Source organism: Canis lupus, chromosome X (assembly GCF_011100685.1).
Source record: "Canis lupus familiaris isolate Mischka breed German Shepherd chromosome X, alternate assembly UU_Cfam_GSD_1.0, whole genome shotgun sequence".
Classification (NCBI taxonomy): domain Eukaryota; kingdom Metazoa; phylum Chordata; class Mammalia; order Carnivora; family Canidae; genus Canis; species Canis lupus.
In genome coordinates this window covers 58,131,207-58,390,488 of record NC_049260.1, presented here as the reverse complement: position 1 = coordinate 58,390,488, position 259,282 = coordinate 58,131,207, and the positions used below count along the sequence as shown (strand labels likewise).

General features: G+C 38.1%; 1 protein-coding gene across 3 annotated transcripts; it reads left to right on the top strand.

The window, feature by feature from the left end:
• Positions 1–125,267: 125,267 nt before the first annotated feature.
• On the top strand, positions 125,268–258,833 carry NEXMIF (neurite extension and migration factor). Of its 3 annotated transcripts, none has more exons than XM_038587740.1 (4): positions 125,268–125,371; positions 247,369–247,494; positions 248,174–252,545; positions 253,148–258,833. In XM_038587740.1, exons 2-4 carry the CDS (start codon positions 247,416–247,418, stop codon positions 253,239–253,241), a joined length of 4,545 nt encoding a protein of 1,514 aa, XP_038443668.1. In that variant the 5' UTR covers positions 125,268–125,371; positions 247,369–247,415; the 3' UTR covers positions 253,242–258,833. The 3 variants fall into 3 exon arrangements, with proteins under 3 accessions (XP_038443668.1, XP_038443669.1, XP_038443667.1); XM_038587741.1 differs by lacking the exon at positions 125,268–125,371 and adding an exon at positions 232,237–232,368 and having other exon boundaries at positions 248,174–252,067; XM_038587739.1 differs by lacking the exon at positions 125,268–125,371 and adding an exon at positions 232,237–232,368.
• The last annotated feature ends 449 nt before the right edge of the window (positions 258,834–259,282 follow it).

The following is a 259,282-nucleotide window of genomic DNA, read 5'->3' as shown; positions in this document are numbered from 1 at the left end:
CGCTCAACTGCTGAGCCACCCAGGCGTTCTGGTTCTTGTTTTTTATTTTTTTAAATCCTTTCTGATATCCTATGTCTTTTGATTGAACCACATAGTCCATGTACACTGAGGGTAATTATTAGATTTTTTTTACTGAGGGTAATTATTGATAGGTATGTATTTAATGCCATTTTAGAACTTGTTTTGTCATTGTTTCTGAAGATTTTCTCTCTTCCTTTCTCGTATTTGTAATTTTTTGTCTTTCCTTTCCACTCAAAGAGTCCTATTTACTAATTCTTGCAGGGCTGGTTTAATGGTCATGAACTCTTTTGGTTTTTATCTGGGAAACTATATGTCTCCTTCTATTCTGAATAATAGCTTTTCTGTATATAGTATTCTAGGCTCGATTTTTCCCATTCAGCACTTCGAATATATTGTGCCACTCCCTTTTGACTTGCCATGTTTCTGTTGAGAAATCTGCAGCTGGTCTCATGAATCTTTCCTTGTAAGTTAGGGACTTCTTTTGCCTGACTTTTTTTTATAGATGAAAAAATATAGGCCCAGGAAAATAGATAATTTACCTGTAATCATACAGTGTTGTTCACCATTGTATCTGTAATATCTAGCACAGTGTAGACACGCAATCTGTATTTTCTGTATGCATATCTGAATAAAGGAATAAATGAGTGCTAGAGCTTGGAGAAACAAGGATTCCTTATTATGAGTTCTGCTTTTTCTCACTTTTGTATAACCTCCTCATATTTTGCAGAACAGGAGTAAATGTACTTCTATTACAGCAGGAAATATTTAGATTACTCATAGTAACAAACTTTTTGGTGACTTAAAGCTCATCCTCTTCTGTTATCTGAATAAAGATACAGAGTATACCCTACTATTTTAAAAAATATGTATTTATTTATTTTAGAGAGAAAGAGGATGCAAGTGAATGAGGGGAGAGGCAGAGAGAGAGGGAGATACTCCTGAAGTGGACTCCCTGCTGAGCAAGGAGCCTTAGGCAGGGTTCAATCTGAGGACCCTGAGATATGACTTGAGCTGATATCAAGAGTCAAATATTCAACTGCCTGAGCTACGTAAGTGCCCCAGCCCCACGACTTTTTTTTTTAGTATAGTTGGAAAACAATGTTACATCAGTTTCAAGTGTAGCACATATTGATTCAAAAACCTTATATGTCATGCTATCTTCATCACCAGTGTGGTTACAATTGTAACCCCATCACAACTGTCATCAAACAGAGCTATTATAATACTAGTGACTATATTCCCTATGCTGTATCTTTCATTCCTGTGACTCATGTATTCCATAACTGGAAGCCTTATTTCCCTTTCTTCTTTACCCATAAGGTCTATCTCCTTACCTGCCTACTCCCCAGCAATTTTCAGTTTGTTTTCTGTAGTTTAAGTCTGATTTTGATTTTTATTTATGTGATCATTTATTTTGCTTTGAGGTTCTACATATAGATCAAACCATATGGTATTTGTTTTATCTGACTTATTTTACTTACACAATACCATCTATATATATGAATGTTGTCACAAAAGGCCAGATCTTATTTTTCTGTAGCTGAGTGATGTTCCTGTGTGTGTGTGTGTGTGTGCGTGTGTGTGTGCCACATCTTTTTTTATCTATTCCTCTATGGATGGATACTTGGGTTACTTTCATATCTTAGTTATGCTGCAATGAAAATAGGGGTACATATATTATTTCAAATTAGCATTTTTGTTTTCTTTGGGTAACACACAGTAGTAGAACCACTGGATTACATGGTACTTCCATTTTTCTGCGTGTGTATTTTTCTGAAGTATCTTCATTCTGTTTTCCACAGTGGCCATACTAACTTACATTCCTATCAACAGTACACAAGAGTTTGTTTTTCTCCACACTTTCAACAACACTTGCTATTTCTTGTCTTTTTGATTCTAGTCATTCTGACAAGTGCAAAAAGTTACCTCATTCTAATTTTCATTGGCATTAACCTGATGATTAGTGGTATTGAGAATGTTTTCAAGTGCCTGTTTGCTATCTGTATGTCTTCCTTAGAAAAAATATCTACTCAAGTTCTTTGCCCATTTGTAAATCACTATTTGTATTTTTTGGTGCTGAGTTATGTAAGTTCTTTATATTTTTGGATATTAGCCCCTTATCAGATATATCATTTGCAAACATCTTCTTCCATTAAATAGGCTGTCTTTTGGTTTTGTGCATGGTTTCCTTCACTGTAAAAAAAAAAAAGCCCTTTATTTTGGTATAGTCCCAGTAGTTTATTGTTGCTTTTGTTTCCCTTACCTGAGGAGACATATCTAGGAAAATGTTCCTACAATGTCAGAGAAATAACTGCCATGTTATCTTCTAGGATTTTTATGGTTTCAGGTCTCACATTTCTGGCTTTCATCCATTTTGAGTTTATTTTAGTGTGTGGTGTAAGAATGTGGTCTAAATTCATTATTCTGTAGTTGCTGTCCAGTTTCCCCACCATTTACTGAAGAGAATATTTTTCCCTACTGTATATTCTTGCATCCCATGTCATAGATTAATAGACTATATAAGCATTGGTTTATCTCTGGACCCTCTATTCTGTTTTATTGATCTATGTGTCTGTTTTAGTGCCAGTATCATACTGTTTCGAATACTACACCTTTGTTGTATATCTTTTTAAAAAAGATTTTACTTATTTATTCATAATAGACACAGAGAGAGGCAGAGACACAGGCAGAGGGAGAAGCAGGCTCTTTATAGGGAAACTGATGTGAGACTCGATTCCAGGACCCCAGGATCATGCCCTGAGCCAAAGTCAGGAGCTCAACCACTGAGCCATCTGGGCATCCCTGTTGTATATCTTGAAACCTGGATTGTGATACTTCCAGCTTTGTTCTTCCTGAAGACTGTTTTGCCTATTCAGCGTCTTTTGTGGTTTCATACAAATTTTAGGATTGTTTGTTCTAGATATGTGAAAATGCTATTGATATTTTGACAGGGATTGCATTGAGTCTATAAATTGCTTTGGGTAGTATGGACATTTTAACAGTGTTCTTCCAATATATGAGTGTGAAATATCTTTCCATTTGTTTGTACCATCCTTACTTTCTTTCATCAATATTTTATAGTTTTTAGAGTATGGATCTTCCACTCATTGGTTAAGTTTATTACTAGATATCTTATCATTTTGGTGTAGTTGCAAATGAAATTGTTTTCCCAGTTTATCTTTCTACTGCTTTGTTGTAGTGAATTAAAATGAAGCCAATTTCTAGGTATTAATTTTGTATCCTGCACCTTTACTGAATTCATTTATCACTTCTAATGGTTTTTTGGTGGACTTTAGAGTTTTCTAAGTAGGGTATCATATAATTTGAAAATAATGACAGTTTAAATTATTCCTTGCCAATATAGATTCCTTTTCTCTCTTCATATATCTTTTTGAGATTTTTTTTTAATATTTAAATTCAACTGCATTAACATATGCTGTATTATTAGTTGCAGAGGTAGAATTTGGTGATTCATCAATTGCATATAACACCCAATGTTCATTCTATCAACTGCCCTCTTTTATGCCCTGCTCCCAGTTACCACACACCCCCAATCCTCTAGCAAACCACAGTTTGTTTCCTATAGTTAAGAGTCTCTTATGGTTTGTTTCCTTCTCTGTTTTCAACGGAATTGTCCTTCCCTTCTCCTATGTTCATCTGTTTTGTTTCTTAAATTCCACATATGAGTGAAATCATATGACATTGGTCTTTCTCTGACTTATTTCACTTATCATAATACCCTATAGTTCTAACCACAGCATTGCAAATGGCAAAATTTCATTCATTTTGATGGCTGAGTAATAATCTATTGATATATATACCAACTCTTCTTTATACATTCATCTGTCAATGGACATCTGGGCTCCTTCCATAGTTTGATTATCGTAGACATTGTTGCTATAAACATTAAGGCTCATGTGCCTGTTCAAATCACTATGTTTGTTTCCTTGGATAAATACCTATAGTTCAATTGCTGGGATGTAAAGTAGCTTAATTTTTAACTTTTTGAGGAACGTACATAGTGTTTTGGAGAGTGGCTGTACCCGTTTGCATTCCCATCAAAAACATAAGATGTTCTACTTTCTCCACATTCACAACAACATTTTTGTTTCCTGTCTTATTGATTTTAGCCCTTCTCACTGGAGTAAAGTGATATCTCATGGTGATTTTGATTTGTATTTCCCTGATGACAAGTGATGTGCAGCATTTTTTCAAGTGCTTGCTGACCATGTGTAGATCTTCGTTGAAGAAATGTCTGTTGATGTCTCTGCCCATTTCTTCATTGGATTGTTTACTTTTAGGGGGTTGAGTTTGGTAAGTTCTTTATAAATTTTGGATACTAGCCCTTTATCTGATAGGTCATTTGCAAATATCTTCTGCCATTCCGTAGGTTGCCTTGAGTTTTGTTGACTGTTTCCTTTGCTGTGCAAAAGATTTTTTTCTTGATGAAGTCCCAATAGTTCATTATTGCTTTTATTTCCCTTGTGTCCAGAGACATGTCTAGCAAGAAATTGCTGTGGCCAAGGTCAAAAAATGCTGCCTATGTCCTCCTCTAGGATTTTGAGGAATTCCTGTCTCACATTTAGATCTTTCATCCACTTTGAGATTATTTTCATGTATCGGCATAAGAAAACGGTCCAATTTCATCCTCCTGCATGTGACTGTTCAATTTTCCCAACACCATTTGTTGAAGAGACAGTCTTTTTTCCATTGTATATTCTTTCCTACCTTGTCAAAGATTAGTTGACCATAGAGTTGGAGGTCCATTTCTGGGCTCTCTTTTCTGTTCTATTGATCTATGTGCCCGTTTTTGTGCCAGTACCATACTTTCTTGATGATTATAACTTTGTAGTACAGCTTACAGTCTGGAATTGTGATGTCTCCAGCTTTGGTTTTCATTTTCAACATTCCTTTGGCTGCTTGGGGCCTTTTATGCTTCCATAAAAATTGTGGGGTTATTTGTTCCAGCTCTGTGAAAAATGTTGATGATATTTTGATAGGGATTGCTTTGAATGTGTAGATTGTGGTGGGTAGCATAGACATTTTAACAATATTTGTTCTTCCAATTGATAAGCATGGCAGGTTTTTCCATTTGTGTCTTCTTCCATTTCTTTCATAAGTGTACTGTAGCTTTCAGAGTACAGATTCTTTACCCCTTTGCTTAGGTTTATTCCTAGGTATCTTATGGTTCTTGGTACAATTGTACATGGGATCCATTCCTTGATTTCTTTTACTCTGGCCTCATTGTTAATGTATAGAAATGCAACTGAATTCTGTGCCTTGACTTTCTGTCCTGCAACTTTACTGAATTCCTGCATCAGTTCTAACAATTTTTTGGCGGAGTATTTTGGGTTTTCTACATAGAGCATCACGTCATCTGCAATGAGTGAAGTTTTACTTCTTCTTTGCTGATTTGGATGCCTTTTATTTCTTTTTGTTGTCTGATTGCTGAGGCCAGGATTTCCAGTACTGTGTTGAACAACAGTGGTGAGAGTGGACATCCCTGTCATGTTTCTGACCTTAGGGGAAAAGCTCTCAGTTTTTCCCCATTAACAACGATACTTGCTGTGCGTCTTTCATATATGTTTTTTTTTAAAGATTTCATTTATTTATTCATGAGAGACACACACAGAGAGGGGCAGAGACATAGGCAGAGAGAGAAGCAGGCTCTATGCAGGGAGCCCGATGGGGAACTCAATCCCGGGACCCTGGGATCACACCCTGAGTGGAAGGCAGATACTCAACCACTGAGCCACTCAGGCGTCCCTCATATATGGTTTTTATGACATCGAGGTATGTTTCCTCTATCCCTACATTGCAGAGGGTTTTTATCAAGAAAGGGTGTTGTATTTTGTCCAATGGTTTTCCTGTGTCCATTGAGAGGATTACATGGTTCCTGTCCTTTTTTTTTAATTAATGTGGTGTATCACATTGATTGGTTTGTAGATGTTGAACTACCCATGCTGCCCAGGAGTAAATCCCACTTGATCCTGGTGAATAATCCTTTTAATGTTCTGTTGGATTCTATAAGCTTGTATTATGGTGAGGATTTTTGCATTTATGTTCATCGGGGATATTAGTCAGTAAATCTCCTTTTTAGTGGGGTCTTTTTCTGGTTTTAAGATCAGGGTAAAGCTGGCCTCATAGAATGAGTTTGGGAGTATTCCTTCATTTCTATTTTTCGGGACAGTTTCAGAAAAATAGGTATTAATTCTTCTTCAAATGTTTGATAGAATTCCACTGGGAAACCACTCTGCCCTGGACTTTTGTTTGTTGAAAGATTTTTTTTTTTTTTTAATTTTTACTTATTTATGATAGTCACACACAGAGAGAGAGAGAGAGAGGCGCAGAGACATAGGCAGAGGGAGAAGCAGGCTCCATGCACCAGGAGCCCGATATGGGATTCGATCCCGGGTCTCCAGGATCGCGCCCTGGGCCAAAAGCAGGCGCTAGACCACTGCGCCACCCAGGGATCCCTGTTTGTTGAAAGATTTTTGATGACTGATTCAATTTCTTTGCTGTTTGTGGGTCTGTTCAGGTTTTCCTTTTTTTTCTCTTGTTTCAGTGTTGGTAGTTTATATGTTTCTAGGAATGTATCCATTTCTTCCAGATTGTCTAATTTGTTGGCCTATAATTGTTCATAATATTCTCTTATAATTGTTTGTATTTCTGTGGTGTTGGTTGTGATCTCTCCTCTTTCATTCATGATTTTATTTATTTGGGTCCTTTCTCTTTTTGTTAAGTCTGAATAGAGGTTTATCAATCTTATTAATTCTTTCAAAGAACCGGCTCCTAGTTTTGTTGATCTGTTTTGCTGTAGTTGTTGTTTGTAATTTCTATGTCATTGTTTTGCTCTGGTCTTTATTATCTCTTCTCCTACTGGATTTAAGCCTTAATAACTGATCTTTTTCCAGGTCCTTTAGGTGTAAGGTTAGGTTGTGTATTTGAGACTTTTCTTATTTCTTGAGAAAGGCCTGTATTGCAATATGCTTCCCTCTTACTACTGCCTTTTTGCATCCCAAAGTTTCTGAACTGTCGTGTTTTCATATTCATTTGCGTTAATGTATTTTTAAAATTCTTCTTAAAAAATAGAAAGAAGTCTTTTTTTTTTCGTTGACTCATTCATTCTTTAGTAGGATGTTCTTAACCTCTATGTATTTGTGTTTCTTCTGAATTTTTTCCTGTGATTGATTTCAAGTTTGAAAGAGATGTGGTCTGAAAATATGCATGGTATGATCTCAATGTTGTTTTACCAGTTGAGACCTGATTTGTGACCCAGTATATGATCTATTCTGGAGAATGTGCCATGTGCACTTGAAAACAATGTATTCTGTTGCTTTAGGATGAAATGCTCTGAATATATCTGTGAAGTCCATCTGGTCCAGTGAGTCATTCAAAGCCTTGTTTCCTTGTTGATCTGTCCATTGTTGTGAGTGGGATGTTAAAGTCCCCTCCTTTTATTTTATTTTTATCACTAAGTTTCTTTAATTTTTTTATTAATTGGTTTGTATAATTGGATCCTCCCATGTTAGAGGTGTAAATATTTACAATTGTTATATCTTCCTGTTGGATAAACCATTTTTGTTATGATAATACTGCTGTTCTTCATCTCTTATTACAATCTTTGTTTTAAAACCTAGTTTGGGGTCACCTGGGTGGCTCAGTGTTTGAGCATAGGCCTTCAGCTCGGGTCATGATCCCAGGGTCCTCCGATGGAGTCCTGCATCAGGCTTCCCACAGGAAGCCTGCTTCTCCTTCTGCTGATGTTTCTGCCTCTGTTTCCATGTCTCTCATGAATAAATATATAGATTTTTAAAAGCATATTTTGTTTGACATAAAGATTGGTGGTGCAAGTTTCTTTTTAATTCCATGGCATGATAAATGACATGATAAATTCCATATTTTCAATCTGGGGATGTCATTGGGCCTAAGATGAGTCTCTTGAAGACAGCATATAGATAGACCTTGTTTTTTATCCAACTTGATACCCTATGTCTTTTGATTGGAGTATTTTGTCCATTTACCTTCAGAGTAATTATTGAGAGATATTAATTTAGTGACATTGTGTTAGCTGTAAAGTCACTGTTCCTGTAGATTGTCTCTGTTCCTTTCTGGTCTTTGTTACTTTTGGGCTCTCTTACTGCTCAAAAGATCCCCTGTAATATTTCTTGCAGGGCTGTTTACTGTTCATGAATTCCTGTAGTTTTTGTAGTTCTGGAAACTATCTCTCCTTCTATTCTGAATGACAGCCTTACTGGATAGAGTATTCTTGGCTGCATATTTTTCCCATTAACACATTGAATATATCATGCCAGTCCTATTTGGCCTGCTAGTTCTCTGTGGACAAGTCTTCTGCCAGACTTTATACTCTTGTAGATTAGAGATCTCTTATCCCCAAGATTCTTTCAGCATTTTCTCTTTATCTCTGAAATTTTCAAGCTTCACTATTAATTGCTAGGATGTTGGCCTATTTTTATTGATTTTGAGGGGGGTTCTCTCTGCCTCCTGGACTTGAATGCCTATTTCCTTCCTCATATTAGGGAAGTTCTCAGCTATAAATTTTTCAAATAAACCTTCTGTCCCCCCTCCTCTGAGACCCCTATTTGAATATTATTGCACTTTATGGTATTGCTGATTTTTCAAAGTCCTCTGTAGTGATCCAGTGGTTGTCTTTCTCTCTTTTTCTCAGCTTCCTTACTTCATTTTGTTTTCTATATCCATGACTCTCTATTCTGCTTCATTTATACCAGCTGTTAGAGCCTCCGTTAAAAAAATATTTTATTTAAATTAAATTATCCAACATACAGTATTACACCCAGTGCTCATCCCATCATGTGCCCTCCTTAATGCCCATCACCCAGCTACCCCATCCCCTCCACCTCCTCCCCCTCTGCAACCCTTTGTTTATTTCCCAGAGTTAGGAGTCTCTTATGGTTTGTCTTCCTCTCTATTTTTCCCCACTCAGTTTCCCTCCTTTCCTTTATAGTCCCTTTCACCATTTCTTATATTCCACTCATGAGTGAAACCACATAATAATTGTCTTTCTCTGATTTATTTCACTCAGCATAATATCCTCAAGTTCCATCCATGTTGAAGCAAATGGTGCATATTTTTTACTGCATAGCCTCCATTTTTTACTGCATATTAGTAATAGTATATTTAATTTTGGCCCAATTAGAGTTTAGTTATTTTATTTCTACAGTAAGGGATTCTCTAGTGTCTTCTATGCTTTTTCAAGCCCAGTTGATATCTTTATAATTTTTGTTTGAATTCTACTTCTGACATCTTATATGCATATTGATTAAATTCTTGGCTGAGAGCACTAACTCCTGTTCTTTCTTTTGTGGTGAATTTTTCCTTTTAGTTATTGTGTCCAGAAAAAAAGGAAGAAAGAAAAAAAGATGAGAATAAAACAGCAACAACAACAACAACAACAACAAAAATTTCAGGAAGTCTTTCTTGTGTATGCTGTGTACACTTGCTGTTTTTTTGGCTGCTCTTTCCCACTGGTTCTTCCTCTGCAGAGTTCTTCCTTGCTTATGGTGGGATAGTGTTTGATCTTTAAGTAGGTCAAACACTTGTTTGTAAAGTTAAGCCTCACTTCTGCTTCATTCTCATGCTCCAAGTGTGCAGATTGTTTCCTTAATCCTCTGATTCTCTTCCTAGTTGTTCAAAATAGTTCAATGTTGATCTAGCTGTATTCAAAGGATGAGGCATATTCAAAGTCCCTCTACTACTCTGCCATCTTAACTCTTCCCCCTATTTAAAAATATCTGGTCGTTTTATAACCCTAAACTACACCTCAGACTTTTAAGATTCCCTTTTAATGATGAGAATTATTGGGAATTCAGTCTGTAGATCCTGCCAAGTCTGCCTAAACTTAAGATGCCATCTCCAATAAATTCCAATGCTATGTCTTTAAAATATTTCCAAGGACTAAGGTTTGAAATAGACAATAAATGAATCATAGTTGAACATTTTACTTAACATTTTCTATATATCATCTTGGAAAGGAGCAGAGTTTAAACTTGATTAGAGTGGGAATTAGAAAAACCACCTTCCAGTCCTGGTTCTGCTATTTATTGTTGAGGGCTTTGGAAATATGACTTCATTTCATACTCTGGATAATGTCTGTCTCCTTGTACCTCACAGGAATGACATAAGAAAGTGAAATTTATGTGAAAATATATTGAACTCCTTAATATAAAAAGTTGAATGTCACAGCTAGACTTAAGACTAAAACTGTCTTTTATATTCTAATCCAACATACCCCACTTCCAGTCTTTCACACATGTTGAGAACTATTAAAATAAACGAAGTGTACACCTGAAGCTAATACTACACTGTATGTAAAGTAACTGGAATTTAAATAAAAACTTAACAGAAATAATAAATTAATTAAATAAATAAATAAATAAATAAATAAATAAATAAATAAAATGTATCATTTAAGGCATGTTATGATCCCTGGACTCTGACCAAAAAAAATCAGGTGGTCCCATAAAAAATAAGCAGGTTTTGTCTTACCTCTACTTAGGCACCAGTTACCCTTCCAGTTAGTTACTCAACCTTGTATTCACTGTGATTTTATGCTTGTCTATTTCATAGTAGTCTGCAAGCTCCTGAAGAGCAATAACCAAATTGTCCACCTTTGCAAGTCCCACAGCATCTAGTAAGGCCTTTGCATATGGTTTAGTAAATGTGTGTTAAATGAAAAGAGACTCTTAGTCTAAAATTGTAGAGCTTCTCACCTTTTAATTCTTATAATAGCCTTTTGAGTAGCCTCCTACTTCCAGTGAATGAATAAGGTTCTGAGCAAACAACTTTTTCTATTCCAACCATTCTCTCTTCAGCTTCTTTTTTTTTATTTTTTTAAGACTTTTTTTAAATTTTTTATTTATTTATGATAGTCACAGAAAGAGAGAGAGAGAGGCAGAGACATAGGCAGAGGGAGAAGCAGGCTCCATGCACCGGGAGCCCGATGTGGGATTCGATCCCGGGTCTCCAGGATCGCGCCCTGGGACAAAGGCAGGTGCCAAACTGCTACGCCACCCAGGGATCCCCTCTTCAGCTTCTTCTCTCTATTACTCCTCATGTTTAAGATATCATCAAACATTTATTATCATAAATTTAACTAAGAATGTGTTTTAAGATTATATTTGGCCTTCTTAGGAAAATTATTATTAATAAGTAAGCCCAGGTTAGACATGTATTTTAGGATTGGAGGATGGGGCTAAAACGGACTAGTGGGGAGATGAAAGAAGAGGTATAGACCACTTAAGATGTTACAACTTCCATTTGAAAATAATGAAGAGAATGGATATTTGATGTAATAAGAGCTGAAATATCCATGGGAATAGGGAAATGATAAAGAAGAAAGACAAAATGGAGATAATATAGGAGTAAAAATTGTGGAGGTTCTTGAATATCAGGTTGAGGAATTAGGATTTTATTAAGGCAGTTCTTCAGGCAACCAATGGAGGAACAGCAGATCCTAGAGCTTAAAATAACATAAGCTTCACATTAATGTAAGTTGGGCACTTAGGTTTCCTGGAACATTTTATCTTACATTTGCAAACAGTGAGACCACTTTAGAGGCTAACATGGTACTTTAGGGGGAAATTATGGGGGAACTAAACTAGGGAAGTGATAATGAGGTGGGGGGAAGTGGGAAAACTCAAGAGATTCAAGAACTAGAATAACCAGGACTTAGTGGCATTTTGGATGTGGAACGTGAAGGAGAGAAAAGAGCACCAAGGATCCTGACCTTGAGCAGGTGGATGGACCAGTCATTCTCTGAGGTGAATAACCCAGGAGGAGAAGCCAGTTTAGGATGGTGAGGGAAAAAAGATGAATTCCCTTTCAAACATGTCGTAACTGCTTATGAAAGACATCCAAGGAGATAATCCCATTTACCTGCTTGTACAAAGTACTCATTTTAAACTATTGCAAGTGTATGATTATCTAATATTTAGCCGAAAAATGTTGTAAACTTTCTAAGCTTTCTTGTGTCTTCCAGTGTCTTACTGTCCATAGAATCAGGAAGCTGCTTTTCATAGTTACCCCAAATTACTCTGATGTATTTTAAAACTATTCCCTACCTACTGTTGCTAGAATCCAAGAACAGATGCTCTGTCATCCTCCTTATAGTCTCTTTTCATATTTTCAAAGAACTCCAAATACATGCACACATGAAATCCTGTCCATCCCTCTGTAAAGCTTCCATTTTAATTCTGTTAGGAAATTATTTCTTCATTTCTGAACCTTTGTAGTCATGTGTACCACTAACATGGCACTAAACCACTGTTAATTTCATATTTTTTGTATATGTCGTATCTCCTCTACTAAACTGTAGGCTTTTTGGAAGCAGAAGTATGTATCCCCCACAGCATCTGCCACACTTGTGAAAGTTCATGGATCTATACAAACATTAGAGTATAGCACAATTCTTTACACATAGTAGGTATCCAAGAAATAATTGTCTAGTAAATGACACCCCATTTTAACCTTCATTTGGTAAAATCAGCCTCATATAACCTATTTCCTAAATGATATGTTCTCACTGCTCTCCTTGTTGTCATTAAGTGCATTGTGTCATGGTCTTATAAGAACAAGATACTAAATTTTAGTCCTTTATAAGCACACATCTAAACCCTCTTGTTTATATTTTTTAAATTCAAGAATAGTGTGTAAATGTATGCATAATTGAAATTTCTAAGACAGTAGAACTTAAATTTGTCACACACACGCACAAAACCCACTCGTACAAATATGCAGGATGATGGATGTTATAACTGACAGGGGTGGGGGGAGTCAATTCACAATGTGTGTGTGTAATCACAATGTACATTTTAAATATATTAGAATTTTATTTATCAATTATACCTCATTAAATCTGACAAATCAGGTATTTAAGATAATTACATCAAGCATTATGCCTTTTCCTAATCAGAACACTTTTCTGGCCTCCCCTTTCATCACTCAAGCAGAACTCAGAAACATTTACAAAGTCCTGAGCATTGTGAACTGGCTGCCTAACAAAGTACTACAGTGGGGAGAGTTCATCCTCCAAATTCATCCTTCTTATTTTTTGCAACACCCATTAGCTAACAATTCAAAGCTACAAGCTCCAGCACTCAATTCCCCTATTTCCTGTGTTGGTTGAGGAATGATAGTTTAGGTTGGTCTTCCATATCATTGTTTGTTTTTTGGTGCTGCTCAGAAGTCCCTGTTGATACCTACTAAAATATTTGGTCTAGATCTTCAAATAAAGAGGAAGAGAAGGGAGTGGTGAAGGAGGGATGTATGCACCTTGCCCATGGCCTTTTCCCACTGAGAAAAAGCAACCTAGATTTCCATAGAATCCTCACAAATATGTACATCAAACCAAAAAAACTAACCAGTTTTGTTTCCTTTACAATGACCAGCCTTATCTAAACCAGCAGAGCTCTCTAATGAGAGGATCAAAGATGGAGATCTTTGCATAGTTTTAGTTCTTTTGTTAAAGTAAAATGGTCACTTGTCATAAGAATTTTAAAAGTCATATTCTAGCCTTAGTCTTGAGACCTTTGTCAAGTAGTTTCTTCTGACTGTACCTAAATTTATTCATATGTAAAATGAAGTAAATTGAACTAGACCATTTCTCAGGTTCCTTATGTCTCTGACATCCCGAAATAATAATAATAGCAATAACAGCAACAACACAATAATAATAGAATTGAGCCTTTATCAAGAATTTATGTGCTACTGAGGGGGGCACTTGATGGGATGAGCACTGGGTGTTATTCTGTATGTTGGTAAATTGAACACCAATAAAAAATAAATTTATTATTAAAAAAATAAAATAAAATAAAAGATAAAAAAATTTATGTGCTAGCTGAGGGGGGCACTTGATGGGATGAGCACTGGGTGTTATTCTATATGTTGGCAAATTGAACACCAATAAAAACTAAATTAAAAAAATAAAAAATAAATAAAATTAAATTAAAAAAAGAATTTATGTGCTAGGAATATACCAATAAGTTTACATGAGTCTGAAACAGTACAGGAAAAGCATATGTTCAATATAGACAATAATCTGCTATCCTTTGGAAAGCAAGACTTCAAAAGCTCTTTTAAAATTATTATAGCCCTATTTTTATGATTTATTAAAGGGTAATTCATATACCATAAAGTTCATCTATTGTTCATGCACAATCCAGTGATTTTTAATAAATGTATAGAGTTCTACAATCTAGAGTTCTGCAATACAATCTAGCATTAAAATATTTCCATCAACACAAAAAGTTCCCTTAGGATATGTGCAATCTCCACCTCTACCTCCAAATCTAGGCAACCAGTGATCTGCTTGCTCTCTATAAATTTGTGGAGATTTAGTATTACTGGAATTATATAATCTCTAATCTTTCACTTCTGATTTCTTTTACTTAGCATATTGTTTTGAGGGTCATCTGTGTTGTAGCATGTATCAATTGTATATTCATTTATATTACTGACTAGTACTCTATCATATAAATGTATCCACATTTTCTTTATCCATGTACAACTTGGTAAGACATATTGATTGTTTGCAGCTTTTGCTATTATGAATAATGTTGCTCTGAATATTTTCTGGTATAATCCTTACTTAAACTTGATACACAATCCTCTGAATATGCTTCTGGATTCAGTTTTCTAGTATTTTGTTAAGACTTTTTGCATTCACAAGGAAATTGGTATATAGTTTTATCTTGTGATGTCTTTATCTGGCTTTGGTACAGAGGTGATTTGGCCTTATAGAATGAGTTAGGAAGTATTCTTTCCTGTTCTACTTTTTTGGAAGAGATACATGCACCCTGATGTTTATAGCAGCATTATCAGCAATAGCCAAATAATGGAAAGAGCTGAAATGTCCATCAACTGATGAATAGATAAACAGGAAATTTTACATATATACACAACATATATAGATACACAACAGAATGTTACTCAGCCATACAAAAGAAGAGATTGAAAAAAAATTGATATTAACCCTTCTTTAAATGTTTGGAAGAATTCACTGGTGAAAACATCTGGTCCTGAGCTTTTCTTTGTTTGGGAAGTTTTGATTACTAATTCAGTCTCTTCACTTGTATCTATGTCTGTTTAGATTTTCTGTTTTCTTGAGTCTATTCAGGTTGTTTGAATATTTCTAGGAATTTTTTCCTTTTCATCTAGGTTATAGTAATTTGCTGTCATACAATTCTTCATAGTATTCTCATTTTTTTCATTTTGGTAAGTTCAATATCAATACTCCTTTTTTATTCCTGATTATAGCAGTTTGAGTCCTCTCAGCTTTTTTCTGGGTTATCTAAAGTTTTTTCTATGTTTTGGACCTTTTTAAATAACCAACTTTTGGTTTTGTTTGTATTATTGATTTTCTATTTTCTATTTCAATTATTTCTACCTACTGTAATCTGTATTATTGCCTTCCTCCTGCTAGTTTTGGGTTTAGTATGCTTTTCTTTTTTTAGTTTATAGATGTAAAGTTATTGCTTTAGGATCTTCCTTATTTTAAGCTTTTCTTAAATTCCAGTTAATTAACATACAGTGTTATATTACTTTTAGGTGTACAATGCAATGATTCAACAATTCCATATCTCACCCTGTGCTCATCATAAGTGTGTTCCTTAAACCCAATCACCTATTTAACCCATCCTCACACTTACTTCTTCTCTCATAAAAGTTTGTTCTCCATAACTGAGACTCTGTTTCTTGGTTTATGCTTATCTTTCTTTTCCCATTTGTTCATTTGTTTTCTTTCCTACATTCCATGTATGTCTGAAATCATACACTATTTGTCTTTATCTGACTGATTTATTTCACTTAGCATAATACTCTCTGCTCTATCCATATCATTGCAAATGGCAAGGTTTCATTCTTTATGGATCAAAAGTATTGCATTGTATACATATATACATTCATCAATTGTTGGACTTTTGAGCTGCTTGCGTGATTTGGTATTGTAATAATGTTGCTAAAAACACAGGGGTGCATGTATCCCTTTGAATTAACATTATTGTATTTTTTGGGTAAATACCTGGCAGTGCAATTGCTGTAATTTTTTGAGAAATGTCCATACTGTTTTACAGAGTGGCTACAACCAGTTTGCATTCCCAACAACAGAGCAAGAGGTTTCCCCTTTCTCCACATCCTCACCAACACCTGTTGTTTCTTGTGTTGTTAATTTTAGCGATTCTGAGAGGTGTGATGTGATATCTGATTGGAGTTTTGATTTGTATTTCCCTGATGATCACTGATGTTCCATTATTATATATAATACAGATTATATATAATATTCCATTATATATAATCTTCTTTATCCATTCAATGTCAATGGACATTGGGCTCTTTCCATAATTTGACTATTGTTGATAATGAACAATCAGAGTGCATGTATTTCTTTGAATTAGTATTTTTGTATTCTTTGGGCAAAAAACTAGTAATGCAATTGCTGAGTCATAGTGTAGTACTCTTTAAATATTTGAGGAGCTTCCATATTGTTTTCCAGAGTGGCTGTACCAGTTTTCATTCCAGTCAACAGTGTCAGAGGTTTCCTCTTTCTCCACATCTTTGCAAACAGCTGTTATTTCTTGTGTTGTTTATTTTAGCTATTCTGACAGGTGTGGCATGATAGCTCACTGGAGTTTTGATTTGCATTTCCCTGATGATGAGTGATATTCAGCATCTTTTCTTTTTTTAATTAATTATTTTTTAAATTTAGATCCAATTAGCCAATCTATACTATAGTTTCACGTGTAGAGTTCAATAATTCATCAGTTGCATATAACACCCAGTGCTCATCACATCATGTGCCCATCAACCAATTACTCCATCCCCCCATTCACCTCCCCTCCAGCAACCCTCAGTTTGTTTCCTATAGTTAAGAGTCTCTTATGGTTTTTCTCCCTTCTGATGACTTCCCATTGAGTTTTCCCTCCATTCCCCTGTGATCCTCTGTGCTGTTTCTTATGATCTACATGAATAAAATCATATAATTGTCCTTACCTGAGTTATTTCACTCAGCACAATACCCTCCAATTGTATCCATGTCAGTGTAAATGATAAGTATTCATCTTTTCTGATGGCTAAGTAATATTCCATTGTATATATATATATATATATACACACACACACACACACACACACACACACACATCTCCTTTATCCATTCATCTGTCAATGGACATCTCAGCTCTTTCCACAGTTTGGCTATTGTGGACATTGCTGCCATAAACATTGGGGTGCAGGTAACCTTAAGATCACTACCTTTAGGGGGGGGAGGAGCAAGATGGCGGAAGAGTAGGGTCTCCAAATCACCTGTCTCCACCAAACTACCTAGAAAACCTTCAAATTATCCTGAAAATCTATGAATTCGGCCTGAGATTTAAAGAGAGACCAGCTGGAATGCAACAGTGAGAAGAGTTCGCGCTTCTATCAAGGTAGGAAGACGGGAAAAAGAAGTAAAGAAACAAAGGCCTCCAAGGGGGAGGGGCCCCGCGAGGAGCCGGGCTGAGGCCGGGGCGAGTGTCCCCAGGACAGGAGAGCCCCGTCCCGGAGGAGCAGGAGCTGCACCGACCTTCCCGGGCGGAAAGGGGCTCGCGGGGAGTTGGAGCAGGACCCAGGAGGGCGGGGATGCCCTCGGGCTCCCGGGGACAGTAACAGAGCAACTGCGCGCCCAGGAGAGTGCGCCGAGCTCCCCAAAGGCTGCAGCGCGCACGGCGGGACCCGGAGCAGCTCGGAGGGGCTCGGGCGGCGGCTCCGCGGAGGGGGCTGCGCGGCCCCGGGAGCAGCTCGGAGGGGCTCGGGCAGAGGAAGAGGCTCCGTGCAGAGGGGGCTGCGCGGTTCCAGGAGCAGCTCGGAGGGGCTCGGGCGGCGGCTCCGCGGAGGGGGCTGCGCGGCCCGGGAGCGCGAATCCAACAGCGCAGGCTCCGGAGCACAGGGCGCCGGGACACAGCCCAGGATCCCGCCTCCCCCGGGACAGGCAGAGGCCGGGAGGGCCCAGGACACCAAGGACGCTCCTGCCCCAGCTGAGCAGATCAGCGGCCCCGCCCCGGAGCCTCCAGGCCCTGCAGACGGAGTTCCTGCCGGAGCTGAATCCAGGGCTCCAGAGCTGCCCCGCCACTGGGGCTGTTCCTCCTGCGGCCTCACGGGGTAAACAACCCCCACCGAGCCCTGCACCAGGCAGGGGCACAGCAGCTCCCCCAACTGCTAACACCTGAAAATCAGCACAACAGGCCCCTCCCCCAGAACACCAGCTAGACGGACAACTTCCAGGAGAAGCCAAGGGACTTAAAGTACACAGAATAAGAAGATACTCCCCGGTGGTTCTTTTTTTGTTTGTTTGTTTTTGTTTTTGTTTTTGTTTTTATTTTGTTTTGCTTTTTGATTTGTTTCCTTCCCCCACCCCCTTTTTTTTCTCCTTTCTTTTTCTTTCTCTTTTTCTTCTTCTTTTTTTTTTCCTTTTTCTTCCCTTTTTTTTCTCTTTCTCTTTTCTTTCCTTCTTTCTCTCCTCTCTTTTTCTCTTTTTCCCAATACAACTTGCTTTTGGCCACTCTGCACTGAGCAAAATGACTAGAAGGAAAACCTCACCTCAAAAGAAAGAATCAGAAACAGTCCTCTCTCCCACAGAGTTACAAAATCTGGATTACAATTCAATGTCAGAAAGCCAATTCAGAAGCACTATTATACAGCTACTGGTGGCTCTAGAAAAAAGTATAAAGGACTCAAGAGACTTCATGACTGCAGAATTTAGAGCTAATCAGGCAGAAATTAAAAATCAATTGAATGAGATGCAATCCAAACTAGAAGTCCTAACGACGAGGGTTAACGAGGTGGAAGAACGAGTGAGTGACCTAGAAGACAAGTTGATAGCAAAGAGGGAAACTGAGGAAAAAAGAGACAAACAATTAAAAGACCATGAAGATAGATTAAGGGAAATAAACGACAGCCTGAGGAAGAAAAACCTACGTTTAATTGGGGTTCCCGAGGGCGCCGAAAGGGACAGAGGGCCAGAATATGTATTTGAACAAATTCTAGCTGAAAACTTTCCTAATCTGGGAAGGGAAACAGGCATTCAGATCCAGGAAATAGAGAGATCCCCCCCTAAAATCAATAAAAACCGTTCAACACCTCGACATTTAATAGTGAAGCTTGCAAATTCCAAAGATAAAGAGAAGATCCTTAAAGCAGCAAGAGACAAGAAATCCCTGACTTTTATGGGGAGGAGTATTAGGGTAACAGCAGACCTCTCCACAGAGACCTGGCAGGCCAGAAAGGGCTGGCAGGATATATTCAGGGTCCTAAATGAGAAGAACATGCAACCAAGAATACTTTATCCAGCAAGGCTCTCATTCAAAATGGAAGGAGAGATAAAGAGCTTCCAAGACAGGCAGCAACTAAAAGAATATGTGACCTCCAAACCAGCTCTGCAAGAAATTTTAAGGGGGCCTCTTAAAATTCCCCTTTAAGAAGAAGTTCAGTGGAACAGTCCACAAAAACAAAAACTGAATAGATATCATGATGACACTAAACTCATATCTCTCAATAGTAACTGTGAATGTGAACGGGCTTAATGACGCCATCAAAAGGCGCAGGGTTTCAGACTGGATAAAAAAGCAGGACCCATCTATTTGCTGTCTACAAGAGACTCATTTTAGACAGAAGGACACCTACAGCCTGAAAATAAAAGGTTGGAGAACCATTTACCATTCGAATGGTCCTCAAAAGAAAGCAGGGGTAGCCATCCTTATATCAGATAAACTAAAATTTACCCCGAAGACTGTAGTGAGAGATGAAGAGGGACACTATATCATACTTAAAGGATCTATTCAACAAGAGGACTTAACAATCCTCAATATATATGCTCCGAATGTGGGAGCTGCCAAATATATAAATCAATTATTAACCAAACTGAAGAAATACTTAGATAATAATACACTTATACTTGGTGACTTCAATCTAGCTCTTTCTATACTCGATAGGTCTTCTAAGCACAACATCTCCAAAGAAACGAGAGCTTTAAATGATACACTGGACCAGATGGATTTCACCGATATCTACAGAACTTTACATCCAAACTCAACTGAATACACATTCTTCTCAAGCGCACATGGAACTTTCTCCAGAATAGACCACATATTGGGTCACAAATCGGGTCTGAACCGATACCAAAAGATTGGGATTGTCCCCTGCATATTCTCGGACCATAATGCCTTGAAATTAGAACTAAATCACAACAAGAAGTTTGGAAGGACCTCAAACACATGGAAGTTAAGGACCATCCTGCTAAAAGATAAAAGGGTCAACCAGGAAATTAAGGAAGAATTAAAAAGATTCATGGAAACTAATGAGAATGAAGATACAACCGTTCAAAATATTTGGGATGCAGCAAAAGCAGTCCTAAGGGGGAAATACATCGCAATACAAGCATCCATTCAAAAACTGGAAAGAACTCAAATACAAAAGCTAACCTTACACATAAAGGAGCTAGAGAAAAAACAGCAAATAGATCCTACACCCAAGAGAAGAAGGGAGCTAATAAAGATTCGAGCAGAACTCAACGAAATCGAGACCAGAAGAACTGTGGAACAGATCAACAGAACCAGGAGTTGGTTCTTTGAAAGAATTAATAAGATAGATAAACCATTAGCCAGCCTTATTAAAAAGAAGAGAGAGAAGACTCAAATTAATAAAATCATGAATGAGAAAGGAGAGATCACTACCAACACCAAGGAAATACAAACGATTTTAAAAACATATTATGAACAGCTATACGCCAATAAATTAGGCAATCTAGAAGAAATGGACGCATTCCTGGAAAGCCACAAACTACCAAAACTGGAACAGGAAGAAATAGAAAACCTGAACAGGCCAATAACCAGGGAGGAAATTGAAGCAGTCATCAAAAACCTCCCAAGACACAAGAGTCCAGGGCCAGATGGCTTCCCAGGAGAATTTTATCAAACGTTTAAAGAAGAAATCATACCTATTCTCCTAAAGCTGTTTGGAAAGATAGAAAGAGATGGAGTACTTCCAAATTCGTTCTATGAAGCCAGCATCACCTTAATTCCAAAGCCAGACAAAGACCCCGCCAAAAAGGAGAATTACAGACCAATATCCTTGATGAACATGGATGCAAAAATTCTCAACAAGATACTGGCCAATAGGATCCAACAGTACATTAAGAAAATTATTCACCATGACCAAGTAGGATTTATCCCTAGGACACAAGGCTGGTTCAACACCCGTAAAACAATCAATGTGATTCATCATATCAGCAAGAGAAAAACCAAGAACCATATGATCCTCTCATTGGATGCAGAGAAAGCATTTGACAAAAGACAGCATCCATTCCTGATTAAAACTCTTCAGAGTGTAGGGATAGAGGGAACATTCCTCGACATCTTAAAAGCCATCTACGAAAAGCCCACAGCAAATATCATTCTCAATGGGGAAGCACTGGGAGCCTTTCCCCTAAGATCAGGAACAAGACAGGGATGTCCACTCTCACCACTGCTATTCAACATAGTACTAGAAGTCCTAGCCTCAGCAATCAGACAACAAAAAGACATTAAAGGCATTCAAATTGGCAAAGAAGAAGTCAAACTCTCTCTCTTCGCCGATGACATGATACTCTACATAGAAAACCCAAAAGTCTCCACCCCAAGATTGCTAGAACTCATACAGCAATTCGGTAGCGTGGCAGGATACAAAATCAATGCCCAGAAGTCAGTGGCATTTCTATACACTAACAATGAGACTGAAGAAAGAGAAATTAAGGAGTCAATCCCATTTACAATTGCACCCAAAAGCATAAGATACCTAGGAATAAACCTCACCAAAGATGTAAAGGATCTATCAAATGCATGTTGGCCATGTCTATGTCTTCCTCAGTGAGATTTCTCTTCATGTCTTTTGCCCATTTCATGATTGGATTGTTTGTTTCTTTGGTGTTGAGTTTAATAAGTTCTTTATATATCTTGGAAACTAGCCCTTTATCTGATATGTCATTTGCAAATATCTTCTCCCATTCTGTAGGTTGTCTTTGAGTTTTGTTGACTGTATCCTTTGCTGTGCAAAAGCTTCTTATCTTGATGAAGTCCCAAATGTTCATTTTTGCTTTTGTTTCTTTTGCCTTCGTGGATGTATCTTGCAAGAAGTTACTATGGCCGAGTTCAAAAAGGGTGTTGCCTGTGTTCTTCTCTAGGATTTTGATGGAATCTTGTCTCACATTTAGATCTTTCATCCATTTTGAGTTTATCTTTGTGTATGGTGAGAGAGAGTGGTCTAGTTTCATTCTTCTGCATGTGGATATCCAATTTTCCCAGCACCATTTATTGAAGAGACTGTCTTTCTTCCAATGGATAGTCTTTCCTCCTTTATCGAATATTAGTTGCCCATAAAGTTCAGGGTCCACTTCTGGATTCTCTATTCTGTTCCACTGATCTATGTGTCTGTTTTTGTGCCAGTACCACACTGTCTTGATGACCACAGCTTTGTAGTACAACCTGAAATCTGGCATTGTGATGCCCCCAGATATGGTTTTCTTTTTTAAAATTCCCCTGGCTATTCGGGGTCTTTTCTGATTCCACACAAATCTTTTTTTTTTTTTTTAAGTTTTTTTTTTTTTTTTTTTTTTTTTTTTTTACTTATGATAGTCACAGAGAGAGAGAGAGGCAGAGACACAGGCAGAGGGAGAAGCAGGCTCCATGCACCGGGAGCCTGATATGGGATTCGATCCCGGGTCTCCAGGATCGCGCCCTGGGCCAAAGGCAGGCGCCAAACCGCTGCGCCACCCAGGGATCAACATGATTCCACACAAATCTTAAAATAATTTGTTCTAACTCTCTGAAGAAAGTCCATGGTATTTTGATAGGGATTGCATTAAACGTGTATATTGCCCTGGGTAACATTGACATTTTCACAATATTAATTCTGCCAATCCATGAGCATGGAATATTTTTCCATCTCTTTGTGTCTTCCTCAATTTCTTTCAGAAGTGTTCTATAGTTTTGAGGGTATAGATACTTTACATCTTTGGTTAGGTTTATTCCTAGGTATCTTAGGCTTTTGGGTGCAATTGTAAATGGGATTGACTCCTTAATTTCTCTTTCTTCAGTCTCATTGTTAGTGTATAGAAATGCCATTGATTTCTGGGCATTGATTTTGTATCCTGCCACGCTACCGAATTGCTGTATGAGTTCTAGCAATCTTGGGGTGGAGACTTTTGGGTTTTCTATGTAGAGTATCATGTCATCGGCGAAGAGGTAGAGTTTGACTTCTTCTTTGCCAATTTGAATGCCTTTAATGTCTTTTTGTTGTCTGATTGCTGAGGCTAGGACTTCCAGTACTATGTTGAACAGCAGTGGTGAGAGTGGACATCCCTGTCTTGTTCCCGATCTTAGGGGAAAGGCTCCCAGTGCTTCCCCATTGAGAATGATATTTGCTGTGGGCTTTTCGTAGATGGCTTTTAAGATGTCGAGGAATGTTCCCTCTATCCCTACACTCTGAAGAGTTTTGATCAGGAATGGATGCTGTCTTTTGTCAAATGCTTTCTCTGCATCCAATGAGAGGATCATATGGTTCTTGGTTTTTCTCTTGCTGATATGATGAATCACATTGATTGTTTTACGGGTGTTGAACCAGCCTTGTGTCCCAGGGATAAATCCTACTTGATCATGGTGAATAATTTTCTTAATGTACTGTTGGATCCTATTGGCCAGTATCTTGTTGAGAATTTTTGCATCCATGTTCATCAGGGATATTGGTCTGTAATTCTCCTTTTTGGTGGGGTCTTTGTCTGGTTTTGGAATTAAGGTGATGCTGGCTTCATAGAACGAATTTGGAAGTACTCCATCTCTTTCTATCTTTCCAAACAGCTTTAGGAGAATAGGTATGGTTTCTTCTTTAAACGTTTGATAAAATTCCCCTGGGAAGCCATCTGGCCCTGGACTCTTGTGTCTTGGGAGTTTTCTGATGACTGCTTCAATTTCCTCCCTGGTTATTGGCCTGTTCAGGTTTTCTATTTCTTCCTGTTCCAGTTTTGGTAGTTTGTGGCTTTCCAGGAATGCGTCCATTTCTTCTAGATTGCCTAATTTATTGGCGTATAGCTGTTCATAATATGTTTTTAAAATTGTTTGTATTTCCTTGGTGTTGGTAGTGACCTCTCCTTTCTCATTCATGATTTTATTAATTTGAGTCTTCTCTCTCTTCTTTTTAATAAGGCTGGCTAATGGTTTATCTATCTTATTAATTCTTTCAAAGAACCAACTCCTGGTTCTGTTGATCTGTTCCACAGTTCTTCTGGTCTCGATTTCGTTGAGTTCTGCTCGAATCGTTATTAACTCCCTTCTTCTCTTGGGTGTAGGATCTATTTGCTGTTTTTTCTCTAGCTCCTTTATGTGTAAAGGTTAGCTTTTGTATTTGAGTTCTTTCCTGTTTTTGAATGGATGCTTGTATTGCGATGTATTTCCCCCTTAGGACTGCTTTTGCTGCATCCCAAATATTTTGAACGGTTGTATCTTCATTCTCATTAGTTTCCATGAGTCTTTTTAATTCTTCCTTAATTTCCTGGTTGACCCTTTTATCTTTTAGCAGGATGGTCCTTAACCTCCACGTGTTTGAGGTCCTTCCAAACTTCTTGTTGTGATTTAGTTCTAATTTCAAGGCATTATGGTCTGAGAATATGCAGGGGACAATCCCAATCTTTTGGTATCGGTTCAGACCCGATTTGTGACCCAATATGTGGTCTATTCTGGAGAAAGTTACATGTGCGCTTGAGAAGAATGTGTATTCAGTTGAGTTTGGATGTAAAGTTCTGTAGATATCGGTGAAATCCATCTGGTCCAATGTATCATTTAAAGCTCTCGTTTCTTTGGAGATGTTGTGCTTAGAAGACCTATCGAGTATAGAAAGAGCTAGATTGAAGTCACCAAGTATAAGTGTATTATTATCTAAGTATTTCTTCACTTTGGTTAATAATTGATTGATATATTTGGCAGCTCCCACATTCGGGGCATATATATTGAGGATTGTTAAGTCCTCTTGTTGAATAGATCCTTTAAGTATGATATAGTGTCCCTCTTCATCTCTCACTACAGTCTTTGGGGTAAATTTTAGTTTATCTGATATAAGGATGGCTACCCCTGCTTTCTTTTGAGGACCATTCGAATGGTAAATGGTTCTCCAACCTTTTATTTTCAGGCTGTAGGTGTCCTTCTGTCTAAAATGAGTCTCTTGTAGACAGCAAATAGATGGGTCCTGCTTTTTTATCCAGTCTGAAACCCTGCGCCTTTTGATGGCGTCATTAAGCCCGTTCACATTCAGAGTTACTATTGAGAGATATGAGTTTAGTGTCATCATGATATCTATTCAGTCCTTGTTTTTGTGGACTGTTCCATTGAACTTCTTCTTAAAGGGGAATTTTAAGAGTCCCCCTTAAAATTTCTTGCAGAGCTGGTTTGGAGGTCACATATTCTTTTAGTTGCTGCCTGTCTTGGAAGCTCTTTATCTCTCCTTCCATTTTGAATGAGAGCCTTGCTGGATAAAGTATTCTTGGTTGCATGTTCTTCTCATTTAGGACCCTGAATATATCCTGCCAGCCCTTTCTGGCCTGCCAGGTCTCTGTGGAGAGGTCTGCTGTTACCCTAATACTCCTCCCCATAAAAGTCAGGGATTTCTTGTCTCTTGCTGCTTTAAGGATCTTCTCTTTATCTTTGGAATTTGCAAGCTTCACTATTAAATGTCGAGGTGTTGAACGGTTTTTATTGATTTTAGGGGGGGGGATCTCTCTATTTCCTGGATCTGAATGCCTGTTTCCCTTCCCAGATTAGGAAAGTTTTCAGCTAGAATTTGTTCAAATACATATTCTGGCCCTCTGTCCCTTTCGGCGCCCTCGGGAACCCCAATTAAACGTAGGTTTTTCTTTCTCAGGCTGTCGTTTATTTCCCTTAATCTATCTTCATGGTCTTTTAATTGTTTGTCTCTTTTTTCCTCAGTTTCCCTCTTTGCTATCAACTTGTCTTCTAGGTCACTCACTCGTTCTTCCACCTCGTTAACCCTCGTCGTTAGACTTCTAGTTTGGATTGCATCTCATTCAATTGATTTTTAATTTCTGCCTGATTAGCTCTAAATTCTGCAGTCATGAAGTCTCTTGAGTCCTTTATACTTTTTTCTAGAGCCACCAGTAGCTGTATAATAGTGCTTCAGAATTGGCTTTCTGACATTGAATTGTAATCCAGATTTTGTAACTCTGTGGGAGAGAGGACTGTTTCTGATTCTTTCTTTTGAGGTGAGGTTTTCCTTCTAGTCATTTTGCTCAGTGCAGAGTGGCCAAAAACAAGTTGTATTGGGAAAAAGAGAAAAAGAGAGGAGAGAAAGAAGGAAAGAAAAGAGTAAGAGAAAAAAAAGGGAAGAAAAAAACGAAAAAAAAAAAGAAGAAAAAGAGAAACAAAAAGAAAGGAGAAAAAAGGGGGTGGGGGAAGGAAACAAATCAAAAAGCAAAACAAAACAAAACAAAACAAAACAAAAAAAGAACCACGGGGTGTATCTTCTGATTCTGTGTACTTTAAGTCCCTTGGCTTCTCCTGGAAGTTGTCTGTCTAGCTGGTGTTCTGGGGGAGGGGCCTGTTGTGCTGATTTTCAGGTGTTAGCAGCTGGGGGAGGTGCTGTGCCCCTGCCTGGTGCAGGGCTCAGTGGGGGTTGTTTACCCCGTGAGGCTGCAGGAGGAACAGCCCCAGTGGCGGGGCCAGCTCTGGAAACCTGGATTCAGCTCCGGCAGGAACTCCGTCTGCAGGGCCTGGAGGTCCGGGGCGGGGCCGCTGATCTGCTCAGCTGGGGCAGGAGCGTCCTCGCTGTCCTGGGCCCTCCCGGCCTCTGCCTGTCCCGGGGGAGGCGGGATCCTAGGCTGTGTCCCGGCGCCCTGTGCTCCGGAGCCTGCGCTGTTGGATTCGTGCTCCCGGGGCCGCGCAACCCTCTCCGCGGAGCTGCCGCCCAAGCCCCTCCGAGCTGCTCCTGGAACCGCGCAGGCCTCTCTGCACGGAGCCTCTTCCTCTGCCCGAGCCCCTCCGAGCTGCTACCGCCGCGCAGCCCCCTCCGCGGAGCTGCCCCCGAGCCCCTCCGAGCTGGTCCGGGTCCCGCCAGGTCCCGCCGTGCGCGCTGCAGCCCTTAGGGAGCTCGGCGCACTCTCCTGGGCGCGCAGTTGCTCTGTTACTGTCTCAGGGAACCCGAGGGCATCCCTGCCCTCCTGGGTCCTGCTCCAACTCCCTGCGAGCCCCTTACCGCCCGGGAAGGTCGGTGCAGCTCCTGCGTCTCCGGGACGGGGCTCTCTTGTCCTGGGGACCCTCGCCCCGGCCTCAGCCCGGCTCCTCGCGGGGCCCCTCCCCCTTGGAGGCCTTTGTTTCTTTATTTCTTTTTCCCCGTCTTCCTACCTTGATAGATGCGCGAACTCTTCTCACTGTAGCATTCCAGCTGGTCTCTCTTTAATTCTCAGGGCGAATTCATAGATTTTCAGGATAATTTGAAGGTTTTCTAGGTAATTTGGTGGAGACAGGTGATTTGAAGACCCTACTCTTCCGCCATCTTGCTCCTCCCCCTTATTTCAATTTTTTATATATGTTGAGGCCTGCTTTGTGACCTAATATGTGATCTATTCTGGAGAATATTTCATGTGCACTTGAAAGGAAAGTGTATTCTGATGCTTTAGGATGGAATGTTCTGAATATGTCTGTGAAGTACATCTGGTCAAGTGTGTCATTCAAAGTCATTTTTTCCTTATTTATTTTCTGTTAAGATGATCTGTTCATTGATGTAAGAGGGCTGTTAAAGTCCCTTATTATTATTGTATAATTATCAATTAATAACCAAAGTAAAGGCATACTTAAATAATAATACACTTTTACTGGGAGACTTCAACACGACGCTCTCTGCAAAAGACAGAACTTCTAAGCACAACATCTCCAAAGAAACAAGAGCTTTATTTTTATTTTTATTTTTTTGAAACAAGAGCTTTAAATGACACACTGGACCAGATGGATTTCACAGATATTTACAGAACTTTCAATCCAAATGCAACTGAATACAGATTCTTCTCAAGTGCACATAGAACTTTCTCCAAAATAGACAACATACTGGGTCACAAATCAGGTCTTAACCGATACCAAAAAATTGGGATTGTCCCCTGCATATTTTCAGACCATAATGCTTTGAAACTTGAACTCAATCACCATTAGAAATTTGGAAGAAATTCAAACACGTGGAGGTTAAAGACCACCCTACTAAAAGATGAATGGTTCAACCAGGAAATTAGAGAAGAATTAAAAAGATTCATGGAAACTAATGAAAATGAATATACAACCATTAAAAATCTTTGGAATACAGCAAAAGCAGTCCTAAGAGGGAAATACATCACAATACAAGTATCCCTCAAAAAAATGGAAAAAACTCATATACATAAGCTAACCTCACACCTAAAGGAACTGGAGTAAGAACAGCAAATAAAACATACACCCAGCAGAAGAGAGTTAATACATATTTGAGCAGAACTCAATGAAATAGAGACCAGAAGAACTGTAGAACAGATCAACAAAACCAGGAGCTGGTTCTTTGAAAATTTTAATAACATAGATAAACCATTAGCCAGCTTTATTAAAAATAAAAAAACTCGATAAAATCACGAATGAAAGAGGAGAGATCACAACCAATACCAAGGAAATACAAAAGATTTTAAAAACGTATTATGTGCAGCTATATACTAATAAATTAGGCAATATAGAAGAAATGGACACATTTCTGGAAAACCACAAACTACCAAAACCAGAAAAGGAAGAAATAGAAAACCTGAACAGACCAATAAGCAGCAAGCAAATCAAAGCAGTCATCAAAAACCTACCAAGACAATACTTACCTGGCAGGGGAAACACCATGATCACAAAAACCTACCAAGACAGAAAAGTCCAGGGCCACATGGCTTCCCAGGGGAATTCTATCAAACATGTAAAGAAGAAACAATACCTTTTCTACTAAAGCTGTTCTGAAAGAAAGAAAGGGATGGAATACTTCCCAACTCGTTCTATGAGGCCAGCATCACCTTAATTCCAAAACCAAAGACCCCACCAAATGGAAAACTATAGACCAATATCCCTGATGAACACAGATGCAAAAATTCTCAACAAGATATTAGCCAATAGGATCCAACAGTACATTAACAAGATTATTCACCATGACCAAGTGAGATTTATCCCCAGATGCAAGGCTCGATCAACGCTCATAAAGCAATCAATGTGATATAGATCATATCAATGAGAGAAAAAACAAAAACCATATGATCCTCTCAGTAGATAGAGAGAAAGCATTTGACAAAATACAGCATCCATTCCTGATCAGAACTCTTCAGAGTGTAGGGATAGAGGGAACATTCCTCAGCATCTTAAATGCCATCTACAGAAAGCCCACAGCAAATATCATTCTCAATGAGGAAACAGTGGGAGCCTTTCCCCTAAGATCAGGAACAAGACAGGGATGCCCATTCTCACCACTACTTTTCAACATAGTACTAGAAGTCCTAGCCTCAGCAATCAGGCAACAAAAAGACATAAAAGACATTCACATTGGCAAAGAAGAAGTCAAACTCTCCCTCTTCACAGATGACATGATACTGTACATAGGAAACCCAAAAGACTCCACCCCAAGATTGCTAGAACTCATACCGCAATTCAGCAATGTGGCAGGACACAAAATCAATGCCCAGAAATCAGTGGCATTTCTATACACTAACAATGAGACTGAAGAAAGTGAAATTAAGGAGTCAATCCCATTTACAATTGCACCCATAATCATAAGATACCTAGGAATAAACCTAACCAAAGTATACCCTAAAAACTTCAGAACACTTCTGAAAGAAATTGAGGAAGACACAAAGAGATGGAAAAATATTCCATGCTCATGGATTGGCAGAATTAATATTGTGAGAATTTCAAAGTTACCCAGGGCAATTTACACATTTAATGCAATCCCTATACCATGGAATAGTAATGCATCTCTGAATACCATGGAATTTCTTCAGAGAGTTGGAACAAAGCATCTTAAGATTTGTGTGGGCTCAGAAAAGACCCCGAATAGCCAGCGCAATATTGGAAAAGAAAACCAGAGCCGAGGGCATAACAATGCCGGATTTCAAGTAGTACTACAAAGCTGTGATCATGAAGACAGTGTGGTCCTGGCAGAAAAACAGACACGTAGATCAATGGAACAGAATAGAGAACCCAGAAATGGGCCCTCAACTCTATGGTGAACTAATATTCGAGAATTAAGAAAGAGTATCCACTGGAAAAAGGACAGTCTCTTCAATAAATGGTGCTGGGTAAATTGGAGAGACACATGCAGAAGAATGAAACTAGACCATTTCCTTACACCATACACAAAGATAAACTCAAAATGGATGAAATATCTAAATGTGAGACAAGATTCCATCAAAATCCTAGAGGAGAACACAGGCAACACCCTGTTTTAACTTGGCCACAGCACCTTCTTTAAAGATACATCCATGAAGGCAAAAGAGACAAAAGCAAAAATGAATTATTGGGACTTCATCAAGATAAGAAGCTTTTGCACAGCAAAAGAAACAGTCAACAAAACTAAAATACAACCTACATAATGGTAGATGATATTTGCAAATAGCCTATCAGATAAAGGGCTAGTATCCAAGATCTATAAAGAACTTATTAAACTCCACAGCAAAGAAACAAACAATCCAATCATGAAATGGGTAAAAGACATGAACTGAAATTTCACAGAGGAAGACATACACATGGCCAACACACACATGAGAAAATGCTCCACATCACTGGCCATCAGGGAAATACAAATCAAAACCACAATGAGATACCACCTCACACCAGTGAGAATAGGGAAAATTAAGAAGGTAGGAAACCACAAATGTTGGAGAGGATGTGGAGAAAGCGGAGCCCTCTTGCACTTTTGGTGGGAATGTGAACTGGTATAGCCACTGTGGAAAGCTGTGTGGAGGTTCCTCAAAGAGTAAAAGTAGATCTGCCCTACGACTCAGCAATTGCACTGCTGGGGATTTACCCCAAAGTTACAGATGCTATGAAACAGTGGAACACCTGCATCCTGATGTTTATAGCAGCAATGTCCACAATAGCCAAACTGTGGCAGATGCCTCGGTGTCCATCAAAAGATGAATGGATAACGAAGATATATATATATATATATATATATATATATATATATATATATATATATATATACACACACACATACATACACACACACACAATGGAATACTAGCCATTAGAAACGACAAATACCCACCATTTGCTTCAACATGGATGGAACTGGAGGGTATTAATCTGAGTGAAGTAAGTCAATTGGAGAAGGACAAACATTATATTGTCTCATTTATTTGGGGAATATAAAAATATTGAAAGGGAAAAAGGGGCAAGGAGATAAAATGAGTGGGAAATATCAGTGAGGGTGACAGAACATGAGAGACACCTAACTCTGTTAAATGAACAAAGGGTGGTGGAAAGGGAGGTGGGCGGGGGTTGGGGTGACTGGGTGACGGGCACTGAGGGGGCCACTTGATGGGATGAGCACTGGGTGTAATGCTATATGTTGGCAAATCGAACTCCAATATATTTATAACATGGAGTCAGAAATGGGGCCTCATCCCATTACTATGAGATCATGAGATGAAACAAAACCGACAGTCAGATGCTCAACAGATTGAGCCACCCAGGTGCCCCTATTTATTACCATTTCATTGCTTGTTTTATGGTTGTTTATGGGGATTTTCTCTGATAATTTCTTGTCTTTCTCTCTTACATATTTTGCTTTCTTCACTGATGTACTTGGATTTATATTTCTTTATTCTTCTATTTTTATTGTTTTTGATAATTGGTTACCATTAGGTTTGTATAAAAACTCTTCTGCAAATAGTGTATATTGATGATAGTCATTCAACCTTAAACCCATTGTTTTCCACTCTCCTCTCCTCATTGTAGGTATATGTTGTTATATTTTATATACTTTATGTGTGTGAGTGTGTGAGTTCTTTGCTGATTTTTACAGAAATATTCATTTGTACTGCTTTTCTGTTCCCTGTCACTTTTGGTCTCTTCATTCCACAGAAAGTATCCCTTTAATATTTTTAGAACTGATTCAAAAATTGTATTTATCTGATCAAAGTTTTTAATTTAAATTCAGTTTACTTAAGATATACTGTTTTATTAGTTTCAGGAGTAAAATTTAGTGGTACATCAGTTGCCTATAACACCCAGCACTCATTACATCAAGCACTTTCCTTAATGCCCATCACCCAATTACCCCATGCCCCCCTTCACTTCCCCTCCAGCAATCTTCAGTTTGTTTCCTATAGTTAATAGTCTCTTATGGTTTGTCTCTGTCTCTGTTTTCATCTTATTATATTTTTCATTCCCTTCCCATATGTGTTCATCTCTTTTGTTTCTTAAATTCCATATATGATTGAAAATGTATTTATCTTTCTCTGATCACTTTATTTAAGTTAGCATAATACCCTCTAATTCTATCCAATTATAGATGGTAAGATTTCATCCTTTCTGATGGCTGAATAAAATTCCATTGTATATATATCACATATTCTTTATCCATTCATCTATTAATGGATATTTGGGCTCTTCACATAGATTCGATACTGTGGACATTGCTGTGATAAATAAATATTGGGGTGTATGTGCCCATCAAATCACTGTGTTTGCATCCTGTGGGTAATTGCCTAGTAGTACAATTGGTGCGCCATAGGGTAGCTCTATTTTTAACTTTTTGAGGACCCTCCATACTGTTTACCAGAGTAGCTATACCAATTTGCATTCCCACCAACAATGTAAGAGGGTTCCCCCTTTTCCATATCCTTGCCAACATCTGATGCTGCCTGAGTTGTTGATTTTAGCCATTCTCACTGGAGTAAAGTGATATCTCATGGTGATTTTGATTTGTATTTCCCTGATGACAAGTGATGTGCAGCATTTTTTCAAGTGCTTGTTGACCATGTGTAGATCTTCGTTGAAGAAATGTCTGTTGATGTCTCTGCCCATTTCTTCATTGGATTGTTTACTTTTAGGGGGTTGAGTTTGGTAAGTTCTTTATAAATTTTGGATACTAGCCCTTTATCTGATAGGTCATTTGCAAATATCTTCTGCCATTCCGTAGGTTGCCTTGAGTTTTGTTGACTGTTTCCTTTGCTGTGCAAAAGATTTTTTTTCTTGATCAAGTCCCAATAGTTCATTATTGCTTTTATTTCCCTTGTGTCCAGAGACATGTCTAGCAAGAAATTGCTGTGGCCAAGGTCAAAAAATGCTGCCTATGTCCTCCTCTAGGATTTTGAGGAATTCCTGTCTCACATTTAGATCTTTCTTTTTTTTTTCTTTTTTTTTTAATTTTTATTTATTTATGATAGGCACACAGTGAGAGAGAGAGAGAGGCAGAGACACAGGCAGAGGGAGAAGCAGGCTCCATGCACCGGGAGCCCGACGTGGGATTCGATCCCGGGTCTCCAGGACCGCGCCCTGGGCCAAAGGCAGGCGCCAAACCGCTGCACCACCCAGGGATCCCACATTTAGATCTTTCATCCACTTTGAGATTATTTTCATGTATCGGCATAAGAAAACGGTCCAATTTCATCCTCCTGCATGTGACTGTTCAATTTTCCCAACACCATTTGTTGAAGAGACAGTCTTTTTTCCATTGTATATTCTTTCCTACCTTGTCAAAGATTAGTTGACCATAGAGTTGGAGGTCCATTTCTGGGCTCTCTTTTCTGTTCTATTGATCTATGTGCCCGTTTTTGTGCCAGTACCATACTTTCTTGATGATTATAACTTTGTAGTACAGCTTACAGTCTGGAATTGTGATGTCTCCAGCTTTGGTTTTCATTTTCAACATTCCTTTGGCTGCTTGGGGCCTTTTATGCTTCCATAAAAATTGTGGGGTTATTTGTTCCAGCTCTGTGAAAAATGTTGATGATATTTTGATAGGGATTGCTTTGAATGTGTAGATTGTGGTGGGTAGCATAGACATTTTAACAATATTTGTTCTTCCAATTGATAAGCATGGCAGGTTTTTCCATTTGTGTCTTCTTCCATTTCTTTCATAAGTGTACTGTAGCTTTCAGAGTACAGATTCTTTACCCCTTTGCTTAGGTTTATTCCTAGGTATCTTATGGTTCTTGGTACAATTGTACATGGGATCCATTCCTTGATTTCTTTTACTCTGGCCTCATTGTTAATGTATAGAAATGCAACTGAATTCTGTGCCTTGACTTTCTGTCCTGCAACTTTACTGAATTCCTGCATCAGTTCTAACAATTTTTTGGCGGAGTATTTTGGGTTTTCTACATAGAGCATCACGTCATCTGCAATGAGTGAAGTTTTACTTCTTCTTTGCTGATTTGGATGCCTTTTATTTCTTTTTGTTGTCTGATTGCTGAGGCCAGGATTTCCAGTACTGTGTTGAACAACAGTGGTGAGAGTGGACATCCCTGTCATGTTTCTGACCTTAGGGGAAAAGCTCTCAGTTTTTCCCCATTAACAACGATACTTGCTGTGCGTCTTTCATATATGTTTTTTTTTTAAAGATTTCATTTATTTATTCATGAGAGACACACACAGAGAGGGGCAGAGACATAGGCAGAGAGAGAAGCAGGCTCTATGCAGGGAGCCCGATGGGGAACTCAATCCCGGGACCCTGGGATCACACCCTGAGTGGAAGGCAGATACTCAACCACTGAGCCACCCAGGCGTCCCTCATATATGGTTTTTATGACATCGAGGTATGTTTCCTCTATCCCTACATTGCAGAGGGTTTTTATCAAGAAAGGGTGTTGTATTTTGTCCAATGGTTTTCCTGTGTCCATTGAGAGGATTACATGGTTCCTGTCCTTTTTTTTTTATTAATGTGGTGTATCACATTGATTGGTTTGTAGATGTTGAACCACCCATGCTGCCCAGGAGTAAATCCCACTTGATCCTGGTGAATAATCCTTTTAATGTTCTGTTGGATTCTATAAGCTTGTATTATGGTGAGGATTTTTGCATTTATGTTCATCGGGGATATTAGTCAGTAAATCTCCTTTTTAGTGGGGTCTTTTTCTGGTTTTGAGATCAGGGTAAAGCTGGCCTCATAGAATGAGTTTGGGAGTATTCCTTCATTTCTATTTTTCGGGACAGTTTCAGAAAAATAGGTATTAATTCTTCTTCAAAAGTTTGATAGAATTCCACTGGGAAACCACCCTGCCCCGGACTTTTGTTTGTTGAAAAATTTTTGATGACTGATTCAATTTCTTTGCTGTTTGTGGGTCTGTTCAGGTTTTCCTTTTTTTTCTCTTGTTTCAGTGTTGGTAGTTTATATGTTTCTAGGAATGTATCCATTTCTTCCAGATTGTCTAATTTGTTGGCCTATAATTGTTCATAATATTCTCTTATAATTGTTTGTATTTCTGTGGTGTTGGTTGTGATCTCTCCTCTTTCATTCATGATTTTATTTATTTGGGTCCTTTCTCTTTTTGTTAAGTCTGAATAGAGGTTTATCAATCTTATTAATTCTTTCAAAGAACCGGCTCCTAGTTTTGTTGATCTGTTTTGCTGTAGTTGTTGTTTGTAATTTCTATGTCATTGAGTTTTGCTCTGGTCTTTATTATCTCTTCTCCTACTGGATTTAAGCCTTAATAACTGATCTTTTTCCAGGTCCTTTAGGTGTAAGGTTAGGTTGTGTATTTGAGACTTTTCTTATTTCTTGAGAAAGGCCTGTATTGCAATATGCTTCCCTCTTACTACTGCCTTTTTGCATCCCAAAGTTTCTGAACTGTCGTGTTTTCATATTCATTTGCGTTAATGTATTTTTAAAATTCTTCTAAAAAAATAGAAAGAAGTCTTTTTTTTTCGTTGACTCATTCATTCTTTAGTAGGATGCTCTTAACTTCTATGTATTTGTGTTTCTTCTGAATTTTTTCCTGTGATTGATTTCAAGTTTGAAAGAGATGTGGTCTGAAAATATGCATGGTATGATCTCAATGTTGTTTTACCAGTTGAGACCTGATTTGTGACCCAGTATGTGATCTATTCTGGAGAATGTGCCATGTGCACTTGAAAACAATGTATTCTGTTGCTTTAGGATGAAATGCTCTGAGTATATCTGTGAAGTCCATCTGGTCCAGTGAGTCGTTCAAAGCCTTTGTTTCTTTGTTGTTTTTCTGCTTAGGTGATCTATCCATTGCTGTGATTTGGATGTTAAAGGTCCTATTATTATTGTAATCAATGAGTTTCTTTCATTTTGTTATTCATTGGTTTATATAATTGGCTGTTCCTAGGTTAGGGGCATAAATAAGTACAATCATTAAATCTTCTTGTTGGATAGACCCTTTTATTATGGTAAAGTGTCTTTTTTCATATCTTATTACAGTCTTTGGTTTAAAATTTCATTTGTCTAATATGAATATGGCTACTCCAGCCTTCTTTTGATCGTCATTAGCATAATAAATTATTCTCCACCCGCTCACTTTCAATCTGGTTGTGTCTTTGGGTATAAAATGATCCTCTTGTAAGCAGCATATCAATGGGTCTCTTTTTATCCTTTCTGATGCACTGTCTTTTAACTGGAGCATTTATTTCACTTAAATTCAGATTAATAACTGAAAGATAACAATTTAGTGCTGTTGCATTACCTGTAATGTCACTGTTCCTGTAAATTGTCTCTCTTCCTTTCTGGTCTTTGTTACTTTTGGTCTCTCCCTCTTCACTTAAGGGGTCCCTTTTAATATTCTGGCAGGAGTTGTTTACTGTTTACAAATTCCTTTAGTTTTGTTTGTCCTGGAAACTATCTCTCCTTTTATTCTGAAAGACATACTTCCTGGATGAAGTATTCTTGGTAGCATAATTTTTCATTTAGCACATTGAATATATCATGCCAGTCCTTTCTGGCCTGCCAGGTCTATGTGAGCAGGTCTACTGCCAGCTTTATGCATCTACCCTTGTAGTTTAGGGACCTATTGTTTGCAAGCTGTTTTTATGATTTTCTCTTTATCTTTGTAATTGGAAACCTTTAGTATGATATTTTGAGGTTTTGACTGGTCTTTGATTTTGAAGGGCATTTTCTCTGCCTTTTGGACGTGAATACCTGTTTCCTTCCCTAGATTAGGGAAGTTCTGAACCATAATTTGTTCAAATAAATCTTCTGTCCTTTACATACACTCTTCTTCTGGAACTCCTATAATTTGGATAGTATTTTGCTTTATGGAATTGCTGCTTTTCCTAAGTCTACCTTTGTTTTGCTTCCTTTTTTCTTGCTGTTTTAAAGATTTTTTTACTTATTCACTATATTTTGCCTATTTAATTGCAATATGTGCTGGTGTTCACCTACTTTTGTTGGTTTTGATGGGAGTTCTCTGTGCCTCCTGAATCTGGATATCTGTTTCCTTCTCCAGATTAGGGAAGTTTTCAGCTATTATTTTTGTCAATGAATTTTATACCCCTCTTTCCTTCTCTTCTTCTTCTGGTACTCCTATAATACAAATGTTTTATATTTTATGCAGTCACTGAATTCCTAAAGCCTGTTCTACTTTTGCATAATTCTTTCTTCTTTCATTCAGTTTCATTGCTTTCCATTACTTTGTCTTCTAGGTCATTAATTCATTCCATTGCTTCTTCCAGCCTGCCGTTCTTTGCATTCAGCATGTTTCTAATCTCATTTACTGAATTATTATCTCTGATTGATTCCTTTTTAACTCTTTTATCTCTGTGGTAAGGGTCTCACTGATGTCTTCTGTTTTCTTTTTCTGAAGGCCAGTGAGTATCCTTATGATTATTACTTTAAATTCTCCATCAGGCATGATATTTGTATCTCTTTTGCTTAGATCTCTGGACTTGGCTTTATTTTGTTCTTTCATTTGAGATAAATTCCTGTGTCTTTGCATTTTGTCTGAGCCTCGCCCTTGTTCTCTATGTTAGAAAAGCCAGTTATGTCCACTGATTCTGAAAATAATGGCTTTATGAAGAAGTTATGTAGTGCCCAGGCCCTAGTACTTCAGGGAGTATCTCTGGTGTGCACTGCCTGTGCTCTGCTGTTTTGTTCTCTTTGCTCTATCATTCATTCCAGTCATCTGTAGAGGCTCTCCTTGCCTGCAATGGGTCATTTGCTTCTTGAAATAAATGTGGTGAGTTTTAATGAGGTGTGCTCTTGTCCACTTGTGAAATTAAACGTGTAACTACCTCCATAAGAACAGAGGCCCTGCAAAATTCTCTGGTTGGGAGATGTGTTGTGGGCAGGGGTTTGTGCTGACCTTCTGAGTGAGGGTCCTATGATGCTGGGAGTTAGATAAGCATGCCTGAGAAGGACAGGTCCACCAGTTCCAGAGCATAGAGGTGAGTTGGGGCTTGCTGTAAGCATGTTAGGCAACCAGTGTCCACACTGCCCTCTTTCCAGAGGTGGCTCTGTGTTTATGCTAGGGATAGGGGAGGGAAATTGTGCCAGCCAGCTCCTTTGCTCTCTGAGAGGTGTCTCTATGAACACTTCTTCTCAGGTGTGTGCTCTGAGAAGAGTGAATAATCTCGCAGCGTGCCTTATCTGCTCTTCAGATTGCCATTTCCACACTATCTGCTGCTGTGTTGTTTGCCTGCCTTTTCACCAGCAAAGTACAGTATCCTCTGTGCTTTATCCCAATGAAGCCCATTGGCCTTTAAAACTCCTGGCTATAAGCCCTGCTGGTTGCAAAAGAACGCACAAAATTCTGCCCCTCTCATTTCCCTGTGGCTTTCAGGAAACATTCTCCTTGTGCATTTCCCTGTATGTTCCTTTCTGTCACCCTTCTCTGCTACTATGGCTCCGTCTCATCCACAATATTTGTAATCTATTTCTCTCCTAAACCTCATCTCTGAACTTTCTACCTTCTTTCATGTGTCTTCTTTTCTCCCTTTAGTTGTGAAGTTTGTTCTGTAAGTCTTTAGGTAAATTTCAGGGGTATTTAGGATGATTTGGTAGTTTTCAAGTTATGCTCATGGGATGAGGTAAGCCTAGCATCCTCCTACTCTGTGGCCATCTTTCTGTCTCAGATATTATCTTTTTAATATAGTCATTAACAGCAACAAATTTCCCTCTTAGTACTACTTTTGCTGCATCTCATGAATTTGGGTATGTTTTTGTTTTCATTCATTGAAAAATATTGTCCAAGTTCTCTTGTAATTTCTACTTTAATCCATTTACTAACAATGTGCTGTTTAATTTCCACACATCTGTGAATTTTCCATTTTTTTTCTTTCTCTCTTTCTTTCTTTCTTTCTTTCTTTCTTTCTTTCTTTCTTTTTTTTAATTTATTTTTTATTGGTGTTCAATTTACTAACATACAGAATAACCCCCAGTGCCCGTCACCCATTCACTCCCACCCCCCGCCCTCCTCCCCTTCCACCACCCCTAGTTCGTTTCCCAGAGTTAGCAGTCTTTACGTTCTGTCTCCCTTTCTGATATTTCCCACACATTTCTTCCCCCTTCCCTTATATTCCCTTTCACTATTATTTATATTCCCCAAATGAATGAGAACATATAATGTTTGTCCTTCTCCGACTGGCTTACTTCACTCAGCATAATACCCTCCAGTTCCATCCACGTTGAAGCAAATGGTGGGTATTTGTCATTTCTAATAGCTGAGTAATATTCCATTGTATACATAAACCACATCTTCTTTATCCATTCATCTTTCGTTGGACACCGAGGCTCCTTCCACAGTTTGGCTATCATGGCCATTGCTGCTATAAACATCGGGGTGCAGGTGTCCCGGTGTTTCATTGCATTTGTATCTTTGGGGTAAATCCCCAACAGTGCAATTGCTGGGTCGTAGGGCAGGTCTATTTTTAACTGTTTGAGGAACCTCCACACAGTTTTCCAGAGTGGCTGCACCAGTTCACATTCCCACCAACAGTGTATGAGGGTTCCCTTTTCTCCGCATCCTCTCCAACATTTGTTGTTTCCTGCCTTGTTAATTTTCCCCATTCTCACTGGTGTGAGGTGGTATCTCATTGTGGTTTTGATTTGTATTTCCCTGATGGCAAGTGATGCAGAGCATTTTCTCATATGCATGTTGGCCATGTCTATGTCTTCCTCTGTGAGATTTCTGTTCATGTCTTTTGCCCATTTCACGATTGGATTGTTTGTTTCTTTGGTGTTGAGTTTGATAAGTTCTTTATAGATCTTGGAAACTAGCCCTTTATCTGATATGTCATTTGCAAATATCTTCTCCCATTCTGTAGGTTGTCTTTGAGTTTTGTTGACTGTATCCTTTGCTGTGCAAAAGCTTCTTATCTTGATGAAGTCTCAATAGTTCATTTTTGCTTTTGTTTCTTTTGCCTTCGTGGATGTATCTTGCAAGAAGTTACTATGGCCGAGTTCAAAAAGGGTGTTGCCTGTGTTCTCCTCTAGGATTTTGATGGAATCTTGTCTCACATTTAGATCTTTCATCCATTTTGAGTTTATCTTTGTGCATGGTGAAAGAGAGTGTCTAGTTTCATTCTTCTGCATGTGGATGTCCAATTTTCCCAGCACCATTTATTGAAGAGACTGTCTTTCTTCCAATGGATAGTCTTTCCTCCTTTATCGAATATTAGTTGCCCATAAAGTTCAGGGTCCACTTCTGGATTCTCTATTCTGTTCCATTGATCTATGTGTCTGTTTTTGTGCCAGTACCACACTGTCTGGATGACCACAGCTTTGTAGTACAACCTGAAATCTGGCATTGTGATGCCCCCAGATATGGTTTTCTTTTTTAAAATTCCCCTGGCTATTCGGGGTCTTTTCTGATTCCACACAAATCTTAAAATAATTTGTTCTAACTCTCTGAAGAAAGTCCATGGTATTTTGATAGGGATTGCATTAAACGTGTATATTGCCATGGGTAACATTGACATTTTCACAATATTAATTCTGCCAATCCATGAGCATGGAATATTTTTCCATCTCTTTGTGTCTTCCTCAATTTCTTTCAGAAGTGTTCTATAGTTTTGAGGGTATAGATACTTTACATCTTTGGTTAGGTTTATTCCTAGGTATCTTAGGCTTTTGGGTGCAATTGTAAATGGGATTGACTCCTTAATTTCTCTTTCTTCAGTCTCATTGTTAGTGTATAGAAATGCCATTGATTTCTGGGCATTGATTTTGTATCCTGCCACGCTACCGAATTGCTGTATGAGTTCTAGCAATCTTGCGGTGGAGACTTTTGGGTTTTCTATGTAGAGTATCATGTCATCGGCGAAGAGGGAGAGTTTGACTTCTTCTTTGCCAATTTGAATGCCTTTAATGTCTTTTTGTTGTCTGATTGCTGAGGCTAGGACTTCCAGTACTATGTTGAACAGCAGTGGTGAGAGTGGACATCCCTGTCTTGTTCCTGATCTTAGGGGAAAGGCTCCCAGTACTTCCCCATTGAGAAAGATATTTGCTGTGGGCTTTTTATAGATGGCTTTTAAGATGTCGAGGAATGTTCCCTCTATCCCTAAACTCTGAAGAGTTTTGATCAGGAATGGATGCTGTCTTTTGTCAAATGCCGCCCAAGCCCCTCCGAGCTGCTCCTGGAACCGCGCAGCCCCCTCCGCACGGAGCCTCTTCCTCTGCCCGAGCCCCTCCGAGCTGCTCCCGGGGCCGCGCAGCCCCCTCTGCGGAGCCGCCCCCGAGCCCCTCGAGCTGCTCCGGGTCCCGCCGTGCGCGCTGCAGCCCTTAGGGAGCTCGGCGCACTCTCCTGGGCGCGCAGTTGCTCTGTTACTGTCTCAAGGAACCCGAGGGCATCCTCGCCCTCCTGGGTCCTGCTCCAACTCCCCACGAGCCCCTTTCCGCCCGGGAAGGTCGGTGCAGCTCCTGCTCCTCCGGGACTGGGCTCTCCTGTCCTGGGGACCCTCGCCCCGGCCTCAGCCCGGCTCCTCGCGGGGCCCCTCCCCCTTGGAGGCCTTTGTTTCTTTATTTCTTTTTCCCTGTCTTCCTACCTTGATAGAAGCGCAAACTCTTCTCACTGTTGCATTCCAGGTGTTCTCTCTTTAATTCTCAGGCCGAATTCATAGATTTTCAGGATGATTGGAAGGTTTTCTAGGTAATTTGGTGGAGACAGGTGATTTGGAGACCCTACTCTTCCGCCATCTTGCTCCTCCTATCGAATTTTCCATTTTTCTTTCTCTTATTTCTTTTTAGTTTTATTCCATTGTTGGGGAACGTACTTTGTATGGTTTCACTCTTTTAAAATTTATGCACATGCTGTAGGCTGCACAAATCCCACACATTGTGTCCTTGGCCACCACTGCACTTTGGGGCAGCTGGACCTGGACTACCAGCCCAATTCAAATTTTGATAACACCTTGCATGTGCACTGCCCATCAACCACCCACAGAGACCCTGCATGCCACTGGACACCACACATATGCCCCTGCACCAAGCACTGGAAAGCCACCCAGCTTTGGGGGATCCAGTCTAAGACTAGAGGCTCAGTGCAAATTTTACTGATACCACCCACCCACCACTGAGCCCTTCTGTAGTCATGCCCATTCAGAGCTGACCTGCTTTGATCTCAGTAACATTACAGAGAGCAAGCTTAGCCCACAACAGGCAGAGTCATTGCATATGTCTGGACTGAAAGGAAAAATGACTCAGACAGAATAGCAGGACACAAGTAACACACATAGGAGACTCCCTGAAGTACCAGTTTCTGGTAAAAAGGGAATAGTGCATTGCAAAGTAATATAGGATGTCTTCTTCATAGAACCCTGCTTTTGAGGGCAGAAGACATAGCTGACTTTCCTAAGATGCAAAAACAGACACAGAGAGATAGACAAAATGAGGAGACAGAAATAAGTATTAAAAGAAACAACACAAAAATCACAGCAGATCTAAGCAGAACAGAAATAAGTAGTATGCTTCATAAAGAATTTAATCTAATGGTCGTAAAGATACTGGACTACAGAATAAGAGTGGAGAGCATCAGTAAAACACATGAAAAAAGACAAAAATAACATATCAGAGATGAAGAACTCAATAAATGAAATTGAAAATACAATAGATATGAAAACAGTATGTTGCAAGAAGCAGAAGAATTTATCAGTAACCTGGAGGATAGAGTAATGGGAAGCAATCAAGCTGAACAGATGAGAGACAAATACTTCATGGTGACAATAGACATAGAGAACACAGTGACTCCTTCAAGTGTAATAACAATCCTATTACAGGGTTCCCAGAAGAGAGAGAAAGGGGCCAGGATATATATTTGAAGAAGTGATAGTGGAAAACTTCCTGATTATGGGTAGGGAAACAAATACAGATTCAGGAAATTCCCCAACAAACCAAACCTAAACAGGTTCACACCAAGACATATAATAATTAAAATGGCAACAAAAATAGTGATAAAAAACTAAAAGTTGCAAGAGAAGAGAGCTACATACAGAGGAATCCTCACAAGGTTGTCATCAAACTTTTCAGGAGAAACTTTGCAGGCCAGAAGAGAGTGGTATGATGTATTCAAAGCACTGAAAGGGAAACATCTGAAGCCAGGAATACTTTACCCTGAAAGGCTATTATTCAGAATAGAAAGATATATAGAGTTTTCCAGACAAACAGAAGTTAAAAGAATTAATCATCAATTAACCAGTCCTACAAGAAATATGAAGGGAGATGTGAGTAGAAAATGAAACCTGTAAATAAGAGTAAGAAAAATAGGAACACAATATAAAAGGATGTGAAAGATGATGCCAAATACCCGAAATGTGGATGGGAGTGTAGTAAAGATTGAGTTCAAAAATATCAACCATCTATAGTCAGGAACAAGACAGGGATGTCTACTTTCATCATTGTTATTTAACATAGCACTGGAAGTCCTAGCCTCAGCAATCAGAGAACAGAAAGAAATAAAAAGCATCCAAAATGGAAAGGAATAAGTGAAACTTCCACTATTTGCAGATGACATCATACTGTATGTAGAAAACCTGGAAGACTCCATTAAAACATTGCTAGAACTGATACATGAATTCAGCAAAGTCACAGGATACAAAATGAATGTACAAATGTCTGTTGCATTTCAGGGTACGTGGATGGATCAGTCAGTTAAGTGTCTGCCTTTGGCTCAGGTCATAATCTTGAGGTCCTGAGATCGAGCCCCACCTCAGGCTCTCTGCTCAGTGAGGAATCTGCTTCTCCCTCTCCCTCTACTCATCCCTCCTGCTCATGTACTCTCTATATTTCTCTTTCAAATAAATAAATAATCTTTAATAAAAACCTGTTCACTTCTATCCACTATGTTTCTATAATTTTGACATATAATGGAGCAGCAGGAGAAATCAAGAAATCCATCCTGTTTACAATTGCACCAAAAATCATAAAGTGCCTAGGAATAAACTTCACAAAGTGGTAAAAGATTTTTACTCTGGAAACTATAGAAAACTTAAGAAAGAAATTGAAGATGACACAAAGAAATGGAAAGACATGCCATGCTCATGGATTGGAAGAATAAATGTTGTCAAAATGTCTATGCTGCCCAAAGCAATCTACTCACTTAATGCAAACCTTATCAAAATATCATTTACATTTTTCACAGAGCTGGAAAAAAAGTCCTAAAATTTGTATGGAACCACAAAAGACCCTGAATAGCTAAAACAATCCTGAAAAAGAAAAGCAAAACTGTGCATATCACAATTACAGACTTCAAGCTATATTACAAAAGAAGTAGTCATCAAGACAGTACAGTACTGATGCAAAAATAGGCACATAGATCAATGGAACAGAATAGAAAACCTGGAAATGGAGCAACAGCTATATGGAGAAGTATCTTCAACAAAGCAGGAAAGAACATCCCATGGAAAAAAGAGGATCTCTTCAACAAATGGTGTTGGGGAAACTGGACAGCAACATGCAGAAGAATGAAGCAGGGCCACTTTCTTAGCCTATACACAAAAATAAATTCAAAATGGATAAAATACCTAAATATGAGGCATGAAATCATCAAAATCCTAGAGGAGAACACAGGCAGAAACCTCTTTGACTTTGGCCAACGTCAAACTTCTTACCAGACACATCTCCAGACACAAGGAAAACAAAAGCAAAACTGAACCATAGGGATTTCATCAATATAAAAAGCTTCTACATAGTGAAAGAAGCAATCAACAAAATTAAAAGGCAACCTGTAGAATGGGAGATATTCACAAATGATATATCTAATGAAGGGCTAGTATCCAAAATCTATAAAGAACTTACCAAACTTGACACCTAAAACACAAATAATCCAGTTAAGAAATGGACAGAAGACATGAATAAGCATTTTTCCAAACAAGACATTCACATGGCTAACAGACAAATGAAAAGATGCACAATATTAGTCATCATCAGGGAGATACAAATCAAAATAATAATGAGATATCACCTCATGTCTGTCAGGATGGCTAAAATGAACAATACAGGAAAGAACAGATGGTGGTGAGAATGTGCAGAATGTGCCTCTTATGCTGTTGATTGAAATGTAAACTGGTGCAGTCACTCAAAAACAGTATGGAGGTTCCTCAAAGAGTTGCAAATAGAACTACCCTATGACCTAGCATTTGCACTGTGAGGTACTTACCCAAAGGATACAAAAAGACTGATTCAAAGGGACATGAGCACCATAATACTTAGAGGACCATTATCACAGTAGCCAAATTATGGAAAAAGTCCCAATGTCCATCAACTGATAAATGAATTTAAATAAAAACTTGAAACAAAAGAAGAAATAGGATACTATAAGTAAACTATATCTTATTAAAAAAATAAATGATCATCAGCTTAACATAGACTGCTGTACACAGAAGGAATTATATATAAACTCAGTTGTAACCACAAATAAAAAAACAATAATAGTAGATATGAAAAAATAAAGAATAAGGGATCCCTGGGTGGCGCCGCGGTTTGGCGCCTGCCTTTGGCCCAGGGCGTGATCCTGGAGACCCAGGATCGAATCCCACGTCGGGCTCCCAGTGCATGGAGCCTGCTTCTCTCTCTGCCTCTCTCTCTGTGTGTGACTATCATAAATAAATAAAATTTAAAAAAAACTATTTGAAAAAATAAAGAATAAGGAACCCAAGTATATCACTGAGAAAGCCAGCAAACTGTGAAAGTAAGAAAGAGAAGAAATAATCTGGCAAAAAGCTAGAAAAACAACCACAAAAGAGGTCCAAAATGGCAATAAGTATTTATCTATCAATAATTACTTTGAATGTAAATTGTCTAAATGCTCTATTCAAAAGAGAATGATAGAGTGTATAAAAAACAACGCTTATCTATTTTTTTGAGAGAGACACAGAGAGAGAGAGAGAATACCAGTGAGGTGTAGGGGGAGAGAGATAATGTTAAGCAGGCTCCATGATCACTGCAGAGACCAATGTGGGCCTCAATCTCATGACCCTGAGACTAGGACCTGAGCTGAAATCAAGTCAGATGCTTAACTAACTAAGCCACCTAGGTAATTCAATAAAAGACCTATCTATATGCTGCATGAAGAGACTCACTTCAAACCAAAAGATACCTGCAGAATGAAAGTGAGAGGATGGAGAAACATCTTTCATGCAAATGAATGTCAAAAGAGAGCTAGATAGCAATACTTAATATAGGACAAAATAGACTGAAACAAAGCCTGTAAAAAGAGACAAAGAAGGACACTATATAATAATTAAGGAGGCAATCTAACAGGAAGAATAGTAAATATAACAATAAGAATTGAAAATATATATGCCCCCAACCTGGGAGCACCTGAATACATGAAACCATTAATAATAAATATAAAGGAACAAGTCAATACTAATAAAATAATAGTAGGGGATTTTAACACCACATTTACAGCAATGAACAGTTTATCCAAACAGAAAATCAGCAGAGAAAAAGAAAAGTGGCTTTGAATGACACATTGGACCAGATGGTTTTAAAAGATATGTTCATCCTGAAAAAGTACAATACACACTCTTTTCAAGTGCACTTGGAACTTTCTCCAGAATAGATAAGACATTATGTCACAAAACAAGCCCCAACAAATTCAAAAGGATTAAAGTCATGCCATGCATCTTTTCTGATCACAACACTGTGAATTAGAAATCAACCACAAGAAACAATCTGGAAAGAGCACAAATTCATGAAGGTTAAGTAATATGCTACTAAAGAATGAATAGGTCAACCAGGAAATCAATGAAGAAATGAAAAAGTACAAGGAAACAAATATAAATGAAAACACAATGATCCAAAACCTTTGGAATGGAGCAAAAAAAAAAATGTTTCTAAGAGGGAAGTTTATAGCTGTATAGGCCTACCTCAAGAAGAAAGACAAATCTGAAATAACAATTGAAAATTAGACCTAAAAGAACTAGAAAAATAACAACAAACAAAACCAAAAAGCAGGAGAAGGAAGGAAATAATAAAGATTAGAGCAGAAGTAAATGAAGTGGAAACTAGAAAAACAATGGAACAGTTCAATATAAACAGGAGCTGATTCTTTGATAAGGTCAACAAAATTAATAAAAACTCTGGCCAGACTCATCAACATAAAAGAAAGTACTCAAATGAAATCACCTGTGAGAGAGGGGAAATAGCAATCAACAATAGTACCACAATAGTACAAACAGTTGTCAGAGAATATTATAAAAACTAGGGGCATATGGATGGCTTAGAAAAAGCATGTGACTCTTGATCTTGCAGTCATGAGCAGAGATTACTTTAAAAAAAGAATAGACTTTAATAAAAGAAAATTTTATTGCCATCAAATCACACAACCTAGAAGAAGTGGGTAAATTCCTAGAAACATATAACCTACCACAATTGAAGTAGGAAGAAATTAAAAATTTGAACAGACTGATAATCAGCAAAGAAATCAAATCAGTAATCAAAAAGCTCCCAACAAAGCAAAGTCCAGGACCAGGTGGCTTCATAGGAGAATTCTACCAAACATTTAAAGAAGAGTTAATGCATATTCTTCTCAAACTATTTCAAAAAATAGAAGAGGAAGATCAGAGTTAAGATGGTGGAGAAGTAGGAGGACCCTAAGTTTGTCTCATCCCTTGAATACAACTATATAGTTATTAAATCATTCTGAATACCTGAGAAATCAGAGACCTGAGAAAACAAATACTGCAAGTCTACATGGAGAAAAATGACCTAACGGTGCTCAGGTGGTGAAGTGGGGTAGAATCTCAGGTGTGACAGTGTGGTCTAAGGGAGCCTCTGGATCTCAAGGAGAATGGATGGTGCCTAAGCGCAGCACTGTTCCCAGGCATTGAAGCACAGAAGCCAGCTGAGGACAGGGTCTCTGTGCTGGCTTTCTGCTCTGTGTTGCCATAAACTGCAAATCGCTTATCTATCAAACAACCAATTTCCTGGCAGGGGTCCAGCAAAAGGCAGAAGTGTGGAGAAACCCTCCTCAGGAGGAACAGCAGAGGTCTGCACCACAGTAATCTCAACAATGTGGAGTTTTGAAACAGTCCCATTTCTGAGATTTTAAAAAAAGCTTGGACACAGGCAACGTGAACACAGAGCACAGAATTCTAACAGAACCCAAGGAGACAAGAGTGATTGCTTCTCAGTGAGGGTTCACTGAAGACTGAGGAGTGCAAATTTTCAACTCCAGGGCTAGAGAGCCAGCATCACAGTATTGATTTTGCCCATCATTGCTGAAAGCCTTCAGGGAGCAAAACAGTGCCACCTAGTGGAGTCTGGAGCCCTGTACACCAAGCCTTGCCTCCTAGTGAACTGAAAGGGCATTTGCACTGCAACAAGTCCATCTGAGAGTTAGAGCAACAGGCCCCTCCCCCAGAAGACCAGCACAGATAACTTGCTTATACCAAGTTTACTTGAAACACAGGGCTGCAAAGCTTCAGCTCTAGGGGAATATAGCACCTAGCAGCCTTTGTACTTTTATTCTTAATTTTTTATTATTATTTTATCAGGTATTGTCTTTTCAATTCTTAAATTTTATTTTTATATATACTTTGTTTTTGTTTCATTTTATTGTATTTAATTTAATTTTATTTTTATGCATTCGTTTTTTTCTTTCTTTCTTTCTCATTTTGGGATCTAGTTTCTTTTAACAAGCAGACCAAATAACACCCAGGATCTAGGCAGTTTTTATTGCTGTTGTTTGTTTTCTTTCTTCTTTTCTTTTCTGGACAAAATGTTAAGATGGATAAATCCACACCAAAAGAAAGAATAGACTATCCACTGGAAAAAATACAGTCTCTTCAATAAATGGTGATGGGAAAATTAGGCAGCCACATGCAGAAGAATGAAACTAGATCATTCTCTTACACCATACACAAAGATAAACTCAAAATGGATGAAAGATCTAAATGTGAGACAAGAGTCCATCAAAATCCTAGAGAAGAACACAGGCAACACCCTTTTTGAACTTGGCCACAGCAACTTCTTGCAAGATACATCCATGAAAGCAAGGGAAACAAAAGCAAAAATGAATTATTGGGACTTCATCAAGATAAAAAGCTTCTGCACAGCAAAAGAAACAGTCCACAAAACTAAAAGACAACCTACAGGATGTAAGAAGATATTTGCAAATGACCTATCAGATAAAGGGCTAGTTTCCAAGATCTATAAAGAACTTATTAAACTCCACAGCAAAGAAACAAACAATCCAATCATGAAATGGGCAAAAGACACGAACAGAAATTTCACAGAGGAAGACCTACACATGGCCAACAAGCACATGAGAAAATGCTCCGCATCACTGGCCATCAGGGAAATACATATGAAATCCGCAATGAGATACTACCTCACACCAGTGAGAATGGGGAGCATTAACAAGACAGGAAATAATAAATGTTGGAGAGGATGTGGAGAAAGGGGAACCCTCTTGAACTGTTGGTGGCAATGTGAACTGGTACACTCTGGAAAACTGTGTGGAGGTTCCTCAAAGATTTAAAAATAGAACTGCCCTACCACCCAGCAGTTGCACTGCTGGGGATTTACCCCAAAGATACAGATACAGTCAAATGGCGGGACACCTGCACCCCGATGTTTCTAGCAGCAATGTCCACAATAGCCAAACTGTGGAAGGAGCCTCGGTGTCCATCAAAAGATGAATGAATAAAGAAGTTGTGGTATATGTATACAATGGAATATTACTCAGCCATTTGAAACCACACATGTCCACCATTTGCTTCGACGTGGATGGACCTGGAGGGTATTATGCTGAGTGAAATAAGTCAATTGGAGAAGGACAAACATTATATGGTCTCATTCATTTGGGAAATATAAAAATAGTGAAAGGGAATAAAGGGGAAAGGGGAGAAAATGAGTGGGAAATATCAGAGGGGCAACCCCGGTGGCTCAGTGGTTTAGAGCCGCCTTCAGCCCATGGCATGATCCTGGAGACCCGGGATGGAGTCCCACATCAGGCTCCCTGCATGGAGCCTGCTTCTCCCTCTGCCTGTGTCTCTGCCTCTCTCTCTCTCTCTCTCTCGAATAAATAAATAAAATCTTTAAAAAAATATCAGTGAGGATGACAGAACATGAGAGACTCCTAACTCTGGGAAACTCCTAACTACAAGGGGTAGTGGAAAGGGAGGTAGACGAGGTTTGGGGTGACTGGGTGACGGGCACTGAGGGGTCACTTGATGGGATGAGCACTGGGTGATATGGTATATGTTGACAAAATAAATAAATAAATAACAATAAAAAGAAAGAGAGGAGGTAATACAGCCAGGGATTTAATCAATACAAATATAAGATATCTGAACTAGAGTTTAAAACAACAATTATAAGGAAACTAAGTGAGTTTGAAAATGCATAGGGAACACTAGAGAATCCATTACTATAGAGATAAAAGAACTAAAACCTACTCAGGCCAAAATTATAAATGCTATAACCTATATGCAGTCCCAAGTGGAGGCCATAAAAAATGAGCTTGAACAAAGCAAAAGAGTGAATCAGTGATATAGAAGATAAAACTATGGAAAATAATGCACTTGAAAAAAAGAGAAAAATAAAACTATTAGCTCATGAAGGTAGACTTAGGGAATGCAGCAATTCCATAAAGCAAAATAATACCCGTATTATAGGAGTCTCAGAGGAAGAAGAGTGGGAAAAGGTGGCAGAAGATTTCTTTGAACAAATTATAGCTGAGAGCTTCACTAATTTAAGGAAGGAAACAGGCATGTAGGTCCAAGAGACACAGAGAACTCCCCTCAAAATAAACAAAAATAGGTCAACATCATGACATAGTGAACCTTGCAAATTATGAAGATAAAGAGAAAATTCTGAAAGTTGTTTGGGACAAGAGGTCCTTAACTTACAAGGGTAGACATATAAGGTTAGCGGCAGACCTGTCCACAGAAATCTGGCAGGCAGAAAATAACTGGCATGACATATTCACCATGCTAAATGGGAAAAATGTGCAGCCAAGAATACTTTATCCAGTAAGTCCATCATTCAGAATACAAGGAGAAATAAAGAGTTTCCCAGAGAAACAAAAACTAAAGGAATTCATGAATACTAAACCAGTCTTTGTCTTTCAAGAATTACCAAAAAGGACCCTTTGAGCAGAAAGATAAAAAGTAACAAAGACCAGCAAGGAACAGAGACAATCTACAGGAACAGTGACATTACAGGTAATACAATGGCATTAAATTCATATCCTTAAATTATTAATCTAAATGTTAATGGAATAAATGCTCCAATCAAAAGATAAAAGGTGTTAGAATGGATAAAAAATAAACAGACCCACTGATATGCTGCTTACAACAGATTCTTTTGAGACCCAAAAACACACCCAGACTGAAAGTGAGGGAGTGGAGAACCATTTATCATGCTAATGAACATCAAAAGAAAGCTGGAGTAGCCATTCCTATATCAGACAAACTAAATTTTAAAACAAAGACTGTTGTAAGCAATTAAGAAAGACACTATATCATAATAAAGAGGTCTATCCAACAAGAAGATCTAACAATTCTAAATATTTATGTCCCTAACATGGGAGCAGCCAAATATTATCAATTAATAACAACCTTAAATAAAATCATTGATAATAATACAATAATAGTAGGAGACTTTAGCACTCCACTTACAGCAATGGACAGATAATGTAGGCAGAAGATCAACAAGGAAACAAAGGCTTAAATGACACATTGGACCAGATGGACTTCACAGATATATTCAGGGCATTTCATGCTAAAGCAGCAGAATACACTTTATTTTCTAGTGCACATGGTACATTCTCCAGAATAGATCATATACTGGGTCACAAATCCGGTCTCAATTGGTTAAAAAAAAAAAAAGACTGATATCATACCATGCATATTTTCAGACCACATCTCTTTCAAACTTGAAGTCAACCACAAGAAGAAATTTGGAAGGACCACAATTACAAGCAAGCTAAAGAACATCCTAATAAAGAATGAATGAGTCAACCAAGAAATTAAAGACAAATTAAAATAATGCCAGGAAGCAAATGAAAATGAAAACATGACAGTCCAAAGCCTTTGGGATGCATTGACAGCAGTCCTAATTGGAAAGTATATAACAATATAGGCCTTCCTCAAGAATCAAGAAAAATCTCAAAGCACCTGGAAAAAGAATAGTAAATAAAGTCTAAATTTAGCAGAAGAGGAGAAATATTAGTGGTTAGAGCAGAAATCAACGATATAGAAATTTAAAAAAACCAGAACAGATCAATGAAATAAGGAGTTGGTTCTTTGAAAGAATTAACAAGATTGATAAACCCCTAGCTTGACTTTTCAAAGAGAAAAGTGCTAGGAGCCAAATATATAAAATCATGAATGAAAGGGGAGAGATTACAACTAACACCACAAAAATGTAAACAATTATAAGAAAACATTATGAGCAATTATAGGCCAACAAATTAGGCAATCGGGAAGAAATGGATACATTACTAGAAACATATAAGCCACCAAAACTGAAAGAGGAAGAAATAAAAAATATGAATAGACCCATTTTAACAGCAACGAAATTGAATCAATCATCAAAAATCTTCCAACAAACCAGAGTCCTGGGCTAGATGCTTTCCCAGAATAATTCAACAAAAGACTTAAAGAATAATTAATACCCATTCTTCTGAAAGTGTTCCAAAAAGTAGAAATGGGGGTAAACTTCAAAACTCATTCTATAAGGTCAGCATTACTTTGATCCCAAAACCAGACAAAGACCCCACTAAAATGGAGAATTACAGATCAATATCCCTGATGAACATGGGTGCAAAAATTCTCAACAAGATACTAACAAATTGAATCCAACAGTACATTAAAAGCATTATTCCCCAGATCAAGTGGATTTATTCCAGGGCTGCATGGGTAGTTCAATACCCACAAAGCAGTCAACATGTTATGCCTCATTAATAAAAGAAAGGATAAGAAACATATGATTCTCCCAATACATGTAGAAAAACACTTGACAAAATACATTCTTTCTTGATAAAAACCCTCAAGAAAGTAGGGATAGAAGGAACACACCTCAACATTATTAAAGCCATATGTGAAAGACCCACATAATATCATCCTCAATGGAGAAATACTGAGAGCATTTCTCTTAAGGTAAGGAACATGACAGAAATGTCCACTCTCACCACTGTTATTCTACTTAATACTGGAAGTCCTAGCTTCAGCAATCAAAAATTAAAAAAATGGCATCTAAATCATCAGGAAGAAGTCACTTTCAACTCTTTGCAGATGACATGATGTTGTATATGTAAAACTGGAAGGAGTCTACCAAGAAATTTCTGGAACTGATATATGAATTCAGCATGGTCACAGAATATAAAATAAACATACAGAAATCTGTTCCATTTCTATACACCAATAATGAAGCAGTAGAAAGAGAAATCAAGGAATTGATCCCAATTACAATTGCAACAAAACCCATAAAATACCTATGGAAGAAAACCTAACCAAAGAGGTAAAATATCTATATGAAAACTATAGAACACTTATGAAAGCAACTTAGGAAAACACCAAGAAATGTAAAAACATTCCATGCTCATGGATTCAAATAACAAATATTGTTAAATGCCTTTACTACATTAGGCACCTGAGTAGTTCAGTCAGTTAAACATCTGACTCTTGATTTCAGTTCAGGTCATGGTCTCAGGGTCCTGAGATTGAGCATGGGCTCTGTGCTTAGTGGGCAGTCTGCTTGAGATTCTTTCCCTCTAATCCTCCCCATGCTCATTCTCATTCATTCTCTCTCTCTCTCTCTCTCTCTCTCCCTCTCTCTTTCTCTCTCTCCCCTAAATAAATAAATAAATAAATAAATAAATAAATAAATAAATAAATATTTTTGGAAAGATCTATACTACCCAAAGCAATCTACACATTCAATGAAATCCCTATCAAATAACACCAGCATTTTTCACAGAACCAGAACAAACAATCCCAAAATTCGTATGGAACCTGAAAAGACCACAAAATAGTGAAAGTGATGATGAAAAAGTAAAGGAAAGTGGGAGGCATCACAATCTCAGACTTCAAGCTGTCTTACAAAACTTTATTTATTTATTTTTTGTCTTACAAAACTTTAATCATCAAGGCAGTATGGCACTGGCACAGAAGCAGACATAGATCAATGGAAAAGAATGGAGAACCCAGAAATGGACTCACAAATATATGATCAACCAAACATCAACAAATCAGGAAAAAATAGCCAATGGATAAAAGTTAGTCTCTTCAAAAATTGGTGCTGGGAAAATTGGACAGCCATATGCAAAAGAATGAAAGGGGGCCATTTTCTTTTCTCACACCATATACAGAAATAAATTCAAAATGGATGAAAGACCTAAATGTGAGACAGGAATCCATCATAATCCTAGAGAATAATACAGGCAGTAACCTCTTTGACCTAGGCCACAGCAACTTCTTGCTAGATATCTCCTGAGGCAAGGGAAATAAAACTAAAAACAAACCATTGGGACCTCATCAAGGCAAAAGCTTTTGCACAGCAAAGGAAACAATTAACAAAACTAAAAGGCAACCTATATAATGGGGGAAGATATTTGTAAATGGCATATATAATAAAGAGCTGCTATCCAGAATCTATAAAAAATTCATCAAAATCAACAACCAAAAAATAAATAATCCAGTAGAGAAATGGAAAAAAGACATGAACAGACATTTCTCCAAAGAATACATTCAAATGATTAAAAGACACATGAAAAAGTGTTCAACATCACTCAGCATCAGGGAAATACAAATCAAAACCACAATGAGATACCACATCACACCAGTCAGAATGGCTGAACTTAACAATTCAGGGAACAACAGATATTGGCAAGGATGCACTTTGGTGGGAATGAAAACTTGTGCAGCTGTTGTGGAAATAGTATGGCGGTCCCTCAGAAAACTAAAAATAGAATTACCGTATGACCCAGTAAATTCATTACTGAATATTTATGCAAAGTATACAAAATGCTGATTCAAAGGGGCACATGCACCCCAATATTTATAGCAGGAATGTCCACAATAGCCAAAACATGGAAAGAGCTTAGATGTCCATTTGCAGATGAACGGATAAAGAAGATTTGGTATATATACAATGTAATATTACTCAGCCATCAAAAAGAATGAAATCTTGCCATTTGCAACACTATGGTTGGAACTTGAGGGAATTATGATAAGTAAGTTTGAGAAAGAAAAACATCATATAATTTCACTCATGTGTGGAATTTAAGTAACAAAACAAATAGGGGAAGGGAAGGAAAAATAAAATAAGATAAAAAGAGAGGGAGGCAAACTCTGACTCTTAGCTATGGAGAATGAACTGAAGGTTGTTGGATTTAAGTAACAAAACAAATGAACATAGGGGAAGGGAAGGAAAAATAAAATAAGATAAAAAGAGAGGGAGGCAAACTCTAAGTGACTCTTAGCTATGGAGAATAAACTGAAGGTTGTTGGATGGGAAATGGGTGGTGGGATGAGGTAACTGGATGATGGGCCTTAGGGAGGGTACTTGTGATGAGCGCTAGGTGTTATATGTAAGTGATGAATCACTAAATTAGACTCCCAAAACCAATACTACACTATATGTTAACTAATTTGAATTTACATTTTATAAACTACAAGAAGATATTACCTTACACCAGAGTAGCTAAAATCAAGAGCACAAGAAGCAACATGTTTGGGTGAGGTTATGGAAATAAAAGAATCTTCTTGCATTGTTGATGGTAATGTACACTAGTGCAGACAATCTGGAAAACAGTATGGAGCTTCCTCAAAAAGTTAATAACAGAACTACCCACATAATCCAATAATCACCATACTGAGTATTGAATCAAAAAATACAAAAGCACTAATTCAAAGTGCTTTTCAAAGGGATACATGCTCCTCAATGTTTATGGCAGCATTATATAATAGCTAAATTATTATTTTTTAATAATAAATTTCTATTGGTGTTCAATTTGCCAACATACACAATAACACCCAGTGCTCATCCCGTCAAGTGCCCCTCTCAGTGCCCGTCACCCATTCACCCCCACCCTCCACCCTCCTCCCCTTCCATCCCCCCGCCCCAGTTCGTTGCCCAGAGTCAGGAGTCTTTATGTTCTGTCCCCCTTTCTGATATTTCCTACCCATTTCTTCTCCCTTCCCTTCTATTCCCTTTCACTATTATTTATATTCCCCAAATGAATGAGAACATATAATGTATGCCCTTCACCAATTGACTTATTTCACTCAGCATAATACCCTCCAGTTCCAGCCACATTGAAGCAAATGGTGGGTATTTGTCATTTCTAATGGCTGAGTAATATTCCATTGTATACATAAACCACATCTTCTTTATCCATTCATCTATCGTTGGACACCGAGGCTCCTTCCACAGTTTGGCTATCGTGGCCATTGCTGCTAGAAACATCGGGGTGCAGGTGTCCCCGCATTTCATTGCATCTGTATCTTTGGGGTAAATCCCCAACAGTGCAATTGCTGGGTCGTAGGACAGGTCTATTTTTAACTGTTTGAGGAACCTCCACACAGTTTTCCAGAGTGGCTGCACCAGTTCACATTCCCACCAACAGTGTAAGAGGGTTCCCTTTTCTCCGAATCCTCTCCAACATTTGTGGTTTCCTGTCTTGTTAATTTTCCCCATTCTCACTGGTGTGAGGTGGTATCTCATTGTGGTTTTGATTTGTATTTCCCTGATGGCAAGTGAGGTGGAGCATTTTCTCATGTGCATGTTGGCCATGTCTATGTCTTCTTCTGTGAGGTTTCTGTTCATGTCTTTTGCCCATTTGATGATTGGATTGTTTGTTTCTTTGGTGTTGCGTTTAATAAGTTCTTTATAGATCTTGGAAACTAGCCCTTTATCTGATAGGTCATTTGCAAATATCTTCTCCCATTCTGTAGGTTGTCTTTGAGTTTTGTTGACTGTATCCTTTGCTGTGCAAAAGCTTCTTTCCTTGATGAAGTCCCAATAGTTCATTTTTGCTTTTGTTTCTTTTGCCTTCGTGCATGTATCTTGCAGGAAGCTACTGTGGCCGAGTTCAAAAAGGGTGTTGCCTGTGTTCTCCTCTATGATTTTGATGGAATCTTGTCTCACATTTAGATCGTTCATCCATTTTGAGTTTATCTTTGTGAATGGTGAAAGAGAGTGGTTTAGTTTCATTCTTCTGCAGGTGGATATCCAATTTTCCCAGCACCATTTATTGAAGAGACTGTCTTTCTTCCAGTGGATAGTCTTTCCTCCTTTGTCAAATATTAGTTGACCATAAAGTTGAGGGTCCACTTATGGATTCTCTATTCTGTTCCATTGATGTATGTGTCTGTTTTTGTGCCAGTACCACACTGTCTCGATGACCACAGTTTTGTAGTACAACCTGAAATATGGCATTGTGATGCCCCCAGCTATGGTTTTCTTTTTAAAAATTCCCCTGGCTATTCAGGGTCTTTTCTGATTCCACACAAATCTTAAAATAATTTGTTCTAACTCTCTGAAGAAAGTCCATGGTATTTTGATAGGGATTGCATTAAACATGTAAATTTCCCTGGGTAACATGGACATTTTCACAATATTAATTCTGCCAATCCATGAGCATGGAATACTTTTCCATCTCTTTGGGTCTTCCTCAATTTCTTTCAGAAGTGTTCTGTAGTTCTTAGGGTGTAGATCCTTTACCTCTTTGGTTAGGTTTATTCCTAGGTATCTTATGCTTTTGGGTGCAATTGTAAATGGGATTGACTCCTTAATTTCTCTTTCTTCAGTCTCATTGTTAGTGTATAGAAATGCCACTGATTTCTGGGGATTGATTTTGTATCCTGCCACGCTGCCAAATTGCTGTATGAGTTCTAGCAATCTTGGGGTGGAGGCTTTTGGGTTTTCTATGTAGAGTATCATGTCATTGGCGAAGAGGGAGAGTTTGACTTCTTTGCCAATTTGAATGCCTTTAATTTCTTTTTGTTTTCTGATTGCTGAGGCTAGGACTTCCAGTACTATGTTGAATAGCAGTGGTGAGAGTAGACATCCCTTTCTTGTTCCTGATCTTACGGGAAAGGCTCCCAGTGCTTCCCCATTCAGAATTATATTGGCTGTGGGCTTTTCGTAGATGGCTTTTAAGATGTCGAGGAATGTTCCCTCTATCCCAACACTCTGAAGAGTTTTGATGAGGAATGGATGCTGTACTTTGTCAAATGCTTTCTCTGCATCTATTGAGAGGATCATATGGTTCTTGGTTCTTCTCTTGATGATATGATGAATCACAATGATTGTTTTACGAGTGTTGAACCATCCTTGTGTCCGGGGGATAAATCCTACTGGTCATGATGAATAATTTTCTTACTGTGCTGTTGGATCCATTGGCTAGTATCTTGTTGAGAATTTTTTGCATCCATGTTCATCAGGGATATTGGTCACCAATTCTCCTTTTTGGTGGGGTCTTTGTCTGGTTTTGGAATTAAGGTGATGCTGACCTCATAGAACGAATTCAGAAGTACTCCACCTCTATCTATCTTTCCAAACAACTTTAGTATAATAGGTATGGTTTCTTCTTTAAACGTTTGATAGAATTCCCCAGGGAAGCCATCTGGCCCTGGACTTTTGTGTCTTGGGAGGTTTTTCATGACTGCTTCAATTTCCTCCCTGGTTATTGGCCTGTTCAGGTTTTCTATTTCTTCCTGTTCCAGTTTTCGTAGTTTGTGGCTTTCCAGAAATGCATCCATTTCTTCTAGATTGTGTAATTTATTGGCGTATAGCTGTTCATAATATGTTTTTAAAATCGTTTGTATTTCCTTGGTGTTGGTAGTGATCTCTCCTTTCTCATTCATGATTTTATTAATTTGAGTCTTCTCTCCCTTCTTTTTAATAAGGCTGGCTAATGGTTTATCTCTCTTACTAATTCTTTCAAAGAACCAACTCCTGATTTTGTTTATCTATTCCAAAATTCTTCTGTTCTCAATTTCGTTGAGTTCTGCTCGAATCTTTATTAACTCTCTTCTTCTGCTGGGTGTAGGATCTATTGGCTGCTTTTTCTCTAGCTCCTTTAGGTGCAAGGTTAGCTTTTGTATTTGAGTCCTTTCCAGTTTTTGGATGGATGCTTGTATTGCGATGTGTTTCCCCCTCAGGACTGCTTTTGCTGCATCCCAAAGATTTCGAACCGTTGTATCTTCATTCTCATTAATTTCCATGAATCTTTTTAATTCTTCCCTAATTTCCTGATTGACCCTTTCATCTTTGAGCAGGATGGTCCTTAACCTCCACATGTTTGAGGTCCTTCCAAACTTCTTGTTGTGATTTAGTTCTAATTTCAAGGCATTATAGTCTGAGAATATGCAGGGGACGATCCCAATCTTTTGGTATCAGTTCAGACCCAATTTGTGACCCAGTATGTGGTCTATTCTGGAGAAAGTTCCATGTGCACTTGAGAAGAATGTGTATTCAGTTGAGTTTGGATGTAAAGTTCTATAGATATCTGTGAAATCCATCTGGTCCAGTGTATCATTTAAAGCTCTCCTTTCTTTGGAGATGTTGTGCTTAGAAGACCTATCGAGTGTAGAAAGCGCTAGATTGAACTCACGAAGTATAAGTATATTATTATCTAAGTATGTCTTAACTTTGGTTATTACCTGATTCATATATTTGGCAGCTCCCACATTTGGGTCATATATATTGATGATTGTTAAGTCCTCTTGTTTGATAGATCCTTTAAGTATGATATAGTGTCCCTCTTCATCTCTCACTACAGTCTTCGGGGTAAATTTTAGTTTATCTTATATAAGGATGGCTACTCCTGCTTTCTTTTGAGGACCATTTGAATGCTAAATGGTTCTCCAACCTTTTATTTTCAGGCTGCAGGTGTCCTTCTGTCTAAAATGAGTCTCTTGTAGACAGCAGATAGATGGGTCCTGCTTTTTTATCCAGTCTGAAACCCTGCGCCTTTTGATGGGGTCATTAAGCCCGTTCACGTTCAGAGTTACTATTGAAAGATATGAGTTTAGTGTCATCATGATATCTATTCAGTCCTTGTTTTGTGGATTGTTCCACTGGAATTCTTCTTAAAGGGGAATTTTAAGAGTTCCCCTTAAAATTTCTTGCAGAGCTGGTGTGGAGGTCACATTCTTTCAGTTCCTGCCTGTCTTGGAAGCTCTTTATCTCTCCTTCCATTCTGAATGAGAGCCTTGCTGGATAAAGTATTCATGGTTGCATGTTTTTCTCATTTAGGACCCTGAATATATCCTGCCAGTCCTTTCTGGCCTGCCAGGTCTCTGTGGAGAGGTCTGATGTTACCCTAATACTTCTCCCCATAAAAGTCAGGGATTTCTTGTCTCTTGCTGCTTTAAGGATCTTCTCTTTATCTTTGTAATTGCAAGCTTCACTATTAAATGTCGAGGTGTTGAACAGTTTTTATTGATTTTAGGGGGGGATCTCTCTATTTCCTGGATCTGAATGCCTGTTTACCTTCCCAGACTAGGAAAGTTTACAGCTATGATTTGTTCACATACATACTCCGGCCCTCTGTCCCTTTCGGCGCCCTCGGGAACCCCAATTAAACGTGGGTTTTTCTTCCTCAGGCTGTCGTTTATTTCCATTTATCTATCTTCATGGTCTTTTAATTGTTTGTCTCTTTTTTCCTCAGTTTCCCTCTTTGCCATCAACTTGTCTTCTATGTCACTCACTCGTTCTTCCACCTCGTTCACCCTCGTCGTTAGGACTTCTAGTTTGGATTGCATCTCATTCAATTGATTTTTAATTTCTGCCTGATTAGATCTAAATTCTGCAGTCATGAAGTCTCTTGAGTCCTTTATGCTTTTTTCTAGAGCCTTTATGCTTTTTTCTTGAGTCCTTTATGCTTTTTTCAGTAGCTGTATAATAGTGCTTCTGGTGTGAGGTGGTATCTCATTGTGGTTTTGATTTGTATTTCCCTGATGGCAAGTGATGCAGAGCATTTTCTCATATGCATGTTGGCCATGTCTATGTCTTCCTCTGTGAGATTTCTGTTCATGTCTTTTGCCCATTTCATGATTGGATTGTTTGTTTCTTTGGTGTTGAGTTTAATAAGTTCTTTATAGATCTTGGAAACTAGCCCTTTATCTGATATGTCATTTGCAAATATCTTCTCCCATTCTGTAGGTTGTCTTTGAGTTTTGTTGACTGTATCCTTTGCTGTGCAAAAGCTTCTTATCTTGATGAAGTCCCAATAGTTCATTTTTGCTTTTGTTTCTTTTGCCTTCGTGGATGTATCTTGCAAGAAGTTACTATGGCCGAGTTCAAAAAGGGTGTTGCCTGTGTTCTTCTCTAGGATTTTGATGGAATCTTGTCTCACATTTAGATCTTTCATCCATTTGGAGTTTATCTTTGTGTATGGTGAAAGAGAGTGGTCTAGTTTCATTCTTCTGCATGTGGATGTCCAATTTTCCCAGCACCATTTATTGAAGAGACTGTCTTTCTTCCAATGGATAGTCTTTCCTCCTTTATCGAATATTAGTTGCCCATAAAGTTCAGGGTCCACTTCTGGATTCTCTATTCTGTTCCATTGATCTATGTGTCTGTTTTTGTGCCAGTACCACACTGTCTTGATGACCACAGCTTTGTAGTACAACCTGAAATATGGCATTGTGATGCCCCCGGATATGGTTGGGGAAAATTAACAAGGCAGGAAACAACAAATGTTGGAGAGGATGCGGAGAAAAGGGAACCCTCATACACTGTTGGTGGGAATGTGAACTGGTGCAGCCACTCTGGAAAACTGTGTGGAGGTACCTCAAACAGTTAAAAATAGACCTGCCCTACGACCCAGCAATTGCACTGTTGGGGATTTACCCCAAAGATACAAATGCAATGAAACGCCGGGACACCTGCACCCCGATGTTTATAGCAGCAATGGCCATGATAGCCAAACTGTGGAAGGAGCCTCGGTGTCCAACGAAAGATGAATGGATAAAGAAGATGTGGTTTATGTATACAATGGAATATTACTCAGCTATTAGAAATGACAAATACCCACCATTTACTTCAACGTGGATGGAACTGGAGGGTATTATGCTGAGTGAAGTAAGCCAGTCGGAGAAGGACAAACATTATATGTTCTCATTCATTTGGGGAATATAAATAATAGTGAAAGGGAATATAAGGGAAGGGGGAAGAAATGTGTGGGCAATATCAAAAAGGGAGACAGAACGTAAAGACTGCTAACTCTGGGAAACGAACTAGGGGTGGTAGAAGGGGAGGAGGGCGGGGGGTGGGAGTGAATGGGTGACGGGCACTGGGGGTTATTCTGTATGTTAGTCAATTGAACACCAATAAAAAATAAATTTAAAATAAATAAATAAATATAAAAAAAATAGTGCTTCTGAATTGGCTTTCTGACATTGAATTTTAATCCAGATTTTGTAACTCTGTGGGAGAGAAGACTGTTCCAGATTCTTTCTTTTGAGGTGAGGTTTTCCTTCTAGTCATTTTGCTCAGTGCAGAGTGGCCAAAAACAAGTTGTATTGGGAAAAGGAGAAAAAGAGAAGAGAGGAAGAAGGAAAGAAAAGAGAAAAAGAAAAACGAAAAAAGGAAGAAAAAAAGAAAAGAAAGAGAAGAAAAAGAGAAACTAAAAAAGGGTGGGGGAACCAAAGAGAAATCCAAAAGCAAAAAAAAAAAAAAAAAAAAAACAAAAAAAAAAAACACGGGGGAGTATCTTCTTTTCTTTTTCTTTTTTTTTTCTTTTTTTTCTTTTTTTTTTTTTGTATCTTCTGATTCTGTATACTTTAAGTCCCTTGACTTCCCCTGGAACTTGTCTGTCTAGCTGGTCTTCTGGGGGAGGGGCCTGTTGTGCTGATTTTCAGGTTTAGCGCATGGGGGAGCTGCTCTGCCCCCTGCCTGGTGCAGGGCTCAGTGGGGGTTGTTTACCCGGTGAGGCCCCAGGAGGAACAACCACAGTGGCAGCGGCCAGCTCTGGAGCCCTGGTGTCAGCTTCTGCAGTAACTACGGAGCTCTTCGTCTGCAGGGACCTGGAGGCTCCAGGGGCAGGGCCGCTGATCTGCTCAGCTCGGGGCAGGAGCCTCCTTGCTGTCCTGGGCCCTCCTGGCTTCTGCCTGTCCCGGGGGGATGCCGGATCCTGGGCTGTGTCCCCGGCGCACTGTGCTCCCGGGCCTGCGCTGTTGGATTCGCCCTCCCGGCTGGGCAGCCCCCTCTCCACGGAGCCGCCACCCAGCCCCTCCGAGCTGCTCCCGGGGCGCACTGCCCCCTCCACGCAGAGCGCCTGCCCGAGCCCCTCTGAGCTGCTCCCAGGTCCAGCAGTGTGCACGCTGCTGCCCTTTAGGGAGCTCGGCGCACTCTCCCTGGGGCGCATGTGTCTGTTAGTGTCCCAGGGAGCCTGAGGGAATCCCCGCCCTCCTGGAGTCCTGCCCTAACTCCCTGTGGGCGCCCTTCTGCCCGGGAAGATTGGTGAAGCTCCTGCTTCTCCTGGACGGTGCTTTTCTGTTCTGGGGGCAGTTGCCCCGGCCTTAGCCCGGCTCCTCGCGGGGCCCCTCCCCCTTGGAGGCCTTTTGTTTCTTTATTTCTTTTTCCCCGTCTTCCTACCTTGATAGAAGCGTGAACTCTTCTCACTGTAGCATTCCAGCTGTTCTCTCTTTAAATCTCAGGCCGAAATCGTAGATTTTCAGGATGATTTGAAGGTTATCTAGGTAATTTGGTGGGGACAGGTAACTTGGGGACCCTAATCTTCTGCCATCTTGCCACTCCCTCGACAGAGACCCTCCTATAATAGCTAAATTATTGAAGCAGCCCTAGTGTCCAACCATCAATGATTGTATAAAGAAGATGTCCATTGACAGAAGAAAAGATAAAGATTTGGTATATATACAATGGAATATTATTCAGTCATAAAAAAGAATGAAATCTTGCCATTTGCCATGACCCGGATGGAAATAGTATAGCACTACATGAAACAAGTCAGTTAAAGACAATTACTATATGAGTTCACTCCTATGTGGATTCAATAATGAAACAAGCAAGCAAACAAACAAAAACATGCAAAAGAAAAAAGAGAGTCCAAGAGAAAATAAGAAATGAACTTTTAGCTGTGGAGAACAAACTGATGGTTATCAGAGGGAAGGTGGGAGGGGGAATGTATAAAATAGGTGATGAGGATTAAAGAGTACACTTGTGATGATCTCTCAGTGATGTAGGGGATTGTTGAATCCTGAAACAAAGTTTCCAGGTCAGTACCCTGAAACTAATATAACACTCTATGTTAACTGCATTAGAATTTTAAATAAAATAAAATTAATTATTCAGATTTCTTTTGTAAATACAGGATTCCATGTGTACTTTCGGTGAATATATACAGCAGTCCTTCCTTATGTGCAGTTTCACTTTTGGTGGTTTCAGTTACCCTCAGGCAGTTGTGGCCTGAAAGCAGATAATCCTACTTCTGACATACCTTCAGAAAGTTGCTAGTAGTTTTTGGGCTTTATTGTTGTTTGTTTGTTTTGTTTGTTTGTTTCTTTAGAAAGAGGGAGAGAAGGTGGAAGAGGCATAGGTAGAATGAAAGAGGGAATCTTTAGCAGTCTCCTCACCCAGTGTAGAATGTACCATAGAGCTCAGTCTCAAATCCAGAAAGTCAGTAATAGTCTAATTCACTTAGTCACAATGCCTATGTCATTCACTTCACTTCATCTTACCACATAGATATTTTATCATCCCATATCATCACAAGAAGAAAGAAGAGTATAAGGACACATGGGTGGCTCAGTCTATTGAGCTGGGTCATGATTTTGGGGTCCTTGGGATCAAGCCCCACATGGAGTTTGCTTCTCTCTCTCTCTCTGTGCATGCTCTCTCTCAAGTAAATAAATAAAATATGTTTTTTTTAAAAAAGAAGGGTGACCGTTGCCTTCATAGATATATCTTGCAAGAAGTTGCTGTGGCCAAGTTCAAAAAGGGTGTTGCCTGTGTTCTCCTCTAGGATTTTGATGGACACTTGTCTCACATTTAGATATTTCATCCATTTTGAGTTTATCTTTATGTATGATGTAAGAGAACGGTCTAGTTTCATTATTCGGCACATGGCTGTTCCATTTTCCCAGCACCTTTTATTGAAGAGGCTGTCCTTTTTCTAGTAGATAGTCTTTCCTGCTTTGTCAAATATTAGTTGACCATAGAGTTCAGGGCCCATTTCTGGATTCTCTATTCTGTTCCATTGATCTATGTGTCTGTTTTTCTAGTAAGGACCACACTGTCTCCATGATCACAGCTTTGTAGCACAACTTGAAATCTGGCCTTGTGATGCCCCTGGCTCTGTTTTTTTTTTTCAATATTCCCCTGGCTATTTGGGGTCTTTTCTGATTCCACACAAATCTTAAGATGATTTGTTCCAACTCTCTGAAAAAAGTCTATGGTATTTTGATAGGGATTGCACTGAACGTGTAAATTGCCCTGGGTAGCATAGACATTTTCACAATATTAATTTTTCCACTCCATGAGCATGGAATATTTTTCCATGTCTTTGTGTCTTCCTGCATTTCTGTCAGAACTGTTCTGTAGTTTTTAGGGTATAGATCCTTTACCTCTTTGGTTAGGTTTATTCCTAGGTATCTTATGCTTTTGGGTGCAATTTTAAATGGGATTAACTTGCTTCATTTCTCTTTCTTCAGTATCATTGTTAGTGTATAGAAGTGCCACTGATTTCTGGGCATTGATTTTGTATCCTGCCACATTGCCAAGTTGTGGTATGAGTCCTAACAATCCTGGGGTGGAGTCTTTTGGATTTTCTATGTACAGTATCATGTCATCTGTGAAGAGGGAGAGCTTGACTTCTTTGCCAATTTTAATGCCTTTTATTTCTTTTTGTTGCCTGATTGCTGCTTATAGGACTTCTAGTACTATGTTGAATAACAATGGTGAGAGTGGACATCCCTGGCATGTTCCTGATCTTAGGGGAAAAGCTCTCAGTTTTTCCCCATTGAGAATGATATTTGCTGTGGGTTTTTCATATATGGCTTTTAAGGTGCTGAGGAATATTCCCTCTATCCCTACACTCTGAAGACTTTTGAACAGGAATGGATGCTGTATTTTGTCAAATGCTTTCTCTGCATCTATTGAGAAGATCATATAGTTCGTTTTTTTCTCTTGTTGATGTGATCTATCACGTTGATTGTTTTACGAGTGTTGAACCTATTGGGATTTACTCAAGATAAAAAGCTTCTGCACAGCAAAAGAAACAGTCAACAAAACTAAAAGACAACCTACAGAATGGGAGAAGATATTTGCAAATGACATGTCAGATAAAGGGTTAGTATCCAAGATTTATAAAGAACTTATTAAACTCATCAGTAAAGAAACAATCCAATCATGAAATAGGCAAAAGACATGAACAGAAATTTCACCAAAGAAGAGATAGACATGGACAACAAGCACATGAGAAAATGCTATGCATCACTTGCCATCAGGGAAATACAAATCAAAACCACCATGAGATACCACCTCACACCAGTGAGAATGGGGAAAATTAACAAGGCAGGAAACAACAAATGTTGGAGAGGATGTGGAGAAAGGGGAACCTTCTTGCACTGTTGGTGGGAGTGTGAACTGGTGCAGCCACTCTGGAAAACTGTGTGGAGTTTCCTCAAAGAGTTACAAATAGAGCTACCCTATGACCCAGCAATTGTGCTGCTGGGGATTTACCCTAAAGATACAGATGCAGTGAAAAGCCAAGGCACCTGCACCCCAATGTTTATAGCAGCAATGTTCACAATAGCCAAACTGTGGAAGGAGCCTCAGTGTCCATCAAAAGATGAATGGAGAAAGAAGATGTGGTCTATATATGCAATGGAATATCACTCAGCCATTAGAAACCACGAATACCCACCATTTGCTTTGATGTGGATGGAACTGGAGGATATTATGCTGAGTGAAGTAAGTCAATGGGAGAAGGACAATCATTATATGGTTTCAATGATGTGGGGAATATAAAAAAATAGTGAAAGGGATTATAGAGGAAAGGAGAGAAAATGAGTGGGAAAAATCGGGGAGAGTGACAAAAGATGAGAGACTCCTAACTCTGGGAAATGAACAAGAGGTAGTGGAAGGGGAGGCGGGCAGGGGGATGGGGTGACTGTGAGATGGGCATTGAGGGGGGCATTTGATGGGATAAGCACTGGGTGTTATACTATATGTTGGGAAATCGAATTCCAATAAAAGTATATATACAAAAAAAAAAAACCCAAGCAGATTGGATACTACAAGGGCAGAAAATAAAACCTGTCAATGTTCAAAGAAAAAGATATTTTGAAAATGAGACTACATTCATGTAACATTTTTATAGCATATTACTATAATTGTCCCATTTTAGTATTATTTAGTATAATATTTTAGTTATTATTGATAATCTCAGTGTGTCTAATTTATAACATACTTTATCATAGGTACATATGTATAGGAATAATATAGTATGTATAGGGTTCAGTACTATCTTCTCTTTCAGGCATCCACTGGGGTTTTAGCACATACCTCTGGTGGATAGGGGCACACTACTGTATTTTGCTCTTTTATAAAGTGTTCCGTATGTGTCTATGTCTGTTAGTTAGGTCTAGTTGATTTATAGTGTTGCTTAAGTCCTATACAGGCTTACCTTGCTTTATTGTACTTTGTTTTATTGTACTTGACATTTAGTGAATTTTTTTACAAATTGAAAGTTTGTGGCAACCCTGAATCATGCAAGTCTCTCAGCAACATTTTTTCTAATAACATTTGCTCACTTTGTGTCTCTGTGTCACATTTTGGTAATTCTCAAAATATTTCAAAATTTTTCATTATTATCATGTTTGTTATGGTGATGTGTGATTAGTGATTGAATCACTGCTATCTCAAATGGTGACTAGCATTTTTTAGCAATAAAGAATTTTTTCATTAAGATATGTACATTTTTTAAAAAATAATGCTATCACACAGTTAATAGACCACAGGATAGTGTAAATATAAATTTTATATGCACTGAGAAACCAAAAAAAATAATTTGACTCACTTTATTCTGATATTCATTTTATTGTGGTGGTCTAGAACCAGACTCACAGAATTTCCAAGGTATGCCTGTACTTACTTTATCCTATGTCTAGTTGTTTTATCCATTATTGAAAGTGGAGGTTTGAAGTTTCCAACAATTGTTATAGAAATGTCTATTTTCCCTTCAATTTTGTCAATTTTTGATTCATATATTTAATCTCTATTGTTAGATGTATGTATGTTTATAAGTGTAGTATCTTATTGATTTATTGATTGATATTTTCAGCAACATATAACATCCTTCGTCTCCTGTAACAATTTTTCACTTAAAGCATATTTTATCTGACATCACTATAGGCACTACGGATCTCTCTCTCTCTCTCTCTCTCTCTCTCTCTCTCTTTTAATATTTATTTATTTATAAGATAGAGAGAGAGAATCTCAAGCAGACTCCTTGCTGTGCACAGAACCCAACTGTGAGGCTCGATCTCACAACCCTGAAATCATGACCTGAGCCAAAATAAAGAATTGGATGCTTACCCAACTGAGTCACCTAGGCACCCTACTTCAGCTCTCTTTTGGTTACTATTTGCCTAAGATATGTTTATTTCTGTTTTTTTTTCATTTTAAATATATTTGTATCTTTAGATATGACGTGGGCTTCTTGTAGGCAGCATATATTTGGCTCATGTTTCTTCAATTATTCTGTCAATCTCTGCCTTTTAACCAGAAAGTTTAATTTATTTATATTTAAAGTAGCTACTGATAAAAGACTTACTTCAGCCATATTTCTTTTTTTCTGCGTGTCTAGTACCTTTTTATATTTCCTAATTTCAACATTACTGCCTTATTTTGTATTCAATTGATCTTTGTGTTGTAATAATTTGATTCCCTTGTCTTTTCCTTTTCTGTATTTTTAGTTGTTTTCTTAATGGTTACCATGAGGATTATAATTAATATCTTAAATTTATAGCAATCTGCTTTGAATTAATGCCAACTTTTCTTCAGTTTTACACAAAACTCTCCTTTCATGCAGTTATTTTCTGTTTCCATTTATGTTGTTATTTTCATAAATTACATTTTTATATATTGCATCATCCTCACTAACATTGGCTTATAATTATTGTTTTAAACATTTCTTTTAAATCATACAGATAAAAAATTAGTTTTAACTGAATTATAATGCCCATCCCACACTCAAATCTTGGATATCACATCTATATTCTAAATAGCACCTTACACATTCAAAGCACTATTAAATATCATAGTGTCCTTATGTAGAATAGAGTGTTGTCAGATCTAAGTTCTTAGCACATTTCATATTGGTCTGCATAACTTGTTTAGGTTTTCTGAATGTACTAAAGTTTGTGTTCCTGATCTTTTCATGTCAAGTTCACATAGGAAATTATATTCGCATAGCTTCTAGGGATATGTAGCCAAGGTAGTTCACAGTTTGAGTCCAATGAATGTAGGGGCTCATGTCTTTCCAGACTCTGACTCATCTTCCCATAGGCCAAAGAAATCAATATCTGGTCTTACTTGTTACCTGTTCATGGCACATCAATTGAGAAGGCTATGGTTCATTTAGCCTTAATTCTGGATGGAGAATCAACCATTCAAGATAGATTAAAAAGAAAAATCAGTGTGTCCAGTTGTAGGCAAGATTATAAAATGTCCCCCAATATTTCTTTCTCAGGTGTGAATGCCCTGCATAATCCCCAGGACTGTGAAGATGGTGTATTTTATGCCTATAATTAGGTTATGTCCTATGGCGCAGTTGATCTTAAGATATGGAGGTTATGTATGGCTTTGTCCTAATTATATGAATACTTTAAAAATAGAGTTTTCTCCAAAGAAGTCAGAAAGATGAGCTACCGCTGGCCTTGAATAAAGCAAAGACCTGAATTGTGAGCTGCCAATTGAGAGCGACAGCCTCTAGTAGCAGAGCATTCTCCAGCCAACAGCTAAAAGGAAAATATGGACTTCTGTCCTACAACTGCAAAGAAAAGAATTTTCCAACAGCCTGAACGAGCTTGGAAGCAGATTCTTCACTAGAGTCTCCCAAAAGGAATGAAGCCTAGCCAACACCAAAATTTCAGCCTTATGGAACTATGAGCAGAGAACATTGCTACACCATTTCTGAACTTCAATAGAGCTATGAGGTGATATATAGATTTTTTTTTTCAGTAGCCAAGTTTGGGGCAATTTGTTACAAAGCCAGAGAAAACTCATACAGCCCTTTACACTGATGAATGCGGATCTATAGAGAAGACCCTCTTAGAGTCAAATGTGTGAGATCATGCCCTATAATTGAGTGCTGCTGTGGTTACTTTCTGGGAGCTTTTAATGAGATAATTTAACAAGACTTTATGCTACGACAAGAATACTGCTATCAGGGTCTCATCTGAAGGATAAGAATATTATTGAATTGGTTACCAATCAATTGTGGATAAAATGTTAGATGGGAAACTGTAGCTGAGTAGATGACCATATGGTGTTGGGAGTGTGGATACTTGGTGGAAGAAAAGAAAGGAAGGAATAGGCATCTTGTAAGTAACAGGAAATACATTGATACCTACTACATGTATACTTGGAGGGTGAGTCAAGGGGTCTAGGAATTTGTATTAGCCAATATCTCAAGGATGAAGCATAAATGTCTCAGAAACAGGATAAGGCATGGAATATGGCTTAAGAGTTTTGTAAGCAAATTAGCTAGTATGGAATTAGAAACAAGTTCTTCAAAATCTCAATGTGTGTGTGTGTGTGCTGTACTTTATTTTCCTTATGTTTTTCCTTCACACGTTTCAAGTTTTTTTTAAATTTCAGACTTTTGCAACTGTGCTATGAGAAACCAATCATGAGGAAGAGGTTCACACTTGTGCCAGACATTTAACAAGCAAATAATGTTCCTCTGGAGGTCAAGCATGGTGTTTTCAGCTGGAAGAAAGACTTCAGGAGAGTATTTCCTGACAGAAGCTACTTGAGAGAGATTAAAATTTAGTTAAGTGCAGCCACTCTGGAAAACAGTATGGAGGTTCCTCAAAAAGTAAAGAGAGAGAGAGAGAGAGAGCGCGCGCTACCCTACAACCCAGCAATTGCACAACTAAGTATTAATTCAAAGGATACAAATATAGTGATTTGAAGGGGCATGTGCACTCCCAATGTTTATAGTCAAAATATAGAAAGAACCCAGATGTCCATTGACAGATGAATGGATAAAGAAGAGGTGAGATATATAGAGATATAATGGAATATACCCATCCATCCAAAAAAAAAATAAGAAATCTTGCCATTTGCAATGATTTGGATGGAACTAGTGGGTACTATGCTAAGTGAAATAAATCAATCAGAGAAAGACAAATGCCATATGGTTTCACTCGTGTGGAATTTAAGAAACAAAACAGATGAACATAGGGGAATGGAAGGAAAAATAAAATAACATGAAAACAGAGGAGGCAAACCATAAGAGATACTGAACTGTATGAAACAAACAGGGTTGCTGTAGGGGATGTGGGTCAGGAGAAGGGATAATTGAGTAATGGGCATTAAGGAGGGAACTTGATGTAATGAGCACTGGATGTTATATGCAACTGATGAATCACTAAATTCTACCTCTGAAATTAATTAATTAATTAATTAATTAAAATTTTGAACACTCCTGGTATGACTGACTGTAAAAGGGTAGGAGAAAGGATCTTCTATCTGAGGATACTGGAGTTTTGTATTCTGATAGTTGTAGTAGTTACAGATGATAAAATTTCATCAAAAAATACTCAAATGAATGGATGAATGCATGTAAAATTTGATGAAATCTGTAGGATGTCTATGGTTTACTTAATAGTATTGTACCAATGTCAACGTCCCGTTTTTGATAATGTACTATAGTTATATAAGATTTTATCATTGGAGAAATCTAAGTAGAGAGTACACAGGAACTCTACTATTTTTGCAATTTCTCCTGAGTCTTCACTTATTTCAAAATGAAAATTGTTTAATTGAAAAAAAAAAGAACTGAACACCCTTAGATTTCTGGCAGTGTCCCAGAAATTGATTCCTGAAGTTGCTAACCTGATCCAGACTATGGATCAAGTGAAAAGTGTTTTTACAAAGTGTTAACCATGAGATACCTGCTAAACCTCGGCCCTACAACAGAACTACAAAGTACCTGGAAATGAGAGGCTGTATCTCAGGCTGCTCTGTCAATACCAGGGATGTGAATGCATTCTGAAAAAATATTAACCATGTCTCTCAATCCCCTAACTCACTCTTCACCTTCCATCCCTAAACCAGCCAACTCTCTTAATGGGAATTACCATCAAGAATTGAGGAGCAGAGGGTTTTATGGAAAGGTCAACAACATTGTTACTGAGCTGATTGCAAGCAAAATCCTCAGGCCTCTGATTTACATGTCATACACCACATGACTTTGCTTATTGTCATCTCTCTTCAAATCATCTATGTGACTTGATAACGTGATACACTGTCCCAAAGGCTAGTGCTTGACATAGAAATAATGAGAGACTTATGGAGCAAAAGGTTCTGTCTGCACTAAGCAGCTGTTAAGCAGGGCTATGTCTCTCTTGAGAGAATTTAGGCTCCTAACATGTCAGCTTCCTGATTTACCATACCAACGCACCAGTTTTTGCAGATCTCTTCATTTTCTTCCTTCCTCTCTCCCTTTATCACTTAAAAAAATCCATCCTTGTTCTTCTTCAAAATCCAGACTCAGAGAGTCCCAATGACCACATCATTCACCCCTGGCTTAAAATCAAGAAAAATGACAGTTTTTTAAAGGAGGATAGGAGTCATATAATATATAAAAACCTTTTGCCTAGACTAGTAGTGGTGTAAGGTAGTTTAAAAAAAAACAGCTTGAGTTCTAAACTTAACCAGATGGAAATGTGCCTGCTGAGAGTTGGACCTAGTTCAGAAAATATTGTTAGCCAATAGACAAACTAATTTAGACCAGCATATGCCAAAAATGGTCAATCAAGTTGTCCCAAGTGTGACTCCCCCATAGCAGATGTCACTGTCTCTCTGAAGGCTTTTGAGTGTCATTTTTCAAAATGGAGGTTGGTTTTTATGTGTACACAAGCACATAAATAAAACCTTGTAGCTACCCTTCATTTTATTGCACTATGGCCCTATCACTCTATCAGCAAAGAGCATAAGCTCTCTCTTAGGAATTTTAAATGAACACAGATCATTTGTTCTCTTGCAAATCAAACAGAAGCTATGAGCATACACAATTAATCCAAGCAAAATGTCTTCACTTTTCCTATCTTTTCATGTTCCTCTATTGTAAAAACAACAGATATCTGTAACTGTACTCATTCATACTGTCATCACCTAATAAAAGTCCATATATTTATTTGTCCATGTTACCTTTCACTCCTTGACATTTTGTTTATCCAATTTTGACATTTTCAGTTTTCTTTAATATAAACAAAAAACAAAAATGTTCCCTCCTAAACATAGGCATACACTGGAAGGGCTCTGTTTTTCCAAACCTGGAAAATAAAGGGATACCCAAAATGCAATAACCTTTACAGTACTTATTGGTTTAAGAGGCCCATTCAAATCCATAGCCTCAAAAAAAATCCATAGCCTCATCACATCCTTATGACAAGCTTGCAAGGCAGGCAGAACTCTAGAAACTGACAAAAGGTAGAGGTTCTCTTGTCAGTCTTTCTCCCTAACTAAACCGGAAAATAAACCCTTCCCAGGCAGGCTGGTGCAATGAGCTTCAGAAGCACAGAGGAGATTGAGGTCATTTCTAAGTGAACCAAATGACATTTCAATAGAGTATTAAAAGGTAAGTAACACTTGGACCTGGGGAGAGGCCTAGGGAGAGAATAGAAGGTAACATAGCTAAAGCAACAAGTTAGGAAAGCATGTGACATAGGCAGCAAGCTATTTGCTGGAGTGCAACATACATGAAGGCAAATCTAGCAGACAAAGCTAGAGAGATAGGCTGCAGTCAGATCACAGAGGGTCTTAAATGCCACATTTAAGTTTCAACTGGGGGGCCGGCTCATGATGGCAGAGGAGTAGGGTCCCCAAGTCACCTGTCCCCACCAACTTACCAAGATAACTTTCAAATTATGCTCAAAACCTACAAATTCAACCTGAGATTTAAAGAGAGAACAGCTGGAATGCTATAGAGAGAAGAGTTTGTGCTTCTAACAAGTACAACTCGTTTTTAGACACTCTGCACTGGGAAAAATGACTAGAAAGAAGAACTCACCACAAAAGAAAGAATCAGAAACAGTACTCTCTCCCACAGAGTTACAGAATTTGGATTACAATTTGACATCAGAAAGCCAATACAGAACAATTATAAAGCTACTGGTGGCTCTGGAAAAAAGCATAAAGGATTCAAGAGACTTCATGACTGCAGAATTTACATCTAATCAGGCCAAAATTAAAAATCAATTAAACGAGATGCAATCCAAACTGGAGGTCCTAACGACGAGGGTTAAGGAGGTAGAAGAAAGAGTAAGTGACATAGAAGACAAATTGATGGCAAAGAAGGAAGCTGAGCTAAAAAGAGAAAAACAATTAAAGACCATGAGGAAAGGTTAAGGAAAATAAATGACAGTCTCAGAAGGAAAAAATCTATGTTTAATTGGAGTTCCATGGAGAGAGGCACAAAACACCAGAAAGTATATTTGAACAAATCATAGCTGAGAACTTCCCTAATTTGGGGAGTGAAACAGGAATTCAGATCCAGGAGATAGAGCGTTCCCCCCCTAAAATCAATAAAAACCGTTCAACACCTCAACATTTAATAGTGAAACTTGCAAATTCCAAAGATAAAGAGAAAATCCTCAAAAGCAGCAAGAGACGAGAGATCCCTAACTTATATGGGGAGAAATATTAGATTAACAGCAGACCTCTCCAAAGAGACCTGGCGGGCCAGAAAAGGCTGGAAGGATATATTCAGGGTCCTAAATGAGAAGAACCTGCAGCCAAGAATACTGTATCCAACAAGGCTCTCATTCAGAATAGGAGAGATACAGAGCTTCCAAGATAGGCAGAAACTGAAAGAATATGTGACCACCACACCAGCTCTGCAAGAAATATTAATGGGGACTCTGTAAAAGAAAGATGATGCCCAAAGAAATAATCCACAAAATAGGGACAGAATAGGTATGACAATGACACTAAATTCATATCTTTCAATAGTAACTCTGAACATGAATGGACTTAATGATCCCATCAAAATATGCAGGGTTTCAGACTGGATAAAAAAGCAATACCCATCTATTTGATGTCTACAAGATACACATTGTAGACCTAAGGACACCTCCAGCCTGAAATGAAACGTTGGAGAACTATTTACCATTCAAATAATCTTCAAAAGAAAACAGGGATAGCAATCCTCATAGCAGATAAATTAAAGTTTATCCCAAAGATTATAGTAAGAGAAGAAGAGGGACACTCTATCATACTTAAAGGATCTATCCAACAAGGGGACCTAACAAACATGAATATTTAAGCTCCTTGATGACCCCATCAAAAGGTGCAGGGTTTCAGACTGGATAAAAAAGCAAGACAAGCTAACCTTGCACCTAAAGGAACTGGAGAAAGAACAACAAATAAAGCCTACACCCAACAGAAGAAGGGAGTAAATACATATTCGAGCAGAACACAATGATATAGACACCAGAAGAACTGTAGAACAGATCAACAAAACCAGGATTTGGTTCTTTGAAAGAATTAAAAAGATAGATAAACTATAAGCCAGCCTTATTAATACAAAAAAAAGACTCAAATTAATAAAATCACGAATGAAAGAGGGAGATCACAACCAATACCAAGGGAATACAAACGATTTTAAAAACATATTATGAGCAGCCTTACTCCAATAAATTAGGCAATCTAGAAGAAATGGACGCATTTCTGGAAAACCACAAACTACCAAACTGGAACAGGAAGACACGAAAAACCTGAACAGCCCAATAACCATGGAGGAAATTGAAGCAGTCATCAAAAACCTACCAAGACACATAAGTACAGGGCCAGATGCTTCCCAGGGGAATTCTATCAAAAGTGTAAAGAAGAAACTATACCTATTCTACTAAAGCTGTTCTGAAAGATAGAAAGGGATGGAATACTTCCCAACTCGTTTTTAAGAGGCCAGCATCACCTTAATTCCAAAACCAGACAAAGACCCCACCGAAAAGGAGAATTATACACCAATATCCCTGATGAACACAGATGCAAAAATTCTCAACAAGACATTAGCCAATAGGATCCAACAATACATTATGAAGATTATTCACCACAACCAAGTGGGATTTATCCCCGGGATGCAAGGCTGGTTCAACAGTCATAAAACAATCAATGGGATAGATCATATCAACAAGAGGAAAAATGGGAATCATATGATCCTCTCAATAGATGCAGAGAAAGCATTTGACAAAAGACAGCATCCATTCCTGATCAAAACTGCTCAGAGTATAGGGATAGAGGGAACATTCCTCAGCATCTTAAAAGCCATCTACGAAAAGCCCACAGCAAATATCATTCTCAATGGGGAAACAGTGGGAGCTTTTCCCCTAAGATCAGGAACATGCCAGGGATGTCCACTCTCACCACTATTATTCAACATAGTACTAGAAGTCCTAGCCTCAGCAATCAGATAACAAAAAGAAATAAAATGCATTCAAATAGGCAAATAAGAAGTCAAACTCTCCCTCTTCACCGATGACATGATACTCTACATAGAAAACCCAAAAGACTCTACCCCAAGATTGTTAGAACTCATACAGTCATTCAGCAGTGTGTCAGGATACAAAATCAATGCCCAGAAGTCAGTGGCATTTCTATACACTAACAATGAGACTGAAGAAAGAGAAATGAAGGAGTCAATCCCATTTACAATTGCACCCAAAAGCATAAGATACCTAGGAATAAACCTAACCAAAGAGATAAAGGATCTATACCCTAAAAACTACAGAACACTTCTGAAAGAAATGGAGGAAGACACAAAGAGATGGAAAAATATTCCATGCTCATGGATTGGAAGAATTAATATTGTGAAAATGTCAATGCTACCCAGGGCAATTTACACATTTAATGCAATCCCTATCAAAATACCATGGACTCTTATCAGAGAGTTGGAACAAATCATCTTAAGATTTGTGTGGAATCAGAAAAGACCCCAAATAGCCAGGGGACTATTGAAAAAGAAAACTGGAGCCGGGGGCATCACAAGGCCGGATTTCAAGTGGTACTACAAAGCTGTGATCATGGAGACAGTGTGGTACTGGCACAAAAACAGACACATAGATCAGTGGAACAGAATAGAGAACCCAGAAATGGGCCCTCAACTTTATGGTCAACTAATATTCGATAAAGCAGGAAAGACTATCTACTGGAAAAAGGACAGCCTCTTCAATAAAGGGTGCTGGGAAAATTGGACAGCCACGTGCAGAAGAATGAAACTAGACCATTTTCTTACATCATACACAAAGATAAACTCAAAATGGATGAAAGATCTAAATGTGAGACAAGATTCCATCAAAATCCTAGAGGAGAACACAGGCAAAACCCTTTCTGAACTTCAGCACAGCAACTTCTTGCAAGATACATTTATGAAGGCAAGGGGAAAAAAAGCAAAAATGAATTATTGGGACTTCATCAAGATAAAAAGCTTCTGCACAGCAAAAGAAACAGTCAACAAAACTAAAAGACAACCTACAGAAAGGGAGAAGATATCTGCAAATGACCTATCAGATAAAGGGCTGGTATCCAAGATCTATAAAGAACTTATTAAACTCATCAGCAAAGAAACAAACAATCCAATCATGAAATGGGCAAAAGACATGAACAGAAATTTCACCAAAGAAGAGATAGACATGGCCAACAAACACATGAGAAAGTGCTCTGCATCACTTGCCATCAGGGAAATACGAATCAAAACCACAATGAAATACCACCTCACACCAGTGAGAATGGGGAAAATTTACAAGACAGGAAAGAACAAAATTTGGAGAGGATTTGGAGAAAGGGAAACCCTCTTGCCCTGTTGGTGGGAATATGAATTGGTGCAGCCACTCTGGAAAACTGTGTGGAGGTTCCTCAAAGAGTTAAAAATAGAACTACCTTATGACCCAGCAATTGCACTGCTGAGGATTTACCCCCATGATACAGATGCAGTAAAATGGCGGGACACCTACACTCCAATGTCTATAGCAGCAATGTCCACAATAGCCAAACTGTGGAAGGAGCCTCAGTGTCCATCGAAAGATGAATGGATAAAGAAGATGTGGTTTATGTATACAGTGGAATATTACTCAGCCATTAGAAATGACAAATACCCACCATTTGCTTCAACGTGGATGGAACTGGGGGATATCATGCTGAGTGAAGTAAGTCAATCAGAGAAGGATAAACATCATATGGTCTCATTCATTTGAGGAATATAAAAAATAGTTAAAGGGATTATAGGGGAAAGGAGAGAAAATGAGTGGGAAATATCAGAGAGGGTGACAGAACATGAGAGACACCTAACTCTGGGAAACGAACAAGGGGTCGTGAAAAGGGAGGTCAGTGGGGGTTGGGGTGACTGGGTGACAGGCACTTAGGGGGGCCCTTATGGGATGACCACTGGGTGTTATGCTAATATTGGCAAATTGAACTCCAATAAAAAATATACATAAAAGTTTCAATTGTTTTCAGTAGACAGAATGTTATTTTAAAGGTTTTATTTATTTATTCATGAGAGGCAGATAGAGGCAGAGACATAGGCTGAGGGAGAACCAGGCTCCTTGCAAGGATCCCAATGTGGGACTTGATCCCACACCCCAGGATCACACCCTGAGCCGAAGGCAGATAATCAACTGCTGAGCCACCCAGGCAACCCCAGAATGATTTTTTGAAGAAAAAATATGCCAAAGTTTCCTTGTATCATTTGGATTCTATTACTCTGTAATCATGTGACCTTGGGTAATTAATCTGTCTGTGCTTCAGTTTCCTCATTTGTAAATTGGTGTGATAACAATTCCTACTCTAGAGAATAAGTCTAAGAATTAAGTGTAATAATGCAGGTAAAGCATTTAGGGCAGTTCCTGCTGGTAAAACCGAAGCATTCTGTAAATGCTAGATGTTACTATTATCTAGCAGTTCATCTTCATAATCAGGCTCTGTTTTCTTAACTGTAAAATGAGATAATTGGACTATTTAATTTCTAAAATCCCTTGACATCTTTTTTTTAAAGATTTTATTTATTCATTCATGAGAGACACAGACAGAGAGAAGCAGAGATAGAGGCAGAGAGAGAAGCAGGCTCCATGCAGGCAGCCCAATGCAGGACCCAATTTTGAGACTATGGTATCATGCCCTTATCCAAAGGCAGAGGTTCAACCACTGAGCCACCCAGGTGTCCCAACCCCTTGACATCTTAAACACTATTATCATCATTTTCTTGCTCCTTCGTATACATGCTATCCAAAAGCCCCACCTCTGAGATGGTGGGAATTTTAGCTTTTTATAAAGAGAGAGAGGATAGAATGATCACAAGGCCCTTAAATATTTCATCCAAATGGTAAACTACAAGTGGTTAACTAAGAACCTGCAAACTTCTTTTAGGATAATCTCAAGCCCTCTGTGGTAAAGAATATAATCCATTCAGATGAGAAGTCCCAATAATTGTTAGATGCCCTGGGTTAAGAAGACCAGCTTCCTCTAAAAAACAGCAACAATAACAACAATTGCCCAACCCACAGGTATACAATTGTGTAGATTATGAAGCAGTTTCACATTTGAGGCCCACATCAACCCTGTGAAGTTAATATTACTATCCTTATTTTTAGAATACGAGGAAATGAAGGTATAGAAATAGGAATGACTCTCCCAAGGTCACACAGCTGGCTAATGGTAGTCAGCACTCAAAGCAAGGTCTTTAATATTGTGATTGTTCTTACCACCACAGATCATCATTTCCACTACATCAATTAGAAATCTAGCAACCTGTTAACTTGCCCAATTTAATTCAAAGAGGCAGACTGAGCCTGTCAGAGAAATGGCAGCCCATTTGGCTCTGTGTGGAAATACCAATAATAAAATGTAACAACAGAACTTTGTGGGAAAGCAGTTGAGATAATTACCAAAAAAATGAGATCTTTGATTTATGTGAAAAATTTCTGCCCTTCCTCATTTGTGTGGAGAACTGAAGGTGGACTTAAGCTCTGTTTCCACTGAGAACAAATAGATAGTTACAAGATTCTGGATCTTTAGTTAAGATGCATGGATAAATGATTTAAATGAATAAAAAATCTGCTATGGTAACAGATAATATTTCAAGACATTAGGAAAGTTAACCACACTTTGCATTAATCTATTTTCACTTACTAAATTGGGCCTTGCATTAAAGTTGTATTTTCTATGAACAAAGTTTATTTATTTATTTTATTTATAAAAAAATTATTTGTTGCTTGTTTGAAAGAGAAAGCACAAGAAGAGGGAGTGGCAGAGAGAGAGGGAGAAGCAAACTCCCTGCTCAGTGGGGATCCCAATACAGTGCTTGATCCCAGGACCCTGAGATCACTACCTGACCAGAAACAGATGCTTAACTGACTGAGCCACACAGGGAGCCCTAAGGTTGTATTTTCTAATCTCATCCACTGAACAGTAAACTCCTCATGAGCAAACACTACATCTTTCTTATCTGGGTCCCTGTGGTGGAATTTGACTTGGACTTCACATATTATAGACACTAGATAAGTAAGTACTTGTGCAGTGCATCGATAAGCTCTTTCATTGTTTATAACTTAAGCCAATGATTCTCATCCTGTTATCTACTTTTGTGAAGTGATATGAAAAGGCTATCTTGTCTCCTTCCATAATGATCAATCATAGAGTGAAATTCAGTTTGTAAAATTAAGTAAACAGCTAAAATCACTAGCAGCCTTCATTAGCCAACAGTTATGATCTTTAGAAGTTACAATAGCTATAGAGAAAGATGGCAGAGTAGGAGGACCCGAAGATCATCCTGTTCCATTTTTACAACTAGTTATCACTCGTGTCCTAGTCAATAAACCGAAGAGCAATCTGAAGACTGGCAGAATAAACTCCACAACTAAATGTAGAGAAGAAGCCATATCAGATAGTTTAGGTAGGGCAGAAACTGGTGGGGAGCTGCCAGCAAGAGAGTGAGAGCTGTGGTCATAGAGAGGAGAAAACACTGGGGAGCTCACAGAGGGAAATAAATTCCCATTACATCTCACCTTGAAAACCAGAGGGGCTGAATTCCATGAGTTTGGATAACCAGCAGGACTTGGATCCTGGGAGCTTTAAAAGTCAGCTGAATTAGCTTTAGGTGAGTGATAGCCATGTCACTTGCCCTTAAAAAGACAACAACCCATAGAGAGGAAATAGAATTGACAGCGCAATGCCTGGGGCAGACATGAGGGAGATCTGTTAATAAGGATTTTAGAGCATGTTGGAGGACTTCACCAAGAATAAGGAGCTGGCAGACACCATTTTCCTCCCCTGCACCCCAGCATAAACACAGAGTCACCTGCAGGAGGTGACACTGCACATACACTTATTACCTAACCTGCCAGCAGTGTGCCCAGCCCATGAGTTCTCTTAAGGACTCACTTACTCTAAGCCTGCTGGTCTAGGCCAGGAGCTCAGCACAAATTTAACCCTGAGCAGGCTTCTCCCAGCTGCCACCTCTGCACTGCACCCCAGGGCCTTCACACTTCAGGGGATCTGACCTATGACTCAGCTTAAATTTTGCTAATGCCTTGTGCAACTCACACACCCAACTTGCACAGACATTGCATAACCCCAGCTGCCATTGTGCTTCATATCCAGCTATCACAAACAGAGACAACCTGCAATACTGGCTACTGCCACAGGCCTTGTCCCTGTTCACTGCTGCTAAGCCATTCCATGCCACACGCCACTGCCACACTTCAGGGGATCTGACTTAAGACTAACAGCTCAATGCAAATTTTGCTAATGTTGCAACCACAACAAGCCCCTAGTTGCCACCTCACTCTGTCCAGCTTCTGCATAAATAGATGCTATTTGCCATGCCTAGGTACTGCATGCCCCTGGCTGCCATGGCAGCCCCCAACCTTGCCCTCAACCACTGCCACTAATGTGCACTGTACCCCAGGCCACTGCTTTGGGGGATCCAGCCTAGGGGATCCAGCCTAGGACTTGCAGCTCAGTGCAAGTTTTGCTAACACTGTCTCCCTACTCCTGAGTCCTCCTACTGTCATGCCCCTCAGGCTGGTCTGCCTTGGTCTCACTAACACCACAAGGAGAAAGCATAGCCCACAAGAGAAAGTCAGTGCAGACATCTGAAATGAAAGGAAAAGTGACTCAGACATAATAGCAGGACACAAGCATCACACAAAGGAGACTCCCCTGAAGTGCCAGTTTCTGGTGAATATGGGACACTGCACTGCAGGGTACTAGAGGACCTCTTCTTCATAGTGTCACTACTTTCAAGAGCAGAAGACATAGCTGACATTCCTAACACAAAAACAGTCAGAGAGAAGTAGACAAAAGGAGGAGACAGAGAAATTTATCTCAAATGAAATAACTTAACAAAATCACAGCAGGAGATTTAAGTGAAACAGAAATAAGTAGTATGCTTGAAAGAGAATTTAAAATAATGATCATAAAAGTACTCACTAGATTTCAGAAAATGGTGAAGGATATCAGGAAGACACTTGACAAAAAGATGAAAAATAACATCAGAAATGAAGAACTCAATAAATGAAATTAAAAATACAATAGATGGAATAAATAGTAGGCTACAGGAAGCAGAAGAATGTATCAGAGACCAGGAAGATAGAGTAATGGAAAGCAATCAAGCTGAAGAGGTGAGAGGCAAATAAATACTGCATAATAAGAATAGACTTAGAGATGCAGTGACTCCATCAAGCATGATAACATTACAGTGTTCCCATATAGAAAGAGAGAGAAAGGGGTGCAGAAAATGTATCTGAAGAAATAATAGCTGAAAAATTCCCTTGGAGAGATCCACACTCAGGAGGCCTAAAGATCCCCCAAAAAAACCAATTCAAAAAGGTCTACACCAAAACACATAATAATTAAAAAGGCAAAAAATAGTGATAAAAAGTTTAAATGTTGCAAAAGAAAAGACAGTTACATACAAAGGAAATGTCATAAAGCTATCAGGATTTTTCAGCAGAAATGTTGTAGGCTAGGAGGGAGTGGCATAAAATATTTAAAGTGCTGAAGGCAAAAATCTGCTGCCAACAATATTGTATCCAAGCAAGGCTAACATTCAGAATAGAAAGAGAGATAAAGAGTTTCTCAGACAAACTAAAGAGATCCTTGGCCACTTAATCAGCTCTACAAGAAATATTAAAGGGGACTCTTTGAGTAGAAAGGAAAGACCACATGTGAGAGTATAAAATATAAAATCACAAAAACATAAAAATAAGTATTTCTGTAAAAATAAGTCCAGGGATTCAAATAATAAAAAGATATAAATTAAGATACCAGATATCTCAAACATGGAGGGGAGAGGAGTAAAGAACAAGTTCAACATTAAGTAACCATCATCCTAATATAGACTGATATGCAGAAAATGGAATTTAAGAAACAAAACAGATGAATATAGGGGAGAAAAAAGAGGCAAATCATAAAACAGATTCTTAACTATATAGAACAAATTGAGGGTTGCTGGAGAGCAAGAAGATGGGGAGGGACTAAATGGATGATGGGTGTTGAGGAGGGCATTTGTAGTGATAAGCACTGGGTGTTATATGTAAGTGAATCACTAAATTCAACTCCTGAAATTAATATTACATTATATGTTAACTAAGTGGAATTTGAATAAAAACTTGAAACAGACAAAAGAAGTAAACTCAATGGTAATGATAAATCAAAAAACAGTAATAGATATACAAAAATAAAGAATAAGAAACCCAAGTATATCATTAAAGAAAAACAACAAACCATGAAAGAGTGGAAAAAATGAGAGAAAAGCTACAAAAACAACTAAAAAATAAGCAATAAATACATACATATTAATAATTACTTTTATTGTAAACTAAATGCTCCAAACAAAAGACATAGGGTGTCAGAGTGAACAAAACAATAACGCCTATCAAGAGGAACCTGAATGGCTCAGTTGGTTCAGTGCCTGACTCTTGATTTTGGTTCAGGTCATGATCTCAGGTTTGTGGGATCAGGCCCTGTGTTGGGCTCTGTGCTTAGCAGGGAGTCTGTTTGAGATTCTCTTTCTTTTCCTCTGCCCCTTCCCCTGCTCATGCTATCTCTGTAAAATAAATTTTAAAATCTTAAAAAAAAAGACCTATCCATATGCTTCCAACAAGAGATTCATTTCAGACCTAAAAACATGGGCAGATTGAAAGTCAGGGGATGGAGAAATATTTACCATAAAAACTGATGTCAAAAGAAAGTCAGAGTAGCAATATTTACATTAGAAAGACTAGACTTTAAAACAAACACTGTAGCAAGAGACAAAGAAAGACAATATATAAAAATAAAGAGATAATCCAACAAGAAGATCTAACAATTGTAAATATATATACATCCAACATGGGAGCACCCAAATATATAAAATAGACAATAATAAACATAAAGGAACTCATTGATAATAATACAATAATAGGGGGCGCCTGGCTGGTTCAGTCAGTTAAGCATTTGTCTTTGGCTCAAGGTCATGACCCCAGAGTCCTGGGATCAAGACCCGCATAGGGCTTCCTGCTCAGTGGTGAGTCTGCTTCTCCCTCTTCCATTCCCTCTATGATCTCTGTCATTCTTGCTCTCCCTCAAATAAATTTATTTATTTATTTATTTATTTATTTATTTATTTATTTATTTATAAAATAATACAAAAAAATAATAAATAAAAAATAATACAATAATACTAAGGAACTTTAACACCCCACTTACATATATGGACAGATCATCTAAACAGAATATCAATAAGGAAAGAGTTCCTTTGAATGACACACTGGACCAGATGGTTTTAACAGATATATTCAGAACATTTCATCCTAAAACAGCAGAATACATGTTCTTTTCGAGTGCACACAGAATTTTCTCCAGAATAGATCACATATAAGGCCACAAAACAAACCGCAACAAATTAAAAAAGATCAAAGTTATATCATGAATCTTTTCTGACTGCAATGTTATGAAACTAGAAGTCAACCATAAGAAAAAATCTGGAAAGACTACAAACACCAGGGGCTAAAGAACATGCTACTAAACAATGAATCGATCAACCAAGAAACCAAAGAGGAGATGAAAAAATACATGGAAACAAATGAAAATGAAAACACAATACAAACCTTTGGATACAGCAAAAGTGGTTCTAAGAAGGAAGTTTATGGCATTACAGGCCTACCTAAAAAGGCAAGAAAAATCTCAAATAAACAATGTAACATTATACCTAAAGGAGATAGAAAAAGAACAACAAACAAAACATAAAACCATCAGGGAGCAGAAGGAAGGAGATAATAAAGATAAGAACAGAAATAAATGATAAAGAAACTGAAAAAAAACCCAAAAGGATAGATTAATAAAAAGAGACTCTCATTTTTTTAAGGAGTTTACTTATTTATTAGAGAGAGACTAGAAAGACAGAGAGCACATGATTGGGGGGAGGAGGGCCAGAGGGAGAGAGAGAAGAAGACTCTCCAATGAGCAGGGATCTGACATGGCGGGGGTGGGGGCTTGATCCCAGAACCCTAGGATCATGACCTGAGCCGAAGGCACTGAGCCACTCAGGTGCCTAAACAGGTGTTCATTCTTTGAAAAAACTCAAAAAAATTGATAAACATCTAGCCAAACTTATTAAGAAAAAAGAGAAAGAGCACAAATAAATACAATAACAAATGAGAGAGGGGAAATACCAACCAACACCACAGAAATACAATTATAAGAGAATACTATGAGAAACTATATGCCAACAAACTGGACAAACAGGAAGAAATGGATAAATTCCTAGAAACATATAAACAACCAAGATGAAATAGGAAGAAATAGAAAATTTGAAAGGACTGATAACCAGCAAAGAAATTGAATCTGTAATAAAAATTCATCCCAGAAAACAAAAGTCTAGGGCCAGAAGTCTTCACAGGCAAATTCTATCAAACATTTGAAGGAGAGCTCAATATAATAATACCCATTATTCTCAAACTATTGCAAGAAACAGAAAAAGGAGGAAATTTTCCAGATTCATTCTATGAAGCCAGCATTATCCTGATACCAAAACCAGATAAAGGAACCACTAAAATAGAGAACTACAGACCAATATCCTTGATGAACAGAGATGCAAAAATCCTCAAAAAAATACTAACCAAATTGAACAATATGTTTAAAAAGCTACTCACCTTGATCAAGTGGGATTTATTTCTGGCTTGCAAGGGTAGTTCAGTATTCCCTAATAAATCAATGTGATACACCACATTAATAAAATAAAGGACAGGAACCATATGATTCTCTCAATAGATGCAGGAAAATAATTTGACAAAATATAGCATCCATTTCTGATTAAAACTCTTCAGAGTGTAGGGATAGAGGGAACTTTCCTCAGCATATTAAAAGCCATATATGACAAACCCACAGCAAATATCATTCTCAATGGGGAAGTACTGGGAGCCTTTCCCCTAAGATCAGGAACAAGACAGGGATGTCCACTCTCACCACTGCAATTCAGCATAGTACTAGAAGTCCTCCCCTCAGCAATCAGACAACAAAAAGAAACAAAATCCATTCAAATTGGCAAAGAAGAAGTCAAACTCTCCCTTTTTGCAGATGACATGATACTATATATAGAAAACCCAGAAGACTCCACCCCAAGATTGCTAGAACTCGCACCGCAATTCAGCAAGGTGGCAGGATACAAAATCAATGCCCAGAAATCAATGGCATTTCCATACACTAAGAATGAGACTGAAGAAAGAGAAATTAAGGAGTCAATCCCATTTACAATTGCACCCAAAAGCCTAAGATACCTAGGAATAAACCTAACCAAAGAGGTAAAGGATCTATACCCTAAAAACTATAGAACACTTCTGAAAGAAATTGAGGAAGACACAAAGAGATGGAAAAATATTCCGTGCTCCAGGATTGGAAGAATTAATATTGTGAAAATGTCTATGCCGCCCAGGACAATTTACATGTTCAATGCAAGCCCCATCAAAATACCATGGACTTCATTCACAGAATTGGAACAAATCATCTTAAGATTTGTGTGGAATCAGAAAAGACCCCGAATAGCCAGAGGAATATTGAAAAAGGAAACCAATGTCGAGGGCATCACAATGCTGGATTTCAAGCTGTATTACACAGCTGTGATCATCAAGACAGTGTGGTACTTCAAGGTGGATGGAACTGGAGGGTATTATGCTGAGAGAAATAAGTCAATCGGAGAAGGACAAACGTTATATGTTCTCATTCATTTGGGGAATATAAATAATAGTGAAATGGAATCGAAGGGAAGGGAGAAGAAATGGGTAGGAAATATCAGAAAGGGAGACAGAATATGAAGACTCCTAACTCTGGGAAATAACTAGGGGTGGTGGAAGGGGAGGAGGACGGGGGGTGGGGGTGAATGGGTGATGGGCACTGAGGGGAGCACTTGACGGGATGAGCACTGGGTGTTATTCTGTATGTTACCAAATTGAACACCAATAAAAAATAAATTTATTATTTAAAAAAAAGACAGTGTGGTACTAGCACAAAAACAGACACATAGATCAATGGAACAGAATAGGAAACCAGAAATGGGCCACAACTCTATGGTCAAATAATATTCAAAAAAGCAGAAAAGACTATCCACTGGAAAAAGGACAGTCTCCTCAATAAGTGGTGTTGGGAAAATTGGACAGCCATGTGCAGAAGAATCAAACAGGACCATTCTCTTACACCATACACAAAGATAAACTCAAAATGGTTGAAAGCTCTAAATGCGAGGCAAGAATCAATCAAAATCCTAGGGGAGAATATAGGCAACATCCTTTTTGAACTTGGCCACAGCAACTTCTTGCAAGGTACATCTATGAAGGCAAAGGAAACAAAAGTAAAAATGAACTCTTGGGACTTAATCAGGATAAAAATCTTCTGCACAGCAAAAGAAACAGTCCACAAAACTAAAAGACAACCTGCAGAATGGGAGAAGATATTTGCAATTGACCTATCAGTTAAAGGGCTAGTATCCAAGATCTATAAAGAACTTATGAAACTCAACACCCAAGAAACAAACAATCCAGCATGAAATGGGCAGAATACATGAACAGAAATTTCACCAAAGAGGAGATAGACATGGCCAACAAACACATGAGAAAATGCTCCGCATCACTGGCCATCAGGGAAATACAAATCAAAACCACAATGAGATACCACCTCACACCAGTGAGAATGGTGAACATTAACAAGACAGGAAACAACAAATGTTGGAGAGGATGTGGAGAAAGGGGAACCCTCTTGCACTGTTGGTGGGAATGTGAACTGGTGCAGCCACTCTGGAAAACTGTGTGGAGGTTCCTCGAAGAGTTAAAAATAGAGCTACCCTATGGCCCAGCAATTGCACTACTAGGTATTTACTCCAAAGATTGAAATGTAGTGAAATGCTGAGACACCTGCACCCCAATGTTTATAGCAGCAATGCCCGCAATAGCCAAACTGTGGAAGGAATCACGATGTTCTTAGTCAGATGAATGAATAAAGAAAATGTAGTACACACACACACACACACACACACACACACATACACACACAATGGAATATTACTCAGGCATTAGAAACAACAAATACCACCATTTGCTTCGATGTGGATGGAACTGGAGGATATTATGTTGAGCAAAATAAGTCAATCGGAGAAGGACAATCATCATATGGCTTCACTCATATGTGGAATATAAGAAATAGTGAAAGGGATTATAAGGGAAAGGAGGGGAACTGAGCTGGAAAAATTATAGAGGGAGACAAACCATGAGAGTCTCCTAACTCTGGGAAACAAACCATGGGCTACAAAGGGGAGGTGGGTGGGGGGATAGGATAACTGATGTCAGGCACTGAGGAGGGCACTTGATAGAATGAGCACTGGGTGTTATACTATATGTTGGCAAATTGAATTTAAATAAAAAAGTGTAAAAAATTAAGAGTTCTTGCATTCTTGAATGTATGTTTTTTAATTTACCACTTGGTCCCAATTCTTCCTATTATGGAAGGCCATCTCTGGTTTTGTGATGAAAGGCCTTGGAGACGTGATTTGATAGGAATTATATTAAATCTGTAGATTTCTTTGCGTAGTGTGGGCATTTTAACAAGATTAGTTCTTCCAATCCATGATAATGAAACATGTTTCCATTTCTTTGAGTCATCTTCAAAATATCTCTGATTTTTTTTTGGAGAAGTGTTTTCTTGCTGTTTGCTGTTGCTTTAATGCAGATTCTTCAACTCAGCAGTAGATGTAGGTTTCATTTTAGAAGGTACACACTAATACACTTTAAAGCAATGTATCTTTTTTCAATCTTTTCAGATTAATTTTGCACCTACATAAAGTAACTAAATAAAGTTTTTTTAATTTGCTAAATCTAATTGAAGTCAATGTTTGTGAGGTCATTAGAAGGCAAATTATTTACTGTACAGCAGACTAATCATGGATATTGTTAAGTTGTTTTTGGCAAGACTATATTGGAAAAATGAATTAAGGTGTTTTGTTTTAAAAAAAAAACAACCCTTTCTGGAATATTTTCCTTGCTAAAACATAGGTGTTCATTTTAACAAGAAATGGACATGAACTCTCAAATTGTTTACTTAGTGATTGTGCATGTATATTTAACTATGATTTTAAATAAAAATCAAGTGCTTTTTGATCCATAAGACTTAAAATATTTTGTGTAAAAAACTTGGTTTTCATCTTCAACTTTCTATTTGTACACTTGAAAGACTAGTATTCTTTTATATATTTTCAAAATTCTCAAAGATGAAATGTCTAATGGGGGAAAATAATCCTTTATCTATATAAGAAGCATTCTGGGATTAAAACCCAGATCCATCACTGCAAGCATCTGAATTCAGATATGTATAGACTTTCTTCATTTGCCAGCATGACTTTGATGAAAGTCTCAACAGCAAGACTAGGTCATTGAAGGATTGATCATTGATGAATATTTTCTGAGTGCCTGCTTTATACCCAGTGCTGTGCTAGAGGCTGGGGATATAAAGGTAATTCCAACCTAGATCCAATCCTTACCATTGAGTTCAACAAGGGAGTCAGAGATACCAAAAACGCAATTATAATGCAATATTCTGTAACAGGACTGTATACAGCATAGAGAACAAATTGACTACCTCTGCCTTAGGAAGTCAGGGAAGTCTTCACAAAGGAACTGACTTATGAGTTGAACTGATAAATAAATAGGAATTCACCAAACAGAGATAGTGGGAAGGGCATTTCAAGCAAAGGCAATAAGATGTACAAAACCATGGAAGTATAAATAAGCGTGTCATATTAGGAAACTTTTTACAAGGTTAGTATGACTGGAGGGTACACATGTGGTAATTAAGTAGTAGGATATGAGACTAAAAGGATGGATCGGCTATAGCTTGTGAGGAACCCTGTATGCTAAAGATGTAAGGATGTGTTTCCTGTCAGCATTGAAATGTTATTAATGGTTTTCAACAAGGAAATGATAGGATGAGTTTTATAGCTTTTACAAAGATCACACCAAAAAAAAAATCACACCAGCTGTGATATGAAATATTAAATAGGGTCAACAAGACTTAAAGTATCAAAACTGCTGAGGTTGCTATAGTAGTCCAGAATGAAAGTTTGTCCTAGAACAGTGGCAGGAGAAAAAGGGAAGGGAGCATATCCAAAAGAGATCTCTGAGGTAAAATGGATTTGGATAAAGGAGAGAAGGAAAACAAGGATGACTCAGATCTCCAGGGTACAAAGTGGAATTATATGGAGGGTAACAAGTTCAGTTTGAAAGCCCTGAAGGATAGCTATGTAGAGAGGGCATGTTCTATACTTATTTAGTTCAGAAATATATGCCAGATAATGTCATGGCAGGATGTTTGCTAGACATTTATGTCAGATTCTGTGTTTTAGTTTTGGCAAGGCCCAGTTATTGACAATTTCCAGAGATAGAGAACCACATGTTCTAGTGTGAAGGTACTTTATAAAACTTTAAGACTTGTTGATTTGCTAAGAACACTTTCCTAAGCTGTTTTACTATCATTTCTATTTCACAGGAGTCTCAGAATGCACATAGATTGGTTCTCCAATTCCTATTGAATAAGTGCCTAATTTCTAGGACAGGCCCTGTGCTAGATGCTGGGGATACCAGGATGAATGAGATTTATTTTTAGCCCTTCCAATTCTCAGGGCCTAGTGAGAAGTATGTAGAAGTCTTTCTGGTATTTCTTCAAATATTGAAGTCAACTCCCTGTCCTTCTGGAATTTAACCCAGATTTGGAGAAAATGTTGGTAAGCTTTGAAAAGAAGAGCCCATTGTCTTTCTAACTTAAGGTCATATTAAGGTGAAATTCTCACAGAGACTTCAACTTCATCAACCATTGTTTTACAATTTTATAGCAAGAAATGGATTTGTACTTAGAAATGTTTGTGTTGGGCAGCCCGGCTGGCTCAGCGGTTTAGAGCCGCCTTCAGCCCAGGGCCTGATCCTGGAGACCTGGGATAGAGTCCCATGTCAGGCTCCCTGCATGAAGCCTGCTTCTCCCTCTGCCTGTGTCTCTGCCTCTCTCTCTCTCTCTCTCTCTCTCTGTCTCTCATGAATAAATAAATAAAATTTTAAAAAAATGTTTGTGTTATATAGATATTTGTCTTTATTTTGGGAGAACAGGATTCTAATTATAATGGCTAAAAAACCAAGGTCATTAAAGCACTTAATTATCACCAAACTGATTATATTTTTTTCTCACATGTGTACTTTATTTTTTTTTCTGTGCAAGTAATGGAAAGCCTCAAAGCAAAGAACCCTTCAAGAATATGCCTGCTGGAGGCACCAAGGTTACACAGTAATTTAAGTGTATGACTTTTGGTTTTGGCTGAAGTCATGATCTCAGGGTAATGAGATTGAGCCCCATGTTGAGCTCCACAGTGTGCAGTCTGCTCGAGATTATCTCCTTCTCCCTCTGCTCTCTCTCTTAAATGAATTAATGAATAATTAAACAAATAAATAAATTCTTTTTAAAAAAGATTTTATTTATCCATTCACGAGAGAAACGAGAGAGAGAGAGAGAGAGAGAGAGGCAGAAACACAGGCAGAGGGAGAAGCAGGCTCCATGCAAGGAGCCCGATGCAGAACTCGATCCTGGGTCTCCAGGATCACGCCCGGGCTGAAGGCAGCGCTAAACCGCTGAGCCACCAGGGCTGCCCTAGGATACAAAATTAATGCAAAAAAAAAAATCACTAGTACTTCTATACAGTAGCAATGAGCAATCCAAAAATGAAGTTAGGAAAATAATTCCATTTATAATAGCATCAAAAATAATAAAATACTTAGGAATAAATCTAAAAATAAAAGAACAAAACTTATACCCTAAAAACTATAAAACATTGTTATAAGAAATTTAAATGAGTGGGAAAAATTAGAGAGTGAGACAAACGATGAGAGACTCCTAACTCTTGGAAATGAACAAAGGGTGGTGGAAGGGGATGTGGGCAGGGGGATGGGGTAACTGGGTGATGGGCACTGAGGAGGGCACTTGATGAGATGAGCACTGGGTGTTATATGTTGGCAAATCAAACTCCAATAAAAATAAATAAATAAATAACATAAAATAGAAATTTAAAAAGACATAATAATAAAATATCTCATGTTTATGGATTGAGAGGTTTAATATTCCTAAAATGACAATACTCCCACTTTGATCTACAGGTCCCTGCAAAAATCCCAGCTGAATTGCTTCTTTTTCCTTTCTTCCCCCAAATTTTTACTTAAATTCCAGTTAGTTAACATACACTGTAATATTAGCCTCAGATGTAGAACTTGGTAATTCATCCCTTATATACAACACCCAATTGCTCATCACAACTGCCCTCCTTTTTTTTTTTTTTTTTTTTTTTTTTTTTTTTTTTTTAATTTTTATTTATTCATGATAGGCACACAGTGAGAGAGCGAGAGAGGCAGAGACACAAGCAGAGGGAGAAGCAGGCTCCATGCACCGGGAGCCTGACGTGGGATTCGATCCCGGATCTCCAGGATCGCGCCCTGGGCCAAAGGCAGGCGCCAAACCGCTGCGCCACCCAGGGATCCCACAACTGCCCTCCTTAATACCCATCACATATTTAACCCATCTCCCTGCCCAACTCCCCTCTGTTAACTCTCAGTTTGTTCTCATACTTTAAGAGTCTATTTATTGGTTTGCCTCTTCCCCCTGCCCCATATTCATTTGTTTGTTTCTTAAATTCCACATATGAGTGAAATCATATGGTATTTATCTTTCCCTGACTGGCTTATTTCACTTAGCATAATACTTTCTAGCTTCATCCACATCACTGCAAATGGCAAGATTTCATTCTTTTTGATGGCTGAGTGATATTCCATTGTATATATTTATACAACATCTTCTTTTTTGTTAAGATTTTATTTATTTATTCATTAGAGACACAGAGAGAGCTAGAGGCAGAGACACAGGCAAAGGGAGAAGCAGGGTCCATGCAGGTAGCCTGATGTGGGACTCGATCCCTGGACTCCAGAATCACACCCTGGGCTGAAGGCAGGCACTAAACCGCTGAGCCACCCAGGGATCCCCTATAACATCTTCTTTATCCATTCATCAGCCAATGGACATTTGGGCTCTTTCCATTACTTGGCTATTGTTGATAATGCTGCTATAAACATCAGGGTGCATGTATTCCTTTGAAGTAGTATTTTTACACCCTTTGGGTAAATACATAGTAGTGCAATTGCTGGGTCATAGGGTAGTTCTATTTTTAATTTTTTGAGGAACCTCCCAAACTGTTCTCCAGTGTGGCTGCACCAGTTTGCATACCAACAGCGCAAGAGTGTTCCCGTTTCTCTGCAACCTTGCCAACATCTGTTGTTTCTTGTGTTGTTAATTTTACCCCTTCTGACAGGTGTGAGGTGATGTCTCATCATAGCTTTGATTTGTGTTTCCCCGATGAAGAGTGATGAGCATCTTTTCATGTGTCTGTTAGCCATCAGGATATCTTCTTTGGAAAAATGTCTATTCATGTCTTCTGCCAATTTTTTAACTGGATTTTTTGGGGGGTGTTGAGTTTGATAAATTCTTTGTGGATTTTGGATACTAACCCCTTTATCAGATATGTCATTGGCAATTATCTTCTCCCATTCCATAGGCTCCCTTTTAGTTTTGCTGGTTGTTTCTTTTGCTGTGTGGAAGGTTTTTGTCTTGATGAAGTCCCAATAGTTCATTTTGCTTTGGCTTCCCTTGCCTCCAGTGACATGTCTAATACAAAATTGCTACAAGCTGAGGTCCAAGAAGTATCTGCCTGTTTTCTCCTCTAAGATTTTGATGGTTTCTTGTCTCACATTTAGGTCTTTCACCCATTTTGAATTTATTTTTGTGTTTTATCTAAGTGGTCCAGTTTCATTCATCCAGCATGTGGCTGTCCAATTTTCCCAATACCATTTGTTGAAGAGACTGTCTTTTTTTTTCCATAAGATGTTCTTTCCTGCTTTGTTGAAGATTAGTTGACCATATAGCTCTAGATCCCTTTCTAGGTTTTCTATTCTGTTGCATTGATCTATGTGCCTGTTTTTGTGCCGGTACCATCCTGTCTTGATCACTACAGCTTTGTAATATAGCTTGAAATCTGGAATCATGATGCCTCCAGTTTTGTTTTTCTTTTTCAGAATTGCTTTGGCTATTTGGGATATTTTGTTGTTCCATACAAATTTTAGGATTGTTTGTTCTAGCTCTGTGAAAAATGCTGGTAGTATTTTGATAAAGATTGCATTAAATGTGCAGATTGCTTTGGGTAGTATAGACATTTTAATAAAATTTGTTCTTCCAAACCATGAACATGGAATGCTTTTCCATTTCTTTTTGTCCTCTTCAATTTCTTTCATAAGTGTTCTATAGTTTTCAGAGCATAGATTTTTTACTTCTTTGGTTAGGTTTATTCCTAGGTATCTTATTTTTGACACAATTGCAAATGAGATTGATTCCCTGATTTCTTTTTCTGCTGCTTCATTTTTGGTGTATAAAAATGCAACAGATTTCTGCACATTGATTTTATACCCTGTGATTTTTGTTTATTTCCTATATCAAATGTAGGAATTTTTTGATGGAGCCTTTTGGGTTTTCTACATAGGATAGCCTGTTCTGCAAATAGTGAAAGTTTGACTTCTTCCTTGCCAATTTGCATACCTTTTATTTCTTTTTGTTGTCTGACTGCTGAGGTTAAGACTTCCAGTGCCTCAGTCTATTAAGCATCTGCCTTCGGCTCAGGTCATGATCCTAGGGTCCTGGAATGGAGCCCCATTTTGGGCTCCCTGCTCAGCCTGTAGTCTGCTTCTCTTCTGCCCCTCCCCCTACTCATGTTTGTGCTCTCTCCCTCTCTCTCTCTGAAATAAATAAATAATTTTAAAAATGACTTCAGGTATTATGTTAAAGTGATGGTGAGAGTGGATCTCTTGTCTTGTTCCTAACTGTATCAGAAAGGCTTTCAGTTTTTCCCCATTGAGGATGATATTAGCTGTGGGACTTTCATATATGACCGTTATGATGTTGAAGTATGTTTCATCTACCCCTACTTTGTTGACGGTTATTATCAAGAAAGGATGATGTATTTTGTCAAATGCTTTTTCTGCATCTATTGACAGGATCATATAGTTCTTATCTTTTCTTTTACTAACATGGTGTATCATGTGGATAGATTTGTGAGTGTTGAACCATCTCTGAAACCCAGGAATAAATTCCATTTGGTAGTGTTGAATAATTCTTTATATATATATATATATATATATATATATATATATATAATTGGTGAATAATTCTTATAATGTACTATTGAATTCAATTTGCTAGTATTTTTTAATGAAACTGAAACCGCCATCTATTTTATTTTATTTATTTAATTTAATTTAATTTATTTTATTTTATTCAGAGAGAGAGAGAGAAAGAGAATGAGTGTGAGCATGGATGGGGGCCAAAGGATATGGAGAGAGACAATCTTAAGCAAGCTCTACAACTAGCATGGAGCCTGATGCAGAGCTCGATCTCAAGACCCTGAGATCATGACCTGAGCTAAAATCGAGTCAGTCATTTAACCAACTGAGATACCCAGGCATCCCTTGATTTGCTAATATTTTAATAAGAATTTTTGCATTCATGTTCAACAGGGATATTGACCTGTATTTCTCCTTTTTAGTGGGGTTTTTGATTTTGGAATCAAGGCAATACTGGCTTCTTAGAATGAGTTTGGTAGTTTTCCTTCCATTTCTATTTTTTGGAACAGTTTGAGGACAACAGGCATTAATTTTTCTTTAAATGTCTGGTAGGGGTGCTAGCCTGGGTGGCATGGTTGGTTAAGCTTCTGACTCTTGATTTTGGCTCAGACCATGATCTCAGGATCATAAGATCTAGCCCTGCCTTCAACTCTGTGCTGGGCATGGAGCATGCTAAAATTCTCTCCCTCTTCCTCTGCCCCTTCCCCCTCACCCACTCTCACTCTATCTTTATCTCTAAAAAGAGAGTCTGATAGAATTCCCTTGGAAATCCATCCATATCTGAACTTTTGTTTGTTGGGAAATTTTTTATTACTGCTTCAATTTCTTTACTAATTATGGGTCTGTTCAAATTTTCTATTTCTTCACCGCCTTTGGCCCGGGGCATGACCCTGGAGACCCAGAATCGAGTCCCACATCAGGCTCCCTATGAGGAGCCTGCTTCTCCCTCTGCCTGTGTCTCTGCCTTTCTGTCTCTCTGTGTATCTCATGAATAAATAAATAAAATCTTTTTTAAAAAATTTCTATTTCTTCCTGTTTCAGTTTTGGTAGTTTATAGGTTTCTAGGAATTTGTCCATTTCTTCCAGGTTTCCCAATTTGTTGGCATATACTTTTTCATAATATTCTCTTATAATTGTTTTTATTTCTGCAGCTTTGGTTGTGATCTCTTCTCCTTCATTCATAATTTTATCTATTTGGATCCTTTTACTTTTCCTTTTGATAAATCTGGCTAAGGGTTTATTAATTTTTTAAATTATTTCAAAGAACCAGCTCTTAGTTTCATTAATCCATTCCACTTTTTATGTTGTTTCTATATCATTTGTTTTGGCTCTAATCATTATTTCTCTTCTTCTACTGGCCTTACATTTTATTTGCTGTTCCTTTTCTATCTCCTTTAGGTATAAGGTTAACTTGTATATTTGAGACTTCTTTGTTTCTTAAAGTAGGCCTGTTTTACAATATAGTTACCTCTTAGGACTGCCTTTGCTGCATCCCACAGATTTTGGACTGTCTTGTTTTTATTTTCATGTGTTTCTATGTATTTTTTAAATTTCTTCCTTAATTTTCCAGTTAACTCATTCATTCTTTTTTTTTGTATATATTTTTTATTGGAGTTCGATTTGCCAACATCTAGCATAACACCCAGTGCTCATCCCACCAAGTGCCCCCCTCATTGTTCATCACCCAGTCACCCCAACCCCGCCCACTTCCCTTCCCCTACCCCTTGTTAATTTCCCAGAGTTAGATGTCTCTCATGTTTTGTCACCCTCACTGATATTTTCACTCATTTTCTCTCCTTTCCCTTCTTTCCCTTTCACTAATTTTTTTTTAATTTTTTTTTATTTATGATAGTCACACACAGAGAGAGAGAGAGAGAGAGAGGCAGAGACACAGGCAGAGGGAGAAGCAGGCTCCATGCACTGGGAGCCCGACGTGGGTCTCCAGGATCGCGCCCTGGGCCAAAGGCAGGCGCCAAACCGTTGCGCCACCCAGGGATCCCTAATTTTTATATTTCCCAAATGAATGAAACCATATAATGTTTGTCCTTTTCTGACTGACTTATTTCACTCAGCATACTGCTCCAGGTATGGACCCTCCAGGTCCCTCCACGTCGAAGCAAATAGTGAGTAGTTGTTGTTTCTAATGGCTGAGTAATATTCCATTGTATATATATCCCACATCTTCTTTATCCATTCATCTTTTGATGGACACTGAGGCTCCTTCCACAGTTTGGCTATTGTGAACATTGCTGCTATAAACATTGGAGGGTAGGTGTTCCACTGTTTCACTACATCTGTATCTTTGGGGCAAATCCTCAGTAGTGTAATTGCTAGGTCGTAGGGTAGTTCTATTTTTAATTCTTTGAGGAACCTCCACACAGTTTTCCAGTAACTCATTCATTCTTTATAGGATATGCTTTAACTTCCATATATTTGAGGTGTTTCCAATTTTTTTCTTGTGATTGACCTTAAGTTTCATAACATTGTGGTCTGAAAATATGCATGATATGATATGCATCTTTTTGTACTTATTGAGGCCTAATTTGTGACCCAGTATGAGATCTATTCTGGACAATGTGCCATGTGCACTTGAAAAGAATGTGTATTCTGTTGCTTTAGCATGAAATGCTCTGAATTTGATTCTGAAATCCATCTGGTCCAGTGTGTCATTCAAAGCCCTTATTTCCTTGATCTTCTGCTTAGATAATCTGTCCATTGCTGTGAGTGAGGTGTTAAAGTCTCCTACTATTATTTTATTATCAATGAGTTTATTTATGTCTGTTATTAATTTTTGTATATATTTGGCTAGTCCCAAGTAGAGGGTATAAATATTTATAATTGTTAGATCTTCTTGATGGGTCCACCCCTTAATTATGATATAATTCCCTTCTTCATCTCTTGTTACCATCTGTGGCTTAAATTCTTATTTGTCTGGGATGCCTCAGTGGCTCAGTGGTTGAGCATCTGCCTTTGGCTCAGGTCATGGTCTCGGGGTCCTAGGATTGAGTCCTGCATCAGGCTCCCCACAGGGAGCCTGCTTCTCCCTCTGCCTATATCTCTGCCTCTCTGTGTCTCTCATGAATAAATAAAAAAAATCTTTTAAAAAATAAAAAAAGAATAAAATCTAGTTTGTCCGATATAAGTATTGCTGCTCCAGCTTTCTTTTAACATCCATTAACACGATAGATGGTTCTCTATCCTCTCAATCTTTAGGTATCTTTAGGTCTAAAATGAGTTTTTGTAGGCAGCATATAGATAGATCTTATTTTTTTAACCATTCTGATACCCTATGTCTTTTGATTGGAGCATTTAGTCCATTTCCATTCAGAGTGATTAATGAAAGATATAAATTTAGTTACTTGTAGATTTCATGTTTCTAGTGATGTCCTCTGCTATTTCTAGCCTTTGGTACTATTGGTCTTTTTTCTCTACTCAAGAAGTCCCCATTAAAATTCCTTGTAGGGCTACTTCAGTGTTCATGAACTATTTTATTTTATTTTATTTTATTTTATTTTATTTTATTTTATTTTATATTTTTGTCCAGGAACCTCTTTATTTCTCCTTCTATTTGGAATGACCACCGTGCTGGATAAAGAATCCTTGGATATATATTTTTCCAATTTATCATGTTGAATATCTCCTGCCACTTGCTTCTGGCCTGCCATGTTTCTGTGGACAGATCTATTGCAAATCTGATCTGCCTTCCTTTGTAATTTAAGGACTTCTTTTTCCCTGGCTGATTTCAAAATTCTTTCCTTGTCTCTGTATTTTGTGGATTTGTCTCTGATATGACTTGTCAAAGGTTAGTTTTTGTTGAATTTAATGGGAGTTCTCTGTGCTTCTTGGATTTTGATAACTGTGTAGTTCCCCAGATTAGTTTTATAGTTTTCAGCTATAATTTGCTCAAATAAACCTCCTGCCCCTTTTTCTCTCTCTTCATTTTCTGGGATTCCTATGATGTGAATGTTATTATGTCCTAATAAGTCTCTGAGTTCCCTAAGTCTACTTTCATTATCTATTACTTTTATTTCTCTCTCCTTTTCAACTTCATTATTTTCTATAATTTTATCTTCCATATCACTGATTTGCTCCTCTGCTTCATCCATCCTCATTTTCATGGCTTTCATTTGGGCTTGCATCTTATTTCTAGCATTTTTTATTTCAGACTGACTAGATTTTAATTCTTTCATCTCTCCAGTAAGAGATCCTCTGATATCTTCTGTTTTTTTTTTCAAGCCCAATTAGTATCCTTATAATCATTGTTTTAATTTCTAGCTCAGTGATTTTACTTATATCTGTATTGATTACATCTCTGGTCATGAGTTCTACCTCCTATTTTTTCTTTTGGGGTGAGTTTCTCTATTTCATCATTTTGTCCAGAAAAGAAGAAAGAGAAAAAACAAAAACAAAAACAAAAAACAAAGACAAAAAAGAAAAAACAACAACAACCAAAAAAACCCCCAAAAATGCTGGATCTTAGGTGTGTCCTCATCTGCTTGTTAAAAGAACCCAGATCCCAAAATACTATATATATATATATATATATATTATATATATGGTGAAAATAAACTATATATAATATAATCAACTATATATAATACTATATGTGGTGAAAATAAAAAGTAAAAAATATATAATATATATGAAAAATGCAAAATTAATAAGAAAATAAAAATAAGGAGTTGAAAAAATAAGAAAATAAATGAAAAAATGATATAAAAAGAATAAAAGTAGAAAGGAAGCTATATCTTGTTTTCCCCTAGAGCTGATTCTTTGTAGTACTCGTTCAGTAGACATGGTATGAGCAAGTTGTTTGACTAGTCTTCTGGGGAGGGGCTTGCTGTGCTGATTCTCACCTGACTCCTGTAGAAATGTGCCTCTAGAGCACAGGGGAGTGGCCTTGCTGTAAGCAGCTCCAGCCTCCACTAGATGGTGCTCTTCTGCTCCCTTAAGTCTCACAATGCTGATGCATGGGAATAAATGTGCCCCCACCCCCATCCCCCACTCTTTACCACTGGAGCTGAAAATTTGAACCCCTCACTCTTCAGTAAGCCCTCACAGAAGAACAATCAATCACCTCTGTTGTGTCCCTTGTTTCTGTCTGAATCCTGCATGTGTCCAAGCTTTTTTATAAATCTCAGGCAGGTGACTAAGCTTCAAAACTCTTAATTTTAGGGACTCTCACAGTGTGGACTCACACTGTTCCTTCAGGGGTGGGTCTGGCCACACTTTTGCCATTTGCTGGATTGTCCCAGGAAAGCATTCACACAACTGCACAGTGGTTCGAGGTTTATGGCAACTCAGAACAGAAAACCAGCTCCAAACCCCATTCATCCCAGCTGGTATTTCCTGCTCCTATGCCTGGGAACAGTGCAACATGTTGGCAACACCCAATCTTGTGACCCAGGGGATCCTCAAACAATGTTCACTCCTAGGATGCTGCCCTGCTATGCCACCTGAGAATCTTTAAGCCAGGCAGGTCCCGCTCAGTAGCAGATTTCTAAAAGTTCAGATTTTGCACTCTGCTGCTTATTATACTTTGCAGTAGCCTCCTTAAGCAGGCTTCCTCCCCACCTCTATATACTCCACTATATCAGACCATATTCAAGTCTCCACACTACCTAGCTTCTGAAAAGTGCTTGCTTTTCTACTTGTAGACTTGCAGTATTTCTCAGGTCTCTGATTGATTTCTCAGGCATTCAGAATAATTTGATATCTAGCTGTGTTTGAGGGATGATACAAGCTTAGGGCCTCCCTACACTTCCACCACCTTAACTCCACATCCTTAAATCCTGGAATTTTAAAAATCAGTGAGCCTGGCTCTTGAGCCAAGAGAGCATTAGGAAGTTGAATGCCTGCCCTTAACAAGACAGCTTGCCAAACAGCCTGTGTAAATGCAGCATGGATACAGCGGTCTGAAAACGGCCCAGGGCACAAGGGAGGGAGAGTTACTTACTCATCACAGAGCATGGCCCAGAAAGGCAGAGATACTAGGAAGAACTCTCTAGGAACAAAAGATGTGATAGACACCATCTTCCTACCTTGCTCCCCAGCATAAACAGAAGGTCACTTTCAGGAACCAGTGCAGGGCCTATACTTTCTACCTAACTTGCTTATACCATGCCCTGTAGCCAGTGGATTCAGTGGATCCACCCTTTCTAGTCACCCTTCACTCAGTGTTGGTGCTGTAGGTCCTCTCCCCCAGAAGACCAGCTCTAGCCTGACCAACACTGCTTCTTCCCAACTGGGGCCTCTGTTTTACTTGTGGCAGAAGCGGGTCTCATTATGTAGGCAGACCAGCACACACCTTGTTAAAATGTACCACACCCAGCTAGGAACCAAACACTGCCCACTACAGGCAAAGACAATCCCTGCAGATGACTGAACTGAAGGAAATGTCAGCCAGGACACAACAGCAGGGCATATATAACGCACATATATACACTTTCTGATGTACATGGTCCTGGAGAATAGGGGCCACTGCACTGCTGAGCACTACCGGACCTATTCCTCATAAAGCCATTACCTTCGAGAGAAGGAGACATAGCTGGATTTCTTAACACAGAGAAATAGACACAGAGTTAAACAAAATGAGGAGACAAAGGAATATGTCCTAAATGAAAGAACAGAACAAAATCACAGTAAGAGTCCTAAGCAAAATGGATATAAGTAATATGCCTGATAAAGAATTTAAAGGAATGATCATAAGGATACTCACAGGACTTGAGAAAAGAGTGGAAGGCATCAGCAAAACCCTTAACAAAAAGATATAAAAGAGCCAAATCAGTGATAAAACACAATAAATGAAATTTAAAATACACTTGATGTAATAAATAGCAGGCTAGAGGAAGCAGAGGAATGAATTAATGGCTTGGAAGATAGATTAATGGAAAGTAATCAAGTTGAATAAATGATAGGAAAACATTAAGCAAAATGAGAATAGATTTAGGGAACTCAATGACTCATCAGTGTAAACATTCACATTATAGGGATCCCAGAGAAGAAGAGAGAGAAAGGGGGGCAGAAGATTTATTTGAAGAAATAATGGCTGAAAACTGTCTTAATCTAGGGAAGGAAACGGATATCCAGATCCAAGAGGCACAGAGATATCCCAGCAAAATCAACCCAAGGAGGTCTATACCAAGATACACAGTAATTAAAATGGCAAAAAGTAGTGATAAGGAAAAAAATTAAAGCAACAAGAAAAAAGAAGATGGTTACATACAAGAGAAAGTCCATAATCCTATCAGTGGATTTTTTTTTTTGTCAGAAACTTTGCAGGCCAAAAGAGAATGGCATGATATGTTCAAAGTGCTGAAAGAAAAAAATCTGCATCCAAGAATACCCTACCCAGCAAAGCTATTACTCACAATAGAAGGAGAGATAAAGAGATTTTCAGACAAACAAATACTAAAGGAGCTCATGACCAATAAACTAACTCTAAAATAAATATTAAAGGGGACTTTTTTAGTAGAAAAGAGAGACCATAATTGAAAGTATGAAAAGTAAGAAACACAAAAGGAATAAAAATAAGTAATCTGTAAAAATCAGTAAGGGATTAAAAAAATAAATAAAAGGATGTAAAATATGACAATATTTACCTAAAACATGGGGATGAGAGGAGTAAAGAATGGATTAAAACTTAAGCAACCATCAACTTACTATAGACTGCTATATGCAGAAGATATTATGTACAAACCTAATGGTAATCACAAGTCAGAAACCAGCAATAGATATGCAAAGAATACAAAAGAAAGAAATCCAATAATATAAATAAAGAAAACCAACAAACCATGAAAGAAAGCAAGACAAGAAGAATCAGAGAAAAACTACAAAAAAAAAACTACAAAAACAATCACAAAACAAGTAACAAAATGGCAATAAATACACATCTATTAATAAATACTGTGAAGTAAATGGACTAAATGCTCCAGTCAAAAGACACAGGGTGACATAAAGGAAAAAAACAAGACCAAAAAAAAAAAAAAAAAACAAGACCTACCCATGTATTGCCTACAAGAGACTCATTTCAAATAATCTTTATGCCCAATGTGGGGCTCAAACTTATGACCCTGAGATCAAGAGTCACATGCTCTACCAACTGAGCCAGTCAGATGCTCCTAGAAACTCATTTCAGACCTGAAGCCATGTACAGATTGAAAGCGAGGGGATGGAGAAATACTTATCATGCAAATGCATGTCAAAAGAAAGCTACGGTAGCAATACTTATTATTTGACAAAATAGACATTATAACAAAAGCTTATAACAAGAGACAAAGAAGAACATTACATAATAATAAATGGGACGACTCAACAAGAAGATATAGCAATTGTAAATATTTATTCACCCAATGAGGGAGCACCCAAATACATAAAACAGCTAATACTGAATGTAACGGTGATAGTAATACAAAAATAGTAGGAGACTTTATTTACATCAAAGGACAAATCATCCAAATAGGAAATGAACAAGGAGAGTGGCTTTGAATGACATACTGGAGCAGATGGAGTTAATATCAGAGCATTACATCCTAAAACAGCAGAATGCACATTCTTTTCAAAAGCACATGGAATATTCTCCAGGATAGATCACATATTCAGACACAAAGTCAACCTCAATAAATTCAAAAAAGATCAAAGTCATACCATTAGTCATTTATGATCACAGCACTATGAAACTAGAAATCAAACACAAGAAAAAAAATGTAGTTTGGAAAGGCCACAAATACATGGAGGTTAAATAACATGAGACTAAACAATGAATGGATTAACAAAGAAATAAAAAATTACATGGAAACAAACAAAAATGAAAACATAGTTGTCCAAAATCCTTGGAATGCAGCAAAGTGATTTAAAAGGGATATATATAGAAATAAAGGTCTACCTCCAGAAATAAGAAAAAGCTCAAATAACCTAACCTTACACTTAAAGGAGCTAGAAAGAGAACAATAAACAAAATCCAAAACCAGAAGAAAGAAGAAAATCATAATGATTAGAGCAGAAATCAATGACATAGATACTAAAAAAAAAACCCCAATAGAACAGATTAATGGAACCAGGAGCTAGTTCTTTGAAAAGTTCAACAAAATTGACAGATCTCTAGACAGACTCATCAAAGAGAAAGAGAGACTCAAAGAAAATCACAAATGAGAAAGGAGAAATAACAACCAGCCCCACAGAAATACAAAAAACTGTAATAGAATATTATGAAAAATTATATGCCAACAAATTGGACAACCTAAAAGAAGTGGAAACATAAAACCTACCAAAACAAAAGTAGGAAGAAATAGAAAATTTGAATAGACTTATTACCAGCAATGAAATTGAATCAATAATAAAAAATCTCCCAAAAAACAAAAGTCCGGGACCAGATTGCTTCATAGGTCATTCTACCAAACATTTAAAGAAAAGTTAATACCTATTCTTCTCAAACTACTCCAAAAAATAGAAATGAAAGGAAAAGTTCTAAATTCATTCTGTGAAGCCAGCATTACCCTGATGCCAAAACCAGATAAAGACATCACAAATCTCTGATGAACATAGATGTAAAAATCCTCCACAAAATACTAGCAAACCAAATCCAACAATATGTTAAAGAAACCATTCACCATGGTCAAATGGGATTTATTCCTGGGTTGCAAGAGCAGTTCAATATTCACAAATCAGTGTGATACATCACATCAAAAAGAGAAAAGATAAAAACCATATAATCATATAAATAGATGCAGAAAATTTTTTGACAAAATACAGCATCCGGTCATAATAAAAAAAAAATCCCTCAATATGGTAGGTCTAGAGGGAACAAACCTCAACATAATAAAGGCCTTATATGAAAAACACATAGCGAGCATCATCCTTCATGGGGAAAAACTGATAGCTTTTCCTCTAAGGTCAAGAACAAGACAAAGATGTCCACTCTCACCACTTTTATTCAACATGGTGCTAGAAGTCCTAGCCACAGCAATGAGACAACAAAAAGAAATAAAAGGCATTTAAATTGATAAGAAAAAGTAAAACTTTCATTATTTGCAGATGATATGGTACTACATATACAAAACCCTAAAGATACCACCAAAAAACTACTAGAACTGATAAATAGATTCAATAACTTGCAGGATACAAATTCAATGTACAGAAATAGGTTGCATTTTTATACACTAATAACAAAGGAGCTGAAGGAAAAATTAAGAAAACAATCTCTTTACAATTGCACCAAAATAATAAAATAACTAAGAATAAACTTAACCAAAGAGGTGAAAGAACTGTATTCTGAAAAACTGTAAAACATTGATGAAAGAAATTGAAGATAATGCAAAGAAATGGAAAGCTATTCCATGCTTATAGATTGGAAGACTAAATATTCTTAAACTGTCTATACCACCCAAAGCAATGTACATATTTAATGCAATCCCTATCAAAATACAACAGCATTTTTCACAGTACTGGAACAATTTTAGAGTTTGTGTGGAAACACAAAAGACTCTAAATAGCCAAAGTAATCTCGAAAAAGAAAAAAACCTGAAAGTATCATAATTCCAGACTTCAATTTATATTACAAAGTTGTAGTGATCAAAACAATACAGTACTGTCACAGACACATAGATCAATGGAACAGAATAGAAAATACAGAAATACATCCACAGCTATATGGTCAATTAATCTTCAACAAAGGAGGAAAGAATATACAATGTGAAAAAAGTCTCTTCAACAAATAGTGTTAGGAAAACCTGACAGATACATGCAAAAGAATGAAAACTGGATCACTTTATTATACCATACACAAAATTAACCTTAGAATGGGTTGAAGACCTACATATGATACATAAAATCATAAAAATCCTAGAAAAGAGCACAGACAGTAATGTCTCTGACATCAACTGTAACAAAATTTTTCTAGATATGTCTCGTAGGCAAGGGAAATAAAAGCAGATGTAAACTATTGGGATTTCATCAAAATAAAAAGCTTCTGCACAGTGAAGGAAACAGTCAACAAAGCTGAAAAGCAAGCTACTAAATGGAAGAAGATATTCACAAATGACTTATCTGATAAAGGGTTAGTATCCAAAATACATAAAGAACTAATACAACTCAACACCCAAAAACAAGTGATCCAATTATGAAATGGGCAGAATACATGAATAGACATTTCTCCAAAGAAGACATACAGATGGCCGGCCACCTGCTATGTGAAATAGATGTTCAACATTGCTCATCATCAGGTAAATGCAAATCAAAAGTACAGTGAGAGTGTTAGAGTGGTTAAGATTTAAAAAAAAACACAAGAAACAACAGGTGTTGTTGAGGATGTGGAGAGAAAGGAACATTTGTGCATTGTAAAACATAGTATGGAGGTTCTTTAAAATGTTAAAAATAGGGACAGTCAGTTAAGCATCAGACTTTTGATTTCGGCTCAAGTCATAATCTCAGTGTCATGGGATTGAGCCTTGTCTTGGGCTCTACCTTGGGTGTAGAACCTGTTTAAGATTCCTTCTCTCCCTCTCTCTCTCTGTCCCCTTCCCCAGCTCATTGCTCTCTCTCTCTAAAGAAAAGTCACAAAAAGAACAAACCTATGACCCAGTTCATTCAAAGGGATACATGCACCTCTATGTATTGTTGCAGCATTGTTTACAATAGCCAAATTATGGAAGCAGCCCAAGTTTCCATCCATAGATGAACGAATAAAGATAAAGTGCCATATACATACTATGAAATATTACTTAGCCATAAAACAGAATGAAATCTTGGCATTTGCAACAACATGGATGGAACTAGAGAGTGTAACACTAAGCAAAGTAAGTCAGTCAGAGAAAGACAAACATCATATGACTTCACTCATATGAGGAATTTAAGAGAAAAAAATGAACAAATGAAGAAAAGAAGAGTGAGGCAAACCCAGAAACAGACTGTTAATTATAGAGAACAAACTGATAGTTACCAGATAGAAAGGGGATAGAAGAAATAGATTAAATAGGTGATGGGGATTCAGAAGTGCATTTCTCATGATGAACACTGTGTGATGTATGGAATTGTTGAATCACTATATTGTATATCTGATACTAATATACACTGTGTGTTAACTATACTGGAATTAAAATAAAAAAACCTAAAAAGTAAAAAAAATAAAACCATTGAATTGTACACTTTAAAATAATGAAATGTTTGGTATGTGTGTTATGTCTCAATAAAGCTGTTATTTTTAATAAAAAATAAACCATAACTAGTTGAAAACCTGAAAGGAGAGAGAGATCTAAATGATGCTGAAAATTGCTGGAGTGACTGGAGCAGCTAAAACTAGATGATTACAGGACAGAGAACATCCTAGAGTTGGCAAAGTAAATTCTATAAAGTGAATTTCTGGGCAGGGACTAGAATATTGTAACCTAATTATGTTCACATGTTACCAAGAAATGTGCTTGCAAGCACAGTCCTTTCAGTTTGTTTTCCACCATTTTCTTTTTCCTGTGGTACTTAGCTGAAGGCCTCTGCTATTCCAGAGGCCACTTCTGCTACTGTCGACACCACTGCCACTATACATCAACAATGGTGCTACCACCAGGAGTTAATGTTAAGGGCCTTATTTTCTGCACCATGTGCCTTCTTTGAGTTAGTATATGCCTCCATTTTTGGGCTGCATTTAACAAGAAAGCACCCAAAGCAAGGCTGCCTTATGTTTCTTATATCTGCTCTGTTTTTGGCAAAAGAGTTGTCACTGTTTTTCCTCCTGTCACACACTTTAAAAATCAGATCTTGAGTGTCCCAAGATCTGGGCCAAAGAACAAGCTAAGTGGTAGACACTGCAACCAGAGCTCTAGTCAGTTTTATCTTTCTCTCTCATGTTATTGATCCAATCTTGTGGGCCTCTATTCTTCTTTTTCCTTAGACTTAATTCTTTTCCAGAAGACTTCTCAATCTCTGATCTACCTAGATATCTAAAGAGACTACCCCATCAGTCTGCTAGACATGTCTGAATCCTATGCTAAAAGGTATGTGCTTAAGTTAAGACCCTCTCATAAATGGCACAATTTTTATTCAGTTCTATTCTAGGTTCTATTCTAGACACTGAGGATGTTGTGGTGAACACAGTGAAACCCCTGCTTTTATGAAGCTTTTGTCTGGAAGGGGATGGAAACCAAACAAAAACTTATATAATTTGTTATTTAATTACAATTGTGCTCTATAGGAAAATTTTAGGCTGGTGTAACAAGATTCAGTAGGAGGATCAAAACAACACAAAAGTAGCAGGAAGGCATCTTTGAGGAAGTGATATTTCTTGCATTCTGAAGCCTGTGGAGGAGATAATCAGGTGAAAGAGGTTGAGGAAGAGAGATGAACTTTGCAGACAAAGGAAACAACATTCATCATTCATTCATCTGTTCATTCCTTCCTTCCTTCATTCATTCACCAAGTATTTAGTGAACGCCTACCAATGTAACAGGCATGGTTCCAGGTGCTGAGGATACAATAGTATAGGAAAAAAATGTGTATGTATTATTGTGTTGCTTACATTCTAGTATAATAGGGGCCAAAAACTAAACAACACAAATATGTAAAATAGTTTGTATGTTAGATGATAAGTGCCATGAAGATCAAAAAGCAATGAAGCATTGGGACGCCTGGCTCTTGATCTCAGGGTCATGAGTTCAAGCCCCATTCTGGGCGGAGAGCTTGATTTAAAAAAATTTTTTTAAAGCAATGAAGCATGGGGGTGCCTGGGTGGCGGAATCGGTTAAAGCATCTGACTCATGGTTTCAGCTCGGGTATGATATGAGTCATGAGATTGTACCTCTTGTTGGGCTCCATGTTCAGTGTGGAGTCTGCTTGAATTTCTCTCTCCCTCTGGCCCTCATCCTCCCCCTTGCTCAGACACTATCTCTCTCTCAAATACATAAATAAATCTTTTTAAAAAAGCAATGAAGCATGATTGGGAGTGCTGATGATAGGTACTGGGGAAAGGGGTGAGTGTAGATCTAAGATAGGGAGGCTCCTACTGCTTTCCAGGGCTGAAAGTGGGCAAACATAGCTGTGAGACCAAGAGTGGATGTTTAAACTGCTGTTACTATGAGTACTATATTCTATCTTTATGGCACTTTGTTTTCAGGTACATTTCATGCACTGCCCAGTCTTGCCCAGTCCTTTTGCCAACACAACATAGTTGGCCCTTCTTTACCAAAAGCTTTTGACTCAGTGTATTGGGGGGGGAGGCAGTTTCCATAGGAACACACTTTCAACTTTATAATGGAAGTCAATAGAGAATTAGGATTCTTTTTACCAGAATGAGTTTTTAGCCAACTTTCCTGGGTTGTAAACATGTTTGTGGAAATTAATATTTGAGAGTTTTAAATTCTAACTAATTAGGCCAAATTGAAAGCATATGAGCAGAATGGCCAAATGTGTAAGGAAGATAATTTTGATTTCTGGAAGAAGACAATGTTCAATGACTTCTGCAAAGCAGGGAAGTGGTAGATCTGGCTTTCATTGGAGGTCATACGTGGCTGAATATTCAGAAGTCATGTTTCCTCTAATAAATAAGCAAGCCAAAGTCCATCAGCATGTTTATAGAGGATGAGTCTATACTGCATTTATAGAATGAGCTCCTGACATATTTGACACATTGCATGGCATTAAAAAAAAGCCCTGAGAAATAATGTAGTATTGCGTTTTAAGTGGAGAGAAGGGAGAACTTATAACTGGTAAGCAAACAGACTTTTAGTTTGGGCTCTGTCATTGACTACCTATATAAGTTTGAACAAGTCTGAACCTCAGTTTCCTCCCCTGTAAAATGAGAATGGCAATACATCTTTCACTGGATGTTGTGAGTAATAAATGATATAATGAATGTGGGAAGTATTTCTGAAGAGCCATAGCTAATTTTTTTGAGGTCTTAGTTTCTCCCAGGGATAGTTTTAAGTATTTGACATAAATTAACTCCTTTGATCCTCACGGCAACCCTAGGAAATAGGTACTATTATTATTTCTCCCACTTTACAGATGGGGAACCTAGGGTTCAAAAATGTTAATTTATTTACTCAACGTCACACAGTAAACCAGGATTAAAACTCCAGAGGCCACGTTCCTAACTTTCATATTACACTGTCTAGATAGCAATTCAAAGGGTGATGGAGTTAATTTCTCAGAAGGGTATGAAACCTGGCTCTAAATAGCATAAATAGCGTTCAAACTTCGGTCATTCTCCAAAGTCTGTGCTTTTTTTTTCACTATGCAACCTTCTGACAATGCATAATAATAGTAGCTCTCTTTTGTTTACTGCCTATTTACCAAGCGCTTTATGTATAGTACCACTAATCTTCATAAAATAAACAGCCCTACAATGTAGGTATTATCTTCATCTGACACATAAGGAAAATGAGCCTCAGAGAGTCATCCCATGCCCAAAGTCCCACAGCTCCAAGGTTTTTTGTTGTTGTTTTTTTTGTTTTTTTGTTTTTGTTTTTGTTCAAGTGGAGCTTGAATTCATGACCCTGAGATCAAGACCTGAACTCATGGCTCAAAGTTTTAAGCCACATCTGCCTCAAACCAGAAACTATGTGAATTGTACCTTACTATTATTCTTGCAAAGTATAAAGGGCACAGGTGTTCATTGTCAGATTGATGACAAGAAGTCTCAGCTACATGCTTTTGGGAACTCAGCTGATGTTATTTTATGTGAGGATAGTCCAAGTTAAGCTAAGTCCTACAACATCCATCATCTGATTCAATGAGGCACATCTGCTTTTTTCTGATATCCCCTCTCTTCTAGCTCTTTCTCTCCCTTTCATCATTCCCTCCTTGTCTTCTTTCTCTTTCCTTCCCTCCTCTCCTTTTTTCACTTTCTGCTTCCTCCCCCAACCCTCTCCCCATCTTTAGGGCCATCTGAGCTCAGTCAGGGAGGCATGAGGCCATCTTCTGTGGTATAAGTTGTCTTCAGGGTTATACCTATCCTGGAACTGAACCTCTTTTGGAACAGTGGTCCTGATCAGAGTGACTTCAAGTTGAATGAGGAGCCTGGAAATTGCCCCAGCCTCATCAGATTTTTGATAAACATGTTGACTAAACAAGACTCAAAAAGAATCAATCATTCTCTGGAGACATCCATTAGGAAAATCCATCTGTGAGGCCATGCATGGCTGGCTTAAAAGTATGCATGAAAACTTCAGCTCATTCACTTATTTAGACATTTTATCCTTCAAGTATAAGTGCTTAGCACTGACTGAAGATTACAGGAGTAAAGAGAAGGAAGTAAGTTCCTGCCCTCAAGGAGATAGAAATTTTCAGTTCATTGTGGGAGCAGACACATGCTCAAGTACTTGTAATATGTGGAAATAAAGTGCTTTAGTAGAGATTTATACTATATTGTGTGTCATAAGAGCCCAGCATAAATATCCAATTATTCTTTGGGGGTAGGATAAGGAGGTGGCACTTAAGTTAGGCCTTGATAGGTGAGCAGCAGATCATCAGAGAAGGACGGAAGGACATGCCAGGAAGAACAAGGAACTTGTGCAAAAGCATAGGAGCATGAAAAAACATTCAGCTTCCGGGAACAGCAAGTAGTTGAGTATTTCTGGTAAGGGTTCAACTTCATCACTTATTAACTATGTGACTGGGCTAAGTCACTTGCCCCTCTTGGCTTGTTTCCACTCCTGTTAAATGGTAAGTATATAATAATTGTCATTTTATCCACACTATGTTCCAAATGAAATGGATAACATGGAATTCTGACATCATGTGGAGGTATGAATTTAGTCACTCTTTTCAATCTTTAAAGGTTATGTTAAAGTATATGTGAAATAACTTTATAAATTACAAAGCACCATACACGTGTGCACTGGTAATATTATAAATCTCATGGGCCAAAACTATATAGCACCATAGGAAAGCTAAAGAGTTTCCTTTTCAGCTTCAGTGTTCAGCCACTTGGCTCAAATCCTTCCCCTGATTAGTTTGGTGCCAGGACTCCTCCTTCCATCCTCTCACCCCCACGGCTACTTTTCATTAGTTTACATGGGAGAATATGTGAGGAAAACTATTTTCCTGTATCCAGCCCCCATCCTTTTCTTAGCTCCTTTTCTTTTAATCTCTGGGCCCCAAAGGGGAACATAAATACTTTAACTCTCGACTCCTTACTTCACTCTCCCGTACTTCATTCCAGGAGTTTCAGGCAGCCTGTTCAAGCTTAATACTTTATTCAAGCATCTTAACTCCACCGTCTGGGATCCTGGATTGCCAGTTCTAAAATCCTATTAACAATGTCTCCCACAGTGGGTAGGTAGTGTGTGTCTGCCATGGAAACATCATGCAAATAGACCTCTTGGGGTTTACCTTAACCTCTAAGGACTTCGATATAGAGTAAAGAATTGAGTTACTTTTGTGTTTAAAGGGCTAGTGGCTAGAATGTGGTAGTCATACATGTTTTATTTTGATCCATGAGATGGGCAGAGTATATGTGCCCTAGGTAGTTAGTATCGTATCATAGGAAACCCCAAGACCATGGACATTTCCAAAAAAAAGTCAGGCTTCCCTGGCTGAGTCCATGGTTCTAAATTCTATTTAGGCGATGGGTTCTCTCACGTATCCTTAGCAGATGTACATCAGTCATACCTATTTGTAGATGATTATATCTGGCCCCATAAATGTCATGTGTGTATGTTTCCTTTCTGGATAGACTCGAAGCTTATAAAGGGCAATACCTATATCTAGTGGATATATGTATCTCCATATTAGGCTGAGCCTAGTGTCTGGCACATAAAAGCTCAATTAACTAAATTAATTAATTGGTAAATTTTAAAGATACGCTAAAGGAGACAGATAGTTTGACTTAGGAACTCTCAAGAAATCCTTGCTGTTTGAACAATAATACTACAGGGAGTTACAATTGCCTCCTGGTGATAGAGGAGCCAATACTCTCCCAGAGGCAGGCACTTATTCTACATTGCAACTCTGATGGTTAGGTAGCAATTGTTGCCCCAAGCCTGCCTTCCACAGCTGCTTCCCTTTATCCTGGAAGTGAAAGGTAAATCAAACATTTTGAAATATCAACAACAATTAATTGAATACCTAATAAATGTCAGGCACTGGCATATACAACGGGTTACACAGAGATGAATAAGACATAGCTCCTGGCATTGAATAATATGCTTTCTGGTCAGAGAGATAGACTTGTATTCACACACTTATGATATAGAAGACAGAATTTGCTGTGTAAATTCAAAAGAATGGGATATTAATTCAGTCTTGGAGGATGAGTGGTGGCCCCTAAAAGGATATGTCCAAGTTTTAATGTCTGATACTTGTGAATGTTAATTTATCTGGAAAAGAGGTTTTTGTAGATGTAATTAAGTAATGGACCTCAAGATAACATCATCCTGGATTAACTAGATAAGACCTAAATCCAATGACAAGTGTCCATATAAGAAGATAAACAATTGATATACAGGCAAGAAGGTCATGTGAAGATGGAGGCAGAGATTATAGTTATGTCGACACCAGCCAAGGAATACCAGGAGCCGCAGAAGTTGGAAGACGCAAGGAAGGATTCTTCCTTAGAGCCTTGAGGGGAGCATAGCCCTACCAACACTTTGATTTCAGACTTTTGGGCTCCAGAACTGTGAAAGAATAAATTTCTGTTGTTTTAAGCCACCAAGTTTATGGTAACTTATTGCTCTGGGGAAGTAATACAGGAAGATTAAAGAAAGGCCTTGGAAAGGATAGGACACTTCAACTAGACCTTAAAGGAAGAGAAGGATTTTAATAGGCAGAGAGAATGCCCTGTTATTTAACAAAGATGAGGACACTCACTGACTACTCTGAACAAAACCACACAGGGAAGTGTGTTGATTCCATATTTCTTAGATGCCAATGGATTGGTTTGTGCATAACCAAAAAGGATTCTTGGGGAGTGTTTGTGCTAGATGAATGGGAACACTCTTTTCTTGCCTTGTTCCGCACTTACTCTTTTAAAATACATCCTTCATACTGAGCAGGATCTACTTAAAGTCTGCATAATTCCCAGAGCAATGTCCTTGGGGATTTGGCACAATTACCTACGTGGATGGAACCAAAGAGACTAGTTCAGGAAAGGATAGGCTTCAAACCCAGCCAGAGCTTCTGTGTCCTTCGTAATTTTCTCTCATTTTCCTTTACCTATATTATTTTTATATTATTTTTTCTATGGTATGAGCCAGTCATTACTCAACACATTATACTATAACTGTCACCATCATTACCACCATTATCAAAATTAGCAGAAGGAGCAGCAGCTGTTAACAGGGCAAAAGGAGAATATTATGGGAACTGCTAATGTAGATAGAAGGAAGCTCACAACTTCTCCATCAATGACCTGGGAGAGCCTTCCTGCAGAAAGGGAGATGTTAGAAACTTCTGAAGTACAAGCATAGATGCATTTATTATATGCCACTATATTAGAAGTCTTTTGCCAGGTGTTTCTATATACCTTAATTCATGAACTTCTCACAAGTTCTCTGTGAGGTAGAGATTATTATTATTAGCCTCTTTCTACAGATGAGGAGATTATGGCTTTGAGAAGACTCAGTGAACCACCCAGGATCATATCAGCAAGGGGTAGAACCCAAGCTCATTTGATTCTAAGTCCAGTGTTTTTCTACTACAACACAGCTTACCCTGCTTCCCTCTACCTGGGTTGGTGGGGATGTGGGAATGAGGTACACTCTGAGGTGTTGGATTTTTTAAAAAATATTTTATTTATTTATTCAGGAGAGACACAGAGGAAGAGAGAGGCAGAAACAGGGACAGAGGGAGAAGCAGACTCCCTGCAAGGAACCCAATGTGGGACTTGATCCCGGACCCCAGGATCACACCCTGAGCCAAAGGCAAACGCTCAACCACTGAGCCACCCAAGTGTCCCTGAGGTGTTGGATGTTTATATGCAAAGGAGTCCTTTAAGGTCCTTTCCTTAAAGGAGAAGAGGTAAGCATGTCCAGAAGCTCTGAACCAAATGTTTCTAGGGCTAGTTGAGCTCAGTCTGGCTGGGTGTCCTTACTCTAGGACTACTGTTAAAACCATGAGACTACATTGCAATTTCCAACAGTGTACATTTGGGCACTTCTAATACCCCCCACACTGAATAAGACCTGTGAGTCTGTGCCTGTGGGAGCTCACACTGTGCAGGACACTCTGGGTGGTGCTTAACCAAGGGAAGCCCAAAACCCACATCATACATTCGACACATTATCCACAGATTGCCATGCCACTTGGGTGCACAGCTGCCTGCTGCAGAGCTGTACTTCATGGGCAAAAGACATGAACAGAAACCTCACAGAGGAAGACATACACATGGCCAACAAGCACGTGAGAAAGTGCTCCGCATCACTTGCCATCAGGGAAATACAAATCAAAACCACAATGAGATACCACCTCACACCAGTGAGAATGGGGAAAATTAACAAGGCAGGAAACCACAAATGTTGGAGAGGTTGTGTAGAAAGGGGAACCCTCTTGCACTGTTGGTGGGAATGTGAACTGGTACAGCCACTCTGGAAAACTGTGTGGAGGTTCCTCAAAGAGTTAAAAATAGATCTGCCCTATGACCCAGCAATTGCACTGCTGGGGATTTACCCCAAAGATACAAATGCAGTGAAACGCCGGGACACCTGCATCCCGATGTTTATAGCAGCAATGTCCACAATAGCCAACCTGTGGAAAGAGCCTCGGTGTCCATGGAAAGATGAATGGATAAAGAAGATGTGGTATATGTATACAATGGAATATTACTCAGCCATTAGAAACGACAAATACCTACCATTTCCTTCGATGTGGAGGGACCTGGAGGGTATTATGCTGAGTGAAATAAGTCAATTGGAAAAGGACAAACATTATATGGTCTCATTCATTTGGGGAATATAAAAATTAGTGAAAGGGAATAAAGGGAAAGGAGAGAAAATGAGTGAAAATATCAGTGAGGGTGACAAAACATGAGAGACACCTAATTCTGGGAAATAAGGGTAGTGGAAGGGGAGGTGGACAAAGGCTTGGGGTGACTGGGTGATGGGCACTGAGGGGAGCACTTGGCGGGATGAGCACTGGGTGTTATGCTATATGTTGGCAAATTGAACTCCAATAAAAAAAATAAAAAAATTAAAAAAAAGAACGAAGCTATTTGAAAAAAAAAAAAAAGAGAGAGAGAGCGCGCGCTGTATTTCAGCCTGCTGATCCCTGTCCAAGGTCCTGCCTTGAGTCCGGACACACTTCCTCATCACCCACAGTTCCACTCCTATGTTGCTCAGGACCTCCTCAGTGCTGCCAGGCCATAAACATTTGGCCTGTGACTTCATCTAGGGCTTCTCCAATGGCTCTTGGCAACACAGGATGGAAATGGTTTTCTCCAGGCCTCAATTCCCTAACGTTGAGTCACTCATCCTGTCTCAGCATGTTCCAAAGGCTCACCCTGAAAGAGAGTAGCAGAAACTGTTTCTACCTAGGCTGGCTTTGAACACAGCAGCCAAGGCACCTGAGCATGCTGGGCAAATGGGGTCAGGACACCCTAAACACTCTGGACTGGAACCAGCACTTTGCTCATCTTGTCTCAATTTGTGGGCTCAGCTGTTGCAACTCAGCTCTACCACCATAAAGACAAGGAGTTCAACCAACAGAACATATTTGTTTGTTTTAAGACTTAAGGAAGTAGGTTTTAAGGAGGGAAATATTTGCATTGAGGCATTGTTTTTAAATAGATTGTCATGAACAAACACCATGATGTGTGTGAACACTTATCATAATTCATAAATGCTCATCATTGCTATTATCTGAACCCAAAGATTCAGTGCATCTAGCTATCTATCTGGTTTGTGGCCATGACCTTTATTGTCCACATTTATAAAGTCAAGAGCAAGAATTCAAGGGTAAAATATCCTAGAGTTCCAAAACCTCCCCAGTCTGGCTCCATTCAACCTACCCAAATTTGGCAACTAGAGTGGGCCCTGGCTCCAGCCACACTATACATGTCACTGATTCCCAAATACATTTCTTACTATCCTGTCTCAGAACTTCTTCAGCTCAAGCTGTTCCCCATGCTCAATATATTCTCCTCACTGTTCTATTTCTCCCTCTGGGTCACCACACCTGGTGCATGCCAGGGGACTCTCAAACTCCTTTGGTCTCCTGACCAAAGAGGCCCTGACTTATTCTTACCTCTCACTCAGCCCTCATTTTGCACAACCTGAGTATTGCTTTCCTGTGTTTTCATGCCTAGGCTCATAGACTATATGCTTCTTGAGGTAGTAATATGCCTTTAACTGTCTCTTTTTTCTCCTCCTGAGACCTAACACAGGGCCCCAGCCAAACACTAGCTGAATAACTCCCAGAATGAGGATTCCCCTTGCCCCTCCTAGGGCTGCTGAAGGGAAAAAAAGAAGCATCTGTCTATTGTCATGAGGGAGAAAGCCAAGGATATTTATTTATTTATTTATTATTTATTTATTTATTTTTAATAATAAATTTATTTTTTATTGGTGTTCAATTTGCCAACATACAGAATAACACCCAGTGCTCATCCTGTCAAGTGCCCCCCTCAGTGCCCGTCACCCATTCACCCCCACCCCCCGCCCTCCTCCCCTTCCATCACCCCTAGTTCGTTTCCCAGAGTTAGGAATCTTTATGTTCTGTCTCCCTTTCTGATATTTCCCACACATTTTTTCTCCCTTCCCCTATATTCCCTTTCACTATTATTTATATTCCCCAAATGAATGAGAACATATAATGTTTGTCCCTCTCCGATTGACTTACTTCACTCAGCATTATACCCTCCAGTTCCATCCACGTTGAAGCAAATGGTGGGTATTTGTCGTTTCTAATGGCTGAGTAATATTCCATTGTATACATAAACCACATCTTCTTTATCCATTCATCTTTCGATGGACACCGAGGCTCCTTCCACAGTTTGGCTATTGTGGACATTGCTGCTAGAAACATCGGGATGCAGGTGTCCCGGCGTTTCATTGCATCTGAATCTTTGGGGTAAATCCCCAACAGTGCAATTGCTGGGTCGTAGGGCAGATTTATTTTTAACTCTTTGAGGAATCTCCACACAGTTTTCCAGAGTGAGCCATGGTTTTTTAATGCAATTTAGGACAAGGGAGGGAAATACTGAGTTCCATTCTATTTAATGGAAGCCCTCAATGTGCTGAGTGCTGTCTCTGAAATAAGAGGAACAGGCAATGCTGGTTTCAGATCTGGATTTCCAGAGTTCCTTTGGGCCATTCTTTGGAATTCACCAGGGAAAGGTGGCATAAAGTCCCATTCAGGCATCATTATTATGATTGGTATGTAGTCTCCAGGCCCAATTATGGCACATAATATGAAAAGCAATATGGTAGTTTTCTCCCTTGTATACGTACATGATACTGTGATAATGGTATTTTCTCATTCACCTTGTTTCACTGCTTTGGGATAAGGAGAACATAAGGTTGAGCTGAAAAACATACTGTGTCTGTCCTCAGCATGATAAAAAGAAATTTCTCAGGTCCAGCTACAGGATGACAGCATCTCTTATGCCCTTCAAATTTCCAGATACTATAGTTAACCTTCACTGAGAACAGTCTGAGTGGTGGGACTGTTAGGAAGTATGGCAGGCTGAAAACCCCAACATCCTTGATACTTGGTTGGTATCTGAAAGGCTGTGGCCATTTTAGAGTACCAGTTCCAGAGGCTACAAATTATCCAGGCATGTAACATGGAAGTAATGGAGTAGTTAAATGTTTTCTCCAAAAAGAAACCCCAGTAAATGCTCTTTAATCTTTGTTATCAAGCTGTATTAGCCAGTAAACAGATTATTCTCTCAATTTCCCCCAGGGAAAAACTGAGGGTCAGAGAAATTCAGTAATTTTCTGAATATTGCAAGTTTGTCAATGGCAAAATTAAGGCTAAAACCCAAGATTCTAGGTCTTAGTCTCATATACTTTCATGACTTTAATTTACACCAATGGACATCCTGCAATGGATTGTTAAATAGCAGGGACCAATAGTTTCTAAATGGCATCTTCTTGCATTGAGGTCTCACAATGATTCTCTCCTTAGATTTACCTTACAGGGAGAAAAACTATAGAAGAGATCCTTTGCTACATTTTTAGTCAATAAAATCGCAGGGAAAGGGATGATGTTGGCCAAGACAGCTGTCTTGACCTGAGTTTCACCCTAGACAAAACAAAGAATGTAGTGAAAGTCTGATCAGTGCCTTTATGTTGAGTGCTTCTGTTAGTACTGTGCTCAGACATGGACATCAAAGTTAAAAGTACCTGATGTCAAGTGAAATCAGTATCTTGAAGAGATATCTACACTTCCATGTCCATTGCAGCATTATTCATAATGGCCAAGGAAAGGAAACAACCTAAGTGTCTGTAGATGGATAAAGTATTATGCACACACACACACACACAGAGAGAGAGAGAGAGAGAGAGAGAGAGAGAGAGAGAGAGAGAAAGAGAGAGATTATTCAGCCTTTATTTATTTATTTTTTTTATTCAGCCTTTAAAAAGAAGGAAAACTTGACATTTGTGACATTGATGAAACTGGAGGACATTATAGTGAAATAATCCAGACACATAAAGATGAAAACTGCATGATCTCACTTCTGTGTGGAATCTGAAAAGTTCAATTCATAAAAACACAGTATAGAATGGTGTTTACTGTAGGCTGGGGATTGGGGAAATGCGGACGTGTTGGTCAAAGGCCATAGTTGCAGTTATGCAGGATGTGTATGTTCTGGAGATCTAAAGTACAGCTTAGTAACTATAGTTAATGATGTTGTATCTTATACTTGAAATTTGCTAAGAGAATTTATCTTAAGTGTTCACACCAAAAAAAAAAAATTATAAGTATGTGAGGTCATGGGTGAGTTAATTAGCTTGATTATGGTAACTATTTCAAAATGTATACATATATCAAAGCATCACAATGTACACCTTAAATATAAATATATTTTATCTGTAAATTAAAAAGCACCTGTTCTCCTCTCTTTAAGTGAACAATATAGAAGGAGAAAAAGATACATAAGTAGACAGTGTAAATATCATATGCTGAGTATAATAATTTAAGGTAAACCCAGGTGCAATGAGAGCACAGAGGAAGGCACCTAGGCTAGCCTATAGGTAGAGATAGGGCCTCAAAAGCTTTAAAAGCTTTCTTGAAGTAACTACAACTAACAACAGTGCCTTGCCCATTGAAAGCACTCAATAGAAGTTAGCTATTATTACTATGGTGGTAGACAATATTCCTGCCCTCAAGAGGCTCACAGTATAGCAAGGAGAAAGTACCAATACATAACTATAACAATATGTAATTTGAGCTCAAGTGTTTGTTGGAGAAAATAAAAATGGATAATAGCCCACATCCAATGAATGCTGTGTATATACCCAGCAGTGTTCAAAGGATATCATATATATTCTTTCATTTAGTTCCCACAACAGCCCTGTTTATTTTCATTTCTCTCAGTTATAGATGGGGAAACTGAGGCACAGAGAAGTAAAGTAACTTGTCTAAGACCAAGTTAGTTACAACTAATAAGTGATATTAAGTAGTCACATATGAGAAAATAAAAGCAGCTCCTGATACAAGAAACCTGGCTTGGCACTCACAGGCAGGCCGTGTTGTTTTTCTGTTGGATATACACAATCTCACAAAATACCAACATCAGACAAGGTTACTCTGAGAACATGATAAAGTGAAACAAAACAAGGATACTTCATAATGAGTTTAAGCATAAACAAAAACAAGGTCACTATACCACCCACAAAAGCTTTATCCCTACTTTAGTCTACCCAAATCTTATAGATAAGATTTATTAATATGCCAAATGATAGAATTGCCCTTGCTTGCTGATGGCATTTAATACAGAATGAACTCCTACTTTCTAAGACTCTCCTCCAAATTACCCAACCAAAGCCCAAAACCTGTAATAAGTCCTTTCTACCACCCTTTTACTAAGACAACTCATGATTCCTTATTATATTAGTCCGCTAGGGCTACCATAACAAAATACCACAGACTGAGTGGTTCAACAACAGAAATTTATTTTCTCACATTTCTGGAGGCTAGAAGTCCAATATAAAGGTATTGGCACATTTGGTTTCTCTTCTAACTTCTCTCTTTGGCTTGCAAATGGCTTTTTGTTGTGTCCTCACATTGTCTTTTCTCTGTATGCATATGCTCCTGGGGTGTCTTTGCGTATACAAATTTTCTCCTCTTATAAGAACACAAGTCAGGGTGAATTTGGTCCCACCAGAACTGCCTCATTTTAACTTAACTCTTTAAAAATCCTACCTCCAAATACAGTCACCTTCTGAGGTATTGGGGGTTAGGTCTTCAACATTTAAATTTGTGAGGGGACACAGCTCAGCCCATTATATCTATGATGTGCATTCTCCCTCACTGTAACAAGTAATAAACCTTTTTCACCTATAGGTGTGTTCCTGGTAGTCTTTAGGTGACAGCACTGCCACAAGTTATGACTGGTGACTAAAAAACGACTAACTTTAAAAAGGAAGACTAGCATATGTGGTTAATACAATGAAAACAATATGCTTTCTAACAATGGGTAAAGAGCAATTTATTGTGGCCATTGAGATCCAGCCAATACATGGTTAGGATTTCACATGTTTAATATTTGTTTTCGTTTTTGAGGGCAAAAACCAAATCTTTTTTTCCCTCATATTTACCTCACTGCCTGAGGTAAACAAATGCAAGATAAAGAAAATATTGTTTCTATTCTCAAGATGTGTATATCTAACTTCTTTGTGACCCAATTTTCTCAATTGTAAAGTAAGAGTAATACAATTGTGAGGATTAAGTAAAATAACTTGTGTAAATTGCTTAACACAGTATCTGGCTCATAATAAGGACTCAGGAAGTGTCCATTATTTAAGGATGAGCTATTATTTATGGATGAGTTTCAGAGATATAAAGCATGAGGGGAAAAGGACAAGAATGTTCCAAGCAGATGGCATGTTAAAAGACCAAGGCATGGAGATGACAAATTGTAAAAAGGCCCTTATGCCCTGACAGACACTTTATTGTTCATCAGTGAAAGACCCATGGAGAGTATCTCAAACTTGATAAGGAAAACCCCATATTTTGTTGACAATGGGATATCTAGAACATTTGCCTCTTATACTTTACTAGGGATGGAGAAATCCCCCCACCGTGCTATTTTGACGGGTGGTGGTGACAGGCCATAGAGGCTCTGTTGAATGTGAGGGTGAGAAGTTCCACAAATCCAGTCTCACAGCCTGAGTGATGGCAGCAAAATGAGGCTGCAGCTGTGGCAGCAGAGAAACCTAAAATTGGGCCCTGACTGAAGAAGCTGTGCTTTGACAGTGGGCTGCTGGAGCAAGTGTACACAAAGTAACTTAGTTTTACCCCTTCTGTTCTAGCACCAACCTTTCCATCACTTGCCCTGGCTCCTAGTGGTAGTGGTTCAGAGGCTCAGGCCCTAACCTTACACCCAGGGCTTCAGGGTACTAAACTATCCCTTCTAAGCTGCTTGACAATCCATTGCCATTTACCATCGGGGTCCCAGGAATTCTGAAGGGTAAGGATCAGCTAAGGGATTTCTCAATGACTGATGTCAGGCAGATTCCTTTTCCTTCCCGGTGTATTCATGTTTCCCTCTCCTTCTTTATTCCATAAAACTCCCCCTTCCAATTCTCTGGGGAATGGCCCTTCATCCAACCCTACATGACCCACCCCCCTGGGGGCCTAGGCTCTGAAGTTAAGGGTAGGCAGAGATTGAACGGTTGGATGCCTGGTGAAAGAAGCCATTGGACTATTCTTCCCCAAACTTCAGAGCGCCCCTCTCTGTACATGTAACTGCCCTAAAAGGTGTGGGAGAGGGGTGTCCGTCTGTGGGTTTGCCTAGGAAAGAACGCGCCACTGGCGCGGTGGACCCGGCTGGCTGCAAGAATGTGAGTGGGGGGCGGGGTGGGGTGGGGAAGGGGGGTGCGCGCCCTTTATGACAGGTGGCCGCGCAGTGCGCGCTCCCGGGCGCCTAAGGGGAGGGAGGGACAGACGGACAGAGTGGGAGGGGGCACGTGGGGAAGGGACCCTAGACAAGGTGGAGAGAGCAGGAAGGAAAGGAAAGGCTGCGGTGGGGAAGGGAGGTAGAGGGGGGAACGTAGCCAGCAAGAACAACCGTGTTAGAGGAAACAATGGCAGGGGCAATAGCGATGGTGGCAGCCGAGGCAATCCCACTCTGGGCACCTTTTTGAATGGGCAGAGGCATCTCAGGGAGAAGAGGAGACTAGGCAGCGCCCGCCGAGGCTCTGAGAAAAGCAGAGGAGGGAGGAGAAGGAGGAGGAGGAGGGGGGAGGGGGGAGGGGGGACGAGGTAGGGGGAGAACCCGGGACGGAAAACCAGTAGCATCAGCATCAGCAGCCGCCACCGCCACACCAGTAGCAGTAGCGGTAGCGGCAGTAGCAGCATTTAGCAATAGCTTTAACGACTACAGCGACAGTAGCAGCCGCCCTCCTCCTCTCTCCCTCCCGCGGACCGCCGCAGCCACCGCACTGAGAGGGCTCCAGCGCCGCGCGCGCAGCCCGCAGCTGAGGTAGCCCGGGCCGAGCGAGCGGTGGTGCACCCAAAGCACGGACCACGAGAGCGGCCCAGAGTCACTGAGGTGCTGAGTTTCAGGGCCAGATCCCGACAGCTCTGACTCCTTCTAGCACTGCGGCGGCAGCGGCAGCGGCGCCTTAGGGACACAGGCGCGTCCACCTGGCGGGCCTGGCGCATGGAGCTGAGGCAGAGGCGGCGGCGGCGGTGGCAGCAGTAGCAGCGGCGGCGGCGGCGGCGGCGGCGGCGGCGGCGGCGGCGGCTCTAGCAGCTGCAGCGACGGCGGCAGTCAAGCCTTGACTGCGACCGCGCTAGTTCCAGCGCCGGCTGCCTGAGCCTGCCAGCGACTTGCGCCTCCTGAGTCGGCCTGCGAGGTGAGTACGAGCGTTACCAACCAGCTCCCTGGCCTTCTCTCAGGCTCCCCCGCTGGCTCAAGATGGCAAGGGGTGGAACGAATTGGGGGAAGCCAAGATAAAAGAGAAGGAAGGGAAAAAGGAAGGCAAGATCTCTGTGTGAGAATGGCGTGCATTTGTGTGTCTGTGTACGAGGGAGCGAGGCAGTAAGGGCGAGAGATCTCGGCTAGCCCTGATAGGCACTGCAATCTAGGAAAGGCCTCTGCTTGCGCCGGGAGAGGGGGGAGGGGAAGCGAGCGGGCCGGAGCCTTGGCGCTGACATACACACAGCCCGGCAATCGAAGACAGCAGTGTGCCTCCTCCTTTCGGGCTGGTGCCGGAGAGATCCTGGCCAGGGAACTGGCACCAACACGGCACGCTTCCGTGCGAGCGGGAAGACCCACGCGGCGGCCGCGACTGGGAGCCAGGGCCAAAGCGGCAAAGGTGCGAAGTACGGTCGCCAGCGCCCCCTACGCGCTTGGGGCTGCCCTGCCAACCACTGAGCGCTCCCCAGCACGCGCCACCCGACCAAGGGCCGCGGGCGAGTGTGTGCTGGGCGTCCCAATGAGCCTCGCCGAGGCTGTGACCTTCGCGGAAATTGGCCCTCGGTCCCTTCCCGATTTCGGTGGGGATCAAATTGACACACTTTCCTGCGTGGCTTTTGGTGCCTCTCTCTGCCTCGCCCCGCTGCACACCTTCGCTCGGGTCTAGCACACCCGCAGGGCTGGGAGGCCGCGAGCTGGCGTGGGGAGCGGGCCTGCTCCGGGAAAGTATGGAAAACGCGCCGCTGAGTTGGCGCCGTTCTGCTGAGGAATCCAGTGGTTTCAGCATGACTGCTTCTCTGTCTGATTCGTGAGGGACCGAATCACCCGCGCAAGGTTTCCTGTCTCTTTTGAAGTTAAAAAAAAAAAAAAAAAAAATATATATATATATATATATATATATATATATATATATACACACACACATATACATAGCGTCTCCATTTCAACATTGGCACACTTGATTTTTGCCTAGCTTCTGGTTGCGTTTTGGAGTCAGTGGGTTTCATATTTTGCTTTTGGGTTTTGGCTCCTAGCATATTGTTGAATTCTGTGCACAGCAGTGTACTTAGCTATGTGGCCTTTTCCTAACGTTTTCCTAACGTTCCATTTTCTAGACTCTTATCTGAAGAGACATGATTTGTGTAGGGCTGCTAAAGCTGTTTTTAAAAAGCATCGAAAGCATGTCAACCAGTGATTTAAATATCTCCTCGGTTGTTTTTGGCGGAGGAGCAGAGTGTGCTGATAGTTCCTGAAATATTTTCTTTGGTGCGAAAAGGTGTTCCAATAGTCTTCTCTGAACTACAGAAACCGTTTGGGTTTCAGGGGATGAATCTCTCTTACATCTTTTACACGTAGGGTGCCATAATCCAACACTTTATTTACAGCAGTGATGTTCTCGTGGCTGAGGAGAATTTACCCTTATTTAAAATATATTTTTAGAAGGGAACAGAAAAACCCCAAAGTAACTGTCATTTTACATATTAACTGGGAAACTGGATAATCAAATAAAACTGGCTGAGTGTCTGAAACTATCCCAGTGAAATATGTGGCTGTGAATATAATTAACCATCTGTCTAGTGAGCAATTTAAATTTGGGCTGGTACATTTTTATTACACTGTCTAATTTCTGGAAGACTTGTACATTTTACCCAGCAGTAACAACAAAAACGTATTTGCTTACTAGGTCAAAGATTTACTTGTGTGGTGGTGGGATTTCCCTTCCTCCCACCCCCCCATCTTTCCTAGTCCTCACACCTTGACCTGGGAGATCAAAATGAGCCTCTTGCTTTTGCAAATGGCATATTTACAATAGAAGAACTCAAACTGGTAGCTAGTGATTAGACATTTTTGTTTCTCAGAAATATCTCCCAATATTTTACCTCCCAATTACATACATTTGAGTTGAACAAAATATAATTTTTTTGTACACGTGTGTTCAGGTGGAATAGCATGATTCAACAAAATTTAAGAATTGGAATTTGACTCCATTTACTTTCCTTTATTCTAATTACCCAATTAGCTCACCCCTAGCTGTCCCAACCACCTTTCTACACTCCACAAACATGCACTCACCCATGAAAATCATGCCCTTTTGTCCTGATAACCAGTTTCTTAGGTTAGCAGTATTCAGATATCTGATTTTAACAGTATGTTGAGAAACTGCTATTTTTTTGGAAATCAAGAATGTAAAATACAATAACATGAAAGGGCCTTGTAGATATTTTTAAATTTTTCCCTATGATGTGATTTTAACCAGAAATTTGTTACTAAGGAAAAAAGGAATAGATTTTGGGTGAAGATGAAATGGCCCTAGAAGATTAAATTCAAAATAGCTGTTGTTAACATAACAAAACAAAACAGAATAAAAATGAACCACTGATTGATTGTGCAGTGGACTAGAAAAAGTCATTTAAAGGAAAATACTTTTAAAACAAATATTTGACTAAATAATAGCTTTGATTAATGGGTAACAATTATGTAAGCACATGGTAGAATTTGACATATGTCAAGTTTGTTAAATAAATCAACCTGTTCAGTGAATAAATCTTTGATGCATCAATGCTTTTTAAAACACACAGGCGCATGCACACACACACACACACACACACACACATGCATACACCAACACACACATACACACACGCACACCTTTAACACCCTGTTGCAAAGTGAAACGCTGCCACTTACTCTCTGCCTCACTGCCTCTTTTCTCCCTTTTTCTATTTTTTCATAATCCTCTGATTACCTGTAAACTACCCAGTGAACAGAGAAAACTAAAGATATGGTGGCGTTACCTGTGTTTAAGTGGAAGAAAACAGATGAGTAAAGTGATAAGTGCTGGATCTTAAACACTCAAAGATGTGCTTATCTGACACAATCACCATGGAGATCCTGGTTTCACCAAAGTATTTATTTAACCAATTCTAGCCAACAAGCATTCATTGATTGCATTTTCTCTGTTCCTAAGTCCAGTTCTAGTGAATACTTATTTTTTCCTCCAAATACCTTACTAAAGGGAGAGAAAGAGATTCTAACTGGCCTTTGATTGTTACATTGTCTTTAAACTTATTCATCTGGTGACAAATACGTGGTTTAAGTGTTCCTGCTTGTAGCAACCAAAAAGAGAGAAGAACCAAAGTGGATGACAGGGAAGGGAAATGATATAATAAGGAGGAGGTCATCTGGCTTCCCTGCTTTTGCCCTCTTAAACATTTTAGTGACAATAGCAGACCTCCAGGATCCTGTAAGTCTTCTTTAACATATGATAATCCCTTTAGAAACTTCCTTTATCTCTACCTCCTCAATTTAAAAGCATATAATCAATCGCTCCTCACAGTCACAGTGTAGGTCTTTCTGCCCAAAGGTCTTGTTTCCATATTTTAACGCAAACACCTATTTGCACAAGAAAAAAAATAATGCAACAAGATTTCAGGTTTCAGCATTTTGATTTTTTCTTTATTTTCGCCCTTTACCTCCTATGAAAAGTTGCCCATCAACTAGCTCCCTCATTAATAGTTTCTCCACCAGAAAGCACCATTTCAAGCCCAAGGTCATAGGGTTGGACATAAAGGACTCACCAGGCTCTTTGTGCCATTTTCCAGGGCTGCTTGAAAACAAAACAAAGGGCACTGGATGAGATTGCATCATCACTTGGACCTACCTTTAACTTCAGACCTTTTCTCTCACCAAGAAAATTTCATTTTAGGCAGAGGTCAACATTCCTTTCTTGTTCAAGCAACACTGACTCTTCTGCAACAGTAAGCACATCACAACCTTGAGAAAATCTAGTCTGATGGGGTCAGCCTGGAGAATGGAGTATGGTGGGGAAAAACTCTTATACTGATAGTAGGGCCTTTCCTGGGCCAGCTATAGTAAAAGGGATGAGGATGCTCTTTGCTTCTTTTCCCTTCAGTCTTTCACTGCCCTTGGTGATTTGCAGGCCTCTACTAGGGAATGTGCTCTTTTTGGTCTGTGTTTTTCTGCAGATAAGCACTATGACCTGATGTCTTTCCCTTCCTTGTTCTCTGGAAGAAAAAGGACTGAAGTCTTCAGGACCAACGACTATGCATATAATTTTTGCTTGTCTAAAAGGCACCTCAATAAGTCATCTTATCCATCCCCAGTAAGATTACTTTGATATAAACAATTATCTACTGTTTTCTCAAACCCCCCCAAGCCATGTTTAAAAAGTTACATCTTTGTCCCGTAGTAGCCCATTTCAAGTATTAACACAACTAGCTAAGCAAGGAGCTACTCCTAATATTTCACCTGAGGGGGTTTAGAGGTTAGATACCAAGATTATACCGTGGGCCTGATTGCTAGAGTAATGCCAAGCCATCCTCCATTGAGAAAAGGCACAGAGATTGATTTTCCTTGAAGCAAGGTTAAACCATTTCCTTTATGGAGGACTAGAAGTGGTGCAGCCATACGTTGTGGTTTATACCTCTTGTCCTGGCATGCTTGCTTCACCCTCAAAATTGTCCCAGTTTGGACAAGAAAATTCTATGGTCATCCTAACGATAAGGCTCTTTTAAATCAAGCACACAAAGAGATCCTATATGCATGCTGGAACAGGGCTATTCTTATTTTCATGAAAGACTGGTGATAGGTAATAAGTACCAAGCATACCAGGAGGCATTTGGGTTTAGAAAGATCATCTTTACCATGGCTGTTGTAAGACAAAAGAAAATGGTACCAATGGAATGTGAATTCATCTTTTTAGAATATGCTTTGAGAAATGCACAAGTAACTATCTCTCTGTCCCAAATAGTTTGCATGTGGTCTTGCCAAATACAAATTTATAAGTTATGTCTATACTTATATGTAGATATCCATATGTAGATATTACATTTATTTCCATTTGCTTTTTCTTTAATGGAGAAGATGACCTTTTAAACTACTTTCCAGGGATCCCTGGGTGGCGCAGCGGTTTGGCGCCTGCCTTTGGCCCAGGGCGCGATCCTGGAGACCCGGGATCGAATCCCACGTCGGGCTCCCGGTGCATGGAGCCTGCTTCTCCTTCTGCCTATGTCTCTGCCTCTCTCTCTCTCTCTCTCTCTCTCTCTCTCTGTGTGACTATCATAAATAAATAAAAATTAAAAAAAAATAAAAAAAAATAAACTACTTTCCAGTTCTAAGTATCTACAATTGGCTTTCACTGATCTAGGGCAGGGGTCAAAAGAAACTATGGCCCACAGGCCAAATCTGGCCCACTACAGCAAAAGAACAATGCAAACAAGAAGAAAATGTGGAGCTATTTAAAGTTGCTTTTACAGGTGTTTTCAAGCGACCCCTTCAGAATTGAGCTTTACTTAGGCCAATGTTAAAATGTGTCCACGTTTCCTGAACATGTATAGAACCAAATAGAATGGCTGGGTGATGACCCCAAAAGTAAAATCCACATGTGAATTTGTTTGAGTAAAAACATTAATAGTGATCTTTTCTTTCCTGCCTATTGCAGTAACCTAAATTTTGTGGTGTTACTGAATTTTTTTCTGGCCTCCTATCCAGTATCTGCCATGTTATTCCAAGCATGCATGTGATTTATTAACCCAGAGACCAGGTCTCAGTAACTTGCTTGAACAGAGACCTTCTGTCTCTTTACTTACTAAGTAACTGGAACACATTCTGAAGACATGCTTTACTGAGTAAGGGAGTAGGAAAAATGGGCCATCACCACTTAGCTTAGTGGTTCCTAACCCTTATTTTTGGCATGAACTCCTGTGAAAATTTGATGAATGCCAAGGAAACTTTCAGAAAAGTGCACGTTTACATATATGACACTTGCATACATTTTTAGGAAGTCCAGCCATACATTCTGAGTTAACCTCTGCACTAGCCTTTGCTCAATTGTTTCAAGAATTCCTATTGTGTGGCTGTCATGGTCATGGTAGCTTCAAATGGAAGCCATGAAAATGATTCTTTCAAGAAAGCCTGTTATTAATATGCTTCTGGTCCACAGCCCTCAGCTACTGTTACAAGCATTCTTCTGATTAGCCCGCACAGGTTTTATTATTATTATTATGAAAAAGAATCACTTAGCACCCACTTTGACTTACTGTTCTCACCAAAAACAAGCCAAGGATAGTATCCCTAAATCCTTGATTTGTCAACTTTCAAATTCTTCTTTTTTTAAGATTTTATTCAGCTATTCATGAGAGAGAGAGAGAGAGAGAGAGAGAAGGAGAGAGGCTGAGACACAGGCTGAGGGAGGAGCAAGCTCCATGCAGGGAGCCTAATGTGGGACTCGACCCCAGGTCTCCAGAATCACACCCTGGACCGAAGGTGGCGCTAAACCACTGAGCCACCAGGGCTGCCCAACTTTCAGATTCTTGAGTGACTGTTCAACATTCACTATCCACAAATTCATTATTAATATATAAAATATATTCCATGAAAGTTCATGCATGTTTACCTGCCCCCACCTCTCTTTCATCTTTCTCTTTTTATATGTTTACCTTAGCCAATGGCCTTGACCAAAATAGGGAATTTGCTAGCATCAATAGCATCAATAGTTAGGTAGAGTCAGAGAGGAAGGTGGTATCCAGATATCTTCATGAGGACTCCTGGTACTCATGCTAGCATCAATAGTTAGGTAGAGTCAGAGAGGAAGGTGGTATCCAGATATCTTCATGAGGACTCCTGGTACTCATGGGCCTTTTGGATTGTTAGCCATCCTGGAGATCTAACATGCTTTATTAAAAGCAAAGCTCCTTAAGTTCTGCAAACAAGAATATATGCCACATCTGTGTCTTACTTACAGTTGAGGTGGTAGGAATAGGTGGTATCCTTATCCATGAATAAATGTTTATTACTTGTCTCTTCTTTTTATCTTAGCAGTTAGGAGTATGAGGCAGGGTATGGGGACTAATTGAATCCTAAATTTGGAAGGGCTGTTAATCATCATATCTACTTTAATTAGCAAAAATTTATTGAGCAACTACTTTGTGCTAAGCACTGGGTTACTGGGGGCACAGAAAAGAATAAAACAGATTCTCTTGTCTTAGAGGAAGTTAACTTTGTTTCTAGCTGGGTATTTTTATCATCTGATTTAATTTACCTCACCCTTTTTCTAATTCATTGCATTTTTCTATTTCTATATTCTCTCCATTAGAAAATAAGTATAGATATTCTGTTTTTTAAACACAGCAGAAAATTCATTGCAAACAGGTATCTGTAGCTGAGACAAGATTTCCAGCCTTCATGGCACAAATGCTTCTGTTCTTATTTCTGTATTGACTTAACAGGCCCTATTTAATAAGGAGTAACATATTTCTTTTTCCCTGTAGTTCAAAGGCAAAATTTCTATCATTGCTATCATTGGTGATGATAGCATTCACCATGATGTATTAACCATTGATTTAAGATTATAGTACAGAACTACTGACTTCTGAATAATGAGTTGAATGTACTCTGCAAAAAGCCAGCTGCCCATCTTTGAGTGAGTTGGTTTTTAACCACTAGTTGGTGATTGTATTAGTTTGCCATGGATGCTGTAACAAACTACCAAAAATCTAGTAGTTTATAAACAACATTAATTTATTTTCCCACAGTGCTAGAGGTCAGGAATCTGAAACAGGTCTCACTGGGCTAAAGTCAAGGTGTGGGCAGAACTGCATTTTTTTCTGGGGCCTCTAAGAGAGACTCTTTTTCCTTGCCTTTTCTAGCTTTTAGAGTTTGCCCACATTTCTTCGCTCATGGGCCACCTCCATCCTCAAAGTCAACAATGGCATATTGCATTCTTCTAATCTTGCTTTCATTGTCACATGTCCTTCTCTGACTCTCACTCTTCTGTCTCCCCCTTCCACATTGCGTCTACCTGGATGAATAATACTGAGTAATTTCTTCACCTCAAGGTTGGTTGATTTGCAAACTTAATTTCTTCTGCAACCATAACTCCCTTTGTGACATATAACTTAACATATTCACAGGTTCTACAAGTAGGCTGTGGACTACTTTAAAGGGTCATTACTCTGCTTACCACAGTGACTTGATTTTTTTCTTTTTCTTCTGAAATAATTGTAGATTCACAGTATTTTGTAAGGACAGAGAGGTCTTATATTCCCTTCACCCTGTTCCCCCAATATTACATCTTACATATACATATCTAGTATAAGATCAAAATCATGAACTTGACATCTGAACAATAGGTGTGTTTAGTTCTATGTCATTTTGTCACAGGTATAGATTTGTGTAACCACTACTACAATCAAGATAAAGTACTGTCCCATAACCAAAAAAGATCTTTCTTGTGCTATCCCTTTATTTTCTTTATGGTCACCCTTACCCTTTTCACCCCCACTATCCCTAACCCCTGGCAATTAATCATTAATTTATATCTATAATTTTGTCGTTTCAAAAATATTGTATAAATGGAATCATGAAATATGTTGCGTTTTCATTTTGGCTTTTTATTCAGCAAAATTCTCTTGAGATCTATCCAAGTTGTTTTATGTATAAACAGTACATTCCTTTTTACTATTGAACAGTATTCCATGATATGAATGTATCACAGTTTGCTTAGCACTTAACTGTTGAGGAACACTTTGGTGGTCTCCAGTTTTTGGCTCTTACATGTAAAGCAGTATAGGTTAGTGTACAGGTTTTCATGTAAACAGAAGTTTTTATTTCTCTAGAGAAAATGCCCAGGCTATGGTTGCTGGATCATATGGTAAAGGCATGTTTAGTTTTTAAAAAGCTGTAAAACTATATACCAGAGTGCCTATATATAACTTATCACAATCTACTAGTATCAACATTTTACCTATTTGAGGAAACTTAACCTTTTATTCTCCCTTATTTATAATATTGTTGAATTAAGTATTTCCTCTACATATATTTAGAACTACATCAGTGTTATAATTTTTGTTTCAATTGAGAAAACTTGACAGGAAAAGCAAAGTCAATTGTATTACTCCTACTTTTGCTTTTTCTGTTGTTCTTCCTTCCTTCCTGAGGTTCCATAATTCCTTTTTTATATTTTCCTTCCATTTAGAGAACTTCCAGCCATTCTTTTAGTGCACATTTGTTGGCAACAAATTCTTAGTTTTCCTTCATCTGAGAATTTTTAAATTTCCCCCTTTATTCCTGAAGGATGTTTCACAGAATATAGGATTCCGAGTTGACAATTCTAGTCTTTAATCACTTGAAAAAGATTGTGCCTCTGCCTTCTGGCCTCTGTGGGTCCTGATGAGAAATCATTCAGATTGTTTTTTTCCTATAGCTAAAGCATCATTTCTCTCTCACTGCTTTCAAGATTTTTTTTCCCATGTCTTTAAAATTTCTAGAAGTTTGACTGTAATGTGTTGTGGTATGGACTTCTTTGGGTTCATCCAGTTAAGAATACTCTCAGATTCTTGAATCTGTAGGTTTATATCTTATGCCAGATTTGGGAGCTTTTCAGCCATTTTCCTTTGAACCTTATCTATCCTGCCTTCTTATATTTTATTGTTCCATACCTCCTCTGATGACAGGAAAGTTAGATATTTTTTATAGTCTCACAGGTCCCTGAGGCCCGTTCATTTTTTTCAGTCTATTTTTCTCTGTTGTTCAGATGAATAATTTCTATTATTCTGTCTTCAAGTTGGATGATTCTCTCCACAGTCCTCTCCATTCTGCTATAGAACCCATCTGTTGAGATTTTTAAAAATTTTGGTTATTGTATTTTTCATTTCTAAAATTTCCACTTGGTTCCTCCAGGTGTCGTCGTCTTCTTCTTCTTCTTCTTCTTCTTCTTCTTCTTCTTCTTCTTTTTTGCTAAGACTTTACTTTTTTTTGTTTCAAGAATGTAATTGATTATTGAAGCATTTTTATCATGACTGCTTTAAAATATTTATGGGATAATTCTAACGTCTCTGTCATTTTGGCAGAGATGAGTACTAGGGAAATATGGGCAACAGGGAACTCACCTGGATAGTATGGACCCCACAGAGTTGGTAGAAACTATATCATTGTATTGACCAAATTTTTGCCTCTTGACTCTTCTAAGAGAAGTAAAGTGATGCACTGCAGATTCCTGTACCACTCCATTTGATTAAAGAGATAGTCTCCCCTGTGGGAGAAGTTAGTTTATTTATTCTTAGCAAAAACACTCCATCTCCATGATTGAAATGATCATTGATTGAGGAAATATTAACAGAAAAGAGTAGGTTATGAAAAGGGTATTTATTCATTCATTTTTTTTAGAGTCTAGGGTTTATCTGGCATCTTTGTGGCCCCAATGTTCTGATCCTTGAGGCTTCCAGCATCTTAGCCTGGTGGGAAACATTTATGAAAGAGCTCTGTCCTTCAAAGAGCTCCGTGTTGACTTCTTGGCATTTTTTTGTTCAAGGCTCAGAGAATTCATTGACCCTGTTACACAGCTTCTTTATGTACTGGCATAACTGTTGCTTTCTGAAATCTCTCTTTCCTTTGACTTGTAGGGGTTTCCTCAATGTAGATTCAGTGTTTCTGATCTCCCTGTGGGGCAGTTCAGTAACATTTTCCTTACTGGCTCTCTGTATTTGTGTATACATCTCTGTGTGCTTGTTTTTATGGATTGTTGATCTATTGTGCCTCTTGGCAAAGAAAGAAGTATACCCACTGTTTATTAAATGTGTGTTTTATATATGGTACATAAATCACATTGCTTTTTCTTATAGCAAATCCTATATGTGCAAAGATGTAGCTTTGACATGTTAAGATGTTTTATAACTGACATAGTCAAATCCATTTGGTTAAATAGGTGAAAGGAAGGGGAATTGTGCCAGTGCTACAGTGAGTTTTGCAGATTTGTGTGGTTTGGCTTAAAGCTAAACAAAAATACATATGCATCTGAAGAGGAAACAGTTTGAAATTTGTGTGGTAAAGAGAGATAGACATGTTTTATAATCCAAGGCCAAAGTGTTGTTGTTAAACCATAGGCTATAGCTTACCTAGATCCTTTCATGTATGTGTTTGTGGTCAAAAGGTGAGTATGCCTGGTCTTTTACTCAAAGATATGGAGATGATATCGTAGGAAAAACCAAAATCTCAATTTCTCATTTTGTCTCTCAAGAATGCTCCAGATATGCTATTTAATTCTGGAGACAATGGTCATCAGTTAAGCAGAGGGGCCAAAGGATTAGGATACTGTAATACAGATCTGAGAAGAGAAGAGAACTTGGAATCAGCCTTCTTTGCCATTGATCTCACTCTTTTCCTATAAGCCACTGTTTTTGTTTTGTTTCATTTTGGCCCTATTGCAACAGTTCTTTGGTAGATACATATTTCTATATATTTAGCACCTGAATAAAAGGAAAGCCCCATTTGTTTATTGTTCAGATTAGGTGGTGATGTCATGATATTGCTGATCGCAATGATTCATGATTCATCAAGGCCAAGTTACTTCTTTTTTTTTCAATTTTTACTTATTTATGATAGTCACAGAGAGAGAGAGAGAGAGAGAGAGGCAGAGACATAGGCAGAGGGAGAAGCAGGCTCCATGCACCGGGAGCCCGATGCGGGACTCGATCCCAGGTTTCCAGGATCGCGCCCTGGGCCAAAGGCAGGCGCCAAACCGCTGCGCCACCCAGGGATCCCAAGGCCAAGTTACTTCTAGTCAACCACTGGAAGATGCTAAAGAACAGGTAGGTGGGCTATTCTCTGTCTTTTGATTTTCACCTTTACCATTCTTCCCTCAGGTACAACTTTGTTATCTTCCAGCATGGAGTCCCATTGACTAATGGAAGCCTAGAGTGGATATGGCAAATGTCAGCAGTGTGGGTCCTTTATTTTCTGAAAATTCAGCTTATTAGACTGAAAAATCCACAAGAGTGCCTCAGGCATCCAGGCCATATACTAGACAAAAGCATTCTCAAATTATTCTTTTAAATGAAAAGCCATTTGGTATTATATGTACTGAAAGGGAAAGCATGATCCCAGCCCTTTATTTTGCCCTCTGTCCTTTTGGACTTCTTCAGCCTTTTTCTGATTTCTGTGGTTCTGACCCCACTCTATTCAATAACCCTCTAGGAGGCCCTGTGTAGTGAACTTCTTGCCCCATGTCATCTACTTATGGCACTGAAATGCTGGGTGTCACAGGATGTAAGGTTCACATGGGCCCAGAGGAAGGTGCAGGGAGGACTAGGTGTTTCTAGATCTTCAGGTAGAAGGAATGCTAAAGTAGTTGAGAAAGTTTGAGGTGAGAGAGGCTATAGTGAACAATAGGGCAGAGAGCTGCTGTCTTGTTGCTGAGATGGCCAGCTGAAGGAGATAACTGTGTGTTTAGTAGTCCTGAGGAAGTGAAAATTCAGTCTGGTGTGTCTTCATTCAAGAGACTAAGGGAATATAGGCACTGATACTGCGAATAATAACACCTTATAATTCTATAGCCCCTCTCTTCTAAAGAATTTAAAAGGCTCCAGTGTTTTATTTCATTTGGCCTCACAAACAATCTCATGGACTTAGGAAGGGTAAATATTGAAGACCATGTGTGACAAGTTACTTCCCCTCCCTGGGCCTCAGAGTTTGTAAACTGTCAAGTGAAGGTTTGGTGGAGAGCTAATCTCTAAGGTCTTTTCCCACAGTAAGAGTTTCCATGATGGTAACATTTCCAGGTGGGGGAATTGAGTCTCAGATACTTTACATTGAGTTGCTCAAAGTCACAGTATAAATCAGGGACAGAGTGATTATTACAGGCGAAGCCCTGATCCCTTCCCTCAGAATGCCCTATCTGTGGTCTTTTTGAACAGTGAGGTACAGAGGATTCTGGTTTCTGAACACATGAAGTCTGTGCTCATCCATTCCATTTAACACTTTCTCCTACCTAACCACCTTCCCAACCTACCCCCTCACGTAACATCAGGGCCTTTAACCTTCTCTTTGATGTTGCCTGAGATCCATAGCTTGTTTGACTACAGATGCTTTCCTGGCATATTGTGTGGCTGGTTGCAAGGTCATTGTTACCCTTAGAGAGCAAAGTCTGGAGCCAGCACTTCAGTTACATCAGCTGAAAGAGGTTATGGCTCCTGGGTGTGGCAGATGGTCAGAAGGAAGAGCCATTTAAAAGCATCGTATTGTGGAGTGCCCACAAAAAGCAAGAAGGGTTTGGCGAAAAGGGCTGACAAAAGAGGCCATGGGGGAAATCAAGAGACAGTGAGTTGATAAAAAATTCAATCATCAATCGGTATGCAGCAAAGAGACAAGATGACTGATATTTCTTCAGAGTTGTGGGATAAAATGGCATTTCTGACTGTGACAGGGATTAGGTTGGGGGAGGCCAGGTAGGGGAAAAAGGAAAGCTTTATCTTCAGCATGTTCAGCTTTCATAGTAAGATATTTAGTTTAAGAAATGTGAGCTGAGTACTCTGGGGCAATAAATTCAGAGAGCCACATTCCCCATATGATTCCTGGAAACCAGTAGGAATTTGGCTTAAGAAGGGGTGGCAGAAGGTGATTTGTGGTGTTGTAACAGCCGCCTTGGAAGCTGAGATGGAAAATTTGTCCCTGAAAGGCTAAGCGGTTGGGGGAGACTGACTGGAGGTTTCTGTCCATCATTGAAACACATGGGGTTTTAAATATATGGTGGATGCTGGAGGCTGGAACACTCAGGGATTCCCATCTTGTAATAGGTCCAATAGGCTTTGTTAAGTCTTTGGCTTATGATCTAAAATAGGAATTTGTTAGTTACTTTTGGGCAAAAAGTTCCTGAGGTTCCCAGGGCCTTTATCTAATCCCAGTGATAAAACCTCTTTCATTTTTCTTTGTCCGGTTACTTTTTTCTCTTTTCCATTTTCCTAGTTTTGAGATTAAAATCATTTGTCATTTATCAAAACAATCCACGAACATTTCACACAAATCTAATCTTTTGCTTTTAACAATGATATATGTTTTTGAGTAATTAAAAAAATACTGAAAAGCACTAAGAATTAATGTAACAAACACACTTGGATCTCAACTCAGAATTGACAAATGTAACTTTTTTTTTACTGTGGTAAGAACACTTAACATATCTACCCACTTAACAAATTTTTAAGGTACAATACAGTATTGTTAAGTAAAACACTGTTATACAGTGGATCTCTAGAATGTACTCATGTTGAATAATAACTATTACCATTTTTAAGTCTCTTATTTTTTTCACCTTTATTTAGATGTAGTTGACAAATAAAATTATAAGATTTTTTTATTCAAGTGTAGTTGACATACAATATTATATTAGTTTCAGATGCACAACATAGTGATTTAACATCTACATACATTATGAGGTGATCATCACAATAAATCTAGCTATAATCTAACACAAAGTTGTTACATATTAACTATATTTCCTATGTTGTACATTGTATCTTCATGTCCTATTTATTTTATAACTGGACTTTTATACCTTTTAATCCTTTTTCTGTATTTCACCCATCCCCACTCTCCCCTCTGACAAACACCAGATTTTTCTGTTACCATTTTTTAAAATATTTCATTTATTTATTTGAGAGAGAGAGAGAGAGAAAGAGAAAGCACAAGCAGGGGGAGGGGCAGAGGGAGAAGCCCGCTCCACTGAGCTGGCAGTCTGACATGGGGCTCGATCCTGGGATGATCTTGGGATCATGACCTGAGTCTAAGGCAGAAGTTCAACTGAATGAGCCACCCAGGCATCCTTCTGTTACCATTTTTAACATCAAGTTTGCTCTAGATTTTTTCTAGTGGGAAAATAAAATGTTACAGGCAAGTTAAATTCTGTCCCCTATTTCCAACCCCATTCCTCTCTATCCATTCCCAGAGGTAAAGATGAATTTGGTATGTACTCTTCCATTTCATTCATATATACATACATGAATATATATTATATAGACTATATACCTATGAATATAGACTATATATTCTATATATATAAGTATATATAGAATTGTTCTGTGTTTTTCTTTTTTTGTATATTTTTTATTGGAGTTCGATTTGCCAACATACAGCATAATACCCAGTGCTCACCCCATCAAGTGCCCCCCTCAGTGCCAGTCACCCAGTCACCCCATCCCCCCACCCACCTCCCTTTCCACTACCTCTTGTTCATTTCCCAGAGTTAGGAGTCTCTCATGTTTTGTCACCCTCTCTGATATTTCCCACTCATTTTCTCTCCTTTCCCCTTTATTCCCTTTCACTATTTTTTATATTTCCCAAATGAATGAGACCATATGTTTGTCCTTCTCCGATCGACTTACTTCACACAGCATAATACCCTCCAGTTCCATCCACATCAAAGCAAATGGTGGGTATTTGTTGTTTCTAATGGCTGAGTAATATTCCATTGTATATATACATATATACCACATCTTCTTTATCCATTCATCTTTCCATGGACACCAAGGTTCCTTCCACAGTTTGGCTATTGTAGACATTGCTGCTATAAACATTGGGGTGCAGGTGTCCTGCCATTTCACTGCATCTGTATCTTTGGGGTAAATCCCCAGCAGTACAATTGCTGGGTCGTAGGGCAGGTCTATTTTTAACTCTTTGAGGAACCTCCATACAGTTTTCTAGAGTGGCTGTACCAGTTCACATTCCCACCAACAGTGCAAGAGGGTTCTCCTTTCTCCACATCCTCTCCAACATTTGTGTTTTCCTGTCTTGTTAATTTTCACCATTCTCATGGGTGTGAGGTGGTAGCTCATTGTGGTTTTGAATTGTATTTCCTTGATGGCAAGTGATGCAGAGCAAGTGTGCGGGGCACATCTTTCTCATGTGCTTGTTAGCCATGTATATGTCTTCTTTGGTGAAATTTCTGTTCATGTCTTTTGCCCATTTCATGATTGGATTGTTTGTTTCTTTGCTGTTGAGTTTAATAAGTTCTTTATAGATCTTGGATACTAGCCCTTTATCTGATAGGTCATTTGCAAATATCTTCTCCCTTACTGTAAGGTTGTCTTTTAGTTTTGTTGACTGTTTCTTTTGCTGTGCAGAAGCTTTTTATCTTGATGAAGTCCCAATAATTCATTTTTACTTTTGTTTCCCTTGCCTTAATGGATGTATCTTGCAAGAAGTTGCTGTGGCCAAGTTCAAAAAGGGTGTTGCCTGTGTTCTCCTCTAGGATTTTGATGGATTCTTGTTTCACATTTAGATCTTTCATCCATTTTGAGTTTATCTTTGTGTATGGTGTAAGAGAATGGTCTAGTTTCATTCTTCTGCATGTGGCTGTCCAATTTTCCTAGCACCATTTATTGAAGAGGCTGTCCTTTTTCCAGTGGATAGTCTTGTCTGCTTTGTCAAATATTAGTTGACCATAGAGTTGAGGGCCATTTCCTGGGTTCTCTATTCTGTTCCATTGATCTATGTGTCTGTTTTAGTGCCAGTACCACACTGTCTTAATGATCACAGTTTTGTAGTACAACTTGAAATCCGGCATTGTGATGCCTCTGGCTCTGGTTTTCTTTTCTTTTTTTTTTTTTTTTTTTTTTTTTTTTTTTAATTTTTATTTATTTATGATAGTCACAGAGAGAGAGAGAGAGAGGCAGAGACACAGGCAGAGGGAGAAGCAGGCTCCATGCACCAGGAGCCCGATGTGGGACTCGATCCCGGGTCTCCAGGATCACGCCCTGAGCCAAAGGCAGGCGCCAAACCGCTGCGCCACCCAGGGATCCCTGGCTCTGGTTTTCTTTTTCAATATTCCCCTGGGTATTCAGGACTGTGTGTTTTTCTTAATTTATGTGAGTGATATCCTAATGTATGTGTCATTCTGTAATGTGTTTCTTTTTTTTCTTTTTTAAAAATATTTTATTTATTAGAGACAGAGAGAGAGAATGAGTCGGGGAGAGGGGCAGTGGGAGGAGGAGAAGCAGACTCCCTACTGAGTAGGGAGCCTGACATAGGGCTTGATCCCAGGACCCTGAGTTCATGACCTGAGCCAAAGGCAGACACATAACCAACTAAGCCACCCAGGCTCCCTTGTTTCTTATTTTTCATTCAACATCTTGTTTGGGGTTGCATTTCATTTTCCTTTTATATTCCCTTTCCCTCTCTAACTATGCTGTAGAGCCAATGACATATACATTACATTTTCATGATAAAATAATATATAATTCCATTATAGGAAAATTGGAAAATTCTATCAACTGATAGCTCTTTGGACCAGAGCTCTAAGTCCTACTATAGATTTTAATTTGCGAAGAGTGTAGGCAGCTCAGCCAGCTCAGTGATTTTGGCTATAAAACATTAAAGAGGAAAATGGGAAAGGTCTCTAGGGATATCTTCTTGTCAGTCTCCTACCCAATTTTATGGGAGTAACAGAGGCTCAGTGAAGGTAAATGACTTAGCAAGGGCATATATCCACTTAATATTGTACTTGAGACTCTTGGCTCCTTGTCCTGTATGTGAAACCTTTCCACATTCAAAAAAGGAAAAAGAGAGAAAAAAAGAAATAGAAAACTGTAATTTTTCACTATAAAAATAATTCATGTGGGAGAAACAGAAGAATATAAAAATGAAGAAATCAAGGACTTCCCATTTTAATATTTTGATCTTCTAATCTTTTTTCCTATATATTTTTATGTTTATGTGGCTTTACCTATCTTGGTTTTCTTCCACTTAACATTATAATGTCATAATGCACTGTTTTCAAAAGGCAGATTTCTACATTGAAACCCTGCCAGTGAATAATTTTTAAGGCACAATTTGCTATTTAGCTATTAAAATAGAATAGGCAAGGACTTGTGTAGAGATGGAAATGAGCTCTATGGTATATTCCCCAGAAAGTTTATTCCTATCCCTTGACCTGATCTTGGTCTTCTAAAAAAACAAAACAACAAGATTGACATTTCCATGATTCCTGCTTCTGAAGTATTCATTCAGAACAATGAGACTAAGCTCTGAAATGGCTTGGAGTGTGACCATGGTATGCCCTGATAGATATCTCCACTTCCAAACCAAGGTTAAGAGGGGCCCTTGAGGCCTACAGAGAACCAATTCTGGAGCTTCTCAGCTCAAAGAAGCCAACACTGAGGAAAAGACAGTGGTTGTTTTCTGTGGTCAGTGGAGTGGGATGGGGTGTGTAATTTTTCCAGAGCTAGAGCACAAAGAGGGTGACAGTTTTAAAAACTTCTTCAGCATTTAATGTGAGAGAGAGGCATCCATCCCTGATGAAACACACAATTTCTACACACACACATATATGCATGATTAGCATTTGTTGAGTACAATTTTGGTTGTGTTTATTGTAATACATGCAAAACTACATTCAAACTATCAAGACCTGCTGGACAGAGGTGATGGTTTATCATTCTAGACAGTTCAGTGTTTGAAACAATGAAGTACCGAGAGATTAAACCACTCGCTCAAGGTTACATAGCAAAAAAGTACCATGCTGAAATTAAAAAATAAACTTTTTTGAAAATGAAAGCATTGCTATTTCTGGTCTATTCCTAAAAGCCAGAACTTAGCCCATGGAAGATTGCCGTCCTTCTACTTTAATCAGTTTAATTCTTTACTAGCTGGCCCTTGCTGCCTTTGATTCTCTTTACATTGGCCAAGTGTCTATTTGCAGTTGTTCAGAAGCGCTTGACAGTTTCAATTTTTCAGTTCCCCACTCTATTCTTATGTGCAGGGCTGGAAATCTGGGAGTCATGCCACTGGCTAGTGGCATCTCTGCCCTAAACTGTCTGGGGGGCTCTGTGTGTGTGTTTGTTTGTATGTGCACGTATGCTTGTGAATTTGTGAGGACAGTTGGATTGGGGATATTTAAGATTTTAAATCAAACTAATTTTTAAAGTCCCTCTAAAGAGAACCCTCTCCCTTGCCAAAAGATCTTATTTTTAAGGATACTTATTTCTGCAGTTGATTGAGATTTAGAAATAGGAAGGATGAGGCTCAGCAAATATGCATTTCACTGGGACATAGGGTGCTCTTGTTTCCAGGCCATAGAAGCCAATGTTGGAACAAGTCCCAGCTGTGTTTACCCCCAAGATTCAAGTTTCAATTCAAAGGAGCTTCTCTTTCCACACCTCTTTCCCCTCCCCCCAGCAAAAGCTACTGAGCTAAAGCTGCTTTTTAACAAGGAGTGGCTTTAGGCACTGAGTAGCATTTCCCCTTCAAAGTGGGAAGACAGCTTATTTTTGGGAGTCTTAAGCTGCCACACCTATCAAGGCTTTGGGAAATTAGAAGTAGCACTAACTGCATCTAGACTCCCAGGAATTTGCCTGCATGTTGAGCAGCTTGGCTGTCAGAAATGTTTGCAAATTTTGCCAATCCAAAGGCCCCCACTTAACCATTCAGGTCTGAATGTGTGGGTGTAGGGGGCATAAGGAGACCATGGAAAGCTTACAGCTGTCCTCAGACTCAAGGAGGGTGGCAGGCCAAGAAGTCCATTATTCATCTGTTTCCAGTGTCTCAGGTAAGTATATATTGTAGTCCTCACTGAAAAAGACAAGAGAGTCTTTATAAATATATCTATATCTACCTATATCTATCTATCTATCTATCTATCTATCTATCTATCTATCTATTAAATCTCCCATTAATTCTGTTTATCTGGAGAATCCTAATACGGATTTTGACCAAAAGTTCCCTTCATGACATTTACAAAAAATCTGATCATAGATGAGTTGAAGTTATAGAACAAAAGTGTCATGAGGAAAGCCAAGAAAGCAACTGGCCTCAAATAGAGTGAGTTTAATTCCCAGTTCAAAGATTAATTTTCTATTTTGCCAAAGCTTTACTTGCTGACTCAAAACTGGAGGGAGGAAGCATTAACTACATCAGTGGTTCCTTTTATTGGGGCAGAATAATATTCTATTATATGTATATGCCATATTTTGTTTTTCCATTCATCTGTTGATAGACACTGGCTTCCACCTTTTGGCTAGTGTGAAAAATGTTGCTATGAACAATATTGCTTTCAAATCTTTTGGATGTATACTGAGAAGTGAAATTTTTAGATCATATGATACTTTTATTTTTAATTCTTTGAGGAACTGTTTTCCATAGCAGCTGCACCATTTTACATTCCCAACAGTTGCACAAGTGTTCCAAATTATCTACATCCTTGCTAACATTTGTTATTTTCTTTTTTTAAAAATAATAGCCATCTTAATGTTTGTGCAGTAGTATCTCACTGTGGTTTTAATATGCATTTTCCTAAGGATTAATGATGCTGAGCATCTTTTGATGTGCTTATTGGCCATGGAAGAAACCCTTTTTTTTTTTTTTTAAAGATAAATGTCTGTTTAAGTTTTTGGCTCATTTTTTAATTGGGTTTTTTGTTTTTTTGTTGCTGAGTTGTAGAGGTTCTTTATATATTTTGTATATCAATCCCTTTTCATATATATAATTTACAAATATTTTCTCCCATTCCATGGATTGCCGTTTCAATTTGTTGGTAATATCTTTTGATGCACAGAAGCTTTAAATTTTTTATCTATTTTTTTCTTTTGTTGCCTGTGCTTTTGGTATTCTGGCCAAGAAATCATTGTCAAATCTAGCATTGTGAACTTTTCCCTTCTTTTCTTCTAAGAGTTTTATAGTTTTAACTTTTGTATTTAGGTCTTTGATTCATTTTGAGAATAATTTTTGCATATGATGTGGGGTAAGGGTCCAGTATCATTCTTTTGCATGTGGATATCCCATTTTTCCAACACCATTTATTGAAAAGAGTATCCCTTTCCCATTGAATGGTCTTGGAACCCTTGTTGAAAATTATTTTACCATTAATATGAAGGTTTATTTCAGTGCTCTATTATCTTCCATTAGTATATATATATATATCTGTCCTTATGCTAGTACCATAATGTCCTTATTACTGTAGCTTTGTAGTAAGTTTTGAAATCAGGAAGTATGATGCGTCCAACTTTGTTCTTTTCAAGATTGTTTTGGTTATTTGAGATCCCTTAAGATTCCATATAAATTTTAGGGTGGATTCTTCTATTTCCACAAAACTATTGTGGAGCTCTTTATATGGATTGAATTGAATCTATAGATTGCTTTAGGTGGTATTGACACCTTAACATCTTAACATTAAGTCCTCAAATCCATAATCATGAATGTGTTTTTATTTATTGTTTTATTTATTTCTTTCAGCAATATTTTGTACTTTTCAGTGTGCAAGTTTTTAACTTTATTCACTAAGTTTATTCCTAAATATTTTATTATTCTTGATGCTAGAGTAATTGGAATAGTTTTCTTATTTTTTTAAATCTTTCATTGTTAGTGTCTAGAAACCCAGCTGATATTTGTGTACTTTGTATCCTGCAACTTTGCTAAATTCATTTATTAGTTCTAACAGTATTTTTTGTGGAATCTTTAGGGTTTTTTATATATAAGATAATGTCATCTGAATAGAGATAAATTTCTTCTTCATTTCCAATTTGGATATTTATAATTTCTTCTCAGAAAGCCTATTCTTTTTTTTTAAGAAAGCCTATTTTTAAACTGAGCCAAAGTGTGTTTTCTTGTAGCTTTCCCTGTTTTTTTTTTTTAAAGATTTTATTTATTTATTTTGAGAGAGAGAGAGAGTGGAGGAGGAGAGAGAGAGAGAGAAAACGAGACTCTCAAGCAGATTCCATGCTGAGCAGCAATCTCAATGCGGGGCTGGGTCTCATAACCCCGAAATCATGACCTGATTCAAAATCAAGAGTTGATCGCTCAACAACTGAGCCACCTGGGAGCCTCTCCTTGTTTTTTTTTTTTAAATAAACTTTTTATTTTAGAACCCTTTTAAATCTAGAGAAACACCGTGACAATAGTATAGAATTTCCATATACCCAACATCCAACTTCCTCTATTATTAATATCTTTCACTACTGTGGTGCATTTGTCACAACTAACAAACCAGTATCAATACATTATTATCAACTGAAGTCTATAATCATATTTCCTTACTATTGCCCTGATGTTCTTTTTCCAGGACCCCATCCAGGATGCCACATTACATCTAGTTATCATGTCTCTTGAGCTTCTCTTTCTTTTTTTAAGATTTATTTATTTATTTATCTGAGAGAGACAGAGACAGAGAGAGAGAGAGACAGAGGAGTGAGAGAGAGAGAGAGAGCACAAGCAGGAGGAGCCATAGAGAGAGATGTAGAACCAGATTCCCCATGGAGCAGGGAGCATGATGCAGGACTCAATCCCAAGACCATGAGATCATGACCTGAGCCAAAGGCAGATGCATAACTGACTGAGCCACCCAGGTGCCCTCTTTAGTTCCTCTTGACTGTGATAGTTTCTCAGACTTTCCCTTGACAATTTTAAGGATTAGTGGTCAGGTATTTCATAGAATGTCCCTCCTGATTCGTCTGATGTTTTTAACATGATTAGACTAGGGTAATGTGTTTTAGGGTGGAAGACCAGAGAGGTAAAGTGCTATTCTCATCACATCATATCATGGTTACATACTATCAACATGACTTGTCACTGTTGATGTTGACACTGATGACCTGGTTAAGGTGTTTGTCAGGTTTCTCCACTGTAAAGTTACTTTTTAAAAATTTCCATAATGTGTTCTTTGGAAGGAATTATTTTGAGCAGTCCATATTTTAAGACTGGGGAATTATTACCACCTTCTAGAGAATGGAGTATTTACATGTATTTGGAATTCTTGTGCACTGGAAATGTGTCTGTTCTCTCATTTATTTATTCAGTCATTTATTTATATCAATATTGGCTCATGTGGGCAGCCCCGGTGGTGCAGCGGTTTAGCGCCGCCTGCAGCCCAGGGCGTGATCCTGGAGATCCTGGATCGAGTCCCACATCAGGTTCTCTGTATGATGCCTGCTTCTCCCTCTGCCTGTGTCTCTGCCTGTGTCTCTGCCTCTCTCTCTCTCTCTGTCTCTATGAATAAATAAATTTAAAGAAATCTTTAAAAATATATTGGCTCATGGATTTTTATAAAGTTTTTAATTCCAGTATAGTTAACATACTGTGTTATATTAGTTCCAGGTGTACAATATAATGATTTGATAATTCTATATATTACTCAGTGCTCATCGTGATGCATACTCTTTAATCTCCATCCCCTACTTAACCCATTCCCACACCCACCTCCTCTCTGGTAACCATTTTTTCTCTAGCATTGAGTCTGTTTCTTGGTTTATCTCTATCTTTTTTTTCCCCCTTGGCTCATTTGTTTTGTTTCTTAAATTCTACATATGAGTAAAATCATATGGTATTTGTCTTTCTTTGACTGACTTATTTCACTTAGCATTATACTTTCTAGTTCCATCCACATCATTGCAAACGGGAAGATTTCATTCATTTTTATGGCTGAATAATATCCCATTGTCTATATACTACCTCTTTATCCATTCATCTACCAATGGACACATGGGTTACTTCCATAATTCGACTATTATAAATAATGCTGCTATAAACATAGGGGTGCATGTATCCCTTTGAATTGGTGTTTTTGTATTCTTTGGGTAAGTACCAACCAGTATAATTACTGGATTATAGGGTAGTTCTATTTTTAACTTTTTGAGGAAACTCCATACTGTTTTCCAGAGCGGCTGCACCAGTTTGCATTTCCACCAGCAGTGCAAAAAGGATTCCCCTTTCTCCACATCCTCACCAACACCTACTGTTTTTTGTGTTGTTGATGTTAGCCATTCTGACAGGTGTAAAGTGATAATCTCATTGTAGTTTTGATTTGCATTTCCCTGATGGATTTTTATTTCAAACTTTGGGCTATTGTCCAATACTACTCTATCTTGTTTCTCAAATTGTTCCAGCTTTGACCATTGGCAGCTTTTTTCAATTGGCTCCTGTATCCCTTTGACATACCTCCATTATTGTGGGTTAATTTTGTTTTCTTTTGAGCCTGGTTGGTTTTGCTTTGCTTTCTGCCACACACACACACACACACACACACACACACACACACACAATCTCTGTTATGTGTAACAACTCTTCAGATTTCTGAAAACAGTCATCATTACCCCATCTTGTCTTCTCCAGAATAAGCATTTCCCACCCATTCCTTCAGACACTCCTCTTGTAACAGATGTATTGACTCCTTTCTCTCCTTGTTGCTTTCTTCTGGAAACATTCCATCTTGTTAGTTTCTTGAACGACCTCCTTCCACTCTCTTTACCTTCCACAACGTTGTATTATGAAATTTGAGAGAAGTCAAAAGTATTGTCACTTCTGGAAACTATTTGTGATAGTACATAAGGCTTTATCACTGAATGAATAAATGACCCTGTATTAGAATGAAGACCCCTAGGAGAAATATAATTCTCCTGCTTTGTGCAAAGCTTAATATTTTTCAAGGTAACTTAGGAACTCATTTCTTTGACACTTCTAACCCTTTTGTGAGGCAGATAGGGCAAGTAGTGGTATCCCCAGAAAACAAAGGCTCAGAGAAGGTGCCTTGTACAAAGTCACCCTATAAAGATGGAACTTCTGACTTTATTTGGTAACATTATTATTTTGTTTAAAATTGACTGTGTGGGCTAATATTTGTTTGTCAGCCCTTCAACTTAATCAGAATTGCCAGTATATTTGCATATGATCTGAACTTAGCCTCCTGATAGAAAATAATATATGAAATGTAAATCTGAAATGCAAATGTTTATAAAGTGCTTTTAGAAATAAAAATCAGGGGCACCTGGGTGACTCAGTGGTTGAGCATCTACCTTTGGTTCAGGTCGTGATTCTGGGGTTCTGGGATCAAGTCCTGCATCGGGCTCCCTGCAGGGAGCCTGCCTCTCCTTCAGCCTATGTCTTTGCTTCTCTCTGTGTCTCTCATGAATAAATAAAATCTTAAAAAAATAAAAATATATAAAAATCATCTTCGTATGTTCATAGATATCAATTGGGTGGTCAAGCCAGAACCTAGAAAGCATAGGGCTAGCTTTGGGAATAGAAGTATGAACAGAGCACAAATAAATGTTTTCTAAGTGTCCTTGCTTGCTGCAGGTATTAGGCAGCTAGCTTTGTCTCTTTTTCACCACTTTTCACATTCTAATGGAAGGGTGCTGAGGTGCAGCTAATCCCAAACAGTGTACAATCCCTAGATAATTTATACAGTAATATTTTGTCACATATACACACCTCAGTGCCCAGTCCCTGCTCTTCTATTTTGGAAGTTGTAGAGACTGCACTGGGAAACTTGGCAAATGACACTAAGTTTTATTACTGGGATGTCTCTGCTTTTTCATATCCAGGGCAAGAAGACAGTAAAAGCCTTGTCATATGGGCTGGTACTGAAGTATGAAGAAAATAAGAGAGCTGGAAAACTTTTCTCCTTTTCTACCTGATCACTCCCTCCATATTAAAACCAGTTTGTTCAAACCAGAAATGATAGTGTATACAGAATATTGCAGATCACAATTATTGGGGATGAATGGTTGCCATACCCAAAGAGCCTGTTGCCCTTCAAGGAGTCATCAGTCGAAGAAACAGCTAGCTGTCTATGGTGCCACCTACTGGTGTGGATGGGGTGGAAAAGATTTGAAAGATGGGAAGTTTGGCAAATAGGACGCTGAATTTTTAGGCTGAGGGAGAGGAACTATCTAGAGAAAGAGGAGGGCAGCAAAGGGACTGAAGGCTAGACATTTCAACCCTAGTGACAAAGGATAAGGAGGAGTAAGTGAACATAGACATAAATCCCTACTCCAAGATTGGAGGTCGGTAAGGAGATCTCTTAGCTTTAATATTTTATGGATCTCTGAGATGGAGGGTTGATAGAAGAACCTGGAAAGCATGACTAAGTAGTTGAATTTGCTATAGATAAAGAGGAGATTGGGGTGGGCTTTTAATTATTTGAACCTATGAACTTTATTTCTTCGCTACCTGAAAGAAGTTCTGAAGTACATTGAATAAGGAATGTGAATTCTGCTGATAATTTTTTTTTTAACTGGAGAAAAACTAAGTACTTTGGAAACATGAACTTTTTAATCCTCCTTTATGCCCCAAATTATTAATCATTATATATGTGATCAACATGTTTCTTCCCTAGATGGGGGTATCTAAATTAATGGCAGAGCCAGGTAATGACTCTAGGTCCAAACGGCCTGACTAACTCTGGTCGTTGGGCAGCTTTGAGTAAATTTAGGAAAAAAGAATTTCTGCAAAACATCTGATGAGCCCAAAATGAGATTTTGAGGAAAAGCTTCCACACCATCTAAAGACATTCTCTGATTATGGGTACATGGGTACTGAGTACTTTAAAAATTTTCTGACTTATCTGAACCCAATCTTCCCGTCTCCATCTTGAGTACCAGATCTCCTCATTCTCTCATCTCTTCCTTCTCCCAAGTTTGCTGAATGCACAAGCTTAAGTATAATAATGTTACACACAAAATACTCAGCTGTGACTTTAGGACCAGACATAAGATAGTCTCTATAGATCTTAGTTCCCTCATTGGAAAAACCCTTTAAGTCTTTTTAAGAATGTGAGAAGAAACAAAAAGCTTTCAGATTTTAATTCTTCGATTTGTTCTGCAACCTTAGGACTTAGAACTAGGTGGCAAAGATAGATACTAAACTTTTAAAAAAGGGCAAAGTCCCTTTTCCCCCTTGTGCCTTAGCTTTTAGAATAATAATATGAAACATTCAGTTTTCTATTATGTGAAGTCATCTGCTTTATAGATTATTCAGACTTTTGTTTCTTTATGCTTAGGCTGTTCAGTGTCACTTCTACTAAAACATATATATGTGTGTGTAAGAAATATATGTATATATATTTCTGTGTCTACCAGAAGAGTGGTTGCAGGGCTTAGGCATGGAGAGGGAAACAGAAAAATGTGGGGGGCAAAAATCAGTCCTGCATTCTTATTCTTTGAGACCTAAGTCATCATCTTTAGTTTTAAAAATATAACTGTCTAGCTCCTCCTCCTTGCTCACTCCCATATATATTATATATATATTCTCTTTCTTCTCTCTCTTTCTCACCCTTTTCCCCTCTCTTGCTTTTTAGCAAGTCCAGTAGACAGACTAGTCTGACACCTCAAAAATACTCTACTTCTAAGAAAGAAACTAAATTCTGCCTCTGACATTATTCCCCCTGTGGTTTTAATTAGGTGTAAATTCTCCTATGCTTAGTTTGAAACATGCCTCAGGATCTTAGGGAAATGGCAGGCAGATGGGGTATTAATGCAGGGTGATGTTTCTCACTTCACAATGCCCATGCAACATTTATTGTCATTAAAATCATGCCATTTAAATGAGGTGGCTGATGTTGGAAAATGAATAGAAAGTTGATCATTGTTTTGTGGATCTAAGCTTTGATGAAGTAGCTGAATTAAAGGCAGTGCTTCAACTCTGCTTATGCAATATGTATCTGTGTATCACTCAATAATGAAGCCCTAGAGACTGACCAAAGGACAAAGCCTCTAAAGCTTTATTAGGGTGGTGAGGATAAAAACACCTGCTTTTCCTACTTTGCCAGGCTGAGGGGAAAATGACAAATATACTATGTGTACAGTGGCCTGAGTGCCTAAAAGGAAAAATATAGATGTTTTATTAGCTGTGTGTAAGATCTTTGGTTATTCCCCCGAGCCCTGTAGAGTCCTGGAAGCCCTATCACTAATTTCTCTTTTCCCTCCTTGGATTTTTGTTTTCTCCTAGAGCCCAGGTTAAAGAGAAGTTGATTCCTTTCTATCTTCTAACTTTTGTCACTCTGCATTGAAGCTTTGAACCTCTTTGAGTATGTTTGGCTGTCCATTAATATTTAGGCTTAAATATTGAACAACTTCACATAACTAATTAGATTTTATGGCCTATAGCCAAGTCAAGTAATTTTTCTTTGTAGAGCACTTCCAAGAGGGAAAGAATACATATTTAGGACTTAGTAAATTTTCCCTCAAAAAATATCATTGTACAATCAATTATTGCTGACCCTAGGGAAATGTTTTGTACTAGCCCAGCTTAGGAACATCCAACTTTTTGTACTATATTCTTTATGACTTCACTTCAGATTGAGCCCTGAAAAGGTGAGGGGGACAGGAGCCATTTTGGAGAAGTGGAATATACTGAATCAAATATCTTAAGAACACGGCTTGATTAATTCAAAACTGAAGCCTTGAGCTCCCCAGTCTCATGCTCCACAGCAATAATTTCTCCTTGGCCAGAGGCCTAAGCATCTGTGTCCAAATCTCATACTCTTTCCTGGACAAATTTATCAAGTTATACCTTGGGTTTGCTTGGGTGTTTTTCCCTGCATCATACCCTAATTTAGTTAAGCTTAGAAATGAGAGCCATTAAATAGTAAAACAAACAAACACAAAACAATAGCAAAACATTATGTTCTGGCCCTCAGAGGTCAATTTAATGTGATTAGCAGCATAAAATTTCACAAAAGCTTTTGCTGGAAGATTACCAGAAACAGCATCATGCAATATGTTGCCATGCACGCCATTCTTCCACTTTGTCATTATTTATTGATTGTAGCTGAAGCACAATATTTGTACCTATTAAGCCTTTTAGCTTCCTTTCAGCTTTTCCTGAGTAAAAGTGGAAATGTACCATTTATTATTAAAGCATTCTCAAGGCCAGAAAACCTCTTGAATATTGTTTACATCCCTGGTTACAAAGCCAAGTACTGAGGTAGAGTTGCTTTGCCTGCTTTGATTCATTTCAAGGATAACACGTGTGTGTGTGTGTGTGTGTGTGTGTGCATGCGCGCGTGTGCAGGAGGGCTAGTGAGTGAAGCAAGTGTTTTAAGGAAGGAGGGGAGCTGGAAGGAAAAATAACTTTCAATGAATTGAAACTGCATAATGAAAAGGTTCTGAAATTTAATTACAAAAAATGGCTGTGTTTTTTCTCTCACCTCCTCCTCTCTCTCCTTCCCTCTTCCCCACCCTCCCCAAAGCTCTGAAGTAAAATGAGACTTTAGATCAAAGCTACACACCCACTCTAGATCTGTTTCTGGAAAGGGATTTTTTTTCACCCCTTATTTACTTTGTGACTGTGACATAATGGATACTGCAAGATGAAATTATGATGAAGAGCCTTGCCACTGTTTGGCTTAGTTCCCCTCCACTGTATGCTCTCTGGTCTGGCAAGCAGAGTCAACGCTTCAAAAGCTTGCTGTGGCCACATTTCTCACTAACTCTTGTGGTTTTACACTTGGCCATTCAGTATTCAGTCACTGTCCCTCTGACATATGGCCTGAAAGAGTTGGAAGTTTAGTTTCCAAGTGTGGAAATGCTTAAGTGTTGAAGTGGAGTATGAGTTTGTCCTTGTGGCTGCAGGTTCTATTGAGGATTTTTGGAAAAAGAATAAAATGTCTTTTTATTTAGTAATCAGGAATATGTGAACATGTATATAATTCAAATAGCGTATTTTGGAGCATGTCCACATTATTTAATATTGGGGTTTCTCTTTTTAAATTTTTGTCTAGGACTCTTTAAAGTGACTGTACCTGAATCCCTTAATGTGTCTCAGGCTAGTTGTCAATTTCCAACTGCTCTAAAATGTACCTTCTGGATTTTTTTCTTCTAGCTTCTATTCTTTTCTAGTTTGTGTTTTCTCTTCAAAGTAAAATTGTACCTAGTCAATAAGGGTAAATAGGTATACAGTTTTAATACTGTCCATGAAAACCTGTCTTCTGTACCTGCTCTGTTAGGAATATCTTCCTCACTTGCAGCATAGACCTCTCTCATAGGTGGCTGAGAGAAACATGTAGGTCTAGGATCAGTGTCCTAAAATAGAATCAAGGTCATTAGACATGCAACCAAGATGGAGACAAAGGCCCATGGGACAAGAGCTGGAATTTGTAGTGTAGTGAGCTATGGGGAAGAGAAATAAACTAAGTACAAGTTTGGGAGAGAGAAAGAGAGAGAGGGAGAGAAATTGGATCAGGAAGAACCTGAAGCAGGGAAATAAGAGAGAGGGAAGCTAAAGCAAACTCAGGAGAAGTGCGTTTTTGGTTATGACTGCTCATAACTGAACATCCCTTGTTGCTCTCTCTTCTTTAAGTTACCTTTCAGCTGACTCTGAGATGTACACAATGTAGATGTTTCAATCCATTTATTCAATGAATTTATTACTTTCACAGTCTTTTTTAACTCTCTTTTTCATAGGATTTGGGAGCCCAGAACTAGATGTGCTACCTAAGGAAGAATTCGATCTGTTTTCTGGGAAGATAGATTTACCATTCTGTCTTGTATTTGTAACATAAAGCCACATGTACATTCAACAACCACCTTGACTAATTTTCTTTATAGTCCATTGTGATCCTGAAATCCTTCAAGTGTTACATTTCTCAATCTGATCTTAACATAGATATAAATAAATAAATAAATAATTAATTAATTAATAAAGTTCTCAAGTCAAATGTATTTAGGAAATAATGGATTAAACAAAATAAAACAATATATTTACTATAAGTCTTCCAGAGCCTTTCTGTTAATGCGTATTGTGACTGTATAAAAAACAACTTTTCCCAAACTCATTTGCTGAAAATTCCTTTTAGTAATATTTTGAGAAATATTTGTTATGTTCTGGGATGCCTGGGTGGCTCAGTGGTTGAGCATCTGCCTTCGGCTCAGGATGTGATCCTGGAGTTCTGGAATCAAGTCCCACATTGGGTTTCCTACATGGAATCTGCTTCTCCCTCTGCCTATGTCTCTGCCTCTCTCTCTCTGTCTGTCTCTCATGAATAAATAAATAAAATCTTTAAAAAAAAATACTTGTTATGTTCCAAGGCACACAGTTTGAGAAACACTATTTTTGAAATTTAGAGGACTTGAAGCTTTTATTTATTTTTTTAAAAATTTTATTTATTTATCCATGACCAACACAGAGAGATGCAGAGAGAGAGGCAGACACAAGCAGAGGGAGAAGCAGGCTCCAGGCAGGGAGCCCGATGTGGGACTCGATCCAGGGTCCCCAGGACCACACCCTGGGCTGAAGGCAGCGCTAAACCACTGAGCCACCTGGGCTGCCTGACTTGAAGCTTTTAAATCAAATGATATTTCCTTTATAATTTTGGTTTCCATGCCCATTTGGTTATGACTGTTCTGTGCCCCAACAAAAGAAAACCTTTTATCATCTGATGTTATTACTTGGCATCCATCCATCTCACTGTGATGTTCATTTCAAAGCCATTCAAAGCATTCCCATTTTTTCCTACTTTGGCCCTGGAAATTAAAATATCCATCCTGCCCCACACAGCTTATTTCTTCTAATCAGTTTCACAGATTTAAACATTAGTGGAAATAAAGAGAACCATATAATTGCATAGTGCTTTGTATTTTCAAGGTATCTTCACATCCACTATCTTATTTGATCCTCTCCACACCTCAGTAGGTAAGCAGAACATGGATTATTACCCCATTCAAGGGGTATGGCCCTAGCTCAAGGCCATACAACTAACTAAGGATAGAACTAATAAGGTTTTTAGATGAATAACTTTTCACTACACTACCCACCATCATCAGTTGCCCAGCCTAATTCCTTTCCTGATTATATATATATATATATATATATATATATATATACATATATATATATATATCGTCACTTGATGCTTGAACACTATGTGAGAAGCTATGTCAGAAAAGAAGCCAAAACAAACAAAAAAAATAATAAAAAAAATAAAAAAAAAGAAGCCAAAACAATCCTAGATTAAGCTATCACAGAAAAGACTCATTACTAGATGTCAGAGACCCTTTCCTATTGCTGAGAGGGACTTCTGGCGGTGAAAATGAAAATTTCTAACCTCCTCCCTGACTCTGTACTAGAAGAACTGACTAGTTTATCTCACATCTACTTTTGTGATGTATTTTGTAATGTGGCAATTTTCATGCAGACTGGAGCCATACTGGAGGAACCATTTTGGTCTAAAGCAGTGGTCTTCAAGGGGGAAGAAAGAAAATTTGCAACATTTGGCAATGTCTGGAGACATTTTTGGTCACAACTGGATGAGGGGTTGCTAATGGTATCTAATGGGTAAAGGTCAGGAATGCTTCTACACTTCTACAAGTCCTAGGAGAACCACTTGCCCCATCCACACAACCAAGACAAAGGATTGTCTAACTCACTATATCAGTAGTGCCGAGATTGAGAAGCTCTGACCTAAGTGAAGAGTCTGGGTCCCAAAGGAGTTGTTTTGATTTGTTCTCTGCTTCTTTCTTTCCCCTGTACTTGCTCTGTGTGCCTGTGTGTCTGTGTCTGTGTGTGTGTACATGTATGCATGTGTGTTGGGGCTTATTCATTTAAGTAAATGAGAGAGGCTCTCAGAGCACCTGCATAGTATTAGTGTGCTGTGAGGAGATGAGTGTGCATCACAGTCCACTTGAAGGGAGATTCACGAAGGGTATTGGGCTCCTCTGTGGTTGTAGGTGCAGTGCACACATCGAAGGACACAGAATCAGCTGCCGACATTTACCTGAGAGTAGCTGTTTGTGTATCTGTCTTGATTTTATCTATTTCCAGACTCCATACATCTCAATTCTTACTTGCGGATTAAGCATCAGGGGCTGCTGTCCCTGGGACAGATTGTGTCCTGGGACACAAATCTGGCTGGAAGTGCCTAGAAGCTGTCTAAAGAAGTGCTCTTGAAGTTTAAAGATGAATTGGATACTTTCTTTTAGGTTGAGCTGAGAGGAAAAATTCAGAGTAGGTGGTTTTTGTGATGGTTGCCTAGGCTTTTCTCCAATAGTCTTATGTGTAAGGAGATATTGTGATACACTCACAGATGTGAACATGTGGGATCCAAGGAGAGAGTAGTGCACATGAGAGAAAGGAGTATAACCATTTAGAGTGTGAAGGGGATGCCTGAACATCTGAGTATGTGTTTGTAGTTTTATATTTAGGCTTCAATTCAAAGTCTCTTCATTCATGTGATAAATAGTTTGCTAGCCACTCCTAATTTCCATCCGCTAATGGTAATTAACCTTTTCAATTTTGACATTATAGACAATAAATGAAGCTCATTCTTTTAGGCTTTACCATAGTGCTTGTGTTTGAGTAAAAACAAAGACTGGAATAAGAATTCCTTCAGTGCATTCAGTGTGGCCCTAAAGGAATTGTAAACTCTTATAAAACTTCCACTTGTAGTGTGCAGAATATTACATTTTATAATGTAGGGGTGGGGTTCTGGGAATTACCAAGTGTAACCAAGGGCAAGTGTTGGTAAAGTCCTGGAAACCTGGACCTTCTCAGTTTTTTCCTTCCTCTTCTCTTAGACCCTCCTCATTATGTCAGGTGAAATTCATAGGTGGTGGGCAGTATGCTGAGCTTTGAGTTCTGTTGCTGTTGGAAGAGGGAGTTAAGTCTGTGGCTTAACTTCCTCAGGAAGTTATGCTTGATTTCCATTCTTCTTCCCTTGCTATTCCATCTGAGTTTGTGTAGGGTTTATGCACTGGGAAGTGGGAAGTGTTTAGTTGCAAAGGGTGTAAGATAAGGTGATGTGGAAATGGTACAGTCTGCTAATTGTAGTTCACATTGCATGGCTCCATAGCTCATGGGTTAGAGCCCTGGTCTCCTAGTTCATCTTGCATAAAAACTCTGCCATTTGGGGGTACCTGGGTGGCTCAGTGATTGAGCATCTACCTTTGGCTCAAGTTATGATTCCGGGGTCCTGGGATCAAGTCCCGCATCAGGCTCCCTGCAGAGAGCCTGCTTCTTCCTCTGCCTATGTCTCTGCCTCTCTCTCTCTCTCTCTGTGTATCTTTCATGAATAATAAATAAAATCTTTTTTAAAAACCCTCTGCCATTTGAAATAGATGCATTTAAGTTCCTAAAGGTTGAGTTAAGCGTGGCAGCCATTACCAAATATGATACAGTTCAGTGGTGAATACTTATGAATTTATACATGCACACATAATGTTGGAAATATTTTATTGGTATGTTAATTAGAGAATGCATTTGAATATCAATATATAATTATTTCTCCATTATCCATGGCAAAGAAGAAAAAAATGTTGCAAATGGCCCCAAGCATCAGATGACTTTATAATCTTTTCTGTTGAGTTTTAAAGTATATTATTATGATTTTTAAAAATGAACTTCACCTACATGTGTCAAGAGATTATGGGAAGTCAGAGTTGGATTAAAAAGAAAGTATCAAATAATCCACAAGGAGAATTAATTTTGAGTACCAAATAGTTTAATCATGTAGTCTATAGATACTATGACCAGTGTTCAGCAATGGCTCAATATCAGACCACCACTCTAAATGTCATACCTTCTTGAAATGGGAATGTGCTTTACTATGTATGCTTTGTATAGCTTTCTTGAAATTTACTTCCCAGTTGTTTTCACAGACTAAATACCACAGGCCTGATCTTTAAGTGATAAATAATTGTCTAAATATCTTAACATTTTCCCCTTTGTTTTATCTTTCCTTTTCTCATACTAGCCTCTTTTCTATCATTTTATATCACCATCTAAATAAAATAATTCCTGATGAATTTATCATACATATTGGTTGTGTCTAGGTGTAGATCTCTTTAAGTCTAACCTATTGGAATTTGGAGCTTTGGGGATTGTTGATTAATGTTTCTTACCAAATTTGGAAAGATTTTGCCATTATTTCTTCAAATATTCTTTCTGCCCCCTTTTCTCTCTTCTTCTGGGGTTCTCATCATGTGTATATTGGTGTATTTGATGGTATTCTACAGGTCTGTAAAACTTTAATTTTCTTCATGTTTTGTCTTTTTCCTTAGACTTGTTAATGTAAATTAACCTATCTTCAAGTTCATTGATTCTCTCTTCTACCTGCTCAACTATGCAGTTTTGCCCTTCTAGGGAATTTTCCACTTCAGTTTTATTCTTTTTAACTCCATAATCTCTATTTGATTCATATTTATACTTTCTGTGTTTACTGATATTCTCTGTTTTGTGAGACATTGATTGCCCTCATAATTTTCTTTAGTTCCTTAGATATGATTCCCATTAGTTCATGAAAATATTTATAATAGCTTATTTAAAGTCTAGTAAGTTCAACATTTGAACTATCTCAGGGACAGTTTCTATTGGCTGCTTTTTTCCCCCTGTGTATGAGCCATACTTTCTTGGCTTTTTCAATATCTGATAAGGTTTTTTATTGGAAACTGGATATTTGAGTGTGGTATATCTGGAAATCAGATTCTGTGCTACCTCTACAAGGTTTGTTATTGTTGATTTTCTGAACTAATTCAGTAGAGTCTGTACTCTTTGTCATATATGGCCACTAAAGTCTGCTTGACTAGCTTAATGGTCAGCTAATGATTAGACAGACATTTCCTGAAATGCTTGTAACCAACTGGGATATTCCAGGGAACCATCAGACAAATCAAATAATAACAATTCTCTGAAAATGAGAGTTCCAAGGAGCTCCAACTCCATTCTTCCCCGTCTATTAACTACTAGATTTTGCTGTGATAGTGAGATATTGGTTTTAAGGTAATTCAGAGTTGGGGAAGGGAGGTAGGAATAGGAAAAGTTAAAAAAAAAAAACTACCAAAGTTCACTGTTGTTACTGAGATACAACCATTTTTCTTGAATAAATGCTCCCTGGATTGCTGCAGACCTTTAATCTTAATTCTGACACTGTTTGCTAGTGGTCTCAGTGGGTGGATAAAGGAGAGTATTTTCCTGCTGATATTACTCCAGATTCCTAGATATGTAATTTGACTTTTCTGGTGTTGGTGGAGAGGTGGGATAGTCCTCTTAGGGGGGACCACTTTTTTTTTTTATTGGTGTTCAATTTACTAACATACAGAATAACCCCCAGTGCCCGTCACCCATTCACTCCCACCCCCCGCCCTCCTCCCCTTCCACCACCCCTAGTTCGTTTCCCAGAGTTAGCAGTCTTTACGTTCTGTCTCCCTTTCTGATATTTCCCACACATTTCTTCCCCCTTCCCTTATATTCCCTTTCACTATTATTTATATTCCCCAAATGAATGAGAACATATAATGTTTGGGGGGACCACTTTTTGACTTTTTACTTGGAAATAATTTCAAGTTTACAGGAAGTTTGCAAAAATAGTATAAGGAATACTTGCACACTCTTCACCCAGTTTCACCTATTGTTAATATTTGGCCCCATTTAATGTATCATTTTTCTCATGTGTCTGTGTATATATATGTGAAATCTTTCTCCTGGGCCATTTAGGAATAAGTTGCATATATAATGGCCCTTTAACCTAACTACTTTAGGGTATGTTTCAAAAGAATAAGAAAATTCTCTTAAATGCTTACAGTACAGTTATCAAATTCAGTATATTTAACATTGGGGCAATACTTTATCTTCTGTATTCTTATTTTGTCAATTGACCCAATAATGTCCATAGTATTTTTTCTCCATTTCAGGATCCTTTCTAGAATTATGTATGACATTCAGTTGTTATGTCTTTTTTGGTCTCCTAAATGGATCCCCTATTTGCTTATAAGTTTACAAGAGAGGAGAGCCATGGTAATTTTTCTAGAAATAATATTTCAATAAGTAGTGGCCCCTGAAACTGTCTTCATTTCTCCTTAATCCTAAAACCTTCCACCTCAGGTCCCAAAAGAGTTGTAAGGTTAGCAAAAAGGGGAGAAATGTAGCCTTCTGAATTCATGTATATAATGAGAGCACTCCTATGCATTGGCATTCTCCTGCTTCTCTCCTTTAATGTCTCAAGCCCATCTCCTTCCCCTTAATGACTGCTATCCCTTTGGTACCTAACATGTAACAGATATGATTTGCTCCCCAATGTTTGTAACAATGTCCACAATAGCCAAAATATGGAAAGAGCCTAGAGGTCCATTGACAGATGAATGGAGAAAGCCAGATAAATAGATAAAGCCAACTAGGTGACCCAGGGATGGAAATTTTATCTATCAATGTTACCCAATTCTTTGAACTCCTTTCAAGTTATTTAACACAAATTACAATGATCTATTATCAAAATTATTTTAATTATATATATTAGCTGAACATCCTTTAATTTTGTTCAAAGTAAAAAATTAGATGTTATCTGCCTGGCAAAATATGCATTACCCAGTTAACAGAATAATTGACTTTTTCAACAGCTACAATGATATTTGGAATTGTTCCTGTATTTAATGCCTTGGAGACTTTAGTACCTGAAACTTTGCACATATTAAGATTCAGAATAAGTGAGAAGTATATATTTCTTGAGTAAAGACAAGGCAAGGCCATGGTGAAAAGGGACTCCTTAACTACAGATTCTTTCTCAGGCAGTTCAGATTAAGGAAAGAATACATATGGAAGTTGAGGATCTTCAAATGAATTCCCTTGAAATTATCATTGCCTTCTTATCTACTGAAAAATCTTCATGGTACAGGCCACAATTTTAATACCATTACTATATAGCATTTAATACATTCCTGTGTTTGCTGAGTACTCCAAAATGAGTAAATGAATGTTTATGTTTATTAGAACTGTGGAATGAAAGTGCTACTACTAGAATCCTTGGGTTGGTGAGTCATCATCCTCAAGGGGTGTTGAAGATACCCCACCTTCATCCCAAACTGATGAGAATACCATTGTTTTTAGGGATACTGTTTTTTACTTAACTCTTTTTAGATATCTTGCTTCCCATACTTAGCATCTTCCATTCTCAAGATAATCTCTCATTGAAAAATCTATAGTTTTAGGGGTGCTTGAGTGGCTCAGTTGGTTAGGCACCCGACTCTTGAGTTCAGCTCAGATCATGATCTCCGGGGTCAAGGGATTGAGCCCTGCATCAGGATCCATGCTGGGTGTGGAGCCTGCTTAAATTTCTCTTTCCCTCTGTCTCTGATCCTCCTCCTGCTTATGCTCTATCTCTTTCTCTCTCTCTATAAAAAAGAAAATATCTATAGTTTTATAATCTTATTATTTATTGTTTTAAACATAGTGACACTCTAAGTTGTACTTTTTTTGGGGGGGGAGGAAATCTCTGTGCCCGCAATAGGGCTTGAACTTATGACCCTGAGATCAAGAATTGCATGCCCTACTGACTGAGCCACCAAGGCATCTCAAGTTGTACTATCTTTATAGGCAGATGTAGCTGAAGAGATTAAATTTGTGCCTATTTGCATATTTAATATCCAATATCCATTGTCTTCATAAGCATATTAATACTTATTATTTTTTTAAATGTTCAGTTCTTTATCAAGACCTCCTTGTTACTTTTTCAGCTATTCTGAGCTTTTTAAGTAGGTGCTTATAAATGTTTTTATTTTTTAAACATTGATTATTGTAGTGGACTGAATGGTTGCCCTCAAAATGATCTAAGCCCCTAAGCCCCAGAATCTATGAAAGTTATTTTATTGGGAAAAAAAAGGAATCAGGGATCCCTGGGTGGCTCAGTGGTTTAGCGCCTGCCTTCGGCCCAGGGCATGATCCTGGAGTCCCAGGATCAAGTCCCAAGTCAGGCTCCCTGCATGGAGACTGCTTCTTCCTCTGCCTGTGCCTCTGCCTCTCTCTGTGTGTCTCTCATGAATAAATAAATAAAATCTTTTTTAAAAAAAGAAAGAGAAAAAGAAGAAAAGGGAGTCTTTGTAGATGTAATTAAGTTAGGGACCTCAAAATGAGGAGATCATCCTGGATTATCTGGGCGGTCCCTAAGAGCCATCACATGTGTCTTATAAGAAATAAGCAAGGGAAAATAACACAGGTACACAGAAAAGACATGTAGAGGAGAAAGCAACATGAAGATGGAGCAGAGAAAGATGCAACCATAAGCCAAGAATTGGCAGTAACTGCCAGGAGCTGCAAGGAATTATCTATCCCTTGGAGCCTTCAGAGGAGAGTGTGCCTTGCTGACTCCTTGATCTTAGACTTCTGGCCTCTTAAAACGTAAAAGAATAAATTGCTATTCTTTTATGCCACCATGTTTGTGATAATATGTTACAGCATCCACGGGAAACTAATACAATTATTAATGTTCTTCAAGTCCATAGTATTTTTGAGGATGTGTCCCCAATCACTATTAAGCATCTGGCTTCTTTGTTAGCTGGCTTGAATTTGGTTTGTTTATCATGGAGGAGTAGGTCATTTGTGTTAATTACTTGCCCAACCAGTCGTTTTGCTTTATTGATTTTTTAAATAAATAAGGACACATATTTTTGGCCACAGGAGAAAAATCAGGCATAGATAATAATCATAGCCTTTGAATGTTACTCAACAGGAAGGGCTTAGTCTGTGGGAATGCAGACTAAAATTGGTAAATAAGCAGTCCAGACCAAACATGAACTGTATCAACGATTATAAGGCAAATAAATAATTCAATCTTAGTATTGAACAATTCAGTTGAAGGAGGAGTCAGTTAAGTCTCTTAGTTGCCTGACCATTTAGTTGATTGAAGAGCCATTAAATGTGTGAGATGAACATATATGCTCAGCAAGTGTCTTACTTATAATATGTACTTAAATTTTATGTTGTTATTATCATTACCATCAATTATCTTGTGACCTTGAGTTGACATAGTTACCTTTTAGGGGCTATGAAGAGACTGTTACAGACTGTGCACACTGCCACCTTGAAAGTGTCCTTGCCAACAAGCACTTATAATTGAGGTGGAAAGACAAGGTATATGAACTGTGACCATAAAGTAATTAATACTTGCTTTTAAAAACCAGCAGTTGAAAAAAAACAGCAGTTGTATATGCAAATGCATATTATCCCTTCCAAATTGGTCACTTTAGGAAACTTATATTATTCTCATTGCTTAAGAATGATTTTGGTACTCCTTCATTGAGATTGTCTCCAGCGCTTGCAGCAAGTAGCTTAGAATCTAGTTTGGAATGGCAGGTCTTTATCCTTTGAGCAGATTTATCATTTGGGACCAAGTTCAAGTTTTCTAGGGCGACTTCTTTGAAGTAGAACACATGTGCATGCATGCACTTGTATTTGTTTTCTTTTTAAAATATTTTATTTATTATTTATTGGAGACACAGAGAGAAGCAAAGACATAGGCAGAGGGAGAAGCAAGCTCTCTGTGGGAGACTTGATCCCAGGACCCCAGGATCACAACCTGAGCCAAAGGCAGACACTCAACCACTGAGCCACCCAGATGCCCCATGTATTTGTTTTCTAAAAACAAATTTGTTTCATTACTTTATAGGCACGCCCCATATGACATCAGCTTTGAAATGGAACATTTTGAATCTTCTAGTTTCATCCCCCCCTTACCCCTCATCACCTCTCATGGGATCCTAACCTCCCATAAGTCTGATGAAAAGAGCTGATTACTTTGTAAGGCACACTGTTCCATTGTTACCCATTATATTATTAGAGAAACCTCCAATAGTTAAATGAGACAAGATGTGGTCATGTGCCCAATTTAATACATTGAACATAGTACATGATAAATGTTTATAATTAACCCATGTAGTCCTCAAATGTACTTCCCACAAACTCTACCTCCTGGAGAAGCGCAGGTTAATTCTTAATTCTTCTTTATGACAAAGCTTCAATTATTTTAAAATATATTTACTTAATGTTGCCCTAAAACATCTCTTCTGCAGGCTAAGCATCCTCAGGTCCTCTGTCATCCTCACATATCCGAATTTTGAGACAGGGTATGATTGAAATAGTACTGGCTAGTGTATGATATGGGAGAAATGAGTGGTACGGAAAGATAGTAAAATATTCCATAAATGAGATATCCATAGGCCAGAATGATCTTGAGAAGATTTTATGATGGAGATAGAACTTACACTGGGCTTTAAAATTCAAGTAATATTTGGACAGATTGAAAACAAAATGGCTTATAGCTCTTAAGTGAAGTGAAGGGGCTTTTAACTAAGTCCCATATAGTGATGAGTATGCATATTATTTGTTCTATCTGCCTAGAAACAAGGGACTTTTTAAGGGGTGTGGGGGAAATATTAGTAGATAAAATTGAAGATGATGTCACCCTTTAAAGCTGGGCCCTTTAGCTAGCAGCTGTAGCAGTCCAGGGTGGCTAGGAAGAGAATCAATGGTTCTGGTAGAGCAGAACTTCTAGCTTTGGGGAACAAGATGTTAATTACAATGGGTGCTAATTGTTTCTATTTGAAAATTCTTGTAGCAGGTTTTCTGAAAACACTTGTGTTAAGAAGGATTAGGTGAGCAACTAAATTGCTGCCAGTAAAGCATCTACTACTTATGTGAAAAGATTCAGCTGCATAATGAAACGAGCTTGGTGCCTCTTCTGTTATATCATTCTTGGGAGCTGATATTAGAAATGTTTTGAGAGAGATTACAATTAGGGCTTAGGAGGTTTGATGTAAAGGTTCTTTTTCCCACTTTGGATTTTTATTACGTATTTTTAGGGCAAATTGTAACTCACTTTTAGAAGGAAAGGCTTGGTTTTTGTCAGTTGTCAAATAAATGCATTGTTCACTTGAATTCTTGAATTACATTACCAATGTGTTTGTGTGATGTTGGAATAGCACTGTGTATATTGGAAACAGTAGAGCTTGATTCACTTGTTACTTGAATGGCTATATAGGCACATACCCTTAGCATCTTCAATTTCCTTTCCTCTTTTCTCACTGTCTCCATTCTCCATCCCTCGCCAATACAACTTAAGCTCTTAATCTATATCTGTTGCATGCCAACATGCTTTTTTTTCTTGTAGGAACAGAACTTTTGTTTTTATTTTTGATCCATGTGTATCTTCACAGGAAATGGTCCATTTCTTGAAGCAGGGAAAGAAGGCATAGCATATCAGTGGTAGTGGTAGAGCAAGGACTTCTGTTGGCCTCTATTTTACACTAGAGGGAAAATTATAATTCTATCATCCTTATTTAGCATGGCTTCTACTTCTCTATGTAGCTCCTCCCCCTCAGCACCAATTACTGAGTAATGGACATAGTGGATAATTACATAAGGTCAAATTTAGCAATCCTAATTCCTGTGGCTAGCGAGCATTTAAGCACTTAATATTTAACAAGTGATATATGTAGATGACCATTAATTATCTTTGCAAATAGCTGCTTTGATGAGGTTTGTTTTGTTGTTTGGTTGTTTGTCTATCCATTGCTATATCCGCCAAACACTGAGCAATCAGGGCAAGCCCTGGCCCCCTTTTAAAGCATTTATGTCCAACTGGTTTTGCTGAAAAAATGGTGGTAGATGTATTACTAGATACAGATAAGGTAATATTCCAGTCTCTTACGTTTCTATTCCTTCCTACCTCACCTTGTACCTAGGAAGCATTATAAAAACACTTATTGCGGGCACCTGGGTGACTCAGTTGGTTAAGAGCATGACTCTTGATTTCAGCCCAGGTCATGATCTCAAGAGTCATGAGATCAAGCCCCAAGTCAGGCTTCATGGTGGGTGGCCTGCTTAAGATTCTCTCTCTCTCTCTCTCTCTCTCTCTCTCTCTCTCTCCCCCTCTCCCTCTCCCTCTTCCTCTGCCTCCCACTCCCTCTCTAAAAGAAAATGCTTATTGAGTTCAATCAGAGATCTAATAACTATCAAATCATCAGCAGTACCTCTTCTGAAATGTTTTGGAGTTATGATAGAGTTACAGCCAAAAGTATAGAGGAGGTCTGCTATTTTGGTTTAGATGAGTAACCAAGGCGCCTTATCTCACTTAAAAAGAAATCAGACAGGCCATCTGTGGACTAGAAATCTCCTCAGCCTCTCCTCCCTAGCCCCCCTGTATTAGGTGTTCATGAGGCTCGCCAGGGGAGTTGAGGAGGTTTACTGCAAGCAACTATTCTTTTTTCTCTTGAGGTAAATGGTGTGGGGAGGAAGGAGGCTTAAGAGGTGGTGGAAAGCACTGAAACCCCAAACAGGACACATTAGTTTTGGAAGCTTTAATTAATAATTAAAATTTTGAATCTTAGGTTAGGCAATGACAAATGCTATAGAGTTATAAACAGAAGGCTCACCCAAGTGATGCGGCCCAAAGAAGAGCCAAGCTGGGATAGTTTTCTTAAGTCTTTAGGAGAGGATCTGAAGGGTCATTCTCAAGTAGGCATGGAGTACCTACCATGTGCAAAGTTCTGTGGGGAATGCACAGATAAACAGAATCCCATGCCCTTGCCACCACCTAGTTTTGAGTTTAATTAGATTAATAAAGAACAATGCAAGGGAAATTATGTTAACTGTTCTAAACGGTATAAGGTGCTGAGAAGTGATAAGAATGATCTGTAAATAACTGTGACTAAGATTATCACAGGGTAGGGAATACATGTTTCCCCTCCCCAGGATAATTGTTTTTAATAGCAACTGGACTTAATTAATAGTGACAATAGACTGCACTCCTTTGAGAAAAGAAGGATAATTTATATCTTAAGTAAGAATTGAACAAGTTACTAGAATTTTGCCACAAAACTATACAGAAGAATTAAAATTATATACGTTTATTCTTATAGATATTTATAGTTTTTCATTGGACTTTTACTATTCCATATTCTCTTTACACAATAATGATATACAACGATGATACTAAATGATATGTGAGAACTTTGTTTTCTTTAAATTTGGGTATGATAGGATGCAGTTTGATGGGGAGAGTTCTTCAGTTATGGAATAACTGAGAATTTAAGGTAGAGCCTCAAAAATCCAACAATTTAAAGAAAAGCAGGGACCCTGGAGCAGAGCAAAAGCTGTGTACACTGTCTGGAGCTTTCAAAAGACATTCATGCATCATTGTCATGTTTTGTTAATAGCACCTATCCAAGGTGTTAAAAATTCATTGGCAAATTGGAAGTGACTGGTTCACATATATAGAAATCTTCATTGGGAGCATAATAAAATGTTAATTAAATTTAAAACTTGTTTTGAAAAACAAATTTAATGTAAATTTGCCCCTCTTTGATTCTATTGTTTCTCTTTTTTCTTTTTTAATTTATTTTTTTAAAAAGATTTTAATTATTTGTTTATTTATTCATGAGAGATACAGAAAGAGAGGCAGAGACTAGGCAAAGGGAGAAGCAGACCCCCTGCAGGGAGCCCGATGTGGAACTCAGTCCCCAGACTCCCGGATCATGCCCTGAACCAAAGGCAGATGCTCAACTGCTGAGCACCCAGGTGTCCCAATTTTTTATTTTATTTTAATTGCAGTATAGCTAACTGTTATATTAGTTTTAGTGTGCAGTGTAGTGATTCAACAATTCCATACATCACCCAGTGCCCATCATGACAAGTGCCCTCCTTAATCCTCATCACTTATTTCACACATCTCCCATTCCACCTCCCCTCTGGTAGCCATCAGTTTGTTCTCCATAGTTAAGAGTCTATTTCTTGGTTTGTCTGTCTCTTTTTTTCCCTTTGCTCATTTGTTTTGTTTCTTAAATTCCACAGATGAGTGGAATCATATGGTATTTGTCTCTGACTGACTTATTTCACTTAGTATTATACTTTCTATCTCCATCCATGTTGCAAATGGCAAGATTTCATTCTTTTTATAACTGAATAATATACTATTATAGATATATACCACATCTTCTTTATTCATTCATCTATTGATGGACACTTGGGCTGCTTCCATAACTTGGCTATTGTAAATAATGCTGCTATAAATATAAGAGTGCTTCCTTTTTTTGAGTATTATTTTTATTGAAATATGCTTAACACTCAATGTTACATTAGTTTCAGGTGAATGGAATTGTTTTCTTAATTTTATTTTTGGATTGTTCATTGCAAGTGTATAAAAATACAACTGACTTTTTGGTATATTTGTCTTTGTCCTGCAATGTTATTGAACCCATTTATTAGTCCTCATATTTTTAGGGGTTACTTAGGATTATATGTATAATATGACGTATGTGTTATCTATGAATAAAGATAGCTTTATTTCTTCCTTTCCAGTCTAAATATGTTTATTTTTTTCTTGCCTGGTTCATCTGGATAGAAATATCAATATAATGTTTAATTAAATTGGAGTAAGTGGACATTATTGTCTTGTTCCTGATCTTAGGGGGAATACATTTAGTCTTTTATTAACTATGGGTTTTTTGTAGATGCTCTTTTTCAAGTTGAGGAAATTTTATTCATTCCTAATTTGTTGAGTATTTTTATCATAAAAGGGGAGTAGACTTTGTCAGATACTTTTCCTGCATCTATAGATATCATCGTTTGGTTTGAATATTCTTCTGTTAATATGGTATATTGCATTGGTTGAATTTGGGAGGTTATATCAACCTTGCATTCCTAGAATAAATTCCACTTGGTCATGGTATATAATTCTCATATGTTGCTGACATCAGGTTGCTAGTATTTTTTTTTTTGGTTTGCTAGTATTTTGTTGAAGATTTTTATGTCTATATTCATAAGAGATATTTAGACCAGTTATTTTTTTAATTTCTCTCAATTTGAGTTTGTCCCATCTTTTTCTAATGATTAGGTACAGATTATGTATTTTTGGCAAGATTACCTCAGAAGTGATATTTTGTCTTTCTCAATGTATCATGTCAGAAGATACATAATGCCAATTTGTGTTATTACTAGTGATATTAATTTTCATCATATAAGTTTTTCTAAAATGGGTCCCTTGAAATTTTATCTGAGATGAGCAGTACTTGAAGATCATAAGAGCAATGATATAGCTGCAGAAATAGAAGTTAGCCAACCTCTCTTTCACCTTTGCAGGGCCAAGGGTAGCCAGCTATTAAAAACGGTTTTCCAAGTTGCTGGTTGCTGCTGTTTTGTCATATTCAAATGCCTGGGGACAGTCATGATGAGTGTACCAACTTTATGGAGTACTTAGTATAACTTTGGGGAATGTAGCATAAAGAATAAGAGCTCTGGAATCTGGTTGATTGTGTCTAAATTTCACCTCTGTAATTTGTATTTTGTGACCATGGGTAAATTAATTAGCTTCACTAAGATTTAATTTTCTGACTTGTGAAAGGGGCTAATAATAGTATGTACTTTGTACAGATTTTGTGAAGAATAAAGGAAATTTTGTTCAGTGTTTAGTTTGTAATGAACACGCAAATGTCAGCTGTTGATGATATGAAGGTAAATTTATAGCATCTGGCCTACATGCCAATAAAAATAAGCCCATTTTATCTTGCAGATAAATGTCAGATTTCTGTACCCCTCCTGGTCCTAAGTCTTTCAGTTCCCATCTCTCTCAAGCTTTTATTACATTCTGAAAATACAGATGCTTATCTTTTATAAAACACCTTTAAAAAGCAGCATCTGGAATTTAAAGAGGTCAAGCATTTTAAGGAAACCCACAAGAAAGTACATAATGAGGCACAAAGATGACTTATGACTAATTTTCCATCACTCTAAATTTTATTAACATATTGTTTTGTTTTTCATTTTCTTCTGTGGTTGCCTCCCACTATTGTCCTTTTAACACCTCCACAAAGGAGGGAGTGAAGCAGAAATAATAGGGAAAAAATGAATAAGTCAGTCCTGCTACTTTGGTAATAGAAAGGAAAGAAGGTCGAAAACTAATGAGTTAAATGGGGTTTTGATGTAGTTTTCATCACTAACTTTCTGTTTGTCCCCTAGCATCTTAAGATATTGAGAGTTAATTGTCTCTTGGAGTAACAGAAAAGTAGGAAGTGCTAAAGGACCTCATGACAAAGACAAAGTACTTTTTTTTTCCTTTCAAGAAACCCTGACCCAAAATAAGTAAAAGTAAAAAAGCAACCTATTTTAGTTATAACTTTTTTCTAGATTTATTGAGTTATAATTGACATATAACATTGTGTAAGTTTAAGGTGTACAATATGATGATTTGATATACATATGTATTGCAAAATGATTGCTATAATAAGGTTAAGAACATATTCATCACCTCACATAATTACCATTTCTTTTATGTGGTGAGAACATTTAATATCTATCTCCTAGAAACTTTCAAGTACATACTACAGTATTGTTAACTATAATTTACATGATGTACATTAGATCTCCAGAACTTATTCATCTTATGACACTGTTTGTACCTTTGACAAACAGCTCCCTATTTTCCTCACCCCACAGCCCCTAGAAACCACCATTCTACTCTGTTTCTATTAATTTGGGGTTCTTTTTAGATTCCACATATAAGTGACTCATAAAACCTATACAAGAACAAACTCATCTACCGGTTTTTAAAAATTTAGAATGAGAATCAATTAAATATCACAAATAATTTAAATGTTATTCACTTTCATATCATGGCCAATAAAAGATGAAAAAGAAGAAAGGAGGAGGAGAGAAAGAAGGTAATTACTGTTAGGAAAGGAATGGAGGGGGTATAGGAAGAGAAGGCAGAAAAGGGTCCTTCTTTTAAAAAGCAAACAGTTGTTTTCTAATAAAGCACTGAGATTGAAGGTTAATATTCCTACTGTGTAAGATCACTTAGGACTAAAGAAATTAAGGCTACTATTAGGAAAGTGGAGTTGTAGAAAAGATTAAACGAGTAAGATTGTGTACCTAAAAAAGAAAACAGTGAAAGAAGTGGCATAATTTCTGTCTTTATATATCTCAAAGGCTTACAAGAAAGAGGAATTAGATTTATATTGCAGAAGCTATATGGGGAATAAAAGTTTGTTTCAACATAGGTGAGCATGGAATGGGGTGACTACTTTTAGGAGGCAGTAAGAGTATTCTTCATTGGAGGGGCTTTGGCATCAAATGAAGCTTCTTCAGTTTAGGTGACTTTTAAGGTCTTCCTGACCCTGTGGTATTGGGGGTTACTAAAGTAATTTGGTGTGTTATTTTCCATTATTCATAGAAGATTGTGTGGAAAGCTTGTATTGCCTTAATTTTCTGGAAGGTAGACCGTGATGTTTTATGAACTATGTGATGTGATGACTAGCATAGTGTGGGGCTTCTTCAATAGGAACTAATGGTGTAAGACTTAGGCGACAGCATTGATGTTACTGTGAATGTCCACTCTGTGAGTCCATTTGTAATGACTAAAATAAGAAACAAAATAAAAATAACAAATTCAAGGTATTGAAATTCTATTTAGCTTTCTATTCCCAACACTAGATATTTGTTTCACTGTGGGCCTTTGCCTAAATTAGAAGTTTAACTAAATAAAAACATTTCTGAATCTCTCAAGTTCTTTTATTTCACAGCAGCGGACAACCCTCAGTTTGTTCTCTATTGTTGAGTCTCTTATAGTTTGCTTCCCTATTCTTTTTTTTTAAGATTTATTTATTTATTTATTTATTTATTTATTTATTTATTTATTTATTTATTTATTTTAGACACAGAGAGAGAGAGAGAGAGAGAGGCAGAGACACACACAGGAGGAGGGAGAAGCAGGCTCCATGCTGGGAGTCAGACGTGGGACTCGATCCCGAGACTCCAGGGTCGCACCCTGGGCCAAAGGCAGGCGCTAAACCGCTGAACCACCCAGGGATCCCCATTCCCTATTCTAATAGTACAAATGAAAACAGAATAGGATGAATAAGAATCAATAATTTAAATGGAGAAATCATATTTCAAATTGGACTTTAAAGGGTATAAAATGCATTGTGTAAGAAATCTGTACAAGGTATGTTTTAATATGTTAATGTTCACATATTTTATTACATTGGCATTTAAGTTGTTGGAAAGAGTTTAATAGGTCCACAGCAGATGCTATTCTATCTTATTCTATCTTAATATCTTATGCTATTCTATCTATTAGTTTAATAGGTCCACAGCAGATGCTATTCTATCTTATTCTATCTTTTGCCAAGTCCTCAACTGTTGGGAAAAGGAGTTACTTGTAATATGGATGTTTTGCTGTCACCGCTTTAAGTAAAAGTAAGAAAAATAAGTATAACTCATTCAGGAAATACATGTTCACTGGTGAAGTTTTAAATAAAGTCATATCAAGTGAAGTAGGATGCACTTAAGCTGGAGGATCTTCAGTAATCATTAAAATGTTAATCTAGCTTTTAAAAGCAATGTTTTTATCTCTAAGTATAAAGAGGGTGTTTGCTTATTCATTACCTATTCATTCTAAATAGAATAAATCATTTGGGAGTTAAGAAAGCAAGAACTCATCTTTTCTAATCTATAAAGAAAAACAAATTAGCTACAGAAGCCAATATTTTAGTTTCTTTTCATATGGACTGGGCTGGAATTTCTTTAAAAATTAAATTTGTAAGATTCAGACATCACTTAATTTAACACATAGGTAATTTTACTCTAGGTAAAAATGAGCCTAAATGCTCATTATTTTTGGTGAGAAACAATCAGCAAAATGAAAAGGCAACTTATGGAATGAGAGAAAATATTTGCAAATCATGTACTTGATAAGGGATTAATATCCAAAATAGATAAGGAATTCACACAACTCAATAGTAAGCAAAACAAAAACCAAACCAAATCCAATTAAATAGTAGACAGAAGAACTGAACAGACATTTTTCTAAAGAATATATATAAATGGCCAACAGGTACATGAAAAGGTGCTCAACATAACTAATCATCAGAGAAATGCACATCAAAACCATGATGAGTTATGACTTCACACTTGTTAGGGTGGTTATCAATCAAAAAGATAAAAGATAACAAGGGTTGTCAAAGATATGGGAAAAGGATACCCATGTGCACTGTTGGGGGGAAAGTAAATTGGTTCAGTCACTCTGGAAAACAGTATGGAGGTTCCCCCCAAAATTAAAACTAGGACTACTCTATGGTCCAGCAATCTCACTTCTTGATGTATATTCAAAAAAAAAGAAAAACCACCAAAATCAAGGTCTTGAAGAGATATCTGCATTCCCATGTTCATTGCAGCATTATTCACAATAGGCAAGATATGAAAGCAACCTAAGTGTCAACAGAAGAATGGATAAAGATGTGAGGGGTGTGTGTGTGTGTGTGTGTGTGTGTGTGTGTGTGTGTGTATGTGTGTTATTCAGCCATAAGAAAGAAGGAAATCCTGCCATTTGGAACAACATGGGTAGATCTTGAAGGTATTTTGCTAAGTGAAATAAGTCAGACAAAAACAAATGCTGAGATCACTTACATTTGGAATCTAAAAAAGTCGAACTCGTGGAAACAGAGTAGAATGGTGGTTGCCGAGATCTGGAGGGTGAGGGAAATCGGGAGATGCTAGTGAAAGAGTAATGTCAATTATCTCTCAATAAAGCTGAAGAAAAATGTTAAATAAATAAATTTTAAAAGGAAGCCAGAGGTTGTTGCCAGCTGAGGTAGTTGAAGAAGACTTTTTTTTAAGATTTTATTTATTTATTCATGAGACATAGAGAGAGAGAGAGGCACAGACACAGGCAGAGGGAGAGGCAGGATCCATGCAGGGAGCCTGACATGGGACTCTATCCTGGGTCTCCAGGATCACACCCTGGGCTGAAGGCAGCGCTAAACCGCTGAGCCAACTGGGCTGCCTGAAGAAAACTTCAAAAATGTAGAACTTGAACAAGATAGTGAAAGAAACCAGAATTCACGGAAAATAATATAATTCCCTGCTTGATTAATGATGGTGTTAAGATGCAGAGACAGAAATGGGAATATTGTTGTATGGGGGAGCCAATAATGCAATAGTTTGTTTAAGGGACAATAATTTATATTAGGGAATAGTGGCAGAGGATGTTAGGTTCAGATCATGAAGTGCCTTAATACCAAGCTAGGGAACCACTGATGGTTTTTGAGTAGGGAGATAAGGGCATATGCAAAGAGGATGTTTTTCTAGAGAGTGTTTTGCCTGGTGGCTCAGTGGTTCAGCATTTGCCTGCAGCACAGGGCTTGATCATGGAGTCCCACATTGGGCTCCTTGCATGGAGCCTGCTTCTCCCTCTGCCCGAGTCTCTGCCTCTCTCTCTCTCTCTCTCTCTCTCTCTCTCTCTCTCTCGAATAAATAAAATCTTTTAAAAAAAGAGAGAGAGACTGTTTTTGCCAGCAGTGTGGAAAATGTTTTGGAGGCAGAGAGAGCAGCTAGAAAGCTCTTACTCTAACCCAACAGTGAGAGAATAAGGGCCTAGCATAGGGTGCTATTAGCATTGCAAAAAGATGCACTAGAGATTAGATTTGGTGACTCCTATAGATTCAGGGACCAGGAATGGCTCCTAGTTGCTCAGGTTTGAAACCCTAAAACGTGACTTTGACAGAAATAAGAGAGTGGTTTTAACTCCATACATTTTCCAGTGATCCTGAAAGGATTTATTTTTGTTAGCTTTGATACATTTGATACGTTTATTTTTGTTAGCTTTGATACATAAAATAGATAATCATTCCATTTGATGATGAAGCTGAAAATTAATCTTAAAATGTAAAATATAAGTCACTATTTTAATTATATATCTACATGTCTTCTAAAAATACACTCTGCATCTGAGTTGTAAAGAATGTGTATTAAGGTTGAGTCAAACAAGTATGTATTTTTAATAGAAATATTAACTAAATTTAGTCTTCTTGATTAGTGATTCAAATCGACATAATTTATTCCACTAATGCAGATTTTTGTGCCCTCTGTGGGGGAGGGGTTTCTGGAAGGGCAAGGTGGTTTATTGACAGCAGGGACTGGAACATTGCCAAGCCAGTCCCAGAGCTCAGCCCACTTTGTCTAGAAATTAAAGCCAATAGAAAGTTCCCTGAGGCTCCATGACAACACAAAAATGTATGGGGTGTCCTTTCTGAACCAACACGGAGTTAAAAAGCAAGAAGCCAATTATATTCAATCTCACATTGTTCTGTAATTGTTTCTTATAATTATATATTCAGTCATGTATTGTTGGCTAATTGGTTTGTGTCAATTACATATCTTCCTTCTTTTATTGTCAAATTGTTTCACATGCATCAGACACAGTATTCCTAGGTAAACTGGAAGCTCCCCAGGGACAGGGACTATGCTTCTCTTTTGTTCCCTCCCATGAATAGCATGATACCTGGCACATGGCTAAGTGTTGAGGTAGAATAAGATATATTAGAATATTTGTCTGGATCCATAGTACTATTGTGTACTTCTCTAACATTTTAGATTTCACAACAGTACTGTAAATGTTAACTTTATGCCAGCAAGATGATTTTATATTACTATTACAGTTATTCCCAGTGATGTTTGTATACAATCATGCAGACACAAAGTAGAAAGTAGAAATATATACTTATTTGTAAAATGAGAGGATCTGACTGATTAATGATCTGTTCTTGGCTTTTCCACTCAGGCCTGCTAGTTAAATTCACTGAGCTCAGAATTTCCCTATCTGCAAAATAGGACAAGAATTCCTACCTTGGCAACTGGTTGTGATGATTAAATACATAACAGGTAAATATCCTGGCAGTACCGGTTCCTGGGAGTGAGAACAGGTAACCCATTGCCCATTTTGTTGAGATGTGCTACAGCGATGACAATAAATCCCTTTTTGACAAATCTATTCAGGAATTCTTGTTCTGAGTAGTGATATCTATGACCAACACTAAGGTACTGTTAAACTCTAAAATGCTGTGATTATCATTTTCATGATCCCTCTTCATGTACATTGCCATTTATGGTAAACAAATGTTTTCGCAGCTCTTATCTCATTTGACCTTCACAACAGAAATGTGTTAAAAGCATTAATTTCTTTATTGAGTCAATTTCTTTATTGAGTACTGGTGATGTTGACAATGTATCAGTGAAAATAGAGATGATACAGATAAAAATTCCTGCTGTCACGGAACTCACATTCTGATGGATTGATCTCTGAGTGCAGAAATCTGGCTACTAGTTCTGATGTAATTATTAATTCATTAGTTGTAAGAGAAGTATGTGTATGTGTTTATATTCATATATTGCATGTGTTCTTATCTAAATGCTTTCACAGGACATTTACTGTTTCAAATAGATTATTGTCTCCAATAGAATACTGATTTAATCCCACCTAAATTTTACAAAATTTGTCTTTAGAATGTATAGATTTTCTCAGGTCTCTGTTTGGTGACGTCTTTGGGCAACCCTTGATGCCTTGTCTCAAGGAGGGACCTAAGGACAATTATTCAGTGTGTTTTTCTCCAGCATGTTATTTTATACATCTGCCTTTCATTTTGCTTTTTGTTTTGTTTCAATTTTGAACTTAATGAAAAGTAATGTAGAGGCTCTGTATTGTTTGCTTTCTGTCTTTTTGCTTAATTAAGGCTGTGCCATCTAATTATTGCAACTCCTTAAAGATTCTCAATTGAATAAAATAATTATTTTCTAAGTGTTTTCTTACCTCTCTTCTTTATTTTCACATCCTCCCTAGGAATTTTGGGCCTGTTATTATGATTGCTGTTTGACAGCAGGAGAAACTAAGGTATAAAGAAAGTAAATACTCTCTAGGATTAAAAAGCAGTAAATGTTACTCATCGACTTGTGCTTTGTTCACTATAGCAGTTTCCCCCAACTCAGCCAGCCAGTGATCTATCACACCAAGAGAGAAGGCTGCAGTTGTTGCTGAACTTGGAGCCAAAAGACTTGGCCTCTGGACCTAGTTCTGCCTCTTTTATGACCTTGGACAAGCAGTTAAGCATTCTGGATGTCAATAAAATGGGATAAATGATGAGCTTTTCTAAAACTTTTTTGGATACCTTTCTCTAATCTTCTCTTTGTTTTTTTTGTTTGTTTGTTTGTTTGTTTTTGTTTTTTCTCTCAGCTTTTCTTTCTTTCTTTGATTTCTTACCCTGCTGAGACTAGCTCCGTCTCTTGCAGTCCTGACTCTGATCTTTTTTTTTTTTTAGAGAGAGAGAGAGTGCAAGCAGGGAGGGAGGGGCAGAGGGAGAAGGGGAGAGAGAATCTTAAGCAAGCTCCATGCCCAGTGCAGAGCTGGACACAGGGCTCAATCTCAGGACTCTGAGGTCATTACCTGAGCTGAAATCAAGTCAGATGCTTAACTTACTGAGCCACCCAGGTGCCCCTGACTCTGATCTTCTTTAGTCTGCCCCTAACCCTGTTGGTATCATATTGTCCTATGTCGTATTTAGTTGATCCATTTCTTGCATTATCCTTGAATTAACAGAAAGTGAGCCCAATTTGGCATCTTTACAAAGGATACAGTATCCTAAATCATCCCTTATCAAAAGAATATGAAATATTCTGCACAATGAGGATTAAAGATCCTAAATAACTGGGTAAAGATCTCTTACTTTAAGGAGCTAATGAATAAGTTTATTTAAATACATTTTTAAAAAGAGGCTATCAAGCTAAGGAAACTATTAAGTTGGTGTGTGGGGATGCAGGCATGTATGTGTACAATTTTAATTAAGTTTGAATGTTATTTGGATCTAGATATGTAAAGTGTATGTACCAAAGGAGTTATTGTTAGTGATTAATAGTGAGTAGAATAGCTTTTGAAATGTGTTAGTTACTGTTTACTGAGGCTGAATGCTAGAAATACTGATAGCATGAAACTCTACCTCCTAAATGCTCCCAAGGTCCAATTCTGCCTTCTGTCTAATCTTCACTAAATCATAGCATATTTTTCAGAACATTATAATTTAGATATCTGGTTGAAAGGAGAGGGATTAGTCAAACAGCGTAAATGTTCTCTTTGAAGCTAGGTTTTTCCTTCTTTTATGTTCATATGAGAATATATTATATCACCCAAACCCCCCTTATTTTAAGATTTTTCTTGATGCCTGAAAGGCAAGGGCAAGGAGCACACAGGCTTTCTTCCTTTATCACTTAGGAGTTTAGCATCCTGGGACCTTGTGGGAAATAAAAGAACTTTGTTACTGTGTTGTGGGGACCCAAGAAAGTGGGAAGCTGGCTATATGAGGCTGCCTGTCTCTCCAAGTCTGGAGGAGGGTGGGTTCACTTAACTAGCCTATTCAGAGGCTAGGGATATGGCTAAGTAACACTACCTCGCTTAGAGGAATGGATGGCTTTTTCTGACAACATGTGAACTCAGTCTTACCCCTTACTGCTAGTCTTTTCAATTTAGGCTCTGACTGCTACTACTTAAGGAATGAGCTACAAGTAAATACTTCAAGCTAGTGGAGGGTTTGGATTTGTCTATAAGATTATGATAAATATCTGAATTGTAGTTTTAACACCAGACACAAAGGAATGCTATCAACAATGACACCCTGAAATGGAGACAGCTTTTTCTACTTTAAGTAGGATGCTTTTTTGCACACTTTTTATGGGAAGGAGCCAGTCCCACGTTGCATAGTCTACAGATAGTATATGGAGGGAAAGGGAAAATGAAAGGGGAAGTCATACTGAGAGATGACATTGGAAAGGTAAACAATGTAAGGCTTATCTTGGAAGATCTTGAATACTAGGCTGAGGAATCTAAAATTTATTGTTTATGTATACAGTTAGAGCAGATCTTGCTGTGATCTGGATTATAAGGGGTAGAAGAGTGTATATAGCCTTGAGGTTTAAACAAACCTGGTTTTGCATTCCTCTTTCTGATACTTACTATGGGATTTTTGCTATGTTGCTGCTTCTTTCATGTGCTTCACTTTTCTTTTTTGTAGAATATGGATAATAGTAATTTTTCTTACATAGTTATTAAGTGTTACAAATATTAAGTGAGATTATGTACATAAAGTTTAGTGCCTGACATGTTGTAGGTACTCAACATGCTATTTACTCAACTATTTACTCCTAAATAGTACTATTAGGAGTAATCTTTGGACCTAACATTATAGCCCTTTGATTCCAGTTTGGTAAATAAGCTTTGGAAGAAGCAAATGAGATTTGTCTCTGTTTAGGGACTACACAACTTCCAATTTTTTGAGCAGTTGATAACACAGAAAACAAGCCCAGAGAAGAAATGGATTGCCTAAACTGACATAATAATGTCAGAGCTAGGACTAGAACTCAGGTCTCCTAATGCTAAATTCAATGTCCTTTTAATTACAACTTAGTCCCCCTGAATATATCCTGCCAGCCCTTTCTGGCCTGCCAGGTCTCTGTGGAGAGGTCTGCTGTTACCCTAATACTCCTCCAAACTGGAGCTTAGGTTAATTTTACTTTGATTTGTTTCTGCCAAGGCTATGGTAGACCATATCGAGTAGCTTTGAAAGTTACAGCTTTATGAAAAAAAAAGAAAGTTACAGCTATATGAATGGCACAAGAGTAAGCAAGAATAGTAATTTGCATACTAATGTACATTATTTATGGTAAACCCACTAGAAAAAACCCCACACCTACATCTCTCCTCATTTTGTCCTTAAAATCTAGAATTTATTAAAAATTAATACAATCAAAAGATCTCTTATCATTGAGACAAGCTTTCATAATGGTAATTTTCTTTAAAAAATCTTAATTTTGAAGAAATACAGTTTTCAAGTTGTACAAAGATGATTCATTTTATAAATTGCAATTATTATCTTATTCTGTCTAGAGAAAATACATTGAAATTTTCTTTGTTTCAAAAGTACTGAAGCAATGTTGATATATTTTCTTTCTTCCTCTTGATAGAGCCTACTTTCATGGAATTATTTTGTAATCCTATTTATTTTTTAATTTTTTAAGATTTATTTATTTATTCATGAGAGACACAGACTGAGAGAGAGAGCCAGAGATACAGGCAGAGGGAGAAGCAGGCTTCTCACAGGGAGCCCGATGAGGGACTGATCCGGATCCCGGGATCACTACTTGAGCTGAAGGCAGGTGCCCAACTGCTGAGCCACCCAGGCGTCACTATTTTTTAAGATTTTTATTTATATTCCAGTTAGTTAACATACAGTATAATATTTATTTTAGGTATACAATATAGTGATTCAACTCGCATACAAAACCCTGATGCTCATCACAGCAAGTGCACTACTTAATCCCCATCACCTATTTAACCATCCCTCTACCCACACCCCCTCTGGTAACCATCAGTTTGCTCTCTATACACGAGTCTGGTTTTTAGTTTGATTTTCTCTCTCTAATTTTTCCTCTTTGCTCATTTGTTTTGTTTCCAAAATTCTATATATGAGTGAAATCATATGGTATTTGTCTTCCTCTGACACATTTCCCTCAGCATAATAATCTCTAGCTCCATCCAGGTCGTTGCAAATGGCAAGATTTCATTCTTTTTTGTGGCAGAGTAATATTCTATTGAATGTATAAATAACACCCTCTTTATCTTTTCATCAGTCAATTAAAACTTGGGCTGTTTCCTTAATTTGACTCGTAGATAATGCTGCTATAAACATTGAGGTGCACATAGCCCTTTGAAATAGTGTTTTTGTATTTTTTGGGTAAATACCTAGTAGTACAATGGCTGGGTCATGGAGTAGTTCTATTTTTAACTTTTTGAAGAACTTCCATACTGTTTTCCAGAATGGCTGCAGCAGTTTGCATCCCCACCAACAGTGCAAAAGTGTTCCCTTTTCTCCACATACCCACCAACATATGCTTGTCCTTATGTTGTTCATTTTAGCCATTCTGGCAGGTGTGACATGGCAGCTCATTGTAGTTTTGATTTGTATTTCCCTGATGCTGAGTGATGCTGAGCATTTTTCATGTCTTTATAGGCCATTTGAATGTCTTCTTTGTTTTTTTTTAGATTTTATTTATTTATTCATGAGAGACACAGAGAGAGACACAGGCAGGGGGAGAAGCAGGCTCCATGCAGGGAGCCTGATGTGGGACTCCATCCCGGGTCTCCAGGATCACGCCCCTGGGCTGAAGGCGGCGCTAAACCACTGAACCACCCAGGCTGCCCTGGATGTCTTCTTTGGAAAAATGTCTATTCATGTTTTTTTTAATTGGATAATTCGTTTAGGGGATGTTGAGTTTCATAAAGTTCTTTATATATATTGGATACTAACACTTTATCAGTTATCTCCTTTGCAATTATCTTCTCACATTCTGTAGGTTGCCTTTACATTTTCTTGAATGTTTCCTTCACTGTGCAGAAGCTTTTTATCTTGATGAAGCTCCAAAAGTTTATTTTTGTTTTTGTTTCCCTTGTCTCAGGAGACCTACCTATAAAGAAGTTGCAATGGCTGATGCCAAATACATTGTGGCCTGTGTTCTCTTCTATGATTATAATGAATTCCTGTTTCACATTTAGGTCTTTAATCCACTTGAAATTATTTTTGTGTATGGTGAAAGAAAGTGGTTCACATTCATTCTTTTGCATGTTGCTCTCCAGTTTTCCCCATACCATTTGTTGAAGAGAGTGTCTTTTTCCCATTGATAGTCCTTCCTGTTTTGTGGAAGATTAATTAACCATAAATTTGTGGGTCCATTTCTGGACTTTCTGTTCTCTTCCATTGATCTATGTGTGCATTTTTGTGCCAGTACCATACAGTTTTGATCACTACAGCTTTGTAATATAACATGAAGTTTGGAATTGTGATGCACAGTTTTGCTTTTCTTTTTCAAGGTTGCTTTGGCTATTCTGGGTCTTCTGTGGTTCCATACAAATTTTAGGATTATTTGTTCTAACTCTGTTAAAAATGCTGTTGGTATTTTGATAGGGATTGCATTGAATGTGTAGATTGTTTTGGGTAATATAGACATTTTAACAATATTTATTCTTGCAATCCATGAGGATGAAATGCCTTTCCATTTCTTTGTGTCATCTTTAATTTCTTTCATCAGTGTTTATAGTTTTCAGAGTACAGGTCTTTCACCTCTTTGATTAGGTTCATTACTAGGCATCTTATTGTTTTGGGTTCAATTGTAAGTGGGATTGATTTCTTAATTTCTCTCTCTGCTGTGTCGTTATTGGTATACAGAAATGCAACACATTTCTATACATTGATTGATCTTGTATCCTTCAACTTGACTTAATTTGTATATAAGTTCTAGCAGATTTTGGTGGAATTTTGCAGGTTTTCTAAATAGAGTATCACGTCATCTGCAAATAGTGAAAGTATTACTACCTCCTTGCCTATTTGGATGCCTTTAATTTTTTTTTTCTGATTGCTGTAGCTAGAACTTCCAGTACTTTTTAACATAAAGGTGGTGAGAGTGAAAATCCCTGTCTTATTCCTGACTGTAGAGAAAAGGTCTCTGGTTTTCCCCATTGAGGATGATATTAGTTGCGAGTTTTTCATTAGATGGCCTTTATTATGTTGAGATACGTTACTTCTAAACATACTTTGTTGAGGGTTTTTATCATGATTTGATGTACTTTGTTAAATGCCTTTTTCTCCATCTATTGAAATGATCATACAATTCTTATTCTTTCTTTTTATCAATATGGTATATAACATTCATTGATTTGTGAATACCGGATCACCCTTGCATCCTAGGTATGAATCCCATTTGGCTGTGGTGAATGATTAAATGTATTGTTGGATTCAGTTTGCTGGTATTTTATGGATAATTTTTCAGTCGATGTTCATCAGAGATATTGGATTGTAGTTCCATTTTGTAGTGGCATCTTTACTTTTGGTATCAGGGTAATGCTGCCCTCATAAAAAGAATTTGAAAGTTTCCCTTCCTTTTCTGTTTTTTGGAATGATTTGACAAGAATGGTATTAATTCTTTAAATTTTTGGTTGAATTCACCTATGAAGCCATGTGGTCCTGGACTTTTCTTTGTTGGCAGATTTTTTATTACTGAGTCAATTTCTTTGCTAGTTATTGGTCTGTTCAAGTTTTCTACTTATTCCTATTTCAGTTTTGGTAATTTACATGTTTCTAGGAATTTATCCATTTCTTCTGGGTTGTCCAATTTGTTGGTATATATTTTTCAGTAAAATTCTCTTATACTTGCTTATATGTCTGTGGTGTTTGTTGTGATCTCTTCTCTCTCATTTGTGATTTTATTTATTTGAGCCCTTTCTCCTTTCTTTTGATAAGTCTGGCTAGGGGTTATCAATTTTATGTTTTCAAAGAACCATCTCCTGGATTCATTGATTTGTTCTATTGGGTTTTTTAGTTTCTATTATCATTTATTTCTGTTCTAATCCTCATTATTTCCTTCCTTCTGCTGGCTTTAGGTTTTTTTTTTTGTTGTTGTTGTTATTTTTCTAGTTCCATTGGGTATATGATTAGGTTGTTTATTTGAGATTTTTCTTGCTTCTTGAGGTGGGCCTGAATTCCTATATACTTCCATTTTAGGACTGCTATTGCTGCATCCCAAATATTTTGGACCATCGTGTTTTCATTTTCATTTGTTTCCATGTATTTGAAGACTTTGATTTCCTGGTTGTCTCATTCATTGTTTAGTAGCATATTATTTAACTTTCATTTGTTTGTGATTTTTCTAGATTTTTTTTTCTTCTGGTTGACTTCTAGTTTCATTGTATTGTGGTCATAGAATGTGCATGGTATGATCTCATTCTTTTTATACTTTTTGAGGACTAATTTGTGATCCACTATGTGATCTATTCTGGAGAATGTTCCCTGTGCACTCACAAAGAATGTGTATTGTGCTTCTTTAGGGTGAAATGTTCTGAATATATCTGTTTTTTCTTTTTAATTTATTTTTTATTGGTGTTCAATTTACTAACATACAGAATAACCCCCAGTGCCCGTCACCCATTCACTGTTAAGTCCCTCAGGCTATTGTGTCATTCAAAGTCATTGTTTCTTTGTTGATTTTATATTTAGATTGTTTTTCTATTTAGATTGTCCCCTGAGGTAAGTGGCATGTTAAAGTCCCCTGTTATTACTGCATTATTATCAATTAGTTCCTTTATTGTTTTATATTTTGCTTACTCCCATGTTGGGTGAATAAATATTTACAGTCATTAGATCTTCTTATTGGTTAGTCCCCTTTATTATGATATAGTGTCCTTTTTCATCTTTTGTTACAGTCTTTGGTGTAAAGTCTAGTTTGTCTGATATAAATATTGCCATTCCAGATTTCTTTTGACATCTATTTGCATAATAAATGTTTCTCCATTCCCTCACTTTCAGTCTGCAGGTGTCTGTGAGACTAAAATGAGTCTCTTGTAGACAGCATATAGATGGTCTTGTTTTTTATTCATTCTCACCCCCTATGTCTTTTGATTGGAGCATTGAGTCCATTTATATTCATAATGATGTATGATAGATGCGTATTTATTGACATTTTAGTATTCATTTTGTCATTGTTTCTGGAGTTTTTCTCAGAAAAACTGTCTTCATCACTTTTGGTCTTCCTTTCCACTTAAAGAGTTCTCCTTAATATTTCTTGCAGGGCTGGCATGGTGTCATGAACTCCTTTAGTTTTTGTTCGGGGAATTCTTTATCTCTACTTCTATTCTGAGTGATAGACTTAATGGATAAAGTATTCTTGGCTGCAGATTTTTCCCATTCCTTACTTTGAATATATCATGCCAGTCCTTCTTGCTTGCCAAATTTCTGTTGAGAAATCTCTAGTTAGCCTTATGGGTCTTACCTTATAACTTAAGACTTCTTTTCTTCTTGCTGCTTTTAAGATTTTTTTTCTTTTTTCTTTTTTTTTTTACAATTTGACTTGGCATTGGCCTTCTTTGTTGATTTTCATAGGGGTTCTTTGTGCCTACTGTATGTCTGTTTCTTTCTCCGGATTAGTGAAGGTTTTTTTTTTTAAGATTTTATTTATTTATTCATGAGAGACACAGAGCAAGAGAGAGGCAGAGACACAGGCAGAGGGAGAAGCAGGCTCCACACAGGGATCCCAACACTGGACTCGATCCCAGATCTTCAGGATCACATGCTGGGCTGAAGGCAGGTGCTAAACCGCTGAGCCACGTAGACTTCCCAGATTAGTGAAGTTTTCAGCTATTATTTCTCCAAATAGATTTTCTGCCCTCTTTTCTCTCTCCAGTTCTTCTGGGACTCCTATGAAATGAATGTTATTACATTTGATGGAGTCACTTAGTTCACATAATTTGTTCTAATATTGCATAATTCTTTCTCTCTTCTTTTCAGCTTCATTACATTTCATTATTTTGTCTTCTAGGTCACTGATTTGCTCCTCTGCTTCTTTCACCCTGCTGTTCATTGCATCAAGTGTGTTTCTAATCTCATTTATTGCACTTTTATCTCTGTGGCTTCTCACTGATGTAATCTATTCTTTTCTCAAGCCCAGTGAGTATCCATATGATTGTTGTTCTAAGATCTCTATCAGTCATTTTATTTATATCTGTTTCACTTAGTTCTTTGGCCATGGTCTTATCTTGTTCTTTCATTTGGAGTAAATTCATGTCTTCTCATTTTGTCTAAGTTTCTGTCTTCTTTGTGTTATAAAAGCCAGATATGTCTCCTGTTCCTGAAAGTAATGGCTTTATGAAGAAGAGATCATAGAATACCTAGGGCCTGGCACTTTAGAGGCATGTCTCTGATGTGTGCTACATGCACTCTGCTCTTGTTTTGACCACTTTATCTTTCAGTCCAGTCTTCTACAGAGGTTCTCCTTGCCTGCAATGGGCAATATTTGGTGCCTGGCCTGAGTGTGTCACGTTTTAACTAGGTGAGCTCTGGTCTTCTTGTGAAGCGAGACCTATCACTACCTCACCGGAACTGAGGCCTTGCAAAACTTTCTGGTTGGGCAACATGTATAGGCAAGGTTTTGTGCTGGTCTTCTGGGGGAGGGACCCACCACAGTGGAACTGAGGCAAGCATGACTGACAAGGGCAGTTCCACTGGAGCGCAGAGGGATGCGTCTTGGTATAAGCAAGTTAGGCAGCCAGTGTTGGCTCTGCACTACTTCCCACTGGTGGCTCTATGTTTAGGGTGGGGGGCAAGGGAAGGAAATGATGCTGGCCAGCTCTTTTATTCCTGAAGAGGTCTCTCCTTGAACACTGCCTCTCAGGAACACACTCTAAGAAGAGCAAATAATCCCCCTGTGTGTGCCAGGTGCTCTTCAAATCACTGTTTCCATGCTGTCTGCCCCCCGGGTTGTTTGCCTGCCATCTCCCCATGAGCAGCATAGTGCCCTCTGGCCTCTAGCCCAGCAAAGCCCATTGAGCTTTCAAACTCTAGCTTTAAGCCCCGCTGGTTGTTAGAACTCAAAATTTGGCCTTTCTCATTTACTAAACCAATGGCTTTGGGAAAACATTCTCCTTATGCATTCCTCTGTGTGCTTCTCTCTCATACATCCTTCTCCATGGCTACAGCTCCCTATGCTCCAGAGCACCTGTAATCCATTTCTCCCCTAAACCACATCTCTGCACTTCTTATCTCCTTTGATGTGGCCTCCTCTCTCCCTTTATTGGTAGAGTTTGTTCTGTCAGTCTTCAGGACTATTTCTGGGGTATTTAGAATGATTTGATAGTTATCTAGTTGTGTTTATGGGATGAGGCAAGCCTAGGGTCCTCCTACTGCACCACCTACTTCCTTTCCTTCAGATATATGACACTTTGGCTGTCTATTCCTTAACTGATGGATATTTGGCTATTGTGAATAGTACTATTGTGAATAGTACTGCTATGAATATTCAAACAAGGTTTTGTTTGTACATGACTGTCAGTTCTTTTAGGTATACACCAAAGAGTGGAATTACAGAATTGTATGGCAATTCTATGTTTAACTTTTTGAGGAACCACCAAACTGATTTATACAGTGGCTGTAGCATTTTCCATTCCCACCAGTGATGTTTCAGTATTCCAGTTTTTCCACATCCTCACCAACATTTGTTATTTTTCTTCTTTTTTGTTATTACAGTCAACCTAGTGGGGGTGACATGATATTTCATTGTACTTTTGATTTGCATGTCTCTAATGACTAATGACACTAAGCATTTTTTCATGTGCTTATTAACCATTTGTGAATCTTCTTTGGAGAAATGTCTGTTCAAGTCTTTTGCCCAGGGTTATTTGCTTTTTGTTGTTTAGTTGTAGGCTTTCTTTATATATTCAGGATACCAAAGTACATATATGATTTGCAGCTATTCCATTTTGTGGATTGTATTTTCTCTTTCTTGATAGTTTCCTTTGAGGCACACAAGTTTTTAATTTTCATGAATTCCAATTTAGTTTTTCTTTGGTTGCTTATACTTTTAGTGTCATATCTAAGAAACTATCACCAAACCCAAGATGATGAAGATTTACTTGTATGGTTTCATCTATAAGTTTTATAGCTGCATCTCTTATACTTAAGTTTTTAAGCCATTTTCAGTAAATATTTTCTATATAGTGTGACATAAAGGTACATCATTTTTTCATGCTGATATCCAGTTGTCTCAGTATCATTTGTTGAAAAGATTATTCTTTCCTGATTGAATATTCTTGCCACCCCCGTCAAATTTAATTAACCCTAGGTGTATGGGCTTATTGCTGGAATCTCAATTCTATTCCATTGATCTATAATTTTATACTCATGTGACTACCACACTGTTTTGTTTGCTGTAGCTCTGCAGTAAGTTTAGAAATTAGGAAATGTGAGTCCTCCAATTTGTTAGGTTTTTATTCAAGATTATTATGGTTATTCTGAGCCTTATACAATTCCAAATGAATTTGAGGATTAACTTTTCTACTTCTGCAGAAAAGGCCACTGAGGTTTCAGCAGGGATTGCATTGAATTTGTAGATTGATTTGGGAGCAATTGGTATCTTAACAATATCTTCCCATACCTAAACACAGGGTATCTTTCCAACCACTCAGGTCTTATTTAATTTCCTTCAACTGTGTTTTTGTGGTTTTAAGCGTGCAAGTCTTCCATCTCCTTCATTAAACTGATCCCTAAGTATTTTATTCTTTTTGATACTATTGTAAATGAAATAATTTCCTTTTAGGTAATCACAGAGCTTCTTATTTTAAAACTTAGAAACTCAATTGTCCTGTTTTTTTTTTCAATTGTCCTGTTATAGAGAAATAAATATACTGTGGTCTCTCCAAAGGATAGAATTTTTTTCTAAATAACAAGGACAGAATGGAATCTCTTGAGATACTGATAACTACAAAATCTTAGACACATTAAGATAACACTTTTCATTAAATAGATAAAATTAAATATGAAATTGTTTCTTCACTTCCTTTATGGATTGTTCATTGCCAATGTATAGGAATACAACTAACTTTTCTGAGTTGATTTTATATCCTGTAATTTTGCTGAATTTATTTGCTACAATAGTCTTCTTTTTTTCCCTTTTTTTAAATAATAAATTTATTTTTTATTGGTGTTCAATTTGCCAACATACAGAATAACACCCAGTGCTCATCCCGTCAAGTGCCCCCCTCAGTGCCCGTCCCCCATTCACCCCCACCCCCCACCCTCCTCCCCTTCCACCACCCCTAGTTCGTTTCCCAGAGTTAGGAGTCTTCATGTTGTCTCCCTTTCTGATATTTCCTACCCATTTCTTCTCCCTTCCCTTCTATTCCCTTTCACTGTTATTTATATTCCCCAAATGAATGAGACCATATAATGTTTGTCCTTCTCCGATTGACTTATTGCTATAATAGTGTTCTTGAGGAGTTTTTAGAATTTTCTGTATAAAACCTCATGGCACCTGTCAATAGAGATAGTTTTACTTTTTTCTCTACAAGTTTGATGCTTTTTATTTACTTTTCCAGTCTAATTTCTTTGGCTAAGACATTCAGTACAATGTTGAATAGAAGTTCTATAATCAGGAATCACCAGGGTAGCACAGTCAGTTTGGCATCCAACTCTTGGTTTTGGCTCAGATAATGATATTAAGGTCCTGGGATTGAGTTCCAGTCCAGCCTCATGCTCACCGTGGAGTCTGCTTGAGATTCTCCCTCTCCTCTGTCTACCCCTCCTGCTCATGCTCTCTCTCTAAAATAAAACATAAAATCTTTAGAAAAAAGTTCTGAAATCATAATGTATTTGCTTTCTTTGACTGAATTATATCACTTAGCATAATACTCTCTAACTCCATTGATGTCATTGCAAATGGCAAGATTTCATTCATTTTTATGGCTGAGTAATATTCCATTGTGTGTGTGTGTGTGTGTGTGTGTGTATGTATATCACATCTTCTTTATCCATTTATCAATAAATGGACACTTGGGCTGCATCCATAATTGTTGAAAATGCTGCCGTATACATCAGAGTGCATGTATCCCTTCAAGTCATTAGTTTTGTATCCTTGGGGGTAAATACCTAGTAGTGCAATTGCTGGTTCACAGAGTAGTTCTATTTTTAACTTTTTAAGGAACCTCCAAACTGTATCCCAAAGTGGCTGGACAAGTTTACATTTTCACCAACAGGGTAAGAGGGTTCCCCTCTCTCTGCATCCTTGCCAGCATCTGTTATATTTCATGCTGTTAATTTTAGCCATTCTGACAGATGTGAGGTGATATCTCATTATAGTTTTGATTTGTATTTCCCTGATGATGAGTTATGTTGAGCATCTTTTCATGTGTCTGTAAGCCATCTAGATGTCTTCTTTGGTAAAATGTCAATACATGTCTTCTGCCCCTTTTCTTACCTGGATTATTTATTTTTGGTATGTTGAGTTTTATAAATTATTTATATATTTTGGATACTAAGCCTTTATCAAAAATGTCATTTGCAAATGTCTTCTGACATTCTGTATTTTGCCTTTTAGTTTTCTTGATATTTCCTTTATTGTAAAGAATCTATTTATTTTGATGATGTCCCAATAGTTTGTTTTTCTTTTTGTTTCCTTTGCCTCAGGAGACACATTTTTATAAAAATAAATTTATTTGTTATTGGTGTACAATTTGCCAACATACAGAATAACACCCAGTGCTCATCCCTGCAAGTGCACCCCTCAGTGCCCGTCACCCATTCACCCCAACCCCCCACCCTCCTCCCCTTCCACCACCCCTAGTTCGTTTCCCAGAGTAAGGAGTCTCTATGTTCTGTCTCCCTTTCTGATATTTCCCACACATTTCTTCTCCCTTCCCTTATATTCCCTTTCACTATTATTTATATTCCCCCAATTGAATGAGAACATAGAATGTTTGTCCTTCTCCGATTGACTTACTTCACTCAGCATAATACCCTCCAGTTCCATCCACGTTGAAGCAAATGGTGGGTATTTGTCGTTTCTAATGGCTGAGTAATATTTCATTGTATACATAAACCACATCTTCTTTATCCATTCCTCTTTCGATGGACACTGAGGCTCCTTCCACAGTTTGGCTATTGTGGACATTGCTGCTAGAAACATCGGGGTGCAGGTGTCCCGGCGTATCATTGCATCTGAATCTTTGGGGAAAATCCCCAACAGTGCAATGGCTGGGTCGTAGGGCAGGTCTATTTTTCACTCTTTGAGGAACCTCCACACAGTTTTCCAGAATGGCTGCACCAGTTCACATTCCCACCAACAGTGTAAGAGGGTTCCCTTTTCTCCGCATCCTCTCCAACATTTGTGGTTTCCTGCCTTTTTAATGTTCCCCATTCTGACTGGTGTGAGGTGGTATCTCATTGTGGTTTTGATTTGTATTTCCCTGATGGCAGGTGATGCAGAGCATTTTCTCATGTGCATGTTCGCCGTGTCTATGTCTTCCTCTGTGAGATTTCTGTTCATGTCTTTTGCCTATTTCATGATTGGATTGTTTGTTTCTTTGCTGTGGAGTTTAATAAGTTCTTTATAGATCTTGGAAACTAGCCCTTTATCTGATATGTCATTTGCAAATATCTTCTCCCATTCTGTAGGTTGTCTTTGAGTTTTGTTGACTGTATCCTTTGCTGTGTAAAAGCTTCTTATCTTGATGAAGTCCCAATAGTTCATTTTTGCTTTTGTTTCTTTTGCCTTCCTGGATGTATCTTGCAAGAAGTTACTGTGGCCGAGTTCAAAAAGGGTGTTGCCTGTGTTCTCCTCTAGGATTTTGATGGAATCTTGTCTCACATTTAGATCTTTCATCCATTTTGAGTTTATCTTTGTGTATGGTGAAAGAGAGTGGTCTAGTTTCATTCTTCTGCATGTGGATGTCCAATTTTCCCAGCACCATTTATTGAAGAGACTGTCTTTCTTCCAGTGGACAGTCTTTCCCCCTTTATCAAATATTAGTTGACCATAAAGTTCAGGGTCTACTTCTAAGTTCTCTGTTCTGTTCTATTGATCTATGCGTCCGTTTTTGTGCCAGTACCACACTGTCTTGATGACCACAGCTTTGTTGTACAACCTGAAATCTGGCATTGTGATGCCCCCAGATATGGTTTTCTTTTTTAAAATTCCCCTGGCAATTTGGGGGCTTTTCTGATTCCACACAAATCTTAAAATAATTTGTTCTAACTCTCTGAAGAAAGTCCATGGTATTTTGATAGGGATTGCATTAAACCTGTAAACTGCCCTGGGTAACATTGACATTTTCACAATATTAATTCTGCCAATCCATGAGCATGCAATATTTTTCCATCTCTTTGTGTCTTCCTCAATTTCTTTCAGAAGTGTTCTATACTTTTTAGGGTATAGATCCTTTACCTCTTTGGTTAGGCTTATTCCTAGGTATCTTTTGCTTTTGGGTGCAATTGTAAATGGGATTGACTCCTTAATTTCTCTTTCTTCAGTCTCATTGTTAGTGTATAGAAATGCCATTGATTTCTGGGCATTGATTTTGTATCCTGCCACGCTGCCAAATTGCTGTATGAGTTCTAGCAATCTTGGGGTAGAGGCATTTGGGTTTTCTATGTAGAGTATCTTGTCATCGGCGAAGAGGGAGAGTTTGACTTCTTCTTTGCCAATTTGAATGCCTTTAATGTCTTTTTGTTGTCTGATTGCTGAGGCTGGGACTTCCAGTACTATGTTGAATAGCAGTGGTGAGAGTGGACATCCCTGTCTTGTTCCTGATCTTAGGGGAAAGCCTCCCAGTGCTTCCCCATTGAAAATGATATTTCCTGTGGGCTTTTCGTAAATGGCTTTCAAGATGTGAAGGAATGTTCCCTCTATCCCTACATTCTGAAGAGTTTTGATCAGGAATGGATACTGTATTTTGTCAAATGCTTTGTGTGCACCTAATGAGAGGATCATATGGTTCTTGGTTTTTCTCTTGCTGATATGATGAATCACATTGATTGTTTTACGGGTGTTGAACCAGCCTTGTATCCTGGGGATAAATCCTACTTGGTCATGGTGAATAATTTTCTTAATGTGTTGTTGGATCCCATTGGCTAGTATCTTGTTGAGAATTTTTGCATCCATGTTCATCAGGGATATTGGTCTGTAATTCTCCATTTTGGTGGGGTCTTTGTCTGGTTTTGGAATTAAGGTGATGCTGGCCTCAGAGAACGAATTTGGAAGTATTCCATCTCTTTCTATCTTTCCAAACAGCTTTAGTAGAATAGGTATGATTTCTTCTTTAAACGTTTGATAGAATTCCCCTGGGAAGCCATCTGGCTCTGGACTCTTGTGTCTTGGGAGGTTTTTGATGACTGCTTCAATTTCCTCCCTGGTTATTGGCCTCTTCAGGTTTTCTATTTCTTCCTGTTCCAGTTTTGGTAGTTTGTGGCTTTCCAGGAATGCGTCCATTTCTTCTAGATTGCCTAATTTATTGGCATAAATAACAATAAATTGTTCATAATATGTTTTTAAAATCGTTTGTATTTCCTTGGTGTTGGTAGTGATCTCTCCTTTCTCATTCATGATTTTATTAATTTGAGTCTCCCCTCTCTTCTTTTTAATAAGGTTGGCTAATGGTTTATCTATCTTATTAATTCTTTCCAAGAACCAACTCCTGGTTCTGTTGATCTGTTCCACAGTTCTTCTGGTCTCGATTTCGTTGAGTTCTGCTCGAATTTTAATTAACTCTCTTCTTCTGCTGGGCGTGGGGTCCATCTGCTGTTTTTTCTATAGCTCCTTTATGTGTAAGGTTAGCTTTTGTATTTGAGTTCTTTCCAGTTTTTGAATGGATGCTTGTATTGCGATGTATTTCCCCCTTAGGACTGCTTTTGCCGCATCCCAAAGAGTTTGAACGGTTGTATCTTCATTCTCATTAGTTTCCATGAATCTTTTTAATTCTTCCTTAATTTCCTGGTTGACCCTTTCATCTTTTAGCAGGATGGTCCTTAACCTCCACGTGTTTGAGGTCCTTCCAAACTTCTTGTTGTGATTTAGTTCTAATTTCAAGGCATTATGGTCTGAGAATATGCTGGGGATGATCCCAATCTTTTGGTATCGGTTCAGACCCGATTTGTGACCCAGTATGTGATCTATTCTGGAGAAAGTTCCATGTGCACTTGAGAAGAACGTGTATTCAGTTGAGTTTGGTTGTAAAGGTCTGTAGATATCTGTGAAATCCATCTGGTCCAGTGTATCATTTAAAGCTCTCGTTTCTTTGGAGATGTTGTGCTTAGAAGACCTATCGGGGGTAGAAAGAGCTAGATTGAAGTCACCAAGTATAAGTGTATTATTATCTAAGTATTTCTTCACTTTGGTTATTAATTGGTTTAAATATTCGGCAGCTCCCACATTCGGGGCATATATATTGACGATTGTTAAGTCCTCTTGTTGGATAGATCCTTTAAGTATGATATAGTGTCCCTCTTCATCTCTCTCACAGTCTTCGGGGTAAATTTTAGTTTATCTGATATAAGGATGGCTACCCCTCCTTTCTTTTGAGGACCATTTGAATAGTAAATGGTTCTCCAACCTTTTATTTTCAGGCTGTAGGTGTCCTTCTGTCTAAAATGAGTCTCTTGTAGACAGCAAATAGATGGGTCCTGCTTTTTTATCCATTCTGAAACCCTGCGCCTTTTGATGGGATCATTAAGCCCATTCACGTTCAGAGTTACTATTGACAGATATGAGTTTAGTGTCATCATGATATCTATTCAGTCCTTGTTTTTGTGGATTGTTGCACTGAACTTCTTCTTAAAGGGGGATTTTAAGAATCCCCCTTAAAATTTCTTGCAGAGTTGCTTTGGAGGTCACATATTCTTTCAGTTCCTGCCTGTTTTGGAAGCTTTTTATCTCTCCTTCCATTCTGAATGAGAGCCTTTCTGGATAAAGTATTCTTGGTTGCATGTTTTTCTCATTTAGGACCCTGAATATATCCTGCCAGCCCTTTCTGGCCTGCCAGGTCTCTGTGGAGAGGTCTGCTGTTACCCTAATACTCCTTCCCATAAAAGTCAGGGATTTCTTGTCTCCTACTGCTTTAAGGATCTTCTCTTTATATTTGGAATTTGCAAGTTTCACTATTAAATGTTGAGGTGTTGAACGATTGTTATTGATTTTAGGGGGGGGATCTCTCTATTTCCTGGATGTGAATGCCTGTTTCCCTTCCCAGATTAGGAAAGTTTTCAGCTAGGATTTGTTCAAATACATATTCTGGCCCTCTGTCTCTTTCGGCACCCTCGGGAACCCCAATTAAACGTAGGTTTTTCTTCCTCAGGCTGTCGTTTATTTCCCTTAATCTGTCTTCATGGTCTTTTAATTGTCTGTCTCTTTTTTCCTTAGTTTCCCTCTTTGCCATCAACTTGTCTTCTATGTCACTCACTCGTTCTTCCACCTCCTTAACCCTCTTTGTTAGGACTTCTAGTTTGGATTGCATCTCATTCAATTGATTTTTAATTTCTGCTGGATTGGATCTAAATGCTGCAGTCATGAAGTCTCTTGAGTCCTTTATTCTTTTTTCTAGAGCCACCAGTAGCTGTATAATAGTGCTTCTGAATTGGCTTTCTGACATTGAATTGTAATCCAGATTTTGTAACTCTGTGGGAGAGAGGACTGTTTCTGATTCTTTCGAGATGAGGTTTTCCTTCTAGTCATTTTGCTCAGTGCAGAATGGCCAGAAACAAGCTGTATTGGGAAAAGGAGAAAAAGAGAGAGAAAGAAGGAAAGAAAAGTGAAAAGGAAAAAATAAAAAAGGAAGAAAAAAGAAAAAAGAGAAGAAAAAATGAAATAAAAAGAAAGAAAGGTTAAAAAGGGTGGGGGAAGCAAACAGAAATCAATAAGAAAAAAAAAAACACGGGGGAGTATCTTCTGATTCTGTATACTTTAAGTCCCTTGACTTCCCCTGGAACTTGTCCGTCTAGCTGGTCGTCTGGGGGAGGGGGCCTATTGTGCTGATTTTCAGGTGTTAGCACTTGGGGGAGCTGCTCTGCCCCCTGCCTGGTGCAGGGCTCAGTGGGGGTTGTTTACCTCTTGAGGCCCCAGGAGGAACAACCCCAGTGGCGTTGGCCAGCTCTGGAGCCCTTGAGTCAGTCACCGCAGTAACTACAGAGCTCTCCATCTGCAGGGCCTGGATGCTCTGGGGTGGGGCCGCTGATCTGCTCAGCTTGGGACAGAAGCGTCCTTGCTGTCCTGGGCCCTCCTGGCCTCTGCCTGTCCCGGGGGGAGGTCGGATCCTGGGCTTTGTCCTGGAGCCCAGTGCTCTGGGGCCTGCACTGTTGGATTCGCGCTCCCGGTGGCACAGCCCCCTCCGCGGAACCGCCCTCCGAGCCCCTCCGACCTGCTCCCGGGCCGCGCAGCCCTCTCCGCACAGAGCCGCTGCCCGAGCCCCTCCGAGCTGCTCCCGGGTCCAGCTCTGCGCGCTGCAGCCCTTTAGGGAGCTCGGCGCACTTTCCTGGGCGTGCAGGTGTCTGTTAGTGTCCCAGGGAGCCTGAGGGCATCCCCGCCCCTCCTGGGGTCCTGCTCTAACTCCCCGCGAGCCCCTTTCCGCCCGGGAAGATTGGTGCAGTTCCTGCTTCTCCGGGACGGGGGTTTCCTGTCCTGGGGACACTCGCCCCGGCCTTAGTCCGGCTCCTCGCGGGGCCCCTCCCCCTTGGATGCCTTTTGTTTCTTTCTTTTTCCCCGTCTTCCTACCTTGATAGAAGCACGAAGTCTTCTCACTGTAGCATTCCAGCTGGTCTCTCTTTAAATCTCAGGACGAATTCGTAGATTTTCAGAATGATTTGAAGGTTATCTAGGTAATTTGGTGGAGACAGGTGATTTGGGGATCCTACTCTTCAGCCATCTTGCCCCTCCTCTAGGAGACACATTTAATAAGTAGTTGCTATGGCTAATGTCAAAGAGATCACCGTCTGTGTTATTCTCTAGGATTTCAATGGTTTCCTGTATCACATTTAGGTCTTTCATCCATTTTGAATTTATTTTTGTGTATGGTGTAAGAAAGTGGTCCAGTTTCATTCTTCTGCATGTGTCTGTCCAATTTTCCCAGTACCATTTGTTAAAGAGACTGTCTTTTTTTTTCCACTGGGTATTCTTTACTACTTTTTGAAGATTAGTTGACCATAGAATAGAAGATCCACTTCTGGGTTCTCTATTCTGTTCCATTGATCTATGTGTCTGGTTTTATGCCAGTACCATATTGTCTTGATGACTACAGTTTTGTAATATATCTTGATGTCTGGAATCATGATGCCTCCAGCTTTGCTTTTATTTAACAAGATTGCTTTGGCTATTCAAAGTCTTTCCATACAAATATTAGGATTATTTGTTCTAACTCTGTGAAAAATGCTAGTGGTATTTTGATAGAGATTGCATTAAATGTGTAGATTGCTTTGGGTAGTATAGACATTTTAACAGTAGCTGTTATTCCAATCCATGAACATGAAAAGTTTTTTATTTCTGTGTATTCTCTTCAATTTCTTTCATCAGTGTTTATAGTTTTCAGAGTAAAGGTCTTTTACCTTTTTTGGTTAGGTTTATCCTAGGTATCTTATGGTTTTTGGTGCAATTACAAATGGAACTGATTCCTTGATCTCTCTTTCTGCTGCTTCATTATTGGTGTATAGAAATGGAACAGATTTCTCAAAGTTGATTTTTTTGTCCTGCAACTGACTGAATTCATGTGTTAGTTCTAGCAACTTTTGGTGGAGTCCTTTGGGTTTTCTATATGAACTATCTTGTCATCTGCAAATAGTGCAAGTTTGACTTCTTCTTTTGCCAACTTATATGCCTTTTATTTCTTTTTGTTGTCTGATTGCTGAGGCTAGGACTTCTAGTACTATGTTAAATAAAAGTGGTGAGAATGGACCTTCCTGTCTTGTTCTTACTTTAAAGGAAAAAGTCTCATTTTCCCCTTTTGAGGATGATATTAGCTGTGGGTTTTTCATATATGGCCTTTATTATGTTGAAGTAAGTTCACTCTAACCCTACTATGTTGAAGAGTTTTATCATGAATTGATGGACTTGGGATCCCTGGGTGGCTCAGAAGTTTAGTGCCTGCCTTTGGCCCAGGGCGTGAACCTGGAGACCCAGGATCGAGTCCCACATCAGGCTCCCTGCATGGAGCCTGCTTCTCTCTCTGCCTATGTCTCTGCCTCTTTCTGTGTGTCTCTCATGAAAAAATAAATAAAATCTTTTAAAAAATGAATTGATGGACTTTGTTCAATGCTTTTTCTGCATCTATTGAAAGGATCATACAGTTCTTATCTTTTATTAATGTGATATATCACGTTGATTAATTTGCAAATAGTGAACCACTCTTGTAATCCAGAAATAAATTTCACTTGATTGTAGTGAATGATTCCTTTAATGGATTTATGTTTGTTTCACTTAGCTCTCTGTGACCTTATCTTGTTCTTTCATTTGGGATGAATTTTTCCATCTTGGCATTTTGTCTAAGTCTCTTACTTCTCTGTGTATAAGCCCATTATGTTTTCTGATCCTGAGAATCATGGCTTTATGAAAAAGAGGTCATATAGTGTCCAGGCCTGGCACTTCAGGGAATGTCTCATGCACTCTGGTCTTGTGTTTATGTTGCTCTATCCTTCAGCCTAATCTTCTGCAGAGGCTCTCCTTGCCTGTGATGAGAGAGTGTTTGATCCTTTACCAAAATGTGGCATATTTTAACCAGGTGTACTCTGGTCTGCTTGTTAAATGAGAACTGTTATTACTTCCACTAGAACTGAAGCCTTTCTGGTTGGGATTTGTTGTGTACAGGGGTTTCTTCTGGTCTTATGGAGAAGGAGCCCACCATGCTGGGATTGAAGCATACTGGAGTCCCACCAGAGTGCAGGAGTGTGGGACTTGGTGTAAGCAGGTTAGGTAGCTAGCATGGGTGCTGTGTTGCCTCCTACAGATGTGTCTGTGTTTATGCTGAGTGGCATAGGAGGGAAATGGTGCCAGCCAGTTCCTTTGTCTACAGAGAGTCTTCTCCCTGAATGCTGCCTCTCTAAGAAGCACTCCAAGAAGAGCAGATTATCTTCCCACTGTGTACCCTAGGCATGCTTCAGACTGCTATTTCCATAGTCTACCTCTGGGTTGTACCTGCTTTCTCTCCAGGAGTAGGGTAGTGCCCTCAGGGCTCTATCCCAGCAAAGCCCGCTGACCTTTTAAACTCCAATCTCTAGATCTTACTAGTTATAAGAACTCAGTAAAATCAGCCCGTCTCATTTTCCCAGCCAGTGGCTTTGGGGGAAATGTTCTCCTTGTCCATTCCCTTCTGCGCTTAATTATCTCTTGCTTTTCCCCCACAAACACAAAGACCTCTCCTCCATAGCATCCACAATCTGTTTCTCCCTTCAACCACATCTCCACACTTCCTATCTTCTCAGTGTGGCTTCTTTCTCTCCCTAGTTGTGGAGTTTTTTCTGTCAGTCTTCAGGTTGATTTCTGGGGTATTTAGAATGATTTGATAGCTGTCTAGTTGTTTGTGGAACTCGACAAGCCTAGGGTCCTCCTATTCCTCTGCCATCTTAGCTCTGTTTTTCCTTTATTCTATTAATGTGGTATATTATATTGATAGATTTTTGAATGTTAAATCACCCTTTCATTGCTGAGATAAATCTCACTTGGTCATGGTATGTAATCCTTTTATTTTTATTTTTTAAGGTTTTATTTATTTATTCATGAGAAAACAGAGAGAGAGAGAGAGAGGCAGAGACACAGGAAAGAGAAACAGGCTCCATGCAGGGAGCCTGACGTGGTACTCAATTCCGGGTCTCCAGGATCACGCCCTGAGCTGAAGGCGGCGCTAAACCACTGAGCCACCCAGGCTGCCCATGTAATCCTTTTAATATGATGTTAGATTCTGTTTGCTAGTCTTTTGTTGAAAATTTTTGCATCTGTATTTATAAGAGATACTGGTTTGTAGTTTTTTTTTTTCTTGTGATATCTTCATCTGGCTTTGGTATCAGGGTGATGTTGGCCTCATAGAATGAGTTAGAAAATGTTTCCTCCTCTTCCATTTTTTGAAAACTTTGAGGACAATTGATTCTAATTCTTCTTTAAATGTTTTATAGAATTCACCAATAGCTTCTTTCAAAAGTCCTAAACTTTTCTTTGTTAAAAGGGTTTGATTACTGACCCAAACTTGTTACTAGTAATGATTCTGCTTAGATTTTCTATTCTACTTGAGCCAATTTGGGTATTTTGTGTGTTTCTAAGAATTTGTCCATTTTATCAAGCTTACCTACTTTGTTGGCATACAACTGTTCATAATCTCTTATAAATAATAAATCTGTATAATCTTATCGTTTATTTCTGTAAAACCAGTAGAACATCTCCACTTTCATTTATGATCTTAATAATTTGACTCTTCTCTTCTTTTTTCTTAATAAGTCTAACTAATGGTTTGTGACTTTTGTTGATCTTTTCAAAGAACCAACTTATAACTGTATTGATCCTATTTTTTGGTCTTTTGTTCCTTATTTTATTTACCTGCGCTGTGTTTTATTATGTCTCTCCTTCTGCCCTCTTGGGCTTGGTTTGTCTTTCTTTTATAGTTCCGAAATTATACATTGAGGTTAATAATTTGAGCTCTTTCTTCCTCTTAAATATTGATGTGTACAGCTATAAATTTCCCTTTGAATACTGCTTTTGGTGCATCCCATAACTTTTAGTATGTTATGTTTTGTTCTCATCTCAAAGTATTTTTAAATTTCCCTTCTGATTCTTCTTTGACCCACTGATTATTTAAGAGTATGTTGTTTATTTTCCAAATATTTGTGAATTTATAGTTTTCTATTTTTTATGGTTTAGAAAAGAAACTTTGTGTGATCTCAGACTTTTTGAATTTATTGAGACTTGTTACGTGGCCTAGAAAATGGCCAGTCCTGAAGAAGGTTCCATGTGCACTTGAGAATAATGTGTATTCTGCTGTTGTGGGGTCTAGTTTTCTCTATATTTCTGTTAGGCCTTGGTTTGCAGTGTTGTTCAAGTCCTCTGTTTCTTTTTCAATCTTCTCTTTAGCTGTTCTATCCATTATTAAAAATTGAATATTGAAGTCTCTAACTATTATTATACAGCTCTCTACTTCTCCCTTTAACTCTTGTCAGGTTTTGCTTTATATACTTTGGGGCTCTGATGTTACCTGTGTTTATATTTTTGTTATATCTTTTTGATGAATTGGCTCTTCAATAGATATGCCATCTTCTTTTACTGGATTTTGAGAATTTATTATAGTTTGGGGCCAACTAAATTCCCCAAATTGAGGAAGTGTGTGTGTATGGCATGTGCATGTGTATTCATATGCTAATGGCCAGTAGGAGAAAAGGGCCTACTCGATCTTTAATTCCATGGGATGTCAGAAGCATTTTTTGTTGGCAGCTCTGAAACAAGCACAAATTTGGATCATTAACTTCCTATTCTAATAAAATCCTATAGCCGGATTGAGAATGAGTCTGTGGACTTACTGTGAAGGAAAGCCAGACCTTCATTCAGGCCTTTGTGACAATCTCCCTGTACACACAGATGACAACTGGAATTCAATCTATTCCACACTCAGCAACAAATATTCTTAGGTCTACAGTGTCACTACTCAATAAAATTAAAAATCAGTGGCAATTTGAGGCTTTTCTTCATTGCTTTCTTGTTTCATTGTAATCTTTTCCTTTTAATTCTTCTGTCTTTCTCTGTTTTTCTCCAGCCATTTCATTTTCCATCTTTCCTTTTTTCTTCTCTACTTCCCCTTTTCTTGCCCTTCTTTCTTGCATCTTTCTCTCTGATTTCTCCTTTTATCTATTATTTCATTTACCCTGTGACTATTGCATTACTGCACATTGGATGTAAGACTAAATATTTTAAGTAAGCATCAATAGAGGCATGTTAATGGAAGGAATAAACATAATTTTGTGGGGAAAAGGTGTACAAATTAAAATTAAAATCTTATGCTGTCTCACTAACCAGAGCTTCTGTGTTGACAGCAAATGAAAAAAAAAAAAGGTTTAAAAAAATTTTAAACCCATTAAGAAAATTGTATTAGCTGGACCCAAATGTCCACATTGCTCTTTATGAAGATTCTTTAAATATAAAGATGGAAGCAAGACTCTTCTATAAGAAACATCTTCTGCAGAAATCCCCTTTGGGTTCAATGCAGTGAACTTCTGGCAAAAGCCAGAGTTCGTCAGGTTGTCTGTCACACTGACATTTAGACCTGCTGCCTGATTGGGGGAAGAATGAAATGTAATAGCAGCTATTAGGTTTAAGCACGCTAAATATGATGGTGGCAGTATTAGCCTTATATTCCTTTCTGAGTAAAGCACTCTTTAATTCTCCTGCAGGTTGGTAAGATTTGGAAACATCCATTGAATTTTAGGTTCATTTTCTATCTCTATTATTTTAATATTCCCCTTCTTGCCTAGGCTATAGATAGGCTGGAATGGGCTAAGAATACTATTGGTGGTTTAAATTTTTATAAAATGGTTTCTAATCATTTAGTTTTGAGATTGGTGTACTGTGTGTAAGTATATATATTTATCACATGCTGTCACTATCCTCGAAAGTGAGGGTGCACAACTTTCTCAGCCATCTCTTTCCTATAAAGCCACATGAAGTAATGTCAAGGTCTCAAACTATCACATTCTGATTCTAAGCAGTCAAGCATTATTTCCTTAAAGAGTTTGACCTGACAAAAGTCCTTTATAAGTAAGGAGTAATATTAGTGTGATTGCCATGAGTGGCCCCAACTCTGCCCTGAGAAGTAGGCATTACTTGCTCTCAAATATTACCTCCCCATGTCTGGTGAATAGAAAGAATGACATTTGGGGTGTAGCTTGGTGGCTCAGTCAGTTAAGCATCTGACTGTTGATCTCAGGGTCATGAGATCAAGTCTTTCATTGGGCTCTGTGCTTGGTGGGGAGTCTGCTTCTCTCTCTCCCTCTCCCTCTGCCCCTCCCCTCCTCTCTCTAAAATAAATAAATACATCTTTTTAAAAAGGGAAGAGTGACATTTTGAAGGCATCTTGGTTTATTTGCAATATGCCCTTGCTTAGCTAGAGTGATTGAGAAGTTCTGGCTCAGTTAACAATGACATATCTCTTAGCCATAAAATACAAGCTTTGGTTCATTTTGCCTATTTCTTAAACTCCACTTATATATGGCTTCCATGTTGCCCTCATTTCTTGGAGAACACAGAACTCTGCTTAGGAAGGAGGCATCTACCATGCTCACTTCCATCCTGCTTCTTACTGAACCCATTTCTCTGGGATTACTAGCAATTAGAACTCACATAGAACATTTTACTTTAAGTCTGTGTTGGTGAAGCAGCTGGTATTGTTAAGCAAACCCAAGGGAAACTTTTGGGTTCTGTTCCTGCCTCCCACACAGCTAAAAAGGAGCCCAGACTAGGTAGATCTGAAAGGGCCTTTGGAGACCATCTGGTTCAACTCCTCATGGTACAGATGGAAAATTCAAGCTCACAGCTGAAAAATGGAACTCATTCAAGGTTACAAAGTCAGGTAATAGTGGACCTCTGACCTTCAGAAGACTGTTTTAATCCTTAATTTTATGTTAATGAGGAATCTGACAGACATATATGTTTAAACTACTAATTTTGTGTCTCTGTGTGTCAGCATTTCCATATACTCCATATGGTTTAAGTTTTTTAAAACTTTACATTAATTTTGTATTTACAGAAAAATTTCAAAAATGGTACAGAGAACTCCCATACATTCCTCACCCATTTGTGCTGTCATCTTACATTACTATGGAGTATTTTTCAAAAAAAAAAAAAAAACAACTATGGAGTATTTTTCAAAACTAAGAAATCAACATTGGTATACTATTAACTAAACTCCAAACTTCATTCAGATGTCACCAGTTTTACCATTAATATCCTTTTTAAAATGGCAGGATCCAATCGACACTTGATCTTAGGCAAAAGGCCGAGAAGCGATGGTAGGATCCAATCCAGGTTACCACATTGCATTTAATCATCATATGTCTTTAATCCTCTGTAGTCTTTGTCAGTTTCTTAGTTTTTCGTGATTTTAACATTTTGGTAGAGTACTAGTCACTTGTTTTGCAGAATGTCCCTCACTTTGTGTTAGTCTGATGTTTTCTCATGATTACACTGAGGTTATTGGTTTTTGAAGAATACCAAAGAGGTAAAGTGCCATTTTCATCACATTATTTCAAGAGGTACATAGTACAAACAAGATTTGTGACTAGTAACTACCACTACTTAATTTTAATCACTTGGTTAAGGTAGTGTTTGCCATGTTTGTACACTGTAAAGTTACTATTTTTGTTTATTCCATTCTCTATTCTTTGGAGGTAAGTCACTAAGTCTAGCTCATACTCAAGTTTACCCTTCTGGAAGGGGAAGTACACACGCACACACACACACACACACACACACACACACACATTATTTGGAATTATCTGTAAGGAAGATATTTTCTTCTCTACTATTTATTTGTTCAATCATTCATTTATATGTATATGAACTCACATATATTTATTATATCCTTTGAGTTTTCATTCAGTACTACCTCATTTGTTTTGTTGCTCAAACTGTTCCAGCTTTGACCATTGGGAATTCTTTCAGGTTGGCTCCTGTGTGCCTTTGAAATGCCCTTCTTTCTTTTATCTTTTCAGTATTTCCTTATTTTCTGGTACCAGAAAGTATTCTATACTCCTTTTGTATTTACCCTTTCTTAGCCCTAGATTCAGCCATTTCTCCAAGGAACACTAGTTCCTTTCTTTTCTTTTTTTTCTTTTCTTTTCTTTTTTTTTTTTTTTTGAGAATTGTATTTAGAAACTAAGATCTGGGAATGGTCATTGTTACTAAGTTATCATTGCTTCTAGGCTTTCTTAGTATACAGATCTAGGAAATATATACATATAAATCCATAGTCTCTGTATCATCTATATATCTATCCATTTGTGTATATATATGTATATATATAATCTTTTATATACATGTATATATACGAAGCTAAAGGTGAGTGAATACTAATGTATCCAACTCTAATACAGTATTGTAGGGTTCATTCTAACCTTCCTTTCGTGTCTCTCTAACAATGAGCAATCTGGCTTTCACTGTCCACCATCCATTCATATATATATATATATATATGTATATATATATATATACACATGTATATATACACACACATTTATATATATACATACATATAAAGTAGTTTCAGAATCATTCACTCATACTTCATAAGAAACAAATTTACCAACTAGACTACTGTGTTTATGTGTGATTCTTTTGTTTTTACTCTTATAATTTTCAGTCAAAACACACTTTACAAAGTGAAGCCAACTTCATACCTCACCCAGTGTAGTTATGCCACACATCTGTAATACATTTAGATTCATTTTTCATGGTCTGCATTTCATCCTGGATCTCTTGACATCCTGATTGGTTTTTAAATTTACATGCATTCAGGCTTATTTTCTGTAAATTATAGTTCTATATGTTCTGATAATGCATAGTATCATTTACTTACCACCCAAGTACCATAGCATCAAAATTTCTCTGTGTATCTCCTTTTCAATCAACCAGCCCTTTTCCCCCAACACCTGAAAACTGATAGGTGTTCCATCTCTATGGTTTTACCTTTTCCAGAGTGTGATATAAATTGAATCACATAATATGTAGCCTTTGTGTATGGCTATTGTCTCTTAGCAAAAATGCATTTAAACCTCATCCATGAGGTTGTGTGTATCAGGAGTCCTTTCAAATAGCTACTTTTTATCACTGAATAATATTGTGTTGTAAAGATGTTTATCCATTCTCCTGTTGGAGGACATCTTGAATATTTATAGCTTTTGGAAATTATGAGTAAAGTTGCTAAATACATTTACATGCAGGTTTTTATGTAAACATAAATTTTTAATTCACTTGGATATATATCTAGGAGTGCACTTGCTGGATTGTATGGTATGTCTATGCTTAAACTACTAGCTTTTAATATAATCCCTTTCAAAGAAGTCTGGCTTTAGGATGTATGTATGGTGCAGTGTTATATCTGCTACTGAACTCAATTGGAAGAGTAATCACTTCCATATCATATTCCATGTGGATAGAAAATGGAATATCCACAGTTTGTCCCCTCCCTCACATAGAATGAAGATTAAATTACTGCAAATGACCATTAGATGGTGGGGTACTTGCTGGCACCCTAGGAACTGGAAATAATTGGAAGATTCTCAAAGATGGTTAAAATTGTATCTTTCTCTTTTCTTTTCTTGGTAAAGGAATATGTGAGCCAAAATCAGGAAATGATGAAAGATTTCTGTGTCATAGCATGTGTCTCCCTACTGATTCAAGAAGTTAAGCTTGAGGGAACATACCTCAATATCATAAAACCCATATATGGAAAACCCACAGCAAATATCATCCTCAATGGAGGAAAAGTGAGAGCTTTTTCCCTAAGGTCAGGATATAACAGGGATGTCCATTCTCACCACTGTTGTTCAATATAGTACTGGAAGTCTTAGCCTCAGCAATCAGACAACAAAAAGAAAATGCATCCAAAGCAGCAAAGAAGAAGTCAAGCGCTCTTCACAGATGACATGATACTCTATATAGAAAACCCAAAAACTCCACCAAAAAAAATGTTAGAACTGATACAGGAATTCAGCCAAGTGACAGGATATAAAGTCACTGCACAGAAGTCAGTTACATTTCTATACACTAACAATGAAGCAGAAGAAAGAGAAATCAAGGAATGGATTCCTTTTACAATTGCACCAAAAGCCATAAAATACCTAGGAATAAATCTAACCAAAGAAGTAAAGGATCTGTACTTTGAAAACTATAGAACAATTATGAAAGAAATTGAGAAAGATACAAAAAATGGAAAAACATCCCATGCTCCTGGATTGGAAGAACAAATATTGTTAAAATGTCTATACTACCCAAAGCAATCTACACATTCAATGTAATCTTTATCAAAATACCACTAGTATTTTTCACCTTACTGGAACAAACAATCCTAAAATTTGTGAGGAACTAATAAAGACCCCAAATAGCCAAAGTAATGCTGAAAAAGAAACTTAAAAGGGGCAGCCCGGGTGGGTCAGTGCTTTAATGCCACCTTAGGCCCAGGGCGTGATCCTGGAGAGCCGGGACTGAGTCCCACGTCGGGCTCCCTGCATGGAGCCTGCTTCTCCTTCTGCCTATGTCTCTCTCTCTCTCTCTCTCTCTCTCATGAATAAATAAATAAAATCTAAAAAAGAAAAGAAAATTAAAGCTGGAGGCCTTGCAGTTCTGGACTTCAAGCTGTATTACAAAGCTGTAATCATTAAGACTGTATGGTCTTGGCACAAAAATAGACATTTAGATCAATGAAACGGAATAGAGAGCCCGGAGATAAACCTTCTACTCTATGGTCAACTAATCTTCAACAAAGGAGTAAAGAATATCTGATGGATAAAAGACAGTCTCTTTAACAAATGGTTTTGGGAAAATTGGACAACCAAATGCAGAAGAATGAAACTGGACCATTTTCTTACACCATACACAAAAATAAATTCAAAATGGATGAGAGACCTAAATGTGAGACAGGAATCCATCAAAAACCCTGGAGAAGAACACAGGCAGCAACCTCTCTGACTTCAGCCACAGCAACTTCTTGCTAGACATGTCTCCAAAGGCAGGAGAAACAAAAGCAAAAATGAACTATGGGGACTTCATCAAAATAAAAAGGATTTTTTTGCACAGCCCAGGAAAGAGTCGACAAAACTAAAAGGCAACCTACAGAATGGGAGAAGATATTTGCAAATTTCTTATCAGATAAAGCACTAGTATCCAAAATCTATAAAGAACTTATCAAACTCAACTCTCAAGAAAACAAATAATGCAGCCAAGATATGGGCAGAAGACATGAACAGACATTTCTCTAAAGAAGACATACAAATGGCCAACAGACCCATGAAAAAATGTTCAACATCACTTAGCATCAAGGAAATACAAATCAAAACCACAATGAGATATCACCTCACACCAGTCAGAATGGCTAAAATTAACATCTCAGGAAACAACAGATGAGAAAGGGAAACACCCTTACACTGTTGATGGGAATGCAAACTGGTGTGACCACTCTGGAAAACAGTATGGAGGTTCCTCAAAAAGTGAAAAATAGAGCTTCCCTACAACCCAGCAATTGCACTACTAGGTGTTTATCCAAAGGACACAAAAATAGTGATTCAAAGGGGCACATGCACCCCAATGTTTATAGCAGCAATTTCCACAATTGCCAAAATGTGGAAAGAACCCAGATGTCCATCCACAGATGAATGGATAAAGAAGATGTGGAATATATACAATGAAATATTACTCAGCCATCAAAAGAATGAACAAGAAAAGAATGAAAATTTGCCATTTGCAATGACATGGATGGATCTGGAGGGTATTATACTAAGTGAAATAAGTCAGTCAGAGAAAGACAAATATCATATGATTTCGCTCATATATGGAATTTAAGAAATAGAAAAGATGAACGTGGAGGAAGGAAAGGAAAATAAAATAAGAGGAAAACAGAGAGGGAGGCAAACATGAGATTCTTAACTGCAGGGAACAAATTGAGGGTTGCTGGAGGGGAGGTGGGTGGGGGGATGGGGTAACTGAGTGATGGGCATGAAGGAGGGCACTTGAAGTAATGAGCACTGGGTATATTGCATGCAACTGATGAATCATTGAATTATACCTCTGAAACTAATAATACAGTATATGTTAATTTAATTGAATTTAAATTAAAAGTTTAAAAAAATTTTTAAATGTTAATCTTGGGATTCATGTTGACAGGCATTCCAACAGGTAAACTTGTATAATGACAAACCTTGTGTTAGGCAACAAGTTTTGAGCTGGAATAGGGTATGCAACATCGTCATGTTTGTGTCCCTTGCTGACCTTACCTCAAAGTAATAGAAGCTTGGCATCTTGATGCCTGGATTCTAATGTCAGCTATCTAGTAATCAACCTCTCTCAGCCTCCTATTTATCATCTGTAAAATAAGGATAATAACACCTACCCATTTACATTCACAGGACTGTTGGTAGAGATCAACATAAGACAAATAACATAAAATATGTTGAAGTATTTTATAAATCTAGCATCACAAAAATGAGAATTACTGATAATGATCAAATCAGAACATAAAATTCTACACATTTGAAGTTGTATCATATATTAATAAGTCAGCCTTGAAGATAAAATCTGTTTTTCTACCATCAGAAGAGGTAGACACTTAGTTCTTAAAGTGACCCAGTATTTCTCTCAGAACTTAGTGGGTAAATAAATTTTTTATTTTAGCAGTTGTAGAAAATAAATCAGCTTGACTCCAAATTGAGCTTATTTATTCTTTGCCCTCACAAAATCCACATTATTTCAGTTCATCATGTAAACATTAACACATTCAGTAGATACCGCATGATTATTATGTTACTATTTTGGGTTTCAATTGGGATTCTTGGTAAACTATGGTTCTCTGGGCCCAAGTTATTCCCTTATCTTTGGTGTGTACTAGGGTCCAACAAACCCCAGCCTTAGAGGTGGCTTCATATTTAGCCTAGAAATTCTCTGTATTTTCTCTGATTCAAAGATTTGCCACCCAAGAAGAAGGAGTGTGCTCTTTCTCTTCACAGCAGCACAGAAACCAATAGTCATTGAAGCACTGTCATACTAACTGTGGTCAGATTCCTTTAGACCTTGCCATTGTAGTTCAGCATTCCTCTTACTAAAAAGAGGCAGGCTGGGGGAAAGAGCATGTATTAATTGTAATCTTCTCAGCTTATTTATCTGCATTTGAAAAAGCCATCACCCTCTGGGCCAAAAAGAAAAGCCCTGTATGTATGTGTGGGCCTGCGTATAAGAAGTAAGGCTTGAAAGCATCATTAACATCTGACTTGTGGCATGTGGCATGTGTTGTTTGTGATGGAGTCAAACAGCCATGGGATATCAGCTGACTTGGTAGGTCCACATATGTCCCTTCATTTTACAATTGGGAAAACTGAGACCCAGACCAAAAAGTGATAGCTTTAATTTGCTATGTAGGTTTCACTCTATTACTGGTCACTTTGAGACATTCTTAACAGAAGCCACTGTAGGTATTCATTGGGCAAGTAGAAAAGACACTCTGAAATGCCCATGGCTCTGATCTTTATCTTCCTCCAATGAAAGTGGTATAGCTTAACCAGAAATAGCTAATGCTATAGAGCACTGGAGGGATGGGTTGTGCATATAGAGGTGTAAACAACCTTGCTTTCAATTACTTACTTTTGTTTTGCCTCTAAGTCCTGCATTCCCCACCACCTCCCCCTCCTCCCCCCCCCCCCCCCCCCCCCCCCCCCCCCCCCCCCCGCCGCCAGAATGATTTGGTAAATATGTACTTTTTGTTTGTAAATAAAGGCAGAGTTAAAGAGTGTCTGGTTTAGGAATGTTGTATGCACATCTGGGTAAATGTGTAGATGGGGACAGTTGCTGGATTCAGGTTGATAATAAGCTTTGTATCATGTGTAAATGCTCTACCTTTTGTCTTGCAAAAAGCCCAGTTTTATTAATAGGTATGATATGCTGTGTGCTACTATATGACTAAAAAAATCTTCATAAGTAATTGAGCTGTTTCTTCCCCTCTTCTCCCCAAATATTCCCTTCTATGTATGATAACAAACCAATTTTGATGTGTTTAGTTGTTCTTTAGTGCTTTCTCAGATGTTTTTTTCTTTCTGGACAAGACAAATTCTATCCTTTCACACTGCACGACTACCACACTATTCTCCACATAGACAAATATGCTTTTTCTCTGAATGATATAAATATGTGAAAACTCTCACACATTGCAGTGAAACTGAACTTGCTGATGCCAGATGCAGAGCAGAAAGACCCTCTAGGAAACCATTGTCAAGGATAAGATTGATTGTTACATAGGTGGGTATCTGTCCACTCTCCTCTCTTAGTGGGAAATTTTGCCCAGCCTTACCAAAAAAAAAAAAAAAATCTCAGCCCAAAGCCTTGAAATTCACCCAGTGACATTTTTATGTTGGGGATAAAAGCAGTATTTTAGCCTAATACATCCATTTGAACAAAATTTATAGAGGGAATTTAGTGTAATAGAAAAATGTTGGATTTGGAAAGAATTGTGTTCTAATTCCAGCTCAAGCACTAACTCTACTCTTCAGGAAGTTATCTGATCTCTTTGAAACTCAGTTCCCTTATATGTAAAATAGAGGTGATAATACATCAATTACATTGTAAGACTGTATTAATGGTTCCTAAGGCCACCCCAAGCTCACTGGTGTGCTAGACTCACAGGACTTGGAGGTCATTATAATCAGGCTATAGTTTATTACAGCAAAAAGATAAAAAGGAATATTGATAAAGGAAAGGGGTACAATCAGGCAGAGGCTAAAGACACCAGGTGCAAGCTTCCAAGAGGCCTCTCTCAATGAAGTCACATAGGATTTGCTTAATCCCCCAGCAATGAATTCCAGAAACACATGCAAAATGTTTTCTGCCAGAGAGGCTTGCTTGAGCCTAAAAGTCCAGGGTTTTTATTATGATAACTGCAGTGACTTATTGCAGCTATGGAAACTCCATACCCCCAGAAGGAAAGCAGGTGTTCACCATAAATCACATTTTTTATACAATCTAGGCAAGCTGGTACAGTGTGGTTCAGAACTTTAAGCATGCACAGTGTCCTTATCAGTTAGTAACATAGGGAACATTCTAAGACCTCAGTTCCCAGGAACCAGCCAAAAGCCAGTCATATAAGTAGGCCCTTCTGAGAACATACAAGATTTGACCAACTCAGGCATGCTGGTTAACTCTTTTTTTCACAAATAGGCATTAAATTATTTTGAATTTAATGCACTGCCTTATCATATATATGATATATATGTATATATATGATATATATACATGTCAAATGTCACATATATGTTAAAGAAGTACATGAAACGTATTAAATTATTACTAAATGTAAATAAATATATATCACAGACATCATATGATATATATGATAAGCAGTTCATTACTCATGAAGGATTATTATTATCACAAATCAGTAATGAGGACTAGAGGTGTTTTAGGGTGTAACCGAGAGCAATAAGAAAGAAATTTTACAAGCCAACTCAACAGAGCAATGAATGGGAGGTTATAAAAAAAATCTCACTGAGGATTTTATTTTTCTCTGTGATGGAGATAATTTTGTCATTAGAACTATTCTGTTCCTCTCCAATTTGACATTGTACTTTCTTATCAGTAGCGCTATATTTCTGGCAGCGGCAGGAAAGGCGGGGGGTGTTGCACAAACCAAATTGTTCCACCACTCGTAATAGCGTTTTGGCAAAAATGTTACCCTCCCAAGGAAAGTGTACAATTAGGCCTCCAGAGAAAGACATAGACAGGTGTTTTGTAGAAAACCCTGATCCAGGTCAGTAAAAAACTATAACTAATAATATAACTAATACCAACAGTGAATTTGAATCTGAATTGAATTGAGATGAATTTATATGAACATGAATCCTGTTGGAGTATCAAATTGAGCTAAATATTAGGCTATATGCCCAGCCAAACCCTGATTTTTTAAAAATTGCCTTCCAAGGATGAAGAAAAAGGCTATGGAAAGGAAACTTGTGTATTGTGCACTAGGATGACTTCCTTGTGTGAAGGAGAAAAAGGAGGGTCATCTTGAGAAGGCACACAGTCCTACCTAAAACTACTAGAGATATATACTAAAGGATAGGCATTATTGGATCCCAGGTGGTAATGGCAGCCAGTAGATTGGAGAACAACTTGAAGGAGGATAAATCTTACAGATGGACAAGCCCCCCCAATGAAACTTTGGTAGGGGAGACCCTGTTAAGAGTATTTTGGCAACTGTCAGACTCCTCCTTTGCTTTATACCCACATAGCAGCTGGAGTTCCCTGCCCCCAAACCACGCAAGAGTGAAACCTGAGGCAGTTGCCTTTATTCTTTATTTAAGCTAAAATTAGCTCATTTGTCTTGCTGGTGTGTTCTTTTACCCTTTATCTTTGAGGTATGTGAGCCATGTCAGTAGTTCTTCTCAAATTGGCCCTGTGCTGCCAGACTTTCCAAGGGTTATCTAAGGCTCTTTCTGAGCCCCCTGCTCCAGGTGGCCCCGGAAAGTTTTCATGCACAATGTAATGTGGGATCTTTTTATGTGCTGGCAGAAAAAGACAGAATAGATGGGAGCCCATTGCTTCTTCTGAAGTAATGGATTGATCAGGTTGTACCTAAAGAATTAAAGGATTGAAGCACTCCTTGCCCCACCTTATCATTCCTTAGAACAACTTCTTCTAACACTCACCACAGTTAAAATACTAGCCCTCACATTTGTATGACATCTTATACTTTTCTAACACTTTTCTGTGTACTATTTGATCCTTAGAATATTTTTGTTCATGCTCCAAGGCCAAGTTTAAATGCTATTTTCTACAAAGGGAAATTTAATTTTAACTTCCTCTGACCTCTTGAGGATCTTTCTATGATGCTTTCTTGGTATTTAACCACTCTTCCTATTTTCTAATTATATATAACATACATTAGACTACAAAATCCTCAATGGAAAGATAGGATTCATCAACAACTTAACGTATATCAGACAAGTAATGAATAATGGAGTAGAAATAAAGTAGAAAACAATTGCTTAAAGCTTAGATAACTTTGTCATTTACCTTCATTAGTAGAAGGCATGAACTTGAACTCAATTTTTCTTCTAACTTTATACCACTATTTTTAAATTCTCTACCACACTGCTTCCCTTATCCTGACTTCTTACTGCAGATCACATTTGCTCCTCAGAAGGAAAAAGATCAGCAACGTCTCTAATTCTCTAATAGTCAGGAAAGTCCTTAAGGAGGAAGTGGACTTTGACACTTGGGTATAATATCACTACATGAGATGCAGAGGGGAGGGTGTTCCAGACAAAGCTAACAGTACATAGAAGGGTAGGCAGAAGAGCATGATCTGTGGAGAAATGAGGCCAAGCTTAATCAAGACATCAGGACTGGTTTGGGGGCAGGTCTTGAAAGCCATGCAGAAATGTTAGGATGTGATGTAGTAGGAAATAAGGGCCCATGAAGACAGCTTCATATGAGGAAATGGTCTGTAGGAGGGAGGACTTAGGGTTTTCTGGTTTTCTAACTCTTTTGGAGGTTAAGAATGATGGCAGAGACCTAAAACCCTGAACCTTCTGCCTCCTGGCTCGGTCAACACTAAATATAAAATATGTCTTATTAAAATATTCTAAGTTGCTCAGTGAATAAAATATTAGTTGCCAAATTTCTAACCCTCAGGTCAGAAAGGCCGGTCTTGCCAGTTTGAAAGAGTTTTAGAACTCCTTGTCATGGTAATGAGGATTTTGCTTTGGAGCCACTGCCACCCTCTAGAGTCTGCCTCCTCTAATTAGAGTATCTCTGGCATTCTAATTAGAGGAGCTTAAAGTAAAAGAAGCTTTTGAGACAGAGGATGCCTCCTTAAGCCACCCTCCTTTCAACCGCTTTATTTTTTTTAAAGATTTTATTTATTCATGAGACACACACACACAGAGAGAGAGAGAGAGAGAGAGAGAGAGAGAGAGGCAGAGATACAGGCAGAAGGAGAAGCAGGTTCCATGCAGGAAGCCTGATGTGGGACTCAATCCCAGGACTCCAGGATCAGGCCCTGAGCTGAAGGCAGCGCTAAACCGCTGAGCCACCCGGGCTGCCCCCTTTCAACCGTTTTAATATCTGGATTTAGCTTCTGGGGAACACTGTCATTTGGCCACCATTTGGTTCATGGCACTCAGGTTCTTACCTACTGTCCGGGGCTTTCAAATGTCCATGTCATCTGGTTGGTCCCCTATCCTGCAAAGACTTACCAAATTTTTAATCAGTCCATCCCTGTCCTCAAGAATTGCAAGTATCAAAAAACCATTGGCCTCTGCTAACAAAGCTACATCACATCTAGTAAGAGGGTAAATCTTAATATAAATTACATATACACCAAACCTGTGAGTTCTCTCTCCCTCTTCTCCTCCCCAACCTCTCTATTCTCTACTCTTCTGCCTCCTCTCAAGCATGCTTCTTGTGGTTTGTTGTTAGATACAAATTGCATATTTGATAATGAACAGAAATACAAAAACCCTGCTTTCATCTGTTCATACTACTAACCTTCGGGTTTAGTTGTCTCTGCAAAACATCATAGCGACCTCTCCTAATATTTCTTTCCAACAAATATGCTCTTATCCCTTATCTGAAGAGGCATGGGGCTTCACCAAAGTCTACTTTGTTAACTCTTCCAAAAGGCAGCCTCTGAATGCTAAAAGGAGAAGAGACAGAAGGTAATTAGTGGGATCTGAGCCTTTGCAACAGAATTGTGGGAAGCAATGTGGAATAATAGAAGGAGCATAGGTTGGAAGACTTCACTTTAGACTTAGTTTTCCTTTAGCTAACTGTTGTCTAGGCTTTACATATATTTCTCACATATTTATGTGCCTTTAGGGTAAGGATTAAGGTTAATGTTTGTACCATCTAACATACCTAGCACACAGTCGATGTTCAGTTGAATCACTCTAGGACCTCAACTGTGCTGTACCTGCCTTCCCTGCCCAATTTCTCTATACTTTAGGTTTAGGTCTTGTTTCTACCACTTCCTAGCTTTGAGGCCTTGGGTGGTTTTCTTAACTTCTCTGATTATTAGTTTGTTTCACCTTACAGAAAAGACACAGAATACTTGCTTTATGGTATTATTGCGCAGATTAAATAGAATAATAGATATGAAACATTTTACAACCTAAAAAGTACTGTGAAAAATGTAAGGTGGCTTTATCATATTAGTCAAGAAATATCAGAAAGCAAAAAAAATTTATCACATCTGTGAACTATGCTTCCAAACAGATTATGCTGTGTCATTCTAGATCCATTTTATAGACCCAGGTTTGCTTAGATTCAGCTCATTTGGACACTCTGGTTAAAGTTAACATTAGGAAAGAAAAAGTCTAATTTTTATCTGTGTTTGATACAAAGGCCAATAACCATCCCATCACTTGAATGTCATTCATTTTCCTTTGGTATTTTGGTGAAATTCCCAAAAGTACACCCATGAATAATTAAACGACACTGGTTCTGGTAGAAGTAGTACATTAAAAGCAATTACTAAAATATTAAAAACTTAGATCAAAACTGAATCTACATTCTCTCAGCCATTTCAAAGCATAAACTATATAAATCTGTGTTCTAAATTACCCAAAGGAAATGTTTTTGGGGAATCAAGAAGCAAGGATTTACTGATCCCTTGTGGCATGTCCAGCTCTGCTAGGGGCACAGTGGGTGGTAGATGTAAAATCCTGAAAGACTGCTTTCCAGTAGCTCATATTCTGGTTGGGTCCACAAAACATAGGAAAAATAAGGTTATTTCTTTTGTGGTATGGAGCTTAAGAGGTACAGTTTAAAGAGGCAAAGAAGAAGGCAGAGAGACCTTGCCTGTCTTAGGATAGTAAGCATGGCAAGTGCTGTGCATGGTGCTAGGTAAGGCTGCTGAGGTAAGGTTGAGTCAGATTATAGAAGTCCTTGAAAGCCTTGTAGAAGAGACTGGATTTGGTATGATTAGCAGTGGTGATTCATTGTGAGTTCCTGAACCAGAACACTGAAAAAAGAATAGTGTGTTAGGAAGCAATGAGCAGGTTGAAATATAGGCAGGCACCTACTACCAAAAACTCATTTGTTTGCTCCCCTTGTAGGATGTAGTAGTAGGCATGGAGAAAACTATGGAAAACAAGATGTGGCTAAAGAAATGATAACAAGGACAATGGGGGTCAGAAAGTTAGAAGACATCTCATTTAATCAGTCAGAACTCTGGCATCAGGTGACTTTTATGAAAAAACATTTCTGTCAGAAACAAATATTTAAGATTAAGTAGTTTATAGGCTTTAAGTGTAGTGGGTTCCCCAACAGTAGATTAGCAGATGCACAAGAATGTATCAATGATATTAAAGACAGTGTAATGGAAAATACCCAAGCCGAATAGCAAAAAGAGGAAAAAAATTAATTAGGACAGGTTAAGGGATTTCTTAGACAACATCAAGTAAACACATTCACATTATCAAGGTCCCAGAAGAAGGAGAGAAAAAAGGGGGCCAAAAATTTAGTTGAAGAAATAATAGCTGAAAACATCTTTAACCTAGTGAAGGAAATAGACATCCAAATTCAAGAAGCACAGAGTTCCCAACAAGATGAACTCAAAGATTTCCACACCATGACATATCATAGTAATTAAAATGTCAAAGGTTGGGATTCCTGGGTGGTGCAGCGGTTTGGCGCCTGCCTTTGGCCCAGGGCGCGATCCTGGAGACCCGGGATCGAATCCCACGTCAGGCTCCCGGTGCATGGAGCCTGCTTCTCCCTCTGCCTGTGTACACTCTGCCTCTCTCTCTCTGTGACTATCATAAATAAATAAAAATTTTAAAAAAATAAAATAAAATAAAATGTCAAAGGTTAAAGATGAGGAGAAATTTAAAAAGCAGCAAGAGAAAAGCCAAAAGTTTACATACGAGGCCACCCCATAATGCTATTAGCTGATTTTTCAGCAGGAACATTGCAGACCAGAAGGGAGTGGTATGATACTGCAAAATGCTGAAAAGAAAAAGAAAAACTAGCAACCAAAAATACTTGACCTATCATCCAGAATTAAAGGAGAAATAAATACTTTCCCAGAAAAACAAAAGTTAAAGAAGTTTATTGCCAGTAAAACAGCCTTGTTAGAAATGTTAAGGGGACTTAATAGAAAAGAAATGGCCATATTTATGCATGAGAAAATTATGAATAAAATATATAAAATATGATAGCATATATATAAAAAGTGGAAAGGGTGTAAAAAAAGTGTTTAAGAATTTGAACTTAATTAAATGACCATCACTTAAGCCTGCTATACACTTTGGATGTTATATATAAACCTTATGGTAACCACAAAAGGAAACCTATAATAGATCCAAAAAATAAATAGAAAGCCAAATATAACACTATAAAAACACTACAGAAATTACAAAGAAAGAGAAAAAGAAGAAGAAGAAGAAAGGAACAAAGAACTGCAGAATAACCCGAAAACAATTAACAAAATGGCAATAAGTACACACCTACCAATAATTACTTTAAATGCGAATGGACAAATATTCCAGCCAATGGTGTAGGGTAATAGAATATATAAAAACCAATACCCATCAATATGTTTAAAGGTACTCACCACAGAGCTAAAGAGAGACAGACTGAAAGTCAAGGAATGGAAAAACATTTACCATACAAATGAAAGTGAAAAAAAAAACTCAAGGTAACAATACTTATATCAGACAAATAGAATTTAATACAAAGACTATAGAGGAGGAGCTGGAAGCGGAGTAGGAAGACTGTATCCTTGCCTCATCCCACAAATACAACTAGATAACTATCAATCATCGTAAATACTAGAAATCAACCTGAAGACTGGCAGAACAAACATCACAACTAAAGGTAGAGAAGAGGCCACAGATAGGAAGTGTGGAGACGCAGTTAGGAGAGAAATGGATCATGGGTGCTATGGTAAGGAGGGAACCATGATAGAGGAGAAGGGCAAGAGAGACAGGCACATGGGGGAGCTCTCACAGGGAAGACAAATCCCCATAGGAATTGGCTTGGAAAGTGAGAGGGGCTGAATTTTGTGAGTTCCTACAATCAGTGTGGCTTAAAGCCTGGAGTTCTAAAGGTGACATGGATAGAGTCCAGAGGACATTGGGCTGCTCTTGACAGAAAGCAGGAGAAATATACAGCATGGAAATAGCAATCTGATGAGAGCCTGGGACATGAAGTAGGGATGTTATTTGCTCATTTCAGAGTGTGTCCCAGAAGGGTAGTGTTCACAGAGAGATCCCTCCAGGGACATAGGAACTGGCTGGCACCAATTCTCTCCCCTGTCCCTCAGCATAAGCAGAGAGCGACCTGCAGGAACCAGGGCAACACACACACACTGTCTATTTAACTTACTTAAACCAAGCCCCACCCCCACCCCCATGCTCTGGTGGAACTGCCCTTCCCAGTGACACTTGCCTCAGTCCCAGTACAGTGGGCCCCCTCCCCCACAAGACTGGTCCAAAACTTTACATATCCTGATAAAAGAATTTTGAAAGCCTCCAATTCCAGCAGCAGTGATAACAGGTCTCATTTCATAAGCAGGCCAGAGTAAACATAGTTAAAACATGCTACATTTAACTCAGGGAACAAACACTGCCCACAACAGACAAAGAGAGCCTGTGCAGTTGACTGGACTGAAGGATAAAGCAGCCAGAACACAAAAGCAGAGCACATGCAGAACACATTTGAGACACTCCCTGAACCACCAGGCCCTGGGGAACAGGAGTCGTTATACAGCAGGGCACTATAGGACCTCTTCTTCATAAGGCCATTACCCTCAAAAACAGGAAACATAGCTGACCTTCCTAACATGGAGGAACAGGCACAGAGACTCATATAAAATGGGTAGACAGAGAAATTTATTCCAAATAAAAGAACAGAAAAGGCCATGGCCAGAGATCTAAGTAAAACAGATATAAGTAAAATACCTAATTGGACAATTTAAAGCAAAACTTATAAGGATACTAACTGGACTGAGAAAAAAATAGAACTCATCAGTGAGACCCTTCTCATACAGATAAAAGAGTTAAAAAAGAGTTAATCAGAGATGAAGAATGTAATGAGATCGGAAACAGGTTTGACGCAATGAACAGCAGGTGGGAAGAAGCAGAGGAATGCACTAGTGATATAGGAGACAAAATAATGGAAAATAATGAAGCTAAACAAAAGAGACAATTATGGAACACAAGAATTGACTCAAGAGAACTCAGTGATTCCATCAAAATTAATAACATTTCTATTATAGGAGTGCCAGACGAAGAAGATAGAGAAAAGGGGGCAGGAAATTTATTTGAAGAAATAATAGCTGAAAACTCCCCTAATCTAGGGAAGAAACAGACATCTATCCAGGAGGAACAGAGAATTCCCATCAAAATCAACAGAAGCAGACCAACACCAACGCATATTGTAATTAAACTTGCAAAATATAGTGACAAAGAAAAAATCTTAAAAGCAGCAAGAGAAAATAAGTCCTTTACTTATAAGGGAAGACCCATAAGGCTAGCTGAAGATTTATAAACAGAAACTTGGCAAGCCAGAAGGGAGTGGCATGATATATTCAAAGTGCTGAATGGGAAAATCTGCTGCCAAGAATATTCTATCCAGAAAGGCTATCATTTGGAATATAAGGAGAGATAAAAAGTCTCCCAGACAAAACCAAAGGAGTTCCACAAAATCAGCCCTGCAAGAAATACCAAAGGGGACTCTTTGAGTGCTCAAGAAAGACCAAAAGTGACAAGGAGAAGTAAGAATCAGAAAAAATCTCCAGAAATAATGACAAAACAAACACTAAGACGGCATTATATAGATACCTATCAATAATTACTTTAAATGTTTATGTACTCAATGCTCCAATCAAAAGACTTAGGATGTCAGAATGGATTAAAAAAAGACCCCTCTATACACTGCCTACAAGAGACTCACTTTAGACCTAAACACCTGCAGATTCAAAGTGAGGGGATGGAGAAACATTTATCATGCAAATGGATGTCAAAAGAAAGCCAAGGTAGGAATATTGATGTTAGACAAAATAGACCTTAAAACAAAGACTGTAAAAAGAGGTAAAGAAGGACACTATATAATAATAAAGGGGGAAATCTAACAACAAGATCTAACAACTGCAAGTAAGTATGCATCCAACATAGAAGCAGCAAAATGTATAAAACAATAACAAATATAAATGAACTAATTGATAATAATGCAATAATAGCAGGGGACTTTTACACCCCACTTAAATCAATGGACAGATCACCTAAACAGAAAATCAACAAGGAAACAATGGCTTTGAATGACACACTGGATCAGATGGACTTAACAGATACATACAGAACATTTCATCTTAAAACAGCAGAATATACATTCTTTTCAAGTGCATATGGGACATTCTTGAAAATAAATCACATATCAGCTCACAAAACTGGCTGCAATAAATACAGAAAGATTTACACTTACCATGCATCTTTTCTGACCACAACATTATGAAACTTGAAGTCAACCAAAAGAAAAAAATTTAGAAAGACCACAAATACATGAAAGTTAAGCAACATGCTACTAAACAATTAATGGGTCAACTAGGAAATCAAAGAAGAAATTTTTAAAATGTAAGCAAAAGAAAATGAAAACACAACAGTCCAAAATCTTATGGGTACAGCAAAAGGGGTCCTAAGTGGAAAGTATATAGCAACACAGGCCCACCTCAAGAAGCAAAAAAAAAAAAAACTTAAATGAACAACCTAAGCCTACACCTAAAGGAGTTAGAGAAAGAACAACAAATGAAGCTTACACCCATCAGAAGGAAGGAAATAATAAAGACTAGAGCAGAAATAAACTATATAGGAACTGAAAAAAAAGATCCAGATCAATGAAACCAGGAGATGTTTTTTTGAAAACACTAATAAATTTGATAAACCCCTAGCCAGAAAGAGAAAGGAGACAAATTAATAAAATCAGAAATGAGGAGAAATAACAACCAACACCACAGAAATACAAACAATTATAAGAGAATATTATGAAAAACCATATGTCAACAAATTGGACAACCTGGAAGAATTGGATAAAATCCTAGAAGCAGATAAAGGGCCAAAAGTGAAACAGGAAGGGGTAAAAAAAAACTTGAACAGACCAATAGCCAGCAAAGAAATTGAGTTAGTAATAAAAAAAAAAAGTTTCAACAAACAAAAGTCCAGGGCCACATGCCCTCACAGGTGAATTCTATCAAATATTTAAGAAGAGTTAGTATCTATTCCTCTCAGTCTATTCAAAAAAATAGGAAAGGAAGGAAAACTTCCAAGTTCATTCTGAGGCCAGATTTACCCTGATACCAAAATCAGATAAAGACTCTACTAAGAGAAAACTATAGGCCAATATCCCTGATGGACATGGATATGAAAATCCTCAATAAAATACTAGCAAACTGAATCCAACAATACATTAAAAGAATCATTCACCACGATCAACTGGGACTTATTCCTGGGTTTCAAGTGTGGTTCAGTATTCAAGAATCAATCAAGGTGATACACTACATTAATTAAAGAAAGGATAAGAATCATATGATCATTTCAATAGATGCAGGAAAAGCATTTGATGAAGTACAACATCTATTCATGTTAAAAACCCACAGCAAAATAGATTTAGAGGGGACATACCTCAATATAAAAAAGACCATCTATGAAAAATCTGCAGCTATTATAATCATGAGTGGGGAAAAACTGAAAGCTTTTCCTCTACAGTCAAGAATACAACAGAAATGTCCCCTCTCACCCTATTATTTTACATAGTACTGGAAGTCATGGCAATAGCAATCAGACAACAAAAGGGAAAAAAATAATCCAAATCAGCAAGGAAGAAGTCAAACTTTCACTATTTGCAAATGACACAATACTCTATATAGAAAACCCAAAAGATTCAACCAAAAAACTGCTAGAAATGATACATGAATTGAGTAAAGTTGCAAGATACAAAATCAACCTACAGCAATCTCTTGCACATCTGTACACCAATAATGAAGCAGCAGAGAAAAAAATTAAGGAATAAATCCCTTTTACAATTGCATCAAAGCCAATAAGATACTCAGGAATAAACCTAAGCAAAGAGGTGAAAGACCTGTACTCTGAAAACTATAAAACATTGATGAAAGACATTGAAGATGACAAAGAAATAGAAACATTCCATGATTATAGATTGGAAGAACAAATATTATTAAAATGTCTATACTACCAAAGGAATCTACACATTTAATACAATCTCTATCAAAATACCAACATTATTTTTCAGAGAGCTACAAATTGTGTGGAACTCCAAAAGATCTTGAATAGCCAAAGCAACCTTAAAAAAAAGCAAAGCTGGAGGCATCACAATTCCAGAATTCAAGTTATATAACAAAGCTGTAAAAATCAAAATAATATGTTACTGGCAAAAAAAAAGACACATCGATCAATGGAACAGAATAGAAATCATAGAAATAAACCCACAAGTATATGGTCAATTAATCTTTGACAAAGCAGGAAAGAATATCCAATGGGAAAAAAGTCAGTTTCCTCATCAACTACATCTAAAAGAGTAAAACTGGATCACTTTGTTACACCAAGCACAAAAATAAATTCAATATAGATAAAAGACCTAAATGTGAGACCTTAAATCATAAACCTTCTAGAAGAGAACATAGGTAGTAACCTCTTTGACATTGGTCATAGCAAGTTTTTTCTATATATGTCTCTTGAGGCAAAGGAAACAAAAGCAAAAATAAATTATTGGGACTTCATCCAAATAAAAATCTTCTGCACAGCAAAGGAAACAACACAACTTAAAGGCAACCTATGGAATGGGAGAAGATATTTGCAAGTGACACATCCAGTAAAGAGTATCAAAACATATAATGATGTCATGAAACTCAATACCCAACAAACAGATAATCCAATATAAAAATAAGCTGAAGATATGAACAGACATTTCTCCAAAGATATCCAGATGGCAAACAGTTATGTGAAAGGATGTTCATCATCAGTTTGCATCAGAGAAAGGCAAATCAGAACCATAATGAGATACCTCACACCTGTCACAATGACTAAAAACAATCACAATGAACAATAACACAATGAACAACAGTTGTTGGCAAGGATGTGGAAGAAAAGGAACACTCATGCAGTGTTGGTGGAAATGCAAACTGGTACAGCTACTGTGAAAAATAGCATGAAGGTTATTCAAAAAGTTAAAAATAGAACTACCCTATGATCCAGCAATCACACTACGGTATTTACCCAAAGAATACAAAAATACTAATTCAAAGGGATACATGCACTCTGATGTTTATAGCAGTATTTCCTACAATAGCCAAATTATGGAAAGAGCCCAAATGTTTATTGACTGTTGAATGGATAAAGAAGATGTGGCATATATATACAATGGAATATTACACCACCATACAAAAAGAATGAAATCTTGCCGTTTGTAATAACATGGATGATGTTAGAGAATTTTATGTTAAGTGAAATAAATAAGTCAGTCAGAGAAAGACAAATAGCATACGATTTCACTCATGTGTGGAATTTTGTAAACAAAACAAATGAGCAAAGGGAAAAAAGAGAGACAGGTACAAACCAAGAAACAGACTCTTAACTATGGAGAACAAACTAGGTTGCCAGAGAGGGATGTGGTGGAATGGCTGAAATAGATGATGGGTATTAAGAAATGCACTTGTGATGAGCATTGGGTGTTGCATGGAATTGTTGGGTCACTAAATTGTACTCTTGCAGTTTATGTTACACTGTATGTTAACTAGAATTTAAATAAAAACTTTAAAAAAGGAATATATTGGGGAAAATATAGTGAACAAGGCAAATACAAACCATATTCTTAATTATAAAGAACATGCTGATGGTTACCAAAGGGGTGGAGGATGGGGGGAATGAGTGAAATAGGCGATGGGGAGTAAGGAGTGTACTTAAGATTAGCACTGGATGACTTTGGAATTGTTGAATCACTCTTTCATACATCTGAACTAATATTGCACTGAATGTTAACTAATTGGAATTAAAATATAAAGTTACAAGACCAAAAAAAAAAAAGCCAGAAGCATTACAATTCTAGATTTCAAGACATGCTACAAAGCTATAGCAATTGAAACAGTACGGTATTAGCACAAAAATAAACACATAGAGTAATATTCCATTGTATACATAAACCACATCTTCTTTATCCATTCATCTTTCGTTGGACACCGAGGCTCCTTCCACAGTTTGGCTATCGTGGCCATTGCTGCTATAAACATCGGGGTGCAGGTGTCCCGGCGTTTCATTGCATCTGTATCTTTGGGGTAAATCCCCAACAGTGCAATTGCTGGGTCATAGGGCAGGTATATTTTTAACTCTTTGAGGAACCTCCACACAGTTTTCCAGAGTGGCTGCACTCAGCTATTAGAAATGACAAATACCCACCATTTGCTTCAACGTGGATGGAACTGGAGGGCATTATGCTGAGTGAAGTAAGTCAGTCGGAGAAGGACAAACATTATATGTTCTCATTCATTTGGGGAATATAAATAATAGTGAAAGGGAATATAAGGGAAGGGAGAAGAAATGTGTGGGAAATATCAGAAAGGGAGACAGAACGTAAAGACTGCTAACTCTGGGAAACGAACTAGGGGTGGTAGAAGGGGAGGAGGGCGGGGGGTGGGAGTGAATGGGTGACGGGCACTGGGGGTTATTCTGTATGTTAGTAAATTGAACACCAATAAAAAATAAATTAAAAAAAATAAAAATAAAAAAATAAACACATAGAACAATGAAAAAGAAGACAGAGTTCAGAAATAAACCCACAGTTATACGGCCCATTAATCCATGGAGGCAAGACTATTCAAAGGGGAAAAACAGTCTCTTCAATAAATGGTGCTGGGAAAACTGGAGAGCTACCTGCAAAAGAATGATATTGGATCACTTTATAACATCATACAGAAAAATAAACTGACAATTAAAGATCTAAATGTGAGATTTGAAACCATAAGAATCCTAGAAGAGAACACAAGCAGTAATTTCTCTGATACCAGCTTTAGCAACCTTTTTCTAGATATCTCCTGAGGCAAGGGAAATCAAAGCAAAAATAAACTATTAAGACTATCTCAAAATAAAAAAGCTTCTGCATAGCAAAGCAAACAATCAACAAAACTGAAAGATAACATACTGACTAGGAAAAGATACTTGCAAATGGCATGTCTGATAAAGGGTTATTACCCAAAATATATGAAGAATTGGTACAACTCAACACCAAAAAAAAAAAAAAAATCCAATTAAAAAGTGAGCAAAAGACATGTACAGACATTTCTCCAAAAAGACATATAGATGGTCAACAGAGACATGAAAAGATTCTCAACACCACTCAGGGAAATTCAAATCAAAGCTACAATGAGATATCACCTCATACCTGTCAGAATGGCTAACATAAAAAACACAGGAGGGCAGCCCCAGTGGCGCAGCGGTCTAGCGCCGCCTGCAGCCCAGGGCGTGATCCTGGAGACCCTGGATCGAGTCCCACGTCAGGCTCTCTGTATGGTGCCTGCTTCTCCCTCTGCCTCTCTCTGTCTCTATGAATAAATAAATAAAATCTTTAAAAAAAAAACACAGGAAACAACAAGTGTTGGTGAAGATGTGGAGAAAAAGGAACACTCATACTGGGAGTGCAAACTGGGGAATGCAAACTGGGGCTCCCTCACTATGGAAGACAATATGGAGTTTCCTCAAAATATATTAAATTATATATTAAATTTCTCTATATATTAAATATAGAACTACCATATGACCCAGTAGTCACACTACTGGGTTTTATTTATACCAAGAATATAAGAACACTAAATTGAAAGGGTATATGCTCCCTTATTTTTTTGCAGTGGTATTTACAATAGCTAAATTATGGAAGCAGTCCAAGTGTCCATTGATAGGTGAATGGATGAAGTAGAAGTGGTATATATATTCAATGGAGTATTATTCAGCCATAAAAAAGAATGAAATCTTACTATTTGCAGGAACATGGATGGAGCTAGCCAGTATAATGGTAAGTGAGGTAAGTCAGTCAGAGAAAGACAAATACCATATGATTTCACTCATGTGGAATTTAAGAAACAAAACAAAGGGGGAAATAGAGAAGATACCAAGAAGTAAACACATTTTTAAAAATTTATTTATTTATTTATTTATTTATTTATTTATTTTTATTTAAGAGAGACTGTGTGTGGGTGGGGGGGGAGGAAGAAGGATAAGCAGACTCCACACTAAAGGCAGAGCCCCATACAGGGCTTGATTTCAACACCCTGAGATCATGACCTGAGCTGAAGCCAAGTATCCAATGCCTAACTGACAGAGCCACCAAGGCACCTGCAGACTCTTTTTAAAATTCATGTTAACATATAGTTTAGTGTTGGTTTCAGGATAGAATTTAGTGATTCATCACTTACATATAACACTCAGTGCTCATCCCAACAAGTGCCCTCCTTAATGCCCATCACCCATTTAGTCCATCACCCCACCCATGTCCCCTCTAGCAACCCTCAGTTTGTTCCCTATAGTTAAGAGTCTCTTATGGTTTGCCTCGCTCTATGTTTTTATCTTATTTTATTTTTCTTTCCCTTGCCCTATGTTTATCTGCCTTGTTTCTTAAATTCCACATTTGAGTGAAATCATATGCTATTTGTCTTTCTCTGACTGAATTATTAGCATAATGCACCCTAGTTCCATTCATGTCATTGCAAGTGGCAAGATTTCATTCTTTTTGGTGGCTGAATAATATTCCATTGCATATGTAGATCACTTCTTTATTCATTCATCTATTGATAGACATCTGGGCTTTTTTGATAGTTTGGCTATTGTAGATAATGCTTCTATAAACATTGGGGTGCACATACCCCTTCGAATTTGTATTTTTGTACTCTTTGGGTAAATATCTAGTAGGGCAATTGCTGGATTTGTAGGATAGTTCTATTTTTAACTTTTTGAAGAACCTCCATACTGTTTTCCAACGTGGTTGCACCAGTTTACATTCCCGCCAACAGTGCAAAATGATTTCCCTTTCTCTGCATCCTCACCAACATCTGCTGTTTCCTGAGTTGTTATTTTTAGCCATACTGGCAAGTGTGAGTTGATATCTCATTGTGGTTTTGATTTGTATTTCTCTGATGATGAGTGGTGTTGAGCATTTTTTTTCATGTGTCTATTAGCCATTTGTATGTCTTCTTTGGAGAAAAGTCTGTTCATGTCTTCTGCCCATTTCTTAACTGGATTATTTATTTTGGGGTTGTTTATTTTGATGAGTTCCTAATAGATTGGATACTGGCCCTTTATCTGATATATCATTTGCAAATATAAGAAGCAAAATCTTAATTATACAGAACAAATTGATGGTTATTACAGGGGAGAGGGATGAGGAGATGGGTGAAATAGGTGATGGGAATTAAGGAGTGTACTTGTGATGAGTACCAGGTGATGTATGAAATTGTTTAATCACTCACACATCTGAAGCTAATAAAACACTTTATGTTAACTAACTGGAATTTAAATAAAAACATTTTAAAAAAAGAATCTAAACAAAGGGACAAAAGAGACAAAGAAAAAACAAACTCTTAACTGTAGAGAACAAACAGATGTTTATCAGCAGAGAATTGGGTGGGGCCGGTAGGAGAAAGAGATTAAGAGTACACTTATGATGAGCACTGAGTAATAAATGGAATTGTTGAATCACTATATTGTACACCTGAAACTAATATAATGCTGTATGGTAACTATGCCAGAATTAAAATAAAATAAAAATAATAACAGTAAAAGGTAAACTATTGGGACTATGTCAAAATATAAAGCTTTCGTACAGCACAGTAAACCATCAATAAAACAAAAAGCCTACTGATTGGGAGAAGATATTTGCAAATGATATATCCAATAAGGGATTAATTTCCAAAATAAAGAAAGAACTGCTACAATTCAACACCAGGAACAATCTAATTAATAAATGGGCTGAGGACTTGAATTGATATTTTTCTAAAGGAGACATGTAGATAGATGGCCAACAGATATGTGAAAAGATGTTCAACATCACTAATCATCAGGGAAATGCAGATCAAAACCATCTTTCACTTGTCAGAATGGCTAAATCAAAAAGATGAGAAATAAGCAGTTTTGGCAATGATGTACAAAAAGAACTTTCATGCACTATTGTTAGAAATGTAAACTGGTATGGCTACTATGGAAAAGAGTATGGAGATTCCTCAAAAAATTATAATTTTTAAAAAAGATTTATCTATTTATTCATGAGACACACACAGAGAGAAAGGCAGAGACACAGGCAGAGGGAGAAGCAGGCTCCATGCAAGAAGCCTGATATGGAACTCGATCCCGAGATTCTGGGATCACTCCCTGAGCCAAAGGCAGACGCTCAACTGCTGAACCACCCAGGCGTCCCTCCTCAAAAAATTAAGTAGAACCATATGATCCAATAATTCTACTACTGGGTATTTACCCAAACAAAACAAAAACACTAATTCAAAAAGATATATGCACCCCTATGTTTGTTGCAGCATTATTTATAATATGCAGATATGGAAGCAACCTAAGTGTCCATTGATAAATGATAGCTAAGGAATATATGTATAGTATATTCTTTCTCTCTCTCTCTCTCTTTCTACACACACACACACACACACACACACACACAATGGAATAGTATGCAGCCATTAATAAGGATGAGATCTTGCCATTTGTGACAACTTGGATGGACCTAGAGGGTATTATGCTAAAGAAGGTAAGTTAGACTGAGCAGACAAATACCATATGATTGCACTCATATGTGGAATCTAAAAGAAAATCAAATGAATAAACAAACAAAAAGCAGAATCAGACCTATAAACAGAGAACAAACTGATGGTTGCCAGAAGGAGGGGGTGGAGTAGTTAGGCAAAATGGGTGAAGGGTAGTGGACAATACAGGCTTCCAGTTACGGAATAAATAAGTTACAATGTGGGCTGAAGGATACAACATAGGGAATATTTTCAATGATATTGTAATAGCATTGTGTGGTGACTGATGGTAGCTACACTTATGAGCATAGCATAACATGTGGACAACTTGATTCACTATTTTATAACCTGAAACTAATGTAAAATTATGTGTCAACTATATTCAAAAATTTTTAAAGATTTATTTATTTTGGAGAGTGAGAGAGAGAGAGAGAGAAGCAGACTCCCCACTAAACACTCAGGGAGCCCAATGTGGGGCTCAATCTCATGACCTTGAGGTCATGACCTGAGCTGAAGGTGGATGCTTAACCAACTGAGCCACCCAGGTGCCCCTCAAATTTTTTAAAGAAAAAATGTATTCAATTCCCAGAGTTGAATCAGTGAATGGCTTCTGCACCTGATCTGTTTTCAGTAGCAAGCATGTGCAAGAATTTCTCTTCTCTAGGCTTTCCCATAGCTGGCAGACCTAGCATTTATGTGATTATGACTGAATTAAAACAAATGTCTCTATTGTCTCTGAGGAGAAATTAAGAAAGTGCCAGAAATGAACAAAATATGGGTACAAAAAGACTTTAAAGGAAAAGGAAGTTATGTGAAGATAAGAGAAAAATATTGAAGTAGCAGTTCTTTTTTCAAAAAATTCAGGTATGGTTGGCACACAGTATTAGTTTTGTGTGTACAACATAGTGATTGAACAATTATATACATTATGAAATGCTTACCACAATAAGTATAGTTATCATCTGTTACCATATATGGTTATTACCATATTATTAACTACATTCTATATGCTGTATTTACTCAGAAAACTACTGTTCACTTTTATACACACACACACACACACACATCTCTTTCTTCTATTAAAATTTCTGCATATGACTTGAACATATTGGCCTAGAAGGATAGTAATAAGGCTCTGTGACTTTTAGCAAGTTACTTAGACTCTCTGAGAAGCTTTAGTTTTCTCATTTATAAAATAGCAATGCTAATTCCTACCTACTTTATAGGGCTTTTTAAAGAGTTAAATGCAAATCAATATAAAGCTTCTAGTACATAGTAAGAGATGCATAAATGTTAATACCCTTTTCATTAGACATCATGAAGTGATAGATTAGCTTAGTGTTGGGACTTACTTACATTCATCTAAAGGTAGCAAAGTTTTCCCCAGCTTGCTGTTTAAGTAGTTGCTAATGTTTAGAATTTAACCCAGTTGCATTAGCAGCTGCTTAAATAGCAGTCTGGTTCTCAGTTCACATATCTGCCTACAACTGGATTGAGGTTACATTGGGGGAAGGGTCAGCAGCTAGCAAATCCAATGTATAACTTGTTCCAGGGAAATACTTTATTTTTGCCCTTAAAATTTTGACTTATTCATTGTAATACAAGGTAATCCTGCTCTCTAGGAATAAAGTGAGCCCATGTCTAAAGGTGATGTGACTCCAGTTTAATTGGTTTGAAATCTACATCCCTATATTTCCTCATGAGCCTTGACTATGGTGTGACTTCACTTGGCAGACCTCAAAAGAGAATGAAAGATATCATATGAGAAGTGTTGACAGTGAGAGCTGTTTATTGCCATTCACCTGCGAGAGCTGTCTATGCCACCTGTTCATGCATATCAGACACATGAACACTCTCCTTTTATTTGCAGTACATGGAGCAATGATGGCATGCTCATATTTTGAGAGAAATTCCCCTTCTGCTTGGATGAATTTCCTTCTCTGTTCAACAGGGCCAGGATTTTATCTAAGGGAGTACAAAGGCCACCAGGCCTTTTCCAGGTAAAGTACTCTATACATCTTGCCCCCTTGCCCTTGATCACTTTTATGGTTAAATAAATAAATGTGATTTTAAGTATAAATAAATTGTACAGAAAATACCAAAGTAATCACTTAGCTGCAGTTAAGTGTTTAGAAATCACTTGCTCTAGAGTGCCACCTAATTATCCTTAGTAATTTAGTAGATAATACAATGCTTAGTCTGCTGTGGTCCCTCTATCAAAATGGGATCAAATCACAATATTGCCTTATCACTCCAAAGCATCTGGGTGACAACTGGTGACTGTAGAAATTTTAGATAGTGTCAGCAGCTAGAGCTGCTACTCTAAGGTGACACGATTGAGCCCTGGTATATTCAAGTTGGAAGCCGAGGTAAAAAATAGCAACAGACTTTATTATTTTAACACACCTGAAAAATTTTCCAAGTTTCCATCCCCATTGATTGGAAAACTCCAGTTCCTTACTCTCAGTTCTTCATATTCCAGGAATGCAAGAATGCTTCTCTGGCAGAGCAAACTCAGTACTGAGCAAAGCATTACCAAAATGACAGGCTCTAAACTGATTCTATGATGTGTTTATAAATAGCAATTTTTATTAGATAGTCTCAGTACGGGTTCTGAATTATTAATTACTTGATTACATTTTGGACCCTGTCTTTATAATGGGGCTTTCACCTTTTCAAGTCCAGGCATCCTGACAAAAACAAAAACAACAACAACAAAACACCAATTCGGACAAACTGTAGGGCAGGGTGGAGATAGGAATACTCTATCTGAATGGAGCACAATTATTTCAAAACTGTTGTAAATATGTTGAAACATTTTGTGAGCAGAAGAGATGGATGACAGTGCAAAACTGATTGAGACAAGAAAATTGGAAAAATAAGTGGAGCAAAAATGGAAAAGCAGGAAGAGGGAAATATAAAAACATGGGTTAAGACAACAATCTCCTTTTTCTCCCCAAAAAACTTGTCATAGCTATCAAGATGATGCTACTTGCCCACAGTCCACAGGAAGACATAATAGTTAACTCATTTGATCTAAGTATGTAATAATATTTTTATCTAGGTATATGCTGAGAACAAATTAAGCTGTCTCTGGCACTGTGAAAAGATCAAAATGTGAATGTGCAGATTTTCTTTTTCTTCATCCCACAACCTAATGATGGCAGATGATAGGAAGCATTTTGCTTTACCTCTCTCTTCTGTGACTCATAAACTCACTATTCTTGCTTTCCTGCTTGTCAGTTTTCTTATCCATAAGTAGAGATGACACTTATTTTTTTGACTCACAGTGTGGTAATCTTCAAGTAAGTATCAGGATGAATGTGATAGTTTTACTAAATTGTAAAGCCCTCTGTAGTCCTGTCACTCTATTCATTTAATCTCTTAATTTCAATTAGAACTAGCAGTGAAAAAATAATATGCATGACTTTCTTGGTTGTGCAAAAATTTGTTCCTGGGTAAGACACTATTGTGTTGTTTATTTTTGTTTTGTTTGTAAGTTTGACCTGACAGAAGTACTTCAAACACTCTCTTGATTGTCTTCAGATTGGCAGTCTACTGCAACCTCCTTTCTCCTTTCCTTCTTACTTTTCTTTCCAGGGAAGTTTTCTATGTAAAGAATTCAACTTAAATGTTTAGGAAAGCATGTTATTCAATTGGAGCTGCCCTATCAGTGTTGGGGTAAGTCAGTCCACTTTTATGGTCCCATCAAAGACTGAAGACTGTGAGCTTTGGAGTAACTCAGTGCTAAGGGTTTTTATTTATTTATTCATGAGAGACACACAGAGAGAGAGGCAGAGACACAGGCAGAGGGAGAAGCAGGCTCTATGCAGGGAGCCCGATGCAGGACTCCATCCCATGACTCTAGGATCAAGCCCCAGGCCAAAGGCAGGCGGTAAATTGCTAGCCACCCAGGGATCCCTCAGTGCTAGGTTTAAATCCTGATTCCCCTCCAGCTGGCTAGGTGGGATGAAAGATCTGCTTAACTTTTTCTGAGTCTCAATTTCCTTACCTATTAACAAAGATAATAATACATATCTCATTAAGACTGTTGTCTAAATTAAAGTAATAAATATATTTAAGGTACTTACTTAGTAGGATATCACTCAATAAATGTTAGTCTCCCTCCCTCTCCATACTGTGGACATAAAAAGCAACCAGCTGAAATTGTGTGGGTGGATCAGTGTAGAATCCCCCACTCCTAGCGGAAGTCTTTCTGAATATGTATCTTAGGAATGGGAAAGGCTACCAGCATCATATCTGAATGCTAGTGACAGAATTATTATAGGTATACATACACAGCAAAGACATCATTTTTAACAGCTGTGTTTGGTTAAGTAACATATTTAAAACGTATAGACTTTAATCTATGGTTTCTCCTGGGATTTCATCACCATTTTATTTACTTTTTTCTGGCTAAAAAGTATAACTGTACCTTGGTTCCCCCTGAATTCCACCCCCCTCCACACACATCCCAGCCATCCCCCCAAGTACTAGCTGCCTTCTCAAAATCTGAATAAGAATCTGGATAAGCATTTGAAGGACATAAGGACAGTGGATACCTGAGGAGCTAAGGAACTCGGGACTTAAAGTTCATGACTTTTTTTCCCTAGAAGGTCCTATTTCCTTCATATCTGCAGGGAACAGCTAGAGATACTACATCAAAGCTTGATTCTTCCTTGTTGCACTGCTGAGTGAGGCAATAAGCAAGACAGAAACTGTCATTAAAGAGGGGAACTGAGTGGGAAAAAATAGAGAGGGAGACAAACCATGAGAGACTTCTAACTCTGGGAAACAAAGGGTTGTGGAAGGGGAGGTGGGTGGGGCGATAGGGTAACTGGGTGATAAGCACTAAAGAAGGCACTTGATGCGATGGAGCACTGGCTGTTATAGTATATGTTGGCAAATTGAATTTAAATTTAAAAATGTAAAAAACAAAATAAATAAAAAATAAACATTAAAAAAGGAAACTGTCATTGAATAAAAGAAGTTAAATGGAGCAGGTAGTGGAAATAGTTTTCTCTTTCACCCAGGAGAGTCTGGAGAAGAAAAATAGCAGAGGCTTTGTCAACTTTCTAGGGGCAGAAACCACTGGTTCCTCTCCCCTCTGTCTTCTCTCTGCACCTAAAAACCCTGATGAATTATGGATTCTACCCCTGGCTCTTTTAACATTTGACAAAATAAGCTTATCAAGACATGAGGTAAAGGCAATATATGGTCACCAGGATAGTCCTGGTGGGGAGGGGCTATCAGGTGGGAAATAAAAAGTAGGATTTATATTAGGGTCATGTAAAACCATCCAGTGTGCAGTGATGGGGCAGTTTGGCTCCATGGCAAAGAACAAAGTTTTTCAATTTAGCAGCCCCCTCCACTCAGCAATACTTTGAAGTCATCAAATAGATGACTCCACTCAGCAATACTTTGAAGTCATCAAATAGATTGTAGAAACTTTACTACTCTTGTTGTTTTTGGTACCACAAAATGTCTTAGAGATCAATAGGAAAGATAAAAGAAGAACCAGACTGCCCCATTCAAGTAGTTCTCCTCTATGAAGCTGTTGAGTTACTTTGAGCACTGGTTTCTGAGCACCCTGTCTTGAACCATTCCAAAATCCTGGGGATTCCACCTCCCAGTTTAAACAATCAAGAATTGTTTAAATGGCATTCTCAGGTGGGAAAGGAGAAGAATATTAGAACTATAACTTTTGATGACCCAGTATGAGCCAGGTGCTGTACTACTTTATATATATAAACTAATTAATTCTCACAGTAACACTATGAGGTAACTATTACTTTTGACATGAGGAAATTGGAGCTCAGAGAGTTTAAATGATGTCCCCAGCATCAAAGCTAAATGACAGAGTTGGGACTAGAAGCCAGCCTGCTTATTTCATTTAATACTAATTAATTTATTTTCCCCACCTGTACTCCTAACCCATCTCTGAAGGAAGATAGCACTATTTAAGTATCAGTTATTATTGTCATTATCACTGTTATTATATCATATACCACTGCCATCTGGAACTGAAGTAGTTGTAGAGAGAAAAAAGGAGAAAAAGAAATGAAACAGATTTGCTTGGTAATGAAACCCAGGATTCCAAACCAACCAATTCTAATGCCAGTCACTACCGCCATCATGCTGAAGCCATTCCCTAGACCACAAAGTGTCTCTTGTCCTGTCAACACATAGGTGAGAACTGAAGATTGTGGACAGTCATGATTTACTGCATGGCTGGCATCCATTTTGTCTTGGAAAACTAGAGCAGCTGTATGCCACTAAATAAGATGTATGAAATCAACATTAAGATATATTTGTTATAAATGCATTAAAACATAGCCAATTAATAGACTATGCAGATGCAAGAGATCATGGGATATTATATAACAGGACTGGGACTGCATTGCTAAGCTAAGAGCAGGTTTTTTTTCTTTTTTTCCCTCTGCCTTTATTTCTTCGTTGTTTCTGAGGAAGCTGTTAGTGTCTTCAAAGCATTGGCATTTGATTTTCATTTTAATTTTCAAGATATGTTTGCACTTAATTGGAAATATGGCGGGTTCACTGTATGTTGTTTTCCTTTTGCAGACCTTGTTTGTAATTGAGTCTGGGCTAAAAGGGAAATAGAAGGGTACAGCAGGTAATAAAATCCAGCCAAGTGGAGTGTCATGTCATTGGGTTTTCAATCTCTGGACAGACCCTGGAGAAATGTGGCAGAGCCTTCCTGGAGAAATCACTTTTTTTTTTTTTTCCAGTTTGGGAAAGGAAGTAGTGCCATGATGTTAAAGGCAAGAACCCTCATCTACCTTAGGCCAATTTACATAACTCTTAGTGGCTTTGAAAAACTGTCATGACTGTGACTGAGAAAAAAAAAATATATGGGTTCTTTAAGCTTTTTTTTTTTTTAACTATAGCATTCCTTCAGTGGCCAAAGCTCCTTGTTCCTGAGAGACTCTCTCTGTCCTTTATAAAAGTGTGCCTCAACATGACTTGAGTCCATGGGCAGGCCATGATCCTTGTTGCTATGGCACTTGGTGTCATAGTGTGGGAATGTCTTCTGTTCTCTTTCTCACACACATGGCTGGGTAGCTTGAGTAGGACCTAATTTTATTGGCTTTGCTGTACGTTCTTTTACATCTTTCTAAAAGCTCCTTGAATTTGTTTCAGATTCGTACAATTGATTTTCTTGTAGTCACACTGAATCATAAAGTATTAAAATTAGAGTCGTCTAGTCTAACTTCTCCATCCAGTGCTTAAATTTGTTCTTTATTGTTACCTGTTGCCCAGCCTTTGCTTGAATATTGCTAGTGGTAGGAAGATTGCTTTTTTTCCCAATGCCCCTCCTTGACCCATTTCATCTTTGGACTTCTCTGTTGATTCATATGTTGAGCTATAGACTTCCTATCTCAAGTAACTTCCCATTGTGGTCTAAATAAACAAGTTTAGTTTCATTATTTTGGTAATAGCTCTTCAAGTATTTGAAGGCAGAAAACACATTTCTTAAACTTTCTTCCCTGAGTTTAACATCAGTTTTGAGTCCCCTTGTTCTCAACATTTTTCTCTAAATGAGTTTCAATTTGTCTATATCCCTCATCAAAGTTGATTAGAACATACATTTGTTCTCTTTCTGCTGCCTTAAAGACATCAAGTGTCCTCTGTTCAATTTTTTCTTTGTATGTCTGTAGGTTAATATTTTTTAATGTTAGGTCATTAGCACTGACAGATGATTTTAACTGAAACACATACCCTCATCTCCCTCTGACCAACTCTCCTCCCTCCCCAGGAGACAAACATTCTAATTTGGCATGACATTATCTGGCCTAACAGTGCCTGGTATATGAAGTGCCCAAAAGGTCATCTTCCATTGTCTCATCTTTCTGAAGTAGTTGAATTAAGTTCAAACTCAGGATGTTTTTGAAATCTTAAATCTCTCTGGGGATGTTTTTCATAACATCTTCAAACTGGATAACACTGCAATAAATGAAGTATGCTGCACTGAATTAAAAGGTTATTTCCCTTGTGTGTCAAGCTAAGAGGTTATTTCCCTCCCATTAGGCCCTGGATGTCTCTGGCTATCAGTATAGCAATCCTGTCTCCATTAGGTTCTTAAACCTCCACTGCTTAGTGAAAACTTTAGCCAGAAAACTACCCATAATACTGAATCCTGAGTGATACCAAGGAAAATAAAAGGCGCTACAGGAAGAATCAGAAATAAACAGAAGAAATAAGGGACTTTTATAAACCAATAACCTGAGTCCAGGTAATCAGAGCCAAAGACCAATGGAAAATAATTATTTGAAGTTAAAAATAAGATTGAAACCTCATATAAGACCAGAGCCAAGCAAAAAATGGACAATGATCAATAACAGGCAGAGTGATACCAGTAAGAATATTGAAAGGTAGCAAAAGGATATATATTCTAAGGGTTAAGATACCCTCAGTTAAAAACAAGGTCACATACTAAGATTACAAGTACTTTTAGTTGTTGTTTTTGTTGTTGTTGTTGTTATTGTTTGAGGATTTTCTATAAAGCCAGAAACTTCTGCTAAGAGTTCTATAAAGTGCTAGGCCGGGCATCTTGGGTGTCTAGCATAATGAAAACAGATAAAATGTGGTGGGTGCTTGCCACAAAAAATTATGCACCAGATAAAAGCAACAGATTAAATATATGCAAGACACATGAATGGGTCTTTAAAACATAATTTATGGTAAAAATTAAAAGAATGAGATGTGTAGCATGATACTGTTTACATAAATTCTAAAAACATACACATAAAATATATCCTTTAAAAGAACACATGCAAAAAAAGATACACATTCACCATATTAGAATAATTATGTATGAAAGAATGTAGAAATAAATGGGAATAAGTGAATAATAGCAAGAAAGAAGCTTTGCTTGGATTACTGATGAATTGAGGAATATGATAACATCAATCCTGTGTGCCTGAGACTAATAAGATAAATAAAATGCTAGGCCATCCTGTACAAATAAAAACAATGACTAGAAACAATGACTGGACAAGTAAGAATAACAGTACTAAGTAGTGGAATTTTCTTTGATAATGAAAATGTTCTGCGTCTATGCCTGCCCAATATGATAACCACTAGCCACATGTGATTAGCACTTGAAATATGACTAATGTTGCAGAAGAACTGAAATTTAATTTACTTATATTTATATTTAAATGGCTACATGTTATTATTAGTGGCTACTGTATTGGAAGTGCAGTTTAGAGGTTGCAAGTGAGCCCAAATATTGGTACAGAAAAGGTAGATGCTGTAGTTGCAGACAACACTCCTTCTAAGAAACACTCAACCCTACCAGTAGATGAGAAGATAGCAAAGGAACCTAAGAAACCCAGGATCATAGGAAAGAACAGCACTCATCCTTGCCTTGTGCAGACTTGTTTTGCTCATCAGTAGGTGTCCCAGAAGCCTGGGAAGATTTTCCCTACTGTGAACTTGGCTGCTGGAAGTAGGAAGAGTCCTACTGCTGCTGTTCAGCAAATGGGGACTTTGAAATTTCACGTGCCATGAGTGTTTCCTAAATATACTTTAATGAGCACGGAGTCCCTGAATGCCATCTGTATAGCTTTGGGTATCGCCAGTTTGGCATGAGCTAGGTATTGGAGAATATACCCTAGGGATCTATTTCAGAGACTCTGGTACTATGAAGGCTTTTTTGTTGAATTGGCTATGAATGACAGAAATAAATTGCCAGGGGTCAAAACAGAGAGATAATAGTAATAGATGTTTCCTAGGTTATTGGAGAACTCTAACTAGAAGGACATCTTACTTATTCTTAGGCCCAGCCTCTCTTCTTTTCTGATGTCCCCCCACCTTATACCCTTATTCTTTCCCTTGTTTTTGGATAGTCATTCTGGTCCCGTGTAGAAAATTAAAGGAGTATAAGAAAAATTCTTCTGATGGGAGGGGCTACATGGCCTTGAAAATATATGGCATTAAGTTCCTGAGTGATTTTTGTGGGGTTATTGGAATTTTCCTTTCTTGTGTTGAATAAAACTTCTATAGCAGTCAAAACTATGTATTTTTATAAACAAACTCATCTTAAAGATCTCTTTAAGTAGCTACACAAAGAGATACTCTAGTGGAGTCCACTTACTTTTGGAGAATGTCTGGGCCCTCTGACCTTTGGTAATGACAAATATTCTGGTCCTAAAAAGGTCCAGGCATCTACTAGCCTATCATTTTGAAAGTAACTGCTAAACTCTACTATAAACATGTCTGCAAAAGGAGTGTGATGAAGGTAGGGTGAGATCTGAAACAGTAGTTTTACCACTTGTTATAGGTTGCTTAGCAACTATGTATATAGAAGAAGGCACTATGATTTTTTGAGTGTACATGAACATTATGTAAGTGTGTGAATGGGAGAAAGATGGTGTTTGGACTGTTATACCTCAGGGTAACAACACAGAGCTCTAGAATCCAAAGTCTAAAAGAGCAGTGCCTCCTTCCCAGCTGGATTTGGAATTCGGCCTTTCCCCCACTCCCTTTCACTCCCTGCTTGGGATAAGCAAAAACATTTCTCTTATATGTGACAGCATTCTCCAATAAAGACAAATAAAAAGTTAGTAGTTGTTTTTATTTATAAATTATATATTTCTCCTGATATGTAACATGGTGCCATGGGGATATTTCCAAGGATGTGTATGTGTTGCCAACTCACTGTGTGACATTGGGCAAGTAGTTTCCCCTTTCTGGGACTTGGTTACCCCATTTATAAAATGGGGAGTTTAGGATTAAGCTATCTTCTAAGATCTTCTATCCCTGTGATTCAGTGCTTATATTTCCGAAAAGAATATAATAGCATTTTAAAAATGCAATTAACAAGATAGATTAGTAGTAAGAAAAGAGATTAGAAACTGTATGGAGAAATCCAAAGGGTAATTCAGCCTACAGTTCTTGCACTCAAGCATTAAATGTAACTCAATGCTGTCTGTCAGTGAAGGCACTCGGTAATTAGGACACAGTCCTTGTACAAACCCATTCTCAGAAAGTGCCAGGCTACAGTGGCATGGTCCTTCTAAGAACTCACCATCTTGTACACACCAGTGGGTGTCCTAAGTTGGTGTCTCTATGCTTACTATGCCATTATACTGCCCATTTAGGTCTGGTGACAAGAAGAAAGAGACTCTTTTTTGAAACACCCATTCTTTACCTGACAAACAGTAATTAGACTTATTTACCACTGTTCTTTGGACGTGAGAGAGAAAATAAGCAGGAGAAGGCTTAAAAATAAAATTGATTTGCAAAGGCAAAGGTACTCAGATGTGCCCATAAAGTGGAGCTACCTATGGCCTAAAAATTTAGAAATTAAGACTAGTAGGGAGTTTGGCTATTCCTGACGTGAATGCATGAGTACCTCTGTTTGTTTCCTTCTAGCCCTACTTCAAGTTTTATTGAACACTAGGTTTTATGGCATTTGCTTAGATCTTTTATATAGACAGTGCATTTTTGTGCATATCTTTGAGTTTTGGAATCTTTATAATGAGGGATGAAATAGATTTATACTGTACTTTTGAGAGATATAAAATTCTTTTTAAAAATATTTTATTTATTTATTCATCAGAGAGAGACAGAGAGAGAGAGGCAGAGACACACGCAGAGGGAGAAGCAGGCTCCATGCAGAAGCCCAACGCGGGACTCGATATGGGGTCTCCAGGGTCAGGCCCTGGGCTGAAAGCTGCACTAAACCGCTGAGCCACCCAGGATGCCTGAGATATAAAATTCTTTAGTTTAACTGTGATCATCTCTTTTCATGCCTCTCTCACCCTTAATATTTTTAAACTTACATGGGTCCTCATTTAAGTATGTTTTCTGTACATAAAAGCATCACACCTCCATATTTCTAACCTAGTGCCTTGAAATCGTGACAGGTTTAGAAAATGGAATTAGCTAAGCAGCATTATGGATAAAAATGTACTCTCTGAACTATTGCTGATTATGTCATCTATTATACTGACTAAAGTTGAACTGGGAAGAGTCAGACTAGACAGAGCTTGGCGAGGCTAGCCTGGAAAACTTCTCTGGACCTGTTCACTACTGCAATTCCATCTCCTTGTTCCATTTCAGTCCCCAACTAAATTTATAGATTCCCCATCTATAATAACTTGCTGGCCAGTTGCCTCCTTTCCAGTATGACAGCTAGACCCTTGCCAGCTTCATTATCCATGTTGGACCTGATTATTGGGCTTATTATTTACCTTGTTTTATTCTCATGAAGATCTTGGCACCTGTATTTCCGAGGCTACTCTGACCTGAATCTAACAATCTCTAATGCTCCTTTCACAACCATCTATTAATTCCTTGACTTCTCCCTTCTCTATATATGCTGACTCCTGCCTGCCCCCCGCCATGTATGAATTATTTTCCAAACACATCTCTATAGTTCTACTCAAATCTAACATCTTTCCATTCCTATTTCCTCCTCCCTAATTCTAATCTTCTTGACTTCTTATACCTGAGCATTGTCTCCTAACCTATTTCCCTACCTCTCTGATTCTTCCACTTTCATTGGTCCTAATGTCCTATTCAGTGTCTTCTTGATTTAAGATTTAGGTGGCCTCCACAGTGTCTCTTTTCCATCATATCTTCTTTGTATACCTAATATTTTAACCAAATGCTTACTGTTCACCGAATTCTCCCCCATCTTTTCCTATGGTTCAACATAATTGTCTAATCAACTTTTACAGAGTACATACCATGAGCTAAGTACAATGTGTGAGCTACTCCCTGTGGAGGTGAAGGGAACTTAGTCTATTGAGGGAATCAGATATAAAGAAGTCATGTTTATATAAGGTGATAAAGACAAAGGGGATCAATGGTCTTTGGGAATGCAGAGAAAATACTAATTTTATTTGTATAAGAATCAAGGAAGGTGTCAAGAAAAAATTGAGTAGGGAATAGAAGAGGGAAGTGAAAAGGAGGCTAGAAGGGGAAGGAATGGAAGGAGTAAGGGAAGGGAAGAGGGTGGAGGGAGGCATTCCACGCAGAGGGAATATGAAGTGCATGATACCTGGAAGCAAAAAGTGATCTAGCATATTAAGAGGGGCAGAGATAGCTAGAATATTTGGAAGTATAGGGAGAGAGAAGCAGAATGAAAGAAGAACATAACTTGAGAAATTGAGGATTGATTGAGAGGGGTGTTATATACAAGCCAAAACAGAAATACTTAAAGCAAGTTGTCAGACCTATTAATTTTACAGCAGTCATTTAGAGGATAGACTGGAGTGGGGAGAGAATCATGGCAGCTCATTAATTCCTTCTATCTGGAATGCCTTTCCTCTATACTTCCTCATCCTCACCTCCCAAAAGACCATTCATGAAGGTCCATCTCAAATGCTGCTGCTACTGGTAAAGCTTTCCCTGATCTCCTTCCTCTCTAAAAGTGACATAGTTCTCTCCATTTAAAACTCCCATGGAGGGCAGCCCCGGTGGCTCAGCAGTTTAGCACCTGCCTTTGGCCCAGGGCATGATCCTGGAGTCCCGGGATCAAGTCCCACATCAGGCATCCCTGCAGGGAGCCTGCTTCTCCCTCTGCCTGTGTCTCTGCCTCTCTCTGTGTCTCTCATGAATGAATTTAAAAATCTTAAAAAAAAACTCCCATGGAAAATTTTGCTTCTCTTTCAGCAATTTATACATTATACATTTATTAAAATTTGTTTATGGCTTGTTCCCTCCCAACAGACTCTGAGAGCCTTGAGAACATGGATCTAGTTTCATTCATTCACCTGTCTTTCCCACTGTTGTGCCTAGTAGACTACCATTACCACAGGGGGTGCCTTGTCAATTTGTTGAATTTATTTAAACTGGTATCCTGAAGATTAGCATTACTCAAACCTCAGAGCTTATGTTGTCTCAGGTCCAAAGGCAGAAACATGATTTGCTTCCCTGTATTGCTTTTTTGTTTTGGTGGTTGTTGTAGTTGTTGTTGTTGTTGAAAAAGGTCAAGGACAGCACACATGCTAGGGAAAGTTACTTAGACTCTGAGACCTGAGGCTTAAAGGCCTTTGGGGAAGAACATAGCAGCCTATTGTGATAGGATATGAACCCCTCTTCAGGCCCAACTGGGGGGAAGGGCAGGTAAGCAGGGTTGCTTTACCAGTTTAATTGAGCATTTCCTTGCTTCAAAATACCTGTCTCCATGCTAATGTTATTTCAGTGCCATTAAATTACATGATTTACCATGATCAGCAAAGCAATTTGTTGTACATAATTCCAAAAGTGGTAATCAATTTTATCTCAAAATATATTTTTAAAATCCTGCAAAATTTATTGTCCCAAAATGCTGATCAGTGAGGAGAAGCAAAAGCAAGCCAAGAACTGTTTGTATTACAACTATACATTACTGTCCCTCTCCCAAATCATACTTATAAGCAACCAAGACATAAATAAATTAAAATGTGGGGAAATATATGCCTGTAGGTTGTCTCACAGCTGAGCTTTGAAAATACATAGGACATGACCCCAGGATTATCTATTCAGGGGTTGGCCTTCTAATTCTGCAGAACAAAGGTCCAAATAATTGATAATCACTAAGTTAATATCTATATACTTAGTTTTCTCTTTTGAAAAAAATGTAAACCTAACAGAGCCAATTTTACAAGATAATTATCAGTACAAAATGAAATAACATCTGTAACCATATCTAGCTTACTACTTGGTGGTTATTCATTCTCTTACTCTCCCCTTTCCAACTCATTAAGCTCCCATACCCTTTTCCATCTCTTCTTTATTTCTTGCCAAGGTGTGTTCTTTCTATTTTCAAACCTTTATGATTCCCTTTAATTATTGAAATCTACAAATAATTTGGCCTTTATCAAGTCCCTGCCAAGATGGAGTTAGTGAAGGGGAGGTGTTAAAGGAAAGTAAAATTTGAGTTTTGTTTTTGTTTTGTTTTGCTTTGTTTTGTTTTAGAGAGAGATAGCATGCATGAGCAGGATTTGGAGTGTGCACAGAGAGAGAGGGAGAAAGAGAGAGAATCTTAAGCAGGTTCCACACTCAGCATGGAACTGGACGCAGGGCTTCATCTCATGACCCTGAGATCATGACCTAAACTGAGATCGAGAGTTGGACACTTAACCAACCAAACCATCCACGCACCCTTCCGCTGAGTTTCTTAAAAGGAAAGTTGGCACAGAGGAATCCATGATAGCTGTGTGATTCCATCTGACCCATAAGATTCTCTCTGAATCAGAGGGCCAACCATCTGATCAGTTTATTCAGTTCCACTACAAATGAGCCCTTCTTGCCAAAAGATGGGGACTTTGACATGCTAGCCACTCCTCTCCACTTTCTAGAAATCTCCAGCCCTTCTTTTTGTGTAAATACAACAGTTAAGCATATCTTTCTCTTTTCCCTGGCACCTGTGGTTTATTGACTGCTCTCAAGTCAGGTCTTGTATAGAGTGAGAAGAAAGTTTGGCAATTCAGATATATAAATGTTAGGGGAAACTCAGGACCATCTGATATTTTTTAAATTGGATGATTGCCTAATATAGACTTCTTATTTTACAGATAAGGAAATAGGTAAAATGTCACAGAGATTGAATCATATAAAATTCTGCTCACTGCTTCTTGTTCCATGAATGTTGTAGCTATCTTTTATAGTATATTCATGTAGTAAGATAAGTGATTATACATTTGAGATTTTTGTAATAGCTGCTTGGCCATCAGCAGTCTGTGCTACTTTAAAAGATTTATTTATTTGAGGTGAGGAGGGGCAGAGGAAGAGAGAGAGAGAGAGAGAGATTCCTCAAATTCCCTGCTGAGCACAGAGCCCACCTCAGGGCTTGATCCCAGGACCCTGAGATCATGACCTGAGCCAAAATCAAGAGTTGAATGCTTAACCAACTGAGCCACCCAAGCACCCAAAGTCTGTGTTTTTAATAAAGAGACGATACTTGGCTGAGAACAAGGTCTAGAAAAAGGGGGGTTGTAATAAATGAGGACTTATAGATGTGATGGCATGTGGTAGACAACTCCATCTCATGTGGCCTTGTTTTCTATTGATTTGCATATACCTACCAACCAGGTAGGTGGGCAGGAGATAATGGGATATAGATATGTATTCTATGTCCTGAAAATACCAGATGATGTAGGGACCTTTTCAGAAATTTCAAATTCTCTTTGTAGTAACACTTTAAAATCTTGCTGGGCTGGTAGGAATATTTGTCAATAACAGGTCTGAAAGTTGAGAAACCAAGAAAGGAATTCTCTACCTCTTTCCATCCCTAACAGTCAAATTTTAAGACACAGAGAGAAAACATCTGAGTGTGATGTACATGTGTGTGTATGTATGAAGTACCTTATTTTTGAAAAGCTTTAGATCATCTGAAGAAGAAATGAGGCAAGCAGAAATAAAGCCAATCACCACGTACATACATTCCTTATCTCAGGCCACTCTCGACTTCACTCTGCATCCTTTGGCCATGATTAGGTTAAATATATTTGTATCTGGGAGAAGGCGTAAGTTTTCTTGCTTCTTCAGATTTCCATTATGAATAGTAAGGTGGTCTAGAGGGGATAAAAGATCTAGGACGTATGAATGAAGTATATATTTAAAATTGAAATGAGATAAAAACAGGGAGGGAGACAAACCATAAGAGACTGTATAGTTGAGAGAACTGAGGGTTGATGGAGGGAGGTGGGTGGGGGATGGGCTAAATGGGTGATGGTATTAAAGAGGACACTTGGGATGAGCACTGGGTGTTATATGTAAGTGATGAAACACTAAATTTTACTCCTGAAACTAATACTACACTATATGCTAACTAACTTGAATTTAAATGAAATTTTTAAAATTGATTTATATAGCAGGTATAAACTATGAAACAAACAAACAAAAAAAAACAATAGTAAAAGAAGTCAGTCTGTAAACAGGTAAATTCCAGTGAGCCTTTTTAGACCTCTCTAACTGAAATGACCTTAAAACAGAGGCAAAAATACATTTAATGATTAACATTATATATTTAAAATGTGCAGGTTGGACAGCATTTGGACTTGGAATGAAACAATAAGAGGTTACATTCATGGATAACCAACAAGATAAGGCTGTCGTTGCCTCAGCCAATGGAGAAAACACTCTGATTAATGGGGTCAAAGAAAATGGTAAGAGAATTTCATTATGGTATATACTATCTCTCCTAGTAGTCTTTGTTATTACTATAAATTTTTAGTGTCTGTCAAGTTGGAGCAGGTTAAGTCTAGGGTGCCTCTGAAATTGATATTAATCCTAAATTTATTCCACTAAATTTCTAACTGGGCTAAAAGGGTCTCTAAGAGTTATCTAATCCAAACACTTTGCTCTTGCAAATCATCTCTGTCAGATGAATACTTAAGTTCCTCAAAATTCCTAGTGAATTATAAATATACTCTGATATGTGGCTTGGAATGTTTAGATTAAGAGAAACTTCCAGAACAGAGATGTGAATGATAGGACTAAGCTTTATAGCTTAAAACCATAAATATCCCATCTGAGCATTTTCCCACCCAGAGAAATTGACTTTTCTATTGATCAAGCAGTCCAGTTATTACCTTATTTCTGAAGAGAGCTCTGTCTGTGTCTAAAGAAAAAGCTGAATCTAAAGAAATACTGTTTTTCACTTGTGTGACTATTCAATATAAAATCAGTGTTGTTCTTTAGCTTTGTAGTTTCTAGTTCTAAAACAAAAGAAGCTGAGCCTTAGCTTATATAAGATCAAGTACCAGAAACTGATCAAGGGAAAGAGAGTGAGTGTGGTCTAAGACCATTAACTTTATTTCTGTCATTTCTTTCCCTTTTCTCCAGATTCAGAGGACCAGGATGTGGCAGTAAAGTCACTGGCAGCTCTAGAAGCTGCTGCACCAATCCAGCCTATACCGATAGTTCAAAAAGAGACCCTGATGTATCCCAGGGGTCTCCTGCCTCTGTCTTCTAAGAAACCTTGTATGCAGAGCCCTCCATCTCCTTTGGGGCTAATTGAAGCACCTGAGCATGCTGCTAATAGTGCTTCTGTGAATGCCATCTCCCTTACATCTGGTGTTGCAAAAAGCCTGCATACATGGTCACTGCCCAATGAGTGTGAGAAAGCTCCATTCGCCATAATGGAGCCTGCAGGCATCTCAGCTCTGAATGGGGACTGCCTCATGCAGCCAAGCCGGACTTGTTTGGGCTGCTTCATGGAATCCAAGGATGCAGTAGATCCTGAGCCAGGGATCAGTCTGAAAGTTGGTGATCTAAATAAGGATTACGAAACCTGTGCAGTTTCTGATATAGGAATTCAGTGTATTAATGCTGGAGAAAACATGAAATATGGAGAGCAGCTGCTCTCAGACCAGCTCCTAGGCTTCCCTTTGCACAAATCAAGGGCAGGAGAAAAACGAGAAGCTGAGAAATCTGACATCGACTTGGAGGATCCAGCTCAGAAAAGCTATTATGAGGCATTACTGTTAGACAAGTGTAATACAGAAGAGGCTTTGCTGGCAAATTCCAATCAGGATTGGGGTTACTTTGAGACTTTCATTAGTGAGAGTAAGATTGAACTGCTTGACCTCTGTTCCAAAAATGAGCTGTCTGTCAACTTATTCTCTGAAGAAGATGTGGATAACTACATGTTCGATGATGATGAGTCAACACTGGGCAGTGATGTCTGTTCCTTGAAAATTCGGTATGAGTCCTTCCAGGACAATGTTCGAGACAAGACCACCCTTCTAATGCAGGAGGATGCCCAATTCAACTTTTTTCCCAGTGTCTTTACTACCTGCCCCAAGCGGGAGTCTAAGAGTGGGGTCCTGAAACAGAACAGTGACCTTTCCCAATTCAAAGTCCCTGATGTGAATATCATCTGGGGGGAGGAGGATAAAAACTTGGACAAGAAGAAAGGCAAAGAAGAGGGACAGGAAGATAAGGGTATAGAGAAAAAGGATGAAAAGGATAATGGAGAAAAATCTGCCTTAAATAAACCATGCAGTGGGACTGAATTAGGGCAATTTAAGAATCCAAAGCAGGGCCATCTTGACAATTCCTTGGAGGCATCAGGGAATTTTGGTGATGACAATTCCTTCATTGAGGTTTCTTATGATGCCATGGGGGAGATCAAGGACTGTAGCCGCTATATGGCTAGGGGCACAAATTCTGGCAGCTCCTCCTCCCAGCAGAACTATGGGCTGCGAGCCAAGAGAAAAGTCAGGTACAGTGAAGATTATCTATATGACGTTGATTCACTAGAGGGTGAAAAAGTAAATGAGAGGAAAGAATGGCTTCCAGGTGGTTCCAAAGAAGAAGATGATGATGAATGGTGTCCCAAAAAGAGAAGAAAAGTAACCCGTAAGGAGCCTCCTGTTATTATCAAATACATCATCATCAATCGCTTTAAAGGTGAGAAGAACATGCTGGTGAAGTTGGGAAGGGTAGATTCCAGTGAGACAACAGTGAATTTGAGTGAGAATCAGCTCAACAAATATGCCAAGCTTGCCCCCTTGAAGGGGTTCTGGCAGAAGAAGAAAAAACAGAGAAACAGCAACACTGACTCCAACAAGATACCCTTATGCCAAAAACAAAACTTTGAACCAGGTAGCTTTGAGGTGTCATTTCTGCCACCTGCTCGAAAACGAAAATCTAAACTTGGCAATAGGCACAGAATTCACAGAATCCCATCTGTGGAAACTTTAGCAAGTAGTAAGCAGATATCACTCTGCAGTGATCAGAAGCAAGGCAGTGCTCGTAAAGAAGACGGAGGCCTGAAAGGTACTCTGAAGTCAACACCTTTGGCTGTACCCAGCTGTGCAAATGGATTGCATTTAAATGATGTCACAGGCCCTGACTCAGTAAAAGTCAAAGCCCAAGATGCAGGATTTAAGGGGCCAGAAAGGAAAGTGCTCAACAAAATCAAATTTAAAAGTGAAGCCAGGTTAAAATCCAAGAAAATCAAAGCTGGGCAAGAAAATAAACCAATTGTTCAAATGAGCCCCCTTTTGGAAGATCAATCCTCTATGGCTAATTTAAAGAATGAGCCTATTCCTGGGACCTCAAACAGCTCTCATCTATCTGAATTTCATGAGGCAAAGGTTTCTAAGAATTCTACTTTCTTACCAACCACCTGTTCTTCTGAAATGCCTCTATCATCTGCTAATGTTGCCAACAACATACCTGTAATCCCTGGAGGGTATCTACAGACATTGTTAGATGCTTCTGATTTGTCAAATAATACTGGTATATCATACTTCACTCACCATTCTCCAGAGCAAAATGAAGGCAGCCTCACTCAAATGGAAAAATCTTTTGTGCCTCTCCAGCCTGTCCAGGACTGTGTGCTTTCCGCATCCTCTGAGTCTGAGCTGCAGCAGTCATCCCAAAACTTCAAAATAGAATCAAGCAACTATGGAAATGTGTGGCCCAACAAGCCTACTTCTGGCCCCCCGGAATTCATGGCTGAAGTTTCAAGGGAGATAGCTCCAACCCAATCTAATGAATTTGGAGTCTCCCAAGTAGTCTCCATGGGAAATAACCTCACAGCTACAACATACAATCGAATCTGCCTCAATAGTAGTGGCAGTAATTGCAACAAGGTCTTATACGCCTCTGTGCAAGACACCCAACTCCCATCTGATGACTCTTATCAATTATGTCACTTTAATAATGGAGAGATATGCTTTCCTTTCCAGCAGGGCCCAGCCAATATGGATGATGATCGGCTCTTTAGCTTTGATTCAATGGCCCCACTCTCTGTCAACTCAAGCAATTATTGCTCCTTAAGCTTGAAATCCTGTGAAAAGGATGGTGATGATGATATTACTGATGACTTCCTAGCCCATTGCAGCCCCAAGCTGGTGATCCAGCAGAGTATTGATGAGATAACACCATTAAAGGAGTCTACTGACCTCTTGGATATCTCCAACTTCACTCCTGACAAATTCCGCCACTCATCTCTCTCAGAGATGTCCCCACCTGACACCCCTAGTCTTTCCCCTCAAATTACCAGATGCGAGAGTATCAAGATGCTAGGAACACTGAAGGAGTTCCAAGAGGGCATCCCAGGACCATTGGGCAATATGGAGAAAACCAAATGGGACTGCAGTACCCTTTCACAGCAGGTTCAAGTGAATGATGGATTTGCTTTAAATAACCATCAGTTTCAGTTCCATATGTTCAATGATGAGGATTCTGTCAGCCTGCTCCAAAAAACTCCTTGCCTATCAGCATTTAATGATCCATCTGATCAAATGAGTACTAACAACAAAATGTCAAAATCAAGAAAGAAAAGTTCACCCAACAAGAGTGCGGCTATGAACCAAAGCTCTTCTCAGAAAAACACCAGGAAAAAATCTCTCAAAGCTAACAACAAAGGGATTGAAAAGCCACCTGGCAAAACCTCCCGCCAGGCCCCTAAGTCGATGAAGAAAGGGAAATACATGGCTGCAATTAATGGAGAGAAAATGCAAATTGGCATTGGCCGTGGGGGAGGCCAAATCAACAGCATATCCTCCACAGAGAAGACATTGGCCGAATGTATCCAACATGGTAGCCCTGTGGCCTCCATGAAGATACCAAGTCAAAAAGGACTTTCTGGAGATTGGACTTTGGGGAAGGAGAGCAGCTCAGCCTGGAGCGACCTGAACATGGGCACCAACACCAATAACCTCCTTGATGATGACCAACGGGAATTTCAGGAGCCTTCCTATATCTTATCCAACATCGCCTCTGGTATGGCAGATGTACAGAGATTCATGATGGCCTCCATAGAGCCCCTTTGGGAACCCATGGAGCACCATGGGGATCCCAACATATTCTACTCCCCAGAGTCCAATAGTCTAAAATTAAAAACCCTCAAAATATTGGCTGGGACACCACAGGAATCTAAGAAAAAAGTCAACAGTGGGTCCCCAGGAGCCACTAAGAATCACAGGTCCATCAAGGGTGTGAGTAAAAGCAATGGGAAAGCAGCGATAGGTGATCCTGGTCATGCAAACATGCATGGTTATGAGGACTCTCGCTCTGCCTTCTTTGATAAAAAGTATAATAACCTGAGCACTTTAGGCAATAATGGACCAACACACAAAAAGTTATATCGTCACAAATCCAGCTCCAAGGTCCTGAGAGATGAGAAGTGTAAGGGAAAGTGCGTGGAGCGAGAACAGGTCCACAAGGATGAGGCTGGGACAGCTTCTTTTGAAAAACTAAGGTAATACTGCACCAAAATGGCCGAGATGATGTACCCTTAGCTTTCCTACTGCCTACTAAGCCCACAGTCCCTCATTTTTTCCTTCTTGAAAGCAAAATTTGCATGAAAGAAACTGTCCCATTCCCTTCTTTTTTCAAATTAAAAAGAAAAAAAGTGCATGAAAAATCCCTACACCTTTAAGCCACCCAAAAGATTGGGCAATTTTGTTATGGCTTAGCTAGGGATAAACTCTAACAAGGCTACGTTTTCTGCTATTCAGCATTAGTTTTTACTGATTGAGAAAATAGAACTAAAATATGCTCTTGAATGATTTTGGGAAGGGAAGGGCTTTGCAGTAAAAAAAAAAAAAGTTTTGAACAACAGAATCAAAAAGTTTTATAGACAAAAGGGCAAGACCATTTAAGCAAAAAGAGCATAATTTGGAAAAACAAAATCTCATCGTGTGGCAAGTTGGAGTGCTTTCTAGTGCCCCCTGTATTTGTATTTCTTTCTGCATCATACAGCATTTAGTATGATATAAACAAATTTAGATTGTATGATCCCTTTGTGGGACATACACTAAAGCTAACTAAGGTGGCATAAATTGTTTGGTTTTTCTGCAGGGATTCCGACTACAATCTCCTAAAAGCAGAAACAGCATTTTGGGTTTTACCTGTGTTTGAAGAAGAAACTCATATTTTCCAGAAAGACATTTGATGTTTGTGTTTTATTTCTTTCAAATATGCCTTGTGGTATGTATGTTGACATGTAAGTGCTTAAAAAAAAAGAATTTTGAAGTGTGGGAATAAGTCTTTGGAAGCAAACTTTAATCTGATGTTTTATGTAAAAGACTTCAAAAGTCATACAGTTGCACAAGTAGTTTATGCACTATTTACCCAAGGAAGAAAAGGAAAACATTGTGCCAAACTACAAACAAGTGACTGTATTGTATATATTTTTACTGCTATATCAACATTTGGTTGTGAGTATTTGGGGAGTTTGTCCCTGTTGATTTACTAGAAACATTCCAGTGATTCTTGCTATTAACCACCCCCACTTATGTGGATAGCACCTATAGATCACAGTGGAAAAATATGTTGTGTTACACAATTTACCAAAACTTAAAGGATACTGTTTGAAATGTGCCAAATTTCCTTACCTCATCTCACAGGTTCACCCCACAGTTTAAAGTTCATTAATGAATTTTTAAATATATATGCATACATACATTATTTTGAAATTTTAAACCCTACTGTCCTATATGGAAACATGAACAATTAAATAAGTCACAATAAAGTTTTGTTTGTTCCATTGTCTAACAGTTCAATTGTTGAAAAAGTCTGGAAATCATAACAGCTAAGTCCATCAGGGACCTAATATATGCATTTATAAAACCTTTTACAAGGAAACAAAACAGCTGCTTTAAAGTTTGTTTTCTAAAAGCAAAATCTGTAGCTGAAAATTATTTAAAGTGCAAAGTTATATTGCTGATACTTTATATCTCAGTTTTATATATTTTATAATAGTCTGGGATAAATTATAAAATAGCTATAAAATCAACACTAATGATAAATGAAGTACATAGATTGTTTTATTTAAGTAGTTTCATAAATGTTTTGTCAAAAGTGCACTCATATCATGGCTTTAGTGTTCTTTAAGTGTTTAATCTTGCAATGCCAATGTCATTTAAAAAATGTTAAGGCATCTCAGTTCAACTTCTATGAATTAAGTACATATATTAGATAAGCTGAACAATTTGTGGTAACAACTAATCAGGGCCATATATACTTAGTCTGAGGATGACTAGTATTTGATGCCAAACACTAAACTTAAATTTCAATTTTTTATATACATTTTTGAAATCACATTTTTATTCAGCCCTTCTCCCTTTTGTCTTTAAATTTCACAGCTTCAACACTACTAGTGTTGCTTTTTCTTCCCCTTTATTCACCACTTGACTTCTAACATTTGACCTATTTTCCTTGCACAGTTGAAGGCCTGTGTGTCTAATGACTGATGCATTATGGCACAGATGAGATAATGGATGTAAAAGCGCTTTGTAGATCGTAAAGTGCTATACAGATATAGGGGATTAATATTATTAATGTTGTTGGTTGTTGTCGTTGTTACTCTTACTATTCTTACTAATACTGTTACTAACCTATTAACTTGTGAATATATAGGCTGTGGGTGGGAGGGTGGAGAATAAGTGGGTGGGGGAAAGGGAGACTTAAAAAAAGGAAGATGTTTCAAAAGGAAAAACTTGAGGAAAATATAAACCTACCTAGTCATTGCCACCTAAATATATTCACAAACAGAGAAGCAACATTTGAAAGTAGTCAGAGAGAAATGGAAGGAAGCCTGTCACATATATAAGTACATACACTTCCCAGTTCATGATTCCTTTCACCAGCCTGCTCTACTACTTATAACTAGGTAGTAAAATGAACAAGCCTGTGTTCTTGATGGTGTGATTGTGTGTGTCTATGGAAACGAGTGGGTGAGGAGCATTTTGTGAGGCTGCTTCAGGCCTGTTCCTAGGCTTTGATGCTCTTGTGCGGTGAGTCTTAGACAATAACTTAATGGAAAGGCACCAGATGAAACATGTCTCCTACTCTACAGCTGCTGTCCAGAAGGGAAAATAATCAAACTGGAACACTTTCTTCTATTTCTCCACTCTGATAGCTAGCTGTTTATGCTTAATACTATGGCTGGTTCTTAGGATCTAGAATTTGTTTTGTTTTTATTTTTTCTGTTTTGCAGCTAAATTTTGGTTTGGAATCAGCAACTCTTCTTGTATTATGATCCCTAAGACTCCAGACCTCAAAGTCACTTACAGGAATGGAGTGCTTTTTATATAATCAAAAGGTGGCAATTAAAGAAGAAATACAGAAAATGTTCCATGGGTACAATGTGTTTTATATAAAAAAGTATGGGAGGAGTTGTCCCAGTTTTTCTCAGTATCAGTTCAGCTTTGTAAAATGGGGTGGGGGTGGGTAGAAGGACAGCCTGAAACTTTCAGAAACAATTTCCTTGTCAGAACTTGCTATCACAAGTACTTTGGAATGGATACCTCTTTCAGTTGCTCCTCTGGAGCCCATTATGGGCCAATTCTAGGACACGGTTCATCCCTTTCTCCAAAGAGAATTGACATTTTAAAGTACCGTTTTTAATGGCCTACGTGCATTATATGTTTTTAACATATGTTTCAGTGACTTATAATCAGTCATTTTGTACTAAAACATAACAAGAAACTAAGTTTGATTAATAGAAAGATAAGAAGAGGCTTATTCTCTTAATCTCATTTAATATCCTCTCAGTACATTACATTCTGAGCTCTTCAGTTTTTATGGCTTTTTTGGTCCTGTCACTGCTCACATTTTTTTTCTTCCTGTCACAACATAGTAGGCCTGACTTTTTGGAGCTCCCTTATTCAACCACCTGCCTTAGTGGAGTGAGGACCATGATATAAAAATAATGTTTTGTCCTATCACTGATATTTCAAGTCAGATTTTTGGAATTTTCCTTGATCTGAAATTCCTGATTACCACTCCTTTCTAACACCTCTCTGAGATGCTACTTCCTATTTATGCCTCCTCAACAGAATCCGATTTGATCTTTATTCTCCTGGAAATGGTATTCTCCATTATTCTTCTTATTTAATGTCAGTCCTTGATCTTGGAATTTTTCTTCTTTTATAATTTTATATTCCACCTCCTCAAAGTGTCAGAGTTTAAGAACCTTAGCCAGGCTACTTCTGGAATTTCAGAGGGCAACTTTCTCACCCTTAGTTATCCTTAATTGTCTTGGCCACTTTTAAATCTAATTTTAAATACAGAGTGAGAGAGAGAGAAAGAGAGAGAGAGAATTTGAGAGAATTTCACATGACTAAGGAAAGTTGGAAACTCCTTTTCCTTGAAGGTCTGTAAAAATATCTCTGATCCTTTTTCTGCCCTAGTTAGATGCTAGACTATGTGGAGAGGGTGCTGAAATTGTAGCCTTGACCAAGGTTCTTCAAGATTTGGGGGTTATGTTTGGGTTGTGATAACTGGCTTAGGCCAGTGGCCTCTCCAGCATCTCATATACCAACTTCCTCACATATGCTGCTTCCTCTAAGCTTTCTCTTCTGACTTCTTGTTATTCTGTGCAACTATGTGTTAAGGCCTTACCTTCTCCTAATCTTTTCAAACCTCCTGCACTACCTTGACTGTCACTTCTTTAGCCATCTTCCTGAAGTCTTTGGTGCTAGGTGGGCTTTTGTGACAACTTTTACCTTCTCTGATCTTTTTCCTTGCTGAGAAGCATCTGTATTTGTGCAGGGGGGAGGGAGGGACAGGGAGGGGGCTAAGCATGTATGTAAGAGAGAGAAGCATAAAGGATGTTTCAAAAGCTGTAAACAGCTCTGGCTAGCATCCTATGTCCTGTTATGTGAGGTTCTGCAGTTTTAGTGAATTTCTGTTTTAGTGGGTCCTAATGAGCATTTACTGCCTAAAGGAGAAAAACCACATCCAAGGACCTCTTAACCAAGCTTGCTCTTACCAAGCTGAACCAGTCTGACGCAGATCTGCCACATCTTCAATTTACAGATGCTCTCAGAACAGTTCCAAGAATTGAAGAGAACTGAGTTTCTGTCCCGAAGAGAAGAATGGAGCACTAGCTAGTCCTAACTAGAGCTAGAACTATAAGGTTTTTTCCCCTAGATTATTAAGCAATTATCTAATTTCTGGAGTTTTATTTTTACCTAGGATTTTTTTAAATGATAGCTTATTATAGGAATATGTCCTTTTATGAAATAAAATTAATATGAAATTTATTTTCTAATGATAAAATTCACTAAGCCCACCATTATGTTTAGGTTTAGTACCAAAATCAAACATTTAGTAAGTAGGGATAAAATAGGGAACTTGTCAACACAATGTAGGCCAGGGATTCTTGTAAAGGTTTCTCAAGGACCTAAGAGAGAAAAAAATTTAGCTGTGCTGTTTAACTTGGGAAACACTGTCATCAACTTGAAGGTCCTCAGCCAGCATGGGACCATTTTGATGGCAGTACACAGGCTACCCTTTAAGGCACATTTTTTATTCAGAGCATTAAACAGTAGCTACAGTCATGAAGCAGAGCCCCAATTGTAGCTACATGATACTTGAGATGTACTCTTGGTTTCAGAATCATAACTAAGAAATGAAACAACTGGAGAAGGACAATGTAAAGAGGCTTAGTACAATGCTTAAGGTGTGAATGAGGCTTTTAGAATCAGTATCTAGGTAAGTAGAAAAGAAACACTCAACATTGAATGGAAAAGATGTCTGGTCCACCTATCAGGTTCAGTGGTTTCTGAATCTAAGACATCCCTTTCAGAAAGGAGAAAGATGTTTAAATCACCCTGCTTCTTTCAAAGATACCTGGTTTTACAGCACAAAAGATAAGGCTTAGAATGAAAATTAGAAGAGGCCTTTTGTTTTTGACTCCCAGTGAAGAGGGTTGAAAGCTTAAAATGCTCTACTTGGATACCTGTAGCACTGACTAGAGTTTGCTGCCTACAGTTTTGAATGTACTAGTCCTTAATTTAATTTCCATAAAACTGAATGCACCTCTTTAGTAAATTACTGATTTATGGTGCTAAAGAAACTATTATCTCCATTGTTCTCCTCTCCCAAGCCCTTTAAACATTTAAGAAAATTTAAAATAAACATGTTAGAGGCCCTTTTTATGAATGTAACCTAAGTTTCTGTTTGACATATGACACTGCAACTTTAAAATGTTAGGAAATTGTTTGCCTTTTTTCTTTCAGAGTTAAGCTTTATAAATAACCTGTAGAGTCAATTGAAGTATAAAGCTTAAGGATCACTCTTAAGACGCCTACAAAATCTTGTATATTTTTAAGTGTGCCAATTTGTAACATATTTTGTAAGTGTATATTTTTCTTAGAAAAGTGCTGTGAAGTGTCTGTATGTGAGAGTTTTCCTTTTTCTGCACCACTGGGTGCTAATAAAAGGATATTTACTTCAAAGTTTCTGGTTTTAGAAACCATAATACAAAGAAAAAATACACTTTTGTTGGGAATTTTGTAACACAAAACATGTTGTGAAAGAGTGTAGTGATCTTGTGCAAATGAAAATGAACATTTGTGAGCTTCTTGCTGTTTTATAGATTTTCTTGTAAATTATTCTTGTAACACCTCTGGTTTTGTTGTTCTTGTTGCAAAAGTTTTAAATATTTGTGACTGAGTGTATGGTGAAACTGTCATAATGTACCTAGCTGAGTTTTGTTATTGTTTATGGAATAAATAAAAAGAAAAGCTTAAAAACACTGCTTTGGAATCATATGTAACAGAAATCAAAACATTTCTAAATAAATTCTATGTCCCAAATAAAAAGTTCTTTGTCTAGAAATTGATGGAGCTAGACACTATTATGCTACATGAAATCAGTCAGCCAGAGAAAGACAAATACCACTCATAGGTGGAATTTAAGGTGCAAAACCAATGAGCAATGGGGGAAAAAAGAGAGAAAGAGAGAGGCAAGCTAAGAAACAGACTCTTAACTATAGAGAACAAACTGATGTTTACCAGGGGTTAGGTGGGTGGGGAGATGGGTTAAATAGGTGATGTGGATTAAGGAGTTCACTTGTTGTGATGAGCACTGGGAGATGATGGAAGTGTTGAATCACTATATTGTACACCGGAAACTAATATTACACTGTATGTTAACTGACTGGAATTGAAATAAAAACTTTTAAAAAGTTCTTTGTTGTCTAGA

Bases quoted from the DNA above. Each gene is read 5' to 3' on its own strand.
- NEXMIF (XM_038587740.1), top strand. From the start codon at position 247,416: ATGGATAACCAACAAGATAAGGCTGTCGTTGCCTCAGCCAATGGAGAA. The intron at 247,495-248,173 runs GTAAGAGAATTT...CCTTTTCTCCAG, and splicing joins TAATGGGGTCAAAGAAAATG to ATTCAGAGGACCAGGATGTG. The intron at 252,546-253,147 runs GTAATACTGCAC...GTTTTTCTGCAG, and splicing joins GCTTCTTTTGAAAAACTAAG to GGATTCCGACTACAATCTCC.